Source organism: Balearica regulorum, chromosome 3 (assembly GCF_011004875.1).
Source record: "Balearica regulorum gibbericeps isolate bBalReg1 chromosome 3, bBalReg1.pri, whole genome shotgun sequence".
NCBI lineage: Eukaryota > Metazoa > Chordata > Aves > Gruiformes > Gruidae > Balearica > Balearica regulorum.
This window is the reverse complement of record NC_046186.1, coordinates 1,159,571-1,392,606: the sequence shown is the minus strand read 5'-3', so window position 1 is coordinate 1,392,606 and position 233,036 is coordinate 1,159,571. Positions and strand designations below refer to the sequence as shown.

Below are 233,036 nucleotides of genomic sequence, written 5' to 3'. Positions count from 1 at the left end.
TCCATCTCTGCATGTCTGCTCCTCCATCCCTGCTCCTCCATCCCAGCATCCTGCTCCTCCATCTCTGCATGTCTGCTCCTCCATGTCTGCTCCTCCATCCCAGCATCCTGCTCCTCCATCTCTGCATGTCTGCTCCTCCATCCCTGCTCCTCCATCCCAGCATCCTGCTCCTCCATCTCTGCATGTCTGCTCCTCCATCCCTGCTCCTCCATCCCTGCTCCTCCATCCTAGCACCCTGCTCCTCCAACGCTGCTCCTCCATCCCAGCACCCTGCTCATCCAACCCTTCTTCTCCATCCCATCTCCCTGCTCCTCCACCCCAGCACCCTGGGGGGTTTGCATCCCCTCCCTCTCGCCGTCCCTCCCCGCCGCAGCCCCGCTGCCGGGCTGTGACTCATGCCCTCTGCAGCGCAGAGACTCTCAAACTCCGGCCACTTCTGCCTCTTGAAAGCCACAAATGCATCCGGACTCGAGCAAGGCCATTTGCTCCCTCCCTGCTGCCATCGCAGCTGCCAAAAATAAAATAAAATTAAAAGAAAAAAAGAAACCAAAAAGACGTCCTAAAAAGCAAACTGTGCTGTCTCTCTTCCGGCTGCGGTGCCGAGTCACTCCCAAAAGGCTTTTTATTTTGTCTTCGCAGGATCCTAATGCATTTCTGCCCCGACAGCCAGACACCGAGTCCCGCAGGGAAGAGCTGGGCTGCCGAGGCTCCTGCGGGCAGCACCGTCCTCCTTGCTCGTGGCCAGGGTCCGTGCCCAGCCATCCCTGCCACCGCCCTCGGGCAGGTCTTGTGGAAATTTGCTTTGCACGACTGCTCTGAGAGATGGTTTGGGGGGCTGGGAGGGGAAAGCGCTCAGGTTCCCCATCCTCACGTCTCAGGAGAAAAGCAGAGCAATGCCTCCGGGACCAGCTCCCACCCCATCCTGGGAGATGGACCAGGGGGTCAGGACAGCAGTTCTGCAAGCCGGACTCAGGGAAATAGGCTCGTTTTGGGGACTGCGCAATGGAAAGGACATCCGTGGTGGTGGCTGGTTGGCCTGGGTCCCCCTTCTTGTTCTCCAAGGGCAGCGTGGACTGGGGGCACCAGCAGCTCTTGCACCCCCTGGATCTCCTGTGTAGGGACTGGCACTGATGGGACAGGGAGGGGTTGGCATGGGATGTTGGGGTGGGATGGGGTGGGATAGGATGGGATGTGTTGGCATGGGATGTGTTGGGCTGGGATGGGGTGGGATAGGATGGGATGAGTTGGCATGGGATGTGTTGGCATGGGATGTGTTGGGGTGGGATGGAATGGGATGAATTGGCATGGGATGTGTTGGCATGGGATGTGTTGGGCTGGGATGGGGTGGGATAGGATGGGATGAGTTGGCATGGGATGTGTTGGCATGGGATGCGTTGGGGTGGGATGGGATGGGAGAGTTTTTCCAGGCAGAGCCATAGCGAAGGATGCCCTGAGACCCCAGGGCAGAGGGACGGTCCCTTGTACATCTCCCATCAGCAGCTCTGAAATGAACTTGGGACACACCGGCATGCCTGGAGCGGTGGAGCCAGGCCCTTGCCACAGGCTGGTCCTGCTCTCTGAGTGCCGAGACTGCCGGAGCCCGCAGTCAGCCCTGGTCTGCCCCTCCCGCACAGCCCAAGCCTAACACTGGCCTTGGGTCTGACTTTCTTGGATTTGCTTTGCTTGCTTTCTTGGGTGCTTTGGCCACTGACGTAACCTGGGAGCATCCTGCAGAGGACCTTGTGCTCTGAAGCTAGGTGGGACCATCAGATCCAGACTCCCATACCTCACCCAGTGCATGCTGCTTTATTCCCCGAGACAAGTAGAGGTTGTACAGACCCACTCCATCATCTGCAGAGCTTCTGCTGTATTTTTGCCTGTTCCTGCTGGTGAGGTTCACACGGAGGTCCCGGGAGCTGTGGCAGCATCGTGTTCCACATTGTACGACCGGGTCTGTTTGCTAAGACAGTCCAGAGCTTGGATATCTTCATAGGGCTGGAAGGTTTCCACCACGCATCTCTGTTGTTCACGCAGAAAACAGTTGCACAGCAGAAACAAGACGCAAGGTCGTCTTGGTGCTTCCTAACCCGCTTTGGGCCGGGGCTGGTGCTCCTCCTGTGTTGGTGAGCCCGAGTTCTCCATGTGCTGGGGCTGCTTTGTGCATCTGGAAGGGGATTGTAGAGCAGGAGCCGAGCCAGGGCTTGTCTCTGGGGTTCACAGGTCCTGGGGCATTGCTCCCCCCTGGCATGCTCAGCCCCCTCCGCCTGCCCCGGTCACTCTCGACCCAAAGCAGCCCAGGTCTGAGGGGGGGGTGTGCAGGCTGCACGAAGCCTTCCTGCAAGGACAACACCCAAAGCAAGGACCTGAACTTGGTCTTCTCCTCTCACCACATCCCTGCGCTGCTGGGTTTGGCTGTTCCTGGCTTTGCCCGGCAGCACCAGCTCTGTGAAGTGGGAACTTTTCCTGCACCAGCTCATTATTTTGGCAGATTGTTTCCCAGGGAAAGCACCTGAGCAGCCCATCACCCCCAGGGTTTGATAGACCCCGGGAAGCTGCTCCAGCTCCCTGGGATCGTGGGGTGCTGCAGGCACGGCTGGGCGAAGCAGGTGTCCCCAGTGTCCTCTGGGACAGCACTAGGCTGGAAAATAGCCATGAAAATCTCCGACTGCATCCCAGCTGGGCATCACGGAGGGGATGGTGGGGTGCCCCATGCCCGGGGGGCGGCAGCATGTGCCAGCAGCACGCACCCGTCCGGGCCTCGTTGGCATTGCTGCTCCCTAATGCATCATCAGCCTCTCCAGCCAGCTCGATTTAGCTCCGGTAAATGGCTTGGTTTCCTGATCTGATTTTTTCTGACGTGAAGCCGTTCCTGCCCTCTGAGCTGCTCTCCCCGCCACAGCGGCTGGATGGATGCGGTCCCCGAGGACCTGACACTTGTCTGCAGAGGTGAGGGGGGAAGCGAGCCACCTTCTCCTCCACCCCAGCAAATCCATAAAGGCAGCCAATGTGCTGTGCAGGGCAAGAGGACACCCCCCTCCCCCCAAAAAAATACCCCCTCCCTGCACCCCCAAAACAAACCCAGCCCGGCAAGAGCCGCGTGATCCCTTAAAAACCCAACGAAAACACCAAAACGGTTGTTCATGCCATCTGGAGCAAAAGAAAATGGAATTTTAATTAAAAACTCATGAGCTGGATGCTATAAATACATCGTCTTGCTGTAAGTTATTCACCCATCAGGAACACGGAGGTCTGATCCCAGGCTCAGCGAGAGGAGCAGCGTTGTTTTTGCACTTCTGGGGATATATATATTTTTTTTTCCTTGCTTTTCCCATTCAGCCCAGCTTTTCCCCAGGCCCTGGTGAGAAGCAGCACCCAGCACCCAGCACCCAGCAGTTTTGGGGAGCCCCGGCCGAGCTCAGAGCTCTCTGCCCGGAGGGCTGGAGTCCGGCAAAGCTTGCCAGCCCTTGGGCTGTGGCCAGCAGATCTCGGCACCAGCGGAGGGAAGCATCACTCCGCGTAATTTGGGGCCTGGATTTCTTCTTTCCAAGCACTGGGAATAACACGTGGATCAAACCAGCAGCTACCTTGGGGAAGCAGCAAAGTTTCGGTAACAGACCCCAAACTACCAGGCGTGCTGCTCCCCCAAATCAGCCACTCTCATCTGCCAAGAGAAGACTCAGAATCCTCCGCTCTGGCCACGCCTGCAGCTGTCTCGGCTGAAGAGAGAACTTGTTAACCCTGAAGCCTAATGATGGACATCTAGACGTAACAGGGAAGGAAAAGCTTCCTGACAGCAGCACTGGGTTGGGTCAAAAATTCATCTGTCCCAGGATTTTGTCTTTGTTCATGGAGAATGGGGACAGCCCCAGATTGGGACAGGAGAACAGCCCTATGCTTGTCTGGCAAATCCACCCCACGGACCCCCGCTCCAGCCTAGCAGTGCTGGTCCAGCTTCCACAACGACGCTTTTATGGGCAGAGGGTCTTGTCAAGGCTGCTCGATCCCACCCTGGGGTAAGGTGACCACATGGATGAGGAGTACAGCGATGTAATAAACTTTTTTTTTTTTTTTTTTAAATAGTTTGACGGACAAAACTTTTTCCTGGCACGAGCTTGCACGCTTCAGCGTTCGTTTATGGGCCCTGCTGATAAATCATGGAGCTGCTCTGCTGTACCCAGCCCTCCGGGCTCCTTCTCAGCCCAGGTCCTGCAGGAACAAGGAGGCTTTTGCACAGACATTGTCTTCTGGATCCAGCGGTGCTGGGAAAAACAAAACCTGCTTGCAGATACTTAGAGCTTCCCTTCTCCAGGAGGTTATTGCCCTCTTGGAGAGCTCCCAAATCCACATCCATCAGAAGGAGCTTTGTGATTCAGCACATCCTCTGTGTGGTGTTTAAACCAGGGTGAGATGAACCACCACCCCCCCGGATGCTGATTTCTCACTCTAGACGATGGAAGGAGACAAGTTGCTGGACTTCAAATAGATGTAAAACATTTAGCTGGCTACAGAAACGACAAGACTATCATTATTTAAGTAGATCAAGCAAATCTAAGTTATTCAGCTTAAAACGGGGTGAGGGAGGACTCGTCAGAGCTGATCTGAAGCTTTTTCACGGGCAGGACCGGCGAGCAGATGAATTCTCTTTCACGAGTGCTTTTTTAAGAGCAGAAACTCTGACGGGCCAAGACATGAGATCAAACTGACGGAAAACTGGAAGCCACCAGAAAACTTTCCCAAACGCATGTTGTGATTCATTTGAAGTACATACTTCTGCTGTCACAAAAAGACAGAACCAAGAATGCTAATAAACTAAAAGCAATGTAAATATAGAGCAATGCAGTCAAAACAACGAAAACCCAGCATTTGTTCTGATTTTAAGCGACACACAAAGGCAACAACCCCACACTCAGAAACACGCCGGGGGAGAGCTTTGCAAACGGTTGATAACCCCGGCGTGGGGGTGGCTTGTTTTCACCTTCGCGACATCGCAGGCTGCGTGGAAGCAGGTTTCCCATCCCAAAACACAGCAGCGCGGTTTTCAGGACCGAAGCACCCTATCTGGATTCCTCAGTTCAAAAGTCCAAGCCCAGTATCTCACCGTGCCACGTGCGCAGCCAGGAAAAGACACGGCAGGATTGGCACAGACCAGTGCCCCTAAGGGATGCTTCTTGTTTCCCATCGCCGGGATCTGGGAGAAGCCGGTGCCCAGCGTGCAGCTGCCCGTGCACACCCCACATGCCTGCACCGTGGTCCCCGTGCATGCAGCTAATATGGGTTTCGGGGGTTCGGATACCCTCCACGCACCACAAGCATAGCCAGAATGGCATCGTTTCTGGTCACGAAACAAATGGTGGTATGTCCTGTCCCGCAGCCCCGAGCGCCCGTCTGAAGCTGCCCTGCGCACTGCACCAGCCCGTGCAACCTGCCTCGGGGTGGGATGGAGCTGGGCACGTCCCGGGGTGGGTGAGCAGGAGGTATTGCCTAGGTTTGGTTATACCCGGCTGCAGATGAACCCTCAGAACTTGGCTCCAGAGGGGCTGCCATCCCTTGTGCCTGCTGTGCCCCACAGCCCTGCGCTCACCCGGGACCCCCAGCATCACTCAGGGGCTGCACATGCACTTCAGTCCATCATCTTCTCCCTCCCCTGGACCTCCCTCATGGCAGTGGTACCCCAAACCAGGTGATATTCAGCATCTTTGGGGTATTTTGGGGTCTACCCTCATTCCTCCAAGTCCCTCTGCCTCCCCAGGCCGGGCAGATTTCTCCAGGGCCGTGCCAGGCTTACGTAAAGCACAGCAAGCTGCAATAACAACAGGGCTGTTTGGCTGGCTGAGGTCGAGCCGAGCTGCGAGATGCTGCCAACCTCCCGTTCCCCTGCCAAGCGCACAGTGCACAGGCTTTCGGCACCTGCTGGGAGCCCGGCTCAGCCCAGGAGTCGCTGCTGGCACCGACCCCACGCTTTGGGAAAGATCTCTGCGATTTGGGAAAAGTCCTGGGTTACATATGAGAAGGATATAAGCGGTGAACGGTCGTGCCGTGCCAGACCCCAGCAGTGCCCCGTGATGCTGGCTCTGACCGGGACTGCTGTGGGGTGCCCGGGGATGGACCCAGCCTGACGAGAGTGCGAGGAAGTACGCGGCAGAAGGCTGGCTCGGATGGGCTGGAGATGTTGTTTTGCTAAGAGAAGGACAGTGGAGGCACAGGGGACCTCTCCTGCATCCCAGAGTGGCATTTGCTGGCCCCTGGCAGTTGGAAAGATGTGAGGAGCCCTCCTTTGCTATCCTGAGACCCTGCAAACTCCTACCACCGATGAGCCAAGTGAGATCACCTCTAGCTGGAGGTGGAAGAAGAGCATCGTCTTGGTCCCACTGCTGGTCCCTTATGAGGCCGAGGGCAATGAGGGGACAGGAGAGAAGAGAAATGAAGGAGGGTTGGCATGTGGGGCAGTGCCATAAAAATGGGGTGACACTGGTTGGTCCTCGCAGCCAAGCCCATCCCAGTTATCTCTGGGGAAACAAAGATCCCACCAGCGGGATCTCTTTGACCTTCCAGGAGTTCCTGGGGAGAGCAGCTCTAGTAGCGAAACCCACCCTGACCCACCATCGCTGGGGACGTGCGGAGGAGGAGGGTCCAGCCTCTTCCACTACAATCCAGCCATGAAATGCATCGTGCTGCTTGCGGAGATGAGGATTTTAATCCTGTTTCTCAAATAGTTTTGTTGGTTGTCACGACAACCTAGGATTTCAGCTCCCTTCCCAGAGTTTTTTCAACCAAGCCCTTGCCCTGGCAGGCTGGTTCTGTCCCTGGATGACTTTTATAGGGGACCTTCTGGAGGAAAGCACACGGGGTGGGTGCTGCCAGGGCTGGGATGGGTGCTACCAAGGCTGGGATGGGTGCTGTCAGGGCTGCCCTGGTGGTGGACAGATGAAGCCTTCTGCTCATGGGAGCATCCGAGAGCTGGATGTTCTGCAGAGAAGAGGGAAATCCCATGAGGAAAGGGAGTGCAATGGGCCCCGGAGAGCCCTTGTGAAGGAGGAAAGCCCAGGTGGTGTTTTCACAGGGCAGAAGTCTTCTCCTGATTCCCCACAGGTGCCCAAGGAAGTCCCCTGGGGAGGCAGCCAGCTGAAATCATCTCTTCCCCAAAGCTGGAGCGGGGGCCACCACTCTGGGACCGTTGCTCAGGCTCCCTTTTGGATTTTCCTAAAAGGACTTTTTTTTTTTTCCTGAGAGCTGAGCGTGTTCTGGGCTGCCAGAGGACATAGGATCTCTGGGTCTCTGGAGCTGCACGCGCGGTGTGGGCAAATGTGGGGAGCAGGACGTTGGAGCGAAGCAGGGGAGAAACCAACATCATGGGAGACATCCTCTGCACACCAACATCTCCAGTCCTGGTCCAGAAAGCATCATCTCTTCTAGGACCAGCCAGTCCTTGGCCATGGTTTGGGACCGCCATGTCCCCACAGCTGCTGGGAAGGATGAAAGGATGGAGCTGCTGTAATAAAATCCCCGTTTTCTTCTTTTCAGCTGAGGGCTGCCCTGTTACTGTCTCTGTCTGTGCCGGACAGGCCACCCACTGCCTTGCATCCAGCTTTGGAGGCTGTGTCCCAGATCCATGGCCACAGGCAGAGCCGGATCCCGCCCCTTCCCGTGTCCAGCTCAGGAATCCAGATGGCTCATCCACGGGATGCTGTGACCCAGATCACGTCCCTTCTCCCACCGTGGCTGCGCGACAGCCCTTGCCGGGAACGCAGCAGCCGTGGTTCGTGCCATCCGGCGCTGGCATCAGCCGACACCGGGTATTTAACTGTGTGTGGTTACGAAGGGCAAAGCCCCAATTTGTCTCTCTTCCAACCGGCTTGAAACTAGGCACCGGTCCACGCAGCGGGCAGCGGTTCATCCTCGCTCAGGCAGCCAAGGATTGCACTGAAAAGCCTGGGAAAGAGCAGAGAGAAGGGGACGGTTGTTGGGCTGGAAAGAGAGGGACGCCTCACCTCTTGCAGGCACCCAGGGAAAGTCACGCTCCAGCCAAAAACTGGGCACGGGCTCCCGCGGTACCCAGGACACTTCTGGCGTTTGTATTCTGAGCAGCAAAAGGGCAAGAGACGTCACAGGTGAGTCACAGGCACGCCGTCCAGGGAAACATGGAACTGAAATCTATAATCAACTCGTCCTGCTAAGGTCTGAGGCTGGGAGCCACAGCCTGCCACGAGGATATATAAGCATTGGGGTTTTTTCCGTTAAAAAAGGGGCAAAAAATAAAGAAGAGAGGGTTTATTCGAGGATGTGGAGTGAATCATAGGGTACAAGGGGAGGGTGCCTTCCAGGAGGCCGGAGGAGCAAAGCACCGAGTTAAAATGCAAGCCACGATGCCTGGCAAAACAAGATGAGAGATGCGGTCATCTCTGCGGCTTTGCTCCGGGTCTGCGGGCCATGCAGCTCTGAGCAAGGCCAAGGTGAGCTGGAGGTGGCACAGGCTCAGCAGTGCCCACCTGGGGGTGTCTCAAGAGGACCTGCTTTTCAGAGAGTCTTTTTTGCTCTTTCTGCTGTCTGGATTTGAGTACCTGAACATGAAGGCAGTTGTAGTTTCCCAAAACATCCTGCCTGCATCTGAATTGGGAGCTGGAGAAATCAAGGGAGCATTTTCAGACCAAAAGTAGGTATCTGATGACCCCAAGTTACGATCCAGATGTTCACGAGTAGGTGTCTAGTGCCATTCGTGATGCCCTCAGGTCCCATCTGCTAGCCCAGAAAGCCATGGATCTCCCACAAATCTTTTGTCATCTCAACCAGCCCATCAGGTTGTCTTGGACACCCTCCCAGGTCCCGTGGGTACCTCAGGTGGATCTGGCCACCTACGTGTAACTGGTTAGTGGACCTACACGTAATGCTGAGATCAGGCTGGGTCTTCAAGAGATAGCATAGCCCACTGTAACACCACTGGTGGTCACCAGACTGCAGAAGATGGTGCGGGTAGCCCAAACGATGGTTGCAAAAGAGTGACCCAAACAACTACCCAAGCCCAGAGCTAATGCCACGGGCCCTTGAGCAGGGTGGGGGCAGGCAGAGGGCAGGCAGCAAGGCTCAGTTGATGCTCAGCTGAACTTTTGTTGGCTTGTGTTGGCTTGCTGGTGGGTCTCAACACATCAGCAGCCCACAGGGCCAAGGGGAATAAGTGGTCTGTGGTGTAAGAGAGGGTGTAAAAGTGGGTTCTCCTGCCCCCAGGCAAAACCTTCCGCTTGTCCTGAGCACTCCCTGACACATCCTTGTTAACCCATTCTTGAAAATCTCCCTTCACTGACCTTGGATGGTCCAGACCAGCAGTTTGCTCTTCTTTCTAGAAAGATTTTCCTTAACTTTCACCTCTTTTGCTGCATTTTGGGCCTGGGCTTTTCTCCTGACCAACCAGGACACCGAGGACAGGATAGTCCCTTCCTATTTGCAGACATATTTTTTTGCATTTGAAAACCAGGGTCGGGTCTCGCTGGCACTGTCTCTTCTCTACACTAAAGCCATTCCCATTCCTTCCGGCTGCTCTTGCAGGTCATATTTTCTGGACCACTGGAAGCAATCAGCGCAAAAGCACCGGTGAACCGGTGTGGGATCTCAGAGCATCTGCACCGGCCCCGGCAGTGAGCGCAGGGGGATAAAAGACATGAAGACGACCGAGCTCTCAGCTGTCGCACCAAGAGTTGTTTGAAGCAAGAACAGAAAAGCATCAGGGAGCAGAGAGAGGCATGAAAGCCACAAGCGCCTGATATGACAGCAGAGGAATGAAATCAGAGAAAATCCAATTTCCACCGAAGAGCAAAAATAAACTCTGACAAGCGAGGGGAGGAAGGGAACAGCGTGTTCCCGAAACCACCACTTCCCCTGGCAACGCGCACAACGCGACCCGACAGGCACCACCGCGCATCCCGCAGCCCTGGGGTCGTGGTCCCCAGGGACGATGGGGACCCTGAGCTGTCCCTTGCAGAGCCAGCGCAGGCAGCCACAGGCTCTGCCCTTCCCGGGGGGGGCTGCGGTCCCAGCCCAGCTCGTTACCCCGGGGCTGTGCACGGTGCTCCTGGTTACAAACCCCTCTGAGACCAGCAGAGAGGAGCCCAGAGGGGATGGGGATGGGCTGCGCTGGCACTAACGAGTCCTGACGGGCTCAGTCTCCCTCCCAGACTCGTGACAGCAGTGAGGACCTCAGTGGGAACCGGGCCAGCTTTTGCTCATCAGCCAAAATCAGGGTATGCCTGCGGGCATGGAGCAGGATGCTCTTTGGCTGGAGGGGGGCTTCCCGGCTGCCTGGCTGAGACCCTTCCAGCCGGTCCTTGGGGTCCCTCCTTTGCAGCACCGGTGCAGACGGACATACAGGTGAATCTCTGCTGGGGCACGAGCCCAGCGAGGCTCAAGAGGCAGATGCCTGGCTCTGTCCCACCGCCGGTCTCACCATCTCTCCTTCCCCTTGATAAAGTTGCTTCATCAGAGCGCTTCCCAGATGGAAAAAGGACTGTGGGGCCATAGCTCGTCTTGGAGGGACTTGTTGGAGGCGTCGCAGTCCGCCCTGGGAAAGCACTGGGAGGCAGGAGGGGAGCGGGTTGCACGGAGCCAGTGGGCACGGCCGTGGCCAGACCCCGGCTCAGGAATAACAGAGATATAGCACCGGCAGAACGATGCTTTCCCAGGAGGTATGTGGGAGATGGGGGGACCGCTTGTGGCCAATATCCTGCCCACCCTCCCTGAGTATTTCATTACCAGCTTTTCTAATCCACATTTTCTTACCGTGCCCGCACCACTTAAACGCTGTAATTTTGTGTTTTCCTCTCTAATTGCACAAATAACTGCACAAATAACTGCACAAAGGCAGCTCCCAGCAGGTAGCAAACATCCTGTCTGTGGACAAGCAAGCCTGCCGTGGGTTTCTCGCTGCTGGCGATGCAGCCTGGCAGCTCCTCGATCCTGCATGGACTCACCTACTGTGAGAGGTGTCCGTCTCTCTCGGGAGAGTTTTGGTGTCTGGGGACCAGGGAACCAGCTTTCTTGAAAACAAGCTATTTCCCCTCAGAGCCTGGAGGTTTCATCTCCCTTTATGTTCATCCTTGCAGATAAAATACCTGTTCTTGCAGGTGATGCATCTCATGGATCCACGTGAGCATCAGTGCTGGGTCCTGGGCAGGGAGAGAGGTCTTGAGGGGGGCTTGGGGCTGCAGACGAGGAAGGGTCCAAGCGACAACAGCATCTGTGAGAGCTTTTCTCTGATTACCCAAGGCAGACCTGGACCCCACAGGGTCTCCCCATGGTCGGGGACCCCCTCCCCAGCTGCAGGTGACTCTTCCCCCAGCACCAGCAGCTGCCACAGCAGCTTCCTCATCTCTTCCCAAAAATCGCATCCTCCGTCCGCTCCATCATCCCTGCGGCTCTGCCCCACGTACCTTGTGCCACAAGCTGCCCTCACCCTGCGCTGCCCGACGCAGCCCTGCCTGCGCTGCTGCCAGCTCCTGAGCCCTGTGGATTGTCACACTGCAGGCAGCTCCCTTTGCTGCGCAACCAGCAGATGACGGCTAGTAGGGATGAGATGACAGACACGGCATCACCCATCCTCCAGCTGCCCCCCACGACTCCCCCAGAACCACTTTTGGGGTCTCAAGCAGCACATCTGAAGGATGGAAACTGCATCTGGACAGCCTTGGATGCTCAGGACCAGGCTGTGTTTTGGCTGTTAGAAGGAGCATCTCCACCAGGATGATGCCCAACATCGACTTTCCCAGTCAGACACTGATAAAAGCCCCGACCCCCTCCACAGCCCTCCTCTGATACTGGCTGATAATTCTGGCGATGCACCAGTGGACTTTAATTGCCTTCCCTTTCTTTCTTTATTGTTTCGATGAAAAGGGATCTGAAGAATAAACTCCAAACAGCTATTTTAAGGGGAACAACCTAATGCACAAAAAAGCCCTAGTTTCTGCCAAAATGGCATCACGACGCGGCGGCGCGCTTGGCTTCCCCTACAACTGAGCCCCATGTCCAATTTAGGTGAAAATATTTGCCATCAGAGGCAGATACCGCAGGGCTTTCCCAGACCCATCTCCTGCGATAGTCGCCGTTGCAGGACACGACGACTCTTGCCTCGTGCCCCATGCCCGTGGGGCAGGGAGGAGAGGTTTGCAGCCAGGCTGGTGGTCCCGCTCCCCATCGCAGCCCCCTTGCTGCATCCCACCTGGATGGATGGGGTAGATGGAAGCTCTGTATGAGTTGAGGTGGTGCTTTTTGTGGGGAGGGGACCGGCTTCTGGCATGCAGGGACATGGCGCTGGCCCATCTGTGACATCCCAGCACTGCGCAGACACAGGCAGGGCAGACACAGGGGTCTGCTCTCCTTCACCTTGAGAGCAAAACAGCTGACGGGAGCCATCAAATATTGATGCTTTCCATTTACGAGGCCCTCAGGGCTGAGTTGTGGTCAGCAGAGGGGGAGACTGATGCTCTCCATCTCTTCCAGAGTTGTGCAGAGGATTGACGACAGCGCTGGGAACAGAAACGGGGACCTCCCTGGTGCCCTTGTCCCCGTCCCATCAGCTGTGAGCCAGGGATGACATTGGTCCTTGCTCTTGCAGATGGCCGGCCACTTCCCTGGTGAAACCGGTGATGTTCTGCACCCTCGTCGGCATGCCCCAGCTTGCCATCATCCTTTCCAGGCACCTGGGAAGAAGCAAAACCAGCATCCCCAAGCTGCAGAGACGGGCTCCCCCTCTGCGGCCGCACACGGTCCCCGTGGATGGTTTTCCATCGGGGCTGAAGGACATTGGGAACAGCAGCATCAAGAGCACAGCCTCAGCAGGAGATGCTGCAAAATACCAGGGACATTTGGCGTGGAGGGATGGTGCAGGGCTGGGCAGGACTCTCCTGGCAGAGGGGTTCGTTGTCGCTGCGACACGCTGAGGGTCACGGGCAGGTTTGGCCACTTTCAGGGGATGGAGAGGGTTTGGCCGGGGTTAGGGTTTCCTTTCACTTGCACTAAGGCTTTTTAATCTTTTCCAAGCATCTGCTCAGGGCTGCTGTTAAAGACAGGATCCTGATTTCTTGTCTTTAGGGTCTCTGCAGGAAGGGCGCACGGTGAAAGCTTGCATCGGCTCTCAGTCCCAAGGAGCTCTCAGGACTCTGCGTGAGGGTCCCCAGGCTGGGTGCCTACAAGCCCAGCACCCTTGCTGCGTTTACACCATGTGTGAAGGACACCAGAAGGTCCTTCTGGAGCAGGGTCCTGAACATTTTCCAGTGTCCCCTGCCACTGTCAGCACAGTCCCTGATGTCCCAGCCGGCCCCATGGCACACGGTGCACGCTCGGATGCCTCCAGCCCGGAGCCCGCACCCCCCCACGTCCCACCGTCCCCGGGAGGGACAAGCGTGGTACAAGCACCCTGGGCAATGCCACCACAAGTCTGCAGAGCAAAGCTGCTAAAAATACCCCTCCGTGCCTCGGAGCAGTGACAGCTAAAGCCTCCTCCCCCTGATTTACAGCATCTCCAGCTGCAGCGTTGGCTCTCCGGGGCATCGCGGCCGCACTGGTCCCGGCGGGATCATGGAGATTGACATCATTTTGGGGTGACTTTCCCAATGAAAGTAGGAGAGCCCTGATGCCTCGCAGCCCCACAGGGCTGCATGTCCCGGGAGCCCAGCGAGGAGCTGGCCTCTCCTCCGGGATGTGAGCAGACATCCCACCATCAGACACAACCCCACCACAAGCCGTCAGAGAAGCCTGGAGGGGACATGGGATGGGAAGCAGCTGACAGGGTCGTAGCAAGCCAGAGCCTGGACAGGAGCTGCCTGGACAGGAGACACAGATTTGGGCTTGGGAGAGGGAAGAGGTTCCCCACAGCCCTGTGTGCACGGCTGGTTGGGGAGCAGTACCCAGAGCCTGAGATTTGGCCTCTTGTAGCCAAGAACAATTTGACCTCAAATTTTGCAGCAGCGTGAGCCCAGCTTTGCACATGAGGGTGCTGAAACCCTGTCCTGAGGTCCGAAACCAGTGTGAGCTGGTGGCCCTGTGGGCAATGCCAAACGTTGGGAAGGTCCTGCCTGGGCAGCGCTGGGACATCAGGAGTGTTTGCAGCCGGAGCCCTGACCTCTTTGGGGCACCTACCCCTGAGAGGTCCCTTGGGTTGGAGCCCTGCACCCCTCGGCACCCCTACCCCTTCCCCAGCCCTGCCTGCAGAGACAGGGGAGGCCGGGATGCCCCCACGTGTGGAGCAGAGACAGGTCCCTCCATCCGAGGTGGCTCATCCTCTGTGGCAGCTTTCGGGACCCTGTGTTTTGGGGGAGGCACGGTCAGCAAGGGGAGCATGGGGGTACGAAGGAGCCCTGAGACCCAGGGGGGTCCCCCAATCCCAAAAGTCCAAGGGGAGGAGACTGGGGATCCTTCTCCTGCTCTTCTCCTTCCCTGTATCCAAAAAGGCGAGAAGCAGCCCCAGGAATCAAATCCACATCTTTAATCCCACCAGCAACGTGTTCAGACGCGGGCTCTCTATGCCTTCTGCAAAGACCCCAGACCCTGATAAGCTGAGGTTTGTGGGGGGCTGTGGGTTACACCCCATGCCAGACACCCCCCCCCCCCATTACTGTCCTGGGGTGGGACAGAACCCTTTCGGCAGCCACAGCAGAGCATCCCTCGCTGCCCGACGTGCCGCAGGATGCAGCATGCTGCTCCTTCCTTCCCAAATCCCCCCGCCGCTACCCAGCGGGAGCCCAGGGCCCTCGGGTGCTGCTGGTTTCCTTGAGCAGGTAAGGGGGACCAGCGGGAGGAGCGACGAGTGCCCATTAATAGCTGTGCCAGCCGGCTTGAACGGCCCGGAGAGCGCAGAACCCAGCTGATGCTCACTTACAGAAACAGTAAATTCGACCTGGAATTACCCCATTTGAATAACTGGCTTCCCCTGCAAGGAGTGGGCAGACTGGAAGATCCCCAGACCCGCAGACATTTGTCAGAGGATTTCGCTGTGTGGGAGGCGATGCTGTCATCCCCAGCCCGTGCGATCCCAAGTGACTCCATTCAGAAATCATGGATGATGCAAAAAAAAAGAAAAAAAAAAAAAGGAAAAGCATCTGAAATGGAGGAAATGCCAGAATCCCGGTTGCCCGGACAACGAGTTTGGACCCCCTTGTCTGCACGCCTGATGACTCAATCCGTTACAACACGACCGAGGATCATTTTTGCCTTCAGGAGCCCCAGCTCACCCGAGGAGCAGAAGCAATCACAGCCAACGCGTGAGCAGGCACAGCCCATGTCTTGCTTCCTCCGGGCCCACTGATGATGTCTCCCCATCTCAGGCCAGGCACAGGCTTTTGCCTGATAACCAAAGGACCATCACGCTGGGATCTGGGCCAGCTAAGTCCTGGGAACACTGGGGACAAGGGATCGGAGGCTCCGACTCCTGCAAGGATGCTCAGGGAAGGGCATCCAGCACAGGAACCAGGAGGCAGCAGCGGTTGCAAGGCTGCATCACCCAGAGGTTTGGTCTTTTCCTCTGGTTTCCAGCACCATGAGAAAGTCACCAGCAAGATCCACTTGTAACTTTAAAATCCCATCATGTTGTGCTTTTTTATGTTTTAATTTTTTTATTTTACGCTTGCCATCTGCCCGCATCCATTCTCCCCAAACCCTGCTCCCACTGGGGATTTGGATTGGGGAATAAAAATGCTGGGCAGGGAATAAATAATTCATTGGGCACAGCTACCGACTGCAGCATCCAAAGCCCGTGGTGCGGTAGGTATTAAACAGTCCCGCTGCGGCACAGAGGCCAAATAACGTTGCTGGCCCCGGCTTTGTTCTGATGCTGGGATCTGCCAGGGCTGGGAGCACGATGTACCTGGTGCCTCCACTGATGCATCACAGCATGCCCAGCCTCTTCGTCCTGAAGATTAGGATTCCTGGCAGGGAAAAGAGAGGGAGACTCGGGCTTTAAATAAGAAAAGCTGTCGGGGTTGGGATGGTGATGGATGGGAGCTTTAGGAAGGGCTGGGAGGGAGGCAGAGCTGGTGGCACGGAGGACGCAGCCCTCCAGGGACTGCGGTGGCCCAGCCAAGGTATCCTCAGCCGAACCGCTCCGCTCCAGCCATGGACGAGTCCCCATCTCCTCGGTGGGGACCCAGGGATGATGTCGGAAGCTCAGCCAGGACGTGGAGGGGAGGAGGTGATGCCTTCCCCCGATCCTGCAAGGCAGGGTGGGTTCAGAGGGGCTGGCAACCCTGCCAGACTGTCCCGGTGTGACCTCTGGCAGCAGGGCAGAGCCGAGCAGGAGCTGGCAGCGCTGCAGGCAGGGACAATGCCACAGCCCTGCTTGTCTCTACTGAGATCATCGCTCTGGTTCTCCTTCCCCTTTGCAGCAAGAGGCTTGTTACAGAGAGGACTGTCCCAAAAAGGATGCTGTTGCCGAGGCGCTGGTGCCCCTGCTACCCGGCATCGTCAGCCGGGATGGGCAGCAAGGGGCTGGGCACAGGAGCTGCCAGGGAGGGAACCTGCTCTGAAAGGCAGAACAGAGCTCTGCTGTCTCCCATCCTCACCGGAGACAGCACGTAAGAGCTCGCAGGCAGCCTGCCAGCTCCCTGCCCGCCCTCCGTGATGGATGGTGACTCACCCAGGTGAGGACCACACCAGGGATTGCACTTGTGATGCTCACCCGGGTCCAGCTTCCTGGATGGGCAGCTCTGGGCTTCATCCTGCTGCTCTCACACCCTCCTCTGCCTCCTCTGTGTCCGCACTGGGAGCAGGTCGGGGCTGGCCAAGAACAAAAGCTGCATCCCTGCCCCATCCCTGCACAGGCGGAGAGCAGGAGCAGGGGCTGGGGGTGAGACCGGGAAGTTTCCCCCAGCAGCAGAAGGGGCTGGGATCAGATGGGGGTGTAGTCCGTGGTGGGGTAGGGGGGTACCGCCTGAATTTTGGAGGCACGTGCAATTTGAGAGTAGTTTGGTGCTGGATGCTGGGGATGGAGCCTGTCTGGGGACCTAAATCCTCATCCGAAGGAGGGTGAGATGTGGGGAGGGGGCTGCTGGTGCATCCCAGGCGGCCCCTGTCCTGCCCCGCTGAGCTGTGAGCCCCACAGCTCACCCTGTGCTGCAGACCCCCATCCGGATAAACGGATCATTAATGCTGCCTAATTGTTGCTCTTCCAAAGCTGCAGGGAGAACAAGAATGGTTCAGATGGACTTACCTACCGGGTCTGACCTCAGGGGGATTCAGGCAGCTGGGTTTTCCCTCCAGCCTTTCAGCTTTCCTTCCAGCATTTTTTGCAGTAACGTGTGTCTAGAGCAGAGAGGGTCCTCGCCAGGGAAAGCTTAGAGAAACTCCCCCCTCACCACCCCTCTCCTCTCGCAGGAGACACGCAGACCATGGCCGGCCACCTGAATCACAGGCTTGTTTTAGCTCAGCTTGGGTGCCAGACCTTTGTAAAAGAAGGACTAAGGAATATTTAGGGGGAAACCACCCCGGGCAGGACTGGCTGCTGCTGTGTGTCCGTGACTCACTTTGCAGGAATCTGCCCCACACGGATGGAAGGACCGTCCTGTCCCGGTTACTTTACCAGAACAGAAGTGGCCCTGGGGCCCGTCTGCAGGTCAGGACTGTAAAAACAGGCTTCAGTCTGTGCCAGAGAGGGGAAGGGATGGACGCACCAGCTGCCCTGGGGTGGGTGGGATGCTGCCGTGGCCATGAGGGGCTGGGGCAACGGTGCTGGGCACCCTGGCTCCCGGCAGGGATGGCCACACAGCCAAAAGATGCTAACCCATCTGAGAGCAGCCAGCCCCTGCTCTGGGATGAGCTGACCCCTGCCTGCACCATCAGACAGGGGAGCAGGAGGAACGGCGGGGTGGGGGGGGGGGCACAGTGATGCCGCAGCCCTCTGGCAGCTACGTGGCTTCAAAAAACTGATTTTATGCTCAGTCCTTGAGAAATTTTTCCCCGGGCAGCCCAAAAAGGAAGGGCTGGAGTGCAGGGGTGTGCTCAAAGCTTTTGTTTTTATCATCTAAACAATCCTGCGTCCGACCCTGTACGCGGGGGCTTATCCAGCTGCTGCCGCTTGTCTCGCTGGCGACGGGGGACAAAGAGGGTCACGGCCACCGAAACGGGACACCGGCGTGTGCCCCTGGTCGGGGATGAGCTGGCAGGGTCCCTGCCTGGGAATAACATCTCTGCAGGCAGCCCTGGCACGGGCACGCTTCCCCACGGGACACCGATGCTCCCACCGTGCCAACCCCGGGTGTCTGACCCCGGGGGGCCCTCCAGGGCTGGGTTTTGTACGTGTTTGTCCTCTGGGGATAGGACACAGGTTAGTGCTGTGGTTTAGTCAAGGAGGAACCTGCCCTGTCAGCCTCCCCTGCATGCAAACACCCCGCCTGGATCTTCATGAGGGCTTCCAGGGCTGATCCAGGGCCCATAAACCCCCAGGACCTGAGCTGGGTCCCCGCAGAGGCACTCGGGGGGCATTGCACTTTCCCTTACTCTCCCAGCTATGTTATTTATTTTTCCCATCACCTGGATTATCTTTATCCTATTGCCCCAAAAATGGCAATTTGGCATTGAAAAGCACTTGGCTTTCTGCACCGCACAAGGAATGATACTCTTCTGGAATAGAATAGAACAGAACAGAACAGAATAGAATAGGAAATGAATGGAATGGAATGGAATGGAATGGAATGGAATGGAATAGAATAGAATAGAATAGAATAGAATAGAATAGAATAGAATAGAATAGAATAGAATAGAATAGAATAGAATAGAATAGAATAGAATATTTTCAGTTGGAAGGGACCTACAAGGATCATCCAGTCCAACTGCCTGACCACTGCAGGGCTGCCCAAAAGTTAAAGCCTGTTGTTAAGGGCATTGCCCAAACACCTCTTAAACCCTGACAGGCTTGGGGCATCGACCAGCTCTCCAGGAAGCCTGTTCTGGGGTTTGACCACCCTCTCGGTAAAGAAATGCTTCCTCATGTCCCATCTAAACCTCCCCCGGTGCAGCTTTGAACCACTTCCCAAAGGAAACAGTCCGTCTCTCCAAACAGGATGGTTGGAAGCACCAGCATTTATCCTTCTTGTGCTTCGATTTGTGTGTCTGTGCCTGCACATGGCCGGTCCCTCTGGCTGCGCATTTTCCTGCAGAATCCTGCTGAGTGCAACCAGCACATTTAATCCGCAGGTGAGGAGGAGAATAGCAGAAAGTCTGGTCAGGCATCCCAAGGAGAGAAAGAAATTCATCCCAGTCCTGTGCTTTGAACGTCTTTGCTGCTTGAACTCTGCTCATCTGCTGGCTCAACCCCCCTCGAAAGGCTGTCACCGGCCTCAGGACTGTTCTGCCTGATAAACATTTGTTAGCTGATGGAGGTGGGGTACCCAGGACTCTGTTTCTAGCCCTCAGGGGTATCTCAGATAAAACGTTTTCATCTTTATTAATGCAAGGAAGTGGCTGAAGCAGAGACTTGTATTTGATCCTCGTTCAAACAACTCCTTGCATGGCTCCACCGCTTCAAATGAGCTTCAGAGCTGTGAGCTTCCCGGAGCTGCCATTGCCCCCGAGTAGCCCCCAGCCCTTCTAGGCAGAAATGTTCCCCTTCACTCCTTCTGTGACTCTTTCTCAGTGAGCCTGGGATAGAAAACGATCCGTTTTTCCAAACAAGACCACAGCAAGCACTGGCATTTATCCTTGTAATGCTTAAATTTGTATGTCTGTGTCTGCACACGGCCGGTGCCTCTGGCTGCGCATTGTCTTATTGACCCTATTTAGTAGGATCGTGCTTCCTCATTCATCACCAAGAGCCGGTGCCGGCGTTGCCGCAGCCACGGGCTGTGCGAGTGGCTGAGTGGAGCAGTAAGCCGTGTTTCTGCCCGTGCAAGGTGGTTCAGCCGCCCTGGGAGGCTGGGCGATGCCATCCATCAGCCACAGCAGCCCAGTCTCCTAATAACCTCCTCCAGCCCTTCAGACTAGAGCCGAGTTAGCAGTCTTCCTAAGAGAAGCTGAGATATTAATTAAAAAAAGAGACCGTGATAGCCACCTCCCTGCTCATCATCTTAGTGCTAACAGCTGGATGATGGGCAAATTATGGGAAGAGAATCAATCTTTGTTCTCCTTGACTGATTTCTGCTGTAGCAAAGTCTTTCCGTGAAGCTCAGAGCAGCATTTGGACCACCTTCAACCCCCTCCACTGCTGCCCAGAGAGGTGGCAAGGAAGGTCCGTGGGGAAAGCATCTTCCAGAGACCTCGACCCAAAAAAGACCACCCCAAGGGATCAGCCTGTCCCTGCCCGGAGGAGACGACAGGCAGAAGATGGGGGGTAAGTCACCCCCCCCCCCCCCAGGAGACGGGATGCTGCATCCCCTGCATCTCACATGGCACAAGATTCCTGCATCCCTCCCCTGGTCCCTCCCGCACTCCTCTCTCCTTCCTGGGGGCAGTTTTAAGAACAATATCCCAGACCATTTTTCCTCTCTGTGCAGGAGTCGTTGGATAAAAAGCCATGGAGCCAAACGCAGGTGAGAGAACCGGCCACACTTGTCCTGGCTGCATCTGAGCATCCCTGGGACTGGGATCAGCGAGGACGCAAGGGCTCTTTAAGCGTCTGCTAGCAAGCCAAGGGCTGGGAGCAACTGGTGTGTGTGAGCAGAGGCTTATTAGACCAGGCAGGTGTTTGATGGAAAGCAGATGTTGCTGCAACAAGTCCCCAAAATGCAATTAGTGTTTTTAAACAGCCAAGTCCAGGTCAGCAGGGTGGCTGCAGCTTCCAACGGCGATGCACTAGCCAGGCTCTGCAGGGCAAGGTTTGGCTGTTCGGATAAACCCTGTGGATAACACCACCACGGTGTTGCTGGGTAAGGTTTTGCAAGGGAAAAGAAGATTTTAGGTGACAGCCTAGGAGTTGGCAGAGTGAAAAAACAAAGACAGATGAGGTTTGGTTATGAGCTGTTTGCAGATGGCAGGAGAGGAAGAGAGATCACCTGGAATGGAAAAAGGTAAGCAGCCAAAGTCCAAGTGCCTCAGTTCCTCGGCGTGGCTTTGGAGAGAAATTCATGCCAGGCAAGTGATGCTACTGCTGAGCATAACAGCTGAGGGTCCTTCACCTCTGGTTTTGGGTCCCAGGGTGGCCTGAAATGTCACCGTCCTTCCCCTCCCAGCCTGCTGCGTGCAGCTGGCAGAGGCAGGATGGGACCTCAGAAGTGCTGAGGTTGCTTTCCTTGTTCACTGCTATTTAAAACAAGCACTTCAGAAGCAGACAGGGACAAATAAATGCCTTTTTGTTGCAGGTTTTGGGGGTTGGGGGGGAATGAGGAGCTTTGTCCTGATCCTGCCCTCCTCCAGCCTCTCCTGCATCCTGCACATCCCTTTTCCACCGGCAGAAGGGGGATGGAGATGGGATACGGGAGGTGGCCGGCGGCAGAACGAAAGAAAATCAGGACACAAAACATTCTTTGGCTGTTTTCCCCTCGACTTTCCACACTGGGTAAAAGACTCTCCGGTCCTTCATCCTTCCATGCTGTGCCTCACGACAAAGCACATCGGTCCCTTTTTCCGTGGCTCTAATTGGCATCTCTGCTCTGTGTCAGGTTCTTGGCTGCTCTCAAGTATGATGAGGAATTGATTTTTTTTTTTTTTTTTTGCCTTTGAAGCAATCAAAGAGCTTATTTTTAAACTCTGCTTTCCTCTAAAGAATCCCATTTTTCTTCTTGCAGAATCTAAATCATTGGATAAATAAGATCCTTACAAATATAGCATTTCTGACCTAGTCTGATCTGTTTGAATCAATTTGTAGTGTAACTGCTCCCTGTCTGGCTGCACGGGGAGAATAATTAACGCCCATGTTGCAGAAATCAATCCAGGAAGGTAGAAAGAGCTGTGAGAGCCAAAAGTCATTAAAAGGAGAAATATAAATATTTGAAGGCCAAGGTCAGCAGGATTTCAGGTTGCTGCTACAACCTTAACTCATTCCCTTGGGTCTGGAGGGCACGGCCATCAGCTGCTCTTCTTGGAGACCGGGGAAAGGGACTCAGGGTCACCGGCGACTCGACCTCTTGCTGCAGTTGGGACCATGGAAGCATTGGTGACTCTGCCAGGGTGGTCCCAGACAAACTGTCCCAAAGCTGCTGCATGGAGAACAGGATTAGTCTGGCAGAGGGCAAGAGATGACGTTCCTTTGCCTCCCTACTGCTGAAGTCAAAGCTGTTGTGTGCTACAGCCCGTTGTCCATCAGCATGGCCCTGGCATGGGCAAACCATGGCCAACACACCCATTGCCACCCCTGGCCAAGACAAGGGTTAATCCAGGACAAGCACCCCTGGTGCAGCTTTGTGTCCTGAAGGTATCATCAACCCTTTTCATTTGGGAGAGTGAAACAGGAGCAGGATGTATTGGTACAAGTTAGCTCCTGCCCACCGCAGCTCCAAGGAACTACCCCCAGGTAAGATCTTTCCGCCTTTGAAGCGATTTCTGAGCCATATTTGCTTTGCCCTGGGGAGTACTGCGTTCTTATAGACTACTCAGATCACTCAATTTTACGTCAGTGCTCCACCAACATTTACTATCCTATTTCCATGGCTATATTATTACTGCTTAAAACGTGGTCACTCACCAAAAAACAATTCCTGATAATAATCATGAGCAGTCACCGGTTAACAGAAACGTCACCTCCTGGATTCCAACCTTTCTGGGTAAGAGCCTAATTCTGCACCAGTCCAAGCTCCTGGTTTCTGCAAGAGGCTATGCAAACAGAGTGGGCAGCAAGGGGCAGCTCTGGGAGCAGTTGACATTTGGTCTTCTCTGGTTCTGGGTCTCACAAAGGCAGAAGGCACCAGCATGGAGCTTGCCTGGGATGTGCTGCTCTGCTGCTGCGGCTTCAGCAGCGGCACGTGCAATGCTGGGCACGATGACCATGGACAGTGTGGCCGGCTTCTAACCTCTGGTGAGCAATGCAAATCAGCAGAGCTGCTCCTGTAATTCAGAGAAGGGTAATTTGAGCAAATCTAGATGGACTTTTATACAAAGATGCTGAAGGTACATCTGAGCCATAGCTCCAGTTTTTTCCTTACCCCATGCCCCAGGTGAATGCCAAGTTATCCAGAAAGCAAAGGGACCAAGGTCCCTGGATGAGCAGTCCTTCAGGGCAAAATCATGACATGAAAGAGAAAGGAACATATTTTCTCCTGATCTAATATACAGCCCAGATGGGCGAGATGATAAGTAAATGAATTTCTGTGGGGCACTGCAGGTGTTGCACAACTCTGAGATGTCCGACTGTCTCGGTGCCTACCTGGAGGTGAAGCACCTCGTGCTCCTGAGCCCTTCCAGGAGGCGTTTATCCCTCTTAGCTGAGATGAATCATTTCCTAGAGGCACCCTTTTCTGCTCCTTCCTCCAAAGGGAGCCGAGGCCCCTGACCCAGGGAGACATACAGACGTATTTTGCTACGTTGGGCCAACCTCAAGGTGTCCTCCAGGCGCTGCTTGCTGCGGTTCATTAGACCAGCAGTTCCCAGGCTTTGGGGGCCAACAGAAGAGCCCAACCTCACTCCACGCTCCCCGCAGTTAGCTTTGTCCCCCAACAAGTGATGGGGCCGTGGGCAATCTTGGCTACTGGGTAGGTGCAGTCTGGATGGACGGTGGAGCTGGAAAACATGCTGAGGAGGTTGCAGGTGGGTTCTGGGGCCAGGGAGAGCAGCGAGAGGGTCCAGGACTGAACAGGACAGCACCCTGATATGTGGAGGAGCAAGGAAGGTCCATCAGCTCCTCTCCTGGGCAGCTGTCCTGCCAGAAGAAGCTGTCCCACGTGGAGTAAGGGGCTTTGGAGTCTGAGCCAGAGAGCAGTCTGTGAGGCAGGAGGGATTTCCTACCCCAAGATTGTGAGCTGCAAAATGTGAGCTCCACATGAGCTGCAGCATCTCACTCTTTGTCTCCTTCTGTCTCTTCTTGCAGCAAAGAAAGGTGTGAATACGCAGCGGTGGCATCATGTGGGCCGGTGTCACACCAATCTCATGTTTTCTCCAGGTCCTGGAGCAGGACGGGGGTTGTAATGCTGCATCTGTGCCCAGGACTGAGCCACTTCACAGGCTCCCATGCTCCAAAGGCTCCCACTCCACTCCACGGCACCTGGTGGAAGCTGATTTATTCCTCCAGCCCACCTCATTTGGTGTTTCCTTGTGCATCGAAGCGAAGGAGAGCAGTGCTCTCAACGCTAGGAGTGGCTCAGCTACCTTTGCCACGGCTGCATGAGGCTGTTCCTATTTGGGATCAACGTGCCTCTGAAGAGAGATGAGAACTTTCAAGGAAGGTCCAGGACTTCTGGTCCTGATGCAGGACTGTTGGTGTCATGTTTTGTTGCAGGTGTTATCAGGATACTTAGCGCTGATCTCAGCTGTGCATGTGGTTTGCTTTGGGGCTGTGTATCAAGACCCTTCCTCTCCTAGCTTCTGGTCAAGCTGCAGCCAGAGACACCCAGACTACATCAGCCAGGTGAAGAGGAGGGGGAGATGCAGAGATACCATGCCAAACGTCAGGACCCAGAGGCTGTTGGGCACAGCCCTGAAGCTGCTCAGGTGTCTGTACCCCTCCATTGCTTGAAAACAACCACAAGACAGTGGAGGGAGGACCTACATCCAGCTGCTGTCTGCTCCAAGGCATTGAGTACAGTTGAGATCCAGAGCCTGGATTCAATCCAGCCTGAACGTGCACCTTTCCATAAGCAATCTGGAGAGTAGAAGATCCTGCCCTGGAGTAGATGCTCCAGACTGTGCCTCATCAGCCACAGGACACCCTGGTCAGGGCCCAGCCACCGTCTCAGGCTGCCTTTAACTTTGGTTTTAACCTTGATTGCATCTTTGCATTCTTGCACACTAGGCAGTGTTGTCCACTTCTGCTTGATCTGGTCTCCCAAGTGCCCAGTGCCACAGTAAATGGCAAGTTTTCTTTGCAAACCAATCGATAATAAGCTATTTAAACAGTGTTGTGTTGAGGTAATAGCATTAGAGAGTCTGTAGGGAATTAAGGAAATAACAACTGGCTTTATTAAGGAGCTTAATTCAACTACATAGGCAGGATAGTTTAAGCTTCAGTCCTGAGCTCCACACCCACAGCTCTGGGAGTAGGATGCTCAGTGGCTGCAGCAGCGAAAAACAGCCAAAACCAACTCCGGTCTCCTGGAAAACTGCAGCATGGTGTAACGGTGGAGCCCGCAGGACACGCGACAACCTCCCTTCACCTGGAGCACGTACGCTGTTACCCAACCTGTTTGACCACAGATGGCTGCTGGTGGTTACTGGTCTGGATGAAGCCAACAGCGCAGGGACAGTCGTAAGAAATCCCTTCACCCTGTCTCCACCATCCAGAGCTCCTAAACACATAGGACAGGTTGGCACAGTCTGCAGACGGTTGCAATGGAGATGTCCTCTTGGGATCCTGGAACCACAGCACAGCTGCTGCCCCAAGGGCTAACAGCTCCAACGTGTCCTGGTGGGGCTGGGAAGAAGGAGGGAAGCGGGAAGGGTGAGGCAGCGTCTTGGAAAGTGTCAGCTCTTCCCAGCCACTTCGATGGGACACCGTCATCACAAATTAGGGGCTTCTGCCGTAAAAAGGCAGAAGAAGCTGCCAGCACTGACGCTTCAGGGTCCTCCAGCAGCTCCCGTGAACCTCGCAGGGTAAGAGGATGGCCTCAGCACAGCAGCCTTTGGGTGAACTCCTGTGTTCTCTGCAGAGGTAACGGAGATCGGGGTTTCCATCAGCAAGTGCGACTGCAAAGTGCTTGTACCCGCCGGAGCACACAGCTGAGCACGCCCAGTCCTGGGGCATACCTAAAATAAAGACACCCTGCGTCCCGTGCAGCACCCAGCGAGGACGCTGGTGGCAGAGTCAGGGTGAACATAGAATCGTAGAGTCCTAATATCCTAGAACGGTTTGGGTGGGCAGGGACCTCAAAGATCATCTGCCATGGGCAGGGACACCCTCCACTAGCCCAGGTTGCCCAAAGCCCCATCCAACCTGGCCTTGAACACTGCCAGGGAGCCAGGGGCAGCCACAGCTTCTCTGGGCACCCTGGGCCAGGGCCTCAGCACCCTCCCAGGGAAGGATTGCTGCCTCCCATCCCATCTCCATCTCCCCTCTTCTAGTTTAAACCCATTCCCCCTTGTCCAGGGCACAAACACCTCCAAGTCCCCCCTCAGAGCTGCCCTGGGCACAGCACCGGGCTCTGCCTCCCTCGGAGTTCCAACAGCAGCAAGGAGGCTGTTCTGTCTTCAGCTGAACCGCTCACCCTCAGCAGCAACTGCAGTTTAATAAACACGCTGACGGGAACGGTGAGGGACATCTGCCTAAGACGCGTAATTGAATTTTGTGGTAGCAAGTGGATTAAGGGATCTGAAACGGAGAAGTTTTGAAATCGTAATAACGCAAGGCAAGAGACATTGCACAACCTGATTCCGCTATGGACAATGGAAACAAACAGATTAATCCCCGGGAGGACAGGAACCAAAATATCTGGCAGGCAGTGAGAGGGGGTCATGTTTATACAACTCGAGCTACATTGCCTGCCTCTCCTGCCTCTGCAGAGCTGTTGAAAAACCCATTTTGGGTCATTTGAGCCATTCTCTACCTCGTTTGGTGAGGGAGGCAGTTCCAACAGTTTACCAGCACCCTTTGAGAGCCAGAGCCTGCAAGTCTTGTTGATGTGACTCGAGACGTTGTGGGGAGGCTGATGCCACATGCCTCATCACAAAGATCAGCTGTAGGGACATCCTCCTGCCCTGGATGCTGCCTCCAAGCATGACCAGTGGCAGAAGCCTGGGACAGGACACGCATGATGGATGGTTTCTCTGGTCAGACACCCCTGACTGCTGGCAGCCAGAGGAAGGACTCCCTGAGCCAGGCGTTGCATGCACGATGACTGACCGCAGAGGACCTGTCCTCCACGAATCAGTCTGGCTCTCTTTTGAACGCATGTATTTCATGTCTTAGACATCACGTAATGACAGACGCGATGTGCAGAAGTACTTCCTTGTTTGCGTTCGAAGCCTGTTATCTTCTGCCCAGGTTGAAAGTCCAACCACTCCGGATAACACTGGGACATCCATCTGTCAGGTTATTCGTCAGGACCAAAGTACTGACTTCAGGAAAAGAAAGGCAATGGCAAGAGATAAAGGGGCTGATATAGGAGCACTCCCCGTAAAAGTGTGTTGCTGAGCACCAGGGGTGCGAAGGCAAGTTGTCCAAGCTACGGCACAAGAGTGAATAGAGACACGCTGCAAATGAGTAAACTAGAAGACATTCATAACCTAAGAATGGCCATTTTCAGCCCCCCGCAAGGCTCATCTTGACCAAATGTGTCCTCTCTAATTTCAGTAGTGATAGTTCAGGGAAAGTACGTAAGACCAGGGTGCTATCCAGTGCCCTCTCCATCTCTGGCTCCTTGAAACACAGCTCAGTGGGGGATGGATAAGAGCAGCAGACAAACACCACTCTGCCCCAGTTCTCAGACTTCTGCTGACCTTGTTCCCACACCATCGGTTGTTCTTCTGTTCTTCACTACAGTGCAGGAGAGCCGTCCAGCTTCGGCGATCAGAGGTCACCTCAGATCTTCCTGCACCACAAGTCATGCCCATGTTTTTAATGCAAGAGTCCTCAAAAGGGATTTCCCTCATGTCTTGAACATTTTTACTCTTCCAGCAAGAACGGGCCTGCATCAGTCTGTGGTGCTGGGTGGTGAAGGGGTTCCTCCGGCTTCTTTCATAACTCCCTTCAGATCATTTCACAGTGCCTGTTCTCCTCATTCAGGCAGGATGAGTCTGGAGCAAGGGGTCAAGAAATAGCGTTTTTAAGCCTGAGTTAGTTCATACTCTGGGGATGGGATGGTAAGATGAGATGATGAGATGAGATGGTGTTGGGTATCACAGGGCCCTTGAGTATACGACCCAATTGCTTGAAGAGCCTGGTCTTCATCAAAAGACCCCCCAAAGAGACAGGAAGAAACAGTGTCTTCACCCTGCTGCCTTCTTGGACTCCTGCTTCGATAAAGAGGAGAGTTTAATTGTTTCTTTACTAAAACTGGATGAAAAAATAACAGCCCTGCAGAGTTTCATCCTCCTGAATGAAAACAACTCAGGGAAGCTGCAATCTATTTTACTTTATTCTTTTACACTCCTCAGTGGCTCATACATCTGCTCAACAACAATTTAATTAGGAGAGTCCTCACTTCCTTTCACGCATGGAGGGACAGCAAAACAGAAGAGGATAACAGTTGTATGAAATTAGCTCATTCCAGCCTCTTTTGAGATGGAGAAAAGCAAGAGCGTGTTTTCCTTCTTGGGCTGTGGAGAGATGAAGAGGCTCAAGCTGGGCACTTGTGTGAACAGCTGATGCTCAGTTGTTCTCATTGCTTCCAGATATTATTCTTACGCTACTCCAGGACCAGGTTTGCATGGTAGAAAGGACATTGCTCACCTCTTCCAGCCCCTGAGAATATCTTGTCCTTAAAACTGCTGACATCTCTGCCAGTGACTCCCATGTCGGTGCCTGAAGAGCATCGCCCAGGTCCCTGCTGCTGTCCCAGAGCCCACATGGCAGAGGGTGATTCTGCCAGGGTCAGGGGGCATATCTGGACCCCCACATCTGCATGGGACGGTCTGACAAGCCTTTTTCCATCATCCAGCTCTTCCCGGCATCATCCTCTTCCGAGGACAGGCTGAGTCATGTTCCAAGTGGAGACAGCGTCTGTAAGTGCAGGGAGTTCTCGTGTGACCCAGCTACTCTTAGCTTTCACCTCCGACACGGCGTGAAATGGAGTCTCTAAGGACCAGTTTATTACATTTTCTTGGAAATTTCACCGCCCAAGTATGTTTGATGATTGAGAGAATGCAGGCAAGCTAAGCCAGGGCCAGAGAGGCCGGGGAGCGCCAACGTGTCCAAGTAACACACTAAAAGGGCCATAATTATCTATCCAGTTCCCCAGAGAAATTAATTCCTCCAAGTATAGCACTTGCAATGTATTACTCAGGCTACTGGTGCTTTCCACACACAGCCTTTCAGAAGGGTGCTCGGGACAAAGCTGGCAGGAGCATCTTTCCATCCCGTTAACCAGGCTGGAGCAGTTTCCCTCAGGAGATGCTCCGTTATTCGAGCAGAGCTACGATGTCAATAGCAATAAGAGTTGCCCATGGGTATCAGAGCCATCCACATGGGGCTAGAGAGTTTTAGGGGAGATCTGTGCCTTTGTCTGGACTTTGGGACTGAGCCCAGAGCAATTCAGCTCCTCAAGCCCAAGGCGAACTGGATTTCTCCCTGGGTCAGGTCTCCATGGGCTGCAACGGGAGCCAGGCACCCAGAGCACGTGGAGATGCCAGGACACAGTTTGGGACCTGCATCTGGAGGGGGGTCCTGCCTCAGCCAGGGAGGATGTTTTTAGGCAGGTGCTGATAGCATTCCTCCTCTGCCTTTTCCAAGCACTTTCTGGAAATGAGTCAACACACACGCTAGCCCATCCATCAGTCTGTCCTCCAGCCGCCCAAGGAGGAAATGGATGCAGTGGGGTGAAGTGTGTTTAGATTTGCTAAAAGCATATCTGTCTTCCTGCCTCGCTCGCTGTTTATGAGAGGGGACAGGGCAGAGAAAGGATGCACCTGGACTAGGAGTTGGAGACATCGGTGGTAGCTCATGCCTCTGGGGAGGCTTTTGACCGGGATAACCTTACTTCTGTCGAGTAAGGATCCTCCTTACCCCAGTCACAACTCAATGTAACCTAATTGCAGAAAGAAAATGCAGGTCACAGCATCCACTTTCCTTTCTCTTTTTCCCCAGCCAAGATGCAGAGGGTTAACACCGTCTTTCAAGCCCACCAACAGCCTCCAGATCTGCCCGTGCGCTCCAAGACCAGAGGCTGGATTGGCCCGGGGATGCCCCACTGCTCCCTTTGTCCCAGGCGACGTTCACTCCATCACCTCTACCCAGCCTGTGCAAGAGCCCAGAGAGCTCAAGGAGGTGGCAGAGACAAGAACTATCAGAGTTTGTGTGTCCTAAGGGAAAAAGGAAACTGGTAACCATGGTAACACCCAGCAGGGAAACCATGGAGACCAAACTAATGGTGTGGGGCAGCGGGTGCCACTGGGGGAAGTTGGGGGTGAGAGGTCCCTGTCCTAGAAGGGTGCTGGGTGTCCCAGCCACCCATAAAGCCCCATGGGGTGAGAAGGGGTGAAGCAGCTCTGCTCTCCCCCAAGGCGTGGAGAGTAAAGTCCTGGGCACGAGCAAGCTGCCAGCCTGCTGGTAAAAGCACAAGGGTAGATGGTGGAGGAGACAACCCAGTGCCAAGAAGCTCTGAAGCCCCGGCAGTGCTCGGGGGGACACACAGAAACAGCAGGGTCTGAGGCTGGGATGTCTGTGGATGTGCTGGAACCCCAAAGCAAGCAGGGAGCCCAGGCCACCAGTATGAGGACAGTGGAGCAGGGTCAGGGAGGATGCTCTCACCCCAGAACTTGGTGTCGGGCTCACCGAGCTGGCAGAGGTGGAGCACAGGCAACAGGTGAAGGCAGGACCGCAGCGGATGCACTCAAGGATGCTGCCAGCCTGGTGGCACCGTCCCCACAGGGCGAAGTGTCCCACTGCACAGAGCTCTCCTGGGGTTTTGGTGCCACGTGGTTCTGCAAAGTTCAAAGGCTCAAGGGGTCACCCTGCCGCTCCCAGCCCCTTCCTAAACCTCTGCTTATCCCAAACTACAGAAAAGGACCAAGCATCACTTTTCCCTTCACCCCTTCAGCGCCAGCATCCTCCGGGGAGGCTGCAGAGGCATTTCGTGTCCATCCTCAACCCCGCGTATCGTGAGGCTCCAGCTCTTTAAGTGGGCAAATGCTCCAACTTCTCCATTTCCCACGAGCAGAGCTTCTTATTTCAAGACAAAACCACCTGCCCGCCCATTAATCTCCCTCAAATCCAGCAGAACCCCAGCAGTCCCAGTTAAATGGGGTTGTTTTATGGCCCAGCGACGACCGGGACAGATGGTCCCTTTTAACTCTGCTGTGTGCAACTGCTCATACTGATTCGTATTTGGGAGAAGTGTGATCTGCAGCCCCTGTTCATTAGTTACCTCCCACAAGCAGCCGGCACGAGGGAAACAAATGGTTTATTTTACTTGCACCTAATCCATTGCCCTTGGAAACCCACTGATCTCTGAAGCTGTCATAATTGAAAGCAGGATGCTAACAAGAGCGATGCTGAACAGAGGAGGGTAAATAAGGGATAATTCTGTTTAGCGACTGAACTGAAAAGGCAAAAACCCAAGTTATTCTGTGAATAGGGAAATTCTATAAGCCAGAGTAAGTGTAGCATCCTCTGGTTTGGATTTTCTTGTGCCTCCCAATGGGGTATGCTGGCTGTGAAAGATGGAAAAAGAGGAGAAAGAAGGAGTGTTATTGTGTTATCCAAGGAACAGTACATGCATTTGGGGAACTAGCCACAGCCCTTCAAACCCCAGCAGCATGTGGGGACAAGGCAGAGAGCTAAATGCAAAATCTGTTCCCCTCTCTGGCAACAGGTCCAGCTGGAGATGTTGCAGCAGGAGCCCGGCTCTTGGGGAAGAGCAGCTCATCTCCCACGGTGGTCTCGGAGGACCCGGAGGCTCCTTGGGTACCACCGAGCTCTGCCCAAGCCACGCACTCAGGTCACACGAGGTGACTGGTGCAGCAGCAGCGATCCAGGAGCAAGCAAGCACAGCTTGTTCAAGACACCTCCCGCCTGGGAAAACATCTGTCCTGCCAACAGACCAACATGCAAGAGCCTTGGAGCACGATCTGAAAATCATTTTGAGGTTCCCGTTGAGGGTCTGGGGTTTAATTTGTTTTCCCCTGTCTGCAGAGAGTAGCATCTTCAATGCAGACAGCCTAGCAAGTCCAGAAAAGGCAGGTACCTGGTATAACCCTGTCTGCTACATTGCATCTAAAGCAGATTACATATGCATAGCATGCAGCCATGTCTTCCTTGTTTGTTTTCTTTTTTTTTTTAATTTTCCCTTTGTCATTTCCCTTTTTAATCGTTTTGCACGCTTTAGGGATTAAACACCTTGTTAGAAAATTCATGTTACAATTATCTTATGTCCCTGAAAGAGATGACACGATCCTAACAGTCTATACGCGCTGAGAATAACGTCTACATTTTAACTTAACAGAGAAACTACACGTTAAGATTTTAGAAATATTGCTGCCTTATCTGCCCAGTGGGAAGGAAAGCACACGTTCCTGCATCAAGGTTAATGAACGGCTCCCAGCCCCGCGCTGTTCAGTATTCCCCTCGACGTGCCCAGCGCCAGCCTTAAATCCTTCCTGAGAGCTTTTGCCTCTGACACAATGATGGATGGGAGAATAACGGCCAGGCTGGGACGCTGATGCAGGACGGTGGCGGCTCACTTTGGGGACGATTAAGCAGCGCAGGGTTTAAGGCAGAAATAGCAACAGCTTTTTTTTCCTCTTTGTCCCTTGCAGCATCCCCTGTCCGCCCGAAGCTGCCGGTGTGCCGGGTGTATGGTCAGGGGATGGATGAGACCATGGGCATCACTTCCATACCCAACAGGGTCCTTATCTGCAAGGGACAATGAAGACCCAGAGTTGCCAGAACACCCCTAGTCTGCAAAGTCCTTCCCACAGTGTGCTCGGGTTCTTTCACCCATCAAAATAAAAGCGAGGGAGAAAACTTGTCACAGCTTGTAATGACTTCTCCTGGGGGGAAGCGACTGGTAGCGGAGGGTCTTTAATCAAGCAGGCAAAGGCAGGCTGAAAGAGCTGGAGACTTAAGTTGAAGCGAGCAAAGATGAAGGTAGGAATAAGATCAGAGCTTCTTGGGCTGATGTTTCTGATGGAACTGGGCTCCCCTGGGCATTCAGATGGCACCTTTGCATTCATTAGGAAACCTCCCTGACGGCTCTCAAGGATCAACCTGATCCCCATCAGGGCATGGACCATGCTGGATGCCTGTGTGTGGCACGGCGTGGAGGAAGGTGTTAGGACCCGGTCCCCAGCCCGGTGCAGTGCTCCTGGCACCCACAGCCCCCTCTGTGCTCAGCTCCCAACCTCTTACCTTCCCCCTGACCCGGACATCTGCTGGGACCTGGCCTGGGCACCACATTTTAATCCCTTAACTGTGGCCTGAGGTCCTTTGGGTCTGGTCAGGGTGCGAACTGTTTGGATATCATTGTATGAGCATCGTATGCACTTTCCAGGGCTGAAGGCTACGCAGGTCTTCCAGAGAGGGGGATGTGGTCCTTCTTGATGTGCACGACATTGGTCCTAAAGAACTTCACCAGCTGTTCTCCAAAAGACATCTTTTGGACTTTCATGCCAAACTGCAAAACTTCTTTTGAGGGCAAATCCCCTTCCGGACTGCAGCATCTCGGGAAGATGCTGTTGGTTGGGTTTCTGCAGCTGGACCCACTGCAAGTTCCCCGAGACCCAGGGCAGCCGTGGAGGAGGTGATGCTGCTGCGTCCCGGCCACGGTGATGGTGTTCTGCTTTTACATCCACAAGGAGCTGGGAATTGGCACTAACTCATGCGAAAGGTTGTCTTCTGCTAAATCAACCCTACGGGGGGCACTTGGCCACCCCTAACCTCACCTCCATGCAGCTTCCCCAAACATCTGCAGAACACAGAAAGGGTTTACCGGGATTTTCTCTCTTCTTTTGACTTGAAATAGAATGAATCATGCTGAAGACTCAGCTCTTTTCACATCTTCCCTCTTGCTTCTCCTTTTTTTTCTTTTTCCTTTCTTCCTTGCTTTGCTCTGGGAAAGCTGCGGAGTAGTGAAAGGGGCTGTCAAAGCTATTTCTTAAAGACAAAAACTGAGAAGACCATCTACTTTTTTAAGAACTGCTCCTGGATTTTGCTTTCTTTTCCCCCTGCCAGCTCCAATCGTCCTGGTTAAATCCTGACCTTGCATTTTCAGCTGTCGCTTGCGTGTCACTCTCCCCACCCCAGGGCAACTCTGTTCTTTCCAGCAGAGCTTCCTCCAGGCCCTCCCAGACAACTCCTGCGATGGGCAAACAGCTGTGCTGGAGCTTGCTTGCCAAAAAAAACACCCCAAAAAACATTATATGGGGTCCCCGAATTGCTCACTGCTGTGTAGCCTTCGCGTGTGTGGTTTGCACCTTGTATCACCCGCAGCCGACGTGCAGGTCCCTAAAACTGATGATGCACATGGGCTGCCCCAAATAAGAGGGGGGCAGACAGAGGGAAGCAGTTTGGAGGGAGGAAAAAGGTCAAAGGATGGTAATAAGAGGTATAAAAGGATTGTAATAAGATGGCCCCAAAGTTTTCTTAACTGCACCTGTACCCACGGGGCCACGCGAGTCGTACACCGAACGTTGTGCCACTCTCAGTGCTGGTATATAATTACACGCCCCTGCTAGGGAAGAGACTTCTCCTTTCCCAGGGTGCTGTAGCATCAAGGACATGTTAATGAATAGTCTCATTTAATTACTTCCCCTCCACAGGACAGATGGCACGGAAGGGGGGTGGGAGGCAGATGTTCACCGTGAGCCCACAGCAAGACGTGGTGGTTCCCCAGTCAAGCCCCAGCCCCAGCAAGCAACTGGGAGACACTGGAAAAGAGGATGCCCCTGCCCAGACCCCGGCAGCACCCTGGGACAGCGGAGCACGATCCTGTCCTGGAGCCCAAGAATTCCCAACAAGGGTCTGGCAATTGCCATCACCGATTTCTAATGCCCTAGCTGTGTAATTACAGGGATTACACCGATTAGAGAAAAGCAGGGCACGTGCAAGGGGGAAGAAATGTGTTTCACTTAATACCGCTGTTTCACTTAATACCACAAATTTGCTTTCAGAGGCAAGAGAGGAGCATCTGGGGACAGCTTGCATCGGGGGATGGAGACCCTCGCTGGGGACGTTTCTCCATCCCTCATCCCACTCCGGCCATGGCCCGAAGCAAACTGCACTGAGATGTCTCCCTCATGTTCGTCTCAGGAGCATCCAAGTACTTTGTAGAGTTCCTGCAGGGGTTTTCAGTGCTGATGGTTCATTTCTGGGATATTTATGATCTTAATAAAAAATAAAAATAATTGTTTCTCTTGAAAGGCTAAAAATGAGCAACCTTGCCATTCCTATAATCAGAGAGAGTCTCTTGCTGGGATCCATCCAGGTTTCCTCCTGACATCATGAGCATCCATCACCTGTCTGGGACTTAAAATATGTGAAAACATACAAATGTAAATATCCATGCAGGAAACATGCTCCCCTGTCCCAAGGAACAGCAAAAAAAAAAGGAAAAAGGAGAAATTCCGAGTTGTGCTTAAGGAATCACACAATTGCTCTGAAGGACTTAATGAAAATCCAGGAACTAAATATATTTAGATAAACTGTCAGTCTGAATTACATCGAGTGTGGTTGACTTTCACATGTTTAATTAAAGTTCTTTGCATGATGGGCAGCACAAATCTCACAGCTCAACTTTACAAGCTCCTGGAACAAATGTTTTAAGAGTGAAGAGCTCTCAGAAGCAATAAAAGTTAAAAGACGACTGCAAAAAATGGGAGGAGACATGTATCCACATGTGAATTGGGGGAGTGGCACAGAGGGGGCTGTTTTGGAGAGATTTTTTGCTTTCCGGTTATCGATGGAGATCTGGGACCAAGGGGTTCTGCACCAGGCAGGGTTGCTGTGATGGGAGCTCACGGAAAATATCCCCACTCCATCCTGCAGAGGTTTGGGGGCCATGGCTCATTCCTGCATCCCCATCAGATGCTGCGCTTGGTACCCGGCTGCGCACTCCGCCCGTGGTGCCTGCATCCCTTCGGTGAACAGGCAGCGAGGGCTGACAGCATCACCGTCCTGTCCTCCCGAAACCCGGCTGGGCTGAGAGAGAGCACAGATGAAGTTGTTTATTCAGGGCTGAGATGCTCGTGCCAGGCAAAGCCACATGCCCAGCCAGTGCCCCACAGACTGGGGAGGAAAACCAAGCTCAGCGATGCCAAAACCTCCCGGGACAGGCGCCAGGAGGGTTCCCCCCGCACCAGCCATCCCATGCACCAATGTCACCGTGGTCACCCCCGCGCTCCCTGAGAGCCTGTGCTAATTAGCCTGTGTTTTAATATCCCTCTGCACTGTTTTCGCCTTCGCCACTTGACATTTGGAGTTATGTAAACACGCCGAGCCGTGGCAGACTTTGTGCTTTTTTTCCATCCAACGGCACTGCTAAGATTACCTCCGTGGCTGCGGCGGCCAGCGGCATGTCAGCCGGGAGCATCGCGAGCGTGGCACGACCGTGTCTTCTTTCCCCAAAATGTGCTCCCTCCCCTCTGCTCCCGCCAACCGGCTCGCGGGTCCCACCAGCATCCCCCTCCATGGGTGGGAGCATCACCAGCCCCAGCCCTGCTGCCTTGGGAGATTCTGGTCCCAAAGAGCAGATTTCCTCTGGAAAAGGCTCACTTGGAGCACCCCGAGGCTGTGCTGTTTCTGGGTGGGGGGAGAGAGAATTACATTCATTCCTGACCCACTCACACTGAGAAATGCCTCTTTGCTCACTGAGGTTATTTTGCAGCCCCTTCCCAGCTTCCCAGGAGTCTCGCTGGCTCTTAGCAATGAGCCTTTCCTGACCTGATAATTAGATTTTTTTTCTAGCAGAGGGCAGCTCTGCTGTGCCGTGCATGGCCACAGATGCTTCCTACACAGCCACCCCCCCCCCCGCCGGATGGTCTCCCTGCTTTGCTGCATCCTCAGCAGGGTCTGTAATCGTTAAATCTCAAAATGGTTTGGGTGGGAAGGGACCTTTAAAGCTCATCTAGTTCAACCCCCCTGCAATGAGCAGGGACATCTTCAACTAGGCTGCTCAAAGCCCCGTCCAACCTGGGCTTGATCATCTTCATGGCCTCCTCTGGACCCACTAAATCATCTACGCAAGTACGAACAAACCCAGCTGATTCCTCTGCATCCCCGCCTGTCAGTTCATCCCACCACCCTGGTCTCCACATCGTGCCATACGTGTCCCACGTGGACCCTGGGGGGGGTTGAAGCACGCCGACTGCCACCCAGCCTGGGTCCCAGGACTCAGCTCCTGGTTTTTCCAAAACTCTGCTCACAGCAGGGCAGCAGCACCCAGGGAAACCATTTTCTGCTGTTCTCTGTGTAATATCATTGGTAGACACCTCCAGAGAACCGACAGGTGAGCCCACCTCTGAGCACAGCCTGCCTTCTCTTCCTCCTAAACACAGCAAACCAACAATTCACATAATTTTCGAATCTCCAAACAACCAGAAGATATTTTAAAAAACACATTTCCCCCCCCATTGCTCAAATTTGTGTCTGTACTCTCTGTGTGATCTTTGACCAGAGCCTGGAATCTCAAAGTCATGAAGGTGTTTTGCACAAAAGAATGGACCAATTTGAGGCTGAAAATCCCCTGGTTGATCCTGTTTTGATGCCCACCCCAGTGCTCCTTTTCGCCCTGACCAAGTGCCAGGACTCGCACTCCTGAGCATCCCCGCGGCTGATGCACACAATCCACACGTGCATACCGCACAAAGGATGTCCCCATGGACAAAGCTTCCTTGGATCCCACGAAAAATTTCCCCCCAGGCAAAGCTTCCTTCGGATTCGGCCTGCAAAGTCTCATTCAGCCCGAGGATGATGGGGTTTCAAACCAAAGGAGACTAAGGTCAGCATCAAAGTCTGCTGCAATGGTCCAGGACACGTCACTGTGGGGGTCTGGGATGAAAAATAGGGCTAGAAAGGTGCTTGGGGGTCATCCCATGCACCCCTTCCCCCTGCAGGAGCAGCTTTTCTTCCCTCCATCACGAGGAAAGGTTTTTCCTTTGCTCCCCTTACAGCTGAACAGGCTCAGCATCTTCTGACTCCATCTCTTTCCAACGTGCCCATGGCTTTCATGCTTCTTCTTTGGGCTCCATCCTCCTGGTGCATGTCCTCTTCCAAGCCAGGGGGTACAGAACTTGCTGTCACTCTCTGCAGAAGGATTCCTGCAAGGGTTTTGAATCTCATACAGCAGAGAAGGATGCTCACCAGCCAGCCTAGCTCTCGGGACACTTTCTGCACAGCTTTTCCACCTCCACGTGGTCCCAATCCTATCCTTGGATGGTTGCTGCTCCTGCTAAGTGCTGGCCTGCCCCATCCTCACGTTCGGTAATGTGAGTCTGCATCCCTCTCCTGCTTGCCAGCAGGACACGTGAAGGGCTTTTTGTCCCTTTGGGACAACATCCCACTGTCCTGGTAAGCAAGACAGACGGGATGGGAATCGCCCAGTAAAGCTGTGGTGGAGATGTGGCTGATAAATGCTGCTGGGAGCGTGGTCAGTGTGACAGTCCAGCTTTAGGTGTCTTTCCAGGTGGCGGGGACAAAGAGATGTCTCCTGCGTGAGGTTTACCTCCTCCTGGAGTGGCCGTTTGAATGAATTCATGTGACTGCTGCCCCAAAATGTAGCTCTGATGAGGATGTTCCTGCTGCACACATTGGGGGATGGATCCTGCTCCACGCTGGCACAGCACTCCCCCCACCCTCACCACCGAGGGTCCCCTTCCACGGGGTAGGGGGGTGCTCCTGAGCAGTGGGGTCCCCCTTTGCACAGCCAACAACAGCCCCGAGGGTGAGGAGGTGCAGGATGTGTCCCATTGCCTTGCACCCACTCAACAGGCTCCGGTCCAGAGGGGTTTCTCCTGGATGAGCAGAAGACCCCTTCCTGCAGGCAGGACTTTGGGGTGCTGGCCCTGACACCACACGGCTTTCTCCCTCCTCCCCAGCAGAAATCATCTCCTCGGGAAACAAAACCAGCCATCCCAGCTGAGAGGACCGGCGCTGAGCCTTCCCCCCTTCTTATGTATTCCTTCAGCATCCCTGGTGCAGAGAGAGCGGGAGGCAGTCAGAGTCTGGCCACGCGTCTGCCATGGATCATTTCAGATGAACACTTTGCATTTCGGGAGGGCTATAAAATGCTCGAGCGAGCCTTTCCCCGGGCTGCCTCTGCAGTCATTACCCGCCGAACAGACAATAAAGAAGACACAACCGTGCATGTTCCCATAATAGCAGGACGGAGGGCTCCAGCAGGCAGCTCACGCTCGTCTGCCTTGATTGCTTATGCAGATAACTGAGCACACCAGCACCGTCAGGGAGCAGCTCTGGTTTGCCTTCCTACAACTGGATTTTGCACAGAGCTGGGGCCAGGGGGGGAGAAAGGGTTGATTTTTTTTTTTTTTTTCCCCCCCACGTTTGGAGTCAGAAAACAAACACTTTGTTATTACGGATCATCTGTTTTATGCAAGTATCTAAGAGCCCTGCCTAATGTCAGGCGTGCTTTGTGCCGCTGGCTGGATGAATACGCCATAAAACACATCTTTAGTCCAAATGAGCTCCAGTCTAAACACGGAAAGGTGGGGAAAAGCCAATGTCACTGGCTCGGGGAGCCAGAGCACAGAGAGATTAAACAAGTTGTCAAAGATGGTAAAGAGCATCAGATCGATCCCGTAAACATCCACCTGCCCGCTTCCGTAGCTGGAAAAACACGGCAGGAGCTGGGGCAGTAAGGGCGGGCGCTGACCTGGGTTAACCTTTACCCGGTTAAACGGTGCCCGTGGCTGTGCCAGGCGATGCCCAGGCTGATGGGGAGGGGGGACCCCCACCTTCAGGAGGGGTCTGAGATGGGATGTGGGAGCGGATGAGGTGGGGAAGGGGCAGTGGTGGTCAGGGGGAGAGGCATTTTTCCAGTGGAAAGGGGAGGAGAGGGTTTACTCCGAGGTAATCTGGGTCTGGACAAAATCAACCTGCATTTGCAAAACACTGAGCCTGACTTAATTAATGGGACATGCTGGAGGGTGGGAAGAGTGCAGTAAACAACCGTGTCATTTATCCCTGACGTCTCTGCTGCAGCGGATGATAGAATAATAGAATGGTTTGGGTGGGAAGGGACCTCTAGAGCTCACCTAGTCCAACCCCCCTGCCATGAGCAGGGACATCTTCAACTACATCAGGTTGCTCAGAGCCCCGTCCAACCTGACCTTGGATGTTTCCAGGGATGGGGCATCCCCCACCTCTCTGGGCAACCTGTGATTGAAGGGATGAAGTGAATGAAGGATTTTCCTTCCCTTTCTCCCCTTGCTTTCTCCCCATGCCTGTGTTAAGGGCAGGAACCTCTGCTAGTATTCAGGGTATGCTCAAATTTTCCAGGCAGGTTTGACCAAGACCCACAGCAGAGGCTGTGAAAGCCACATGGATGAGCTGGGACATCCTCCTGTGGCTTCGGAGCTGCTGGAAGGCCAGCAGATAAAGTGAGCAGAGGTGGGCATGACCCCTCTTCCCAGCATAGAAGAGCTGCTGGTGGGACTTTCTGCAGCTCTGTGCCCAACAGCACTCAAGGATGACATGGAAAAGTGGCACCAAGTGGGCTGGGACACAAACCCAGCAAGGTGCAGGAGGAGATCTCACTGCGGGCTGCCTCGGCAGGAGATCGGTCATGAAGCTCAACATTGATGAGGGCAAAGTGATGCACAAGGGAAAGACAGCACCATGATGGGCTTTAAACATGCTGCGACTGCTCGGAGAGGTGCCTGGGCTTGAGGGCAAACCCCACGTTAGGGGTTCCCAGGAAGGCAAGAGTGTGCGAAGGAGGACATCGCTTCCAACTGTGCATTTGGGGGTGTCAAAGGAGGACAGCAGCTTCGGGAAGCATGTCCCAGGGAAAGCTGTGTTAGACGGGATGGGGTGGCAGTGGAGCCACCTGCCCTAGCAGGAAGGAAAGGACAGAGCAGGGCTCTTCTACCTGGAAAAGGGGCAGGTCAGGAGGGTGGGAGGTCTGCAGGCTCAGGGCCACCTGAAATAGGAAGTGGTCCTTGCCATGGGCTAGACCCATCCCAGAGCCCAGGCCTGACCCCGCAGGAGAAATCCCACCCTCTGGCTTACACAGACCAATCCACACTGCCTTGGGCCACTTTTAGGAGCAGAAAGGACACTTGTGAGTGAGAAGATGTCTGGGCACGTCCAAGCATTTTGCTTCTCCAGCCTCTGGGTATCACAGACAGACCAAAGTGAGCATGAGAGGAGCCAGTGAGATGCCCAGGGGCACACAGAGCTCAGCGCCACGGCCCCATGCTGGGTGAGACAAGAGAACCGAGATGAGCAGCTCCTCACCTCACCCTGCTCAAGAGCAGCCACTCCTCCAACGTGGCCAACGCTGCCCGCAGGAACAGCACCCCAAGATGGTGGCATGCACAGCGTGGTCCCCAAATCGTGGCCACAAGGATGCGCCCAGTCCCATGTTGCACCCTGCAGACCTCTGACATGCAACCTCACTCAGGGTAGAGAACCACCATCACCTTCAGTGTGGAGAAGGTGGTGTCCCCTTCCCTAGAGCTGCAGGAGAGCGTGTGGCATGTCCCTTAGGTTTAATGGGGATTTTGCTCTCTCTGGACACCAGTTGTGTCAGTGACACTCTCACTGTCCCCATCAACGGGTGCCTCTTCCCCATCAGCACTCTGCCCGTGACCACGTTCCTCCTCCTGAATCTGGTGGTGGTTTCCACCAGCCAGCGGTGCAGCTCCTGGACCTGGAAATCACCAAGTGCTGCCGGTGACACCGACGTAGCCTTTGAGGTGGTAGCTCTCAAATTTCTGCTGCAGCAGAGCATCTCAGAGCTCCCCAGCATGTTTTAATGACTGATGACACCGTACCATCTACGCACCACCTTATATAGTCCTCCCTGACACTTTGGATTTTATCCCTACATCATCCTTTTGATGGTTGGAGCTTTTCCAGTGAAGTAAAAATCTTTTGGAGCGCCACATGTTTTGGTTTGTTTTTACAGTGTCTCAGGTTCAATGAACCCCCACTGGTGCCCAGGTGGGGTCCGTGGGGTTTTGCCTGGCCTCTCTGTGGAGCATCCCAGGACTGGGGACCTGGCTTGGCTGCAGTGGTGCCTGCAGAGCAGGGTGCTGAGTCCCTGCTCAGGGTGCCCCAGACCACCAGCTCCTCATGGGACAGGAGGTTTCTCATGTGTCTAATGGGGTCTGCAGGTGACAGCCCCCTTCCTCCTCCTGAGGGAGCTGCTTGGGGTGAGCCCGGTGGGGAGAGGGGTCAGCGTGGGGAGGTCTCACTCCTGAAGGGCTGATGAAGAGGGGTTTTTTTAACACATTTTCCCCCATGAACCCCAGCCATCTCAGGCTATTTCAAGGCTATCTTCATGTCCTGCCCTTGGCTTCTGCTGCAGAGGGGATGCTCCAACACCTTATTTCTAAGCTGGCTGCTGGTCCTGCCCTCCTGTCCCTCCCATCACCCCATCGTATTTGGGATTATCAGGGCTGTGCCTCTTCCAGCACGGCAGGAGCAGCAGAACATGCCAGCCAGGACAGGTCTGCACTGCAAAGGAAAACCCTTCCCACTGTGCCAGGGACACACAACAGCCTTGCTTGGATGGTGGGTTTTAATTCCGGACGCAGCTATGTGCCCAGTCCCCAGATGGTGAGAGCCCCATGGGGGTCCCCATCCCCCGGGGCAGTTTGTAGCTCCCCCTTCTCCCCAGGCACCCAGGTTCTGGAGAGGGCCCCGCAGACAAGAGACACCAGCTCGAAGGGCTGAGAGCTAAAGCAGCTGGAAAATGCAGCTGGGTTTTGCAAACTTCAGCACTTTCCCCTGCCAGAAGGGAGCCTGTCCCTGCCCCAGCTCTGCCGCCCAGGCGGGAGGCACCCCGTTATTTCTACCTCACCCGGCCCCTGTCACTCATCCCGGCCCCGCGTCGGGAGCAGGAGGGATGCCCGAGCGCAGGTCTCGTACAAGCAGGCACGGTTCCCGTGGGATCCGGCTGCCTCAGCATCCCCCCACGCCAAGGAAAGTCCTGCTCACGTAGTCCAATCTGCGAGGGAGGCGATAGGGGAAACTGAGGCAGGAGAAGCGGTTGTCCCTCGCCCTCCCTGCACACCCGTTACACATCCCTGCACCGTGGCTGCCGTCCGCACCGAGCACGGCATTGCTGCCCCACTGCCATTCAGGCACGGCCGCCCCGACATCGTGGCACCAGCGTGGGGTGAAACGTGAGTGGGAATGCGGAGAGGCAAATTTGGCATCCGTGCAAACAGCCAGCTCAGAAACCAGCCCCAAGGACCGGGGGTCCCATAACCCACCTTCTGCCTGGCCATGCTGCCAGTCCCACAGAGCACAGTTTGCGAGCTGCTGGTGCCCTCTAAAGGGAGAAGAAAAGGGACAAAATCCTCAGCAGGCTTGTCCCCCACCACAGCAGGACAGACACCCTGCTGCAAGAGGGATGTCATCTGTTTTGGAAAGAAGGCACGGATTTTGGGGGGAGCATCACCCCGGCAGCCTGGTGTTGCCACCACTCCGACCCTGCCTGCGAGATGCCAGGGCTGCAGAGCAAAGGGACCTGATCGTCAAAGCCCCGATGAGCACAAGGAAACAGCAGAAACCCTGAGAGAGGCTTTAAGGGTACAGGCTTGAGATGGTTTTAATTTGCTGCTTGTCCTAGGGAGAGCTGTACAGCTCCAAATGGCCAAAAAAAAAGTATGTGCTTCGTCAAGATCATGTTAATCCTCAGCCCCTGCAATTGCCACCCTGGCCCATCACCCGCTGCCGGGGCCAGCCCAGCTGCTGCAGCAGCTCCCAAGCCCCTGTGCGATGGGGGAAGCACCAGAAATTGGGACTGTTTGCCCCAGATGGATCCACACTCCTGAGCTGATGGAGAGCAGATATCATGGGCACGAGAGCTCCAGGGATGGGGCACGGACCAAACATGCCGGCAATGGGGAAGGCTGTGCAAGGTGATGCCGCAGGGCTTTCACCTTCCCCTACCTTCAACAATTCCTATTAAAAACGTTCAGAAACGTGGTGAGGATTGTACGCACCCTTGGGAGGGTTTAGGTGCTCGCATGCTGGAAACATCTCCATTTCTTCTTGCATTAAAGGGTTATTGAAACCAGGTCACCAGAACTGGCTGGTCAAAATATCTCCTGGAAAGGCCAAAGTATTCTTGGTGCCTTCACAAGAGTGCTGGGAGGTGGAGGGAGAAGGAGCCAGGAAAGCGATCGAAACAGCTCTTGCCTCCATTACACAATAATTGCCAGAATGGTTAAAAGCTTGGAAACCCACTCTGATGTTCTCAGGAAGGTTTCTTCACCACAGGACTCTTTTGCATCTGTTTTCATTTGCTTTCCTGCACTTAAACCCTGCAGGGTGTATTCAGGCGACCCCCTTTTCCCTGCCTGCAGGTCAGTCCTGCCAGGCACCGACTCTGCACCGTGCCCTCCGCACACCACAGTTCTGCACTTGAGGACATGCTAAGCAGTGACAAACCATGTCCCAGGATAAAAATAGACCCTGCGTTGGGTATTTGCGGTAAAACCACCTCCCCTGCCAGCACCCTGCCAGGCAACCCTTCCCGAGGACGCGGTGACGGACGAGTTGTCTTCTAGGGATGTGGTTTGGTAACCCCTGGGCTCCCCATCTGTTCCCACCACGTTTCATGGACCGGGGAGAAAAAGGAGAGGTTTCTCCGTGATGGGGAACCACCTCGTATGGTTTGGTGCTTGGACCGTGCCATGCACGAATTAAAGACCGGGGGATTCTCTATGTGCCGGGGTAGCGGGAAGGATGGGTCTGTCTTGGAAGTCTTGGCCAGAGCAAAGAAAATAAAAGAGATTTATTTGCAGCACTGGCTTTGATGTGTGTGGGAGCTCCAGGGCGCTTCAAGGACAGGGTTATGGAGCTCCTCCAGCATCTGCAGGGAGGGGGCTGGTGGTGCTGAGGGGCTCAGGCTGGTGGTGAGAAGCTGCAGAGGGGGCTCACAAGAGTATCAAAGGCAATTAAAAGGCAAAAAAAAGTCCTTACTCGGCACCTAAAATGTTAGACTCCGAGTTGGCCACAGTCCAGAGCTGTCAGCAAAGAAGGATTTGGGCTCAGCCACCCCGGGTGGGAGCTGTGAGCTGGGGAGAGCAGGCAGGGGTGCTCCATGAACCCCAGCAGCCCCCCCAAACCCGTCAGAGAGCTCCTGGGAGGGGCCTGAGGGCTGAGATACCCACAGCCCCCCTCTGCTGCACAGACGGGTGGGGACACACTCGGTTCCTACTCCTGCAGCATCCCTCCAGGTGCCTAAAAGCAATTTCAGGATCAGCTCCTGGACCTGCGAGGGGTGAACGTCCCCGAGACACCTGAGCAGCCATGCCAAGGTCAACACGCAAAGCCCTTCCAAGGAGGCGAATGAAATTTGGTGGAAATGATGTCATTAATGTATTTTGTCTTATAGTTCGAATAAATAGATGTCTCTTGCTGTTTGGTCTTTGCATCTCTGGCACAAAGTGAGTTTCTTCCTTGTGGCTGCGGCACACATCCTCCCTCCCCCATAAATGCTGCACAATTGAGCTTGGCCAAGGAACAAGCCCTAAAGACTCTGCGTAACTCTGTCTGACTGCAAATGATGACCTGACAGGGGTTTAAAGTGATTTTAGAAATGCACTAAAACACACGAGGACTTTCCTTGGTGTGTTAAACCCGAGCTTCTGAAGCGCTGCGGTAGTTAGTGCCCATCAGCTTGCTCTAACTGGATGAAATGTGCTGGCTGGGGAGTGATGAGGAGGTAAGTTTAAAAGGGTTGTTTCACATCAGATGTCAGCGAGTGGGAGGGAAAAAAAAATCAATAAAAAACTACTAAAAAGGCCATCTCTGAGTTTCCAAAATAGCTGCTACAAAGAGCCCCTCGTTGCTGGGGTACTTTTGTGTTCCCAATCAGGCATGGGAATCAGGCGGGGGGCTGGTTATGCACCAGCCGAGTAGGAAAGAGCCCGGGGATGTGGAAGCGGGGCGAGGACGTGGGGCTGCTCCTGTCCCCGGCAAGGCAGCGGTGCCGGGGCTGAGCAGGACCTCCTGCCTCTGCCCTCCCTCCCAGCAGGGCAGGAGATGGAGATCTGCATGCCATGGTGCAGAAGAGGGGTCAGGACCCCTTCTCCAGCCCCGCGGGCAAAGGGCACAGGCTGACACCCAGGGAAATGCTCTTTGGAGGTGAGCAGATGTCTCTCAAACACGGGCACAGCTTGCAAGGGTGCTCGCTGGTGGCCCAAAGGCACCACGTTCCTTCACGGACGGGTGGCACGTGGGGGCATAGCTTTGATCATCACCACCAGTGACAAACTGTCCGTGCCCTGCCACATCACCCACTTCCAAAATCACAGGAGAAAATATGTTTTTCAAATAAATCAAGCAGGGCTAAGGCTGTGTGCTGCCCCTCGACACTGTCCTACCAGCCCTGGCATGGCTTAACCCATCCTCACCTGCTCTCCAGCCCGAGACCCCCCGGGCGATGGAGGAATTAAGCTCCCCTTCCTCCTGGCAAAGCACACCCGTCCCAGACTCGCTGTGCTTGTAGTCAGTCATCCTGAGAGCAATTTTCTTCCACCAATTTCTCTGATAGCTTTCTGAAACCATGTCAAATTTTGCTGCGTGCAGCACGCCAGGAAGGGGAGCCCTGTGGTTTAGACAAATTACCCCGCTGGGTTTGCTTTGAACCTGACACGTGGTAACCTCCCGCGGTCCTGTTCTGCTCTCGTACGGGATGAGACAATGGAAAAACAGCTCCCCGACCCTCTGTCCTCGCCCCCACGTCCTCTCTTTCAGGATGATGGGCTCTAGCTTACATGGCTATTTCTTGCAGGGATGCCACACGGACCTCCAACTGCTCCAATGCTCTTCTCTGAACCCTCTCCTGCTCCAGCATCTCCTGGAGGCAGGACGGCCATGCCACGCACTGGCAGCAGGGAGGGCAAACGCCCGTTGGCTCCCAGTGCTGCCTGCTCTGCTCTCCACTCTTTTCCTAATTATCCCTGCAGGTTGGTTCACTTTTTTGACCACTGCCAGCCGCCCATCCGCTGGGAGCCCCATGGAGGGTTTAGCAGCATCTTGCTCAGAGACCCTCCTGCTTCATTACCCCGGATGATTTCATGCCGTCCACAGGCTCCTCACCCCCCCCCGAGCTCACCGATGACTATGCAGAAGTCCACGTGCTCTTCCCCACCATTGCAATGCTCCAGCAGTCATCCCAGATCAGGTGAGAGGGTCCTGGGTGATCCCACGGGCAGAGCCTGGACCGGGGCAGAGCTGCCTTTCCACCCCGGTGGAGGCAGCAGTGTGGGCGGGCAGGGGCAGAGCAGGGGCATTTTGCCTGCCAGATGGTCAACCCGTCAAACCGAGCTAATCCCCTGCCTGTCCTCAATCTCTCCTCAGCCCATTGATCATCCCAAATGGCAGGAGGAGTTGCGTGGCGGGCAACTGCCCCCTCTCCTTGGAGGCCACAAACAAAGAGCATCCCTGCCGCACGCGGGCAGGTCCCCATGGCACCAGAGCCTGAGACAGCAGGCTGCTCCTTCTCCTTTATTTTCCGTTGTTCCTCCCCTAGCTGGGAAACCAGGTTTCCACCGAGGGTGGGGTGGAAACCATCACTTAGGCTCTGTGCTGGGAAAAGCTGTCTCGGATCTCTGGGAGGTGACCTGGAGGGGAAGGTCTGGTAGATCCACAGGTTCACTGGTGACACTCACAGCAAATGCCAGCAGGTCTTCGTGCTCAGCGGTGGGCTGGAGAGGAGCAGAGCACCAAGGATGCTTACAGAGGTGCAGGCAGGGGTCACAGAGGTGCAGGCAGGGGTCACAGAGGTGCAGGCAGGGTTTAGCCATAGGGATGTGCTCCGAGGGCAATGGGGTGCCTGGCATTGTGCACCCCAGCAGAGCTGCACAAGCAGACAAGGTTGCAGCGTTGTTCCCCCAAGAGGACTTGTTCAATGTGACCTTGCACTGGGCTGATGCAGCCCCGGGGCTCCCAGCTCCCGAGCTCCCTCCCGCTGGCTCTGCCTGCTCCTGAGCCCCGCACGGGCACCCAAAATCTTGGTGTCACGGATTGCACGGGCGCAGGTATCACTCACTGCCAAGTGCAAGAAAAACAAAGGTGGAACCCGGAGATTTTATCTGCGCCATGTTCAGCGCTGATGCTGCAAGGCCAAGCGGTGCTGCCCTGTTTGCAAGCACCCATGATGTCCAGGCCACAAATACGAACGCAGTTCAGGCACACATCTGCGTGAGGAAGGACCTCTGCGGATGGGCAAGCGTTTGAAGGGACAGAGGCAAGGTAGAGATCATTTTCAAGGCCACCACTGCTTGTGCCTCTTTGGGGACACGTTGCCTGACCCTCCAGGAGCTGCTCAAAGTCAAATCACTTCTGTGGAGACGGGTCAGGGAGCAGCAAGGTCCGTCTGCTCTGCAGCGGGAGGTGAGCTGGAGCTAGGTGTGACAACATGGACATCAGCAACAAGGAGCAGGGGTGCATAGCAGCAAGTCAGGGTCAGGATCAGGTCTGGAGATGGAGATCAGGGTCAGACACAGCCCAAGAGCTGCCCAGCAGTAAGGCAGGGCTGAGACCAAGCCCAGATCTGGGTCCAGGCTGGAGTGGAGGAGGTCCGAGACCAGGAGCAGAGCTGGCTGCGGTGGGGGCTGGTGGTAAATCTGTGGCTTAAAAACAGATCCCAGAGGAAGGATGGCACCGGCTCTCACCTCCAGCTTTGCTCACAACAACTCTTATCAGCACTGGGACTGACCTTGGCCTCTGCCAGCTTAATTCCTGGAAGGAGGATGTGCTCGTGGCCCGACAGCATCTGTTTTTCTCCATCCACTTCCATCTATCCTCCTCGTCCCACACATTTCTCCCTCTTGCCATGAGACCTGGCCTGGGTGAAGAACAGCCTCCCCCACTCCTCTTTGTTTCGGATGGGCGGTGAAGGGTTGATAAGAAAGCGTTAGCCAGCCTGGATAGCCACAGCACACAACGGGGGCAAAACACTCCATACCCAACAAAACTCTGCAGATTCACGGGCTTCCAGGGCTCACCACAGCTCACAGCATCCCTGTGACTTGTCACCTCGCAGCAAGGAGGGTCCAGGCACCCCCTGGGCTGTGTGAGCAGGAGAGTCATCCGTGGGGCAGACCATTATCCAGCCCCCCTGGTAGGTATCTGCAGTGGTCTGAGGCTCCCTTCTGCAAGGAAGGCATGGACATACTGCAGCAAGGGCCATGGAGATGGGATGGGGCACAGGGTATAGACCCCCCTGCAGTGCTGCGTCCAGCTCGGGGGTCCCCAGCACAAGAAGGACATGGAGCTGTTGGAGCCAGGCCAGAGGAGGCCACGGAGATGCTGCGAGGGCTGGAGCACCTCTGCTCTGGAGACCTCAGGCTGAGAGAGTTGGGCTGGTTCAGCCTGGAGAAGAGAAGGCTGCGGGGAGACCTTGGAGCCCCTTCCAGTCCCTGCAGGGGCTCCAGGAAAGCTGGAGAGGGGCTGGTGCCAAGGGCAGGGAGGGACAGGCCAAGGGGAATGGCCTGAAGCTGCAGGAGGGGAGATGGAGATGGGATGGGAGGCAGCAATCCTTCCCTGGGAGGGTGCTGAGGCCCTGGCCCAGGGTGCCCAGAGAAGCTCTGGCTGCCCCTGGCTCCCTGGCAGTGGTCAAGGCCAGGTTGGATGGGGCTTTGGGCAACCTGGGCTAGTGGAGGGTGTCCCTGCCCATGGCAGGGGTGGCACTGGATGGGCTGTGGGGTCCCTGCCCACCCAAACCAGTCGGGGATTTGATGGTTCTGTGCAGAAGGAGAGGCAGAGAGCTGGGTTGTTCAGCCTCAAGAGGAGAAGACAAAGGGGGAATATCGTTAATGTCTACAGCTGCCTAAGGGCAGGCAGCAGAAAAGAAAAGATGTAGAGATGCAAGAAGCTGGAGGATGCACTTTGAATTTCGAGGTGCAGGGTGACAGGAGCAGCGATGGACACAAGTTACACACAGGCAGATCCAGCCAGATATAAGGAAAATATCGGAAGATAATTTATCTGAAGCCCTCTGAAGATGACTGCAGGGGTTGGGGTTGGGTTTTTTTTTTTGGATGTTACACTCCTGTTGAACCACAGGAATACAGCACTAGAGGGCACCCCCGTATTTCTGCTGGCGGCTGCTCCGGCTGTCTCCCACCGCCGCTCAGCCCCCGGTCCCGGGCTGGCAGCACCGTAGGGGCATTTTCAGCCGGTTTCAGGTCCGGTGTAATCACCCCAGGAGGGATGCTGTGCTCAGAGCTCAAGACAAGAGGGAATTTGGGATGCCGGCTGCAGCCTGCGTTGTTCGGGAGCGATGCACTCCTCTGATGGCTCCTCTGGTCCTTGGAGGGTTGAAGAGGGCCTTGGGGGCTGTCAGTGCCGTGGGAGTCCATGCAGAAGGGTGGTGGGACACCGTGCGGGGCCGTGCCATGGGGTGTGCCAGGCGGTAACGCATCGCCCGTGGTTGTGAAGTTAGATGGTCTCTGCAGATGCAAAGTCTCTCCCGGGGAGTCTAGACTCGCTGCTCCCTCAGCGTGGGCTGTGGGCTGTGCTACTCCACGTCCCCACCAAGTTTTACTTTCCCTTTATTCTTGCTAAAAAAATATTTGTCACTGTTTCTTTCCATCCCCAACATACCCACTGTGCTTTCAGTGCTGGAGAGAAATATCCAGCCATCCAACCTGTGTTTCAGCAGTTCTATGTCTACGTCTGTCCACCTTTGTGTGCCAGATATGATGACAAGCTCCCTCACACGGTCCAACTTCTGACATTTGCAGGAGGAGAAGCTCCCCCACGACTCTCTCAGCGGGGTGTTTCAGGGCTGCTCAGCCCCTCTGCTTGCTAGGAGGATGTTGGGGGCTCAACTTCCACAGCCTTTCAGCAAGGAGCTTAAATAGATCCTTCAAACATCAGTTCAGCATCTGCATTTCAGCATACAGCCCAGAAAGCCACCCGTGTCCTGGGCTGCGTGTCCAGCAGCGTGAGCAGCAGGTCGAGGGAGGGGATTGTGCCCCTCTGCTCCGCTCTGCTGAGACCCCCCTGCAGTGCTGCGTCCAGCTCGGGGGGCCCCAGCACAAGAAGGACACGGAGCTGTTGGAGCCAGGCCAGAGGAGGCCACGGAGATGCTGCGAGGGCTGGAGCACCTCTGCTCTGGAGACCTCAGGCTGAGAGAGTTGGGCTGGTTCAGCCTGGAGAAGAGAAGGCTGCGGGGAGACCTTGGAGCCCCTTCCAGTCCCTGCAGGGGCTCCAGGAAAGCTGGAGAGGGGCTGGTGCCAAGGGCAGGGAGGGACAGGCCAAGGGGAATGGCCTGAAGCTGCAGGAGGGGAGATGGAGATGGGATGGGAGGCAGCAATCCTTCCCTGGGAGGGTGCTGAGGCCCTGGCCCAGGGTGCCCAGAGAAGCTGTGGCTGCCCCTGGCTCCCTGGCAGTGGTCAAGGCCAGGTTGGATGGGGCTTTGGGCAACCTGGGCTAGTGGAGGGTGTCCCTGCCCATGGCAGGGGTGGCACTGGGTGGGCTGGGAGGTCCCTGCCCCCCCAAACCAGTCGGGGATTTGATGATTCGGTGATTCTGTATCCACCCCAGGCTGCATGCATGGGTCTCTGCAGTGTTTAAGTGCAATATTCTCCTTGTTGCAGGATGGTGCCATGTGCAGACCGGTAGCAAAGACCAGTGGAAGAGAAGCAACGACCGATGGTTTATAGGAACATAACCACAGCGCTCGTCCGTCCTGGTGCGCGGCTCTGCCTGGGGGTGTGCTAATGGTGCGGGGTTGGAGGGTGCAACAAAAGAATTTCACTTTGGGTGATAACAGATGTTCTGGTGAGACGTCTGTGAGCACGAGCTGTTCTGACACCAGCAGTTCAGGGAGGAGATCTGTAAGGTCGCAGTGACCCTGATGTGGTTGTTAGTATGGGAACTGTGACGCTGTGCCACCGGGCCTGCGGAGCACAGCAAGGGATATAGCCAAGGAAACCCACCCGTGAGAGGGGGGAGACGCACCAGGGGCTGGATGAGGAACAATGCCTGCGTCCTGCTCCCCAGGATCGCTCCATCTTTCTGACCCTCTGCTCAGTCAACCATAGAGATGAGTCCAGGAGGGATGAGGAATACCCAGGAGCTTCATTCATTGATGTCTTTTTTTTCCATGGAAGGCTATTTGAGCAATAACAAAAGGGCAAATTTTGCCTTTCAGTTTTTATGACCTCCTCCCCTCTCCAGGACCCCATATTTTGTAGGTCCCTGGTCAGCAGAGGACTGGATCCACCAGCTCAGAGGAGAGGAGCCCCAGCACTGACCATGCCCAGCCCAGCCTGGCCATGGAGAGGCAGGAGGTAGCTATGGGACAGGGTTGGGGTTCCTCCATCAATTCAGGGCTGTGGTGACTTGAAGACCTTATCTGTTTGCGATGGCTCTTGCGGCCGGTGGGCGACCTGGGGGTGACATCTGGACCTTTGGCCAGCTCACATCTTTGGTTGCTAAAGTCATGCTTTTTTCAGCAGCCACTTTGGTATAACATTCAGGTAAAACAGTTGTAGCCCTCAGGTCTCCTCTGCCATGCTGGTGGTGGGAAAGGTCCCAGGGAGCAGCAGACCCTGCGGGGTGTCCCAGAATAAAGAGGAGGGGAAGACATGGAGCCCCATGGGAAGCTGCTCCAGTTTTTCTGAGGGCTTTGAAATAAACAAACATCCAGGGTTTCAAACACAAGCCAGGAGGATGCTTGTTTTACAACAAAAACCACCTCTGGAATTTCTAAGATGGAAAAAAAAGCCTCAAAGCCTGGCACACTGCCCACTTATTTCTTTCCTTTCAGGTTAATCTGTTTTCTTCCTCTCTCGTTTTTCTGAGGACAGAAGGTTTGGGTGAAGGAGGATCCGATGTGGGGCTGACTCTCCCCCAGACCTCTCCAGTTTCACCCCACCAGCCCAAGCCCTGGGAACTGGGTACCACTCGCTCTTGTCCTGGTAAAACTCGCGGTGCTGCTGGGTCAGCTGCAGGTAAAGGCAAACATCCAGCCGTTTCAGCTGATTTCAGTGCTCCAAGTCTTGTTTGCACCCGGATTTTGCAGGGGTTATCCATTGCAAGCAGGTGCCACCTTCTAACCGTGCAGAAACGCCGGTCACAACCGTGCTCCCAAGCTGCCCTGCCTCAGACACTCAGGCTGCTGCGCTAACAGGTAAATTAATAAGCAGCGTCTGCGCTCACCTCATTAATTTGGCAGCTCGGCTTGCGTTATTCGTGGTGCATCGTAAGGTGTTAGCAAGAAACGGGCCCTGCCATGGCCGAGGCACGGGGCGAGCGTGGTGCTCCTAGCAGGGACTCTTGCAGCCAGACTCTCCCTCTGCGTCTCCAGCGCCGAATTATCTTGTGCGCGCAGGTCTCTGCCCCCCGCTCTGCAGACAGTGCCCCTTGCATTCAAGACCCCCACCTTGTGCCCTGCCCTCCGGCGGGCCAGCCGGTGGGGACCAGGGGCTCTGCAAGGGGCAGAGCTGGCTGCTGCAATTGGGGGGGGGGGTGGGTGTCCCCACGCAGCCCCCCGCAGCAGCATCCCTGATTGCCTACGCTTGCACACGTACGAGCGATGCTTGGGATTAACCCCCCACCCCTGGCCGCCTCCAGGGCTCGTTTCGGTTTTGTGAGCGCCTGAACACTCCAGCTGCCTGGAATCAAAGCTGGCTGCTGAGGTGGCATCCCTGCCTGCTGCCTGTGCGTGGATTTCAGGCAGCGAGCCTTGCTGCGTGCAGGCAGCAGAGGAGGGGTCATCTGTCTCCAGCCTGTGGCCGCCCTGGCTCCCCTCCACGGTTCCCCGTGTCCTCACCTGGTAAAACCTGCTCAGCTCCCGGGATCGGACGTCATCCAGGCTGAAGTGGGTGTACAGTGGGATGCACGAGCACATCACGGTCTGGGGACCCTGGGGGTTTCTCATGGTGGCATTCCCACGGGTGTTTCTGAAGGAAAATGCTGTGTTTGAGATGTGCCTTCAATACCTGCGTGGGAAATGTGGTCGGCAAGGGCCATGCTGGGGCTTTCTGGGAGCAGGGAGATCTCTTCTCCTCCCTGGCTCTGCAAAACGCTGACAGGAGCCAACACCCGCCTCTCTGGGTTTAAATAATCCCACTTTGGCAAAAAGCCACATTCGATGCACAGCATTGCATCTGAGGATGAACTGCTGCTCAAGGGATCCTGGTGTTGGAGGGAACAGTGCCTTCGTGACCCAGGACCTGTTCAGTTTTCATTTTCCCTTTTGAGCATCCTTCCTTGTGTTTTAGGGGTGTCCCAGGCGGGGAGCTGGCCATGCCCCCGAGGAATGGGAAAGGGGAGCAGCCGGTCCCTCTCCTGGCAGAACACCAGCAGGAAGAGGGAGAATGAATGGGACCCCTCTACTCCAGACACGCGATAGGACCCCCAGCATGCAGGAGAGGTCAGCATGCATTTTGGTCGGCTGTCTGCTGGTGGCCTCACCTCCCATGACCCACGGGGTTTCAGGCTGAGGATGTGGTACCAAACTCAACTCATTCCTCCCAGGCAGCTCCCAGGGGGGCTCGGGGCTAGATGGGAAGATGGGGAGATGCTGCAGAGCATCTCGGGGGACCAGTCCTCTGCTGGGACAGTCCCAAAGGCCCCATGATGCTGCCTCCCATAAAGCAACCAGGAGCCTCTCTCAATCGGGGAACAGCTCCACTGATGCCGCCCCTCCAAAACATGGGGCCAGGCTGGGGCGGGGAATTCATCAGAACACGGGCACACGGCACAGACTCATTTCTCCCACTTATCTGCCCCACAAAGCATTATTTGGATGTTCCCTTAGCAATTTGCATGCTCAGAGCTGAAAATCCAGTTAAAAAATAACTTGTACTAGCCCTTTCAGCCACCACCGCGAGCTCGCAGGACTCCCCGTGTGTTCCCAGAGCGTGGAAATACATCATTAACCTCCCTCCAGCTTCTCGCTACGGCCGTGAGCCATCGGCTTTCCTGCAAAGCCCGATGTGCCGAGACACTGCCGCGTTTCACCGGAGTCGGTGGAAACTGCTTCTTCGTGCCGAGCAAGCTCACCCAAGGCATGTTGGAGTTAATTTTGCTGCAGTCTGAGAGTTGTCTATAACCTGCAACCAGCGTTACAGCTGGTGCAGGAGACCTTGGCTCTGAGCGCCGAGCTGTATCCTTCTGCAAAATCCTGGAGAAGAAATGGAATATCTGAAGGAAAAAGAAGGGAATATAGCCCTTTCCCCTTGCTGCCAGGGCAAAGAAAACAGAGCTGCAGGAGAAAGGAGATAACTGAAGGCAACAACCAGTGACAAACTACTCAGCACATCTCCTGGTCAACGACACCCTGGGTCACCGAGTCCGGTGCCTTGCGTGCCCGTCCCCAGGGATGCTGCAGCGGTTGCTTTTCCAGTCCGTGTGGATGAAACCACTGTCCTGGTCCCTGTCCCCACGAGGACCGGGCTCGGTGGTCCCTGTGCTGAGCCCAGTCCCTGCCCAGTCCTGCTGCGTGCCCAGCACTAATCCCCAGCAGACACCCCAGGTATAAGCACAAGTTCATTTGTCTGCTGGACAGCAAGATCCCAATTAACATTCTGGGACAAACACAGCACAACCCCCCCCAGCTTTCTCAGGAAAGTCCATTATACGTGAGGTTTTTTCTGCCCAACCCTGCCCAATTCCCATGGTGTAGCTTGAACCGGGAATGATGATTTGCACACTACAAACTTGGCTCATATTTGAGCAAGATTTGGTACCAGGGTTTTGTTCATTTAAGGACCCAGATGATTTTTCACAAGAGAATGTCGTTCATTGGGATATCTCTGTTAAGTGGATTCTGCTTGCTGTGACCACCGGTGCTTTCGACTGAAGACAGCCTTGTTCACCAACATAAGGGATGAGAGAGCCGTGCCGGCCGTTCCCTCGGCTCAGCTCCAGTTTAACGGCCGGATAACGAGCATTTCTCTTGTCTGAGCCCCTGGAGACACAAAGGGGATGACACGCAGCCGGTGACATTGCCCTGCAATGCTCTTCACCTCTACCGGTAACAACGAGCCACAAATCCAAAGCAAAGCAGTAAATAAAGATATTTGATATGTACGTACCCTGTTTGCCACTCTCCACAGCGCTGGGAATATTTGTGTGAATAGGTACAGGTCCCAAAAAATGTGGGATGCGATTTAAGCGTGCGAGCACCCATGCAGGCAGGCGGGTGCCCGGGGCAGGCGGAGCAGAGCCCAGCGCCCGTGCATCGGGCCCCGCAGCTCGGGGTGTTTGGGCGTTTCTCGCTGCAGCATGGCTGCAGTTTGCTTTTTGCCAGAGCAGCTGAAGAAGAGGAAAGGTGAGGGATTTGGCAGCAAACCCACTTTGGGGTTAAAGCGATGAAATGCAAACCGGGAGTGGGCTGTCAACCAGAGCGCTGGATGGCTGAAAATGATGCTTTCAAAAGACCAGAGGAAAAAAATTGTATGTATATAATATAAAAAAAGAAAAAAATATTTATCTCCTACAAATATAGCTCTGCCTGCAAGGGAGAAATGGACTCCAGCAGCTCGGAGAGCAGCAGCACGAGGGATGGATACCAGCCACACACGTAACCCCGCCAGCAAGGAGCCCGTGGGTGCGGGTGCACCTCCTGGGTGCACGGGACACACAGCCTGGGCACCCGGCCTGGCTCCGTACCAGGGGAAAGCTGCCAGGGACAAGCAGTGCCCACCCGGGGCAAGGGCTGCCCGGGGCAAGGGCATCCCTTGGCAGTTTGGACCAGCCCTGGCTGCAGCACCAGTCTCTGCTTACAAGAAACATGAAAGAAAACAAGAGAAAGGAGGGAGAAAATGAGTGATGATGGGAAGGGGCTGGGGAAGCCGCCTCAGCCGGGAGGGCAGGGGGATGACGAGCTGAAACTCAGTGTGGCTCACTTGGGCAAAAGCCATTTGGGGGTCTATGGGGGAGAGGAAAAGCCCCCAGAGTCCTTCCAGGACCAGGTGGGTGTTTTAGCAGGGTGCACTGGAGAAGTCCGCCTCTCTCAAAGGCTGCATGCATTATTCACTGCCCTCATGAGATATGCATGAGGAGGTGAGAAAAATCCGCCGCTCTGTCCTTCTACAATCACCGATAAAGAGGACAACCCCTGACCCGTGTAAAACAGTCCAAGGAAACACCAAGATGTGGGGTTGCAAGGGCAGAGCAGTCGGGAGATGGAGACCCTGCAGTGTCCGGCTCTGCCAGCCTGTGTTAAACGCAGTCTGATGATGGGAAGGGTGCAGGGTGCATGGGGCAGGGTGCAGGATCCATGAAGGGGGCAGGGTGCATGGGGCAGGGTGCACATCTGTGAAGGGTGCAGGGTGCATGGGGCAGGGTGCAGGATCCGTGAAGGGTGCAGGGTGCATGGGGCAGGGTGCAGGATCCGTGAAGGGTGCAGGGTGCATGGGGCAGGGTGCAGGATCCATGAAGGGTGCAGGGTGCATGGGGCAGGGTGCAGGATCCGTGAAGGGTGCAGGGTGCATGGGGCAGGGTGCAGGACCCATGGAGGGTGCAGGGTGCATGGGGCAGGGTGCAGGATCCATGAAGGGTGCAGGGTGCATGGGGCAGGGTGCAGGAGCCATGAAGGGTGCAGGGTGCATGGGGCAGGGTGCACATCTGTGAAGGGTGCAGGGTGCATGGGGCAGGGTGCAGGATCCATGAAGGGTGCAGGGTGCATGGGGCAGGGTGCAGGATCCATGAAGGGTGCAGGGTGCATGGGGCAGGGTGCAGGATCCGTGAAGGGTGCAGGGTATTTGGGGCAGGGTGCAGGACCCATGGAGGGTGCAGGGTGCATGGGGCAGGGTGCAGGAGCCGTGAAGGGTGCAGAGTCCATAGGGGAGGGTGCAGGGCCCCAGGGTGCTGGTCTGACTGTGCTCAGCCCTACCTGCTGCCAGCCGTATCCGGGCTGTGGAGGGTCCCTGCGCTGCAGCTGCCCCTGGATCCATCCTGTTTGTTTCTGCCTGGCCCAGCGGGGTCACAGACACCATCTCTGCGCATCGGTGGGAGCCCAGAAACCCCATCCCAGACGTCCCTGACCCCCCCAGCACCCTGAGATCCCCTGCACCCCCAGCACCCACCCACTCTTGAACACCTCCTGCACCCACCCTGGCAACATTGCCTGCATCCCCCACAACCCCCACAACCCCTGCCCTCAACCTGCCTGCTGCAGGGGATCCAGAAAAGTCCCCAGGTTTGCATTTTTTAGGGTTTTTTGGGTTTTTTCCCCAGCTCCTTGTGTAAGGAGCTCAGTTCCTGCCCCAGGAGGGCAACCAGAGACCCGTCCTGGAAAGCCTTCGGGAAGGGTCCGTTGCCAGAAGGGCAGTTCATCAATGGGGGCTTCAGTTCCCTCCGTGTGGGGCTCATTTAGTGTGACTGGTCCCCAGGAAAAGGGCTGGAGAAGCTCTGGAAAGGTGCTCTGGTTTGGATATTTGCCCTCCATGAGGTTCTCCTTGTTACTCACCCTCCAAGGCTCTCAGTTCTTGCTGTTGGGGCTGCACAAGGAACAGCGGGGCCAAAAAAAGAAGTGAGTCCGATGGGAAATGGAGAAATGCACATTGCTGTCCCTCAGGGCAAGGAGGGTCTGGGACCTGCTGCCTGCGACCGCGGGACCTGGACCTGGTTTGAGGAACATCTGCAGGGCAGAAGGGTCTTTCCTGCTCCTTTTTGTCACACCTCCAGCAACAGCCCCTTTGCCGCCGGGCCAGGGCTCCTCTCCAGGCTGATGCTGATGGAGAAGCTGGTTCAGTTGCTGCTCCTGTTCTACAGGATTTGGGACTTTAGCTGCCGATGGGGGAGAGGACCACTGTAACCACCGGTGACCTTGGCAGACGATGGACCCAGCGTGGGAATCAGCAGGGTTGAGTGCTGCAGACTTTGAAAAGGAAATAAAGCTGGCTGGAGAAAAGGGCAGGAGATATTTCTCTTAGCAAAATCACCCACTGGAAACTGTCCCCAAAGCACGCTGTCCCCGAAGCACGCTGTCCCCACAGCACAGTGCCCGGGGGCTTCGTTTGCCCCTTCGATGGGCTCTGCCCCGCGCTGCCTGCATCCTCCCGGGAGCGAGGAGAGCAGACGGTGGGGTGAAATGCGTTCTGCTGGGACACCTGACGGCTGCACCTCCAGCAAAGAACCATCTCCCTGCCCACGCCTGGCAGGAGGAACCCCCCCAGTTATTGCTGATTTCATTAAAACACCAAATTCCTGCTCGGAGGGACTCAAGAAACGTCACTGCACAGGTCTGCTCGGAGAGCAGATGCAACGAAAGGGGATGGTTCGGGCATCCGTTACGGCTTTCTAGCAATTGGAAAAAAATTTTGGAGTGGATTATTTGCCTCGTTTATTGCAGATATATTACTGGAAGAACTGCCTTCTTCAGGCTGTCCTACCGCAGCCTGGGTCCGCTTCGGCTCTCGGGCTCCTGGGGATTTTACGCAGCAGCCTGGATGGCACGAGAAGAGAAACATATCACGGGAAAATATACAGCTCTATATACGTGCACACACACTTACACAATGTATTAATATATTAGCACTCCCCACTAGCATTTAAACATCACTCGGAGCCTGTCCCAGAGGTTTCTGTTGATGAAAGGGGCCAAAATCAGTCCCCAGTTGCGATGCCTTTGTCCAACTCTCAAGCAACACAAAAAAAAAAAAAAAAGAAGAAAAACACAACAACTTTCTGTAATTAATATAAAGGATTTTAGTGGTTTGATAAATGGGGAGGCTGATATGATTTTTTTTCAAGCGTGGGAAGAGAAGAGCTGGGAAAAAAATAGAGAAAAAGAGTCAGGAAGAGAAAATTTCATTAATTTTGGACTTAATGCTCTGTAGCATCATCATAAGACTATTGCTTCGGCATGTGCAATTGGATTTATTTTAATGGGATACCGGTGCTGTGGGAGGCGTATGCGGAGGAACTAGTTAGGGCCTGATTCTGCCATGGCAAGCAGTCCTTTCCCCCTTGCCTTTGGTGTAAACCCATAGTAAATAAGAGCAATCATCAGTGATTCAGAGGTGGGTGTGTAATTTTATTCACATGCAGCGATGTGAAAATTGCAGAGACATTGTGAAAAACTGAAATTAATGTTTATAAAGGGCATGTTCTCATCTTGCTCTGCTAATCACAGGCAAGCCTCTTTAGCTCTCAAGCTGGAGAGAACATTTTTAACACACCGTCACTTTGACAGTCCTTGTGTTTTGTTGACTTCGTTGCAGTTGGGTTCCTATGCTGCTCCTGCTCATCTTCATTATCCAATTTACGGGTATAATGGGTGGATAAATCACCAGGGGTGCAAGCGTGGATCTTCCACCATCCAGAAGAGCGTTGAGCTCTGGAGGTCTTTTAGCTACGAGCAGAAAAACTTTGTTTTTTGGGTTGTGGTATCGTAAGAGGATGCTTATGTCCGGCAGCCGAAGGGCGGTAGTTTCTCGCACTGCTTTCAGCAGCCACAGTCACCAAATCACACTCAGATTTTATGCACCGTATTAAAGACCCATCTTCTGTCCTAATTTCTTCTTTCTTGCTTTACTGTGTCTCTTTATTTAAGCCTAGGAGTAAAACTATGGGTTAGCACTGCCTAAGAGCCCTCCACCTGTGCTTTTACAGTAGGAACAGTTAAATCATGTCTGGGAAAAGGGTCATATAAAATAAAATCAGGAAAAAAGAAGTCACAATCCTTATCAGGACCTTCAGGCTGATGTTTTCATGGTGGCCATCTAGCATCACTCACCTAACCGCATGTTGCAGCTCCAACTGATCCATCCTACCGCCTCTTGCGATGAATATCTTCAGCCAGCACCCCTTACACCAAATTTTTTTTACTTAGTTGTCTAACTTTCTGATATGGAGAGGTTTAAAGTTAACCACATGATGCAGAAGGTGTTTGCTGTGGTACTTGGGCACCGTGGGTTACTCTGAAGGTGCCTCCTAGAAACGCTGGTGTCGTTTGCTTGCTCTCGAATCGAGTGAATCGGGGAAGCGGAGCTGAGGGAGATGAAGGTGAGGACATGTTCTGCTGGACCACTGGAAAAGACGAGCAGTATTTGACCCAGGGGCTTCACACGGCTGTTACATCCCACTGGAGCTGCTCAATGATAAGGGTCAGGGGTTGACTTGGGTTGACATTCCTACAGCCTGAGCCCTCAGCAACAGTTGGCCCCCAGCATGCTGCTGCCTTCACCGCCACGTCCTCCCTCCCTGCCAGAGCGCCTCGCCTCTGGGCCAGGCTGCCAGGAGGTAATTATGAACCTAACGAGGACCGGCACACACTGTTAATCCCCACAAGTTTCTTCATTCTCATGCACTTATGAATGAGCATAATGATCTTTTCTGCTGGCAGGAGGACAGCAATCGAGCTTCTCTAGCAGAACCTGGCGTGGTAGAAGGAAACAGATGTCTTTGTTCCAGTGTTTTATCATCCATTTGCAAAGGTTTCGCCCTCACTTCTCTCTGATGATGCTAAAACTGTCCTGGGTTCACATTTCACCACAGATGGATTTTTCCTGGAAGTGCCCAAGCAGGAAAGGAAGATGTGTGAGGCTCAAAGGCCTTCATGTCCATGCTCTTCCTCTTCCCAAATGTGTATGTTAATAATTTGAAATAAAGGACAAGTTTAAGACCCCAGGAAAGGTGTTCACATGCAGCCCTACAGGCAAGACCCGCTCCAAACCGAACCCACAGCTCCGGAGTGTAAAACTCTTACTTTTGTCTGGAAATTCCACTTGATGCTGTTGAGGTTCAGCCTCGAACACGGCAAACACGCAGAGTGGAGCGTGGAGCACGCAGCAGCTCAGATAAGCCCGCAGCAGAGTGCGGTGCTGCCAGGCTGGGATGCCACAGCCCCGTGGAACACTGATGCTGCTGGCGCTTCCAGGACCCTCCCTGCATCCAGCAACGCCACAGCAGGACACGTCCCGTCCTCTGGCCCAAACTTGTTCACGGTCCGGCTGAAGGGCCGTGATCCAGCGGCACTACTGCCATAGCCGTGGGCTCTGCGGGGTGGGCTTAGCTCTGTCTCCCACCCCTGCTGGCTGGATTTGGGGGGGGGGCATGGAAAATAGCCCACCCATCTCTTGCGCCTGACCCCGGGAGATGCTGATGTCAGGGTGGGATCACTGCACTGGCCGGCCCTTGGTGGTCCCAGGCAGTGGGAGATGAGCTGGAGTTTCCCTGAGCACCCCCCATCTCCCCCCCCCGGCATGTAGCTGGGGGGTTGAGGGAGGAGGCACACGCTCTTGTCCCAGAGGCTCCAGCTTGCAGACCCTGCGCACCCAGCGGTCCTGGGGGGGGGGGGCCGTGCCTCAGTTTCCCCGCTCACAACCTCCTGCGGCCCGGCCCCCCCCAACCACCCGCCTTCCCCGGGGAGGGGTTGGAGGGGAAGGAGGGGGAAGGGCGGGGGGGGGGGGCGGTGCCGCTGCTGAATAATTCAGCGCTGGAGGGGGGCACGGCTCCGCGCTCCGCGCATCCCGCCCCGCGCTTCGGAGCGCTGCCTGGAGCGCTGCACCGCGCATTGCACCGCGCATTGTACCGCGCATTGCACCGCGCATTGTACCGCGCATTGTACCGCGCATTGTACCGCGCATTGCACCGCGCATTGCACCGCGCCCCGCACCGCGTATCGCACCGCGCCCCGCACCGCGCCCCGCTCCGCACCGCCCCGCGCCCCGCTCCGCACCCCGCTCCGCACCATGGCTCTGCTGCTGCAGCTCCGCACCGTCTCCGGTCTCCGCGGCAAAGCCGACCGCATCGCCAAAGCGGCTTTCCGAGGTATCGGGGAGGGGGTGGCGGGTGGGGGGGGGTGTCCCCGGACGGATTGTGCCCTGCCGCTCTTTCCCCCTGCCTCAGTTTCCCCACCGCGGCCGTGCTTGGGTCGGGAAGGGGGGATGCGAGCCTGCCGGCTTGAAGGGCTGCCCACCCCTCCCCATCTGGGGTATGAGCCCCCCCCCACCGGCGCTGCTCTCCTGGGGCCCCCCTGCCTGCCTGTGCCCGGCCTGGGACACTGCAGCCCCCACGTTGCCTCGCCCGCGGGCAGCCCCTGGGGAGGGGGATTCCTCCAGGGGAGAGCAGCTGAAGTCCCAGGGTGGCAAACCCACCCCCGGGAGCAGGACCGTGCCCCAGCTGGGGAGAGCCGGGCTCCCGCCGTAGGGTCAAGGACTCGGTCATGAAGCTGTGCCACCAAAAAGTGTCACTGGAAGGGCCAGGAGGAGAACTTGCCTTGTGCCGGGACCCGGCGTGTGCCCGGATTTCTTCTAAGGCTGCTGCGGCTTTGGTTTTTCTGCTCGGATCCACACCAGCTCCAAAGCTTTCTGAGGGATGCTGCGAAAGGAGCAAAAACTCTCTGGGGGTGCTTACCCTCAAGCAGCAGCCAAACCTTTTCCGAGCACCCCGAGGGTTTGGGGCAAGGCTCGGTGTGAGCTCGCTGCGCGGTGCTGGATCCGTGCGGGAGTCCACGGGCGAGCAGAGGCGGGTGTGGGATGGTTTGACAGCGCCGGCAGTCAGGAATAGCAACCTCTTCTCTCCGCAAACGTGCTGCGGGAGAGCAGGGCAGCAGGTATTTTCATCACGTCCCAGCCAGGCCGGCCAGCACTGCCTGAAACGGTCTTCCCTGCACTGCCTTAATGACCGTAAAGTCATTAAAAAAAGCATAATTACCCCCCTATTTCCCTGTCCCTGCCTCCTAGCATCAGCGCAGGGGCAGTTAAATAACGTCTCTGGGAACAGGTCATACCCCCGGCCAGCTTGAAGCCCGGAGCGGTCGCAGCCCTAAGCCACCCTCACGAACCCCACCACCTCCCCTGGCAGTGGGGAGGGGGGGATCTGCAGGAGGACCGAAACCCACCGCGGGTTTTCTTGGTGAGCCCCGGGAAGACCCACGTTTCCAGTCCTGAGCGTGCCTGGTCCTGATCCCACACACAGTCCCCATCGGATGGGCAGGATCCGTCCCTGCTTCCACATCTTTGCCTAAGAGCCGCTGTGAGACCCTACGGTCCAACCGATGGGCAATGACACCCCCTTTGAGATGCTTTGAGATCAGCGCTGTGCCCCACCGTGCTCCCGCTGCACCCACCCTCTCCTGCTCCTGCCGGTTCCCTTGTCGGAGCCCTCATGGGGCACCAGGGCATTTCTCCAGGCTCTCCATGATCCCATCCCCATCGTCCTCCCAGGCGTGAGCTGGCTCCTCCGTGGTGCAGGATTGCCATCGCTGTCACACTGTCCAGGGAGGACGACACCAAACTTCCCAGCAGTGTTTCCTTCCCCGGTGCTGAGCCGTGAGGAGCTGGGCTCCTCGTGGACATTTCCTTCCCAAGGAAGAAAATTTGGTGTCATCTTCGTGGACAGTTGGGTCAGGGTTCGGAAATTTTTTCCTGGCAGTTTGCTGCAATGAACTTCTGTGCAAAGAGGGGGTTTAGTCTCACGCTGTGAATGTATATCACCACCATATATCACCACTACCTGCAGTCAGGGATGCCTCTTCCCCTGCTCTTGCCCCCCGTGGAGCTCGTGACCAGGACACCCCATGCTGCTGTCTTCTGCAAGCTCGGTCCTGGAGAGGGTCCCGGTGACCAGACCCAGCAGGGCTGGATCCTGAGGCCATGGCCAGCAACATCCTCTGCTAAAAGGGTGCTGGAGCTGGCTGAGGGAGCAATCGGGTCGGTGAACGCGGCAGGTGGGTGGGTTAGGACCAACCCATCCCTCGGATGGGATGGTGAGTGGAGAGGGGTTTGGTCTCGTTCCCTTTTCATGCCACTCTCTGCGTGTCTCCCCAGAGCCACAGCAAGCCTTGCCTGTACCGGTTACAGCAGTCTAATACCTTATGTTAACATTTAGCTCCAAAGTCTATCTACATCTTACCCAAATTCCTTACCCCAGAAGGGGAACGAGTGGAGGCAGCTCCGTGTCTGCGCTGCCCACAGGCAAGTCCAAGGCAGATCCCTTTGTACCTCTTTGACACGTAGCAGCATCGCTTTGGGTTGTGGGAGAGCGCTGAGCCCGGGGTGCTGGCTAACACGAGACATGAATCCAGGACAGGACCTTGCACGGGGGACAGGACCTTGTTCTGCATGAAAGGTCCAGAATTATCAAACCATGAGAATCCATAAGCTGCGCGATCCTTATGGAAAGGTGATCTTTTGACACACGGAAGGTGTGCTCTGACACCGGTCCCTGAGGATGCAGAGCCCTGCCTTGCATTGCTTTCTGTGAAAGCTTTCCTGCCTCCAGGGTGTTCAGGGCATGGCCATGGTTGGAGGTGGCCATGAAGCGTCCCAGCACTCTGGGCACTCAGCACATGAATGGGGCAGAGCTTCTCCAATGCTCGGTGTCTCTGTGGCTTAGGCAATGCTTTGCTGTCCCCTTGCCCCATGAGAATTTGGGAATGATGGGCAGCAGAGTCATGGCATGGCAAGTTCAATGCTGCTGTGAAGCTGCCTCATCCTCTCTGACCAACTCGTTGACAGCACAGCCTGAGGGTTCGGGCAGAGCTCCTCGGGTGGGTGTTTCCTCATTCAGCCAAAAGCATCTATTATTGCACGAGAAGAAGTTAAAGAAAGAGTTCGACTCCGGTGTGACAGGCTGCCATGTGCGTTTCTGCAGGTGGGCAGTGCTCTGAAACGCTGCTCGACTCCAGCTCAGGTGGGAGATGAATAAATCACAACCATGATAGAAGCGTTCCTGAGAAAGGGCTGAGACTGACAGCCGTGTGGGATGCCTATGGAATAACGCCGCTCCTCTTCTCCCAGGGATCCCCGCACTCCCAGCAGCCCCTGTGAGCCGTAGCTGCACTATTTGCATTTTGCAAATAGGAGAAACTGAGGCACGAAGAGGAGCTCCCAGTCCTGGACCCATGGGAGCAGCCGGGGAAACGTGGGCTTTGCCCCAGCAGCACGGCCAAAACCCTCTCCGCCCCTGAGCATCAGGGACTTGTGTCCCACCATGACGTTGGATTTGACTCACCAAACTCCCAGGGGACACTCGTTCCCTGGGCGGTTTGGGGGTGTTAACCAACAAGATCCCTTGCCTTTATGATCCTCCCAGTTGTTCATAGGAGATTTGGGGCTGGTTTTGAACTTCAGTGACTCCTAAATCAGAGCAGCCACCCTGTGCATGCCCCAGGCTGGCTGCAGAGAGCTCCAAAGCCGCACATCAGTTGCCATTGCAGCTCTCCAGCTCTCCACCTCTTTGCTCTGCAGGTGAAACTCAATTACGGGTGAATTCGGGATTTTCTGCAAATACTTGCTCTTCAGGCTGGCTGTGGAGGAAGAGCAGAAAACCGGTGAATTTTCTGCAGCCTGCCCATTTCAGGGGTGCCTACTCCTGTCCTCCAGCAGCATCTGAGCTCATACAGGGTTGCTTGCCTAAAGCAGACTTTTCACTCTTAGACTAGCCTAATTGCACTTGTGAAGGAGAGGACTTGCAATTAGAGCACTTGTCAGCTAATCGATCACAGATGGAGTTGTAAAGAGCTTCTTGGCCAGGCTTCCTCTCTGGATTAGTGTGTGTAAATGAGGGAGATCATTCACGGATACCCCCTGGAGCATCACCGGGCACCAGTGGATAATGATACCACTGAAATGGAACTCGTGATGCTCGGTCCCACCGTGTTGGCTTCAGTCATGCTCTTAGGAGAAGTATTTCAGGTGGCAGATTGTCCCCCTTGGAGTGCCTCCTCTCAGATACGGCTTCCAGCCTGTATTCGCTCACAGCTGATTCACCCCCTGACCTGTGCACGTCTCCTCAATTACTTTGGTCCTGTCTACATGAGGGTGCTCTGCACCTTTCCCTTAGCCCACACCAAGGCTGAGATGCTCTGTGCCTCTGGCACATGGCGCCTGCCCCATCACCTGGGAAGCTGTGGGGTCCTAGAATCACAGAATCGCAGAGTGGTTTGCGTGGGAAGGGACCATTGAAACTCACCTAGACCAATCCCCCTGCAACAAGCAGGGACATCTTCAACTAGACCAGGTTCCCCAAAGCACCATCCAACCTGGCCTTGGATGTTTCTGGGGATGGGGCATCCACCACCTCTCTGGGCAACCTGTGCCAGTGTCTCACCACCCTCAGCATGAACAATTTCTTCCTTCTATCTTGCCTGAATCTCCTCTCTTTTATTCTAAACCCATTACCCCTTGTCCTGTTGCTACAGGCCCTACAGGCCCTCTCTCTCCTCTTTCTTATAAGCCTTCTTGAAGTATTGAAAGGTAGCAATGAGCTCTCCGCAGAACCTTCTCTTCTCCAGGCTGAACCAGCCCAACTCAGCCTGAGGTCTCCGTAGCAGAGGTGCTCCAGCCCTCGCAGCATCTCCATGGCCCTACTCCTGATGGCTCCATCCCAGGAGTGGTCCCATTCCCCATCCAGGTTCCCCTGCCACGGGTGAGGAGGGGCTGGGCTGCATCCCACTGCAGCTCCCATCCGACCCCATGGAAAGTGAGCCGGGAACGAGCCCTGGGTCCCTTTGCACTGGGAGGCAACCAGTGTGAATGGGGCGAGGGTGGGTAGCTGTCCCACAGCCCATGAGGCTTGTGGGTCTCCTCTACCCTCGCCCAGAGTCGCCTGGCATGACATAAATACAGCGCTCTGCCCATATCCCCGAGAAACTTGTGCACCCGTGAGTGCAGAGATCCATGGTAAGGAACTGGGAGGGTGGTTTGGGGTGCAGGACACACCTTCTGGGTTTGCTTTACCCAGGTCAGATGCTGCAGACAGCAGAAAGTCAGATAAAATGATTTTCTGGGTCTCCTTGCATAATAGTTAAATTAGAAAGGGATGGGGCATTCCCTGCCAAGAGCTGTGTCATCAGGATATCTCAATCTTCCACAAAATAAAGTAAAAGTTGACCCCGCAGTGGTACGGGGTTCCTTGGCATCCACTTTCCCTAACCACAGGTCGTCTGTGCAATGCTGGGCCCAAAACAGATTCGTGCACAGAGATGTTTTTAATTACCCAGGAGACAGTTTTCTTTTCAGGAAGGGAAAGCCTCAATGTGATTCAGTGATTAAATATTAGCATTTTTATAAGTTTTCCACCTGCAGTGCTATGAAGTGGATATTAACTAGAAAAATTGATTGAGGGGGGTGTGGGTGGGTAAGGTTATCCTCCTGAGAGCAGCTGAAAGCACGGGGCAACCTCTGAGCTGGGGCTTCTTGGGAAAAAACCTGATTATTTCAATAACTAATGCACATGCCTGGCTGCTCCTCCTCTCGTCCCATCCCCGCTCCCAGCTGACCGGGGGCTTTCAAGGCTCCCCAGCCTGCACAGGCAGAGCAGCTTGAGCTCCTCATCCTCCCCAAGTCCCTGAATCCGGGGATGCGGCGGTGGAGGGATGCTGCCATCGGGGCGGGCACGCGGGGCTGCATCCGTGCGGTTGGACTCAAAGGTGCAGATTCTTTGCTCTGTACAGGAGCTGGGGTGGTTTTCTTGGGGTAGCCAGTCCTAAATTTCATCCTTAGGGTTCAAGCACACTTCTGGGGTGTGTAGACCTGCATCCCAGTGCCCCGAAGCTTGAGGAGCCCCTGTTCAAACAATGCCGAAACTGCCGCGAACCCCATCCCCACGCTGTGTTTCATCTGCTCTGCAACAGATGGGACAAGACTTGAACACACCAATTAAGCGCACTCCGGAAAAACCTTCTTAATTAGCTCTTAAAGCAGGTTAATGTGGTGTTTAGTGCCCGTGCGGGGAAGCCGAAGCTGGATTCACCCTCTTGTGTGGGCTGTGTCCCCTCTGCACCCCCTTTGCACACACACACACACACACACACACGCCTGCGGTGCTCTCACACCTTCGCAGACGCCTTTTCCCCATCCCAGGCAATGCCCACAGACTGTGTTCCATCCAGGCCCCCCCTGCAGACCCCGACCCCGGGGTCTCGCTGCCACCGATGCTGTGCAGCCCCGACCCGTGTCTGCTGCCCCGGCTGCCCCTCGCCTCGCTGCGACCGACCTGTTTTTCTACTCCCTTCTCCAGGGCTCTCCTTCTACACCCGCGTGCTTGAAAACTGCGAGGATGAGGCCAGGTTCGATGAGGTAAGAGACGACGTGTTTTCCTCCTGGTTTGCTTTGCTGTGACTCCCTGTCCAGGTGAATATCCCCGTTCCTCAATTTAAGTGTTTTGGCGTCTTCGTTGTCTGCTCCAGGGTTTCTCCTGGCAGGTACCAAATGGGTCTCTTGGTTGTTGTCTGGCTGGGGCTGAGGACACGACATGTCCCGTGATGTGGGAACAGCCCTACAGCATTTCCCCGTGGGGTGATTAATTTAAAAAAAAAAAAAAAAATCCATGTTGTTTGCACTGAAGTTTCAGAAGAAATTGCTTGTCTCTCTGCTGGGCAAATCCTGCTGGGCTCTCAACTCTCATTTTCTTGGCATCATGGGGGGGAAAAACTCCTTGTTTCAAATCCACAGTGCCTCAGTTATTGATGCTCAGCCTGCCAGCCTCCCCCACCCATCTGCATCCCTCGACTCACGCCGGGTAACAAGCCAACTGATCTGCTTTGGGTGCCGATCGGATGAGTTAGTAGACATGGTGGTGTTGGGTTTAGTAGACATGGTGGTGTTGGGTTTAGTAGGCATGGTGTTGGGTTTAGTAGACATGGTGGGGTTGGGTTGATGGTCGGACTTGATGATCTTAGAGATCTTTTCCAACCTTAAAGATTGTATGATTCTATGATTCGATGATTGGGGCCTCTAGCGCTTGGCTTTAGGCTTGGAAAGGAAGAGAGAAGGAATTGAAACCCAACTTCTGTGTGGTTTGAAAATACAGCCTTTTCTTAAGCAGTTAGCAAGAAAATATTCTGATATGATTGAAATAAAGTCACCCACACAAGCAGGGAATAGAGGTGCTGCTAAGAAGTCACATTCAAAATGGAAATACGCTTTCAAAAGAGAATGGATATTCCCTCTGATTGCTTTGTGTTTCTCGTAGAGATAACCCATTCCCAGGGGCTGGAGAATACAAGAGGCTATGAGGAATATTAAGATCTTTAAACTGTTTATAACTTCCTAAAGCTTTTTCCACCTTTAAAAAAATAAGGTTTCATCCTGGTTCCAGGGTGATATCATGGGGTGATAAAGCCCATGGTGTTCCCAGCCTGTGCAGCCAAAGTGCACCCAGCTCCTCCCTGCCCCTCTACGTCCCTGGCTTGTGTCAGTCCTTGCTCCAGGTTTTAGGGGAAGAGCTTAATCTCAGGCTCCCCTAAACTGCCAGGGAAGATTAAGGAGCAGGGGAAGCCCATGGCACAGTCAGGGTGGGAGCTGCCACCGGTACCCCCAGGGTTGCACAGGATCGGTGAGGCACAGTGAGAAGGTGGATGGAGATGGGTCTCCAACCACGCTCCCACAGAGCTGAGGCAGCCGGGGGAAGCTGCTGATGTTAATGGGATGCAGATTTCTGTAGATCTGCACACAGCAATTTGTTAGTATAATAACTGATTTGAATAATAACCACGGAGGTGTGCACCGGTGGAGCTGCCTGCGTCTCAAAACTCTTTGTGATTTGAATGAGGAGATCCTTTCCTGCCGGGGCTGAAGGGCTGGAGCCTCCTCTCACTGTCTCAGGCTTGGTGGGATGCCAGATGCTGGCTGCTCTGAGTGCTTGGTGCTGCACAGGGATGTTGGAGCACCCCAGCCAAGCTCTGAGCATCCCAGCCAAGCCTTGACCCCCCTGCAGTCCCAGGCAGCGTGCAGGAGAGTATGGGCATTGGTGCATGTCAGGAGGACTAGGGCTATAGAGCTGAAAAGACAGCAGGTATAAGAGAGCCCTGAGCCTTGAAGTGTGTGTTAGTGTGCATCATATCTTCTTCTAGTGCCCCTTACCGCATCTGTGGGGATGAGCCTCAGGCTGTGCCCATCTCTCTGTTTAGATCATGTTTGTTACAGTTCCTGCTGTGAGACCTTCATGTAAACCTGGTCAAAATCAGCCTGGTACCATCTTCACAGTGAATTGCAGCAGGGTGAGGCAAGTTGATTAGGAGCAACCTTGCATGCCTGGACCGAGCTTTGGGCTCTTCTCGTCTCCTTGCGCTGGGTGATAGGTGATGCACGGGCAGCAGCTAAGCTGTACCCAGCTCCCTGCTCCCTCACACTGCAAATTGGGTTGCCCAGAGAGGTTGTAGGTTGCCCAGAGAAGCTGTGGCTGCCCCTGGCAGTGTTCAAGGCCAGGTTGGATGGGGCTTTGGGCAACCTGGGCTAGTGGAGGGTGTCCCTGCCCATGGCAGGGGTGGCACTGGATGGGCTGGGAGGTCCCTGCCCACCCAAACCCATCCGTGATTCGATGATTCTAAATACCTTGATTTTCCTCATGAACCACCTAGCTCTAGCCGGAGGAAACTCCAGCATGGAGTTCCTTAGCACTGAGGACCAAGGTCAACATGGAGCCCTGGCAGAGATGACTTCAAGGTGTGCAACTGCTGGCTGCTCCAGGGCTTGGGACCTGCCAAACATGAGTAATCCCAGCGGTTTTTAAGTTCAGCACATTCCTACATCTGTTCTCTGCTTATGCCCTGAAGGACTGCCCCATCAGTCAGGCTTTTATCCTTGGGGTCATGCAAGGGCTCCACAGCATCCAACAGATGAGCTGAGATGTGCATAGCCGCTCCACGAGGCATTCAGTTACCTAAACGTGCACTAATATTGTATTTTTAAATCTGTATTTAATGCCAGGTCAGACACAGCTCCTGCTGTAGCACCCATGACCCAATACTATCCCAACCGGCCCAAAACATAATAGTTTGATGTGTTCTGATGGCACGTAGTGAATGATGCAGAAAACGTGTAGGCAAGCCTACATTTCTGGGTTCACCTTTCCAGCTCTGCTGGGGGCTTGCTGGGAATTCAGCCACATCTGCAAGATTAGCCGGGTGGGCCATGCCTCCTGTACGGGTGGAAATGGGGAGGCTGCTGCTTGCCCTTCTCTGTAAATTGCTGATTGCTCTGTAAAGCAGCAGGACTGCTGGTGTAGCCCTGCCGCACGCTGGGAAGCTGAATGCCGGTCCCTGCTCGTGCACAGCTGGCGACTGGGGCTGGAGATAGCTGCCGTTTGGAGGAACAGCCTGGGCGCTTGCATAGCTGCATCCTCCGTATCATGTAGGACGGAGCACAGCAAAACACGGCAGAGGTGCAATCCGGTTTCCTCTTCCCCTGTTAAACCTCTCATTATTTCATGCTGCTGAAGGACTCCCTGATGCAATGGCCATGGACAAGAAACCTGCCATGAGCTAGGGAACATGTCTTGTGCTGCCTGGAGTAATTAGCTGATGAGGCGATCCAGGAAAGCAGGTATTTCCCTTTGAGTGTAGACACAAGGCAAGTCATTGTGGCATTGATGACAAGCCCAGCTGATTAATTTTATTGAATAAAATTTTATTATTGCATCACTGCAGCACTCAACTATTCCTCAGCTATTCCCACGCGTGGGGTTATCCCATGGGGAGCTTTTGCAGGGAGGTGATGGGTGCACGTGCTCTGTAATGATTGTGGTGCATAAAATTGAGCTGTCTGATGTCTGGAGCAGTATCGAGGGGTCTGCTTGGGGGCACCGTGACTTGAAGATGAGCAGGAGGGTCTGCCTGCCCTCCAGTAACTCATAGAATCATAGAATGGTTTGGGTTGGAAGGGACCACAAAGATCATCCAGTTCCAACCCTCCTGCCATGGGCAGGGACACCCTCCACTAGACCACGTTGCCCAAAGCCCCATCCAACCAGGTCTTAAACGCTTCCAGGGATGGGGCATCCACATCCTCTCTGGTTGTTCACCTGGCTGCAGTGCCTCTGCAGAAGTGGTGTTTTTTCCTCTTCAGCTTCCTAGTTCTCCTTGAATTTTGCAATGAATTTAATACCAGTGGGGTGAGAGGTGGGGTGTTATTTCACATTACTCTCCAGTTACCTGTGCACCCTCCCAGTGCTCAGGTGGCTCCTTGTATCGATCATTTATAGAACCACAGAATCATTTTGTTTGGAAAAGCCCTTTAAGATCACCGGGTCCAACCACTAACCTCACCCTGCCAAGCCCACCACTAACCCATGTCCCCAAGCACCACATCTCCACGTCTTTTCAATCCCTCCAGGGATGGGGACTCCACCACTTCCCTGGGCAGCCTGTCCCAGGGCTTGACAACCCTTTGGGGGAAGACATTTTTCCTAATTTCCAACCTAAACCTCCCCTGCCACAACTGAAGTCTGGTGCAACTTATGAACCAGAAGCCTCAGAAATGGCCCCGTTTCCTCCTGCTTTCCCCTCAAAATGGGTTAAAATGGTGACCTTGTGTCTGGGGGGGTGAGTGATTTGGGTGGGGGTATGTCTCATCCCCTGGCATAGGGAAGGCTTTTGAAGCTGAGCTGGCTGATCTCGAGATGAAATGGGGTGAGGATGGAGAGGATGCTCCCTGCCTCATCTCAGGGCTGGGGACAAGCAGAAAATTCACATTAGGCTCATGCAAAGCCAAAGGAGTTTTTTTGGCAGCGTTAACGAGGACATCAGCTTTCCCTGCCACTGCTTAACATTCATGAGGACCTGCTACCAGGCTGAATTTGGGCTGCCCCAGTGGTTTCCATTTGTTTGGTTTCACTCTATTTCCTTTGCAATTATTTTTATTCATTGCTTAATGAATTATGCAAAACCTGTGCTTCTCCAGAGCCTGGGGAAGATAAGCTGCTGGCTATTCCAGAGGGGAGCTATGGCACTACAGCTGTATTTTATTTAATCGGGAACCACTGCATTGTGTCCCACCTGCACCCCAAAGGGTTTCTTCTTGGAGGGGCTTGTCCTGCAGCTCTCCTGCAGGCACCCAGCGCAGGAGGGAAGGGAAGGGGACTCCACTGATGGTGCTGGCATGGAGAGCTGTGGATGGGTCCTGTGTGGTCTTCCTTGCCTGCATTCAGTCTCTACTAAGGGGACCCTCTCCTAAAGGGACCAGGACAGGCTTAAATGCTGCTATCACGAAAGCTGAGACTCAGAGCTGCAGCCTTGACCTGAACGTCTGGAAATGCTCCTGATTAACCAGGCTTGGAGATGACAGGCAGGATGAGCACCCAGCCAAGGCTCCCAGGTTCTGCAGAAAAAGTGAGAACATGGCTTAGAAAGGGGTGGCATGGCTTAAAAGGGGGATACATGGCTTAAAGAGGGGTGACATGGCTTACAAAGATGACCTTTCCCAGCTCCCTTAAAGCTGTCTCACTGGTAGCGTCTGGCTTCTGCATTCTGCCAAGGCATTTCTCTGCCTCTATCTTTTTTTCTTCCAGCCATCCCACCATAACGCACACATTCATCACAACAGTGTCTGGTAGCTCCGGAGCTTGTTCTTCCCTTCCTGTGCTTCTCTTGAGCCCTAAATGCCATCTGGCCACCAGTTCTCACCTCTTTATTTGGTGCATCGCGCTCGTCTTTTCTCACACAGCCGCGTCCCCCATACCTTTCCCTACAAAAATGTGAAGTAGGAGCAATTTCATAGAATCATCGAATCACAGAGTGGTTTGGGTGGGAAGGGACCTCTAAAGCTCATCTAGTCCAACCCCCCTGCCATGACCAGGGACATCTTCAACTACATCAGGTTGCCCAAAGTCCCATCCAACCTGACCTTGAATGTTTCCAGGGATGGGGCATCCCCCACCTCTCTGGGCAACCTGTGCCAGTGCCTCACCACCATCAGCACAAACAATTTCTTCCTTCTATCTAGCCTGAATCTCCCCTCTTTTAGTTTAAAACCATTACCCCTTGTCCTATCACTACAGGCCCTGCTAAAAATTGTACCCCGTTTTCTAGGCAGATCATTGAGAAGGAATAAAATGGGTTTATGGATCATACTATATTACTTCAATAGTGATGTAGTACTCAGACCATGCCACAGCTGGAGGGATTCCTGATGGATATGATATCTCCAGACCAGGAGATCAGTTGTGGAAAGCCAGGAAGGTGGGGAAACCGTGAGGGCCAAATGCGACCGTCTGGCTTGGAAGGAGATGGAAAACCTCACAGGTGGCAGATTTGGGATAACCCACTGTCCCCACCCGGCAGCATGCAGCATCTCCTTGAATGTGTCCCTTGGTTGGATGTGAGGTTAGGGTTTATTGTGAGTTTGCCTTGTCTGTTAGATGGCATCCGTAGTTGCATTGCAGGGATGTTTTGCAAAATGCTTGGATGTTCATCTCTGTAAAAATGGGCTTGAAAGGCTGAGTGGAGCTGCTGCTGCTGCCAGGGAGGAGGGACAGATGGATCTGCTCTCAGAGACCTTCCAGCCTCATTTCCTTGGCTTCTTTGACACCGTGGCCCATCAGACCACCTAATTGCATTGCATAAATATCAAGTCTGTGGCTTTCACCCTGCTAGCTAACTGCAGCACAGAGTGGCCATTGCCAGCTTTTCTGTTGAGATAAACCACATTTTAGCAGCAGCCTTCCAGCCTGTCCTCGTGCCACCTCCGTGCCACAGGAGCCCTCTGCCATGGTCATGGTCATGGATAAACAGAGTGAAGAGCAGCCATTAAGTGCAGCCCCTTGCAAAGGTCAGACTCTCGCAGGATGAGGTGGGTATGGGAGGACAGATGGGTCATCTCTGTGCATGCAACATCTGGGGAGCACTTTAGGGTTGGGGGTGCATCCCAGTCCCTGGTGCTGCTGGGTTTTAGTGGCTTGGTGGAAAGCAGTTTGGGAAGGGATGCGTGGGACTTCCTGCAGGCACTGCTGCCCCTGCCACTGAATTACACTATGGCATGGTTTGCATTCACTTCCCAGCCACATTACCTGCCAAACAGCACGTTTGCTGGCGATCCCAGACTGGGAGGAGAGGCCGACAGAGCAGGAGGCTGCGCTGCCATTCAGCCAGACCTGGACAGGCTGGAGAGTTGGGCGGAGAGGAACCCAATGGAATCCAACGAGGGCAAGTGGAGGGTCCTGCACCCAGGGAGGAATAACCCCAGCACCAGGACAGGGTGGGGGTGACCTGCTGGGAAGCAGCGCTGCGGAGAAGGGCCTGGACGTCCTGGTGGACAACAAGCTCTCCATGACCAGCAGCGTGCCCTCGTGGCCAAGGCGGCCAACGGTGTCCTGGGGTGCACGGAGAAGAGCGTGGCCAGCAGGTCGAGGGAGGTTCTCCTCCCCCTCTGCTCTGCCCTGCTGAGGCCACATCTGGAGTTGTGTGTCCAGTGCTGGGCTCCCCAGTTCCAGACAGACTGGGAACTACTGGGGAGAGTCCAGCGGAGGGCTGCGAGGATGAGGAGGGGCCTGGAGCATCTCTGGTGTGAGGAAAGGCTGAGAGAGCTGGGGCTGGTTAGCCTGGAGAAGAGAAGGCTGAGAGGGGATCTGATCCACACTTACCAATATCTAAAGGGTGGGGGTCAAGAGGACGGGGCCAGACTCTGCTCAGTGGTGCCCAGTGACAGGACAAGGGGCAACGGGCACAAACTGGAACACGGGAAGTTCCACCTGAACGTGAGGAAAAACTTCTTCCCTGTGAGGGTGACCGAGCCCTGGGACAGGCTGCCCAGAGAGGTTGTGGAGTCTCCTTCTCTGGAGAGATTCCAAACCCACCTGGACACGATCCTGTGTGACCTGCTGTGGGTGATCCTGCTCTAGCAGGGGGTTGGACTAGATGATCTCCAGAGGTCCCTTCCAACCCCGACCAGTCTGGGCTTGTGTGTGATTTCCCTTCAGCCCCACACTCTGAATTGATGAGAGCAAGTAGTCCCTCAGGGCCTGTTATAAATTAACAGAGGAAACTCCAGCTCTGAAACATTTTCCCTCTTTCATCACTTGCATGAAGGGCAGCACCCAAGGGTGTCGAAGGAAGGAAAACCTGCCTGCAAAGAGGAGAGGCTCTGCAAATGCAATGCAGCTCCTGGGTGACAGCGGCTGCCTTGGTGCCAGTGGGAGCAGCAGGAATTTGCAGTGAGATGATCCTGCTCTCGGTGCTTTTAGCAGGGTGCCCATCTCCAGTCTCCTTTCCGGAGGTGCATAGTCTCGGTTGGTGGCATTGCTTTGCCTCTCTCCCTGTTGCAAAGGGAGCGACGGTTTCAGCCCAAGGGCAATTCCCTTGGTGCGTCTCTGCAGACAGTGAGGAATGAAATTTAAAAAGCCAAATGAAAGAGTTTAAGTAGCATCTTAGCTTGGTGGGAGAACAGAGAGCTGGGGAGCTGAAACCCAGGAATTCAAAGCAGAAGTGTGGTGCAAATGTTCATTGCTGAAGGCAATCAGCTGTTGAAACCATTTATCTGGAAGTGTAATTAAATGTTGTTGGTTGAATGCTGAGATGTCTGGTTTTTTCCTTTTTCCCTGTTAAAAATATGTTCTGACTGAGCTACAAGGCGTATCTGTGTTTGAGTTTAGGAGCCTTTGAGTGAAACACAAAAAATCCATGGACTGGGTTGTTTAAGAGGTCAGACTGAGCGACCGTAATAATCCTTTCCAGGCTTAAAAGATAATAATAAGAAAAAAATACCTATCTTAGGAGGAAAATCATATCACACAGTTCCTTTGAGCGTTTGTTTTTTTTTTTTCCTGCTGAGTCTGAGGTGGCTGTAACTCAGAAAAGCACAGAGACTTGCATTTTCATTTCGCAGCCAAGCTGACTCACCACTGTCAGACCTTCACCCACAAGGTGCTAGACGTGGTCTGGGTGCTCCAGGTCCACCACCCGCCTCTCCGAAACGCTCAAAATCAAAGAGCCGTCAGAGAAACTGAGAGCAGCCTCGGATGGAGCAATGCCCAGGGATTCACTAGTGCATGGGACAGCGCGGTTGTAAAATGAAGGAGGGGAAAATAAGTTTTTAAAACTCCTGGTTGTGTGACACAAGTCGGTTTGAGTGGTTTTCCATGCACTGGGATAAAACCAGGAGGAGACCAAGTGTGTCTGGGCGGACTGGCAGTACATGGACCACGGGCTGGGGAACACGGTGCAGAAGTTTGTTCATAGCCTGGGGGTCTGGGTACCCATTCCTTGTCCTGTTAGTGGGGTTTGGGGGGGGGATTTTGGACAGCATGCAGAACAGGTTGCCCTCTTTTAATCTGAGGCATATAGTCTTGGCTGGATAGTCTGTCCAGAAAGGACAGAAAGAGTGTGACCCCCTCCCAAAGGTGAGCTATGGCTCGGTTTGTACCCGGGATGTGCCAGAGTTTCTCCAGTGAGGGAGAGCCCAGACGAGGGATATTGATTTAGGTAGGCAACGTCTAAGCATCTAGGTCAGACAGAGGAATCCCAACCCTGATTCTTAAGCCCCAAATGGAGAGCATCTGCTCTGGATTCTGTCCTGAATGATTTAACCAAATCCAGGGGATCTGCAGCAGAATTCAGATCTGAACCCCTTTCTGAAGCCCAGCCCAAGAAACCAGGGGCTACACCATGAAGGGATTCTTTCTGATGGTGGAAAATGGTACCCTGCCTGGCATTCCCCAGGATTTTAGCCAAAACTCCAAGCGCTTTAAACAAATTGCACTAGTGGGTCTAGACAGGTGGGTCCTTCTGGAACTGGAGGTGTGCAAGCACGGGTGCAAGGAGCGCTCCCAGGACGATACGGCATGTCGCAGAGCACAGCAGATGGGACCGTGCTCCTCCACGCCGTGCATCGCTTGCTGCCCCCCGCCCCCGGGGTTTGCTGCAGCAGCAGCGGATGGGCTGCGGCGTGAACATCCCCGGATGAGCTTCTTGGTGCGGAAAGCTGTCAGCAAGGCTGTTCCGCAGGGATCCTGGGAGCCTTTCTAGGCCACCGCACTTTCCAAATTTGTTATTTTGCTGCCTGACAAACGTCTAACGTGGAGGGGGTGGTGGTGCCTACACATTGTTATTTCTGTGCCTTATCTTGGTAGCCACACTTGACCCCTGGGATCTGCTCGATAGACTTCCCTGTGCTCGGTGCTGTACGTACCCAAAGAGCAAGAAACAGTCTCTGGCACGCACCCTATAGCCCAAGGATGGGGAGCAGAGACTTACCCAAATGATTTTGTGACAGAGACAGGGATGCTTTCTCATTCCAGTTCCTCCCCCAAATTTGATCTGTTGGCAAGAAGAAATTGGTACTTCTGAGGAAGGAAACAGAAAAACAAAAAAAAAAACCCAGGACCTGAGCTCTGCTGGGGTTTCAGGAGGAGCTTCCAGACATCTTTAAACACCCAGTCCATATCAGATGTGTGTGCACAGAGAAGAGCCTGTGCCTGGACCATGGTTTATTCTTCTATGGTGATAGCAGAGGGGGTTTGCATTTGTCTTGCACTGGTCAAGGCTCTGGACAGAGGGACCAAAGGTGAGGCTCTGTTGTGGTGGTGAGGATGCATAGACATCAGGTATCAGGGAGGACCAGGAGGATCCTTTCAGTACTTAAAGGGGGTTTATGAGAAAGATGGGGACAGGGGTTTTAGCAGGACCTATAGCAATAGGACAAAGGGTAATGGTTTTAAACTGAAAAAAGGGGAGATTCAGGCTAGATAGAAGGAAGAAATTGTTTGTGCTGATGGTGGTGAGACAGTGGCACAGGTTGCCCAGAGAGGTGGGGGATGCCCCATCCCTGGAAACATCCAAGGCCAGGTTGGACGGGGCTCTGAGCAACCTGATCTCGTTGAAGATGTCCCTGCTCATGGCAGGGGGGTTGGACTAGGTGAGCTTCAGCAGTCCCTTCCCACCCAAACCAGCCTGTGATTCTGTGGTTCGATGATCCAGGCAGAAGTCATGTCCCCTGTGCTTGGGCTTTCTGTCTCCATCTCAGAAGCAACCAGAAGTTCTGATCCTGGCAGAGCAGCTTATCCCATAGTAAACTACCACTGCTGTTGAAAGTGAAGAGGTTCCCTTGAGAAGCTCCAAGTTCTGGTCTCCTGGGGCATCTCTGGGCAGACCCTGGGAATGTCGCCTCCCCCTGCGAGGCAGCATGGGGAGTCCTCTGCCCAGCTGAAGCTGCAGCTCATGGATGGGACCAGCTTAACATCCAGAACATTGTGGGAGGTTGATATGGTGGACTCTGTCTCCTTCACCAGCATGTCTGAGGGCCATGGTGGAGAGGACAGGCTGGGGCAGGAGCACCGGGCTGATGAATCTCCATCTGCATATGTTGAGGAGCCCTGAACAGTCAGGATAGGACAAATTCTCAGGCCAGAGAGGCATGGTGATGGCAGGAGGGAACAGGCAGCTCATAATTAACCTTGGGATTGCTGGTTGCATTTATCAACCTAGCAAAAATCTAAGCGGTGGGAAGGAGTGAGCAGAGTGCAGTACACATGCTGTAGGAGGAAGGGATGAATTACATCCCCACGATGGAGAGCCCAAAGTAAAAGCGGCTGCAAGCACTGTCGTGAGGCCATTTCTAGTTTTATATTTCAGAACTTTTTTCGTTTGCTTCCTTGACTCACTGCAGAAAATGTAAAAGGGGAAAAAATAGCTTAAAAAATGAGTGTTGGCATATTTCTGAAGAGTCACTAATTTCTTCCTGTGAAGTTGCTTGATAAGCACTTTCCTTTCAAGACTTTGCATGCTGTTCTGCCGCTCCTGTAACCGGTGCAGGGCTCAACCCGGCTGCCTCCGCATCTGGGGCGTCACGTTCCCATCCCACGACGCATGGAGAGCAGCTTGGCAATGGGGTGTGCTCGGCTTTGGGAGGCCACAAGAGACCCATGACTTGGAAAACTGAGGGCAGCTCAGGAGATTTAGCCTGGCAGATGGACTTATTGCCTTGGGAAGCAAAAAAACCCACACATGGAAGTGATTTTTATATATATACATACATATATTTTTTGGTATATGTATAAATGTAAAATGTGTATAAATATATCTATATACACACTTATACAATATGTATTCATAGAATCATGGAATCCCAGGTTGGAAGGGACCTCAAGGATCATCTGGTCCGACCTTTCTTGGCAAAAGCTCCATCTAGACAACATGGCCCAGCACCCTGTGCAGCTGAATCTTATTCATACCATATATATAAAATATTTAGCACCGAGGCACATTCTTCATGAGACCTCTGTAAAACAGCCCTGTCTGCCTTTTTGCTGGGATAAAGTTAGGCTAGTTGGCCTTTTTTCTGTGGTCATCTGGCTAGTTAGGCTAGTTAGCCTTTTTTCATGGTCATCTCAGCTCCATCCTCATCACCTCTGCAGCAGGTCCCTGAAACAAGCCTGACATCTCCCTCCTGTCCTTTCTCCGCAGACCTTCCGCTGGCCAGTGGCAAGCAATATCGATGGGAATGAGATCCTGGAGATCCAGGTGTTCAACTACAGCAAAGTCTTCACCAACAGGTAAGAGCATGGTCTGTCCTTCTGTCCTTCCTTCCCACCGACCCCCCGGGTCCTCTCTGGTGACAAGAGGGAACTCCTGCTCAAGTTGGAGCCACATCCCTGTTTGGTTTGGAGACTGGAGGGTGAGGAAGAGGTTGGTGATGTCTGCTGGGAAGGGCAAGGAAGCTCAGATGCAATGTGTAGAGCTCAGCAAGTGAGGTTGCTAACCACCAGCAACTAGATGGTGGTCAGTGCCGTGTCTATGCCATGGTTTTTCCAAGGTGCTGCTGTTTGGTTTAATACAATTTGCATGTATTTAAGGAAAACCGAAATCTTTTGGTTAATTATCAAGGTGGGAGTTGATACCTGCATGTAGTTCCCCAGCTTTTGCAAATTCTGCAAGTGTTTATTTATCTTATTCTTGAAAAATTTGCTCACATAGATGCTACGGTGGTTGTTGTGCCTTATGTATTATCTGCAATGTTATGAATGTTATTTTAGGTTTCTTACAGTCTAAGTTTTGCCCCCACATTAACAATGAACACGAGACAAGCAAAGTTCGTCTGTCCCTTCTGTCAGCCTTAGTGTGTGTCATCATACCTTTCTCCGTGCTGTCATTGCGAAAAACATGGGAGCATTTCACAAAAACATGAGTGGCGTACGTGAATTCTCCTACAGAACATTTACACTGACATTAAAGAGGGGAAAGGAAAAAAGAGCTGAGGCAAGGGTCTTGCTTGTGGTTGGATGTTGCACTAAGATTTTTGCAGTGAAATCCAGTGTCTTCCCCAGGTGGAGCTCAGCAGGGTCTCCTGAACATCTCCCACGCACATGTTCATGCAAAAACTTGCTTCAGAGCCAAAAAAATGAGGAGGCAGCCAGGTGGCACACAGGGCAGACATGCTAAATATACATGATTTAAAAAAAAAAAGCCACAAACCCCCCTACAAACAGAGCAAAAAAAACCCAAACAACAAACTGAGAAAAAAAATTACCTACCTTTGTCTTGCTTTTAAGTAGGAGCTTGAGTAGCAGAAGGAGAGTTGAAAAAACGGGGTTTATTCCGTTGCTCTGTGGGAGGAGAAAGGCAAGGATTCTCCAGAGGGTCCCAGCCCGGGTGGATGCGTTGGGTGGGGAATGGATGGCAGAAGAGTGGTCCAGGGCTGGTGGGGAGACCTCAGCTCTGCCAGAGGAGCCATACGTAGTACAAGTCATTTTGAGTTGTGTTCAGACCACCTCCTTGAGGCACCTGCATCGAGATAGTGCAGTTGTGGTGGGCACTGAGTTCATGAGTGATGGGCACATGGAACAGGAGATCTGAATAATTTCTGCAGCCCTGAATCGTCCCAGGGTCCATGTGAGAAGGGACTCCTCAGGGGCTGTGGGCAGCAGATGGGCGATGGGAGCCCGAGATGGACACATGCAGACCTGGAGATCCACCTCCTTCCCCAGCCAGCATCCGCTCTAGCCTCTGGAACCTGCCCTTCATGTTGCATCCATGACAGCAGCGTTTTTTCTTCGACTAGATGCCCCTTCAATGCCTTCATTCACTTTCTACTCCCCTGGTGTGAGCAAGCAGCCTGGATACTGCCATGCATTTGCACAGGGTTAGTGCAACCGGCAGCTGAATGACATGGAGGGACAGAGCACCCCTCCATCCATGATGGCTTGGAGCTTCGTATCTTCATTACCCAGCAGAAAGGAATGAAAACATGCCAAGTGAATCAGATACTTTTGCTCTAAAAAACTGCACGTCAGGATGTACCCAACTCACCCCCTGGATAGCAATTCTGCATGCTGCGCACACAAAGAAAATCCCTTCTCTCTCTATCTGTTGTGGAACTGGGAATTGGAAAGACCAGGGCATACGAGCAGGATGCACTGATTAGAGAAAGTGCTCACTTGGGTAATTCCTTCCACTTTCAAAGTCTCTTAGAAATTTCCAAATACCCAACACAAAATATCCAGCTAGTTCAGCCAAATTGCTTAAAGTGGCTTTTTTCCATTGGTGAGCTGCATATGCAAAGAGGTTGGCTGTATAAGATCCACTTCCATTTCCAAGATGGCCTTTTGTTTTATCATTTTCATCACTTTGGACATTTTCCTCAGTTTGCTTTTGACCCATGAGGACCTGGGCTGTCTCAGAGGAACGCGCGCTCATCAGCCTTACGTTTGAGCAGCAATGCTGCAGGGGAGCAGGCTGCAGCCATGTCCCAGCGTGCTGGCTGGGCTTGCATTGCCCAGGATGAAGCCTGCATCTCTTTATCTTCTCCTGCGATCTCAGCTAGCTCAACTGATGCTTGCATGCTGCAACCCCATCATCAACATGAACTCAGCAGTGCCATCACCTTTATTCCTCACCATTAAGGGGTCACCAGATCTGCAGTGAGCAGGAATCTGGTTCCAACATCCCATGAGAATTGGCTTCTTCCATCAATTTAGTCCCCCCTCAGAACAAAGAACCCTATCACGTGCTGTGGTTCTCGTCCCAGGGACCCAGGAGTCTGAGCTGAGACAGCTGGGTCCCCCATCGCGGTGCCTATGGTACATAAAACCAGGAGCATCCCTGCCCACTGCTCGGCAGGTATTTTCTGCCCTCAAAAGTTCTTGCACATTTGTGCTCAAATCACCTCACAGTGTTGTTTTTGAGAAGGCCATTCCTGGCACCTCACATTGCACAGTGTTTTTTTACCATCTCAGATCATCTTTGCAGCTCTTCATCCCACTAACATTCAACGTTCAACATTCTCCCTCTAAAGCAGGGGCGCAGGCTGGATGCATCTCCCAGCTCTGCAGATGGAGGGTGAAACACATCTCTCATGTCCCGCATCCCTCCTCCATTCATGCAATTATGGATTAATTGGTTGTTTATTCCCTGCACTGATGCATTGCACGCGCCGGGGCTGTTGCCTTCATGGAGGTCGGGTCCATTTTTTGCCAGCCTGAGGTGCAGATGCTGCTTCTTGGCAGTGTTTTTGGCACGTGAGTGCAGTCTTTGTTTGGCTCAGGCACATCTCAAGGTCCCCACTGCTCTGCGTTGCTGCCTCCACTCTCTCCTGGTTGACTGCTCTGTCAATCTTCACATTATTTGAAAATTTGATTGTAAGGTATTTTTACATCCCAGTCATTGATGTAGTAGTCATGGGCTTAATAGCAAAATTGCACCGTAGCACTGTCATTCAAAGATGATTCTCAACTGATGTCCTATTTTTAGAGTTTCTCCATTAATCCGCGCTTGTTAGTGTATAGCACTGATAGCAGCACTGTTAAACCAAACATTTTGTAAGAACCTGCTCCTTTCATGCAGTTACCAAACAAACCGACTCCAAAGAAGCAAACCAAGCTTGTTTTGACAGGCTCTATCTCCTCATAAACCTACCTTGAATGTCATTGATTACACTCCAGGTTTTAATTGCTTATTCATTGAATCCTGTGCAAGCTTTCCTATTCTTTTCCTAGGACGGCTGCCAGGTTAGCCCAGCTCTCTCCATTCACCCTCTGTGAATTCTTTGCTGTGCTGGGATTTCTCGATTATTCCAACTTCATTAAAAATTGGTATCCGTGGATCAGAGGCTGCTGGTTCTGTTATGATGTTTACTCACAAACTACCCCTGGCCTGTAACAACCATCAGAAATATTTACCCAGCATGTTTGCATGCTTTGCATCGTTACGGGCTGGAACAGGAGCTGCTGCTGTTTCTGGGGTGCATGTGCCTTGAAATCATAGAATCATCGAATCACAGGCTGGTTTGGGTGGGAAGGGACCTCTAAAGCTCACCTAGTCCAACCCCCCTGCCATGAGCAGGGACATCTTCAACTACATCAGGTTACTCAGAGCCCCGTCCAACCTGGCCTTGAATGTTTCCAGGGATGGGGCATCCACCACCTCTCTGGGCAACCTGTGCCAGTGTCTCACCACCATCAGCACAAACAATTTCTTCCTTCTATCTAGCCTGAATCTCCCCTTTTTTTAGTTTAAAACCATTACCCCTTTTCCTGTCGCTCCAGGCCCTGCTAAAACCCCTGTCCCCATCTTTCTTATAACCCCCTGTGAAGTACTGAATGCTGAGCTCGTTCTCCCCAGCAGCCAGACCCCAGTTAGAGTCTCCTCTCGCCCCGCTGCAACACACAGCTGGACCAGCTGCTTCAGAGCAGCACCAGCCCAGGGCAGTGATGGAGTATCCCACACACCCCCCCGCAGAGGTTTGCCAGAGTTTAATTACCTGTTCTGTCTCTCTCTGCTAAATTAAAAAGCCCTTCAGGTTAGAAACAGTTTTCTCATGCTGGCATTTATGGACAGTGGTAAAACGATTCCCAAAGCATGTCTGTGGCAGTGTGCGTTCAGTCTGTCCCTCAGCAATTAAGAGACCCAGCACAGTGTGATCTCCTTGATGCCCGTCTTTGCTTTGGGCCACCGGAGCCACTCGTCCCTGCAGCCCAGGGCAGGGCAGGAGCTGGGATCAGAGAGCCCCTTCAGCAAACACCAAACAAGACACCTCCCCTGGCTTTCCCGTGACAGCAGTGGGAAGCAGAATCCCCAAAGGGGCTTCATCTCCTCTGGCTGCAGTATAGGCGTCCATGGGGAGTGAGGGCTCAGCTCAGGTGCGTGCACGGGTCTCCAGTGCCCTTTGAGTATCCAACTTCTGGAAGGACCCATGTCTCCTGTAGATCCAAAGTTGTATCTTCCAGCCCTGTATTAGTCTCAGGCATCCCAGGACATCTACACGGCAACAGGTACTCATGTTTAGGTGATGGAGCTGAACCACCAGCGACTGGAGAGGGGTCTGAGAGAGCCAGGAGCAGCAAAGCATGCCCTGCCCCAGCACAACGTGCTTTGGGCACAAGGAACTGAGAACTGGAAGAAAGATGGGCTAAAAAGGCTGAAGTTCCCTGAAGCAGAAGGCAACCAGGAGCCCGAAGGAGGCAATGACAGCAGAGCCTTAGTCCAATCCCATAAGCTGCCTACTGACAGAGGAAGGAATACATTTCAGACCTGAGCGTCGGTGGCAGGAATCAGCCTGCAGAATAGACTACTCCAAGTCATAAATATAAAGGAATTAGAGAGGGATTTCTGTTCCGACTCACAGCATTTCTCCTGCTGGCTGAGAAATGTCAATACCCGAATATTAGTGCCAAGGCATGGCCAGCGATCCTGGCCCCATCCCACCATCACCAGTTGGTGCTGAGCACCTCTCTCAAGGGAAAGCAGAGAATCTGTGGTACAAAAAAAAAATAATATTAAAGCTCAGGGTCACCAGCCGGTGCTGTAACTACAGCCCATCCCTCTTGCACAGAAACGAGTTGTAGGAGGAGGACAGACAGACACAAATCTTGGAGAGGAGGGAGAGAGGTGGGGAGAAGCAGAGCCCTGGTACTGGAGTTTGGAAAGGTGAGCTGTGGTCTCTGTGAATAATTCACGTGCAGCTGATTAGCACTATTTATCAAAGCCCCAGATAAAGGCATGACACCTGATGCAGGTCCACCCAGCATAATGGAGGGGGCCAGTGCTGAGACGTGGCTGTGTGGCTCATTGAGTTGCTTTTGTTTCCTGCCTCGTTGGCCATCAGCATGCAGCTAATTAGCTGGTAAGATAATCGTCTCCTGGCCTGGCCAGGTGCCTCAGCCTCCTCACAGTAGCTGATTGAGTGCTGGCTCCTGGGAGGAGCTGTGGGCTCCGGTGAGTCTCGGCTCTGGGATGGTGGCTGATCCTGGGAGCCGTTCCGCAGGGCTCTGTGTGTCTGAGTACCCAAAGAGAGGGGCAAAGCATGGAGGTGGGGAGACAGTTCATGAGGACAACTCGAATGGGCCAGACCAGCAGTGCCACCAGCCCAGAAACCTGTCTCCAGCCCCTGACCGGTCAGGGCAGCCCCATGCTGGAAAACTCTCCCCTCTGGTCAAGACCCATCCAAACCACGCCAGGGATGCCCTCTGCCAATGTGGGTGGATGATGGGCAGTTCCACATCCTGTCCATGGTTAACTTACTGTGTAGATGCAGACTGAACATGCTCCACACAAGAGAAGGACCAACCACGGGTCCTGCAGGTGTGAGCTGCTTTGTCTGATGCTATGTATCCCATCCTGGAAAGGAGGTGGTGAAGCCAAATAACTGCTGCATGCTGGGATGATCTGGGTAGAAATACCGAGTTCCTACTGGAACTCGGTTATTCTCTATCCTTTGTCTCCTGGTCCACTGGGGGGACCTACAAAATACCTTCAAGATAGGTGAAAATTTGTAGCATGTGATCCCACAGTGAAATGAGTGCACCCTCAGCAAGTTTGCCAATGACACCAAGTTGTGTGGTTATGGTTGACGTGCTGGAGGGAAGGGATGCCATCCAGAGGGACCTGGACAGGCTGGAGAGGTGGGACCATGTGAACCGCATGAAGTTCAACCAGGCCAAGGGCAAGGTCCTGCACAACTGTGGGTCAGGGCAATCCCAAGCACAACTCCAGGCTGGGCAGGGAATGGATGGAGAGCAGCCCTGAGGAGAAGGACTGGGGCTGTTGGGGGACGAGAAGCTCCCCATGAGCCGGCAATGTGTGCTGGCAGCCCAGAAAGCCACCCGTGTCCTGGGCTGCGTGTCCAGCAGCGTGAGCAGCAGGTCGAGGGAGGGGATTGTGCCCCTCTGCTCCGCTCTGCTGAGACCCCCCTGCAGTGCTGCGTCCAGCTCGGGGGTCCCCAGCACAAGAAGGACATGGAGCTGTTGGAGCCAGGCCAGAGGAGGCCACGGAGATGCTGCGAGGGCTGGAGCACCTCTGCTCTGGAGACCTCAGGCTGAGAGAGTTGGGCTGGTTCAGCCTGGAGAAGAGAAGGCTGCGGGGAGACCTTGGAGCCCCTTCCAGTCCCTGCAGGGGCTCCAGGAAAGCTGGAGAGGGGCTGGTGCCAAGGGCAGGGAGGGACAGGCCAAGGGGAATGGCCTGAAGCTGCAGGAGGGCAGATGGAGATGGGATGGGAGGCAGCAATCCTTCCCTGGGAGGGTGCTGAGGCCCTGGCCCAGGGTGCCCAGAGAAGCTGTGGCTGCCCCTGGCTCCCTGGCAGTGGTCAAGGCCAGGTTGGATGGGGCTTTGGGCAACCTGGGCTAGTGGAGGGTGTCCCTGCCCATGGCAGGGGTGGCACTGGATGGGCTGGGGGGTCCCTGCCCACCCAAACCAGTCGGGGATTCGATGGTTCTATGATAAAACAACCACATCCCTTAAGGATGAGTAATGCTGCACAAAATCAAATAGCTTTTGCTTTGAGGTGGTTTGTTTTCCTCTATGTCACTGTTTTCCTCCCCGGGGCGAGCAGCAGTAACTGGATCTGGCCAAAGGCCAACAGCCACGGTACAAACCCATCAGCTCCCCACCGGCCTTATGGGCGATGCCGAGGTGGGGGCACAGATAACATCACATCCCCCTGCAGAAAACCGATACCCATGGAGAAGAGGCAGGAGCTGGCTCTTCTTACCTGACAGAGAGACAAAGAGACTAATACCGAAGGCTTTTAATACAACACTGTGCTCTCCGGGATAAAAATAGAGCTTTGTTTTGTCTTTTGTACTCTGACTTCTCCAGCAATTAAGATCTTTGCAAAATTCAAGTCTTTTGTATGCAACTGCCTCCAACTTGCAGAAACCGGAGTGCTCGCTGTTTCATCTGCGGAGAACAATCTGCTGCAGAATCACTGTAGAAAGCGTATAATGGAAAAAATTATTAACTCTGGTGCAGTAGGTTTCCCCTCTTGTCTGACTGCCCTCCCTGCACAGAGCAGTGCTTGGAGAGCAGACTCTGGGCAGGTAGGACATTGCAAGAGTTGCATTTTTGCAAACTAGAAGATGCCACAGTTTTCTTGAGATGGTGCTTGGACCGCAGCTGGTCCTTAACTTAAACATTGCAGAGGTCGGAGCTGCAGCCCCTGGAGCATCGTCAGTGATGCAGGACATTCAGTTCTCCCCGGTTTCTTCCCTCTCGGTGTGGAAGATCCCAGGGATACCCTGAGGTTGCATCCAGGGGTCTGTGTCTGACTCACCAGGCCACTGGATGAGCAATGCCTCCAGTGCACACATCAAGATGTTATTTTTGGCTAGAGAATTGCTAAAAGGCAGAAAACAATTAAATCTCTTCGAATGAAACTGAGTATGCTTGTAACCCAGACAAAATGTTTACATAAGATCATGGCACACCAGCCTCATGCTTGGTTTGCTTTTGTCTCGGTCCAAAACAATTTTTTAGAGTGCCCTTTCTAATTCCACCAGCAAGACAAAAAAAATTCATATGGGAGGATCTTACAGGATTTGGGGGCCACCTGCACAATTTAGGGCTTATTTTTGTCATTTTCATATGTGATTTTGATCCCCAACCTTTATCATGTGAAGTCCAGACCATGCAGGTCTCTTGGAAGGAATCTTACACCTGTCTTAGTAGTTGGGAGCAACCCAGTAACCTTGATAATCCAAACATCCTTAAAATAAGTTTTTATAAGCCTTTCAGTACTGGAAACACAGTAAGTTGCTCTCCAGTGCTGTTATAGGCTGTCTTTGCAACAAGCTGTGGATTATCAGAGTCCTTTGGTTTTGTGTTCTTAACTGTGCAGGAGCAAAAAAGATCCGATAGAACAGACAAAAGCTCTGGAACAGCTTTTATATGTGGAACTATAAATTAAATTAGTCCTCTTTCATTCAAAAGAGGACATAATGAATAGCTACAAGGTTAAACTGGGGAGGAAGCAGTTATTCATCATCTGTTTCAGTAGAAAAAACTTGGAAGACATGAAAATAAAGACAGAGGGAGGGAGGCTCAGGAAGAAGTGGGTCTTCAGATGATGCTGGGTGAGATGTGGAGACCCCCACCACGAGATCTGGTGGATACTGAAAGTTTACAGGTTGAAAACTGAATTTGACATCTTCATGGAAGAAAAATCTCCATGAGTTTATTGAACACAAAGATATCCCCTCTGGCTCCAGGTGAACGTCTTACATAGGCCGGAAGACTCAGACTCTGAACAACCAGGTTTGACAAATTGTGGTCCTTCCTGACGTGTCTGGGTGATCATGACAATGATCTGTCCTCCTGAGAGCCCAGGCTCCTCCATCCTCCTCATCCGTGGGCTGCACTCTTCCTTTTCGTGTTTTTTTCTTAAACTAACATTTTTTTTCTTCTCTATTTTCCATTGCACTTCTTGAGCTGTGGGATTATTCACCTCAGAAGAAGGTCCTAGTCCAGCTTCTTTTCCAGTTGCTGCAAAATAGCTATGGTGGGGATCAGTCCAGTGAGCAGGGTCTCCTCTGATATACCCCTCCACAAAGTAGGGTGGGTAGCAAATGCTCCAGAGCCTGAGGCTTGTAAAGCCCAGCTTATCTTCCCAGTCCCTAGGACTGGTGTCTGTGGTACACCTGCAGCTGCCTGGTCCACAAGGAGAGGCATCATCTACCTGAAACCTTTCTCCTGCATGAAACCCCTTGCAAAGGGATGGCTGCTGCCATTAAGCCATTAAGATTTCTAGCATCAGCTTCCATGGAAGGTAAAAGATAGATGGAAAATGTGCTTGGTTATGACCTGAGAGGACTGATGTCACCTGGAAAGGCAGAAGTTTCCATACCATGTCAGAGATGCAAGCTAATCAGCTGAGATGTCTACGGAGGTATCAGCTTTTCTGCGAGTGATACCATGTCATACAGTTTTTTGCAGTCAAGGCTGGCACGTGAAAAAAGAGCTGAAACGCTGAGCCCCGTGGAGGAGAGAAGCTGCAGAGACAGAGATGAGCTGAGTCCACACTTCCCAGGAGGAGCTGCAAACCATCTTGGCTCACCAAGAGGCAGAGTAAAGCGAGCAGAGGAGAAGGCAGCTGGGATGGCTGGCTCAGCTCAAGTTGGACATGGCCAGCAAGCGACGACGTGGCTTGTGTAGTGCAGGCTGTGCAGGGGAAGAGGTTTGAGCCCTTTCTTTCATTTCTTATTACCTCCTGAGGCAGGCTGGATGTTTGCCTCCTAAGGGAAATGATACTTTGCTGGCTTCCAAGCTCTTTGTAATGCTAGAAATTCAGATCCCCTGCCTGGAAGTCTGGAGGGGCTTGTGTTTGGGTGATTTCAAGAGGAGACCTTCCTTCTCTGGACTGATCCCCACCAAACTCATTTTCCATCACCAGGAAAACACATTTCATGGAGATCTCTGGCAGCAACAGGACAATTCTCACCACCCAGCTTTGCCTGCCTGTAACCTGAATTTAAGTCCAATAGTCAGCAGAGAAAGACCAGAAACTCCCACGAGCATTTTCTCCCCAACTGTGATACGTCTAAGGCATCTGGGATGGATTTCCCTCGAGCTGGGACAGTCCCTCCACTTGATCACAGAGAGGTCAGGGACTAATGGTGAATTGCAGAAGAGCTACGAGTAGTTGGGGTGGACCCTTCCCCAGGGAGAGAGGAAAATGAGCAATCATCAGTGAATTTTAAACCCTGATGATTTGGAGCTGCATCAGGACTTTTTGCCTTTTGGGGTTTTGTTTGTTTTTGTTGAACACGTTTTTGATCATTCAGCAAAGTCTGGTTTGGAGAAAGGGAGTCTTTGAAGATTACTCAGCTTTATATTTAAGTTTTAAAAGCACAGAGACCCTAGGTGGGCTTCCCACAAACCACAACGAAGGCCAGATCTGATATCCCTGGGCAACGTGGGTGTCTGGATAAGGGGAAAAAAGAAAAGAAGAGAGCGCTTCTATTATTCTTTACACAAAGACACAAATACACCTGACCTGAAACCTTTTTTTTTAAAAAATCTAGGGTAGCTTTAAAATGATGTCTGGGTGGGATCTTGAGCCCAAAGTCCTCCATGGAGGCAGCCTGAGACATTCAGAGACAGCCACCTGCCAGGCAGGAGGTGGGCATGGAGAAGGCTTGTGCAGCAGAGCCATGCAAAGGAGATCAGTGAGCCTCTGCCTTGGACTTACCGTGGTCCAACCCTGGTCACAGCCCAATGACAATGTGCCAAACACGACTCAGTTTGTCACGTGGAGGTCAGCTCTGTTTTTCCTCTTTGCCCTTGGCACGTCCCATCCCTCTAACCTTGCAAAGTTCACGTGCGCTGAGCGTTATGGCTCAAAGCCTTCTGGGCTTCTTCAGATCTGGGTTGGTAAAACGACCCTTCATGGGTTACAGTCATTTCCCTATGGCTTCTAGATTCACGCAACCGAAAACCTAAGCCCTCCTTTGCCAAAAGTGCGTTGAAAAGTTAAAAAAAGGTGGGGTTTTTCCTAGCCATTGTAGCATTTTCTAGTGTTATAATTTCCCTGTTTCGCAGCATGGGAGGGTGCGTGTGCTGGGACATGTGCTGGGGGAGACCAGGGGTTAAGCTGTGGGCTGCTGGCCTCCAAGAAAGGTTTCTTTGCTGTGGGACCTTCTTTCTTCGCACCAGCGACCCACACCCATGGCTGTCCTTTGGCTCTATAGAATGATGGACTCATAGAATCATTTTGTTTGGAAAAGCCCTTTAAGATCATCGAGTCCAACCACTAACCTCACCCTGCCAAGCCCACCACTAACCCATGTCCCCAAGCACCACATCTCCACGTCTTTTCAATCCCTCCAGGGATGGGGACTCCACCACTTCCCTGGGCAGCCTGTCCCAGGCCTTGACAACCCTTTGGGGGAAGACATTTTCCCTAATCTCCAACCTAAACCTCCCCTGCCACAACTTGAGCCCGTTCCCTCTTGTCCTATCCCTTGTTACTTGGGAGAAGAGACCGACCCCACCTGGCTACGACCTCCTATGATGCCTTGCAACCATGCAGGACTGGCTGGAAGACCAGAGATGTGCAAGGCATCCAAAAATGGGTGATGAAAAACCAGGGAGCTGCTCTGATGGAGCATCTGGGTGGGTCTGTTTGGTCTGTGAAGCCCATTGGGCTACCTGGGGTGAGAGGCAACACCCCTCTGGGACCTCAGGCTGGAAAAGCTGAAAGTCACTGAGCTGGGAGGGAGTTGCTGTTGGATATTGGGGAGGTCTGAGGGTGCATTCGGAATCTGCAGCGCTTGCATTTATGTACAAACCAGTAATAAATGCAAACTGTTTCCTCTCGCGGCTTATGCGATGAGTGCCCTGGAGCTTGGACCAGAATCAAGAACCTTTTTCACTGTCTAGCCAAATTGCAGCTTCATCTGTAATCATCTGACTCTTTAAGTTAAAGCTTCCTAAATCACTTCCCTCCTAATTACCCCCTTTGCACCAAGCCTGTCCGGTAGGCAAGTCAGAGCTTACACTTGCAAGTGCATGTAATTAATACTGTTTCGTTATCCTTTGGATAACCTGGTGATATGTAGGACACAACTGCTGTTTCAGCTCAGCAGCCTCCAGATGTTAAAAGTTTCTTCAGTGAATTAACTTCTTTTTTTCAGCAAACTCTTGCAAAAAATTCTCATGAAATATAAATGGATTTTCTTTTCACCTTGGAAGACAAGAGGAATAGCATAATGAGTGCCAGTCAGCCCTGTTGTACTGAACTATATCCTGTCACGTAACTAATTTGGGATGAGATTACAAATCTGGTTGCTAAAGTGGTAATTTGAGTATACTTAGACTTTTGTACGGTGTTTGACTTGGTGTCACGCAATATTTTGATTAAGAAATGAAAATTCTGTGAAAATTTGACATGGCGGGTGCTGGAGGTGTCACGCACGTGAGCAGCGCTCAGCAGTGACTGCAGGCAGGGATTTGTCACCGAGGATGCTGCGGGGACCAGACCTTGTCAGACAGCAGTTTGCATTTCCCTGTTAGCGGTTATGGTTAACAGCACGGGCAAAGATGCCGAGCGTGGGGAAGCCCGGGAATAACAGCGTTATGCGCTTCAGTGTGGTCTGAAAACCAAAAAAAAAAAAAAAAAAAAGTTTAGTTTCGGAGCCCACTGCTTCTGAAAGGTGCTGGAAAATTGGAGTTGATTAGAGAAGAGCAAGCCAGAGTTATCAGAACCTACTCTGAAGTCATCAGCAGCTCTGTCTGTTTGGCTAATCCATCAGGAAGGGAAGAGGTGGCCTGATCATGGACCAAGAAGCAGGAATTTGGTGGCCATTGCTCTGGGAGCTGACAAATCCACAGGGGCTCGTCAGCTCAGCAGATTTTAGCTGAGCAGGGCTGAGCAGCGTGGTCATCTAAGCCCCAGTGATGATCCATGTGGAAAGATTAGCATCTCCATGATCACTTCCTTGAGCAGCCCAGGCATTGGTGGTGACACTGTGCTGCCTGTTTTGCATTGCAAAAGCTCATTAACTCAGGGAAGACCGTGGAGGAGGCATTTGGGAGAACGGCTCTCCCTCCCCGCCATGCCTCCAGGCTGGAGGCTGTGTCCCCAACGAGGACCAGGAGCCTCCAGATCTCCTCTGCCCTCTTTGCAGGTGCCAGGCTGGGCAAGGAGTGCTCGGTGTATAATCATGGAACCATCGAACCCCCGACTGGTTTGGGTGGGCAGGGACCCCACAGCCCACCCAGTGCCACCCCTGCCATGGGCAGGGACACCCTCCACTAGCCCAGGTTGCCCAAAGCCCCATCCAACCTGGCCTTGACCACTGCCAGGGAGCCAGGGGCAGCCACAGCTTCTCTGGGCACCCTGGGCCAGGGCCTCAGCACCCTCCCAGGGAAGGATTGCTGCCTCCCATCCCATCTCCATCTGCCCTCCTGCAGCTTCAGGCCATTCCCCTTGGCCTGTCCCTCCCTGCCCTTGGCACCAGCCCCTCTCCAGCTTTCCTGGAGCCCCTGCAGGGACTGGAAGGGGCTCCAAGGTCTCCCCGCAGCCTTCTCTTCTCCAGGCTGAACCAGCCCAACTCTCTCAGCCTGAGGTCTCCAGAGCAGAGGTGCTCCAGCCCTCGCAGCATCTCCGTGGCCTCCTCTGGCCTGGCTCCAACAGCTCCATGTCCTTCTTGTGCTGGGGACCCCCGAGCTGGACGCAGCACTGCAGGGGGGTCTCAGCAGAGCGGAGCAGAGGGGCACAATCCCCTCCCTCGACCTTCTGCTCACGCTGCTGGACACGCAGCCCAGGACACGGGTGGCTTTCTGGGCTGCCAGCGCACCTTGCCGGCTCATGGGGAGCTTCTCGTCCCCCAACAGCCCCAGTCCTTCTCCTCAGGGCTGCTCTCCATCCATTCCCTGCCCAGCCTGGAGTTGTGCTTGGGATTGCCCCTACCCACATGCAGGACCTTGCCCTTGGCCTGGTTAAACTTCATGCAGTTCGCATGGTCCCACCTCTCCAGCCTGTAGTCTGGGTTGTAGCCACAGTGCAGGAGTTTGGAGATGCTGCTTTGGGTTGCAGCTTGTAATCAAACCCCTCGGTGTTTGCAGCTCTTAGTGTCAGGGGGTGGGAAGGCGTCCTGGCAGGGGGAGGCATCTAGATGCAATGGCTGCCTGTCCTACCCTGCCCTCCCCGATATTCCTGGTTTTCTCTCAGACACTCTGGGGTATGACGAGCATTCAAAGTTTGTTTGGGTGGGGAGCAGGCAAGGTTGCAGGGATGGGTTTTATAATGGTTTGGCACGGTAACTCTTTCTTTTAATTATTTTTCTTTTTTTCGCCCCTGTTTGATATCAGATAACAATCCTAATTTCACTTCCACAGCTTTGATTTGGGTCTGACCCATTTTTCTCCTTCTATCCTAGTGCCCTATGCAGACATCACCAGGGTCCTCTTCTGTCCCAAGCCCCCAGCTATGTTGGCCATAGCCAGGTGGGGAAGGTCTCCTCTCCAAACCGCCCTGGGGGTGCCCAGCCCTGGGCTAACTGCATCCCTGCATCCCTGCCGTGGCTTGGGGATGGTGCATTGACCTGGCCAACCCTGGCAGGCAGCATCCCAGTGTGGATGGGTGGGGGACAGCACCAGGGAGAACTTAATTCCCTAATTTAGATGGATCCAACAACTCCAAGTAGTTCAGGAGCAGGAGACCAGCCCTCCCCGAGGTCTTTATTGTAAGTGCAGTTGGATCCTCCCTTGACCAGCTGAGCCTTCATTCCAGTCTCCTGGGCTCTTGCGGGCCTGGCAATGGGTTAAGAGCAGTGGCACCCCTCTGCTTTCCTCACCTTACCTTGCAAGGTGTCTGGAGGTGAGGGACAAACCAGGACAGAGATGCCATGATTTGCCTTTTGTCACTTCCCAGGATCTGATGATGGATGGATGGATGGATGGATGGATGGATGGATGGATGGAGATGCTGCCCCCCACCAGAGGCTCTCCTTGGATGCAGGAGCAGAACTTGTCCAGGGAGCAAACAGCATCCATGGGCTGAGCTAGCAGGGAAGGGGGGACAGGACTTCATGGGCTGGAGGATGCTCTTAGCAAAGCCAGATGCACACTTTGGCCTCAGAGCCCTTGCTTGGACAGAATGGGCACTTCCGTGCTGGCAATGCCTGGTGGGGTTCACCGTGACCCCCAGCCACTGTCTCCTGAACTGCACCAGGCACACAGACAGCTTCACTGAAAGATGGCACGTGCCACAAGGACAAAGAACAAAGCGTGGCGTGTCATGGGGTGTGCAGCAGTCCCAGACCGCCCTGATCCAAGGCTTTGAGCAAGCTCTAAGCATCAAACCAGCCAGGCTGGGTTTGAAACAAGAGATGTTCCTACAGTCTGATAAAATTACAGGTGACCCAGAAAAACTCCCTCTCTTTCCATCCACAGAAATGCCAGGGAAGGGAACAGGGCACTTGATGAATTATGAAACACTTGGAAATGAAAGGCTGTGTAGACAAGTGCTGAATATTTCATTCCCTCTTGCTTGGCTCTTGCCTTCCCGGGGGAAGTGGGTTGGGAGGGGACTGAGGAAGGAGCGTGTTATCCCAATAATTCACATGCTTGCAGACGAGCTGGCCTGAGGTCTGTGAGCAGAGCTGGGGAGTGCAGAAGCACGTAAGTTAGGCTGAAAGGGTTGCAAAGACACGCTAAGAGAATGGTGAAAGGGTCTGTATCTCACCACCTTCTCAGGAGATGGGAGCATCTGCTCTTTGCCTGTTGCCACTGTCCAGATATTGTGGCTGGGTAAAAGCTGCCCCGGGGCTGGGGCTGTTATACCTGCTTTTATCCACTCCTGTGGTAGTGACAGCCTGCAATTCCGAGCGCTCACAGACAGCGTGCGCGTTCGACTGTAGCTCAGATGGGGAGAGAATCGATGTGCTGGAGATGGACGTGATGTTGCTCCAGCCTCTGGGCTTCTCTCGGGTGACCTCGTCCCAGACAGAGGCAGCACCTCAGCAAGTCACAGAAGCAGGGGGTACCTGGCAAGTCATTTTGTGGGGTCAGGAGGGGACCCTGGCTTTCTGCTGCAGCTGGGGAACGTGCTCTCCTGATGGGTCCCACTGCCTGGGACATCCCCGCTGTCCTGTTCTCATGCAGAAATGTCGCCTGACTCTGGGGTCTCCCCCATCAGCCCCAGCTCCCCCCACCCCACAACCACGCTCCTGAGCAAGCACGGGAGGGCTGTGCACGAAATGCCTCTTGGAGACATTTGCACCCTGTTGACCTCTGGGGGGTTTTTTTCCCCCCACTCTTTTTGCTATTTGCTTTGACAGGGCCAGATCCAGATTGCCCTGAGGGAGACCAGCCACCACCACCAGCAAGGGGGTTTAGAGGAACCAGAAGAGCCCCTCGTTCCCCCAGCATATCCCCTAGGATACCTTTAGGTATTTCCCATGGAATGGAGTTTTCTGAGGGCACCAATTCATTGCAAAGTCTTGTCATGACTCACTGAAGACTTCAGTTGCTTCCACCAGCAGCCATCAGCTGAAACGACCACCACTATAAATGAACTAGTGCCTGGAGCATGCAACCTGCAGGGAGAGGTGGAGGGAGCAGGGCTTGTTTGATCTGGTGGAGAGGAGACCAAGGGACCACCTAACAGCAGCCTGCAGCTGCTTGGAGGGGAGTTATAGAGGTAACAGTACTGGCAGGTGAAATAACAAGGAGCAACAGGCACAGAGTGTGGCTTGGGACGTTCAGGTTGGATATCAGGGAAATATTCTTCCCCAGGAGGGTGGTGCAGTCTCAACAGGTCAGCAAGGAGGTGGGGGGGTCTCCATCCATGGAGGTTTTTGAGGCTTGCGTAGACAAAGCCATGGTCACACTCATCCAGAGTTGGTGATGGTCTTGCTCGGCGCAGGACATCCCTTCCAGGCAGCGGGTCTGTGATTCAGACATCAAACAAAAAAAAGCTCTGCGCCCTGTTACAAGATCCCCTGGGAAAAGTTTCAGCCCCACACTGATTTGTTGCTGAAGCAGCAGCTGTGAGCACTGGGCTGCAGGGGATTTCAGGTGGGAAACCAAGAGATGTTCAGGCAGGGAGAACTGGTTACGGGCACGTTCCTACCCCCTGCAATTGCAAAATAAGGCAAGGCAGCTTGAAACCACTTTAGAGCAGCCTCTGCAGCTTAAATAAAAAGCAGAAATGCCCGAAGCTGCGGTACCGCAGTCTCACTGGTGTTCATCCTCCGTCAGCCTGAAGATACTGAAGTGGAAGGTGGATTGCAGTCTCATGTAAGTCAGCTTTTCTAGAGCATTAAATTGATCAGGAAAATTCAGTAATTTGTCTGAACTTGGTGAACACGCTTCTGGTGTCAGGCACGTGTTTGGTTTATGGTAGCTGAGCTTTGAAGACTCTCCATATACTCACAGGCCACCGCAAAGACAAGCGAGAGCCTAGCTCTTCCTCGGTGCCGTAGCAGCCATACCGTGTCCCTCAGCAAAGGAGCTCACCTTGTCTTCAAACCATGGCTCTTCCTGAGGGTAACTGGGTAAGCCAGAGTTGCTGGGAGGGATCCTGAGCCCAGGGTAAGTTCTCTGGAGATCAGGCTGGTTCCAGGTCATTTTGCATTTCACATCACAGTAGTGAGGACTTTCCTCGTGGCTGAGAGATCTTCCCACTTACAGACACATCTGCCATCGCTGTGTCTGGGCAAGAAGCTTCCTATTCCTTCATCAGGCTGCTCTGGGGCAATATGCATCCGTGAGCCAAAGCTACCTGGGTCCACCTTGATCTAAGAGGAGCAGTGAAGCCACCACACACTTTAGAGCTGCGTGGCACTTCCAAGGGCTGCAGTTTTATGATGTGCCATCAGGTTAAATAACGCTGACACCTACAAACACGTGTAGGAGCAAGAACTGTGCAGTGCGTTACCAGCTGAGCCTAGCAACCTTCACAGACAAATCTAACTCGTAAGCAACTGCACTAAAATAATTTGATTTTAGAGGTCAAGCCGCAGGAGCATCCCTCCAAACTGACCTGCCAAAATCAAATCCAGCCATGAGCAGAGGACAGCCCTCCAGAGCCCTGCAACAGTCTGTGCTCAAACCCCGAGAAATAAAGCGCAGACTTCTCTCAAGGAAGCCTTTCCAAAACAAGAGAGCTGCTGCTCTTGCAAACAGCAAATAACGTTATTTCACAAACCCTAAAATCCAGGCTGGTAGGGCATCCTTTTCCCCCCAATAAGCCCATCTCAGAGAAGAAGCAGGGCTCCGCGGGAGGCGATGATGCATTGTTCATTGTGCATGAAGCAATACGAAGCACACAAAGAAAAAGCGTTCACGTTCAATGTCCTACACGGCACCTTGGAGATAAGAGTTAAAGGATCCCAGTGCTGGGATCCACCCGTGCACAGCACGAGGGAGCTGAGGAAGGGAGGTGAAAGTCCCGCAGGGAAGGGTCCCATCCTGCACAGCACACCAGGGCAGGTCTGCCACGGCTCTCCTTGGCTCCTGGAGCATCACGCACCACCAGCAAGCTGGAGCAGGAGCCATCAGAGGTTTGTTGGAAAGCAGGACCTCCCTGCTGCTGCTGCAAGTCAGACAGAGCTGGGTAAGTGGGTGAGCAACAGTAAGGTCATTTTTCTGTTTTCCTCAGGTAGTTTATTAATTTCCTCAGGTAGTCTCTTGTTATAAATGAGTGGTGTACAGTGGGATAACGACCCAGCACAGAGGCACTGAGAAACGCCCACGGCAGTGCTGCCTGATCCCCACGCAGGCAGGTGTGTGCACAAGGGGACACAGGGACGCACACAAAGGCCATTCCCCATGGGAGAGGAAAGTTAAAAAAAAAAAAAAAAAAAAGAGTTGGCAGAGGCAGGACCCAGGCAAATCAAGCCCCAAAGCCAGTTAAGGCAGTGAATCTGCTAACCCTGCTTTTACCTCCAGGCTGCCGAGGCAGGCACAGCATCGGGTGCTTGGGTTACGCAGGGACAGGGGCAGGAGAGGAGCCCTCAGTATCCCACCGCACAGCGCGGGGAGTTCTTGTCTCCCTCTCTGAAATCACGTCTCGATAAATCAGCATCGCAGTAAGCGATGCCTTGAGGTTCGCAAGGAATTGGTTTAATCAGTAGCAGCTTTCTCGCTGGCCCCAGCCGACAGAGCGCTGCGGACGCGTTGCTGGTGTGCTGTGTAATATCTTCGCTGTCATCTGGGATCACAGCACTGGAGATGACATGCAAGGCAGATGGTGTAAGGCAACAATCACTGTTTCAGGGCTTTTTCTGTGTCGGGAGTCACTTGTTGATTCATAGCTGTCTCTTCTCAGGCTGGGAAGGTCCCTCTGGTGCAACGGCAGAACATGAAGAACATAAAGCCACAGCTCCTTGACAAGCCATGAGCTGGCAAATAAGTAATGACTTTTATTAGAGAGCGCCAGGCTTCTCCGCTCTCTGTGGTGTCTATTTGGACCTGTAATTTAACAAATGTGGCTGCTTTTAGTGCACAGAGTGCTCCACTCCCTGGCTGCCAGAGCAGCAGGCTGCAACGAGCCCGGGCAAGAGCCCCTGAGAACAATTAGCTGCCTTCATCCTCCTCATCTTGGAGGAGTTTAGGTGGTGACAGAGATCTCGTGGCAGAAATGGCCGTGGTGGTTGGAAGGTGTTATATGCCCTCACCTCAGCATCCAGCTCAGCCAACGGTGGGAGGCAGCACATGCAGGTCGGGTGGGAGAGATGTGATCCCTCCTCATCCGTTCCTGGGCAGAGTCAGGCAGGCTGGTCCGTGCAGCAGTGGGGTTGGGGGAACCTGCTGGTTTTCCACTGAAGGAACGATGGGAGTGCTCTGCATCCAGCACAAGAGTGGAAACAACCTGGGAAGGAGAAAATAATCATAGAATCATAGAATCTTAAGGTTGGAAAAGACCTCTAAGATCATCAAGTCCAACCATTGACCCAACACCACCATGTCTACTAAACCATGTCCCGAAGTGCCATGTCTACACGTTTTTTGAACATCTCCAGGGATGATGACTCCACCACCTCTCTGGGCAGCCTGTTCCAATGCCTGTTCTTCACTCTTTTGGTGAAGAAATTTTTCCTGATATCTATTCTAAACCTCCCCTGATGCAACTTGAGACCATTTCCTCTTGTCCTTTCACTAGTTACTTGGGAGAAGAAACCAACACCCACCAACACCATAATATGTTAAACCATCACTCCATGCCTGCTGTAAATGTTTCCCTTCAGCCACAAGCCCTTTTGGCTCTGGGACATGTGGTCCTGGCTCAGGTGAGGCTGTCACCAACTCCATGAGGTGTGACAAATACACAGGGGCTGAACGTTGGCATGCAGCTTGCCCCACACACTGCAGACCACAGCAATAATTATAGGATCAAGGATCGTAGGATGATATCAAAGGACCCCGAGATAATTCAGACCAGAAGGCATTTCAGGAGATCTCTAGTCCAGCCTCATGCTCAGAGCTTGGTCTGCTTGACCTCACACCAGGTGACTCTTGGCTTTTTCCAGTTGGGTTTTGAAAGCCCCTCGGATGCAGACAGCCTAACCTCCCCGGGTCCCTGCTGCATTGCTTGAAGATGCCCAGCAGGCTGGGAGTGGGCTGGGACAAGGACACGAGCCTTCAGGCATCAGTTACAATTAGACCTCCCTTAGCAGGAGGGAGTCAGTCTTCTCCTCTGAGCAGCTTTCAGACTCACATGCAGCATCTTCAGACTATGTCCAACCAAGTGAACTAACCGTCATGAGCCCTGTTCTCCAACCCTGGGCTGTGCAACTCATGCCACACACAACCAGGCACATCCAAACTCCTCCGGGAATGCCCTGCCCCAGGATAACCCCTCCTGGGCAGGTGGGTTGGGGTCAGGCATGTCGATGTGGGACCTCCCCATGTCAGAGCCTGTGCTGACAATGTCCTGGTGCAGATGGGTGAGGGACGGCGCCCTGGCTTTTGCCTTGTTCAATTTACTAGCGCAGACATAACTGTAGACCTTCAGGATGGAAGAGACCAATCTGGGTTCCCTTGGTTGCATCCCAGTAATTAAAGACTGACGTTCCCAAAGTCTCCTTCCCTTCTTGTCCCAGCAGTGTTACCTCGAAATGGCTTCTCTCCGGGCTTCTTCTTTGCCTGCCATCTCCACTGAGCTGGGGTCACTGGTTGCAGCCACCAGAGTCCTTGGCCATGCTCTGATCCTACATCTGATGTCTACCTCCTCCTAAGGCAAATGGGAAGCAAAATCAGCCATGCAGGCTCTGGCGACTTGGCCAGCAAAGCCCATTCCCATTAAAAATTAACGGTGGTGGGTGCTCACCACAGCTCGCCTGACTTTTCTCTTCTTTGCTCCATAGGCTCATTGGCACTTTCCGGATGGTCCTGCAAAAGGTGGTGGAAGAAGGGCAGGTAGAGGTGACGGACACGCTCATAGACGACAATAATTCAGCCATTCAGGTAGGTCCTGAGGAATAAGCAGCCACTTGTGCCCTTCAGTCGTTGGACCTTCTGTCTCTATTTCTGCTGACTCTGCTGGAACAGAGAAGTCTGTGTCATGTACCTGAATCCCCAAATTCTCAACCATTTTCTTGGTCTGAAGGAAGCCAGGACTGTCCCAAGGGTGCGCAGCAAAGGCTGACTGTTCTGCATGCCATGAGAAGTTTAGGCTGGGCGCAAAGCAGGAAGGGACCAGGTTTAACCTGCACACAGGGTGCAATTGCTCACGCACAGCTCAGAAATAGCCTGCAAGCGTCCTGCTGCTGGAGACTCGTGGCAGCTTGGAGCATGGCATGGTCCTCAGATCCCCGCAGAGATGCTGAGCAGCTGCTTTGACCGCAGTCCCACGCTCCCAGTGCTCTCCTTCACCTGAGCAATCCCAAACTGGCTCTGCCCCGGCCATCAGTGTATCACCTTTAATCCATACCAGTGGTACTGGTTGTTTTGAAATGCCTGACATTTGCATTATTTGTTTCTCAAGACTGCTTTTATCTGAGCCCTGCAGCACATGAGAAATGCCTCGTGCAGCAGCTCACCTGAAGTCCCATTCTTTATGCCCCTCTGGGGAAAATCAGGATAAGAAATAGCACCCGGTCTGGGTCTGCATCCTTCATCCAGAGCCCCCGATGCCAGGGAAAAGGCTCCTTGTCTGCAGAGCAGCTGCCGTGGAGCTCAGTGCATTTCCATCTTCTTAACGCACCTCATGGGAGCTGTTTCCCGTGGAGGCTGAGTTTTATAACACACTTGGAAATACAGCTACTTCTGATCTTCTTGGGTATCAAAACCCTGGTGTTTTAATTAAAAAATAAAAACTCAGACTCCCCTCTCTCCCCCTTTCTTATTCCTTTATAAACTGCTTCCTACACTCAGCATAAAGGAAAAATGCAACTGCCTGTAACCCTCTGCGCTAGGAACAAGCAATTAGCAAAGAAAAGACGAGTGGTTTCATTAGGAGGAGACAGGAGGTGACTTCTCCTGGGGGGGGTAGAGGGAATGAAACCAATAAAAGTACAAGGAATGCAGTCCTGAGGAGGGAGAAAAAATAGAGGGGCTGCAGACCCAGGGTGCAAAAATAATTTCAGGGCTGGAGAAAACAGCTCCTGCTGTTGTCTTGGTTTATCAGACTGAGAAGTTGCCTGGTGAAAGTCCCTGGGACCCTCCAAAGGAAGAAAATCCCATATTTTTAAGACCCTTCAGTGTCACAGAGGGGAGAAAGGAAAATTAAATGCATGCAACTTCTCGATATCAAAAATGATGGAATTTTTAGAATAAACCTAGGACTGAGAAGGTACCCGCACTGCCTTTGCTCCAGCAAGAGGATAAATTTGGACAGAGGGAGGCTCAAGAAGACAGAATCCAGAGGGCAATGCCTGGGACATTTTGCATGGAGAAATGTTAGTGGAAATATAAATCTGGAATAGCTCCCGATGGGCAGCAGAGTCAGCCCTCTTGGAGAGGTGACCCACTTTCTCCCAGACTTGAAAGATGCTGGTGTTCTTAGTAGGCATAGGGGTGGACCACGGCCAGGGAGGGCTGTTCAGGAGGACGGGGGGGACCAAAAAATGATCAGACGTATGGAGGAGGCAGAGGTGGGCAGGTTTGGAAAGCCACTGCCCATCAGCTGAGACAGGGTAACCGACCATCTGCACTCCTCGTCCTTTGAGATGCAAAGAAAAAGGTTTTGCGTGGAAGCAACACATTCCTCGCATTGAGCAAACTCAAAGACAAGTCACGTGCAAGGGCTGCAAAAATCACCTCCGGAACTAGGGAAGGAAGCAACTTCCATCTCTCCCCTCTCTGCAAACCTCACCTCTCTCAGCTCCTTAAAACCTGTGATTTTAAAGGCATGTTTCCTCTGCAAAGGCAAGTTCTGCCATTGCATTATCTCCAGAAGAGCTGCTGGCAAGCGCGGCACGGATGCTCAAGGTGCTGTAATGCAGCACAGCTCCATTTCTGCAAGATGCTGGGCTGGCACCAGGGATCCTTCCTTGCAGACTGGTGCTCACCGAGCTCCTACCCCAGCGCAACCATCCCACCTCCAAACCCACCCCAGGGTGGCCGCACTGCGGACACGTCGATGTGAAGCATGTCCAGCTCCAGACATCATCCCACCCAGCTCTGGATGAAGGAAGAGGCACATCTTCACCGCTGTCGTTTCTTGGAAAGCAGTTTCCAGGCATAACTTCATCTTTCTGTAATCGAACGCAAAGGAAGGGTTGAAAATTCTTTTCCTTTTTCTGGGCTGACTGCAAAACATCTCTGGTGGCTTCCAGCCAGCCCTAATAACGTTATTGATTTGCCTTAGCACAGAGATTAAAACAGCCAGGAATTGTAAAGCCAAGAGGGATATTACAGTCGTGTAGTCTGGGCTCCTACAAGAGAGGCTCTGGGACGTCTCAGAATTTATTATTTCAAGTGGTGAAAAAAAAAAAACCCAACCAAATAAAAATTATTTTTAAATGTCCAGTGACAGAGCAATTCACCAGCCCTTCGGTGAATCATTCCACTTGTCAATTTTCTTTACTGTTAAATTGAGAGTTTTGTTTCCAGTGTGAATTTCTCTTGGTTTCAGCTTACACCTACTAATTCCCCTTCCCTTTTATTCAGCCCAAACCAACATCTTTCAGTTTATTACATCCATAATTTTTCATTTCTTTTAAAGGATTTTTTAAGCCTTTAAATATAGTTTAAAAATGAGATTTCAAAATCAAATGCTTCACAACACAGTTGAGGTGGTTTGAAAATGTGAAAAATTAATGTTTCGGCATGGATCTTTGTCTCTCCTCTGCATTTGCTTTTTTAAACAATCCGAAACAGCTTGGTGAGGTCAGCACAATGTGGCAAATCATTTTGATTGACTCAAATTTGTATTTTGCCATATGAAGAATAAAATCCGTCAAAACTTTCCACAAAGCTCTGTTTCCAGCTGGGTTTGAGTCACCCCTTAGCTGTCACTTGTTAAATACACGGAATCCTTCCAGGCCATATCTTCTGTTTTCCAGCCTTTCATCATCCCTTTGACAAGCTGAGGTTGGAGCAAGTCAGGATGCTATACATCCTCTTAAACATATAGGTGAAAAAAGGAAGATTTTCTAATAATTTTTCCTGCTCCAGGTTTGTTAGCCTTTTTCATTTTGTCCTTGTGTCTAAAATCGATTGCCTTTGCATCAAATATAACTTATAATTTCTCCATGGAAGCTGAGTGGAGGTGGAGAATGGGTTTGGGTTTTGTTTTGAGCTTTGTAGCAGCTGTTTGCTTTTCAAAATAGATACAGTTTTAGGAGAGAGATTTTTCTGTCTGCTTTGTCCAAAGCTGTGGTTTTAGAAGGACTTTGGACATCAGGGCAAAGGTAGTGCCGGCAGTTCTTTGCAGCAAGATCAGCTTTCAGATATTTGATTGGGTTTTAAATCCAGAGAAAGACTTTTTTGGGAGCTCCAACTCTGAATTTGCTGCAGCAGCCTGGTGCAATCTTGGGTGTCTAAGTGGGGAATGACCATGCAGAAGAAGGAGAGGACCTTTCTCTTACCTGGTTCATCCAGAAGAGGCTTCAGATCAAGCTTGGACAGACCCGGTGCCAGGTCCCTCCCTGTCCCTGAGCCCCAGCCACGCTGGTCATGGCCAGGCTGGGAGACCCTCTCCCCAAACCAGACTCCACCCAAACCTCCCCGGGGATGCCCATCCCTTGCCGAACCCTGCCCTGCCTGGGCATGGGATGGGGCCAGGCAGGAGCAAGGCATCATGCATCCGTGGGGCTTGGCAGCCCAGCACTCAACAGCAGGGCACAAATTCTTAGCAAGGTGATGCACCATGGAAAAAAAAAACCACAAAAACACCGGCATGACGTGGCTTCATCTGCTCATGGTGCCTTCAGCTGCTCAAGGCGTTTGTCTGCAGTTGAGGGCTTTTTATGTCTCTCCTATCTGATGTAGCTGGTCTGGGATGCACCAGCAACTCCAAGTGAATCAGGTCCCTGAGCAGGGGGCAGGCTGCAGCACCATGCCGAAGCTGGGTCAGACCAACTCCTGGAGCCAAAAACTTGCTCTCCAAATGTCTCACGCACTGGCAGAGAAGAGACTTTGGGGTCAGTAAGGCTCAGAGATCCAGCAAGCTGATGCAACAGCTCTTCCTGCCTTTTTCAGATTTTGCAGGACCTTCCTTCCTCCCTGTGCTGCCCTTGGGGGCTGATTGTGTCTTCCTTGTGCGTTGCAGACCACCATCTCCATAGAGATCAGGTACCAGGCTCTGGATGGGACAGTGGGCGCGTGGAACGACAAGGAGTTCCTGGAGACTCCCAGCGTCCACTCAGAGGGGGATGGCAGGTACCCCTTAGAGACGGACAGCCTCCTCTCCAGCCACCGGCAGGGCTCGGACATCTCTCCAGGCAAATCCAACCAGCAATCCACAGAGAGGAGCTTCAGGAGGTAATGTGATGGTCAGCACTTGGAGATGTGTGATGGCAGCTGGGGAGGGCTTGGCTTGTCATGAAAGGGCAGCATTGCCCCAATGGTCCTCTGAGGTGCATCACATCCCGTGGCTATCAGAAGACCCATTTTCACAGCTCAAGGTGAGGATGGGCTGTAAGTGTCCACCTACCAGTGCCAGAAGGTTCCTGGTGCTCCACCACATCTGCCCAGCACAGACCTGAACCTTCCAGCAAGTGCTGAGGTTTGTAGCACATGGCAGATGCTGGACAGCAAATGTAATTAAGTACAGATTCAGAGAGGTCCTGTTGGTCAGACCTCATATTGGATGGGATTAGAGCCGTGCGGGGTGTAGAGCCGTGCGTGGCGTGTAGAGCCATGCGTGGGGTGTAGAGCCATGCGTGGGGTCTTGCATCTTGATGGAGCTCATGGTGCCCCCAGGACTGAGCTGCCTTTGGGTTAGGTGTGCTGAGGGGCGAGAGCAACTGCAGCCAGGGGCAGGGGGAGGAGGGCATGTTGGCCACAAATCCACACCAGTGTGATGCTTCTGGGGTGGAAGGTGACAGTGACAGTGCCTCTGACCCGTGTCCGCATGCTGGGGGGCGTCATGAGTGTGCACATCCCATGGTGAGGCAGTTGGCGCAGCAGAGGCTGGGGGAGAAAGCAGGGATGCTGTGGCATGGAGGATGGAATGTGCCCTTGCACTTCCCTCAAACAGACAAGCACTTAGCTTCTCAAAGACATTTTCAAAGCTGCCTCCACGGCAGTCTGTCAGGACCTCAGGACCTCACCAGGCTTAAATGAAATCCCATACCGAAGGCAGTGCCAGTGCAAAATCCTGTTTGGATTAGCTGAGGAACCACTCACGCTGTGGTGGGGACACCTCCAGTTCTTCTAAGGGACGGTGTTACCAGCTTTCTATTAATTGAAGAGTCCTTAGCATCACTCTTGTGTCTTTCTAAGCTCATGGGACCTGACAATGGATGAAAACAAGCCCAGGGACTGCCTCCTTCCATTTCTTGACACAGAGCTGCTGTAACCAGTTGCAAACCCAGCCTGGTGACTGGGATGGGTGGAGAGGGCTCAGGACTGGGGACACTGCATTTGAGATGAAGTGCAAGCTGGGACCAGTTCTGCCATGAGCTGTGGCTTATGGATGCTCAGGGCTCAGTCCTTGCTGGGAGAAACAGTCCCTTTCCCACCTCATATGCAGCCGTGAGGCCAAGGCATGGATGGACACTGAGCCCCAGTGATACTGGGCCAGATTCAGCCCAGCCCATCACGGGTGCTTTGAACCTCATGCTCAAATCCTCACCCAGCTCGTCAGGCAACAGGAGAGTTTTGCAAGTGTGAAATCATTTGCATATAAATATATTGGGTTCATGGGCTGCTAAGGCAGATTTTCAGGCAGCTTTACATAGTTTCTGTAGTTGTGTTGTCCACGGTAGGGTAGGGACTTTGTCTGTTGGTCTCCACTCCAGTAGCTCTTAAAGCCTCTTTCAGTTGGAAGAGTGGAGACATCAAAGTCCTAAACTTGCTAAAAGTCTCATGGAAAGAGATAAACTGGTAGGGGAGAGAGACTCCATGAGTGGGATGGGCAGAGAGCGCAGGCAGCCCAGGCAGAGCTGAGCCCTCATGTCACCCACCCCTCTCCTGGGATGAGCACAGCCCTTGTCCGAGGGCTACGGTCCCAAACGTGGACATCCCTTGTGTTTCCAAATCCGCATGGGAGCCCAGCCTGGAGGTGTGAATCCAAACATACCCCTAGGAATCGGCTGCTGGTTAAATAACATTTACATCTCAGGCGCTGCTGCAGCCGTACATCCCCCCCCTCCCCGGGTTTGTGCAATCGTGTGCTTCAGTAGCGTTTTGCTTTCTGTCTGGGTTTAGCACTTCATTGTGGCCATATAAGGGCAAAATTTCTTTTTCCCCACAGTGTGAGATTGAGGGAAGATATCTCCGGTCGCTCGCATCACTCCTAGGCAGTTAATTAACTGTGTGAATTGGGTTGAAACCTGTGAATTTTCAAACAAATTGAAAGTGCAGATTCGTTTCCCAGCTCAGTGGACCGTGATGTTGCTGAACAGGGAAGATGCTGAAGGATTTAAAAAGGGGGGATGGCAGGGCAAGCCTGGCTTCCAGAGTGGGTTTCCTTCTGTCTGTCAGCCCCGTGTGTTGGGAAACCAGCGTCCTGCCTGCGCCACGTGGACTTTGGAGACGCAGGCAGCACGATGCGAACGTGACGTTACTCTCACTGGACATGCAATTAACGCCGCGTAGCTGATGCTTCACCTGCAGCAAGCAGTTGGATAAATCGTGCTTAGAGGCTCTGGATTAGGTCTCCAGGGACTGTAAAGTTAAGTTTAAGATGGCCAGCTCAGCTGGAGGTTGAGGACAGCCACGTTTAGCCTGACAGATCCTACACGGGCGTGTGGTTTGCTGAGCACCCCTGCCCGGGTGCAGAGAGATGCGCTGAAGGCTGCTGAGCTGTGCTGAGCAGAAGGGCTTTTTTGAGGTTGGTTTGTACGTGGTCGGTGAAAAATCCTTCCTGTTGGAGAGCTGAAATGAATGCAAGGGTTTATAAACAGGCAGCAGGGACGTGGGGAGGTTCAATACCGCTGTGGCATCTGCGAAGCGTGCCGTGGCACTGATCCTTGCGCTGCGTTTCCAGCAGCTCTTAGCAGGTGGGAGAGTGGTTCCTGGCGGTCACAGCTAGGTGAAAGTCCCTCGATATTTGGCTTCAGTTTCTCCTTCAGATCCACGATGCTTTTGAAAAAAAAAACAAAAACCCTTTGTACATGGGGCTTATCCTGAGCGAGGCCAGGTGCTGCGGGTGGTCCATCAGCCCCAGCGCTGACACGGGAACCATTGCAGCCCCTTCCTGTTGCTCCACAGCCCTGGCCCACAGGAGCAGGCTGCGCAATCCTGCACCGTAAGCCAGGCAATACACAACCGGTTTAAAGGAGGAGGGGGAGGAACATCCCTTAGCAGACACTCCAAAAAAACAAGGCATGCTAGTCCCGCTGTCCCAAGCGAGTTTGCGTGCGGGCAATGGCACTAAAACTGGTTTAATCTGCTGCTTTTGTCCCAAGGATCTTCCCCGTGTCCTCTGGTTTGGAGACTTGTCCCACAGCAGGTCATTTTGAGCGCGGGGGGGATGTCAGGCTTGGCTACCCTGCAGTCACCTCTGCCAGCCGCAAGGGCCGTGGTCGTTAACGTCACCACCATTACTGTTACCAATACCAAGGAGGGAAAGGGCTGATGTTTTCTGTGTCACCACCCTCGCAGGATGGAAGAGGACGAGATGTATTACCACAGTGAAGATGAACTTTTGGGAGAGGGGGACACCCTTAGCCAGGGATCCCTCAGCACAAGGTAGGGAGCCGGTCAGCACCCACTCGTGCTGGTGGCAGTGGGGTTTGCAGTGCCGTGTTGCTCCTGCCATGTCCCTGTGGATGTCCCACAAGCATTGCCCCTGGATTCCCATTTCTTGGCTGCAGGAGAGCTGGTGGGGAGAAACGATGGAGCAGCTGGAGAAGCATCCTTGGCAAGGATGCTCAGGAGGGGTGCTGGGATCCAGGATGGAGAAAGAGCCTTGGGGTGAGGCTGCAACTGGGGGTACTGCCTCGCCTTTGAGGCCCCCTTCCTTCTCCAGGTCCCACCACACATCAGGCACAGCTGTCCCCAGAACCAGAGACCAGCCATGCTCAGTGCATGGGGACGAGCCCCTTGTGATGTGCGTGAAGATCTGATTTCTGTTTGAAGTGGCTTTTCTTGCAGTGCAGTGCTGTGGGTTGTTCCTCACCCTGTGCCAGAAAGAGTTTGGGGAGCAGCTGCAAAAAAAGAGAAGTTCAGGTAAAACCCAGAGACCAACCCAATGCCTCTGAGAGCAGCTCAGCCAAAGGAAGGAGCATTCTGGGGGGGAGTCCTCAACTCACGTAGGCCCAGTGATGGCAGAAAGCACATGAGGGTGTTCCTACACACGTCTCTTCTGGGGAGGTCATTTCTCGTAGCAGCTCCCCATGCAGCCCATTGCCAAGTGCCTCAGGCTTCACTAGCATGAAGATATTGACTCTCCACTGCAGGAATTTATGGCCCCATCTGTACTGGTAAACACCTCTGTCAAGTCTCATTAATTAGACAGATGCCACTCGGGCCAAGCCCGGATATGGGAGCTGTCACTCCATGTGTTGGAGGGGGCATCACTTTGCAATGCCTTCAGCATCCCGTGGGTACCACCGCTTGGTGTGGGGACTGGGATGGGCAGCCCTGCTGTGCCACGCCAACCTTTGGACCTGGCCAAACCAGGAAAGCCAAGTTCAAAGCCAAGTCCGGCTCCTGCCTTGTCTTCGAGGGTTGGGTCAGGTTCCGGATGAGCTGCTCATCATTTTGGCACAGGACAGCCAAAAATTGAATTTCTGCAAGGCGGCAGTGAGATATGCTGTAGGGAGAGAAACCCCAGGAGATTCAGCTCCTGTCCCTGGAGATGTTTAAGTACAAGTTGGATGCACATCTGAGGGAGGGTTTGGGGTGAGCTGATCCCCCTTGGGGAAGAATTGGACTTGAAATCTTCTTGGCAGCCCCTTTGCCTGTAATTCTGTGTGTCTTCACAGTCTGTTTCCATCATCTGTGCCCCCCTGGGGGGCTTTGAATACGAATGAAGGCGGCGGAAAGATCTGCCCGGATTTCCACAGCCTTTCTATCAGTGTCATCTCCATCACAAAGCTGTTTACCTCCTCCCCTGCTCATTAGGGACATTATTTTGTTATTCAGCTGATTCCCTTTCCTGAGGGGATGCAGAAGGTGTGTGTGTGTGGGGGGGGGGGGGAACAAACAGACCTTGAAATGGGAAAAGCAGCAGCAACAACACGGAATATATAAATAGCGCTGGGCTTGCCAAGCACTTCTCAAGCCGTTGGCTTGCAGCCTAATAGAGGTGGAAGCGATGCTGGCGAGATGCGTGTTGGAAACCTGTGCTGGCAGTGGGGATTATATCAGAGTTATTTGCAGTTGGGCTTGGTCCCCGTGCTGTCAGGAGAAGACGCACAACTTGCAGGGAAGTACCTGGGAAATAACCATATTTGCTTTTGTAACTCCTCCATGCCCAGAGCAATGACTTCTCTTCATAGAAGACATTTGCACATGGTGAATTCTCTTGTTTATTGGACAAAATCTCAGGTGAGGAAATCACAGAACCACAGAATCCCCAACGGGTTTGGGTGGGCAGGGACCTCCCAGCCCACCCAGTGCCACCCCTGCCATGGGCAGGGACACCCTCCAGTAGCCCAGGTTGCCCAAAGCCCCATCCAACCTGGCCTTGACCACTGCCAGGGAGCCAGGGGCAGCCACAGCTTCTCTGGGCACCCTGGGCCAGGGCCTCAGCACCCTCCCAGGGAAGGATTGCTGCCTCCCATCCCATCTCCATCTCCCCTCCTGCAGCTTCAGGCCATTCCCCTTGGCCTGTCCCTCCCTGCCCTTGGCACCAGCCCCTCTCCAGCTTTCCTGGAGCCCCTGCAGGGACTGGAAGGGGCTCCAAGGTCTCCCCGCAGCCTTCTCTTCTCCAGGCTGAACCAGCCCAACTCTCTCAGCCTCTGAAAGAAATGAGATGGGGGAGGCACAAGTTCGTACAGGGTAAATAAATGGTCCAAATGGAAGCACAGCCAGGTCATGGCATAGATCCACTGGGCAAAAAAAGTCAAGCAGTAAATAAATAACCACTCTGGGCTTTTACCTATTTGCTTTTCAAAACTGGATCACTTCCACTTCACAGTGGGAACACACTGACCACCAAGCTGGCTCCAAAGCTCGCACCACCTTTGCTGTTCCCCCATAGCCTGAAACTCGCTGAAGTTCTGCCTGGACTGGGACTTTGCAGTGTTGCACAGAAGCTCAGACCAGCCTGCAGGCAGATGTGGAGGTCTGGCCAGGTCAGTAGCCAGGGTCACCTCCCTCCGGTGGCTTAGAGGTTGGGAGGTCCTTATGTCCAGGGGCTGCCCAAGGAGGACACCAGCATTCGAGGGAAGGTTGGTGGGGATGTTTGGGACGTTATGGTGCTGAGCTGTTATGCAGCAGTGAACAAGGGATGCCAGATTTGCTTGCTCTTTGCTCGTCTGTGCTCTATCGCCCTTAGCAAAGCAAGCCCTGAACGCCCTGCCCCAGTGCGTGCTGCCCTCAGCAGCAGGAAAAAATCCATTTGCTCCCCACAAAGTCCCAGCAGGATTCCTGGCAAGGAAGCGCAGATGCAAAGCTCTTTTTGCTATTTTTCCTCCATGACAAGGAAAAGTACCCAAGGGCCTGGAGCACCTCGCCGGCTCCTCACTAATGATTCAGGCAGAGACAAATAGCACACCAAGAAATAAGGCTGCAGTCAATACACCTGCAGGAAGCAGTTCGTTGGAGGCTGCTGCCTTACTGGAAATATTCTTAAAACACAGCCATGCTTCCTCATGGCTCAATCTTTGCTTGCTGATGGATCTCTTGGGAGCTTGGGCTCATCCTCTGGTTGTTTTCGTGCAGTGACAGCATCGTTTTTGGCATTTAACCTTGCCAAGACTGTGAACCAGTTGGTATCAGCATAGTCCAACTCCACCTCTGGGGTTTTTTCCCACCCCCTGGAACAGCTTTTAATTTTTACCATTCAAATACGCGATGTCTTTTCTAAGCTACGTCCCTCAACATAAATGGAGAGCAGCAGGGCATCTTCACGGGCTGCTCATCTGCCCCCAGACCCAAGCTCAAGGCAGGTGGAGGATCCCCCATCCACTCTGCCTTCGCTTCACCAGTGAATGTGGGGGATCCTAGACGAGAGGTTTACTCTCCACCTAAAGTTTAAATGACTCAAGGTTAGTGAGACAGTTCCCACCCCAGAAGTGCCTGCAGACAGTCCAAGTTGGCAAATTAAGGCTTTTATTATTCCACTAATTGGAACTGTAAGCCCATGTATTTATTAAAGACAGACCATTATTCCCTTATACTTGAATGTTAGATCTGTTACCAAAATTAGCAGGACTCTTAACTAACTGAGTCCCGCAGGGTGCTACTTGAGATCTCTTTGCAACACTTCTTCATACGGGCTCCAGAGAGAGCTTCTGCACTCCTGACACTCCCTGGACCAAAGGAACAGGTGAGTCCCATGGGCCATCATGGCTGGAGCATCCTCCCCAGGTGCAGCATGGCCAGCTCCAGTTTTTTCTGATAGCTGTAGTTATTTTGACAGGTCTAGTTATTTTGGCAGCCAGGAGCAAGGACTCCTGGTACTCTGCATTTGCCCTTCAGGACAGGACACGTGGGAAGTGGTTCAAAGCTGCACCGGGGGAGGTTTAGATGGGACATGAGGAAGCATTTCTTTACCGAGAGGGTGGTCAAACCCTGGAACAGGCTTCCTGGAGAGCTGGTCGATGCCCCAAGCCTGTCAGGGTTTAAGAGGTGTTTGGGCAATGCCCTTAACAACAGGCTTTAACTTTTGGGCAGCCCTGAAGTGGTCAGACAGTTGGACTGGATGATCCTTGTAGGTCCCTTCCAACTGAAAATATTCTATTCTATTCTATTCTATTCTATTCTATTCTATTCTATTCTATCCTATCCTATCCTATCCTATCCTGTCCTGTCCTGTCCTGTCCTGTCCTGTCCTGTCCTGTCCTATCCTATCCTATCCTTATTCTATTCTGTCCTTATCCTTATCCTTATCCTTATCCTTATCCTTATCTGTTCTAATTCTGTTCTATTCCTATCCTATCCAATCCTATCCTATCCTATCCTTATCCTTATCCTTGTTCTGTTCTGTTCTAATTCTATTCTATTCTAATTCTAGTCTATTCTATTCTATCCTATCCTATCCTATCCTATCCTGTCCTGTCCTGTCCTATCCTATCCTATCCTATCCTATCCTTATTCTATTCTGTCCTTATCCTTATCCTTATCCTTATCCTTATCCTTATCCTTATCCTCATCCTTATCCTGTTCTGTTCTAATTCTGTTCTATTCCTATCCTATCCTATGCCATCCCATCCTATCCTTATTCTATCATCTTCCCTTCTCTTCTCCCCTACCCTACCCTGTTCTGCCCTTGGCCTGCCTGGGGCCGGGGCTCTGCCTGCACAGCAGGGAGGAGACAGAGCTGGACCTTGATCATCCACCCCAGGATGCTCGGGCAGGGCCACCCCTGGTCGTCTGGCCGGGTCCTGGCTGAGAGGGGAGAGGTTTCCCCGGCAGGCTGGGGTCCCTGCTTGTGGGAGTCGTGGATTAGTGAGGATGTGAAAGGAAAGTTAGAGAGAGGAAGACTGTGGCAGTCAAGCAAACCTGTCTAAATGAGGCAGGTTTTCAGGGATAACGGGGCTGGATGCATCCATGCAAGCTTGCAGCAGGAAGGGGAAGATGCAGAAATATTGGTACGCTCTGTCCCATCCCTGGGAGCAGGAGGGCTTAGCCCCCACCCCAGTCTGCCCTAAGATCAATCCCCAGACAGATTGCAGCAGCTCTGAAGGTGTTAATGGCATTTTGTCATTGACTGTGTTTTCACTGAGCTCCCCTGGTGCCAAGAGGATTTTGCACAGGAGGACACAACACCCCAAGAAATGTCTGAGGCATTGCACCAAGCTGAGCTTGGCTCAGGCTGTAGCAAACCTGTGCTGGAGTTTACCGTGAATCAAACAAGGGGAAAAAAAAAAAAAAAGAAAGAAAAGACTTTTCACATTCGGGCCTTTGAAAAGAATCAAAGGGCACTTAGATGTGAACCATCCTTTTGAATCAAAGAAAAGGACTCATTTTGTTTAAAGTTTTTTTGTTCATGTGAACAAAATGTCCTGGCTCCTTTGGAAGGTCCTTTTGCATCAGCTGGGATCCCAGACCCAAGACAAAATTGCACCAGAAGAATAAAAAGAAGATAAAGTTTTGGTGTTGCCAGATCTGCATTTCAAAACCAGGTTTCTGTGTGGCTGGGGAGGGGTCCTGCGAGACCCTCTCCAGGGCATCCTCATCCTCATCCCCCATCCCCGCGGCTGTTCCGAGAGCATCACAGCCCCGAGCATGGCCCGGGTGTCCTTCGTCCAGCCTGAGGAACCCGCTGGACTCTTCACCTTGCGCAGAAGATGGATGGTTTGCGTCAGGGCAGCTGGAGCAGGGTGCAGACAGCTGGATCTGGGCACGGGGGCAGGCAGAGAGGAGCAGGGAGGGAAAAGACAGAGGAAGGGGGATTAATGAGGGACGGCCTTTTCTGTCCCCTCAGTGTCACAGGAGCAGCCTAAGGGATCATGGGCCAAGCCAGTCTACAGCCCTGGAGACACAGAACCCCCGACTGGTTTGGGTGGGCAGGGACCCCACAGCCCATCCAGTGCCACCCCTGCCATGGGCAGGGACACCCTCCACTAGCCCAGGTTGCCCAAAGCCCCGTCCAACCTGGCCTTGGATGTTTCCAGGGATGGGGCATCCACCACCTCTCTGGGCAACCTGTGCCAGTGTTTCACCAACCTCAGCATAAACAATTTCTTCCTTATATCTAGTCTGAATCTCCCTTCTTTTTGTCTAAAACCATCACCCCTTGTCCTATTGCTACAGGCCCTGCTAAAAAATACGTCTGCAGACATGGGGAGCTGGTTTAACTCCCATCTTCGCAAATGACCTTTGTGATGATCTCGGGGATCTTCCTTCCTTGCTCTGCCTTTCTTTCACCCTGCTCCCAGCTTTGAGACCTAGTGCTCTCCTTTTCCTCCTGGTCAGTCTGTTGGGACTCAGACATAGACATCCCTGAGATGGTTCATCCCAGATCATGCAGCTTTGGCAGGTCTGCTAGCAGAGGTGCAGCCCTCTCCAGCCCCAGCACGGTCTGGGGTAGCCCTGCCACCTTCCCATGGAGCAGAGCAGTGCCCCAGCCTCCAAATCTTCATCAAGGCTTTTGGGGGTTGTGCTCCAGTGCCTCACCTCATGCTTCCAGTACCAAAGGAAACAGATCCCTCTGCATCAGCGATGGGTCTGCACGCTGCATTCGATGTGGCTCCTGCAGAGCCACAAGGATGTCTCTGCACCATGTTCCCATCATGCAGGTGACAGGGCTTTGGTGCTACCAACAGATCAAAGCCCTGCCCAAGCTGAAACCCAGCAGTAAGTCTCTGCTGACCAGTTCTGACTGCTCATCTCTTCCCACATGGGCTGCCTCTGTGTTTGCCATGTGGGTTTTGGGTGGCCAGGCAGGCTGGCAACCAGGTGGAGACAAGGAGAAGGCAGCTGGTAAAACTGAGGAGGAGGAAAGCCATTAGCACCCCAGCTGAAAAAGCCCCCAGCGAGATGGTCTCACACATCGAAGTGTGCTAAAGCAACATGGTTTGGGGAGAAACAGCCTTAACTGCAGACACACCACGCTGGGCTCTGGCTCCTACCCCTCAGGAGCAATCCGGTCCCTGCGAACACAGCTCACCATGCAGGAGCAGTTGAGAAAGCAGGTTGTGTGCTGGGAACACAGGGATTTGAGACAAAAAGACTTTTTTTCCCTTTTATTTTTAATTTCTTATACCTATCAGGGAATCCTCCTTGGCCAGTGCTGGATCCTGGATGATCTGTTGCTCTGGCACAAGGCATCCTCATCTTCTCTCCCTCCTTTGCAGGGTACCTCTGTGTGTGTTTTACCCCCACGTGTCTGCAGTCCCACAGACACAGACAGCTCAAGCCCTGGGACAGGCTGCCCAGGGAAGCGGTGGAGTCCCCATCCCTGGAGGGATTGAAAAGACGTGGAGATGTGGTGCTTGGGGACATGGGTTAGTGGTGGGCTTGGCAGGGTGAGGTTAGTGGTTGGACTCGGTGATCTTAAAGGGCTTTTCCAACCAAAATGATTCTGTGATTTAACGATCTCTCCTTGACGCTAAGACCATCAGAGCTTTGTTCTCAGACTCCTTAGACTGGTGCTGTATCCCCTTGAGGATGCTGCGCCGGTTTTTGCAGGATGGTGCCTGAGTTGGCAAGCTGAGATAATTGTTTGTATTATATTGGCCTCGTGTTTCTGCTGGGGAGGGAGCTGGTGTGCTTTGGGATAGCAGAAACCTAGCGTGGTGCCCACTGCTCATACACAGCGCTGCAAACAGCCAGGATGGGGTGAGGGCAGGATTTTGCAAGGGAAAAGCAACTGGTAATTCATCTTACCTCCTTCCAGCCAGACTGGCACAGGGTACCGCTCCAACCCAACACAGCTTTTTCCAGCCTAAGCATTTTTTCTCTTTGAGCAAATTCACCCCAAGCAGAAGGGAGGAGGGGAGGGAGGAGATGGGGGTGGAGGGGACCAGTTCGCTTCCACCCTAACATGGAGCTCGGCCAGCCAAATGGCCACAGAAAACCAGTCTGGATCGTGCACGGAGCCTGCAGACACAGCCGGGAGTGCGTGGGTGGCAGAGGGAGGGTCAGCCTGGTGCAAGGCGGTTGGGGGTTTTCAACTTGCATGGAGTGGTTTGCTGTGTTGGCATGTTCTGAGGTTCTTCCTGTACTGAAGCAAATTTTGTAAAATGCTGACACAACGGAAGAGCCCTCTATCTTCATATCACAGTGGTGTTTTTTTTCTCCCCTCTCTCTCTGTAAATGCCCTAGCCTTGGTGACGACGGAGAAGAAGAGCAGCACACTAGGTAAATACCCACACCAGCCCTGCTCAGATGCTGGCCCTGAAATCCTGCCTCTACAATGCTGAGACACATTCAAAGTCTTGCTTTCCAGGCAGTGTTTCCTTAAATCCAGGCTTAAGTGTCAAAACTTAGAGGCCCAGATCTGTTAAGTCAAAGTTTATGTGTTTCACCGGGGCTGACAGGCTAGGAGCCCGCTCACACCAGCATCCGTACGGTGAAGCAAGCCAGAGCACAGCGGTAGCACCTTCCCAGCTGTGAGGTCGTTAGCGTGGTCCCTGGCGTGGCTTTGGCTCAGTGTATGTCTGGGATGGTTTATGACAGTGCAGGGACTATGATATGATGGACCAGGGACCATCCCAAACAGGTAGCCTGGGTGCAGTTTGTGGAGAGAAGGGACTTTACCCATATAGACACCAGCTGCGTCATGGCCAGAGAATGAGCCTTGGTCCATTTATTTACCAAGATTGTCCTTAGATTCCCTCTGTGGCCAGTAAAGAGAGATGGGCACTTTCAGAAGTGGTTCAGGGAGAGCAGGCACCCCACTGGAGTGCCAAAATTTGGGCGGGATAGGGCTGTGCATGTCACGGCTCCTGACCACCTTGAAACTGAGATCCCAGGAAGCATCACCTGATAGCTGTTGACCTTGAAATATTCATGGGCAGGACAGAGCTCTGCAGCCGAAAGCAATCTGGTCAGGGTGAATTATTGATCATGTCTTTTCTTGTGCATGCCCAGTGGAACCAAGACACATCTGACTCAGTTCAACCCTCCGCCTGCCACTAATTATCCCTGCAGGTCACTTGCTCCAAAGCTGGGGTCATTGCCAAGCACTGGAGTTGAACTTGGTGATGAAAATACCCGTGGCAGGAGGCTGGGAGAGGCAAGACTCCCTGCTTCTGTCAGGCTTGGGCACCTCGCTGGTCAGCCTGTGCTGCTCAATGGTGCAAATGTGTCTGCTTGGCACCGTTGCTGCTCATGGTGGCTTTCCAGAGCTGCTGTGGCTAGAGAGAGGTGGAAATTAGTGCTGTGAGGTGCATCCCAGCACTATCCTGCGTGGCCCTAGGAAGCCCAGCAAGGCTCTTGCTATGATCCCAGTCTTCCTAGGTCAGAGGAAAGAGGAATCTCCCAAGGGATGGTTACCCACGTAGGATCTGACTCGCCTTCGGATGTGTATGTCTCCATCCTTGGTAGTCGTGGAAGACCGGTGTGGACAGTTCATAACCTTCGTGTCCAAGTAGATGAGGAGGGTCCGAAATTGCTAACTCAAGTGTGGCATTTGGGCACACATCTTAGGGGTGTCACACACTGGACCAATTATTCCATCAGCATAACCAGGGAAATCTGGGGTCCTTTTCATCCTGAGCAAACAAAAGTGAAATGATTTCCCACAGACTATCAGTCCCTCTCAAGTTCCCCCCATCCTTTTCGCAACCCTGCCAATGTATCATTAAATTGCTAGGAAAAATGCATCCTGAGGACTCTGAAAAGGAGGAAAATGGCTAGGAAAAGGTGCTCAAAGCAATGGATGGGATGCTGCTGTGAGTGCCAAGGCAGAGCCTCCAGCAGCTCAAGATATTTCTTGGAAGCTCTTAGTGCCTAGACTGACCCCAAACTGTTCCAGTGTAGATCTTCCAGACCTAGCAGGAGCAATGGATGATGCCAGCTGCCAGGGTGGTGACAGCTCTCGTGCCCTCTGCCAGAAGTGCAGATCCCGTCACCAGCCGGGTTTTTCCTGGGGAGAGTGTGAGCGGAGCACCCTAGGCTGGGTGCACGCAGCTGAAGTTATCACCCATCAGCTGTCTTGGAGCACTCTGTGGCAGGGAACTCTGGCTTGGACACACCACCACCCCTCCTTGGAAGGGATGTTCTCATCACTTGGCTTGCTGGAAGCCTGCCTGCACTCACCAGGTCCATGTTTCCCCTGCTGCTGGTGGGCTGCTTCAAGAAGCCTGACACTGGTTTGTTTTTTTCTCTCTGTCTCTTCGGTGCCTCACTCAGGATTAAGTTTAACGATGGATACAAGTCAGTAGCAAGGTACCAAAATGTCATGACTGGTGGGATCTTGGCTTTTTGGGGGCGGTTCCTCTCATCCCAGCCCATCCTAGTCACCCTACATCCCATGTATATGTGACTGTCTAGGTGTAAATACACCCGCAGGGATACAGACCAGTCTGGTTTAAGCTCCAAATCTTCCTTAATTCAAATTAATTCCCAAATCTTAAGCCAGAAGAGCAGGGTATGTGGTCCAGACCACGGTGAAGGCAATGCTTCAGGCACCAGCATCACAGAACTGCGTCTCTGCAAGTGCAGGACAGCACATGAATGTTCTGAAGCTGGAGCTGAAGCCTGCAAGGGAGGAAGAGATATAAGGTAGCATGAGCCCTGTGCTCCAGGAGCCTTCTGTGCGACCCAGCCACACCTGCAAACCTCCTCCATGTCACATTGCAAAGGAGAGGCAGGTCCTGTGGTCCCTCTACAGCCGAATCCCACGTAATATGATGATGATCACCCTGTTCATAGGGCTAGTGGACTCCCAAAAGCACCGTGAATCAGAATGCATCTGTATAAATAAATTTATCTGGCATGGGTGAGTTCAGGACAATGGTCCCAGCCCCAAACCATCCCTCTAAGTCTGTTCTTCATTGCTCTGCTCAATATTTGGAGGGAGGTGGAGAGGATGCAGAAGAAACCTGCAGAAGAGTGTTGGCCTGCCACTGGCAAGCAGGACCTGAGTGGTTGCAAAGAGCTGTGGGACGATGTCTCCTCAGCACCTCGCCACGCAGTGCTGGCCGAGGCCAGAGTAGGACCTTGCCCTCTGGTGTGCATTGCGCCGCATGAACCTTCTCAGCATCAGCCCAGGGGGATCCTCCCAGGGGGTGATGGTAGCCACTAGCCCCTTCCCCTGTCTTGGCCAGCTCCCATCTGCCCTGGAGGGGGGGGTATGTCTGTTTGGGTGGGTTTGTTTCTTCCTCACGTTCATCCTCCTGGCTGTGTCTCTTCCAAACAGTGAAGACCCTGAAGATCCCAGGTACTGGGCATGGTATCCCTGCTTCGCTCAGGCCCTTTGGGCATGGTGTGTGCATGCACGTGACACGCGTGTTGGCGTACCAATCCCTGCATGGCATTTGGACCCAGGGAAAGGTCCTAACTGCTTCCTGCTCTCTTCCTAATGGGGGGCAGAGGTGTCTTGTGTTCACCCCATCCCCTCCTCCCCAAAGATCAGGGCTTCTTTGTATTTGGCCTGTTCTCCCCCATGCCCAGCAAGGACACATCTTCTTCTGCTCAGGTGCCTTCCAAAGGAGCTTTGAGGATAATATCTGTCTGTCTGCCTAGCTATCCACCCATCCATCCACCTGTCCATCCATTCATCCCAATGCAGTTATCACCATTCACCAATCTGTCCATCAATCCATCTCAATATCAAGCCTATGCATCCATCCATCTCATTGCATTTCTTTCCATCCTTCACTGCAATTCTCACCATCCATCCGTCCATCCATCCATCCATCCCAGTACAGGTCTGTCTTATCTGTCCATTCATGCCAGTGCCATTCCATCCATCCATCCTGCTGTGATACTATCTGCCCATCCATCTATGCATAACACCAGCCAGCCCAGTGCCATACGATTTAACCATCCATGCTCTTTTTCTGTCAGTTGTTCTATCTTGTTCATGCACTCTCTCCTCCCTCCTCATTCCAGCACCACCAGTACTGTCCTTATCTCTGTACCCAGTTCCCCAGATGCCAGCGGGTTAGGAAGTCCTGTTGCAGCAAGATCTCCCTCTGGCATGCTTGCGAATTGGGTTTGGTTGATTGCTTGATGCATGTTGCTGATGGGGGTTTTGAGGGGAGAAGGCGGGCAAGGGTCTTTGTCACTGCGGCAGGACGAATCACGTCTGAATGAATTGCTCTTTGTGATTGCAGAGCTAAGGCTAAGGGGAAAGAGAAAAGACACCTCGTGTTACCATTCAGGTACCCTGACTCCCCCCGTCCCTGCTTGTGCACAGGCTCACTTTCCAGCTCCAGCATCTAGCCCTTCGCAGCAGAGTCACTGCATCCCCCTGAAGCGGCCGCAGGGCAGGACCACAAGTTCATCTGTGAGACTGCCTGAGACCAAGTTGCTTGAAGTCATAAAATGAAAATTCTCTGGTGGTGCCGCTAATGGGAAATCCGTGCCCTTTCCAGGCACCCAAAGCCCAAACTGCGGCTGTCTGCAGTCAGAGGCACCTTTTGCAGTGAGGGCTGGCGTGGAAGGGGCAAGGGATAAAGGAGGTGAGGGAGAAAGAGTAATCTGATGTTAGCTGCTCCACCAAGCCCTTGGAGAAGGATCTCTGGACCCCTCACGTACTGCAATCGGCTCGTTCACCCAGGCACCGACGATCCGAGCGCCCAGGGCCAGCAGCACCGCGCGTTGCTGCGTAGGGAGCTGGGAGAGCAGAGTCGCAGGAGGAGGGAGATGCTCAGAGCAAAAAGGCGGCCGCAGCTATGTTCCTGCATCCCCCATCCAGGCCACGTTTACACCAGTGAAATGAAGAGGGAAAGGATGCAGGCTCACCCACCCGAGGCTGCTGCTTCCCATCCTGGCATGGGGGAGGACGGGACACTCTGACAGGGAGCTCGGACCACATCCATGAGCTGCCAGAGAAAGCATGGAGTGATTTAAATCCTCTCCCAGCACTGGGCAGGGGCACTAGGGCAGCTGTTACAATGCAGATGAACCAGCTGAGCTGCTGGCATTGGTGTTTGCTTGCTCCCCTGACAAGCTCAGCTGGCAAGGGAATAATTTCTGCTGGTCCACCCCTGGCTCCAAGCTGATCCCTGCCCATGCTGGGTTGAACAGAAGGACCCTGCTCTTCCCAGACTGCCACCCAGTGCTGGGTCCTGCCCCCTGTTTTGTGCTGGAGCTGGTCTTCTGGACTTCATGTCTCTAAAAACCCATCCAGCAACACCTCAAACTATTTTTTTTTTTTTCTGGGTGGTTTTCCAGCAGCTCAGTGCACAGAGAGCCTGAGGTCCGTGCTCTGAAGTCATCCTCCTGCCCCGTGTCCCCAGCACAAACATGGCCATGGGGTGCAGCAGGGTGACAAGCTGTAATTAAAAAACAGCCCTCCTAATTACTTTCTAGAGCTGGTTAATTGCTTTCTCCTCCCCACTTAGCTGATGCATAATAGAGGGAGATTAGCCAGGGAAGAAAGAGTGACTGGGGAGGAAAACAGGGAGGCAGGACTCACACAGAGAAATGTCGGAGCCATGAGAGGAGGAAAACAGGTTTGAAAAGCCAGAAGGCGGAGCAGGGGTCTGCAAAGTGAAACAGGGAGGTGAGGAGTTGGTGGTTCCTGCACGGTGTCAGGGCAGGAGGATGCAGTGTGAGTCTGGGCAGGGATGAGGACCCCCAGATCCAGCCCATCTCCTCTATCTGAGCCCTCTCTGGAGGGAGGATATGAATACACCTTTGTGGGAGGATATTATGGTCTGATTTGAAGCACTTGAAGTGCACTGAAGCTTGTTTGCCTTTTGTTCCCTTGATGCATGGCCACCGGCTCCAGCAAAGGCAAAGAGAAGACGAAGGAGCACAAGTAGGTTTGCTCTTCTTGCTCCTTCTCCTCCTTCTTGTTTCCAGCTTTCCTAGCTCATGTTGTGGCTGGTCCCGTACGTGGTGTGCTCTCCCCTTCTCTAAAGCTGAGCCTGTCAGCCCTGGAGGAACTTGGGTCTCTTGGATGTGTGGCTTGACACCTTGGAGCCTGCAGAGAATATTTATCTACAGCAAAAGCCAAATGTAAAAGACAGGCTCAGAGCAGTACCGGTAGTGCAGGAAGGGGACTCTGGGTCTTGACAGAAGCCTGGGTCCCACCAGGTTTGGATGGGTCCTGGCTGGGGGGAACGTTTCCCAGCGTGGGCAAGGACAGCCTGGCCAGGGCTCAGGGCAGGAGAGGGTCTGGGTGCAGGTCAGGAGCACAGGGCTGGGCAAATGGCACTTAGCACCAATGTCACAGCTCCTGTGCCCACAGGTCAGGCTGCCACATCACCCATGTAGACAAGTTTCTTCAGCTCCTGCCTTCCTTTTATCCCCAGCTGCTTGCGTTGATACCAGACCAGGCTGTGTCCGAGCTCTCTCCCAACAGCAGCATCCTCCAGCTCTCTGGCTTAGCAGATCTGCTGAAGTTCAAGCTCAAGTCTCTTGCGAGTGCAGGCTAACATCACGCTGTCCAGGGAATGATCCCTGCAGGGCACTTCCCAATCAGTGAGGTCTATTCTGACTCATATTTATTGCACTGCAGCCAAAGGACCAGTTTATGGCAGTATCTTACTGGTGGGCCCTCCAGATTAATGGTGTAAAGCGAAATGAGGTGGGGAAAGGAGAAAAATGTCTTCAAGCAGTCAGCAAGGAGAGGGCAGACTCCAAAAAAGATGGGAAGAGATGTCTTTGCACCGAGCAGCCTGCTCGGCTGCACCTCCCCAGTTTGGCCGCAGAGGGGAGGGGGAAGAGGCAGACTGGGTCTGAGGGTTGGGGTCTGCCCTGGGCTCAAGGGTGGTGTGCGGAGGTGACCCCATGGGGCTGGCAGTGGGGTCTGTCCCCAGGACAGGTGGGAGAACTGGAAGTCATGTTAGCAGGGGGTGATGGAGGCAGCACCCACCTGATGGGCATAATTCCTGCGAAGAAATGGGCCATGGAAACCCTGCTCCCAACTCCTCAGTAAAAAGCAATGATTAAAATGTCCTTTTTAGCTGTGAATAATTAACCAGTAACCTGCAACCGTATCTTTAACTAGCAGCTGGCCAGGAGAGAGAGAGAGACTGCTTCCACCTTCCTGCCCATGTCTCACAATCTGTCTGTCCCTCCGTGCCCCCCCATCCTGGAGAGCCTCATGGCTGAAACCCTTTGAAAGGACAAAGCCAAGTGCTTCTGGGAGCAGCAACTAAATAGAGGATGTCTGCTTCGCCATCGACTGAAGATAATTCATCTGCTCAATCCCATATTAGACACCAGAAAATCCAAGGGGAGAACACTGTGGGAAGCTAGGTGGATACTCTGGTGTCTAATACAGATTTAATCTTTCTCGGAGGCTTGTCCCTACTTGGGAACAGAGTCAAGGTGTTTGGTCCTACACCCCCGTACTTGCAGGAACCCAGTCTTGACCCTACTGCCAAACTGGGTTGCGGTGTGCCAGCAGCTTGCACTGGTTCGGAGGGGAGCAGGCAGGCGGGCAGCAGCCTCTTCTCCAGCATCTCATTTTTTCAGGAAACAAGGCTAAACCCAGTCTTTGGCAAAGGGGGGTCTCTCGGTGCCACCAGCCAGCCTGCATCGGCATCTCAGGTTCGCGGGCCCTCATGTAATATTCATGTGGGGACGGTGTCAGCTCCCCGCCAGCGCCGGCTTCCCATCCGCACCATCGGATGGCTGGCAGGAGCAGCGGAGGGATTGGCACGACCTTTGTTTAATGCTGCAAAGACTCTGCTGTGCCTGGAGAGGAGCTCGGCCGGGGTCCCCATCCCTGCTTGGTCCCGACCTGCACGTGGGGCACGGTTCTGCCCTCGGCACCGGGATGGCCGCTCCACCCTAGACGTGCTGCTGGCCGCTCTCCTGTCTCGGCTGAGCTCTTCCAGCATCTCCTCTTGGGGGAAGGCGAGTCCTGGATGGCCAGCGGGTGAAGGTAGTACCCCCAAGGGATGGGAAGGGGGGTGTATGGGACGTGTTGGTGCTCACCTGGCTTGGAAGAGGTGATAGATGGGGCTTGGGGCTGGGGGGCAAGGGTGAGCCCCTGGGCATCTGCCTCCAAAGCAGCTGGGACAGCTCCTTCCCATCCTTCACTTGCTTCTTCTTTTCTCCTCACCACGTACCAAGTATGCTGCCAAAATTGACTTTTTTCTTTTTTTTTTTTCTTCTTTTTTTCCTTTTTTTTTTTTTTTTTCTCTTTTCTCAGTGACCTCCAAACTCCATTGTTTCCTAGATATTTGTCTCCCTGGGACTCTGGTCCACTGCAATAATACCAGTAAAGGCAGTAAGGTGAAGGAAGGGGGCAGCGCCAGATGTTGTAGCTGGGGCTGAGAAGAGCAGCAGGGAGATGTGGCTGGGATGTGGGCATGGGCACAGCACCTGAAGCTTCATGCCACTGAGGGACGTTGTTCCCTGTGGGCTCTGCTCTCCAAACCAGCTAGAGCTGAGGCTCGTCTCGTGGATGTGCTAGAAGCTCTCAGGCTATTTCCCATTTCTGGGGCCTCTTCAGCAGCAAAACTGCTTTTGGGGACACACGAGAGGCTCCTGCAGCCAATGTCCCCAGCACATTTACTGAGGCTGAGCTGGCAGTGAGGGGTCATTGCTCCAGGAGGGGAAGGGGGGGGTGACACCATCTCTCACGTGCATCCCTCTGGAAGGAGCTGGGTTGGGCTGGTGCTGCTGGGACGGGTCTCAGTGTGTGCTCCTTGGACCAGGCTCTTAACCCCAGTCTTGTTCCACATGGCCCAAAACCAGTTTCATTGTTTTACTGGTAGGGGCATCAGATGCTGTGCTAGGCTGGACCCAATGCATCCTCAGTGCCCGTGCAAGGACGTTGTTATTTCAGGTCCTGGTAGAGGACCAGCACTGCCAGCGTCTTCCATGCAGAGTCCTACTGGCTCCATCACCAGTTGCTCTTCTGCTTTGTTTTACTTCCCAAGGAACTTCAGAAATTCCTGGGAGAGATGCAGTGATTTCATAACTAACCATCTGCAAGCAAAATGCGTGCGTGCCAGCTCTGGGGCTGGTGGGACTTTTTTTTTCCCCCCTCAATTTTAAAGAAATTAACTTGAAAGAAGGGTTTGTAATGTACCCAACCCTGGAGGTGTGGTGTCTCACTGGGCTGTGTGTCTCCTGGGTGTCCCACAGCCGCTGGAAGGAAACTCAGCGATGGAGAGTGGTCTCAGAGCAAAGTTTCACAGCTTGAGCTGTTACAGCATTTACTCATAAAAAAATGAGTTTGCAAAATAGCTTAAAAGTGTTACTTCCCCCATAGCACCTCGGGGCAGATGTTCCCTGGCAGGATTACAGATACAGAAACCTACTTCTCGTCTTTCCTCCTTCTATCCATTGGGAAACTGCCCTTTCACCACAGATCCTGTGAATTAATCACAGCTACCAGAGACTGCCTTAAGGCCCGAGCATTGCTTTAGTCCCAATTAAACCTCAGCTATAAATAGTTCCTGTATCTTATGCTGGCCTTCTGCCCTGATTGAATTCCCCCCCTCCCTTGGTGAATACATTATCCTCCTGTTCTCCTTAATTTTCTTCTCATTTGCCCTGGCTCTGTCAGCATCCTGCAAAATTCCAGTTGATACGTAAGACAACAAGTGCATCAGGCTGGCTGCAGTGCCAGGACTTCTTTGGTTTGAAAAAAAAAAAAAAAAAAAAAAAAAAGGTGCAAAAAAGGTGCAATTTCACCCTTTGGCCCCAGCCAGATGTGATCAAAGCTGAGACCGAGGGATCCTGCAGCTCCACTGCTGTCACGGATTCACAGACTGGTCGGGGTTGGAAGGGACCTCTGGAGATCATCTAGTCCAACCCCCTGCTAGAGCAGGATCGCCTGCCTCATGGGCAGCACATCCCAATCCTGCTGCATCCAGGGCTGGTGCTGAGCCCTGGCCCCCCTGCCCTGGCCAGCTTGGAGGTGAGGTCCAGGCTGGAGGTGAGGTTCCCCCTTGTTTCCAAGCAGGCCCAAGAACTTGTCCATCAAACCTGCAAGGTTTCTGCAAAGAGCAACGCTTTCAGGTAATGGGAATTTTCCAATAAATAAAAAATTCCCCTTTGGCTTTACCACCTTCTGCTTTTGGGGCAGTCACGGGCCATTGCCTTCAAGTCTCTCTCCAGCTGCTTGCTCTTTAATAGAACAGGGTTATCGCACCGACTTGTGCTTCTTGCTGGTTTCAGTTCTGCAGATACTATGAAGGTTTTTTCCTGCTGAGGTTTTCAGCTGAATCTTCAGGCTCAAAATCCATGTTACATCCAGACTCCTTAACTCTCACCAGGGTGACTCAGAACCTCCCACCCCTTTGCAACAGCAGCGTGGACTTAACTCCAAATAGCAGGGAACAGTTTCCCTAAAATACCTGCGAGGCTCTTATTGTCTTTAACAAATCTCTGCCCGTTTGCATTTGAGAGCAATCCAGTTGGCAGTGCAGAAATCCTACTATTTACTGAATGCTGTATTTGTATATATTTGCTGTATATGTGTGTAACAAACACCAAGTGACGTAGGAGCCCAGACTGTCAAAACACTTGTGGGTGCACAGGCTGATTTCTGAGCTGGACTAACAGCCCTATCCCTGCTGAAGCATTTGGAGCTAGAAGTTACGCTTCTTAAGCTTGCCTTGAAATGATGGATATTTTTAGAAAGCAACTGGCAAGCCATTTGCAAACCATTATTCTATCAGCCAATCCAGCCCAAACTGCCCCGGGTGAATTTGACCCCAGCCTAGATTGCAGCCTAGATTGCTAAGACTGACCTGGTACTGGTTTTTACCATGCTGGAAGGGGAAAAATCATGTTGCTGCAATGAGCTGCTGAAAAACCTTAGGATCTGCGCAGGTTTGCTGCTGATGTAGCTAAAGAGGTTATCGATTTTTCACAGCAAGGTGGTGGAGGAAGCAGTTGGATGTTTTAATTTTTAGTAAACGGTTTTAGGTAACTGGCCTGGGGAGCAATTGCACAAACGGGTCAGGAGAGATGAGAAGTCTGTGCGCAGGCGAGAGGCACGACTGGCGGGGAAGAGTTTGTTGGCTGCTAACGTTGTCCTCCAGCCTCGTGTTTTATCCCGAGTTGGGGCATTCCCTGAGACAAAACAACGAGACCCAAGACTCAAAGGCAGTGCATTTAGCTGCGATCTTGCCACTGCCCTGTGGCATGTTTGCAGCAGCCCTTGCTTAGTCTTTCAGCTGATATTTCTACTCTTCCTTTTGAGCTGTGAAAGGCTCCTCCTGTTCCCACCCCCAAGTCCCAGAAAACAGCACTGAAAATACAATAACTGATGGTTGGTTGGTTGGGTTTTTTTCTCCTTCTCTTCTTCCAGAGCTGGGAAAGGAGTTTTTTCAGCCATGAAGCTTGGCAAGACGCGTCCATCAAAGGATGACCATCGGAAACAAGGTATGTTGTTCCTGGGAGGAGGTTGTTTCCTGTTCCAGTGCTGTTTTTCCACCATCCCCACATCCTGGGAAAGCACCTGAGAGACTCCAGAGGTGGGTCACATTGGGCACAGCCAGTCAGTAACGCGGAGGTTAGACGGGGAGCGTTGGGTGCTCGGGAGGAGAGCTGGAGAGAGGGGCTCCATGGGGAAATGAGAAGTAGGAACTGATGGAGAGAGGCTCCCGCTGAAGGCTTGACCAGATGTCACCCACCTCGTGCGACTGTGGCAAAACCTGGCAGTCACGCAGGCAGCTTCCAGCTTATTTTTAGGGATGATTTGCAAAGGTGACGATGCAAAGCAGGATTTAGCCCTCGCGCCTTGCAGGGTGCACGGTGCGGCAGCAGCAGCGCAGCGAGAGGAAGGGCTCAGCTGCTGTGGGGCTGCCGGTTCCCCGGGCTCGGCACCGCTGAAATCGGACGCCTTTCTGGAAACGCACAAGAGGGTCAGCGATTGGAAATTTGTTGTTGTTTCCATTCAGACACAAAGATTGGGTTTCAACGGCAAAGAAATGGGGGAACGCATGTTTGCGGGCAAGGACAAAGCGTTGCTTTAGATATTGTTTCTGGGCAAATCTCCACTGTTTTTCTGCCAGGTTTGAGGGTAGGAAAAGGGGAATTTGGCCTGGGAAAGACACTGGCAGCCTGTGGGAAGGCATGGCAGTGAAACCTGGGTGGCATCCCTCTCTCCCCAGTGCTTGGGTGTTCATCTCGTGGTTAAAGCATCAGGCAAGACCACGGGGAAAGCAGCTGGGATGCAAAGGCAGGAGCAGGGTGCACGGTCAGACAGTGGAGTGTCTTCACAGATGGGGATTTACCCGTGGTAGGGGAACGGTTGCAACGCAGCTGCTATATTGCATGGCATGGTCAGTGCCACACAGCCACGGGGCTCCTGCTTCCACTTTCCCCCTCCTTCCCTGCGCTCCCTGGCAGCTGATATTAACACGGCAGTTGCTTCTTCCCCGGTTGTCCGTGTACCTCTGGCTCTCACGCACCCTGCCAGGGCTTGGCTGTCTTAACACCCCGCTCCTCTCTCAGCCTCAGTGCTGTCTCGGTTGTGATTCCTACCCTTGGTCTGGCCAGCTGGTGATGGGACGGAGTGGTTGTGTTGCATCCTTCTGTCAGACTACACGCCGCCGTGCTCATCATGCTTCCCAAGGGTCAAGCGTCGGCATGAGGTGCTAGCACAAGGTGTATGATTGCAAAAGTCTTTTCCCAGATCTCCCAGGATCTGGAGGGGAACTCCACGTTGGCCAAGTCAACATCCCTCTTGTACCACGATCTGCTCTCCTTATGTCCATACAGACTGGTGGTCCTGCTCAGGTCAAACAGATCCACTGAGTCACTAAAAACCAAGCTGGGAAGGTGCGAGTCTGTCCGCCCACCCGCATGCGGGAGGATCAGATCTGCTGAGGTCCTTCCTGGCTGGTATGGCTCCGACTCAATCTCAGAAACTCCCAGTGAGGATGAGGACACCCTTTCCCCACCAACCTGCAGCAGGAAAGATTTTCCTAACATCCAGCCTAGATCTTCCTCACTTCAGCTGAAGCCCATGTTATCTCACAAAACCAGACTATGGTGAAAAACCTGATTTCTGGTCTCCTGGATCATGCCAATCTCTCCGAGCAAGCTACGAGCTTGCCTAGGTTAGTAAAGAGACAGGGAGCCTGTTCTGCTGCAGCAATGTCTGTGCTGTACAGTGGGTTTGGTGCTACCCCGCTGTGCCACCAAAACAAACCAGTGACCCAACAGCTGTACTGGTGTTTCTGACCCAACACAATACAATCATGGCTGCTTTGCACGACACGCACACGGGTTGTGCGCAGGAAACGCAGTATCTCCGCAACTTCTTCCAATAGAAACACAGACCGGTGGACAACACAGCTGTCTCTCACTGCTGATGGGATCTCGCTGCAGCAATTTTTCTTCTTGGGAAATGACGCCTTTCTCCTGTTTTTTCAGACCTCTCTACCCCAAACCTAGACAGTTGTTTGTCTTTGCAACTGCTCTTCTGGTAGTTAGAGCTGCAGCACTTGTTCAAATGCTCTTTCACCCCTTGAGTTCTGGGGTGTTTGCCATTTTCCATTTTCTTTTTGCCATCACAAAACCATATACAGGCATGGTGCCCAGGCAGAACAATGTGTCCCAGGAGGCAATACCTCTTTTTTTAATCCCTTTTTAGACCAGGTTGTCTGTGACCTGACCTGGTGACCATTGTTCTTCCCATTATCAGGTGAGGTTGATAGGACGTATTGGTTACCTTTCTCTTCACTTTTAATTATTCACCAAGTGAAAACAATAAGAGACTTTCTTTTGTCTCCTTTATGCAGATGAACCTGCTGTTTTGGAGGCAGAAGACCTGGATCGAAAAGCCATGAGACAGGGAGGCGGACTGGAGCCAGACACAATCTCCTTGGCCTCTGTCACAGCTGTTACCACCAATGTCTCGAACAAGAGGTGAGGGCCAGATGTTGAGCTTGTGCAAGCCAGGAGGTGAGAGCACGCTGGCAGACACCTCACAACCGCGTGTCCCCCCGACCTGGAGTATGTTGGAAATCACATTGCCCCATGCAACTGGTAGTTTTTTGGAAATATGTGACCTGCTACAAAGAGCACCAATGTTGAGTGGTGTTTCACAGCCCCCAGGGTTTATATTCCTCAAAGAGGGCAGGAGCTTCGAGGGGTGACCCTGCAAATGCTCCGTCACAGCTTGCAGCAAGTCCATCTGTGGTTTGACGGAAGGTTTCTTCTGCCCCTCCAAAGGTCCAAGCCTGACATCAAAATGGAGCCGAGCGCTGGGAGGCCAATGGATTACCAGGTAGGTGACCACGTTGTGCCCCCCAACCTCAGCTCACGGGGGGTCACAACCCGGGGGTGGGGGGACCGTTTTGCAGGGAACAAGCTCGTGCTGGGTTTCAACACACTGCACTCACAAAGCACGGCTTCCCAAGAACTGCCATTTAAATGGTCTCGATAAACTCGAGACTAAGTAATTAACTGGTTTTGCTCTCCATTGTATGAGGCCTGGAAAGCCATGACCCATGCTGCTCACTTTTCTTTTACTAGTTGGTGCCAGTGTGATTCATAAATTGGCTCCTCTTCCCATTTTCGCCAAGTCGTGCTGATTCAGCAGCGATTTAGCTTTATGTCCTTGCCTCTCAGCACAGCAACACATTCCTGGGGATATCTCAGAACAATGGAAATAAAGATTTTTGTTAGAGATTTATTGCAGAACGTTTGCAGCATCTGCTGCAGACCAAATTGTGAGGCTTACAGAGAATGAGTGTGCTTGGTTCAGGAGAGGGGAACGTAAAGAACATAAAGAGGAGGGGGAAGGTGCAAAACAAATTGCAAGCAAGAGGCAGAAGGAACACAAGGTCCAGTGATTTGGCCACTGCAAACAGGAGGATCACAAGGTTGGTGTTAATGGGGAATGGTTTATTTCTGGAGGATAACAGGCTTGGCAGCACTAGGCTGGTTCATGAACAAGGTACATGGCCGGCTGACCTCCGAATGTCTGCTCTCCTTTGACAACTGGCTTTTGTGGAACATCTGAGAATAAAGAGGAAAGAACTTTATCTTTTAGGCCCCAGACCTGGGAAACCTCGGTCTGTGAGAGCAGAGGGGATGGGAGGCAGGGACAAAGTGTTAATGAAGGATGGTGCCCAGCAAAGTCATCTCCAGGAGCTGCTGTGGGTCAGGGCAGGGGTGGAGGGAAGGTTTGCAAGGCATGGAGTGATAGGACAAGGGGCATGGCCTGAAGCTGCAGGAGGGGAGATGGAGATGGGATGGAAGGCAGCAATCCTTCCCTGTGAGGGTGCTGAGGCCCTGGCCCAGGGTGCCCAGAGAAGCTGTGGCTGCCCCTGGCTCCCTGGCAGTGGTCAAGGCCAGGTTGGATGGGGCTTTGGGCAACCTGGGCTAGTGGAGGGTGTCCCTGCCCATGGCAGGGGTGGCACTGGATGGGCTGTGGGGTCCCTGCCCACCCAAACCAGTCTGTGAGTCTACAAATCCCTCTCCCCAGGTCAGCATCACTATCATCGAGGCCCGGCAGCTGGTTGGACTCAACATGGACCCCGTGGTCTGTGTGGAGGTTGGAGAGGAAAAGAAATACACGTCCATGAAGGAATCGACCAATTGCCCTTACTACAATGAGGTGGGTCTGTCCTTTGGTGATGCTCACAGCTACCCACTCCTTGGGGTCTACATTGCCGTTAGTCAATTAAATGTAATTTCTTGTCACTCGGGTTTTGTTGGTTTTTTTTCTTCTGTCACCTTTCATTGGATTAAGATGAAATCTCAAACCACGCAGAAGGAGAAATGAAGCCTTTGCCCTCTGGTATTTTGCAAAATGGTAAAAAGTGTACTCAGTTGATCTGTGCTAAATTATTCTCAGTTTTTCCAGTAGTGCTTCCTTCTAGTTGCTCACACTGCAGATGTTGTCAGTGTTGGGGCTCACACAGATCCGTCCCTGCTGTGACATGTGCTCCAGGATGCTCTTCCAGGCAGCCACAGCTTCTCCAGCTGCACTGTGCACCGTAACACTGTCTTTCGATCCAAAAGGAGCCCACCCCGGCTCTCCTGCCTTCACGACTGCTCTTTCCCTTTCAGTACTTCGTCTTCGATTTCCACGTCCCCCCAGATGTCATGTTTGACAAGATCATCAAGCTGTCCGTAAGTGAGCATGGTTGCATTGTCCTTTTCGTGGGGCTCTGAAAGAAACCAGCCCGTTTTACCTGTGCACTGGGGATGGATTTAAGGTCTTTGACGTGAGACCCACAACAGGAGCCAAGGTGTTCGGTCCTACGAGCCTCCCCTCTTTTGCAGACCCCCAATCTCTCTTTCTGTCGCTGACCTTCACTGCTGGGGCCACACAGCTCCACTGCATTCGCTATCTCCCTCCATGGCTGATGTCTGTTATTTCAGAAAATTAAACCTGTCTTGGGATGTGTTTAGGCTTGGGGAGAAGCAAGACCTGCCCGATGATTTCCTGGGGCATGAGAGTGGCAGAGCTATTGTGGGAATTCAGGACTGCAGATGCTGAGAGCAAAGCAGAGGCTGCAGCCCTCCCCACAGCCACAGAGGAGGGCGATGAGCAAGATTTGCAGATTCACTGACCAAAACACACCAATTAGGAATATCCATATCTCTGCCATGCACAGACTGGCTGTACAACTTCTCCCGCAAAGGGAATTAGACCATAGATTTCAAGCATCTTAAAGACCCTTCCTTCAGCTGAATGTCCCAGCATTTGTTACCGTAGTGGCTGGAAGTCTGCATCTTGTTTCAAAGATTATTTTTATGTTTTGCATTTTTTTTCTATTCAATCCAAGTACACGCTTGCTTGCAAGACTGCTAAGCAAGAGCTGCCAACCCCACCATGCCTCTTAGTTTCCTTGTACAGAGCAAGGAAAACATATCAGCTCCTTTCCTGTCTGACACTGAACACCTCTGGAAAGAGCTTTATGGCTTCCAGGGCATGGAAAAAACTCTGACCTGTTTTCCCCTCTCGATTTCCAGGTGATCCACTCAAAAAACCTCTTGCGCAGTGGGACTTTGGTAGGCTCCTTCAAGATGGATGTTGGAACTGTTTATACCCAACCTGGTATGTAAACGCTGTTTGCAGCCAGTCCCATGTGCCTACCTGCACCATTGAATAAATGTCCTTGCAAGGTAGCCGGGCAGGTGCTAGTTTCCTTGGGTGATGCTTATCTAACTTAATTTTAGTATTGGGGCCTACAGGAAAGCTGGACTCTTTATCAGGGAGTGTAGTGACAGGACAAGGGGTAATGGGTTTAAACTTAAAGAAGGTAGATTTAGATTAGATATAAGGAAATTTTTTTTCCCTGTGAGGGTGCTGAGGCCCTGGCAGAGGGTGCCCAGAGAAGCTGTGGCTGCCCCTGGCTCCCTGGCAGTGGTCAAGGCCAGGTTGGATGGGGCTTTGGGCAACCTGGGCTAGTGGAGGGTGTCCCTGCCCATGGCAGGGGTGGCACTGGGTGGGCTGGGAGGTCCCTGCCCACCCAAACCCGTCAGGGATTTGATAATTCTGTGATTTAGTATCCTATTCTGCACTCAGAAAAGAGCACTCAACACCTCTGGAGAAGGTTGTTGTTCCCATCCTGAAATATGGTGCTACTGCCAGAGGCTGAGGTGCCCTCTGGGTGTGCTGGTCTCTGTCCACCGACCTGCTGAGGAAGGAAGCTGAAGGTGACTTGCTTAGGCAAGATACCAGCCCTCCCTACAGCAGAGGGTCGTGGGCTGGATCTTGCCCTCTGTGGCTGGCATTTAAACCAAGAAAGGAAGATGCCTGGTGTGCAATGAAAAAAAGGGAGAGGTTGATTAGAGCTGCTGTTGTGTTGCTCACTGATGATAAACAGGACAACAATGTCTCTTTGAGGGCCCGGTGCTCGCAGCGTGCTGGAGCTGAACCTGTGAACACCCCTTCAGAAATGATACTCCAAAATCCCTGCAGGTTTTTGGTTTTCCTTGCTCCTATGTCACACCTATTGCAGCACCCTGCCTCTGTAAATAAGCCTGAGAGCTACGATGCAAATGGAGCCTCCAGAGTCTGCACTTCAGGGATGGTCAGCAGATGATGCTGGGGGGACCTTTAGGGAGCGTCTAGTCTGGTTCTCTGCTCCACAGAAGGATGAAGTCTTTCTAACACTGTCCAAAAGGCACTTGGGGCCTTAAAGTCTTAGAATCATGGAATCATTTAGGTTGGTAAAGACCCCTAAGATCACTGAGTCCAACTGTTAACCTCACCCTGCCAAGCCCACCACTAAACCATGTCCCTAAGCGCCACATCTACACGTCTTTTAAATACCTCCAGAGATGGTGAATACCTGCAGGAATGGTGACTTCCAGTGATGGAGACTCCACTCCCGTTCAGACAGTTCATCCCATTGCTTCTCTGTCTTTAACATGAGATAGATACATCTTTCTAATGAATTTTTCAGAGGTTTCTGTCTGAATGCCTCACACATGAAGATGTTTCTTATGTGTGTGTGCAGGTCCTCCCACTCGAGTGGAATGACTTTTCTAGTCCTTGCAGTAATTGCTGTGTCTCATTCTGAGGAATGACTGTGTTGTCTCCTGGCTTCCAGAGCACCAGTTCTACCACAAATGGGCCATCCTTTCTGACCCCGAGGATCTCACCGCCGGGCTGAAAGGTTACCTGAAGTGTGACATCGCTGTGGTAGGGAAAGGGGACAACATCAAGACACCACACAAAGCCAATGAGACGGACGAGGATGATATTGAAGGGTAAGGATCTGCAGAGCCAGCTTCACATAACCTTCCTTGGGAGTGACTTTTCATGTCACTTCACCTTGGATTGTGCAATGAGGACAGCATCACTTCTGGATGAGGCTGACAGACTTACCGTGTGGAATGAAACCAGAGGCACCAAATAAGTTGCTGACAAGAGAGAACATGTGGCAGATTACTGGTGCAAATCCAGGTTGTATCAAGTACAAACCAATCATTTCTATCAGGTCAGACCATCTGCTGGTTGTTGAGCTTGGGCGTTCAAGTCTATCTCTCAGCATCTCACCACATAGTCAGAAACCCAGACTAAGTCACAAAATACCAATGCAGCTCTCTTGACTTGCTGGGAACCCAGGGGCTCAAGGCACCACCTCCACTATTTTGGGCCATTGTTCCATGCTGTAGTGGTGATATTATCCCACTTTTTCATGGACAACTCCAGCAATTCATCTAGAAATTGGTTTGTTCACAGTATCTCCCATGGCTCTCATTTCTTCCCCCAGAAGAGGAAAGCCACATACACCAAGAAAAAAAATTTGATGGAGTTCAATTCTCCCCAAAAATAATCACCCCAGCTCCCCTTGTACCCTGATAAAGAAAAAAGGCTCTTCTAACATCCTGTTCATCTGGCGTGCTTTAGATGCCAAAATTAGGCTGAGTGTAATTGTCCTCTAGACTCCACTGACAAGAATGATTACATTCCTTTAGTGGAACGCACATTGTCCCAGGGGCACCTAACGGGCTCCTGTAAGCTTTTGCTTCCAAAACCGCCACTCCCCACCCCAAAACAGGAGGACAGGCAGAAACAGAAGACCAATAAAATGTACAGCTGCAGAAACGGTCGTCTTTCCACCTCTACAGAGCCTGTGCTCAGAAAACAGGGCAGCTTCTCCCTCTTTGTTAAGCCTCTCCTGACAAACCTGCCAGGCCCAGCAGCTGTTTCCAGCCCTATCTGTTGATGTTGCAGGAACCTCCTCCTCCCAGATGGAGTTCCTCCAGAGAGGCAGTGGGCTCGTTTCTACATCAAGATCTATCGAGCCGAGGGGCTGCCCCGTATGAACACCAGCATCATGGCCAATGTGAAGAAGGCTCTCATTGGGGAGAACAAGGACCTGGTAGACCCTTACGTGCAGGTGGTCTTTGCAGGGCAGAAGGTGAGCAAGTTGCATGTGATAGCGGGGTGACCCTGGGAGGTAACATGAGCAGGACCAGACATTGTACAGGTGGCCAGAGATGATCTCAGTTGTCCTGGCATGTAGATGCTGAGATGCAGGGCAAAGCCACCTTGTTTGCTACATTTCCCCTCTCTCGTGCAGACTGTGATGGGTTTGCAGCACTCTCCAGTTGAGGAAAGGAGCTTGTTACTTGGGAGAGGAGAGTCACAAGACAGAATGCATGTTTCGGTGGTCATTAGCAAGTGAGCAGTTCAGGTTGTGAGGGATGGCTTGGGACCTCAAACCCTTGTCTAACATCTACCTCCTCCCACTTGGCAGGGGAAGACATCCATACAAAAAAGCAGCTATGAGCCTCTCTGGAATGAGCAAATAGTCTTCACAGAAATGTTCCCCCCATTGTGCAAGCGGATAAAGATCCAGATCCGAGACTCAGACAAAGTCAATGATGTGGCCATTGGTACCCATTTCATTGATTTGCGGAAGATCTCTAACGAAGGAGACAAAGGTAAAGCTAAGGTGGCGGTCAGACTAAGCTACCTTCTTCCCAGTAGAGAGACATACCTTTGGCAGAGAGTCAGCAAAATAGCCTAGACTCCTTCCCCACCCCTAGAGATGGCCAGTTCTTGGGGAACAGCTGGAGAGGCTTTGATTCACTGCAGTGGTCTTCAAAGGTCACTGGGCATGGGCTCTTTGAAAACTAAGCCCTATCCCAAGCCTCCAATCTACCACTGGAAAGCAAAGACACTCAAGAACATAAATTCATTGCCATGAATGGATGAATATCTGACAGGCTCCCTCATTCACGCACACATGAAGACACCAGCATGCACAGGCAGGACCAATGTGAAACCAAAGATGGATCTAGAAAGGGAACTAATGGGAGGTTTTTTTTTCTTGACTCTCACATTGGGAGACTCATTCAATAGGAGACTCACCTCTGTCTTTGGGCTGGTGCACTGCGCAGTCCCCGTCACTGCCTCCATGTATGGTTGCATTCCCATGCACATTCCCATGCACACACACGTGCATATTCAAGCCTGCATCACCATGCACAGACCTGGAAAGTGATGCCAATCCATGAGTGAGATTGTACCCTGAGGCAAAGACATGCCCTCCTCTTTGCACATCCCCTTCCCTACATGCGTGTCCGATCTACTGCAGGCTTCCTGCCCACCTTTGGCCCCGCGTGGGTGAACATGTATGGATCCACTAGGAACTACACCCTGATGGACGAGCACCAAGAGCTGAATGAGGGTCTGGGTGAAGGCGTCTCTTTCCGAGCCAGGCTTTTGATGAGCCTTGCCGTGGAGATCTTGGACACCAGCAACCCGGAGATCAACAGCTCCACTGAGGTGCAAGTCGAGCAGGCTACATCAGTTGCCGATGTAAGTCGCCCCTAACCCTACAGCTGCCAGTGGTTTGGTCTCTCTTGGTTGATTATCTCTGGTATCACGAACTGAGGATTTCATTTTGTGTGGCCCTAAATGTTCTGGACCTCTCAGCACAATGAAAGCAAATCTTGCAAGGATTTCAGATTTTAAGATTGTTCAAATGTTCACCTCTCTTAGGAGTGCTGGGCAAAAGGAATATCTGAGTGAAGGAAGATCCTAAACTTTGAGATGTTTCTCCAGTTGGGAGTTAGACAAGGATAAAGAGCCATCTCCTAATGCCAGCTGTCTCACTCCTATCCTGAAGATGAATTTCAGAGAGAAGCCAAGAATCTAATCTATTTCCCAACCGATTCTGGCAGGGTAGAACTGGTCAGAGAAATTGAACGGCTGTTTCCTGACAGGAGAAGTCCCACAGTATTAGTCCTGGCATGTAAAGCCTGCAGGGCTGCTGTCTGTGCTCTGCCTAGACAGACACATCCAGGCTGGTCCTACCTGGGGATGCCTACATATGTCAGTCCGTATGAGCCAAGGGTGCGAAGCAGAAATGAGAAGTCTGATGGCAATGCACCCTCTATGTGAAAGCTCTCCTTCACAAGTGCCTTAATTCAGTTCCAGGGGAAATGGAGCCACCTGGAAATAAAGCCATGCCAGTTCTGAAAGCATCCAGGGAGATGGTTCAGTGTGCTTTGATTAATTCAATTCATGGGTGAGCTCAGGCTCCTGTTCCTGAATGTCCATTAGACGGTCCCTCACGTGCAAGGGCTAACTGATCTCAGCACATTTAAAAGTTAAGCTAAAATCTTTAATTAAACTCTCTCTGCAATGAGCCTAGAGATGGCTCAGGCTGGGGGGAGAGAAAACCCTCATGGTCCCCTTGAAAGCCCGAGCAGTGACGTCTCACCTTCAAAAAGCCCATGAAGGGTGCTCAGAGGTGCCAGGTGATGCACCCCTATGCCCAAGGGGACCTGTCCTCTGAGCTGTCCCTCTGGCTGACCTCAGCCCTGATCCCTGGGATTTCTCCTGCAGAACTGCACTGGGAAGATGGAGGAGTTCTTTCTCTTTGGAGCCTTCCTGGAAGCTACCATGATCGACAGGAAGATTGGTGACAAACCCATCAACTTCGAAGTTACAATAGGTTGGTTGTTTTTTGGGGAGGGTGCTTTTGAAGTATGCCTGGTGTGGAATACAAGATCCACGGCTGAGAGCAGGATTTCTTCCCCATTTTCCATACCAACACGTGCCAGAGCATGCAGGGCTCTCAGTTTAGGGAGAAGGTGATGACTGTTTTACCAGCACAAGCTACTCAGGGCCCCAAATCATAATTTATGGTTCTATTTCACTAATTTATAATTCCTGGGCATGGTTTCAGAGAGTTGAACTCTGCTGTTCCCCCTGGTTCCTGCAGAGAAAACTTCTCCCCAACAGGAATTAAAGCCAAGAGATTGAGCCCGATTGGAGTTACAACCCTGTGACTTTATTTCACATTTTTTTCTTGAGGTAACTATGGGAACCAGATCGATGGCATGACCAAACCTAACTTGCGGAGGAAGAAAGAGGGAGGGGATGGGGATGAGGAGGAGTCCGAGCTGCTCCAGAACTCAAGTGAGGATGAAGGTGATGAGGATGGAGAGCTGGTCTCTGTTTCTTCATCTCAACCCGTGAAGCCCCTGGTCACAGACAGGTAAGCGTGCCCACCTGGCCACTGCAGTGCCACTGGGCAGAGATGTGGCTCTTGATTCAGACATGGTCTGAGGTGTTCCACATGTGCTGGGTGGAAGGAATACAAGGAAGATTAGAGGACTGGAGCATCTCTCTTATGAGGAAATGCCAGCAGTGTGCCCTCGTGGCCAAGGCGGCCAACGGTGTCCTGGGGTGCACGGAGAAGAGCATGGCCAGCAGGTCGAGGGAGGTTCTCCTCCCCCTCTGCTCTGCCCTGCTGAGGCCACATCTGGAGTTGTGTGTGTCCAGCTCTGGGCTCCCCAGTTCCAGACAGACTGGGAACTACTGGGGAGAGTCCAGCGGAGGGCTGCGAGGATGAGGAGGGGCCTGGAGCATCTCTGGTATGAGGAAAGGCTGAGAGAGCTGGGGCTGGTTAGCCTGGAGAAGAGAAGGCTGAGAGGGGATCTGATCCACACTTACCAATATCTAAAGGGTGGGGGTCAAGAGGACGGGGCCAGACTCTTCTCAGTGGTGCCCAGTGACAGGACAAGGGGCAACGGGCACAAACTGGAACATGGGAAGTTCCATCTGAACGTGAGGAGAAACTTCTTCCCTGTGAGGGTGACCGAGCCCTGGGACAGGCTGCCCAGAGAGGTTGTGGAGTCTCCTTCTCTGGAGAGATTCCAAACCCACCTGGACACCATCCTGTGTGACCTGCTGTGGGTGATCCTGCTCTAGCAGGGGGTTGGACTAGATGATCTCCAGAGGTCCCTTCCCACCCCAACCAGTCTGGGGTTGTGTGGGTGTCCAAGCTCCCACCGCTGTCTGCAGAGGTGAAGTCAGTGCTGTCAACGGGGCCTGGAATCATTCAGCCAAACAGACCTGGGAGCAGCAGTGGGGACCAGATCTCCATGCCCTGTAAAGGGAGATTAGATACCATGTGTAGATACCTTGGTTTAGATGCTACAGTCTGCCAGCTGAACCCCCACCTGCCATTCTGAGCACTGATGTGGATTCTCTGATGTCCAATAAAGGCTGAATTCACCTCCCAGGCTACCCTACAAAGGACATCCTTCATCCACCTGGCCAGATGTGCACCCAAAACTCAAGGCTATCTCATACCCTTATTGCTCTTCCCCTACGGCAAATAGGGACAAAGTTAACCAGTGGATTGAAAAAGTCATTGGTGGACACTGAAAAAAACCCAAGTTTGCTGCTGTAAATATAAGTCTTGTATGTTTAGGAAACCAGTCTATAAAGAGGTCCTTCCCCAGGATCAATGCCACCCTTGGTGGCACAACCTCGTACTGCACATCACGGAGGAGAGGTCTGGGCTTGGCATCTGTGCTTTCTCTAGCTGCCCAACATGTAAAAACATCGTGAGCACCATGTGGAGAAAGGGAAAGGTCCCTCTAGAGATAAGGCATAGATTTCAGAAGTGAGGGCAATGCGTGCTAAGACAAGGTGCATTTCTTAAAAGCTAGGCAAGGTCACAGACACGCAGAGGGGAGAGGATGCAAAAACTGCTGGGAAAAGTTCTTGAGAATGTGTTAAGCAGGAGATTGGGGTAAAAGACTTAAACTTCTCTCACTCTCCCTAGTTTGCAGCATTTTGGTCAGTCTGTCCCCAGTGCTTACTGGTGTTTAACTGAACCAGGACTCAGGAAAGTGGGTCCTACCCTGGGTCCATGGATGCACAGCTGGTTGTAGATGCACAAATCACTTCTGCCTCAGTTTCTCCAGCTGTAAATTAAGACAATTTTTTTGTGTCTGCTTTACAAATTGATTTGTGATGTGCAGGTAGCAGTTACCCTACAATACAAATGAAATCCAGACAGCTGCAAGTGTGATTCCGTGGGTACTTTCTGTGCCAAGCAGCCGGACCAGAAAGCCCCAAACTGAACGGGATCAGCACACGTGTCTCAGCCACAGCCTGGATTTGAATACAAAGGACTAGTACTAAGGAAAGCTGATTGGATTTAACCTGATGAGATATGCTTAAAGTGGATTTTAACCATGTTACACCAGTAGATAGATGTTAATAGAATTAGCTGGCTGACTTAATTCAATTGGGAAGTGAAACAAACCATGCTGAACTCAGGGTATGTGCACTCAAAGTGTCTGCCTGGGGTTCCCTCACTTGTTCACCAAATCCTTGTCAAGGTGAATGCCGAATGGAGATGAGAAGCAGCGATGGTTTTTGAGCCTGTGCCCTGGGCTCTGCCTCTCATGCTCTCTCCCTCACATCTCCATCGTGCTGGAGACCTCACGCTCAGCCATGGGTCTCTGCTGACATCTTCTGGCTGGAAGTACCTCCATGGCTTCAGAAGGATGAGGGGTGATCCCTGGAAATACCCCCATGCCTTTGGAAGGATGAGCTGAAGCTGGTTTTTAACTCAGGGTGATCCCAGGTGCAGCAGGATCTGCAGTGGATGGATCCCAGCTCATGGCCACTCCTCAGGCATCCAAGAAGCATGAACCCATTCTTCAGCCTCATCCTCCCTTTAACTGTACCACGGCTATTACCACTCCATCCCACCAGCACGTGGAAACCTGTCAGCGGTGCAAAGGGCAGAGACCTCTGCCTGCTGTGAAAGCCAGGGCACTATAGGAGGTGCTCACCAGCGTTCAGAAAAGGGTGTTGAGGCTTCGGTTTCCTGCTGCTGCCTCGCTGGAGATGTTTGATCTCTGCTGGGCTATGGATGAGGTCGTGGGAGTGGGAGCTTCCCTGGTTTCTCTCTGGGCCAACAGGTCTGAGATGGTAAATTTGCAATCCCTGGGCACTGCACCCATCCACCCTGGGTCTGGTGTTGGGAAGGGTGCTAGGAGAGCTGGAGCCTCTGTCCTTCAGGGTGCAATTCACCTCAGCACGCCCCCTTTCCCACACCTCACCTCATATATACCCCCCTTCTCCATCACAGCGTTGCCTCCTCAGGAGAGGTATGGGACAGGGGCTGGGAACGTTACCACCACGGAGCATCTCTTCTGCCTCCTCTTGCAGGAACTACTTCCACCTGCCGTACTTTGAGAAGAAACCCTGCATCTATATAAAGAGCTGGTGGCAGGACCAGCGCCGCAGATTGTATAATGCCAACATCATGGACAAGATCGCAGACAAGCTGGTCAGTACGTCATGGGAGGGAGGGAGAGAGGGAGGGAGGAAGACAGTTTGGGGCTGGCGTGAAGCACATCCAGGCTCCCTGTGCATCTCTGCAGCTTGTCACAAAGCAGGGACGAACAGTGCAAGGACCCACTAGCAAACGTGCCAGAAAGGGGGGAGTTTCCCAGTGCTAAATGCTCTGCAATTTGAATGTCCAAATCGAGCTCATTGAATTTTCTGTGGGTCAGACCCAGGTGTCCCCACCAAAGGGAGCAGGAGTAGGGAGGCTTTGCCTGCCTGGACTGCAGGGGTGAACCACTTGTCTGGCAGAGACACCTTAATAGTCTCAGCTAATTCCCAAGGAGCCTTTGTGACAGCTCCACGTGTGCAGAGTCACAGCAGGATCTGCAAAGGGAGAGCCTGGCAGGTCCAGCCAAGATGGTGTAGACCTTGGCCAGCTAGCCTCATGGCAGTCAGTGGAGCCATTCCCATCACCTGGAGCCAGGTCCCTGCAGCCAAGTACGTGCCAGACCTGAGCCCTGAGGCCAACAGGTCTGGAGGAGCAGCAGATTTTTCCCACTGGCAGCCCCCACAGGGATGCTCTATGCAAGGTTGGACCTCAGGGGGGACCTTGCCCCACCATGGGACTCTGCCCCACCGCCCCCTCATTGCTTCCCCCATCACCGCTGCAGGAGGAAGGGCTCAACGACGTGCAGGAAATGATCAAGACGGAGAAGCCACATCCAGAGCGCCGGCTCCGAGGAGTCCTGGAGGAGCTGAGCAATGGGTGCTTGTGAGTAAAAGATGGACAAAGGTGGCACATTGCAGACCTCTGCTCTCTGCGGGGTTACAGGCAAGGTTGTGAGTGTAAACTCACCTTGCCTTATGCTCTGGATGATGGGCAAGCATTTCATCACGTTGGCAGAATGCCGTATCAGCTGCCTTCTGGCTTGGAGCATGGGTGAGGTGGTGCTTACATCTGCACCCCAAAGACTCCAAACCAGTGGTGAAAGCCCCAACCTTGTGGCCTCCACAGGCTGGTACCTGATCAGCACCTACACCCCATGTGTGACGCTTGGCATTGGGTGCAAACAGGTCACTTGGCCGTGATATTGCGTTGCAGATTAGGGGGAGACAAGGGCATTTCCCTCCAGTGATGTGTCCTGCTGCTGGCAGAGGTCCATCCAGCCATGGCTCCTTGAGGAGAGCCCACGGGATTCATGCTGCCAACCTTTTCCAACAGGCGCTTCGTGACCTTGGCTGACAAGGACCAGCACCACTCTTCCCGCACGAGGCTGGACCGGGAGAGACTCAAGTCCTGCATGCGGGAGCTGGTAAGTGGGATTCAGCCAGGCGGGGAGGAGGATTCATGAATGGGGGCTGGACCTTATCGATGCAGTGGGGAACTTTGGTCCTTAGGCATGCTGATTTCCAGTCTCTGTGGATCGAGGGTTTGGGGTTTATTTCTGCAAAGCAGAGCTCAAGAGTTGGGTCCCAGGTGGCACTTGGGTCCATGCTGCTGCCTCCCCTCCACCGCACTCTGCTTTTCCTTGGAAAGACATCCAGGGGTACAGAGGCGGAGCTGCATTGCTGTCAAACAGCTGAGGAAAGGGGGCAGGAGTAGTTATGGGGAACCCTGCAGAGCACAGCTGCTCCAGGGGCAGATATGGCTTAGATGTTTGGGGCTGGTAGCCCAGCAACTTGCAAAGGGGTTGGATGTGCAAAAGAGATGTACAAAGAGTGGGTGGCTTATCCAGCTGGCGCAGCCAAGGACATCAGCTTCAGTAGCCAGCTGCATACTGGAGAGTGACGAATTTTAACATGTGAAAGCCTCCACATCCCCTTTTCTGCACTGTGAGGTGCTGAATTACAGCAGGGTCAGCAGAAAGGGAGACACTATCCTTAACACCAAGCTTGAAGCCACCCCAAAATGCCCTAAGCACAGCTGACACCTCTCTGTCCTGCGTACCTTCCGCTGGGACAGTCGTCTCTGCGCTGTCAGGGGCCCTCCCTGCATCCTGCCAAGGTTGATGAATGGGTGTCAGAAGTACCATCACCAGGATGCACATGGTGGGATTAAGGCATCCGCCTCCTCACCACCCCTTGTCAAACACCAGGGACCTGCCTGGTGCTGCTCCCTTCTCCGTGCTCTGTTCTGCTCTCACTTACATGATGTCCTGGGCTCCCCTTTAACCGCAGGAGAACATGGGGCAGCAAGCCACGACTCTGCGGTCACAGGTGAAGAAGAACACCATGAAAGACAAGCTGAAGCTGGTGCAAAACTTCCTGCAGAAGCTCCGGTTCTTGGCAGACGAGGTGAGTCCCTCTGCACGGAGAGAGGGTGTTAGCTGGGTCAGCACATGGTGACAGCAGCCTGCGATGGATGGAGACCTCTCTGCAAACCCTGCAAGCAGGAGAGGTCCCCAGTGGCCCAGGTCTTGTGCAAGGAGCCTCTCCAAGTCTATGCATTGCCTCATGCCTCCCGGGCTTGCTCGTGCACTGCTGGGTTGGAACGAGTCAGCGCTAAAATAAACTCAAGAGACGTTCCCAACCGGTAACAGAGCTGGGTCCTCTTGCAGCTGAGCTGAAGGCATTTCTGCCAGCCTCAGCCATGGCAAGGCCATGCAATTCCCCGGGGGATCAGTCATCAGAAGGTGGCACATGTCCACGCAGCATTAAAATCAGCAGCAGGGAGCTGATTCTGATCCTGGCTAGGTAGGGAGTTGTTAAAGTAAGTGGCTCTTTGAAGGGCCGTGGGATAAAGCTCTGTCCTCTTGCAGAACTCAAACCGTCTAATTTTTATTGCTGCAGCGTACTCTTGCTTCACTCCAGCTCACGGGTAAGAGATAATAGTCCAGTATATTAGAGTTGCTCCCAGCATTTCCAAAGAAAATATTTTCCAAATATCTGCAAAATATTTTTTCCTTCTTTCAGAAAATTATACCATTCCTCTGATATGTTTTGTTTAGGACTGGGTCTGCCATTGGGGGTTACTGGCCCACATGGGAGCTGTGGTTGCATCTCCTGTTCTCATTTCCCATGGCAGGCTCCCAGCCTCAACTACATATCCCTTGTTCCAGCAAGGCCTTCCTTGGCTTTGACTCACCACAGTGGAACATAAACCAGGCTATAAGGTGTGATGGGACCTGTCCAGACAGGGAACTTCTTCCCTAGTAAGGAATGAAGGTATGGCCCCAGCCCTATAGTCCCCATGGCCACTGAATGAAGAGAAAAGGAAAATATTTAGTCTTCTAATCAATTTCTTTAAAAAAAAAAAAACTAGAACAAATGTAAATCCCAATTTCCTTCCTGCTAGGCTTCACACTGCTGAGCTTATCTCTGAGCAGCTTTTCTTAAGCAGAAAAGCTTCTGCAGTGGGAGGCTCAAAACCATTTCAATGGCCTCAATGTGGCAATACGTACATCCATCTCCTGTGGCATCTCTTGAATTTGCCTTCAGAAGGTCTCCAGCCCTGTTGGTGCCTCAGGGGTCAGAAAGAGCTGAGACACTGACAGGGCTCTTCGCTGGTGTTCACAGCCCCAGCACACTATTCCCGACATCTTCATCTGGATGATGAGCAACAACAAGCGCATTGCCTATGCCCGCGTCCCTTCCAAGGATATCCTCTACTCCATTGTGGATGAGGAGATGGGCAAGGACTGCGCCAAAGTGAAGACCATCTTCCTCAAGGTGCCCGTCTGTCTTCCCTGGGGGAACCGCAGCCAAGAGGAGGGAGGTGGAGGAAGGACAGACTGGGAGGATGGGAGATGGAGATGAGAGTGCTGTGTATCTAGTTTTGCTGGGACTTGAGTACTAGGCAAAACAGACCCATAGTCTACTGGTAGGGGTTGAAGTTTGCTGCTAGAAGTGTGAACCACTCATCTTAACCAGTGTGGTAAGTGAGAAATGTCTGGAAGGAGAGAGATGTTTGATCCAGCTGGCCACAAAAGAGGATGCTGGCTTAGAAAGAGGAAGCCAACATGGTGGGAAGAAGCTAATGCATGAGACAGAGTAGTGTCATGATCCAACATGGTGAGGGCTGGGTCCCAGTTTTAAGGGGCAGCAGTAAATGCAATGCACCAGAAGGAGTTGAATGCTGCGAGAGGTGGTCTATCCATCTCTAAGGCCTTCCCTATATCCATGTAAACTCTTCTGTCCTTTGTGCCCAGCTACCTGGGAAGAGGGGGTTTGGACCTGCTGGCTGGACAGTTCAGGCCAAGATGGAGATGTACTTGTGGCTGGGCCTCAACAAACAGCGCAAAGACTTCTTGAGTGGCCTGCCCTGTGGCTTTGAGGAGAAGAAAACTGCCAGAGGCCAAAACCTGCCATCCTTCCCACCCATCAGCCTCCTTTACACCAGTAAGAACTTCCTGCCTGCAGTGGGTCTGGGGACAGGAGATGGAGAGGGCAGGAGGGAGCCTGGCTGGACACCACTTGGACCAAGGGCTTCCAGGAGCTAAGGGGGAAATATTTTCAGTTGTCTCAGTCTGGGGTCCCCCACTGCTCCCATGGGGAGCTGGGGTGTGGGAACTGTGCACCTTCTTCCTTACCCTGTTCATAGCTGTCATTCTGCATATGGCGAGCAGGACGCCGAGGAAGTCGTATTCATTTGGGACTCATGCTTTGAACCTATATCCTTCAGCAGTGCTGGCCCTGAGCAGAAGTGTACCCCTGAGACCTCGTTCTGCAGGATGACCCCCATGGCTGGGCTCCAGGCTCACGTATCAAGTTGTCCCACTTCCCCTCTCTCTTGCAGAGAAGCAGGTTTTCCAGCTGCGAGCCCACATGTACCAAGCCAGGAGTTTATTTGCGGCCGACAGCAGTGGCCTTTCAGATCCCTTTGCACGAGTCTTCTTCATCTCCCAGAGTCAATGCACCGAGGTAAACACCATCTCCTGACCTGCAGGGCTGGGCTCTGGCTTTGCATGTCCCATCAGCTCTCCATCCTGCTCCCCTGCTGCAGGTTTCGTTACTGCTAGTGAATCATGGATTAGGTTGATCATGGGGTCCTGGGGTGTGGAAAACAGTTGCGGCACGTGGGCTTGACTGTCTCCAGGAGCCCCTTCCCCATAAGCACCTTCATAACATGTCCCCCTGCACCAGCACACAGGTATCCCACATCCCTGTGGCTGTGATCCACCTGCTTGGTTAGGAGAAACTGGAGCATGTTGAAGTGGGTTTTGTATCGTCCCCTCCTGACATGAGGGCTGCCAAGTTTTAGCAAGCCTGGTGGACACTGGGAATGATTTGTGTCTGCATGCCTGCTGTTGGGTTGTTGGGGTTTTTTTCTCAGAAGAATCCTTGGGAGATACCCCATGGCTCACTTGTCCAAAAAAATGTGCAGCAGCCCACTAGTGTTGCCAGGCAGCTGAGGTCAATGCCCTGTCTGCTGCCCTTGCCCCTATCTGGAGCAGTAAGTATCTCCTATTCTCCTATTCTTCCAGGTTCTCAATGAGACCCTTTGCCCAACCTGGGACCAGCTGCTGGTCTTCGACAATGTGGAGCTGTATGGAGAAGCTCATGAGATGCGAGATGACCCTCCCATAATTGTCATTGAGATCTATGACCAGGACACAGTGGTAAGATGAATCCCAGCAAAGGAAAATGTTTATGATTTAGATGCTGCAATCTCTCCTGAGTCAGACGCCAGGCAGATGGTGCAGAAGATGTGAGAAGCAGCTTTTCCCCTGACCCTTGGAAGATGGTCCCCCTCACATCTTCCATGGCATGGACTAGGAGCTTCTGCTGCTGAGAAGATCTCAGACTCAACTTAATGATATCTTGGTTTTGGAGAATGAAGCAAGAGCTTTTGTGAGGCTGGAGGCAAGGAGATGTTACCTGAGTCTTTCCCTTTAGAACAGCTGCTCGGCCCTGGCCTCCTTGCTGTCCTTCCTTCACCTCAGCCCTAGGTCACCTCCTTCATAGAATCATTGAATAGTTTGAGTGGGAAGGGACCGTTAAAGCTCATCTAGTCCAGCTGCTCTGCCATGAGCAGGGACATCTTCAACTAGACCAGGTTGCCCAAAGCCCCATCCAACCTGGCCTTGAACACTGCCAGGGAGCCAGGGGCAGCCACAGCTTCTCTGGGCACCCTGGGCCAGGGCCTCAGCACCCTCCCAGGGAAGGATTGCTGCCTCCCATCCCATCTCCATCTGCCCTCCTGCAGCTTCAGGCCATTCCCCTTGGCCTGTCCCTCCCTGCCCTTGGCACCAGCCCCTCTCCAGCTTTCCTGGAGCCCCTGCAGGGACTGGAAGGGGCTCCAAGGTCTCCCCGCAGCCTTCTCTTCTCCAGGCTGAACCAGCCCAACTCTCTCAGCCTGAGGTCTCCAGAGCAGAGGTGCTCCAGCCCTCGCAGCATCTCCGTGGCCTCCTCTGGCCTGGCTCCAACAGTTCCATGTCCTTCTTGTGCTGGGGACCCCCGAGCTGGACGCAGCACTGCAGGGGGGTCTCAGCAGAGCGGAGCAGAGGGGCAGAATCCCCTCCCTCGACCTGCTGCTCACGCTGCTGGACACGCAGCCCAGGACACGGGTGGCTTTCTGGGCTGCCAGCACACATTGCTGGCTCATGGGGAGCTTCTCGTCCCCCAACAGCCCCAGTCCTTCTCCTCAGGGCTGCTCTCCATCCATTCCCTGCCCAGCCTGGAGTTGTGCTTGGGATGGCCCCGACCCACGTGCAGGACCTTGCACTTGGCCTGGTTGAACTTCATGTGGTTCACATGGTCCCACCTCTCCAGCCTGTCCAGGTCCCTCTGGATGGCATCCCTTCCCTCCAGCGTGCCGACCCACCACACAACTCGGTGTCATCGGCAAACTTGCTGAGGGTGCACTCGATCCCACCATGTCATTGATGAAGACATTAAAAAGTACTGGTCCCAGTACAGACCCCTGAGGGACACTACTCATCACTGGTCTCCATCTGGACATTGAGCCGTTGACCACTACTCTCTTGATGCGACCATCCAATCAATTCCTCCTCCATCGAAGAGTCCACCCATCAAATCCGTGTCTCTCCAATTTAGAGAGAAGGATGTTGTGGGGTACCGTGTCAAAGGCCTTACAGAAGTCCAGACAGAGGACGTCCACAGCTCTTCCCTCATCCACTGATGCAGTCACTCCATCATAGACTGTCACTAGGTTGGTCTGGCAAGACTTACCATGAGTGAACCGATACTGGCTGGCTCAAATCACCAACCTGTCCTCCATGTGCCTTAGCATAGCTTCTAGGAGGATCTGTTCCATGATCTTCACAGGCACAGAGGTGAGGCTGACAGGTTGGTAGTTCCCAGGGTCCTTCTTTCTACCCTTTTTAAAAATGGGTGCAATGTTTCCCTTTGTCCAGTCACAGGAACTTCACCTGACTGCCATGACTTTTCAAATATAATGGAGAGTGGCTTGGCAACTACATCAGCCAATTCCCTCAGGACTCTGGGATGCATCTTGTCAGGTCCCACAGACTTATGTATGCTCAGGTTCTTCAGGTGGTCACAAATCTGGTCTTCTCTTGCAGTGGGAGGGACTTTGCAGTCCCTGTCTTGTGTCCATCTACTTGAGATGTGTGCGAAGAGAGGCTGCCAGTGAAGACTTCACCTTATTTGAAGAATCCAGGAGTGAAAGCTGGCACTGAGTTTTTGTGTCCCATGCTCAGCGGGCTGGTCTTTTTCTGACCACGATGGGGAGAGCTGTGGGGCTAACTTGGGAGACCTCATGTTGGATCAGCAAACCAAGTGCTCTCTTTGCCTCTCCAGGGCAAAGCTGACTTCATGGGACGCACCTTTGCCAAACCGGTGGTGAAGATGTCAGACGAGCACTACTGCCCCCCACGCTTCCCCCCGCAGCTGGAGTACTACCAGATCTACCGGGGCAACTCCACAGCAGGTGACCTGCTGGCTGCCTTCGAGCTGCTCCAGGTACCAGCTGGCCAGAGCCACCTCAGACCGAGGGAGGGAAAGGATGGGATGGAGGGTTGCAAGGGAGTGGGGCTTAACTCGTGCTTATATATATAATCACAGACTGGATTGGGTGGGAAGGGACCTCACAGCCCATCCAGTGCCACCCCTGCCATGGGCAGGGACACCCTCCACTAGCCCAGGTTGCCCAAAGCCCCATCCAACCTGGCCTTGACCACTGCCAGGGAGCCAGGGGCAGCCACAGCTTCTCTGGGCACCCTGTGCCAGGGCACACCTCACAGGGAAGGATTTCTGCCTCAGAGCTCATCTACATCTCCCTTCTTTCAATTTTAAAGGTGCTGCAAAGAGCAGGTAGTACATGCATCCTAGAAAAGCTAGAAGAATTTAGCACAGCTGCTAACCCAGTGAGAGAACAGCTCCTGCCCAGTTATCCTGGTCAAGATGATGTGCAGTGAGTCCCAGGCATCCTGCTGGACAGGACACCCCACTAAAACTGTTGTGTTAGCCCAAATTCTCTGCAACATCACTGGGATGCAGGAGATGCCAATGGGAGTCTTGGTGCTCTCAGAGATGCCAATTTGAAGGTCTCAGGAAAAAGGGTGTGAATTCATAGCAGCATCCCAAGAATATGGTGACATTTTAGCCTTATGGTCTGTGAGGGTGGCAGAGTTCAACCTTCCCACTTTCGTGCCTCCTCTCCACTGACACTGCTGTATTTGTACGGACGTGTCTCAGCAGTCTCCTGGTGTGCAGGGGGCATGAGGCATCCCAGCTGAAAAGAGAGAGGCTCCAGCAAACCCAGAACAGTGCTGGTGGGTTCCGATGTGCAAGGACCAACCCGCCACAGGCACCTCTAACGCAGCTGAGCACCAGGGGCAGTGGTCCCAAGGCTGGCCTTGCATCTCTGCGTGCTGGGAGCAGGCAGTGCCTGGGGAGGTGCGGACCCTTGGGGACTACGTGCTTCCCCCACCTCTGGGTCCTCTTTTATTTCAAAGGAGACTTTGCTTTACATGCCTGCCTGTCTGCAGTGTCCTCAGATGCCCTATGACGACGGTGAGATCAGGGCAGCCTTGCAGGCTGCTGCTGAGCCTGGTGTCCCACTCCCCAAGGTGCTTTTCCCGTCTCCTTTGTCTGCCAGGGCAGGTGCTTGTCTGAGCCCTTTTTTCTCCCAACTTTCCTTGCGGTGGGGTGGTTGCTCTATGGAATGGCTCGCATGGGCTATTTGATCTCCCTCGTGCCCTGGGTTGGAAATGGGTCCTGAAACCTGCTCCTGGGCTGAGCTCTTGGACCATTTCTGCATCTCTTCACACCTAACCCAGGCAGATGCAACTCCTTGTAGGAAGAAAAGGAACAGCCTTAGGGTTGAGGTGCGTTAGTGGGCTGAGAAGTTTGTTTTGCTGCTGGGTCTGTCCTGTGTGGAAGCACAGCCCTGCCCAGCACCTTCTGCTCATGTGTATGCCTTTTCCCAAAGTACCTGCACCGTACAGTCAGCTGGGTGCTCACCAACCCCCACTGCTCCTGCACCCTCTGAGACAACAAAGACCCCGCGCATGAGACCAGGGTGTGCTGGTTACAGCGGAGACAGACTGAAAAATGCTCAAAGGAAAACAGATCCTAATCCACACTGCATCTCTTCCAGATTGGCCCCGGGGGTAAGTCAGACCTGCCCCCAATCAGCGGCCCCACAGACATGGACCGGGGCCCCATCCTGCCAGTGCCACTGGGGATTCGGCCAGTGCTGAGTAAATACAGAGTGGAGGTAATTTTATTGGAGCACTAAATTTTAATGTTTGGCGTTGTGTGGGGCAGGAGATCATGTCCATGCATGTTTGAAGGCCAGGAGGGATCTTTGAGGCTCTGGTGACTAGCTGGGCATTAAGACTAGATGTCTGCACTGCAAGGATCTGTCTGTGCTGGCTGCACAGGGAGCGAGGCTGCAGCAGCCTTAAAAGAACATGGAACTGGATCACTCCTTGCTGTCTTAAACGTGGGCACCATAACAAGTGGATGGCACTTGTGTGCCCTGCATTGCATCTCAGCCCTAGAGATGCATGTAATGCATCTGCACCCAAAGCAGTCACGCAGGTCAGGTGAGCTGCACCCCACCAATCTCAGGCATCAAGGGTGGGATGCCTCTCATGTATCTGTAGATATCTCAAGGATGATGCATCCAATCAGGGTTCCTCTCCCTTGGTTGTCTTGGTAGATGGTGGTGACGCAGGTGATACAGCCAGTGACCTTCAGTGTGGAATTCACCCATAGTTCTAGGTGTGTCTGCTCAGGTGAGATGCTGCTGACCAGCTCTCCAGGTCTCTAAAAGGATCCTGGCTCCTGGTCTTCCAGACATTTGCATCTGGTTAAATAAATTGTATTCCTCTGATGTGCAAGGCGAATACAACCATGGGGAATCAGGAGGTGGAAAAAAATCTCAGTTTAGGGGAACTTTTGAACACGGCGGTGGTCTGTTATCCCAAGAAGGGAGAGGTAAGCTTCCCCAGTGATACTGATACCATTTTGACAAAATGATGCCAATGCTGAATCAAGAGCCACGGTGGATGGACAAAGCTGGTCTGGTCCTGTTCTATGGAGTCCCGTGGCTCTAAAAGGCTAGAAAGGGAGAAAGGCAGAAAAAGGAGTCAAGGGCAGCAGGCTGGAGATCTTAGACTGCTGCAGATCAGGTGTGGGATGGATTATGTAGGATGTCGGAAAGAGACTGTGCTGCAGCCTTGAGCCATGTGGAGGAGGAGAAGATACCGCGGGGATCCACCACTGTGTGGGCAATGACATTTGCAATGGGATCCCTGCTCCTGGAGGATATGGAGAACCAATTCCTTTGGCTCCAGCCCAGCTCCAGCCAGGGGCAGTCCCTCTCACATTCATGCTCTTCCTTTTCCTCCTCCTGCTCTAGATCTTGTTTTGGGGGCTGAGGGATCTGAAGAGAGTGAACCTGGCCCAGGTGGACCGGCCTCGTGTGGACATTGAGTGTGCTGGGAAGGGGGTCCAGTCAGCCCTCATCCAGAACTACAAGAAAAACCCCAACTTCAGCACTTTGGTCAAGTGGTTCGAGGTGGTGAGTGTTTCCTCTTCCCCTGAGCCCTCAGCTGAAACTCAGATTTTCTGGAGCCCAAACAACGGCTCCTAGCCCCTTGCTTCAGTGTCCCCACAGCAACGGAGGATGTGAGCTCCAGCCCAGTTGGTGATGGCCTTTCTCTGAGGATTCCCAAACCATGCTTTGCTGGAGTTGCTCTAGACCTCTTCCTCCAACACAGTCCCTGCTTTAGTCCCTGCTAGCCTTTCCAACTACCAAAGCAGACATCCCACAGCCCATGACCAGAATACCTTCGCTTCCCAGGACCTTCCGGAGAATGAGCTGCTTCATCCACCTCTCAACATCCGGGTGGTGGACTGCCGGGCTTTTGGGCGTTACACCCTGGTGGGGTCCCATGCTGTCAGCTCCCTGCGAAAGTTCATCTACCGCCCACCAGATAAGAAAGCTCAGCACTGGAATATGACAGGTACCAGGCTTGGGCCATGGGGACCTGGCTGGTATGGGTCATTGGTGGGGCATTGCGCACGGAGAAGAGGGAGATGGGTAGAGGGTTGTAAGGACTATGGGATATTGCCTGCTTGTTGGTTAAGCAGTGATTCAGAGTTTCAGTCAAGGGAGTGAGAAGGCACAGGGTGTGAGGCCATGATTTCCCTTAGATTATTTGATCTGTGGGTCTCACTGCAATCACTGTGTGCTCCCTCTGATACCTATAAGACAAGAATGGCTGGTTCACCTCTAACATCTCTGTGTCTTCATGACTCTACACTCCCCAAATGTTCCTCAAGAATGGAAGGTGAATTTGCCATGCCCCATGCCTGCTGCCGCTGTTACGAGAGTAAAGACTAGACAGTTAGATTGGGGCTGGGGGTGCCCGCCCTCTCAATCCCAACCACCATCCCATCTATCAGCACCAGAGAATTTCCCACAGCAAAAGCCATCACAAACCCACTTTCCCTGCACCCAGCACAGCAGCTAAGGGCTTGGTGAGCCACAGGAATTGCTCATCTCCTCCCAGTCCTTGGTGGAAGCAGAGGCACTCTTGGCTGGGCAGAGACAGGAGGTCTGCGGGGGGATTGCCAAGGGCCATCCCTGGTTGCAGCCGGAGGTCTGGATCTGTAGTTGTGTCCATGCCAGATGATACTTTCAGGGCAATCATCTTCTCTGCCTCTTCTCCTCTGGACGCGGGTGCAGGTGAAAAAACCAAAATCCTTTCTCATCATTTGCTTTCTTTTGCTATGGAGAAGGGGTTTTAATCATGCTGTAAGGGTCTGTGCTCATTTCCTCCATTCTTCTCTGAACAAGGCGGTCACACATCATCACTCCTGCATGAACCCTGTAGGACCTCACCTGAGCTCTCAGTTTCTCTTTTACACTATCCTTCTCTCTTGTTCTTTCTCTCTCTCTGTCCTCTGTCCAGCTAAACACCTCAATGGCTATCTGGCAATGGCCAACAGGGCCCATCGCTCTCGCCCCACAGGGGAGATCGTTGTCAATATGGAACCTGAGGTTCCCATCAAGAAGATGGAGACAATGGTGAAGCTGGAAGCTGTGAGTATCCGTATGTCAGCACCACTTTAGCATCTCTTTCCTCACTGAACTGGCAGTCTTTGAGGGATTCCGCCTAAACAGAGGCCTCCTTGTCCTGCTGAACATGGAGTTGGGGTGATGCTTGGAATGAAGGGCTTTGGGTCATCATCAGTCCTACAAATTGGCCTCTCTGTCCTCTCTGAAATTAGCTGGTGCTTGCTGCTCGGAAAAGGACTGTCCTGGGCTATGCAAATTAGACAGCTTTATGTTTCTCTTCAACAACAGTCAGGTGGGAATGAGCACCTATGAGCACAACCCTGTTGCCATCTGTGACCAACGGGTACCCAAGTGACCCATCAGAAATTCCCCCTCTGCACAGCTGCAGCAATCCTGCCCTTTCAAAGCATGGCACAGTCTCTGCAAGCAGCCAGGGTGACACAGATCTCCCTGATAATTTTTCCTTTTTACAATCGTTTTGAGACACTCAGATGGCTACGTCAGCTCTTTGAAATGCCCATTCGGCAGTATGGATGGGTGGTCGGCACGGTGTCACAACCACTGTACAGCCCGTCTGAGCCGTACAGGACACAGCAGATGCACGTGGCATAGAGCTGACCCAGCCACACAGAGTCAGTCTGAGGCAGCCAAAGCTCTTTAGACCTATTGTGCTTGCCCTGAAAATTTGGCACTGTATGCATTGGACAGGCAGTGTGTCCCATGGCATCAGGTTTGTTCACACACTGAATGTGCCTGTGCCCATTTTCTTACCCAGAACAGGAATTATAACTCCTTCTTGTACTTGTTCCAGAGCTTCTTCCACAAAAAGAAACAGATTTCTTTTTGCAGGAGGCCCTTTGCAGCAATATGTGCACAGAACCCCCCCAGACAAGCAGCAGACGCACATATGCGTGCTACAGGCGTGTTGCGGACTCCAAGTACGCGTGGCCTCTCACATGTGCGTGTTTACAGAAAGGCTATGGCACATACAAAGCCTCACGAGCAGACGTGTACAGACACATACACGTACATACACCCCACAAGGTCCCTGGTGCATTTACGTATATATGCAGCTATATGTAGAGTTCCTCGTATGTGCACAAGAACCATATCATGTATATGAGGTTCTTGCTCCTCATGCAAGAGGAGCTACAGGGGTGTGTGCATGGACATGTCTGGAACACATCCACTGTACGCGGAGCTTTTCCAGCCAGGGCTCTTCATTCAAGGCGTTCGGTTCCTTCATCCCTGGGCAGCTGTCTGTGACTTCTAAAACGCATGTGTGTGCCAGTGTGTATTTGTACTCAGCAGAGGCTGCGCTGCTAACCTGCTCTCCCTCTCCCTGTTCCCTTCCACCCCGGGCGGCAGAACTCTGATGCAGTGGTGAAGGTTGACGTGGTAAGTGATGGATCTGCTTTGCATCCCTGCTCCCAACCCTCCACTCCCCATCCAACCCTTCTGTGCAGCTTTCAACAGACCATGCGTCCTCACCAACCCTGAGATAGATCAGGACCAGCACCCCTTCATCCCACGGCAGAGACAGAGCAGTATTGTCTACTCAATAGATATGGCAGTGGTCTGGTCCTTGAGAACCGAGAAGCTCTTTGGGGCCAGCACTTCTCAGTCCCAGGAGGAGCAGGCTGTGGGAAAGATGCTGGTTATTCCCAGCACAACCAGATACCAGCTGCAAAAGGCTTTATTGCACCTCTGAGTGGACCCAGGGTGCTTTGCCGGGCAGAGCGAGGATTGCTACCGGGCAAGATTCAGGTGCTGTAGCCTGGAAAACGCATGGATGAAAGGGGTGATGGACAGGAGGCGATGTCTCGGGACTCTGTGTCTCTCTGGAGCCTCGGGCATCTTCCTTTGCTGCTCTGTGCCTCCGTCTCTGAGGCTGTAAATGGGGGAAAGTGCTAATGAGGCCACCCAGGCAGGAGGGATGTGTCTTCTCGGGTGCCTCACCCACCACCTTTGCACCTCAAGAGACATTTTACTTCTGGCTGATCCCTCTTCCTCTCTGTCTTTGCTTCCCTTGTCCCTGCAGTCTGAGGAAGAGAAGGAGAAAAAGAAAAAGAAGAAGAAAGGAGGAGGAGGAGAGGAAGTAGAAGAGGAGGAGCCAGACGAGAGCATGCTGGACTGGTGGTCCAAGTATTTTGCTTCAATTGAGACTATGAAGGAGGTGGGTGTAGAGCGGAGGAAGGGCCTGTGTAGAGGAGGGGAGAGGAAAATGTTTCCTGCCTGTGTGGTCTCACCTATTTCCAGCTGCTTCCAAATGCTTGGGGCTGTGCTGCTTTCCTTGCTAACCTTGCCCGACTGTCGGCAAGGCTTTTTTTTACTCAGCAGAGCTGAGCAGGATTCCTCTTCCTTGGGTGCACTCTGGGTGCCCTGGTTCGTACTTGGGCATAGGTATTGCAAGGCTGTGCTCAGCAACTTTGATTTCTCCAGCACTGCTCAGATGGGAAGAGAGAGCTGTGACTCTGAACTGGGCACTTCCAGTGACCACAGAGACCTCGGCACAAGCACCCACTCTCTCTTTGCTTCATTTCTCCGCCAGCAACTCCGGCAGCAGGAAGCAGCCGCAGCAGAAGCAGAGGAAAAGGAAGAAATGGAGATTGCAGAGGGTAAGCAGGTCACGAACGAGAGAGAGAGAGCATGGCGGGGAAAGGTAGGACCAGGACTCCTTTTGGTGCTTGAACACCCCTTTAGGAGCACGCTGTTGCTCTTCTACCAAATCAGATGTGTTGTACATGCCCGTGAAGGATGAATTTTTGTGAATGCAAGCTTGGTGTGGGTGGTGTAGGGCTAAGATGCTGATGCCAGGTGAATCCAAATCAGAGCATGGTATTGTCGCAGCCTCCAACCCGTCCATGCTGGGAGGAAGGCCATGTCCAAGTAATGCAGACTAATGACCAGGATCCATGTTAATGTCCGAGGACATTTTTGTGCAATGACATGTTAATATGTCATTGGAAGTCCCATCGCTTTGGCCATGCAGCTGTGTTAGCTATAGGACTCTGTGCTTGAAGTCTGTGGAGCACACCAAGTAATAGACACTTCTAGATCACCTTCATGGGGTTTTCCATCCTCATTTTTTAAAAATTTTTCTCCAGTTTTGCAAGAGAAGATTCAACCAGGCAAAAGGTCTGGGATTCATCTAACCTGAGTGCTTTTACTTGCACGTAGAGGCCTCCTTATCTGCTGCTCTAGCACAGGCAGTGAAGAAAAATATGTACTTTTAGGGGAAGTTCTCTGACCTATTTTCAATACTTTGTTATGATCAGATGAGCTGTGCCCTAAATGTGTTTTCCTCTGAAGGAAGTCAGATGGGGAGCTGCATACATCTAAAGTTGGGTGAGATAAATTTTGTACCACGAGTGATGTGGGCCAAGAATACTGATGAGTTGGGATGTGTTGGTCAAGGGTGACTTTGTCCAATTGCAGCCTGGAAGCTCCTTGCCAGTCCCACTAGCAGGGCTTGGAGGGGTTTCCCCAAGGACCTTCATCCATGCCCTCCATATGTCCCATGTCCCCATGACAGTGGGTTGCTGTCATGCCCAGACAATGCAAAATCCATTAGCTGAGAAAAATAAAGAGCCTGGTTTCTTTTGGAAGACTAGTCTTGATATGACGAGAAAGACGAGACCAGGTCTTGCTGAGCTTGGAGACAACTCTGAGCAGCTTCTTCCTGGGCTTGCTATCATGGCAGAGCTGCTGGGGGGTGTCTTCTGTCCCCCATTGTTTTCTTTCTGTCTTCTGTGAAGGGTCCATTTCTCCTTCGCACTCCCATTCCTTCCTCCCTTCTCTTCCACATTAAGTCTTTGTCTGTTGTCATCTGTCTGTCCCCATCTGCATTGCCCGGCAGTCATGAAAGCTGGCAGAGGCAGTGAGAGATGGGGATTGTGGAGGGGTGGGAGAGGTTTTCCTGGAACATGCCTTTCCAGGCAGCCTGTTCCCAGTGTAGTTGATGTCCCTGGCCGTTGGTTGCTCTGAATAGAGACCGTAACCACCTGTCGTTGCAGCTGGTCATGGGCAACACCTCTTTATGGGCAGCAGCCTGTGCTCTGGTGCTGAGCATCAAACACTGTCCCCTCTGCGATACCTAGGCTGGGGTTTTATTCTCCAGGCTGCATAGAGCAGGAAAAGTCTCCAGTAGAAGGAAGAAAAGGAGATACTGTTGGCAGGATCAGGTCTTCTCACTGCTGTTGAAGCTAGCCAGAGCCTAGCACTTTTGGTCCATGTTTTGTAACCCTCCAAATGACTTCTGCTCAGCTCAGCTCTGGAAGCTCCCTGCACAGAGGCTTCTGGGCTCCTGGAGATGCTGTCACCTGGGCAGCATGGCCAGAGACAAGGATAGACAGGAGAGGGCTGGGGTGGGAGTTGCAGGCACTAGCACTGTCAGCTTTCATGCTCCTGTTTGAAGGATTTTGATCAAGTCACCCCTCCCTGTATCCTCCACCCCTCCTCACCCTCATTTCCATCTCCTCCTCCCTGCCACTTCCCCTCGGACTCAGAAATCAAACTTGATGACTCTCCCATGAAAGGCTCCAAGGGTCAGGCGAAGAACAAGGAGAAGTACAAGGCATCCAAAGACGACAAGAAGAAGAAGCAACAGTCAGTCCCTGAGCTTCCCGAGAAGAAGAACAAGCAGAAGATTGATGAACTGAAGGTGCGTGTGTTGGCAGGGGAGGAGGAGGCCCTGCCTGCTCAGTGGCAGGATGGAGGTCTGGCAGGATGGCAGTCCCAGCCGTCTGGAGATGAGAGCAGGATGGATCAACCCTGCCTGAGGCACCTTGCCTATCTGAGGGGTATCTAACCCTAGGTGAGATGTGCCTTGGGACTGCCAGCTTCTCTCCATAGTTTGAAGGAGTCAGAGGTAACGAGCTTTAAAGAACAGGGTTTTTCCTGGGATAGGATCATTCCTGGGGCAGCTTGGATGTGCCCTGGATGGAGGGGAGAGTTTTCAAGCCTGGCTAGGGTTGGCTCAGCCAGGACTCAGGGCAGGGATGGGCTCTGGTTCAACGTACTGGCCCATGGTGTTTGTTAGGATTAACGTAGTCTGATTTTGGGGTTCAGAAGGGATTTGAACCTGGGTCTTGCACAGAGTGGGGACAGATGCCTCACCCATTCAGCTGAGCTTCTGTCTTGTATGCATCAATCTTCATCACAACGACATGAAGAACCTTTCCCTTCCTAGAGAATTGGGCACTGAGGTGTCCATGTTCCCTGAGTTGACTCAGGTAGTCACCCTATCTTTTCCTCAATTTTTTTTTCCTGTTTTTTACCTAATTCTCCCCCTTTAACTTTCTGTCATCTCAGGTTTTCAACAAAGAGCTGGAAACAGAGTTTGATAACTTCGAGGACTGGCTGCACACCTTCAACCTGCTCCGTGGGAAGATTGGGGACAACGATGACAATGCAACAGAAGAGGAGCGGATAGTGGGGAGGTTCAAAGTGAGTTTGGTTGTGAGTTGGGCCAGCGCAGGGGCGGCTTAGGAAGCACTTGCCAACAGGTTTCCCTGCTAAAGCTGGTTGAGCAGGAAGGGGTTCGATGCAATAGAAACCAATGTACATTGACCCAGCTGCTGGCACCTTGCAAGGAGGGTAAACCTCCAAGAACAGCCCCAGAAATCAGATAGCTTTAAAGAGGGCATCCACAGAGGTGGTGATCTGTAGGCAAACAGATCCTTGATGATTCTTACAGAAGGCCAAGGGAAAAGCAGATCCTCTTTTTTGCCCACTGTGGGCAAATAAGTCATGCCCCGGGTTATCTCTGTGAACCATTTTTCACCAATACCAGTCACCTAGGCTGACGGTCATTTGCACCATTGCCAGTCCCCAGGCAATGTAGGAGCACATCTGTCAGCTATAAGATTCTTGAACAAGAGCCCTTTTGATGATGTGAGCCTGGCCAGATGAAGCCTGTTGATGCCATTTTTGCACTTTGATTAGCAGAGTAGATGAGCCAGCAGTTCCCCACCTTAGGATCAGATGCTTAGGGAGCATAGAAATCAGCAGTGTTTCATGTGGTAGTTCCCAGATTTTCCAGCCCATCCCTTGTCAACCCTTTTATTCCCATTGCTTTTGTCCTCCTGTCCTGTTTTACTCTTGGAAATCCCTGTCCATGAGCACCTTGCTAGTTTGATTTCTCTGCAGGCCTCCTTCCCTTTGTCCAATTTCTCTGCTCATGGTTGCAACCCCTGAAGAGGTCCTTGTGCGGTAGAGGAATTTTCCAGATCTGGCCTGTCATGGCTAGAAAGAAGGATATTGACTGGGTCCTCAGGAAGGGTGGTTTGGGATGGGTCTGCTTATCCTGAGCCCCTGGGCAGCAGGACTCTCACAGGGCTGTGCACTGCCTCGCACCAGGGCTCCATGTGTGTCTACAAAGTGCCGCTCCCTGATGATGTCACCAAGGAGGCAGGATACGACCCCAACTTTGGCATGTTCCAGGGGATCCCCAGCAATGACCCCATCAATGTGCTGGTCCGAGTCTATATTGTGCGGGTGAGTATAATTGTGTGGTGTGTTAAGGCGTGATCCTGCGCTCCCTTCCACGGCACACACCCAGGAACTGGTCCCAAAGCTGTAGGGATGTCGCTTCTTAGCACTCAGTGCATCAGGGCCAAGGATGCAGCATGACGACTGAAGCAATTCATTGATGGGGACTTGAATGCTGTCTCCATAGCTGTGTGCTCCAAGCACTGGGAGCAAGCCAGATCCAAGCTCCTGCCAGATCCAGAGACCTCTCTTCTGGTACGCAGGACGGACCGATGTGTCTGTCCTAGGGCTTAACTCAAGTGAATAATTTGGATCAGCCTGGACTGCAAAGTGCTGGTTCCTTACATAGCCACAACACCTCAGTGAAGTACGAGCAGAGCAGAATGGGAGCTGGCAGGGTCTAACAGACCTGGCTGAAGGGCATGGCACCTCTTTGAACATGCGCCAAGTGATTATTGATGTGATCCAGCTAATGCACGTTCCTTTATATGGAGTGTGCTCTGGAAAAAGTCCTTTCCTGACATGTGGGCGAGGTACTGTAGCCAGGCACTTGAGAGGGATCTCAGTCCTGCTAAAAGCACCTGGGCTGCTCTTTGTCACCACCTCGTCCCAGTGTTTTACAAATGCAACCTACTTTCGGCTACATTTCCCACTACCCTGATTCTCCATCCAGTGCTGCATCCCATTGCCCAGCGGCATAACGAGTCTCCCATCCATCACCAACAGACTGAGGCTGCAATGGTAGACTCCAGCGTGGTCAGCACCACCAACAACCAGGACTGGCTGAATGTGTCCCAGCATGGCCGTCTGCACTTGTGTGCCATGATGGAAGTTGGGACTGGAGAGTTTGGGGATACTCTCCCCCCTTTATGGGGACAAGCCGGAAGCCCTTGGTCCTAATGGAGTGAGTGAAGAGAACAAGAGGGGAAGGGAGAAGTCTTCTTGACATCTTGGTCAGGTTGCTGTTCTGGGTCTTTCTTCAGAGGAACCTGTTTCTTTCCACTGATGAGACAGATGCCAAAGACAACTGTGGTTATGTCTATTTAGGAGGACCAAAGAGCTTAGCCACATGCCTATGGCCAGGCAGGGCCAGATGGTCTCAGGGATGGAGAATAGGGCCATCCCTGAAGTCTTCACTACTGTGGATGTCACTGTTGTATCTCAACTATTCCCTACAGGCCACGGACCTTCACCCGGCTGACATCAACGGGAAAGCTGACCCCTATATTGCCATCAAGCTGGGGAAGACGGACATCAAAGACAAGGAGAACTACATCTCCAAGCAGCTGAACCCTGTCTTTGGAAAGTGAGTTGCCCCAGCCCTGTTAACTGTCTGCATCTGGAAGGGGTGAGCTAAGCCTGAGCCAAGCCCTCGGACCTGCACCCTGGCCATCCCATAGCTGCTGCTTGGGCTCAAAAGACGGGACTCATTGCACAGAACTTCCCTTGCAAGCAGTGTAGAGCATGCCCATTTCAGCCATCTGTCCCTCCTTGCCAGCTGTATGGTCAGTGTAGAAAAGGGCATTTAAGAGATTTCTGTATCTCATCAAGAGTAAGTACCTACTTTAGGAATCATTAGGCTTGGATTCCAGTGAGAGTACGGCCTGGATCTCCAGTGACACACAAACTTAGTTTCAGGGCTGCTGATGTCCAGGTCAAGCAATCACCCTGTGCCACCTCCTCACTAGGGCTGCTGGATCTGAAACAACCCGTGCAGAGATTTAGTTAAAACCCCCTACCTTGAATGTCCTGCAGTGGTAGATGCAAATTAAACACTGCCCACAGAGTGGAGCAGACCCACCTCACCCATGTGTCTGTCCTGAGTAGCAGCCAAACCTTCTTCAACAGCTTTTCTCTTTCCCCTTACCTGCTTTCCCCTGGCCTAGATCCTTTGACATCGAGGCCACCTTCCCCATGGAGTCCATGCTGACAGTGGCAGTGTACGACTGGGACTTGGTGGGGACTGACGATCTCATTGGAGAGACCAAGATTGATCTGGAGAACCGCTACTACAGCAAGCACCGAGCTACTTGTGGGGTGTCACAGACCTACTCCATGTACGAGCAAAGCTTTCCCTGCCCAAACCTCTGCCTGGACCCGTGCCTATCTCATCTTCCACACCAAGCCTAGATCTCCTACAGGAATCTCCTAAATGAAGGAGTTTATGGAGGAGTCTGTGCTGTACCCTCACTCTTAAGACAGGCTTTGTGACCAGCACAGCATGGCAGCAGTGGAGTGGGTTGGAAAGAGCCCAGGGCAGGGAGGAATGGACTGAGGAGCACTGGTGGGACTGGGTAGAGGGGTGAGACCAGAGCCGAAATAGCAGCGGGGCCAAAGGAGCAACGCCAAGCATCAGGAGTCAAGTGGGATGCACTGGGAATTTCAGGTCTGGGTCAGCACAGAGTAAAGGGGGTGGGGTGGAAGGGTGTTAGCAAAGTGTAGAGAGGGGGCACAGAGGGACCTGGTCTGCTCTGAAGGTTCATGCTTTCTGCCTGAGATCCTTCCCCTGTGAATCCCGGGTCCTTCATGGTGGCAGCACTTGTTTTGCTGGCAGAGGGGAACAAAATTGCTTCTTCCTCCAAATCTTCCTACTACTTCACTGACCTTGCCCTCCTATTCACAGACATGGTTATAACACCTGGCGTGACCCCATGAAGCCCTCCCAAATCCTGTCCAAGCTGTGCAAAGAGGGCAAGGTGGATGGGCCGCACTTTGGGCCAGGAGGAAGAGTCAAAGTTGCCAACAGGGTCTTCACCGGCCCCACGGAGATTGAGGATGAAAATGGTACCTGCCCCATGGGATGAAGGTTGTGGAGGGGAGCAGGGGTCTGGGGTGTCCCCTCATCATCCTGGATTGGAGACAGATGTAGTGGCCCCATCACCCTAAAGTAGCACTGCAATCACTCTCTATCCACCACCTTAAATGGACCTTCCAGTATGCGACCAGTTAGACAGCATCTTTTAGACGACCTAGGCCAGTGGGTTGCTCTCAGAATCATTCATGGGTGTCTGTGGCACAGCATCACCAAAGCTACCTTTGAAAACTTCCTCCTGGCAGTGTATGCCCAAGGAGAGCAATGAAGACAGCCCACCCTGGCCTTTCCAGGGTTTAGGAAGCTGTTCTCCATGTAACTGCATCCCCAAACAATGGTTGTGGCCCAATGCGCTCACATGTGTTCAAGAAAGATGAAGGCAAGCCAGGAGTGGTGCAGAAGAGGAGAACACGGTCCATGGACACGGAGCTTGTTCAGCCTGGGAAAATGCAGACTGGCAGGGGATTTGGATCTTCTGTAAATGACTAGGGTTAGAGAGAGGAGAAAGAGTGGAGTTAGGAAGCATTGGCTGAAAGACAAAGTGTACACAAGGAAATGGAGAGGAGTAGGTAGCAGGCAGTTCTGCGCCCTTGAAGTAGGGGTAGAGGGGTAGAGGATTGTTTGCTGTCCCTGATGTCTCTGCCCAGTTCTCCAAGCTCAGCCCTCCCTTTGCCCACGCAGGTCAGAAGAAGCAGACAGATGAACACCTGGCCCTGACTGTGCTGCGCCACTGGGAGGACATCCCACGGGCAGGCTGCAAGCTGGTCCCCGAGCACGTGGAGACGCGGCCGCTGCTGAACCCTGACAAGCCGGGCATCGAGCAGGTCCTCAAAGTCGCAGAGCAGAAGCAGAGGCAGCCCATGCTGCAGGGCCCGCAGATCCTCCAAGGGGGGAGCAGAGATGTCAGCTGGGCAGACCAGCCCTTACCCACCTTGTTGTGGGCAGCAGAGGCGGGGAAGGCACCCTGCACAGAGTGGCACCTTGGCATCAACAGCCCTTAACAGTCACCTGCTGACCCTAGCAGACTAAATCTTCAGTGCCTCTCCTGCTCCAGCCTGCATCTGTGTCATACCCCCAAGTCCCCTGGTCCCCTGACTCCCCCATGTCCGTGCACCTCGACCGTGCCGGGAGACACTTCTGCAGGGGGTGGAAATGGACTCATGACATGCAGGAGCCCTGCCCTGCTCCACATCTGGCAGGGTTCAGTGCTGCAGGCCCTGCCCCACATCTGGCACGGCCAGACTGATGTTGAAGGGCAAGAGGAGCTGGAAGGGGAGGATGCTGCCAGGTGGGATGGGCAGGGAGGGACAAGGGGAACTGACTGCACCTCTCCAACTTTGCAGGGTCGCCTGGAGATGTGGGTGGACATGTTCCCCATGGACATGCCAGCACCTGGCCCTGCTACTGATATTTCCCCCAGGAAACCAAAGAAGTAAGGAATCTCCCAGCCAACCAACCCCAGGGAAAACTCAAGGCTGGGGATGGAGCCCTGCCTCTCCCCTCAACTGCTGCTGCTCCATCGCCCAGCCCAGCCCACTGTCTGGGTACCTCAACCATGCTGGCACTTCCAGAGATCCCAAAACTGGAAGCATCGAGTGATGTCTTCCTCTTCCAGAGCTGCTCCTGAAGGGTGGTATCCCGCCTGTTCCATCCCCTGCAGCTCCCCATCTCTCTCATCTGCGTAGACCAGGAAATTAAATTGTTACCCAGTCCCCAGCACAGAGCCGGGGCAGACCAGCCCTGACCCCCTCCCAGGCAGGGGCAGGGTTAGCCCAGGGTAAGGCATCCCTGAGCAGTTTGGACGGGTCCTTTCCAGGAGGTGAGGGTTGCCCGGAGTGGCCGGAGCCCAGGGAAGGTTACTAGGACAGAGTTGGTCAATCCAAGCAGGACAGAACAGGCAACAGGCAGTGTAATAAAGAGCTCTTCCCTCCCCACCCTGCTCTCTCCCAACTCATTGAGAGAGAAGAAAAACATTTCTTCCCTCAGCATCCCTCCTAGCCCTGCCTTACCCTGCTAGACTGTGTCCTTGGGACCCTTTTCCCACCCCCAGGGCTGGGATATGGGGACAGCACTGGGCATCCTGGTGGGAGTCTCTTGCACTCCCATGCACAGCAGATGATGACTTGGATGGAGAGAATGTTCCTGGATCCCAGTGGGCTGCAGATGGGGGTGTGAACACCAGGGCAGGCATCCACAGGAAAGCTGCGGCCAGGGGTAAGGTCCAGACACCAGCACAGACTGGAAAAGCAGAGGGTTGCCTGCAGGACAGCCATGCTCAGCAGTGAGCCATGAGCTGGAGCTGAGATGTTCCTATTGACTGGCTGAAGAAGGGGTCTGCAGGTAGATAGTTTCAAGCAAGGTTATGCCTGGCTGTTGTCGTAGGGGTTTAATCCATCTCCCCTGTCTTTGCTGGGAGCACCGGGCACCGCCTGACAGTAGCTGTAGGGGCAGGGTGCTGGAGAGGCACAGCATGGGACAAGCCCCCACCCACGGGTGCAGACAGGAGGAGGCTGGGGCCGGAGGAGATGGCAGGAGTCCCACAGCTGGGCTCAGCCAGCACATTGCCAGAGGGACATACCAGAGGAGGTGGGTTAAAGAAGCTGCAGATCCCCTTCCTCTCACCTGTAGGACTCCCTGGTACTTCTAGCGATGTGCTGTGCTTGTGGCCGCAAGGTTGCGTTTCTCTGCCACCGTCCCCCAGCCTTTCTCCAGCCTTTCCACATTGCAGCTGTGCCCTGCGAGGAATCTGGCTTCTGCTCCCACCGGAGCTGCTTTCTCTATCACCAACATTCCCAACCAAGCTGAACTGGGAAACCCTGGGTTGATGCACACAAAAGGCAGTGCTGGGAATATCTCAGAGTCTCTGAACCTGCTGGGGTCCTTAGATTAGGAAAAATGTCTTCCCCCAAAGGGTTGTCAAGCCCTGGGACAGGCTGCCCAGGGAAGCGGTGGAGTCCCCATCCCTGGAGGGATTGAAAAGACGTGGAGATGTGGTGCTTGGGGACATGGGTTAGTGGTGGGCTTGGCAGGGTGAGGTTAGTGGTTGGACCCGGTGATCTTAAAGGTCTTTTCCAACAAAAACGATTCTGTGATTCTGAGGACTGTGATGCCCAGCGAGCTGCCCGGCACACAGGAGCAGGTTTCACTTCTGAAGGCAGCAACAAATCTCCCCCCATTTCTAGGGGTGGACAGCCCTGCTCAGTAAGGTGGGGAAACCAGGAAGAGAGCTGGACTAAGAATGTTTTGCAGACCCCATTTTAGCCACAAATCTACCAACGACCAAGGCTGGGCTGTCCCCTCAAGCCTTTGGCTTGGACCTTGCAGATGCTCAGAGCGGAGGGAGGTAAAGCTGCCCTTGCTGCTGTGCTCACCCTGCCTGGGCTCTGAGCTCCCATGGAGATCCCGCTCCTGTTCCTGCCCTCATGATCCCTCAGATGACATCCCTGTGAGCAGTTCCCTGCGGTCTCGGTGCCTGGCCCCAGTTTCTGGCAGCGTCACCCCATTCCCTCCTGCCCTTTCCCCTGCCCCTGTGCCTCACCTCCTTGTCTCCCTTCCTCCTGCCAGATATGAGCTTAGAGTGATAGTGTGGAACACAGACGAGGTCATCCTGGAGGACGATGACTACTTCACTGGCGAGAAATCCAGTGACATTTTTGTCAGGGGGTAGGTACAGCGTGGCATGCCAGCATCACCTCCTCTGCTTCAACCTGGGTTTGGGGGTGCTAGTGCTCGCTGGGGTCCCTGGGGGAGGGTTGGAGTGGGGAAGGGGGGTATGACATGGACTGTGGTGCAGGGTCAGATAGCACCAACGCTGCCATTGTCTTCTGTGCTGTGTTTCTTGCCTCTCCATCTCTCTCTTTCGGCTGCACGACCTGCTGCGTGTGCCTGGCCTGGCCGCCCAGCTTTGAGCTGCGGGTTATTATCTGGAACACCGATGAGGTGGTTTTGGAAGATGATGGTTTCCTGGCGGGAGAGAAGATGTCTGACATCTATGTCAGGGGGTAATGGCTGAGGCCTCGCTGCTTGGTCCTGTCTGCCCCTCTTCCCCCTTTTTGTGCTTTTCTTGATGCCCCCACTTGGCATTTCAGCCCTGCAACCTCCAATTCCAGCATCTGGAGCCAAACTGTGATGAATTCCCATCTCTGCTTCACTCTCACTCAGCAGTAGGGGAAGGTCCCTTCCAAAACTTGCCCGTACAGAGATGAGAGGACCTGCTCACGTCCCAGTTCTTTACAGGACCTCAAACCAATGCAACGGCATTTCGGACTGGTGGCTGACTACACAGTGATTTCCCACCAGTCTGTTAAACTGGTGGGTGCTTCCTCTGCAGCCTGGCCAGCTCAGGACAGGTTCCTCTGCTTGCACCTCGTGCCGCTCTCAGAAAACTGGGTCTGTTTTGGCATCTCAGGTCCTATCAGCCCAATGGCTTTTCTTCACTGGCTCTGAATCTGAGATACTCCAGCCCTTCCCCATCTGTGTGGTGGGCGATCACTTGACCTTTGTGTTTTGCGGGGCAGAGCAGGGCATCAGCACGACCAGAGCCCGAGAGAACAACCCTGCATTGGGTGCCTGAGCATGGAGTCGTGTCCCTGCCGGCTGCAGCCCCTTGGGACACACAGACACACGAAAACCTGAGAGCACCCTGGGGAATGGAGATACCTCAGCTTGTCAGAGAAAGAGTCTGGGGGCACACACAGTCTTTAAAACAAAGCTGTGTTCTGCTGGGGACCAGACTTGCTGGTGTGGATCATCCTCCATGTCCCTTTTGCTCTGGGAATCCTGTTCACTGGAGCCAGAAAATTGAGGGCACAAGCACATGTGATGATCAGGTGGGCATGGTTAACGGTGGGGCTTGATGATCTTAAAGGTCTTTTCCAACCAAAATGATTCTATGACTCTATGACTGACTGGGACCCCACTGTCTCCAGTGTCATGGTGCCCACAATGCCTGTCTGAGCTGGGCACTTGGGTCAGCAGAGACAGCCCCATCCTCAAGCAGAGCCTGCAGCAAGCCCTAAATACCTCTGACGGGCTCAGATAGATGTGCCCTGACCCAGGGAGCCTGCGGTGACCAGCACAGACTGAGCTGCCTCTGCACGGACTGCTGCCATCAGGGGAGGCTTAACTACTCCGTGGTGGAGTGAGAAGGTCTCTGCAGCCACCCCTGGGCCTGTCCACTCCACCAGTGCAACAAGAAAGCTGGAGAGGGACTGGTGCCAAGGGCAGGGAGGGACAGGCCAAGGGGAATGGCCTGAAGCTGCAGGAGGGGAGATGGAGATGGGATGGGAGGCAGCAATCCTTCCCTGGGAGGGTGCTGAGGCCCTGGCCCAGGGTGCCCAGAGAAGCTGTGGCTGCCCCTGGCTCCCTGGCAGTGTTCAAGGCCAGGTTGGATGGGGCTTTGGGCAACCTGGGCTAGCGGAGGGTGTCCCTGCCCATGGCAGGGGTGGCACTGGGTGGGCTGGGAGGTCTCTTCCAACCCAAAACATTCTGTGATTCCATGGGGACATCCTTCTGCTCGACTCCCCAGCAATGCTCCTTGCCCCTGTCCACCTCTTTAACGTGTCCCTGCCGAGAGAAAGACCCCTGACAACCTTCTTGCATTTCTTGCTCTCAACCCACCCTGTTCACGCGGCCCTCCTGCCCCTGTGTCCATGCCACCTCTCGGAGATGCTGCTGTGGTGATTTGAGCAGTCCCAGCCCATTGCTTACGGCTTTTAGGTCCTTGCAGTCTGTCCTGGAGACATCCTGGCTGCACGGACAGGATGGTCCTGTGCCCTCTCCTCCCTCCTGTAACAAGTGCCAGCGCTCTCACCCCTCTGGTCCCTGCAGGTGGCTGAAGGGTCAGCAGGAGGACAAGCAAGACACCGACGTCCATTACCACTCGCTCACTGGTGAAGGCAACTTCAACTGGCGCTACATCTTCCCCTTCGACTACCTGATGGCGGAGGAGAAGATCGTCATCTCCAAGAAGGAGTCCATGTTCTCCTGGGATGAAACCGAGTACAAGATCCCAGCTCGCCTCACCCTGCAGGTCTGGGATGCTGACCACTTCTCGGCCGACGATTTCCTCGGTAAGCCAGGGGTCCACTGAGCTGGGGCAATGGGGCAGTCGGCAGAGAGCCCATGGCTGCACAAGTAGGGAGCAGAGTGAGATGAGACAAAGTCTATACAGAAACAACCCTGGAAGAGCAGCCCTGCTCCTCAAGTCCACAACACCCTACAAACCCCTTTAGATGCTGCTGGTAAGAGCAGGTAGGATGAGAGCCCTTGTCTCCACTGCTGACATTCAAAGGCAAAGATGATGGCCTGTAGCAAAGATGTTGGCTTTTTATTTCCCAGAGCTAGTTTCAGAATTGCTCCCTAGGGCAGAAGATGCCGGGCCCAGCCCACCTCCAGCCCAGGACTCACCATTTTGGGGGTGCCAACATCTGTGCTCCCCTTTCTCCTGCCAGGGGCCATCGAGCTGGACCTGAACCGCTTCCCCCGGGGAGCCAAGACATCAAAACAGTGCAGCCTGGAGATGGTGACGAACGAGGCAGAGCTGCCCATGGTCTCCATCTTCAAGCAGAAGCGAGTGAAGGGCTGGTGGCCATTCGTGGCCAGAGATGAGAATGATGAGCTGGAGGTCACCGTAAGGATGGGGAAAAGGGAGGGATTTTGCATTCTGGGGACCGCACTCTTTGCAGACACCCTCCACCCCCCTGTACTTGCCTCTGTTCCCTCAGGTCCCTTGTGTCACTATGTCTTGGGGGGCTGAGGTGGGGAGCATTGCCTAGGTCTCAGCACAAGTCTCTGCTCCCTACAGGGGAAAGTTGAGGCTGAACTGCACCTTCTGACGGCAGAGGAGGCAGAGAAATCCCCTGCTGGGCTGGCTCGCAACGAGCCTGATCCACTGGAGAAACCCAAGTAAGGAGGAAATCTCGCTCCCCAGCAGGCACCTGGGCTTCTGGGAGATGCTGTGGGGTGGGGGGGGAGCCAGGCATGGGGAGGTGAGGAGGGGTCGCACTGGGGGATGTAGTAGTGAGGGTTATGGGGACAGCCATCTCTATTCACTGCCCCACTGTTTTTCCTTACTCTGTTCCTCCTCTGCTTCTCTTCTTGGCTCCATCCCCTTTCCTTGGCCTCCCACCACCTCCTCCTCCCCTCCAGTCCTCACCACCACATTCCAGCTTCGACTGGAATCTTCACACTCCCTCACAAACCTGCATTACTCCATTACATGTCATGCTGACTCCCCTTCTCCACCCTCCTGATCCTCCTGGTTGGGCTCTTTCACCCTGTGCAGGCTAACCCAGGGAAGGGCATCCTGTGCCTCCCTTTGCCCACCGTGTCCGTTGTTGCAGTGCCCGCTGTGCATTCCTTCTCCATGGCCACGGCATTAATGATGGGTATTTGCTTCCCCTCCAGCCGCCCGGACACGTCCTTCATCTGGTTCCTGAACCCACTCAAGTCCATCAAATACCTCATCTGCACACGCTACAAGTGGCTCATCATCAAAATCGTGCTGGCCCTGTTGCTCCTCATCATGATCGCCCTCTTTCTCTACAGCATGCCAGGCTACATGGTCAAGAAGCTGCTGGGAGCATGAAGCATGGGAGCCTCCCCCACGTCCCCAGCCCCACACCAGCACCTTCCCCAACCCCATGCCCTTCTCCTCCCCGCAGCCTCTCCGCAGCCTCGTGGGACATCTCCTCGCTGCTGCTGCTGCTTGGCCTCCTCTTTTGCATTCCTCCTCTGTGGGTCCCATGCCTGGCTTTAGTCTCAGAGACATGGGGCTGGCGGACGGCGTCCATCCCGAGGCTGAGCATCCCTCACCAGAGCTGGCAGAGGTGCCCAGCTGGCTGCTGCGGGGCACAAAGTCTGGGGGTCTCAGGGCCCTTTGCCCACCGGAGCCATGGCCATTGGCCTCCCGGGGAGCTCAGCCCTCAGCTCCAGGGGAAGGGGAGGGAGAGCCATGGGAGCGCTCCCGAAAAGCTCGATGGAGGGACATTCTGAAACAAGGACGAAGCAGGGACCTGGGACAGCTGGGGCCATGCCAGCCCAGCCAGCATGGGGACGAGTCACAGAGCGGCCCCGACGCCTGTCCCTGCTGCCAGCACTGTCCCTGACACTCTCCTAGCCCTGGACGTCACTGCTCCCAGTGCAGGGGCCACCGGGCACCATGTCCCAGCAGCCGCCGAGTCCCTGCAGAGAGCCCTGGGCTGTGCAAGGGGCAGACCCTGCCCTTCCTCCCCACAGCTCTGGCAGAGGCAGGGAAGTGTCCAGCAGCTCAAGCATCTTCCCAAGGTTACCGACCCAGAGCTGGTGGTGCCTGGACATCCCCGGGGGCTCAGGTTCTCTGCCACAGTGTGAGCTCCCTGTGGCCTTCTTGATTCTCAGTTTATTTTGTTTGGAATGATAGGTATTGCGGCTGGAGTCTTTCTCGCCGTGTGTATTAGGGAAGGGCTCTTTTCTCAGCTCACCGAAATATTCAGCTGTTGAAAAGCCACCTTTCTCAGCTTCAAGTGTGCAAGACCCTCATTGAATTGAAGAGGTCTTGGGGATGTTTTTAGGATACTACTGTTTTAATCAGTCAATAAAAATCGGCTTTCACTTCTGGGTTCTCCGCCGAGGTCTCGCATTAGTGGGGAGGGGACCCGTCGCTGGCTGGAGCCCTTTCCTCCTTCCCTCCTTCTGCCCTGTTGCTTCCCAGTCACAGCCTGTTCTCCCAGTTGGGAAAACTGGTCCCTCAGCTGCAAACCCAGCACATACCTGCCTTCCCCTCTGGGCAGGACAGCAGCAGGCAGACAGTGATGTCTCGGGGACCACAGCCCCAGTCTCTTCCGCGCATCAGGGCCCTGTGCCTCCTCCTGTGCCAGATCCTGCCTCTCCACACGCTTTCCCTCCCAGCAGTTCCCTCAGCGAGAGGCCATCACGTCTCTCACTGTCATCCCGGCGCTCCCGCACCGCGGCGCCTCGTCCTCCAGAAACCCCTCCTGAACCCCACGGCTGCAACGGCTGCACCAGACAGCCCCGTCCCGCCCCCGTCTCCCCACGCTGGGCTCGCCCGGCCCACGCTCCTCCCGGTCCCACCTTTTCTTGCCGGTGCTCCTTACGCCTCCATCACCATGGAGTGGAAGAGCGCGTCGACCTTAAAGCGGAGATCGAAGGGCAGCGCCCGGTCCCCTGTCGGGGTGCCGCTGGGTGCCGAGCTCCCTCCTCTCCACAGGCGGCCCTGCTCGTCCCCGACGCCCCTGCGCACGCTGTTCTTCAGTTTGGCCCAGGACTGCCAGGCGTGCTGCAGCCTGGCCCCCTGGCCCAGGCCCTTGTAGCCCACCCAGGGCAGGGGCTCCCTGCCAGCTCTCTGCAGCCTGTCCAGGGCCGGAGAGGTGGGGGGCTGTGCCCACGGGGGCAGGGGCCACACCGGGCCCAGGCCGGGGAGAGACTCCCCCGGCGCAGCCGGCCGCAGGGCCGCACTGCCCATAGCGGGGCGCTTTGCCCACGCCTGCCTCGCGTCCTGCCTGGCCGGTCCCGCCTGTCCCTTTGGGGGTCCCTGGGCCCCGAGGACGGGGAGCCATGCCTGCGAGCCCTCGCTGTCCCCAGGGCTCCTGGGCAGAGGCGCCTTGCAGGCCCTGCAGCATCTCTCGGGGGCCGTTTGGGGGAGCAGCCAGGTGACCTCCGACACGTGGAGCGGCTCCCCGCCGACGGCCAGCTCCAAGCCCAGCCGCAGTTCCAGCTGTGGGACCTCCTCGCGCACCAGGAGGTTCACGCCGTAGAGGACGGCGGCCAGCGTGGGCAGGTCCTGTACTGCCGTGGGCTGGCTGCAGTGCGGGCAGCTGCCGGTGAAGATTCGGTGGCACTGCAGGCAGACCAGATACTCTTTCTTCACGGCCTCGCACAGGGTCGCAGCGCTGTCATCCTGTGTTGCCTTCAGCTTTTACAGCAAGTCGAGGCAGATTTGGGTTATGTCCAGGGATTCCATCACGGATCTGGTGAGCTCCTCCATGCTGGTGATGGAGGGCTGGTTCCTGAGGAGCCCTGAGCTGGTGACACCATGACCCACATCTTCTCTCTCCCAGGACAGCTTCCTTGCCGAGGCAGCTTTCCCACCACAGTTGCTTTCCCACCATCGGCCTCCACGGGGCTTCCAACTCAGGGGGGGGAAATACCAGCTGGCCTGTGGGGGCTGCTGTGGGATGGGATTGACCCAGCACCCTCTCTCTGTCTTCTCCTGACCCACTGGGTGATGTCCCAGCTGCCCAGAGCCATTCCTTCCAGCTCTGGGATGCTCTGGTGTCACCAAATATGGGATAATAAACTCTCCAATTTTTTATATTAGAAAGCAGACATTCTTTATTACAGTGCCGGATGCACGGGGGGGGTAGCTCCGCCTATCATGCATACCCTAAAACAAACCTTCATCCTTTATATACCTTAAAGACATGAATATTCATACATTTTCCAAGAAGTCTCTGCCTCTCTGCTATATTTACATAATGCTGGTGTTGCAAAACTACACTACACATGCGTGGGGGTCTCGGGTGGCCGTTGGTGGTCGTTTGGGGAGTGAGCCCCCCACTCCTTTGTCCCTTTTATGGTCTTGAGGACAATTTCTTCTCCTTGGGTGTTTCCCAACTCTGTTGTCTGACCAAGCTGTTTTTCCTTATCAACCCTGTTTGGGCAATCTTGCCAGGGTGTTTCTGTTCTCAAGGGTAGGATATCTTCTCCGTACACATTAATCACTCATAGGCCTTGTTAAATTCAAAGTTAATCATTGTTTGGTAAAAGAATTTCTCAGCACTGGGACAGGTGGGGTCCTGGGGACATGGGACCAGCCTGGCCCAGCAGCACGAGGCACATCGCGAGGGGCAGGGTGAGCCCATGGCGGGACGTGGGGTGGCAGCAGCCGGTCGCTCCCGCAGTGCCGGTAGGTGCCAAGGTCTCTGCTGTCCCAGTCCCACTGTCCCTCAATGCTCCACCGCGGTCTGGTCTCCAGCCTGCACCAACCCCTGTTTGCAGGATCCAGACAGATCAAGCAAAACCCTTCAGGGCACTTTTGTCATCTCCCAGCATCTGGTTGCTTCCCAAAGAGGTGAAATTTCCTCTGGCAGCATGTCTGCTCCTCAGCAACAGCCGATGCCGCCGCCCAGGCTTGCACCAGTCGGTCCCGAGCTGCTTTCTGTGGCAGCCACGCTGTTTTGGAGGTGGTGGAACCGGTGTGCCCATCGCCGTGAGCCAAGCTTTGCCGTTATCATTGCCAATCACCCATTGCAGCACGGATGTGCACGGGTCGTGAGCAATGCAGCAATTCGGGCTGAGGCGGGGCAGATGTGGCCAGAGGGAGCAGGAAAAGTGCGGTGAAGGAACAAGTTTTGCAAGGACAAGCTGTGAGGCAGCACAAACCATGAGCAAAGCAGCAGCTGGGGGGATGGAGCCCCTCGGCAGCCCCTCCTGCACGGCTGCCGGGCTCCTGCACCGAGGACACAACTGATCACGCTCCACAGGAGCTGTTTCACTGAGAGATATCCCCAGAGAGACGCGGGACATGCCCCAGCCGAGCATGCACCCACACCCCCCCACCCAACCGCTGCAGGACCCCAACCCCAGCCTGACCCCATGTCACGACCTAAAGGGTTTCCTGGCCTGCGAAAGTGCAGAAATCGTGGCCGTGGGTCCGTAGGATCCCCCAATACGCAAGGACGTGGAAGCTTGATCTCCGAATTTCTCTATTACACATTGCCACAAATATCACAAAAATCACTTGTAGCAAGTATACCTATAATTAATAAAATGAACATATTTGTATCCAGCTATTACAATTTACAATATTATTATCAGCATTCAATAGCATAGCAGCAATTAATTATAGCAAAAATCAATTAATAGCAACAATCAGTAATGGCAGCAATCAATAATAGCAGCAATCAAATATATATAATATTACGGATGACTACAATCTTATCAGTAGTGAAGCAAATTTATAAATACAACACTAGAGATACTTACGATAGATTACTTATATGCATGGATGTATACAGTATATAAGTTTGCTATATCAAGCGCGTTAGATTCCAGAAGGATCCCGAGTGGCAGGACAAAAGGAACCAAGCCCAGCGCAGGCCCCAGAGCGGGATCACTAAATTAACACCGTCACTGCGAAGCTGCTCCGTGTCACGGAGTTTGGAGTTTGGCGTCAGCCAGGCATCCCCGGCGAGGGTCCAAGGTCTCCTAAAAGTTCCTGCAGATCTCTTTAGGAAAGGGAAAAGTTCTGTGCAGCATGAGAAGTTCTCAGAGAGAGAAGCTCCTTTTGGGTAAGAATTAAGTTATTTTTATATCATAGAGACGTAAGAGGGCGTAGGACACCAGCACTTTGAGCAGCCAGTAACTATGCTCTTAATTTCTAATTTGCACCTGGAACAGCCAAGAGATGATGATGTTTTCTGTTCTCTCTGCCCAACTTTTATTTTTCCAGACTGTTTTCCTGATCTCGCAGTTGGAACAGCCAGTGGCAGTTACCAATTCTTACTTTCTCAAGATGTTTCCCCCTTTTTCCAGACTATTTTGCACCTTTTCAGACCATAAACTGCTGTTACAGTTCCTTGGTTTTTTGATTACCGGTGGTATCTCAGGATGTCTCCGGTCTCTCGGTACCCAGCTGCACTTCAGACATGCCAGCTCAAGGATGCTTCTGGCTCCTGGGCCGAGTTCCTGGGGCTGGCAGCGCCCGCAGGCATCTTCTCCGTCAGTATTTCAGCAAACATTTTCTTCTGTTGAGTAATTTCCCCCTTTCAACCAGGTCACCTTTACGGCTGCTGACATCACCTCCCCAGCCTCACCCAGCTCCCACCTGTGGGACACTGTTCCTGATTCACCGGCACGTGAAATGACTCCCAAAATTGGGCAGACTCAGGAGCGGGGTGTGGACCGGTCCCTCTCCAGCCTCGGTGCATCACCCAGGTCCCGCAGGCCATGTGGCACAGGATGTGCAGGACTCTGGGGTTGCGCATTCGACTCCGTTTCTTGGAGCAACACCAAGTAGTTATCACAGAGAGGTTTGTCCTCCCTCGGCACCGTGACGGGAGGACACAGGATTTTGCTTTCTGCCTCCCCCAGAGCTGCAAACACCTCTGCACGGGGCAGGACGGACCTCCATCTCCCCCATCCACGTAGGTCGCTCGCCCACAGCAGCGTTCCTGCAGCCCCAGGACTTGCCACCAGCACTTGGACACGCTGTCCTGGACGCACACCAGCGAGTCCAAAGGTGGGCGAGCGTGCCACGTGGCTGGCTCGTGCCACGGGCAGCCAAACCAGACTGCAGCACCGGGATTTTGGGGGCCTTGGGTGGGGGTTAGCCCGCTCCACAGAGGATCCTGGGGAGGGTGCAAGCGCCCCCCCCCCCCATTTTGGGTGGGCGATGCCCCCCCATTTTGGGAGGGCCCACCTACAAGGGGGGTGAGTGGAGTGATGTGCGAGGGGCTGTGCCCATCCCCGCAGTGTCGGGGCACCGTGCACTGGCAGGGGGGGATGGAGGGGGCCAGGGCTGGATAAGGGGTGGGCAGGCAGGCGTCGTGCCTGCAGCAGGTACAGCCCTTCCCCAGCGATGAAGCAGTGAATTCACACATTAGCCTAGTCTGTACAAAGGGGATCGAGCCCGCGTGTGTGTGTTTGCTTTCCTAAAAAGCTCATAAAACAAAGTTTGACTTACAGAGTACGTTGTCCTGTAAATCTGAGAGATCCAAACAGACGGTGACAGCAGCCTGCGCCGCCGGTACGCTGCCGAAACGCCATTGTTACTAACAATCCCTTAAGTATATTACACCTACCGCAACAATCCTCTTAGAGGAAGCCGTCGAGACGGCTGATAAAGGATGCAGCATCGCTTAAACACACCTAGGCTTTAGCCAGAGGGAAAGCGCCTGGCCCAGGGCACGGGAAGAGGCCACAGGGCTCCTGGGTTCTGCTCAAGGCTTCACCACCAGCACGCAGCCTCCTCCGCTGCTCCCAGGACGGCTTCAGCCCCGGAGCCCCTGTCTCTGCCGTCGCCCCGTGTCCCACGTGCTGCTCTGAGGTTCCCCAGCCCAGCGTCACGGTGGCAGCTCACCCACGTCCTGGGTTAAAGGTGGCCTGGCCAAAGCCGAGGTACACCAAATTTTGGGGAATCTGGGTCAGTGCCACAGCCCAAGGGTTTCAGACCTGCACCACCTCGGGTAGGTGTGCGGTGGGGCAGAGCCCGTGCCCGCTGCCCCATCCTACTGCCTGGGGGGGATGGCCGTGCCCCAGGGATCTGCGGGGTGCAGAGCAGCCCCTTTGCTGGGGAAGCAAAATGCCACCTGGGGCTGTTTCACCCCCACAATTTCAGTTGGGAAAGCCTGGTTCCTGCCGCAGCAGCACCATCCATCGCACACCTTTATTTACAGCGATTCTTGCTGTTTTCAGTAGAAATGCCCGCGGGCGGGCTGGCGCTGACGGTCACCCGAGGGGGGGGGGTGTCACTGCGGCCCTGGGTGCAGAGCAGCAGCGCGGGGACCCCGGGACCCCCCTACCACAGTGCCGGTGGAGGAAGGCAGAGCTTTCCCACCCGCAAAGAGGTGCCAGGCACGATGGCGTCGGAACGAAGGGCGCACGGTGCGAACCGCGGCAGAGTTGCATTAGGGCTGAAACCCCCGCGACCGCCAGCGCCGTGTTCTCCCTTCTGCCGAGCAAAGGGCACGGAGCGGGGAATTGGGGCGCGGGATGTAAATCCTGCACCTCTCAGCAGCTCTGCTGAGTCCCCCAGCAGCTCCTGGAGTAGAAGCACTGCTCGATGCCTGGAACATCTACCTGGAGACTGCCAAAGCTGCCACCAGTCCGTTCCTCTCCATTCAGCCCGGTGCCTCCCGGGCACCCTCCCAGGCACGCCCGGAGCTGCACGCACAGAGCAGCCACTCAGACCTCCGTGTCTGGCTGGATTTTGATGCAATTTGGTGATGACAAACCAGGATGCCCCCCCCCACCCCGGCACCCAAGGTCTGTGTTTGGACAGGAGAAGGCAGCCCCCCTCCGTTCCCCTGCGGCAGCCACCACCCTGACCCCATCCCCCTCCTGATTCGAAGCTGGGTGACCCAGGGGGGCCATGACTACGCTCACCCCCCCCCCCCCCGCAGAAAGCCAGGCTGGGACTTGCGAGGATGTTCTTCCTAATTCCTGACCTCAGCCTCTCTGGCTAAATCGGGTGTCTTGGTCTTCTCCCGGGGCCCGCAGCCACCGAGAGCAGCTTATTGCCCTGTGCGCAGCCCCGGCCGCGCTGGCGCGGGGATAAGGCGTGGATCACCCCGATTAGCACCGAAGCCGACAGCGCTAAGAGCTCGCTGCGATTGCGGGCGGCTTTGTTGGGGCAGAGTCCTGACTTGTCAGGGCAGCGACGCTGCTGCCAGGAAAAGACCGGTTCCCAGTGACACCGTCTGAGCGCGGTCGGGGAGAGCACCGCATCCGATGGGCTGTGGTTGAAGCAAGCCACGATCCTGGCTTCAAGGAGGCAGGAAAGGGTCGTCCAGTGAAATGCAGCATCTCTGCCCACACCACATTTCAAGCCCCGCGTTTTGGGGCAGACCGTCCTCGGGAGCGGCCGGTCACAGCCCCGCACAGCCCCAGCTCTGCCCAAGCCGTCCGTGGGAACACAGCACCGTCTCTAAGGGCACTGTAGAGATTTCGTGGCTCGTGCGGGGCTCAGGGCTGACCCCAGGCGCACGGGTTGCAGAGCAGGGACAGAGCCAGGCCCAGCTGCCCAAGGGACAGATCCTGTCCTTGTTCGCTGCAAGGGGAGCCCTCGACCCAGTGGCTGCTGGGGGTGCCCGAGCAGGGATCAAGCCCCTGAAAACAGGGTGTTTGGGGACTCCATTCTGCTCCGAGGAGCCCCGATGCCGGCCCGGGGGAGGTGGGAGATGCCCCCTCTTCCCCCAGGGCCCAAGCTGGCACTTGGCGCAGGCAGGAACAGGGCAGGGTCTGCTGCTCCCTCGTCCCGTCACCTCTCACGTCCATGTCCCGCTGCTTCACGTTTCTGCAATAGCCGTACCCACCCCATCAGCTGTAACCCACAGCCGCCCCAGTACCGCCGACTGCTCCATCCCCCTCTCTGCACGCTGCCCTCGAGCCCACACCCTGCTTCCCCCCCAACCTTCTTCTCCCTCACCGCGTGTGCCCCAGTCACGCTACCAGGGTACACGATGCCTTACAGGGACCGGCTGCAGAAAGCGGCAAAGGGGAGAAGCCTGGGGGTCAAGGGAGAGCCCTGGGGATGGCAGCGGTGCAGCTAAAGGAGGGTGCTGCACCCCCCACCCTGTGCAACCCGGGGCCCTGCAGCACCTCGACAAGCACCACAGCCGTGGGTAACTAAAATGCAGTGCTCCAGGGAGAGCCTACAGGAGATTTTCCACCCCTGCCGTGGCAAGTCTGTTGGTCCCAGTGGGGCCGGAGCTCCAGCCCGGGCAGCGCTGCCCAAACCTACCCCTGGGGCTGGGGTGCCTGCTCAGGGGGAAAAAAAAAAAACCAAACACAAACACCATTAAAAGGCTTGGAAAATTTTATTCTTTACTGAACTTTAATAGTTTTTTGTTTGGTTTAAACACAATAAATATTTCAGTAATAGCATTTAACAGACTGGAATTCAAACCCACTGCAGTACCTAAACTCCCAGCGACAAGACTCCGGGGAAGTGATCAGGGTTCCCTGGGACCGCGGCAGCACCGGGACCGCTGCATGGCCAGGCTGCTTCATCTGATCTCTGTTTAGGGACAACCCTGCGCGGAGGGACCGGACTGGCTCAGCTCCCGTGGGCAGCCTGGCAGAGCACCCCCAGCCCCAGGGGAGCCAGGCCCTGAAATGCTCCGGTTCGCCCCACGGAGCCTCTCTGCGGGTTGGGTGTGAGGCTGCTGCCTTGGTTTGCCTTTAGGTGCAGGGTTACAGATGGAGAAGAGAGCGATCCAGCACGCACTCAGAAGACCGGAGGCAAACCCAGCCTGGGAGCCACCCCCCTCCTCTTCCAGAGGAGCTGGCACCAGCACAACACGACCACTACCCAAACCAGCATCCTCTGCAGCCGAAAGCTCGAGGGACGGGAGGTCAGTCTGAAACGCTGCCGGGGGGGAGTGGGGCACAAGATTTTGATTAATGAGGTCTCCAACCTGAACCACAGCACCAGCTCCTACCAAAGAGCCACCACAGATGCCACTGGCCGAGATGAACGGCGCCTTGGAGGGTGAGCAACGAATTTCACCGGGAACGTCCGCTCCTGGGGCAACGACGCCCTGACCCTTCCTCAGAGACCTCAGGCCAGGTCTGACCACACCTGGATGGGCCAAAGGGTCTTCTACAAACTAAGAGTGACCTTTTCCAGAAGCAAAGAGGTCAGTGTAGCACCCATCATCACCACGTCCCACCAAGAGCAGCCTCCACCTGCCCTCGGCCGCTGCTTCGACACGGCACAGCGAGGTAGACTAGGTGGGCAAAAGCAGGATGAGTCAAGGTTGCAACCCCACACCGGGGCTGTAGATCTGCATCAGAAAAGCAACGAGTAAATGAGCTTTTAGCTGACCCGGCTCTATCACCACCGCTGGCCCACGGCACCGAAGCAAGGCTGAAACACCGCGCTGAAAGATTGTGGGATGGAGGGGTGGAAGGGAACGCTGGTGTGCTGAAGGACTCCCACCGCTCGAGAGAGCGATACGTGCCCAGCAAAAAGGGACAACTGGAAACAAGACTCTGCTTCAGGGATTCCTGCGTGTTTCGGAAGGACACAGAAACCCCGTGCACAGTTTTGCCATAAACTAAGGTGACCAGAGCTCAGCTACAGGTTGTTTGCACAAAAATCAACTGTTCCCTTGGACCCGTGTATGAAAAAACCCAGATCTGAGCTAGCTCCCAAAAAGCACTGCTTCTCCAGAAACTTTCCAGGTCCGCCACAAGCAGGCTCAGACGCTCTCAAGAGTTCAGGGGCCTTGCTAGAGCCCACAACAGCTCGCAGACGACAAGCTGCAGGTACTCAACGCACCTGGGAGGTAACATCAGGCCAGCTCTATTTAAGGAGCTTAAATATGTGTTTCCAAAGCCTCAGAAGCTCACGCTTACAGCATTCTGCTCCCCTGGTCCTGGCAGAGCCGCCCGTATGAGGTGGCTGATGTTTCCCGAAGGAGAGCCTGCTGCCGAGCCCCCGCAGCGACCGACCGCGGAGCGGAGGAGTTCATTGCGGCACCGGGGGAAGGAACAAGCTAAAACCACAGTGCATAGATGCTTGGCGTTCCCCGTGTTTGTATGTCCAGAGCTCAGCCGCAGCATTTCTACTTGAAAAATGTTGCTTTTAGTGCAACAGCCAGTTTTACCCAAACCCCAGGAGATCCCAAAACCTGCACTTCAGCCCCGGCTCCGCTCGTGAATTCCTGCGCTAGGTCCCTGGATGGGCACAGGGGCAGGAGCCGTGATACGAACCAGAAGACCAAGATGGAAAAGGGCTACTCAAGTCCTGCACTGACACGTTGGTGTGTCCCAAGCTCCCTCCAAAACCTGCTTCAGGGCGAAGGCTGACCAGCCACGGTGCAGCCACGACGGGCAGCGTGGGCCACCTCTTCCCACAGCACGAGGACCTGCCTGGAGCCCGGGGGCAGGGACCGACATCCCAGAGCGTCCTGAAGGACTGCACCCCTCCCTGAACACGTCTGTTGCCTGGTAATACTCTGTACAGAGATAAAACGTGCAAAACAGATTTAGGAAAGCAGAAGACAGTCCTATTATCAACTCAGCAGGTCCATCAGTAATTAAGAAAATATGATTAACACTATCCCTGGAAGAAGAGACAACACAGATCAGCTCTCAAATGCCAGACGGGAGCTGAGGAGTGAGCACACGTCCTACCCAGCCTGCGCAGGACTCCGTCCCATCCCAAGGAGCCCGAGGACAGAGCTGGCCAGCAAGGCAAGCACCCAACACCCTCACAGAATCACTTGTTAGCATCTTCTTCTTAAGACTTAAACCCATTATTATTAATAAATAGTTTGTTTCTCAGCATGCCACACCTCACCACAACAAGATGGGTTGGTCCTTCAGTTCATTTCCATTTCCCCCAGAATCCGGGAGCAGAAATCACTTAATTCCTGACAGCCCAAACAGACCCCCCCAAACAGCACAAGTGGGGAACAGTCGCGTGGGTGCTGAAATCAGGTCTGCTCTCTCCTCGCTCTGCCACGAGCCCGGCTGCACCAGAGACAAGCAAGCCTGTTTTCCAGCACTGATTTAAGGAGATATTTTTCTAGCTTCAAGGTGCAATAAATTAAGGCACCAAAAATCCAGGACTCTCCAAAGAAAAAGTCTGTGCAGATAGGAAGTGGTTCCAGTTTTTAAGAGAGATCTTTCTCCTACAGCATGACAAGTATTTGCAGGATTTTAGAGAGGAAGCCCTGCTTCCACATCTTCATAACTCCACAGAGGGGTTTTTCGGGGTATATTACGTGCTGCAAAAGCACACCCGCTCACAGCGAGGTGAGACAACAGACAAACAGTGTGTCACGGAGACAAAGCGACAGCCGAAGACTGAAGATCAGACAACTTCTCACAGCATCAGCACTGGCCTGGTCCTCGGGGGCCAGCAAGGCTGGTGGGAAGAGACAGGGACCCCCCGAGCGCAGCTGAAACCCTGAGGGAGCAGCTCAGGTATTCCCTGGTCCTGCAAACACGTAACTAGAAAGTAAAGCGTCCAACCTCCGCTGCTTGTCAGTGCTGCTAGCACGATTTGTGCTATCCGAACACATCCCACTTATGTGTTGTATCCCGTTTTAAGACTCCCTGTAATTCTTGTGCGAGTGTGACTTAAATTTATCTCCCTTCGTAATTACATTTCATTAAATAGCAAGAGTCAAAAATTCAAGCACAGCCCAATTCATTCGTACGCTTAGGTCATTTTTTTCCTGTACAACATCAGTAAAATATAGGAGTAAGCTACTTTATTAAATAAACTCCGAAAACCATTTGCCACCTCTCCCAGATTAGCCACCCTTCCCAGACACGTAGCCGTACAGACAGATGAACGTACAGATGTTCAGCCACGATGTCAGCCCGGACGAACGTCCCAGCTCGCTCCTCGCAGGCCATACCGTGACCGAGCAACCCTGATGTCCCGCAGTGAACGTGTGAGCGTGCCTCAGGGTTTTAAGTCTCACAGCCTGCCTGACAATGATTCAAATTTACAAAAGAAAAAGCATTAAATAGTAGTTACAGTTTGAAGGTTTCCTAAAGCAGGAAGAGTCTTCACCTGCAGAAGGAAACGGCTGTGACCAAGCTTCTACGAACCACGTTGCACAATAATCAGTGTATAAGCGACTTTGTTCCCATGGTAGATTACATATGCACAACCCGCTGTGCTTGTTCGCTTCCGGATGCAGCCTTTCCAGAGCCTGGGTTTAAGCTACACTCTTCATTCAAGCACAGGTCTTCATTAAATAAAGTGAACAGAAAAGAAAATCAGCATTCAGTCTTCACCACCCCACTCTAACTCAATTACAAAAAACAAATTTAAAAAAAAAATCAATGCAAACATGTCTTTTACAAATGGACAGTAAACAAATATATCCCTGGATGAGACATGCAGCCACTGGGGACAACGGTTTTGAAAACAAAGTGATATTTGGAAAGTACCCCACCACACACACACCTGTGAGCTTTCTGAAAGTGCACACACAACCGACACAGCTCTTAAGGTGCTTCTCCAAGCGGTGGATTTGCTGCCGTTGATGGTCTGGTGGGAAGGGCGATGCACAGACTGAGCCTGGCTGCGCTGCTACAAAAGAGGAGGCTCAGGCAGCGTGCAACGACCCAAAACGGCAAGTTCATACTGGTCGGGAGACAGAGGAGTTCGGCTCTGTGTTAGGCTGGTGTAAAGCCACTTTCTGGTGCCGACTGGAGCCCAGACCCCACTTCCAGGCAAGGAACACACACAGACTGACAGGAACACGGTTGAAATGTGGGCCCAGGCACCCACAGCCCGAGCAGGGGAGGCAGAAGCTGCCTTCTCACTTATACAGGAAATTAAGCCCTGATTTTCTAAGCTCCCCAAGTAGAATATTACTAGAAGTTTTGTGTATTTTTTTTTTCTCCCCTCTTAAAAAAAAAAAAGGTGCAAATATTTGCCCAAATAAGTGAGTACAGGAAGGCTGGACAGAATGTGGGAGAACTGTGACCATCTGTTCCCTAAGGACCAGGCCAGGACAAGGGCTGTCTAGCAGAATTAGGGACAGACAGAACCCCCCCCGACCACCAGGATGTTCCCCTGACCTTGTAGAAATCAGCAGTTACGCTGGTTTTGGTGATAGGTCAAGATGCTTTGCTCAGGTAAAGCCATTTGCACCCCCAAACGGCTTTACCTGAGCAAGAGTTGGAGTCTGAGGTTTCACTGGGAACATTCAGCTGGTCTAATATACAGTAAGAGTGACCTGAAAGGCTACGCTCCTCATCCAGTTTCACCCAAAACGGAAAGTTTGCATTTGTCAAATAGCAGCGGAGGCTGCCCCATACCAGTCCTGCCCTGGCTGCACCGGATACCGTGCGTACTTTGCCCTGATGTCTGTCCAGAGGATAGGTTTACATCTGTGGTGATGGTTGAAGTTATTTACAGGTATTTGCAGCAGTTATTTACAGTACTTCTGCAGACCGCAAGCCGATTTTCTCTTCTTCCACTCCTAGTCAATCTGGCGTGGGCTTCTTTAGCGAGAAGGGCCGTATATTGAAGTGCCTGCTCAGCTGGCTCACCTGGGGACAAGGCAGACAACAGGACCGGGTTAGCGAGGCTCGGAGGGACGCGGAGGAAAGCAGGCAGAACACCAGACCGGCTCCCTGTACGGCCGACAAAGCCCTGCCACCTTCCTGCTGCCCACGGGCGCAGCAGATGTGGACCCCAGCCTCTGCCTTGTGCTGCTGGGGCCGGCCAGGCTGCCCTGTCCCTGCCAGCCCAGCGTCGGGGCCCTGCAAGGTGCAGCCTTGCTCGCTTCCCACGCCTTCCCAACCAACAGCATGGCCTGTCCAGGAGCAGACTCACCTCCACCCTCCCCTCCTCCAAGGCAGGAGTTGGAAACGCCTGCCCCAAGCCCAGGCACGCAGCATTTTACCCTGCGGTACTGCTCCCTCTCTGCCCCTCCCAGCAATATTTTTATTATTTGGCTTAGATTAATTTGATCATCTCTGATATCTATATGAAAAATCGCTCCCTGAATCCATTTACAATTCAAACTGGGGGTCAGGTACTTTGTATTGACCATGAAGACACAGGCAGGAGGGTTACAGAACCCACCACCAGGTTTTGGATAATGAGGCAGCCCCTTTTACACCTGCCTTCAGAAGGAGCTTTCACCGTGTCTTTTGAGGACAGGAGAAAGCCACAGAGGACCGAGAGCTGCACCAGGAAACAAGCTTTCAGGCATGGTTCAGAGAACAGCAGACAGGAGAATAAAACGGATGGTGTGGCACCGGCATTTGGTGCCGGGCATTGCAGAACCAAAACGAGCAGTGCTGAGCAGCACCGGAGGCTGAGCTGGGCACGGAGTCAGGGCAGAGGCTTTATTCCTAATCATCACTCCCAAATTCAGAGCAGTTTGGGATTATGTCCCAGTCAGAGAGCCTTAAAAGGCTCTTCAGCTAAACGTTTCTTTTATCCTGGAAGAGGAGACTGCACAGATGGGCCCCTGGAAGGCTGGAGGGGGGAACATGGGAAACACAAACCCAGCGAGCCAAGCACAGAGAAGCTCAGTGCAGGGAATGGGCAAGCCTGGGCAGACAGGAGGATTAATTACACCACGGGTCACTCCCCATCTCCAGCTATGATCCCGAGACCAAATTTATTTAAGCTTCTTAGCTATTCAAATCCTTCTTGCACAGAAGCCTCATTACACTAATTGGAAAGACAAGACAACCTGGCTATTACTTCTTTGCTGTAATTACAGTTCAGACTCATCTCTGGAGGCTCCACATTAGAGCCGGGGCTCCCAGGGGACAGGGCTTCCCAAGGAGGGTGCTCGTACGTGGCAGCAGCAAGCTCCGCAGGGGACATCGGGTCCCTCGCCCTCGTTCCTCAGCAGCTTCCTGGGGCATTTCTACTGGGACTCCATCTCCTCTGAGTTTGTTTTCTCTCTCAGTCAAAACTCAGGGAGCCAGGCAGAGCTGGCACAGAGGAAGGGGAGGAAATCGGTCCCTGGGTCTCTGCAGAGCCCTTGCAGCAGGTCACCACGTTCCCTAGCAGGGACATCCCCCTTCATCCTGGCTCTCCCAGTGACTCCAGCACAGGCCGCATCAGCAAGGTCACAGATCGAACCCAGCCACCACAGTAACATCACCAGCAGTTTAACTTTTTACACCAAGACTCCCAAGTTACGCACTCCTGCTCGACGTGCAGACGCTGTATCTGGGTGCTGCCCAAGGGTGCGGGTCACCCATGCTGGCTTACATCCAAGCTGGTCACTAAGCTGGAACCGCAGCCAGGATGAGTTAAACACAGCAGCAGAGACGCAAGTATTTGTTTAAACTAATCTCCAGTACAACGGCCCCCATCACGTTGTGCGAAGCTTGCCTCAAACCCACACGACAGCCCACGCGAGCCTCTCGCAAGGAAGTCAGCTCGAGTTTGACACGGTCACGGACAGGATGACACAGAGAGCCGTTCCCACCGACGTTCCCGTTTTTAAGCGGAGTATTCTCTGCCTCAAACAGCAGCAGCACCCAAGCAAAGCCCAAAGCCCACGTGCCAAGTTCACCTACCACGACCACGCCGTAGTGGATGTGCGCCAGGGTGAGGAAAGCAGTTAGCAAGTAGAGGAGAAGCGTTTCGCTGTTTGGCGCGAACCCGGACATCACCACGAAGAGCACCGCCGCTATGGGGAGCAGCATCCAGTTCAGAGGCTGGCAGCGCGTGCTGCTCATCTGACAGACGATCAGCTGGCACTGCAGGAAGAAAAAACCGTCAGAGCTTGTATCCAGCATCGCCTCTGCCAGGCCAGAGCTGTCCACAGTGCAGAGAGGACGGTCACACGTGTTTGTCACTCAGGATCTTTCTTTGCATTAGAATTCCTGTGGGGCACACGGAGCGAAGCCTCGTGGGGCAAGACGGTAATAGGGAAAGAGGCATCAAGGGCATCTCTAAAAGAAAAAGGAGTTCCCCTGAGCTGACTGAGCCTTACCAGCGTTATCTGCACGATCAGCAGCAAATCCTGCCAAGCAGCAGCGTGAGCTGCCAGACCCAGGGCACGGACACACGCCTGAGGCGGCGGCACAGGCGCCTTTGTTAAGGTCTCAAGCAAGCGCCGGTGCAATACGCAGACTGGAGTCGGACAAAAGCTTTAGTCCTCCGCATTTTACATTTATCCCAAAAAAAGGAAGCAGGAACTTCTTTCATACTAGCACGTTCACAACGCAGAGGATGCATGCGTGTGTAAACACACTCAATTTAACTAATTCTCTAGTTTTTCAAGAGAGCTGCCACACAAAATTCGCAGACCCCAAACTCTGTCTACTTTCCTGTTTGTTCTTTCAATCAAAGCAAAACAGAAAAGCTGTTACATTAATCTTCGCATCTCCATTTTCTCCTCACACTTGAACTAGTCTTTTTCTTCCTGCCTCCCAAGCGTCCTGGCACGCTTCACGCTTCCCAGGGGATAAACCGGAGCAGAAAGCAAAAGCTACTTACAGAAATGTTAGCAAAGGCTGTTCCAACCATGAAATAGAAGAGCCTGGGATGGACCTCCAGGATGTCTGTTGGGGACATGAAGATCCACGTGGTGCAGAGCAGGAAGAGCAACACTGGGGATACCAGCGGCAGCATGATTTCATACGCAGAGTGGTGCTTCAAGGTGTTATTTTTATAGGCCCTGAAACGCAAGCAGAAAAGTGAAAATACGTGGAGCTACAGCTGAGAAATACTCGGTCCCTGCCTTCAGGAGAGGGCTGCAAAACCTCATTTCCCATTCTGCTACTCAAAACTGCTGGTATCAGGCAGAGGAGGAAGATGCACACCGTCAGAGTTAACCCAAACCCCCCAAACTCCTGAATTACAGCAGCCCCCAGTCATCCGGCTCTCTGCGCTGTGACCAACAGGACAAGCCTGGAAAAGCTGGGGACCCTTCTGCAAGACCCCGCTGAGCAGGCTGTCAGCCCACTTCTCCCAGTGCACCCTGCAAACTGGGACCTTCTGGTGTGTCAGAGCCACTTTGGCACACTGATAACAGTCGCCTGAAAACTAGTTAAGGAAACAAGAGGTTTTGGGGGGCTCTTGCAAAGGTGCTAGTGCAGGGAGGGAGACTTGAGGACAGAGAAGCTTACTTGTAGAAGTTATACAGGCTCATCGGCAGCGTCACAGTGAGCGCACAAGCTGGAAGAGAAAGAGCCACGTTACTGCCCCGTGAGAGAGGGAGACCATCACGTGCGCCCCACAAACGGGCAGGTGGTTGTGCTCTGGTTTAAGTTGCTTGCAACAAAAATAGCTCAGAGGTGCACCAAGAATAGCTCGGCACGGTTAAAAGTAGGCACTCGTAATTCTGGTCTGAGAGTTGTAATTACAAGTTAAGGTCTGCTGTAAATTAAAGACATTTCAATTTTTAAAAGTTGCATTAATGAGCCCAGTATTATGCTTTAAACAGTTACAAAGTTTAATTAAAATACTGTCTTTAATGAGACATAAGGAGAGTTCAAACTCCACAAGCGACGTGGCTGCGCACGACGGAGTTTTCAGTCTTCATAATACAGCCAATTTGCTCTTTCCCCCACTGTAGGCGAGCATTTTGAGTTCCCATTGTGCAAAAAAGTTCTTGTCATTTAACCTGACAAATGATACAAAGAGTCTAAATAACTATGAGAAAAATTACGCCTCAATAGGGAACACCATCCACTACACTCAAACCCATGAGAGTCTGTCCCAACTCCTTCCGTGTTTATATAGCACTAGTTATTTTAACAGAGCTGTAAATATTCCTGCTTTTAATAACCCAACTCCTATCCAAGTGTGCAAATCCAGCCAACGTAGGCATCATGCTCTTTTTCACATGGGAAAGTGCATTATTATTCATATGTTAAGTTATATGGCTGCCAAAGGAAAGCTTGGAATATCCACCTGATTAAGAAAAGCGCAAGTATTAGATTTAACATAACAATTCAAGACATATTGACTTGAAATTAAGTAGTTACAATTAACGCTTAAAGAAAGGAACACAGACTGAGAAAAACTAAGCTGAGCGAGAACTTCTGAATAAGCCGAATTGCACTGAGCAAAGACAGCTCTCCCCAGCTAAGCTTCTCCTGCGTTCCTCCTCGCTTTGCAGTGGCTTGTTCTGACTGACCACTGGAGAAAAAGGCTGGGCTTTTATTTCATTTTATTTATTTTTTATTTAATTTTTAGATGGATGGATGGAGGGCAGGATTCCCCAAAAAGCACAGTGTTTTTCCCCACCTCCGTGGCTGTGACCTCCCTCCTGCAGCAGCCCCAGGCTCCCCGGCAGCGTTTGGGCTCTGGGTCCTGCCCCGGCCGTGCTGCGGGACGAGACGGAGCCCCAGGCAGCAAAGCAAGCGTGCTCTGCGAACAGCCCAAACGCAGCCGTTTGGAGGAGACGCGCTTTTCCTGACTCCTGTTTCGCATCCAGGGGCCGATGCTCCATCTGCACTCTGGCACAACCGGCCCCGAGCAGCGGCCACAACCCTCAGCCGCTCTGCCCACTACGCAGAGCGGCACTGAGCAGCAGCGCGCGTCTGTCCCTGCAGGATTGGCACAAAATATATCCGAGGCACGAGCACAGCGCTCTGCTTCCTTGCTTTTTTGGCCAGCACAGACCCAGGCACACTGGAGTTAACTTCTGCAAAGTAACTATGGAGAAGACAACAATACTTTGAAATCCTGGGAAGGGGCAGGCTGCAAGAACACCCTCCATTAGTCACTTCAATAACAGCCTACGGGAGCTCTCATTACAGCAAACAGAACAGCGTTATCATATAATTAAGACATTGGGTTTCAGTAAAAAGGTGGAGTTTAAAAGACAGGCTTCAACATGGAGTTTCTTACCAATAATCATTGCAGTGAATAGGTCTCTATATAAGAAATTAAACAGGAAAGGTGCATACCAGGCCTCAACTCCCACAATGGCTGTCACTATGTAGACAATTGAAATGGTCTGAAAGAAAGCACAGGAGAAGCAGGTGTGAGTGACCAGACGGGCAAGTCTGGCAGCGCCCGATCCAGCAGCGCAACGTGCCTGCCACGCTTTAAGCTGCATCACGTTCAGTTCTCCCCACCAGCAGGAAGGGGAAAAAAAAAGAAACCCACAAACATCCCACGTTACAAGCCCAGGTGCAATAAGCGCAGTAGCCGGGCTGCCGAGAAGAACACGACCAGGAGCTGCTCCTCGCAGCACGAGCAAAGATGCCCTCGTGCAGGTCGAACTCACGAGATGCCTGAAGAATTACAGCAAGACAAGTTTTATATTACAAATTGCAGCAACCAAGTCCGGAAGGGTTGTTTGGGGACTCTTTCTTATCCATCTGCTGAAGCAATCACAGGGAAAAAAGCTAACGAGGGATATTTCAGTTGTAACAGGAACCCTGGAGCAGGGTGAAGCACGCTGCAGGGTAGCTTAGCCCTCCACCTTTCTGCAACAGGCAGAGATGTGAAAGCGTTCGGGTGAAGCAATGCTTTTGGGGAAAGGGGTCAGAGCATGTCAGAGGGGACCGGCTACCGTCTCCTTTTACTACCAGAGGAGACGACTCTGCTACGTTTTGGCACACATCTTGCTAGTGCCAAAAGGCACCCCAAACTTCTAGACTTGAATGTACCCACATTGGTATAATGGTAAATTGGTATAAGTGGTATAATGCAGGAAACTAATTAGAGCAATGATTTAGGTGGCCAAAACACACAGGTCAGCAGAAACCAGGTAGGCACAAATGCATTCTTCAAGCCTCATTTTTTGTGGACAGTCCACCTACAAAAGCTACTCAGAACAAAATAAAAAAAACACACCAATCTCCTTGGATTTAATGGTTTTGAGCAGTCAAACTCTAGTGCCACATGACCCCAGCTCATTAAAGCAATTATAGCTCAAAGCCATGCAGGCAGCCTTGGAAAGCTCTCCTCCTCCTCAACGCCTGGAGACAGGCTGAAGACACCCACCTCCAGAGAGCGTTGCAGTGACCGATTCGCAAGGCCTTGGACACGTAGCAGAGCTGCACGCAGCCCTCGCACACCTCAGCGGGCACCGCCGCACCCCAGGCACGCTAACAGTTTATCGAGCTTCTGCTGAAGCCGAGTGGGGGCTGCGGCATGTACTCACCACCTGGCTGATGTCATATCCCCAGGGCAGGAAGAGGATCCCTGTGTTATACTTCTCCCAGTGGGAGAGGATGAATGAAAACAAGACCACCCATAAGAGGAGGTAGAGAACGAAGACACTGACACCCGTGGAGCCCCGTCCAAAGGTGGAGTAGACTGTCACGACAAAGTAGACGCATGCCCAGCTGTCCAGGCCATGATCAAAGAGCTCTCCCAGGGGCGTGCTGGAGTTGGTCCGGCGAGCCTGTTTCCCATCAACACCATCTGGGAAGAGAAGGAGGAGAAACGGGGAGTTTTGCTGGACACCCCCCATGCAAAGGAACGCAGCTGACAAAGGGCACGCAGCCAGCAAACAGCAGCTTTCACCACCTCCATCTTCTAATAGGGAGTGAGCCTCCCACCCCCTGCTCTACTTGCGACTGAAAAATACAACAAAGTCTGACAAGATTACAATTCCTTAAAGCAGACTGAAGACAGAATTTCACAGTTCATCTCAAAGTCAGTTCCAGCATCCTCCTTTCACATCAGCTGCTCTGGGACAACTTCCTTCGATCCACTTCACAAAGCAGCTCCCAGAAACTGCTCTGGCAGCCCGAGCGGCAGTTGGATTGGTGCATGGCAGAAGCCCAGAATCAAAGATTTCTCAACAGGCTCGGAGATAAGATGACATGCAGCCACAGCATGGACAGATGACAGACACAAACCCCCACAATCAACCAGATAAAGTCTTACCTAACGTATAGGCAATGAAGTTGAGGAGACCCACAATGACCCACACTCCGTTCGGAACATGCTGGTGATCGGGAGCTGCAGAGATCAGAGAGAGCCAAGTCAGGACAGCTCGGTGTGTACTTTGAATGGGTTTATTTTGGCACAAGAGCCACAGCAACAAGGACCAGCAGCTCACCAAGACAAAGCACCTACACAACTCAAACAGTGAAACCGAGATGTTAGCTTTCCAGGACGTGGTGGCAGAGCCATTCCACAACGGCACGTGAAACCAGGTCACCAAGGACTTCCCAGGACATACTTGTCCTCTGTCCCCAGCTCCCCAAAGTCACGAGACCTAAGGGCTGGCAATGGCAGCTACCAAGTGTAGCTCAAATGCGTGACGTGGAAGCGTGGGCAGATCAGACTTTCATCAATCGCTCGCTCACAGAGCACCAAGCGGAGACTCTTTGAGATGTGGTGACACCCTGCCTCTGCAGAAACAGGTCAGGATTCCCCGCCCAGTCTCCAGTCCGCATCCTGCCAATTGAAACGAGAGTTCCTCCCTAATGACACCTCCTCCTCTAGCACTGTTTCGACAGGGAGCCAGCTTAGTTGTCCTCAACTCAGGGAGCCCAAAGGTGCATTTGAAAAAAGCAGGAAAAGGCACGACTTCTTGGCAGCAGCCTCGCAGGAGGGCACGCGGAGATCTCCTATGGCGAGCAACAACTCTGTGAAATGCCACCTCCTGTTTCCTTACAGCAGCGTGATGGTGCCTTTCTAGCAGCAAACGGAGGGCATCATGTCTACAAAAACACCCAGCAGGGAGGGAAGGCGCAAGCTTCTGGAGGCCTCGCCAGCAAAATGCCAAGTTCTTTTCCCAAGCAGGACATGCATAACACACATATCTATGGGCCCTGAGGGGTGCACCCATGAGCGCTCAGGGAGCTGGCAGGTGTTATTGCTAGGCTGCTCTCAATCATCTTTGAAAGGTCATGGAGAACAGGAGAGGTGCCTGAGGACTGGAGGAAAGCCAGTGTCACTCCGGTCTTCAAAAAGAGCAAGAAGGAGGACCCAGGAAACTACAGGCCAGTCAGCCTCACCTCCATCCCTGGAAAGGTGATGGAACAACTTATTCTGGGGGCTATCAATAAGCACGTGGAGGAGAAGGAGGTTATTGGGAGTTGTCAACATGGATTAACCAAGGGGAAATCATGCCTGACCAATCTGACAGCCTTCTGTGATGGCATGACTAGGCGGGTAGATGAAGGGGGAGCACTGCATGTTGTATACCCTGACTTCAGCAAGGCTTTTGATACTGTCTCTCATAACATCCTCATTAGCAAGCTTAGAAAGCATGGGTTGGATGAGTGGACAGTGAGGTGGGTTGAGAACTGGCTGAACGGCAGAGCCCAGAGGGTTGTGATCAGCGGCGCAGAGTCTCGCTGGAGGCCTGTAGTGAGTGGTGTGCCCCAGGGGTCAGTGCTGGGTCCGGTCTTGTTCAACATCTTCATCACTGACCTGGAACAGGGGACAGAGTGTGCCCTCAGCACGTTTGCTGGCGATCCCAAACTGGGAGGAGAGGCCGACAGAGCAGGAGGCTGCGCTGCCATTCAGCCAGACCTGGACAGGCTGGAGAGTTGGGCGGAGAGGAACCCAATGGAATCCAACAAGGGCAAGTGGAGGGTCCTGCACCCAGGGAGGAATAACCCCAGCACCAGGACAGGGTGGGGGTGACCTGCTGGGAAGCAGCGCTGCGGAGAAGGGCCTGGACGTCCTGGTGGACAACAAGCTCTCCATGACCAGCAGTGTGCCCTCGTGGCCAAGGCGGCCAACGGTGTCCTGGGGTGCACGGAGAAGAGCGTGGCCAGCAGGTCGAGGGAGGTTCTCCTCCCCCTCTGCTCTGCCCTGCTGAGGCCACATCTGGAGTTGTGTGTCCAGTGCTGGGCTCCCCAGTTCCAGACAGACTGGGAACTACTGGGGAGAGTCCAGCGGAGGGCTGCGAGGATGAGGAGGGGCCTGGAGCATCTCTGGTGTGAGGAAAGGCTGCGAGAGCTGGGGCTGGTTAGCCTGGAGAAGAGAAGGCTGAGAGGGGATCTGATCAATGCTTATAAATATCTAAAGGGTGGGGGTCAAGAGGACGGGGCCAGACTCTTCTCAGTGGTGCCCAGTGACAGGACAAGGGGCAACGGGCACAAACTGGAACACGGGAAGTTCCACCTGAACGTGAGGAAAAACTTCTTCCCTGTGAGGGTGACCGAGCCCTGGGACAGGCTGCCCAGAGAGGTTGTGGAGTCTCCTTCTCTGGAGAGATTCAAAACTCACCTGGACACGATCCTGTGCGACCTGCTCTGGGTGATCCTGCTCTAGCAGGGGGGTTGGACTAGAGGTCCCTTCCAACCCCTACCAATCTGTGAACCTGTGTGTAAAAGGGTCCCAACGCACAAGTTTCACCATCCTTTTGGCACAGCCCAAGTTTCTGGACGTCTGATGTCCTGGGGATTCTCACATCGAGCTTCCTTCCCTGAGCTACTGTCAGCTTTTCTTGCCATGGCTCATGGACCAAAACACAGCCCAAATCTTAGCTAACAGCCACTGATGCCACCCGAGCTTTTGAAAGCCTGGCATATCGAGAACAGTACTTGTCTACCCACCAATGAAGGCAACCCCAAGAAACCAGTATTTTTCCCACTTAACTGTGTTTTGATGATTGGCCCAGTTTTAGAAGAACTAGATGAACTCTTCTGAGCAACCTAAACCAAATATGGCAGGGGCTAAGGGAGAGAAAAATAGAGCGAGGAAGCTATTGATAAGTGACTGAGAGTTATCATGCTGTGTTAATCTCTTCCCTGGGACACAACCTTTCCATTCACAGACAGATGAACACGGGTGCTGTTAAAAAGTTGAAAGCTGTGCACATCTCTGCCTTTATGCAGAATGGTGAAACCGAGAAAGAGGATTTCGCCTCTGTTAGTCTGAATGCAATGTTTTTGCAAGAGGGCAATTAGCTGGGATGCAAAGAACAAGGCTCTACCTGCTGACTTGAGGGAAGCAGAGTCTCCCACATCACCCTCTCAGATTCTAAAATAAATAAGGGCATCAGGTTCTCATCTGCTCTGTAGGCAGAGCCAATTCCTACTCAAGATTTCAGCTGTTTCCTCTTTCCCTCGCCCACACGCTGCCAGCCAGGTCCGCGACCACCCAGCAGCCAGAGGGAAGGTATCATATTCGGACAAGTCCTCGTCATGAAGCCCAGCGAATTCAACCTTTCAACTCTCTCCCTCCTCTGGCACAGCCACCTGCTCTGGGAATGCCCAGACAAAGAGGCCTTTATCAACCAGTGCCAGAAATCACAGCAGAGGAGGTGACAGATCTCACCACTCCAAGGCTTCACATCCAAACAGGAACAGGCAGCCTTACCAGAAGCATAAAAGTCAGGGTCGAAGTATGCCATGAGGAAGAAGTTGAAGACAAGCAGCAGGAAGCCAGAAAACGTTATCAAATTTGGGGCCAGCCAGGTAGGGAAGATCTACGGGAAAGCAGCAAAAGAACACATGAACTCATTAGAACACGTAATAAGGACCGCGCGCTGCTCCCAGCCAAGGCAGAGACCTAGTTACAGTCATCTGGGTGTTAGACAACACTGCTTAGTTACACCTGACATCACGGGGCAGCAGGAAGCTGCAGACTGAAGGCAGGGCCCTTTGGAATTAGCTGCACCACAAACAAAGCAGGGCTTTTCAGCTAAGCGAGGCCTTTCAGCTGACAGTTCGGCAGAGGAGACTTTGTGGTGACCTGAGCTGTGCTATCCCACCCAGGGCAGGATGAGGTCTCACCTTCACTATCGTGTTCCAGAAGGGATGCATGACGTACAGAGACAGTGGGTTGCTGTCCACGGCGCTGTACTGTAAGCAAAGGAAAACCAAAAAATGTTAGGGCTCCAGAGAGACTTGCAGGAAGCCAGAGATCCAAAATATTGAGCTTTGCATGAGGACACCTGCTACCTGAGTCTTGGCATTGCAAGAGCACTTGGGTCAAAGATGGAGTCTCACCAGGGATGGTGCTAAACAACCCAAAAAGGACCTACCAGCTCCAGCGACACCAGCCACAGATCCGCAAAGGCAGCTCCCAGGTGCACACCTCGTGCCTGCACCCAGTGCCTCCCCTCCGCAGGGAGCAGCCCCACGAGAAGACCAGGTAGCCAGCCCACCCCAATGGGTTTTGGAAGGCAGGAAGAGCCTCAAGGACATGCAGACTCCTTTGCAGCCAATGCTCCTGCCAGAGCCCCGCACCCCGATGCCCCCACCGCAGGCCTGGTGGCACTCTTCACAAGCCGGAGAAGAAGTGACAGTCCCGTGGCCCCATGCACCCACACCATGGGACCAACCCACCGAGGACAGCTTGGAGTGCTCTTGTGTGAGCAACCCTGTAGATTCCTGCCCCCCAAGACGAGCAGGACCGGGGACCTTCTCGGCTCAGCACCCAAAGACGCTGTGCAGAAGGGCAGGGGGAGACTTCCCCACCCACCATGAGAGCTGGGGCACTCCTGCAGCCCCGTCGGCCTCCAGGCTCCGTAGCTCTCACACCCCGGCACCTCTTTTGCCAAAGGCTGCAGGAGGACAGCGATGAGCCCCCTTGTGGGGTCCCCAAAACAGGAGACTGCTCTCTGACAGACCGGATACTAGCAGGGAGCTCCAGGGGACACGTTTCTATGCTGACAGCTCCGAGTTACCCCAACACAACCAGTGACTGACCCCAGATGTCCTGCACAAGAACCAGCATGCTTCAGTCAAAGCCATCAAGATGGCAGTATCAGTGGCTCACTCATCTCCAGTCACCTGGAAGAGACTTTCTCCTCCCGGAAAGACAGCAGAGATTTACGAGTAAGGTCTTCACCCCCCTCCCTTGTCCTGCAGCTACTCCAAAACACCACTTACACCACCATACCACCACGCATCCACAAGCGTCTCCAAATCCTGCACATCCCATCACAGTTTCAAGTACAGAGGGTCATTTCCCACTAAAGAGAAGCACAGAGGCACCAACTTCCCGGTGCAGCCACGTAGGTGACCTGGGCTGGTTCGTGGGCACCACGGGACATGGGGCTCCCACCCCACTGCAGGAGGTGAGGACAGAGACTGGGGCCAGCAAGGGAGCAAAGTGATCGTAGCAGAACAGGCGACAGATTTCACTGTTTGGAGGTAGGACCCGTGTCGTTCTTCCTTAGGGCAGAGCAGTTTGAAGCAGTTGCCTGCTGACCTGGTGAAGGATCAGCATCTTGCTCCTTGCCTGCACCCAGCTTGGCGAGCTGGAGTCCGTGTTTCCAAAGGAGGAGGATTGGGGGGGTGAACAGCAGGAGGTCCTCAGGTACCCCATGCAGGACAGGTCTCCAAGGGCTCATCAGAAGGGCTCTTCTCATTAAGGAGCTGAGATTTCTGCAGAGGCAGCTGCTGCACTTGGGAAATGGGGAGGCAGTGCTCGTACCCCTCACCCCAACACTTTTAGATCATTGAGGGGGAGAGAGAAATAAAAAAAGACCTAGACAAGCCATGAAACAGTTTCCAGTTAGAAAGTTAAAATGTGACATCATTTGGCTCTCAAGAGCACCACAAGCTGTAATCTGCTCTCCAGCTCACAGCCCCTTCCTAGCAAAGGTTACCCTGTCCAAAGTCCTCTTCCCCAAGTAACACTTTGATAAGAATCCCAAGAAGAACTTCATATGCTACAAAACTTCTCAGCTCATGTACTCAGTGCCAAGCAGGGCAGCCCCCGGCGCCCACCCACCCACGGCCATGAACCCCACGGCTGGGACAACACCCACACAGCTCCCCAGCATCGGCACCTGCCGTCACCCCACGCGACTCCAAACCCAAGGGCAAGGTTAAGAGCAGTGTCATGGAAAGCAATCAAAGCCTCCACCCCTCCTGCACCACATGGATGCAACCTATGCTCTCCTCGAGATAAGGGGAGTCTGGTTGGCAAAAGGAAACCCAGCAGCAGAGAGCAGCTCCGGGTCCCCTCCCATCCCATGGCCTTGAACTAGCCCACCCTCCCCGCACCCACTTGTTACCCTCTCTCTGCTCCTCTCCTCAGCTGGAAACCCTGGAAGCGAAGGGGACAGTCCGTCCCTTTCAAAAGCTGGGAAGAAAGCGGTGGGAAAAGGCAAAGCAACATCGCATAAGACAGATGCCAGCACAAGGAAGGGGCACTGGGTCTCGTCGGGCTCTGAGCACGCAGCCTGAGAGCTTACAGCCGCTCCTAACTGGGTGAATCCCATCCTTGGCAAGTATTTCTGTACCCCACCAGCTCTTCCCTGCCCTCCCCGTGACGGATCAGTCTGTCTCGCTGGGGGTTAGCCCCAGGAGCTGCAGAGCAAGCAGCAACAAAACCCCGAACTTGATCTCATACGGAGGCGAGGTTTAAGCCGCAAGGAATTTCCATCCCAGCTTAATGCAATTTTGGGGGACAGAATTCCAAACGCTTTATGAGATAATAGGATTTGAACCACTGGTTAGGGGAGGAGGAGAGCTGGAGACTGATTAAATCTCATTATCCCCAAAACAGCCTGCAACAAGAAAACAGACGCGATGCTTGGAGCAAGGCAGGAGAAGCGCTCTGGAGTTTCTCTGCTCGTGACTGTAAGGCACCTGGGGAAGTTTCCTCTGGCCCACGTCCCAGGAAGCATTCCCCTCTCCCCCCACGTTTGGGGGCTGGGGATAATAGTCAGTAAGCAGCTTTTCCCTATGGTCACACATGTTCCCACCTCGCTTGCAGAACTCAAAGACCTGGAATGACCTGTTTCTCAGGGGAGAGGGCAGCTGCTGTGCAGAGGCTTGGTGATACAACCACCAGGTTCAGCCGGTCTCCTGGGACACTTCGCTGCCTGCTGAGCCAGGCAGGTAGGTGCTCTGCCAGCTCAGAGGACACCAACAGACCAAGGGGACCGAGCTGGGGCTGGCTCCGGTGCCAGGCTGCCAGCCACCCTGAGGGATGGTGCTCCCAGGCAGCAGGACAAGGCTGCCTACCCATGACAATGACCTGCCCAGCATCTTCAGCTACCACACTCGAAAACATCCACCATACCCAGCCTCCCCGCAACTGCTTTTCGTCGTGTTTCCTTCCTACAGGACATCAGTAAAATTATCGTTTCCACCTCTTTTACCTTTCTGCACTAGCAGGAAGAGGGTCACAACCTGCACGGCACCCGTGGTCCGCAGGGGACAAGCCAGCAGCACTGCTGGGGATGCTGGCAGTGGGCAAAGCAGGAGGGACAGGCAGGGACAGGCAACACAGGCATGCTCCTCAGGGTGGTCAGAGCTGGAAGCAAAGCAAGCTGTGGAGATGCTTCACTTGCAGCTCACCCTAGCTGCTCAACCTCCAGCCCATGCCGTGGGAAGAGCAGGTCGTGTCAGGCTGGCGATGGAGGCAGCGGCCCGTCCTTGAGGGCAGCCCTCAGCCAGGCTCCTCGTTCCTCGTCAGCCCTCCAGGGTCAATGTTTTTTGAGACTGACGTTCCCGCAGAAATACAGGCTCAGGATATCTGTCTCGATCTGCCTGTTCATACACACTTGCGCCTTGGAGCAAAGCTGAGGAAGGGGCCCGACAGCCCCCAAGAGCACCGGGCTGAGGCACGGGGCTCGTCTCCTGCTCGGCTGCTGCGGCTGCTCCGCTGAAACACTCTCCAGGCTATAAACACCACGGTGTTTTACCTCACCACGCACGGCTCCGGCTCTGTCATTCAGCCACCTCATCCTCACTACAAATTACCATCCCCTTTTACATTTTGGATCTCTATGCATGGGTCTAGTGACTCACACATGTGACTACTACCCTCCTCCAAGTTATTTTTCTATCACGGCCGATGACTACCACCCGCTAGGACTCCCATTTCTCCCTCATTTTCAGGGAGAGAAGGTCAAACGAAAAGCATGAGCTTACAGAAGGAATTTTGTACGCCCCAGGACCTCCTTCTCAAAGCAGACAGACATTTGTAACGGGCCCTGCTCTAAAATAGCACCGGGTATGCGGACACCGCTTCTCCTTACGATCGCAGGAAGGAGCCAACCCAGCTCAGACAGTTCCCTCGGGATTTGGTTTTTAACTTCCTAACAAAAGAGCAAAGCCAACCTTGCAGCAACCACCTCATCACTCGCACCGTGCGGTGGCAGCCTCCCCTGTGCCCTGTCCATGCCAGGACAGCCCCAGGATCGCTCAGCCCCCCGCTTGCTCCCTCCAGGCACCCCGCCGGGTGCTACAGGGCACCCCAACAGCCCGCAGACAGTCCCAGATGCCACGGTGCCATTGCGGGCGCAGCAGCGAGCTGACTGGTGTCGTTACGGGATTCAGAGGCACGCATGGCTCATACAGCTTAAAAACAACATTAATGCAACCAGGACATTTCCGGAAGATCTAATTATGTGTCCAAGGACAGAAAAAAAAGTACAGATTTATAGCCCAGATTCTACTAATAGCCTTCCCGTCCAAAAAAAACAATGCTGCTTTTAAGTAATTCAGTTACCAGGAGCCAGCGGCAGACCAAACATTGTCGCACCGGTGCCCTGGGCACAGCGGTGTCAGGCACCCGAATGGATCTGCGGTGGGCTGGAGGAGGACAGTACTGGTGGCACAGGCACCGGCGCTGGGGACAGCAAGCAAAGACGGATCTGTACACCCCGTTTTGCTCGCAGGCGCTCCAGCAAGGTCCACGGCAGCCTGTGCTGTCGGCCGTGAGCCCGCACAGCACCGCTTGCGCCGGCAGCAGGAGCAGGGCAGAGGGAGCTTCGGCAGAGCAGCTCCAGCAAGTCCATAAGGCTGTTCCTTATAAATCTCCTTAAGTAGGAAGAGGGCATGAGGCTAAGAACCATCTCCCATCAGGCTTGAGATAAGCCAGGAGGCAGCGAACTTGGCAATCCCCATCGAACGTAATTGAGCAGAGCCGTGCCAGTGCAAACAAGTCACGTTTGCACTATGCCCACACTCGGCTGATGCATGAGGAGTCACACCGTGGTTTAATGGTACTCATTAACTTGAGTCCTGTTTATCATTTCTAAGGTCACTTCTCAGCTGGCATAAGAACGGAGCACGTTGGCAGCGGTAAACCCGCAACCACCACGTGAGCCCACGGGTTTGGCTCCCACCACAAGCAGCAGTAGCTCAGCAGGCAGCAAACAGCACGAAGGATGTTCAGACCCTCAGCTCCTGCTGGCACCAGCTGGGAGATTGTCCCCAACGTCTGCAAACATCAGGGAAAAGATGCAGCTCAGGGGGCAGAAGAGATGGTTAGGGCCACCGGCACGGTGGCACACAGATGGGGATGCACAGATGGCATCATGGAGACATGGTGGGATGTCTCCTATGATTGGAGTGTCAGGATGGAAGGATACAGGCTCTTTAGGAAGGACAGGCAGGGTAGATGAGGAAGGGATGTTCCCTTTATGTCACTGACCACCTGGAGTGCATGGAGCTCCTCTGGGGATGGGTGAGGAGCCACCGAGAGCCTATGGGTCAGGATTAAAAGGAGGGCAGGGACAGGGAACACTATAGTGGGGGTCTGCTGCAGGCCACCCAAGGTCCTCTATAGACAGACAGGAGTAGCCTCATGTTCACAAGCCCTGGTCTTCACAGGGGATTTCAACCACCCTGATATCTATTGGAGGGACAACACAGCAGGATCCAGGAGGTTCCTGGAATGTACTAATGATAACTTCCTTCTCCAAGTGATGGAGGAGCCAACAAGGAGAGGTTCTCACCAACAAGGAAGGGCTGGTGGGGAATGTGAAGCTCAAAGGCAGCCTTGGCTGCAGGGACCATGAAATGGTGGAGTTCAAGATCCATGAGGATCTGGAACAGTGTGGAGGGCACACAGCAAGCTCACTGCCCTGGACTTCAGGAGAGCAGTCTTTTTGGCCTCTTGAGGGACCTGCTTGGTAGAATACCATGGGACAAAGCCCTGGAGGGAAGAGGAGGGGCCCAAGACAGCTGGTGGGTATTCAAGGGTCACCTCCTCCAAGCTCAGGAGCGATGTATGCCAAAAGTCAGGCAAAAATGCCCGGAGGCCTGCATGGATGAACAAGGAGCTCCTGGGCAAACTCAACCACAAGAAGGAAGCCTACAGAGGCTGGAAGCAAGGGCAGGTAGCCTGGAAGGAGTACAGAGAAACTGTCTGAGCAGCCGGGGATCAGGTTAGGAAAGCTAAAGGCCTGACAGAATTAAATCTGGCCAGGGACATCAAGGGCAACAAGAAAAGCTTATATAGGCATGTCATCAATAAAAGGAAGAGGAGGGAACACGTGGGCCCCCTCCAGAATGAAACAGGAGACCTGGTTACCTGGGATATGCAGAAGACTGAGGTACTCAATGACTTTTTTGCCTCAGTCTTCACCAGCAACGGCTCCAGCCACACTGCCCAAGTGGCAGAAGGCAAAGGTGGGGCTGGGAGAATGAAGACCTGTAGAAGATCAGGTGTGAGACCACCTAAAGAACCTGAAGGTGCACAAGTCCATGGGACCTGATGAGATGCACCCGTGGGTCCCGAGGGAACTGGCAGATGAAGTGGCCAAGCCATTCTCCATCATATCTGAGAAGCTGTGGCAGTCCAGTGAAGTTCCCACTGACTGGAAAAGGGGAAACAGAACCCACATTTTTAAACAAGGGAAAAAGGAAGATCCTGGGAACTACAGATCAGTCAGTCTCACCTCTGTGCGCAGCAGATCCTCCTGGAAACTATGCTCAGGGGACGAGAAGCTCCCCATGAGCCGGCAAGGTGCGCTGGCAGCCCAGAAAGCCACCCGTGTCCTGGGCTGCGTGTCCAGCAGCGTGAGCAGCAGGTCGAGGGAGGGGATTGTGCCCCTCTGCTCCGCTCTGCTGAGACCCCCCTGCAGTGCTGCGTCCAGCTCGGGGGTCCCCAGCACAAGAAGGACATGGAGCTGTTGGAGCCAGGCCAGAGGAGGCCACGGAGATGCTGCGAGGGCTGGAGCACCTCTGCTCTGGAGACCTCAGGCTGAGAGAGGTGGGCTGGTTCAGCCTGGAGAAGAGAAGGCTGCGGGGAGACCTTGGAGCCCCTTCCAGTCCCTGCAGGGGCTCCAGGAAAGCTGGAGAGGGGCTGGTGCCAAGGGCAGGGAGGGACAGGCCAAGGGGAATGGCCTGAAGCTGCAGGAGGGGAGATGGAGATGGGATGGGAGGCAGCAATCCTTCCCTGGGAGGGTGCTGAGGCCCTGGCCCAGGGTGCCCAGAGAAGCTCTGGCTGCCCCTGGCTCCCTGGCAGTGTTCAAGGCCAGGTTGGATGGGGCTTTGGGCAACCTGGGCTAGTGGAGGGTGTCCCTGCCCATGGCAGGGGTGGCACTGGATGGGCTCGGAGGTCCCTGCCCACCCAAACCAGTTGAGGATTCGATGGTGAGCAGAGGAGTGGGAAATGTGAACCTTGAGGGGCCTGCGGCAGGGATGCAGTTAGAGGAGAACTAGCCAGCAACGAACCTCTGTAGTGGAAATCAAGGGATCAGCAGTGACTCTGGGGAGGAAAAACAAGGGAAGGAGGAAAAGGCAGAAGCAGAAATGCACAAACAGGAAACCTGTTACAATATCACTGTGACAGCTGAAAGACTTTCCCACTGCTATTAGAGCTGTTTTGGACTTTGAAAAAGAGGGCTCGAGTACCTGAGAGATTAGACTAGTTTTGCAAGCCTGCTCATGGTGCCCAAGGAGAACAGAAGGGACCAGGGTGAGCATAGCAGTGCAACCTGGGCAAGGGGGCAGGGGAGAAGGCAGCAGCCGCTCTCCATCCCCAAGCACACTTTGACATCCACCCTGTGCTCACCCTGTTCAGACCCAGCAGACCACCCCGAACCCCGTTTCCTGCTGGGTCATCAAGGGGAATTTGGCCCCTCCATGCTGGGCTGCCCCTCGCAGAGGCCACGAGCCAGCAAGGAGCTGCGGACACTCACAAGATCACAGCCCCGGTCTCCTCTCCAGAGGCCAACGAGGCCAGGCAGAATCGGGTGGAATCCAGGAGAGAGCTGGGTTTGACAGCAACCCACCAACCAGGAGAATACGCACGTCGGTGCAAGAAAAGAGAATTCGTTACAATCCCTAGAAAAAGAAGTCAAGTTGAACTTTTAAGTATACCTATCAAAGGAAAACACCAGCCCACGCACATCAGGAGATGACTACAGATGAAGCAAGGCACTGCGGGGAAGAGGGGGGAAGACTACCTTCAAGTTTCAACAGAGCCTATGCCAAAGGCACAAACCACTTTTTTTCCAAAGCACATAACCCTCTATAGCACATAACACTCTGCATCCCCCATCCCGCCTCTCCACAAAGAGGAAATTAACAATTAACAGGAAAAAAGCTGCGTTTCTTCGTTACTTCATAAGCGCAGACATCCTGCTTTGTGCAAGACCTGAAGCACAGCAAGTCAGGGCAGCGATACAAGCCCTAACAACGCGGCCATTTTCCGAGCCAGCTACGGGAAGTGATACTTTCATTTCCACAATGCACTCCGGTTCTCTTCCAAACAGTCTCAACAGCCAAATACTTGCTGCTAATTAGCAGAGAGTGACTTTTATGACGGAGTTCATCATAGCCAAGATTCAACACGCACCAATAAACATTGCAGTTAACTTTCAGTGCAACTAAAGATGGACTGACAAGCAGCCTATGCTATATTCAAGTGACTGCTCTGCACATCTTGCAACACTGGGCGAGCACTCAAGGTAAAGCTACGACCCGGCTCTCCTCTGCACGCCACCCTTGCCTCTCCGACAGGACTAGGGAGGCTCCTCCAGCACATGGAAAGTGGTCAAACAGCCAAATACACCCGCACGCCTATCGGTGTCACCCACCTCAACCACTCCTTCCCTTCCACATGCCTGTGGTCGTTCATTTTGGGACGGGTTCTGCACTGACAATGGGGATGGGGGAGCCCAGCCTGCACCCTACAGAAGGTGCGGGAGACGTACACAACCATCACAGCGGACTCCAAGCAGGACAACAAAGAGAAAGCTGTGTGCAAAGATCTATCAAATATCCAGAGCAAAAATGCCAAGTAACAGATTTTTTTTTTATTTTTTTTTAAGGTAACCTGAAGAGCAAAAGGCTGCTGGACTCTGCTTCCTACTCCTCCATTGCACTCGTGCTCAGGAGAAAGGCACCTGGTTTTAGCAGATGTTCCCAACCATCGGCTGGGGACAGCAATCCTCTGTTTCAGGTGGGACAAAGGATGCCGAGGGACGTGGTCAGCAGTCAGCTGGGCAGAGCAGGAGCTGCATCCTTCACCTGCACAGCAAGAGAAGAGCCAGGAGGGCTCCTGCTGCGAGACAGGACACGGAGTCCACTACCTACATCCATCGCACACACAGGCTGCCACGTTCACGCCTTTGTGGGTAGGGTTTGCAGCAAAAAACACGCACAGACAGCAGTGAGGAGCCAACGACAGCTCCCCTCCCCAGGAGGAAAAGGCAGAGAGGTGGTTTGCAGCAGCACAAGCATCGCTCTGTGAGCATCAACCAAACCACCCAGGGAAGAGCAGCCCTGGCCCGGCAGTCGTGCTGATGCACCAGCTGTTTGGCAGCCAATACAGTCAAGCTGCATGTCCCTGGGCAAGCCATCTCCACATACAAAAACCCACAGAGGTTTGTAGTTCTTCCTAGAAAACTCTGCAGGGCCCACTGGGGACTGAAGTAGCAGTAGGCCCCTGACCACAAAGGGCTTCATCACTGCCACTGTGTGGCTAAAACCAGAGAATCTGGGAATCCCCCACCAAAACACGGTTCAATACCTTCAATACCCCGTCGAGCAAAGGCCACCGCTGAGAAACCAGACCTCCTACAGCAGCAAACAGCACCCCGAGCTGCCGGCAGCAGTTTCAGGATTGTTCAATACAATGAGATGTAAACACGCACAGACCAGGTCCTGGGAGTGGAACTAGCTCGTCACTCATCAAAACCTTACAACACACATCAGAAGCATCTCTAGAAAGCAAGATAAATTCTTACCCTCATCTCACTGCTTAGTACAGAGCAAAAGCTCCCTTCCAGTTAACCTATAAGTGCTGCTACTGTCTCCTCCAACCACAGCAGCTGGGCAGAGGTTCAAAACCCTTAATTTAACTGCAGAACAGGAGAAGAAGAAAAACACCTCTAATTTTTACAGCTGCTCATCTTAAAAGTCATGAAGTCTAGGACGACTTCTGGACTTCCTTACAGCATCCTCCACAACACAGCACAGCCAAGCAGCACCTTGGGAAGCTGTGCCTTGTTTAGAGGCAGACACAGACACACACAGGCTCAGAGCAATTAAAAGAGCCCTTGGGGAAGGAGTTAAGTGATTCAAGATCAGGGCTCAAAGGCTTCCCGTCCTCCACACCCTTCCTGCTAAGGACCCTGCAGGAGAAGACTAGCTCTTTGGCTGGGGGGTGAGGAAGACTGGACTTTTAATCACCATGGCCTCAAGCCTTCCTTTCTGCTGCTCTCCTGCCAGTTTTATTGTTCCACTGGTCTGAACTGCCACTGGCACACATTGGGGCGTCTGCTCAGCAGAGCAAACCCTGCAGAGCTCTCTTTAGGGCTCGTATTTCCAGAGCAGCCTGTAAAAGCCTGCCAGGGACAGCTTCCAGCCATCTGCTTCCTGCAGCGCAGCATCTGTAGCCTGGCTCTCCACAGCACTTGAAGGCTGAAGGCAAGAGGATTTCTTGAGACTGGTTGAGGGGAAGAGCACCCTCTTCTTCAGAGCAGAGAGGACACCACGTAAGACCGGCTTAATGGACCTACAGAAACTGTTCAATCACCAGCCAAAGCGTGATGATACACGCACAACTCATGGATCTGCAGCGCCTGGCGGGTCTACTGCTGGTGCTGGCTTGGGCTGGTGACAGCCCAGGAGATCAGGGGTTCCCCCCTGGAAGAAGGGTGCAGAAAAGGGAGAAGAGCATCCAGGAGGAAAGTACTTTCCACAGTGAAAAGAAATCCTTCAAGGACCCACTCAGCATCAGTGGCTGGGCCACCTGCGTGTCCTTGCCTTTAGAAGTGCAGCAAAAAGCTCTCATGAACATCCTTTCCATCTGACACTGGAAATGAGGAAAAGAGTTCTATTCCTGTAAGAAAATCCTATAGTAGCTCAAATGATCGAAATACTTTCCACGTACAGGGTCTACCCAGCACACTGTGCATGGATCGGAGGCCCATTTGATGCTACACCACCTTCGGTTACATCTAAAGGGATGTAAGATTATTTATACTATTCTCTTCTTATAGTGTTAGCTCTAATAATAGCATTACAAATGGCACCTCACAGCATCTGAGTGCTTTTCTTATTGGGATAACAGATCAGCACCTCCTGGTGCAAAATCTCTGCTATGTACGAACCCACCCCAGGGCTTGCACGCTCTCAGCCACACAGCTCTGCTCCGTACAAGGTGCCTTCTCCACCCTCAGGAACATGCAGTTGGAGAAAAGCCCTCCTTTGCCAAGGCAAGAGATGTCACCCCTCGCTGCTGCAGCCGTCCGGCAGCTCTGGGCAGTTCTACACTGGACGCCTCGGTAGGAGAGCAAGGCTGGGACCTGCCACGGTGCTGGTACTTCCCTCTGCGCTGGGAGGACGGAACCAGCTCACAGCAGACCGACAGCCAGAGAAGAGGTGGGACAAGCAGTGAGTCTGGACACTTTTTCTTAGTGCTTGAGCACTGCCGGCTGCTCCCAGGCTTCAGCCTAGCAGGCACGTGGCAGCAGACGCCAAGAGGACTTCGTTTTACTGCCCACGCAGGTAACGAGACAAAGAACCTCTTCACAAGAGGCACCAGCGAGCGGGGCTGCCGCCAGCCTCCCCCGTGCTGCTGCTGGTTGCGTGCTCCCCATGGGCTGCCATCACCAGCTCCTGCTCAGAAGCGAGGACACAGAAACGGAAGGATTTTAGGGTGTGGTAGTTTTGCTATAAAAGGCATTTCCCAAGCCCCAATTTGCTTTCCTCTTACTGAACTCATACATGCTCCCAAAGCCTCTGGGGTGAGACACCAGCCTGTCCCACCTTTGGACCCAAACACGACAACGTGTCATTGCCTTCCTCTCGTGGGACAGCTCAGTCCCTCCCGTGCCACACGTAAGGAGGGGCACTCCCATGTCCTCCTTCAGCGGCGTTTTCCCCAAACCATAACTCCTGAAGATAACACGTACCCTTAAGAAAAACCCAAGATCCAGACGGCATGACAACAGAGGCTTGTACCTGCACTTCCACCCAGCTCACACGGTGAGGAAAACACACAAGCAGAGGCCACTTACACACATCACTCGAGTACTTTCCCTGCTCCTACGTGAGCTGGATGAAAGAGCCATATAGCGACCATACATCTGGCTGTAAGACGTGCCCCAGGAACAGTCATCAGCGACTCTGTCACACCAGAAGTCACCAGTACAGTGCAGGACCCCAGAGGGTAGAGCTGAACAAAGCAGAAGCACAAGCAGCTCAGACAACACCAGGCAAGGAAACGCTACAGAAAACGCAGGGCACGTGACTGGAATACAAAAAGACAGCAGCAAACCATCGAAGCTGTCTGTAACTAACAGGACACGTGAAGTTGCAGTGCTCTGCCCTCACTTGCAGTCTCGCTTTCCAGAGCTGCTCTCAGCATCACAGCAGCTGTGAGCGCAGCCTCCCCGACCCACCGAAACGAGCCACAAGAGTCACGATGCCGCAGAAAGCGACGTGCAGCTCATCGAGATGCACAAGCAGAAGTAATACTAATGCTGTATGCAACGCACAAAGCCATCCTTTCCCTCTCCGCTGTGCTGGCGAGGCTCCAGCTCACACGCTGCATCCAGCTCTGGGCACCACGCTCGGGAGAGTTGTTTGGGTTGCTCTGTGAAAACAGGACTCGGAGGCAGCCTGGAGGGAAGAAAGGGGTAGGTCTTTCTCCTAGAGAAGGCAAAGTAGGAGCAGACCCCTCTGTGAATGTTCCAGACGGTCCCATTTTTCTTCCTCCCCATAATTTTACAGAAGGAGGTTGCCCAGAAGCCTCCCAGAAAGCAAACTGCAGACAGGTTTTTAAGAACCAGATCATGACCTCTGGCATCCAACTACACAGCTTACACTCTGAAACAGCAGTGCCTGGCTGCATCTTTCTTGGCAGAGGACATTCAATACATAACAGTAACAGAGCGTCTGGTTTTGGCAGAGAGCATTCCATACTTGACGACAGCAGAGTCTGCTTTGCTTTTCTTCCGAAGGTCGACACAGGCATCCTGCTCTACAACCTCAAAACAAAAGCTTTATTTTTGATATCAAGACCTCTGACCTGCCAGAAGCATCAATCATCTTCACTAGGCTGACAAATCAGAGGAAGTGCTGGAGCAGACAGACACGCTTAGGATTCGTCCGGCGCTCTGACCGCCGCGTACAGCATCTCCTTGGGGGAAGCCTCAGCACGCTGCTGCCAGGCAGGGCTGCAGTGCACTGGTTACAAAGGATGTATTTGTTCTGGCAGAGAAACCCTTCCTTCCCAGTTAGGTTACCTTAACTTAAATTGTCTCCAAAGGTACATTCGCTGCACCCAAATGACACAGTGTTCTACTGATGAAGCGTCAGAGGTACAATTAAAAACTCTCCGATAAAGCTGTGCTTTTTGCTGCACAGCCTCCTCAGGCAGAGGAGCCCTTCGGTGTCCCCTTCAAGAGCAGATAAAGGACGGTTCCCTCTACACCCCTACCACCCATGGCACTGAGCCAGCCTGTGACAGAAGGAGCGTACACCTACCTCTCCCCCAGTCAGGAGAAACGCACACTCTGCAAAGCTAAAACCATCTGGACTCCTGACTTGCCGCTTCCCATATGTGCTCCTGGCAGCAACGGGAGCAGTAAACCAGCCAGGGCAGGAGAAAGCTGTGGATCATCTCGCATGAAGCTCTTCTGCCTCTACCGTATCAGCTCCATGGACACTAGCTCCTCTCCGAGAGCAAGGACACGTTCCTTCCCTTGGACACATGTTGCCTCCTCCACATGCCCCCCAAATTTGCTTGCTCTTCTCCAAATCTGTCGCATGCAGGCTGGAGGGCTTCTGCCAGGCACAGTTTAAAGGCCGAGGCAAAGGCCATGGAGCTGTTTGCAGCAGAACTGGTGGAGTCTCCCTGGAGAGGGTTTGGTTCTGACCACGCATCACCTTTTTGGATGGTCCCAGCTAAAGGCAATCACTCATTCTAGCTGCCTTCCAGCTACACTAGCTTCGGGTCCACATTCAAGTCGCACAACGTGAGCCACCTTCTCTTTAGCAGCAGCTAAATTACTCTTCCATTGCTTTGCATTGCCATCCATACCTGTCCCACAGTGCTCCTTCCTTGCTCTGTCCATTTGGGATGACAGTTTATGCTGTTGTGGAAGTTTTCTGGGCAGGAACAGTTAGCTGTACCCAGAAGGTCAACTGGCAGAGCGGTGATGGATCTAGAATCACACCTTCAAGGCAAGGAAAGGGCTGAGCAGGACAAGCCTCAAAGCCTAAAGCAAAGCTGGAATATGTGATCCAGTATCAGAGATTTGTGCCTGGATCAGCCACGTTCTCAAGGCTAAAACAGCAAAGAAGAAAAAGCTCCCTGAGCAAACGACATGTAGGAAGGGAGCACTGCAGAGGGACCGACTGGGGTTTCATCACCCCCTCCAGCACCAATCGCTCTTCTCAACGCAGTTTATCGCCATCTCCAGCAAAGCGCTTTCACCCGCAGGTACTCACGCTGACGGCACTGCACAGCCCTGATGAGCACCCAGAAATAGACGGAAATGATGCTCTTTGAGCTCTGAGTGTGAATCCACCCACTCTTATCGAAGTCCCTACTGACTTGGTAAAACCACAGTCTCCTCAGCAAAGCTACTCCTGCCCCTAAGACCCAGTCCTGCCCTCAGGGCACACGCAGCTTCATTGGCCTCTGCCTGTTGGTTCGGCTGTGCCAGGTGAGCAGCAATACCTCCAGCCAAGACCTGCTTACACATTTCACCCTATGCCATCCGAAACCAAGGCCAGAAAACACAACGCCAGTACGTAACTGGTGACAGTAAGCGGCCGATGCTGCCCACGCCACACTTTATGTGCTAGATGAGACTTTCCTCCTCACCCTGGTCTGCATTCAGCGTCTTGTTCGTAGATTTAACTGCAATGGCATGTCTGTCAGAGGCATCTTCAGAAAGATCGTGACCTGGGAGCAGGTCTTTGGTGCCTGCTACACAAATGAAAAGGTTGCTGCAGTTGTCCGGACCCTTCCAAGTTCGACCGCCAGCACCATCTGTAGAGGGTGGAGACTCCCTTCTCACCGCACGAGTACTGAGAGGGAAGGCAGCAACACCACAATCCCTCCAGGCACTACCAGAAACAGGCTGAACGCACGACAGTCCCCCTCTTTCAGCAAAAGCCTTGTCTTCGCAGAAGCAAAATCAGTCACTTCAGGAGGCCTGGCTCAAAGCTGAGCGGCTTTGCTTACCTTTTTGCAGCACCCACACAAAATCACTCTCTTGCATGGCCTTTCTAAACACGCTTAAAGTTTACTCACAATTCCACACACAATCTATCTTCCACGGGGAACCTCGTGCAACCTGTCACATTGGTCAAACTCGCTCTACCAAGTCCATTTATCTCCACCTGATCAGCTCTGAGCGTGCAAAGGAGAACGTGAGCAAGCCCTGACCACTCCTGCCCCCCCAGACTGCTCCAGGAGGAGATCAGACCCGCGCACACAGCCTCACCCAGCTGTCCAAGACAGCACGTCACCTGCTTCGCTCCCTGAACGCATCAGACTCGTCCTGACCGTCCTGCACACTTAAATGACAACCCATGAACCACCCTGGAAGGATGACTGCAACGTGGCCCAATGTGATGGATTCTAGGACAAGAGCAAAGCAAAGGAGAAGGTGAGGTGAAACCTTTTAGCTTCACTGCTGGTGTGGAAGAAGAAAAAAATACAGCAAACACTCTCCCCTCACATAAACGCACAATCCAGTGTTCCCCTGCATTAAGGATGCCACATACTTTGGCCCAAAACCAGCCCCTAGGGATTTGAACTGCCACGGCAGAGCCTGTCAGCACTTACAGCGGTTCCTTCAAAGCTTTCCAGGGCTTTGAACAAGACACAGACTGGCACGCTCGCGCAAGGAGACGGGGACGATCTCTGGCACGTTTCTGTGAGTCTGACTGTGCAGGGAGCAGCCACAGGGCAGGAGCAATGTGGGGGGAGCCCTGGGCTGGCCGTGCACCCACCGCGATGCAGACCTGCATGCCACCAGAGCTTCCTCCTCCACGGCCCAGCAAGGCACCGACCTCGCTGCGTGCCGCGACACACCGCAGCCATCCCTCTTGACCACATCGCTGCGAGCCCAGGAAGGGGTGGGGAGTGACAGAGAAGCTGCCACAGAGCTGCTCCAAATCACACCCACCCAGCGATGCCCCCCACTCCCAGGGACAGCCTGGGGGGGGGGGGGGGGGGGGGGACGACACATCGAACGTGATCACACACACCCCACCCCGTAACATCGTACCGTGCAGTACCCTAGGACGTGAAGGCGTGCCCTCACCCCAGGAGCGTGGCTGGGGGTGCACGGTTGGTGTGCGATCACGCTGCCACCACCCCACGCTCTACTGTCCCCACGCCAGACCCCACTGCATGGACACACAGCCTGTCCTTCCCCAGGGGGACGGGCGGCCGGGGGGGGACACCCGCCTGGTGCAGGGACACATTCGCACCGCGTTGTGCTGGACGTTGTACCCCGCAGCACGGCACACGGCGTCCTCGTCCCCGCTGGGCAACGGGCTGGGGGTGCCCCGTTTGCAGGCGGACACCCCTTAACTCCCTGCAGGGCACATGACGGTCCCCCTGTCGTCCCCCCCAAGGAGGGGTCCCACGTCTCACACGGTCACACCTTCACTGCGCTGGTCCTCGCTGCACTCAGCACCCCCCACCGTGAAACAGCCCGGGGGGGCAGGGCGGGAAGGACAGGGGAAAAGCGCGTTGTTACACCGCATTGCCCGGCCCCCACTGCACGGCCCACCCGGGAACAGCCCGTGCGGCGGGACGGGGGACCCTGCACGGAGCCGAGCACCCACCCGGACCTCACCGCCGCCGTGGCGGGGCACCGGGGGGACACACGCTTCGTACAGCCCTTCCACCGCACCCACCCCCCCCTCCACGGCACCGGGCCCCGCTGCGGCTGCCCCCCGCCCCCCCACCGAACCGGCCTCCACGGGGCCACCACCTACGGCAGCCCCCGCCGCCCCGCCACGGCACGGCACGGGGGGTTCCCCTCAGCTCCGGGCCCCACGGCACCTAACCCCCCCGGTGTAGCTCCCTCCCAAACGGCGTCCCCCGAGCCCCCCCGCCCCGACACCCCCTCACACCGACAGGCCCCGAGGCGCCCCACGGCCGGGCCCCCACCAGCACCAGCACCAGCACCAGCACACCCCGACCCCCGCGTCCCGCTCGGCGCGCCGGTACCTTGTACTTGCCGAAGCCGGCCAGCTGCTCGGCGGTCACGTACTCCATGGCAGCCCGCTGCCCGGCCCGGCCCCGCCGCTCCGCGCCCGCCCAGGCCCCCGCCGGCCGCCGTAGCCCGCCTCTCGCCGCCGCATCGGCCCACCCGGCGTGGCCGTGACGTCACGCGCCACGCCCCACGGCCAGGCCAGGGGCCCGGCTGCCGGAGGGCGCCGCCTCTCGGGCGGGAGGACGCCGCGCTCTCAGGGGAGCGCCCCGCCCCCCCCCCGCCCCCAGCTGACGGAACGTTTCCCGCTGGCACTACCGCCTCTAAAAAGGCTCTTTTGGGGGCAGAAATAAAGAAATAAAGAGCCGGGGAGGTCCCGCCGGGGTGGACCTCGCCGCAAGGGCAGAGGAGGGCGGGCCAGGGGCGCCCGCGGAGGCGAGGGAGGCCGGCTGTCCCTGAGGAGACCAGGCACTGCCGAACCCGCGCGGCCCGGCTCTCCCCGCGGCTGCCGACCCCCTGCGTCTCGCTGCAGTTTTATCGGTTTTCCCTTAAAGAAAAGTGGAAGAGAACGGTGGTGCAAGGGGCCCAGAGCAGAGGGACCTTCCCAATGCAGCTTGGGCTGGCGGGTCCCAGGCGGGGAGCCTGCCCGTGTCCCACCGGCTCCAGGGACAGGCGGGGGGGCCAGGGCTCTGTTGGGGCTCCCGTGGGGAAGGGGCAACTGTTCTCACCCTCCCCGCTCTGTCCTTCCCGGCCCCCCTCCCTGTGTGCAGCCCCCATTCCCCTTCCCCAAGAGATCTCCACTTCCAGCACCATCCCGGCCTTCCCCCGGCCCCGGTCGCCTGCCCTCTCCAGCCCCCATCTTTCCCACCCCACCGGACAGTCCCTGGTCAGCTTTACAGTCACATCCCACCATCGTCAGGCCTTTTGCCTTCCCTAACGGCCTCTTCTCAGAGAGTCACTGAGAACATTAATTACAAACCTTGCAGACAGCGAGAGCTGCTGCATCCCTGTGTGACTTGAAGGCATCTTTGCATTCCTTCCCACAGCAACGCCTGCAAGGAAGGATGTGCCAGACGATCCCTCTGAGGGCGGACTGGCAGACACACTGAAAGGAGGACTGCCTCCCTGGACTGGAGAAGGAGTTGGTGTTACTGGCACACAGGCCTTGAGACATCTGAAAGATGAAGATTACCTAAAGCTTGCAAGCAATGCACAGTACACGTGGGAGAAAAAAAACCCTGGAAGAGTGCTTCAGGCACACGGCACAAAGGTACCGGCACAGACCCTCCACCCGCCTGATACCCCGGCCGAGCCTGAGGCCACCCCACTCACCAGCTGGTCCGGCTTGAAGTTTGGTGGTGAATTCACACACACGCTCCACGCACACCCGGGCTGGGATACAGACACTTGCTCCCTGCCCAGCAGCTGGCACGAGGCACGTGGGCTGTGACGCACGGTCCTGCTCCAGCTGCAGGTGCTCAGCCCCTCACCCACCTTCACACTGTTCCCCCAGGTAGTTCATTTTCAGGACACACACCATTCCCACCCCAGTGGCTGGAGGTTAAAGACCCCCACTCACTCCAGTGGCTGACACGATGGGTCAGGGCCACCTACACGCCCAGTCTGACCCCAGTAACTGGCCCCAAATCCCCGCACAGGTCTCACCAGTAACCGGCCCTTAGTCCTTGCAGCGCACGCTCACACTGGCAAGGTTTGTTTCCTGCCGTTGTCTCCATGTCTGTTCTGTCAGGTCTGTGTCTTGGTATATTTTTGGGTTTGGTTCCCCCTTTTTCCCTTAGTTTCCCAGCTGACCACTTCCCTGATCAGATAACCTCACTGGAATAAACCTTCCCACCCTCTCACTCATCAATTAGTGTGGTCCCCACCACTGCCTCCCTTATCATTTGTCAGTCAGATGTGTTTAACTGGCTGTTCCTGTTTATGGCTTCCTCCCCTTCTTACTGTCCCTTGAGGCACTGGAGAAGGTCCTTGACCAGACACCCTGAAAGGAGCAGACACACACACCCTTACACAGACCCTCGCCCAGCTGCCACCTTCCTGTCTTCACAGCACAAACGCTGGAGTCACACACAACTGTGGCCCACCTGGAGATAAAGGATGCAGAGACCAACTCGTTTAGTTTATTAGTTTATTAGTTTTTAGCAAAGACTACAAGGGATTACAGTGAATCACCACTTTGATCAGCTCTCCAGGAGGGTTTGGTCTTTGGGTTTCAAGCGGCATTGCAGGAACTGCGTGGCAAAAAGCACCAACCACCTCACTGGTGGTCACGTTCTCCAGACCATGGCTCCGTTGCTGCCAGCCTGTCCCGACAGCATGAACACCAATGTCACACGCTGCTGAGGAAGCTGCAAAGATACATAATTCGTCCTCGTAGCCCTCTGCTGGACTCTCCCCAGTAGTTCCCAGTCTGTCTGGAACTGGGGAGCCCAGCACTGGACATACAACTCCAGATGTGGCCTCCCCAGGGCAGGGCAGAGCAGAGGGGGAGGAGAACCTCCCTCGACCTGCTGGCCACGCTCTTCTCTGTGCCTTGGCCACGAGGGCACACTGCTGGTCATGGAGAGCTTGTTGTCCACCAGGACGTCCAGGCCCTTCTCCGCAGCGCTGCTTCCCAGCAGGTCACCCCCACCCTGTCCTGGTGCTGGGGTTATTCCTCCCTGGGTGCAGGACCCTCCACTTGCCCTCGTTGGATTCCATTGGGTTCCTCTCCGCCCAACTCTCCAGCCTGTCCAGGTCTGGCTGAATGGCAGCGCAGCCTCCTGCTCTGTCGGCCTCTCCTCCCAGTTTGGGATCGCCAGCAAACGTGCTGAGGGCACACTCTGTCCCCTGTTCCAGGTCAGTGATGAAGATGTTGAACAAGACCGGACCCAGCACTGACCCCTGGGGCACACCACTCACTACAGGCCTCCAGCGAGACTCTGCGCCGCTGATCACAACCCTCTGGGCTCTGCCGTTCAGCCAGTTCTCAACCCACCTCACCTTTGACGACGTCACAGACAGAACAGCTACTGGTCTGAGGACTAGCTCAGTTTATCAATAAGGGGTCAACAAGGGAAGGATAATCCCGAAAAGCAAAGCAGCACAGCTCGCAGCCGCTGTTGAGATGGTCTCAGATCCTGCAGCCCTTTCTTACAGGGTGGCAAGTGCTTGCTGCAGGAAAACTATTTTTTTGCCACTGTCACTTATTGTCTCATAGTAGATGATAAAATTGGTCCTTTCTAATGCTGCCTTTGCTCTTCATCTGGCGCTTGGTCTTAATCTTGGCCATATGACTGCAGGAATGTTTTTGGTTTTTTGCTCTAAGACCAAACGGATGCAAATGTTTATGGCAAGAAGGGAAGAGGATTCTGAGTTTATCGTGAAGCAAGGGAATTTCTGAGCGATGGCAAGAGTAGCACACCTTATTTCACCCAACTTTGTAAGCAGATAGATCCCATTTTCTTCATGTGGCTTGAGGTCGTGGTCATTACAACAATATTTTGCAGACAGGCTTGTACTATGCTCTTCTAAAATGCAAAGCAGTTGCGGTTCTTCCTTCATATCGACTTGGCCTAAAACTCCTTCAGTTGATCAAGTGCTTCCTGCTTTTTAATATTGTGCCACGAAGCAGGGATTTCTCCTTTGCCTTGAAATTTCCCGTTGTAGCATTTTTCTAGCTCTGACCTGAAATGACACACAAACCATTTCCAGTACACTTGCATTGATGGATCAGGAGTAATTTTCCAAGTGTTATATGGAGGTCCTGCATCCCGGTATTTCTTGTAGGGGTACTGGGTCTCTTCACCAATCACCAAAAAACAGTCACTTGCAACCAAACTAGAACAAATATCAATGACCAGATCGTCTGTTTTATACCACTTGATTCCTGTCAAGCCTTGCGGACGATGGAAGACAAGCTGATGGTCTCCGTCGTGATTCGGTATGGTGTTTGTGCAAACAGCCCTACAAAAGGGACACTGCTCCCAGCACCCTGCAAACTGCTCGGCCAGGATTGTGTGAGGCTGCCTTTCAAATGATCTCATATTGGCACTAGCAAACTCTTCCCTGAGGTGATCTTTCAGGGGAGCCAGTGCTTCCGTCATGGCATTATTCAGGAACTCTATGTCTGTTATCTCCTGATGCTCAATGCCCTTCAGCTCCGTCCTGGGCAAGCTTAGCACCTCTCCAAGAGCGCTGCAAAATTCATCCAGCCAAAGAGAGATTTTGTCATTTCTGTCTTTTCTGTCTTTGACAATCCTGGTGGATGTAAAAACAGCTGACTGGATGCACTCATAGCAGTGAGTAAGGGAGTCATCTAAAAACTTCTCCAGCCTCCTGTTCCCATCTAAACAGTACGTCTCAACACGTGTCTCAATGTATCTCTGTAAAAAGTCTCGTGGGCGTTTGAGGTACTGCATGAAATTCTCAAAATTTTCTTCTTCTGCCAGGTATCTCAGTATGCAAACTTCCAGAGAGGCTCTACTGCCATTGAAATCTGGGAATTTACCCTTTATGTCTCGAGCTATGGCAAGAGCTGTCCTCTCATAGACCGCCTCGCGAAGAGCTGGGACAATCTTGTCACACAGGAAAACAGCAAATGTTGTGATAGAAGTGGCTCCCTGGCAGGAAATCTGGAAACACTTAAAGAAATCTTCTCTCTTGCTCTCCAGGTAGATGCTTGGATCATTTGCTTTTTTGAATGCTGTGTGCATGGCTTTAAACCTTTCTGCTGCCATTCTGCACAGATGCAGTGATAAATCTATGCTGTAGTCTTTATTAAAACTGTATTTGGCATTGCTAGGGACCGAGTTCACACCTTTCCGTACTTCATTTAGTATTTCATGAATAAAACTTCGACTGTAATCCCTTTTCTCCCTTTCCTTCTTATCAATGTTTGCCTTCACACACTCTATGATGTTATCTGTAATGCGTTCTATGTTGCTCACCTCAGCATGATCAAAATTCGTAGTCCAAGAGGGTAGCCAACCTTTTTTTTTCTTACTGACATGTTTCTTCAAGTCAACAGAAAATGCTCCGTGTTTGGGAAATGTCCTGATTCGTGCATGTAAGTTAGGCTCCTTGAAGTGCTCTAGAAGGACATCTTCTATTTCCACATCGATATCAACCTGTTCCGGAGGGGGAGCAGCAGAGGAGACTTCAGTAATCCAGGTTGTCCAGAGAGAAATAAAGTTGTCTCTCAGTTCTCTTTCACTTAGACTCTGGCCTTTTAGAGACAGAGCCAGCTCCCTGCTCCTTTTCAGGAGCTCGTTTTCATACTCTGACTTCCTTTCATCCAGTTTACACTGGTTCTTCTTTAGTTCAATAAGATTCTCACACTTCTTTCTAGTTTCAAGAAGAAGAGATTCTTTTAGTTCTTTCAGCTTCAGTTCTGTGCTCCCTTTCCACTGGATCAGTATCTCACAGTCTCTGTCTTCAGTGAAATACTTTTCCATCTCTCTCCTGATGGCATCACTTGTCTCTTGCACTAATTTTTCAAGGTGTTCTGTGGTGACCTTCTGCAAGTCCCCATTCCGAATTTTATTGTCCAGTTTCATTTGCAAGTCCAAGATGTGACTCCTCAGCTTCCAGGTCCACTGGCTAAATGCGGTTTCCAGTTTCTTGTACGCAGCAATCTCCACTGAATTCTTGAAGCTGAAAATGAAGTTTTCATTCAGCAAAGCGTTCCAGAGGTCACTAATACGAACTTTCAAGCTCGAGAGCCTCAAAACACTGCCCTGCGACTCCTTCTTGGCAGCTTGGAGAATTTTGCTCTTTAATTCCTGGACGTTCTGGCTGTAGGTGGGGTTGGGCGGTGCCATCGGGGGGTTTCCTTCCCACAGGTGAGCAAAGTAATGAATGTGGGTGTTGACGTCAAAGCGGATGACGTCACTGAAGCAGGAGACGTCACAGAATTCCTGCTGGGCAGCTGTCACGGTCATTTCATCCAGCTTTTCCTGCAGACGTCTTTGTCCTTCCATGTTCTGTTCCTTGGCAGTTATCTCGCCCACATTTTGGTGCACAAACAGGCAGCTTGGAGAAAGATTGACTTGCTTCATCCTCAGAAAAGCCTGCACAGCAATCTGAAGGACATCTTGCATTTCTGAAGGATTTTCTCCAAAGATATTGATCAGAGTCATGTTGCCGATGCCAATGACAAAGGTGGCCAGCTCGTTGTCGTGATTAAGGGACTGTTTATTGGCCATCTCTATGGCACGAAGTCCCTCTGTGTCAACAACAAGCATGTAATCAAAGCCCAAGTCCTGTTGCAGCTTCTCGTCCACTTTAATTAGCTGCATGAACGCTCCCCGGGTGCATCTCCCCGCACTGACATTAAACTGAAGACCAAACATGGCATTCAACAGGGTTGACTTCCCTGTGCTCTGGATGCCAAGCACTGAGAGAACAAATACTCGTTTGTCCCCTAGCTTCACAATTAATCTGTCAAAGATTGCGCCAACCCATCGTAACGGTACGTAAGAAGCATCGCCATCCATCAGCTCAATGGGATACCCTGAAACCATCAGATCAGCTGCAATTTCAGGTAGTTTGACAAAACATATCTCCTTTGAGTTCATTGATTCCAGAGCTTCATAAATCTGCCCTACCTCTCTCAAAATATGCTCAAGGCCAATGGACGAATCATTGATTTCGTTGGAGAGGGCATCTAACTTACGCAGCAACAGAGGTTTCAGATTGCTTTTTTCATTGCTTTTCTTTATTGCCAGGATTTGAGACCATAACTGGTGATACTGTCTCTTCAGTTCGTCAAGGCGATCGGAGGTCAGGTCATCCATAAAGACCTTCATCCACTGCAGGAAGTATTTCTTGGTATCTGCTGGCTGTGACTGGAGAAAACTGAGGACTGATTTCATCAGCTGATTGAGGGGGAACGCTTTCTCCAGTTGCTTCCTTCTTATTGTCGACTTCTCTGATTCAATTTGGCTCCGATGATGCTCTATGCTCTTGTTCCTCTTTTCCTCCAAGCGAGTGAGTTCTTTGTCCTTTTTGCACCATGTGGACCACAGCTTTCCTTGAAGAGGCAGTAGCTGGGATTTGATCTCGAACAACTTCTCTTTCTTCAGAAGCTTCACCACTGCCTGTGCCTTTTCTTTGGCTGTCACACATGCGTCTGTATCTTCATCGACTAAGAATCCATGCTTGCGAGCTTTGTCCAGGCAGGCGTCAAGGCTGAAAAGCGTGTTAGACCCTTCTAGGAGATCCCTGATTGTTTTTGTCAGCTCACCCATCAATTCTGCTTCGTTTCTGTTCTTGATACCTATTCTTATGTTTTGGCTAGATCGGCCAGCTGAAACGTTCTCTTTTTCAGTGAAAAGACAAACCAGAGGCTTTTGCGACTGCCACAGGTCACGTAAAATTTCCATCCCTTTCTTGTCACTCTGATCAGACTCGGCTACGAGAGCCACGTTCACAGCAGATATCTCCTGTAGAAACTGCAGCTGTTCTTCATGATCCCTTGCATCTCCGTGCAGGTTACAGAAAGCCACACAGCAGTCAAAGCTGTCGTCGTCGCTACCCCGGGGACAGTACCAGGAGATCTCCACAACACCTTTCATCAGCAGACAGTTTTTGGTGCTGCCTTTGCAATGTCGGTGGAAAAAAGTGTCGTGTTTTTGTTTGCTCAGCAGAGCATTCAGGATCTGAGACTTGGAAGAGGAGGGAGAACTGCCGATCCGTATGAAGGACACGATGGGTGTCTCTGCCTGATAAATGAGTTTGTTTTTGTAACTGTTAATTCTGACCTCCTCTCCTGACTTCGCAGCCCCTTTCCAGCTCTTTTTTATTTGGCTGAGGGACCAGAGGGGAAACTCTATCTGTGAAGTGCACGGGTTGGGTACCAGGAGAGGTAGCGCAAATTGGCAGAAAGCAAGCTTTGTTGAGATGTACTGTCTCATGAAGTCGTCAGCGCAATGAAAAATTGCCATCTGGAGGTCCATGGGGTGCACAGAACTCTCCCTGGTTGCACATTCAGGGGCTTCTTCCTCCAAATCAGCAAAAAAGTCATCAAAGGAATCTGAGGGTTCATGCTCTTGCGGTGTGATTTTTGGCACGGGTGCGAGTCCTGGGTTGCTCTCGTCCTTGCAAGTCAGGTACCTCACCCGATAATCCACAGTTAATAACTTCTGCAAGAAGTAAAAAGGTAGTTCATTGTCCTTGCTGGGCTGGCTGTCATGTACAGATGTCTTATATATGATGTGGAAATCTTCCGTCCCCATTTTTCTTGGATAGTGACTTTCTAGTCCAAGGCGTGTAAGTAAGTGGAGGAAATCTTGGTTTGCAATGGCTTGATTTGCTCTGGATTCGCCGCCATCTGATTTGGGTTGGGACAGACTGGAAGGCTCCATTCTCTGAAAAGTGTCTTCCATGTCTTTGATTATACTGTTTTTCTTCAGATCGTCGCATGTGTCCTCCAAGCGCCCACTGATGAAGGCATGCAAGTCACTTTCCAGCATCTCCCAGTCTTTGACTGCTCTGTGCTTTTCGAGGAGAGTTTTTATCTCTGCGGACCATAAGCTTTTCATCTGATCTTCCATGAAAACTAAACGCTCATTCTTCTGCTCAGGGGACACCTCTCTATATTCGGGCGTTACAGTTAGGCCCGTCAGCAGCAGGAAGGCCTGGGCTCTGTAAACTTCTTGCTCCTTCAGATTCAGATAGTCCTTATGTCCCATTTGCATTTCATTTATCATGAAGTTAATTTCTGGCCATCCAAGGAGGTACTGAAAAGTGCTGCTTTCCACCTGGTATCCCGTGCTGGTTGTAATTAAGAGCACCAACAGTTCTATGTCTTTCTGCGCCCTTTCCTGGAGAAACTGGAGTAAGGAGTAAACAGCTAGGCTTGTAGTCAAGGTGGCTTTTATCTTTGCTTCATGAATGGCAGATGCAGAGGTTTCTGGTGCATAGGTGACTTCCTGGATGTACTCCTTCATTTGCAGCAGTGTCTTGGTGAGATCTTCAAGTTCGGAAACATTGGGAGTTTCGGGAAGCATGTGCTCAGTATGGAAGATCCACTGCATAATGAAGGAAGACCTGGGGAAGTCCTTGACAGAATAGACATGAGGATCCAGGAGGCACCTCAACAGAGACTTGATATAGGTGGTGTTTTCCGGAGGTGACCTCGTGCAAAACAGAACGGTATTCACCAGGAACTCCTGCAGTGCTTTGTCCGACAGGCATATGTTGATCCAGACGCTATGGTTTTTGGTTTTTTCATTCAGATTCTGTTTGAAATCTATCAGGGTGAGCAGTTTTCTTTCATCCGCCGTCGCCTCCCAGGCCTTCACGCACTCCATGAAAGCTTTGGCCTCTTCCACCGCACTGACCAGTTCCTCTCCAAACATGGTGCCAACGCTTTGATTCGTCAGCGCTTCGTACACAGCCCTGAGGCTGCTGCTCATTTGATAGATGGACTTAAAATCACTGACGTGATTGAACAGGATTATATCCCACACTGGGATCAGCTGAAAGCCTCGGTCGATAACACACCAGGTTGTGTTATTACTTACAAGCCCCAGTTTCCACTGAGGAAGAGAATCCGTCTCTGATGGGCCCCCTGTGTTGGTCACGTAGACCTGAACCGCTGTGTGGGCACTCTTTCCATCTCTTCCCTGAAAAGAAGCCTGTGAGCTGGATTTTGAAACGTCCACGTCCACTCCCACGCTGACACCAAAGCCCCTGAAGCTGGCCCCAATGTAGCAGTTCAGTGCTTCAGACGCTTGTCGCTTCATCTCTTCCCGCTGCTCAGCTCTGAATCCTTCCGTAGATGCTTTCCACCAGAATATCCCCCCAAAGTGGAGGGGACCCTGGTTTACATGGGACCCAAACCTGTTGAAGAAGCTCGCACACCTGCTCTTCAGCATGTTGGGCCTGTCTGCTTCCTCAGTGATGCTCAGAAGATGCTCGATCTCTTGCAGCTCCCGCAGGGCTGCATCCGAGAGGCGAAGCTGATGCTTTTGGAAGTAGCAGGAGGCCAGAGGGATGTACTGGTACTTGGTGGTGCAAATGTAGCTCTTCTCAGAGCGGGACTGGTGGGTGCTCTCCGACCGCGAGGAGCTTCTGTAATCTACACCAGCTTCAACATTAAACCCCCAGAACCCGGCTTTGGCAGAAACGCTGACGCTGAACCCCAGCTGCTCCATGGACTTGGTGAAAGTGGCTTCTGCTGCAGAGGAGGAGAACTCCTTCCTCTCAAGCAGCGACCCTTGCTCTGGACCAGCGAGCTTGAATCCATCGGGAACCCTGATGAGCTGATCTCGCTTTGCCAGCACATCTGCAAGGCTGCTGGTTCTGTAAATGCCCTGCAGGGCCAGCCCCCCCGACGCCCGCCTCAGGACCTCCGTGTCGGGGACGTTCTCACCCCTGCCCACTGACAGCTCCTGCTGCTCCAGGCGCTTCTGGATGCTCTCCAGCACATGCACCAATGACTTCTCTGGTGGTGGTGCCCAGTACTCTTTGGGAATCTCCATGGCTTGCCACAGAGCCTCCTCTTTCTGTTTTATATCATCCTTGTTGTGGCTGTGGCTTTTGTGCATTTTTTGCAGCTCTTCCAGGGCTAGCTTGGCCTCTTCTTGTCTCTGCTTTGTCATCTCCAAACGCTGCTTCTGCAGGTCCTCAAAAGTTTCTTTGCTGTCTGTTAGTTCCAGGAGTTTTCGGAGCGCCTTTGTTTCCCAGGCGTACCGTACTTTGCACTCCAGCTTAAGGTAGTCTTCATATTGCAGATGTTTCAGGGCTTCTCTGGACTTGACTCCCAGTATCTCCGACAGTTTGGGGAGCCAGTATCCACCATCCAATCCTTCCTTCTCACATGCTTCTGCCAGTAGTTTTTTAGCAAGTTGTGCCTTTTCATCATCCTCTAGTATGTTCTCCTGGGAATCCATCCCTGTGGAAGAGGAAAACAGACTTTATTTAAGGTATGTTATCAGAAGCCATGGCCTCTTAGAAGAGGGCTGTCCAGCAGCTGCTGGATTCCTCCTACCTGGCTGCAGGAGCCCAGCCTGGGACACCCCAAGACCCAGAGGGTCTCCATCCAGGACATGGATGTGCCTGCTGCTTTCCCATTTGCAGGTTCAACCCTGAAGCTGAGTGTGCATCCAAGACACACCACACACCCTCACTCTGATGTGGCCACACAACCACCATGGACAAGGTGCTGCCTTCAACAGCACCCACGTATACCAAACAGGACTCATAAATCCATACATACAGACAGCCGCGGGCATTCCTGCACCCTCTTACCAGCCCCACGCGTCTCCTGCTCGCTGGCTGGTCCAGCTCGGTGCTCACCAGCAAACAGAGGCACGCGCTCACACACTCATCTCATGGACACCCCACACTCACAGGACACGCTCACCCTGAACACGGAGCACCGAGCACACGGGCTGTGACCTGTGGTCCCTCTCCAGCGGCCGGCACAGAGCCCCTCACTCGCCCTGCTCACGCCCGTTCACCCCAGGAGCTGCTTCTCTCTGGTGGATGGGAAAACTCCGGGTTGTCCCTGTCCAGAGCTGCACCTGGAGCATCCTGTTGGCCCATCATTAGTGACTGGAGACTTTGGGTCTCTGGCATTGTCTCCGGGACCCCCTGTCTTTCCAGTTTGTGTGGTTTTGTTTATCGTTTCCCCTGTCATTGATTATCCCATCTACATGGGAAAGGTCCTTGACTGGTAACTTCAATGGAGCTGACGCTCTCACTGTCCATGTGCCTTTACACCCTTTTGTTTTGTTTTTTTTTTAAACACCGTCATCCAAACCTGACAATTGTCTCTGTCTCAATTCAGTTGGGTACCAAAGAGATTTATTCAGTGCACAAAACCTTCCCGCGCATTCAGGTTTTGTCCCACCAACGACACAAGACTCTTACCAACACAGGTATTGATCCGCAGTGCTTGTGACTGGGCTCTCAAACCCTTTCAGAGCCTTTAGTGTCAGCTTTGCCTTTAAAGTCAGTGAAGATTCAGGCACTATGCTCAATGGATGTGGGGTCTGATTCATCTCACCTCACAGCAGATGCTCCTTTTGGTCAGATGCTTGGCTTTCCCGAGGACGCAGGCAGCCAAGGTCCCCAGCTCAGCTGAGACAGCACACCGTCACACGGTAGACAAGCCTGGGGTGTTAAGAAGAAGATGGGGACCACCTCAAGAATTCAGGAGGACAAACAGCAGGAAGGAAAGGCCCAAAATCCTAAAGGAGAAGACCAGACAGTCAGGAGATGGCAACCCATCACCAGGGAGGATTCATGCCAGGGGGCAGTGGAGGCCGTCCCTTCTCCACCACTGATGACTGCCCGGCCAGCAAAGACTCGTCGGGGCATTTGGGGTGGTGACCAGACAAGGGTTTCACCTGGGACCTAAACCCACGTACTCATGGTGTACGTTAGCCCAGGGACGGTTTGCAAGGTACCCATCTCCTGCTTGAAGTCTCTTCTGCACGCAGCAAAAGGTGCCCAGAAGGTGCCTTGGGACAGGACTGTAATGCCTTACACCACAACAGCATCACGGGGAGGCAGACCAAGCCTGGCCATGAAGTCAAAGCTCAATCTGACTGTAATTTTAAAAGGATCCCCCAGCACAGAGATCCTCCCCCAGTACCCGACTACCTGCTGGGGGAGAGTTAATGTCTTTCCTAGCAGCGGGTATAGCGCTGTGGTTTGGATTTAGGCTGGGAATAACGTTGGTAACACACTGACGGTTTAGCTGTTGCTCAGTAAGGCTTGTGCTAAGTCAAGGACTTGTCAGCTTCCCGTGCCCTGCCAGCAAGGAGGTGCCCAAGAAGCTGGGAGGGGACACGGCCAGGAGAGCTGACCCCCCTGCCCAAGGGATATTCCATACCATATGATGTCATGCTCCAGATATAACTGGGGGGTTGGCAGGGAGGCGGGACAGCTCGGGAACTAGCTGAGCATTGGCTTCAGGTGGTGAGAAATTGTGCTGTGCATCACGTGTTTGGTATATTTATTTTTTTTTCCGTCCTACTAAACTCTCTTTATCTCATCCCACAAGTTTGGGGGTTTTTTTCCTTTCCAATTCTCTCCCCCATCCCACTGGCGGGGGTGGGGGTAGGTGAGCAAATGGCTGTGTGGTTGTTTTAGCTGCCGGCCGGGTTTAACCACGACAGGGTTAAACCACGACAATCGCACATCTGCTGCTGTGGGTGAAGCTCAAGCCCTGAAGAGACGGGGAGAAACACCGCCGGGGCTGGCTCCCTCCAGCGACTAAGCCCCCACCAGCAGGACGGGGAGAGAAGTGGAAAAGAAGAAGCAAGAAAAAACCTCCTGGGTCGAGGTAAGGAGAGTTCCTCAGGAAAGGAAAGCCACGCGTGCCTGCAAAGCAAAGCGGGGTGTTTATTCACCACTTCCCATCGGCGGGCAGATGCCCAACTGCAAACGCTGCAGCCGCCAGCATCTCCCCTTCCTCCTCCTTCCCCCAGCTTTGATTGCTGAGCACAACGCCGTGCGGCATGGTCCGCTCGGGTCCCAGCTCCATCCCCTCCCAACTTCTCACCCGTTGACCCGTTACCAACCTCTTTCAGTCTCAGATGCCCAAAACTCCGCACGGCTGCGATGGAGAACGTTACCTCCAGCCCAGCCGGACCCTGGCACACTCTGAAGTCCCAGCGTGGCTTCAGATTTCTTCAAGGATAAGGAAGAAGCCCCATGCAATTGTGTTAGTGCACGCAGAGGACCACCAAGCATTCTTATGGCGTAACTTGGGATCGCTTTCTTCCTTGGAAGTGAAGGAGGGCAGCATGAGCTGTGTATTGGGTTGCGTGGCCAGGTTTTGGTAGCGAGGGGGGCACTACAGGGGTGGCTTCTGCGAGAAGCTGCCAGAAGCTTCCCCCATGTCCGACAGAGCCAAAGCCAGATGGCACCAAGAAGGACCCGTCACTGGCCAAGGTCGAGCCCACCAGTGATGGTGGCAGTGCCTCTGGGGGAACAGAGTTAAGAAGGAAAAAAAACGTAGTGGGAGCTTTTGCAGCCAGAGAGAGGAGTGAGAAGACGTGAGAAACTCTGCAGACACCCAGGTCAGTGCAGAAGGAGGGGCAGGAGGTGCTCCAGGCGCCGGAGCAGAGATTCCCCTGCAGCCCGTGGAGGACCCCACACCTGAAGGAGGCTGTGACCCCGTGGGAAGCCCACGCTGGAGCAAGCTCCTGGCAGGACCTGTGGCCCCGTGGAGAGAGGAGCCCACGCCAGAGCAGGTTTGCTGACAGGACTTGTGACCCCGTGGGGGACCCACGCTGGAGCAGTTTGCTCCTGAAGGTCTGCACCCCATGGGAGAGACCCACGCTGGAGCAGTTGGTGAAGGACTGCAGCCTGTGGGAGAGACTCACGTTGGAGAAGTTGGTGCAGGACTGTCTGCCGAGGGAGGGACCCCAGGCTGGAGCAGGGGAGGAGTGTGAGGAGTCCTCCCCTGAGGAGGAAGGAGCGGCAGAGACACCGTGGGATGAACTGACCACAACCCCCATTCCCCGTCCCCCTGTGCCGCTGGGGGGAGGAGGGAGAGAAAGGGGGGTGAAGTCGAGCCCAGGAAGAAGGGACGCGTGGGGGGAGGCGGTTTAAGATTTGGGTTTGTTTCTCATTGCTCTACGCCGTTTTGCTTGGTAAGAAATTAGATGAAATGCTTTCTAAGTTGAGGCTGTTTTGCCCGTGATGATAACTGGCGAGTGATCTCTCCCTGCCCTTACCTCGACCCACCAGCCTCTCGTTAGATTTTCTCTCCCCTGCCCAGTTGAGGAGGGGGGTGGCAGAGCAGCTTTGGGGGGCACCTGGCCTCCAGCCTGGGTCAACCCCCCGCAGCTGCCGTGGCACTGCCTGCACCCCGTTTCACGGGCACAGCCCCCTCGAGAGCGTTTTCCCCAGCCCCGCGGCGGGGAACCGGGCTCTGGAAGGGCTTGTGCCTGCGAGGGGCCGCTCCAGGGACCAGAGCGCTTCGGGTGGTGAAGTCTGACTGCGGGAGAGGCTGGGGGAGCTGCATCCCACCATCGCTCCACAGAAAGGCAAAGGAAAACCTCTCCCCCTCGGCTTGGGCACAGAGCAGGATGTCCCACGAATGCCGCTCATTACCCCACTGCTGCCACGGTCTCTAACGAGCGGCGTGGGAGGTACGCACCACCACCCGCTGCCCGTGCCGCCAGCCCGAGGACTGCACCCCAGCACCCGTTGCCTCTGCACCCCCGTAACGCTGACAGAGAGCAGGCCGCAGAAAAGGCTGTTATCAATCGTGTTCCCCAAATGACCCGTTTCAGCTTCCGAGGCCACGGGAGCACCCGCAGGGCTGCCCTCCCACCTCCCCTTTGGCCCTGCAGTCTCGCTCCGACACGTCCCAGCCCGGTTCCCGGTCTCCGGAGCGGGGGAGCAAACGGCACCAGGGTGCAGGAGCATGCACAGCTCCGCAGCCGCCCTGGCCCCCGGCGCGGCTGGGCTTCAGGCCAGCACCATCCTGACCCGCCGCGGGGCTGGTGGTGCCCGGGACAGGGTCAGCCCTGGCTGGGGGGAGCGGTTCCCAACCCGGGAACGGGCCGGCAGCAGGGCAGGGGCTCTGCAAGGGGTCTGTCCCTAGAGCAGGCAGCGGGTCCCTCCCCAGCCAGCCCCGCTGCCAGCTCTTGAACCCCGGCTTCGCCCCTCTGCAGACACCAGTCCGCCCCTGAATCCCCCCCAGATGCCTCCTCCTTCCCCACCGGCTCCTGCTCTGACCCTCCCGCTTCCTTCCTACCCTCCCAGTTCAACCCTTGCAGCACACAAAGGTCCACCGAGCCTCCTCAAAGGGGCTGGCGAGCAAAGGCTGCTTCCTCCATCCCACGCTCGGAGCAGACACAATTCACCTGCTGCCCTACGACCCCGTTTTTCCTTCCCCGGCATCTCTCAAGTGATGGGAAAACACATGAACTATGAAGCAGAAGACAAACAAGATCCCTGCTCTGTGCTGGTCCCCAGCCCCAGCGCTCATCCGGAAGGTCCTACCGTCTCCCTCCGGTGCTCGGCAGCTCCCGGGCTGGTGTCAGCCCAAACTCTCTCTATAGTCCCCGAGCTCTTACGTGGGCTGCTGCTGCTTCTTTATAGCAGCATAAAGCAGAAGTTAAACCCTCTTGGAAATCAGGGTATTGCCTGGAACAGTGTGAGAAAGTGAAACTTGGCAGCTGCTTCCCGTGCTGGAGCTGACCAAGCTGTTCAGAAGGCAGCACCAGCCCTGGGCACCCACACCAAGCACCCAAATCCTGCCCTGGGCTCTGCACAGCGGTGTCTGGTGCACCCATCCAGCTCCGGCAGGGTGCTGGCAGAGCTGCTGCCTGCGACCGGGGTGAAAGGCAGCAGGGGCCGGGCAGTGCTTGGGGCTCTTGGCTCTTACCCCCGATCCCAGAACCCC

General features: G+C 53.6%; 3 protein-coding genes across 13 annotated transcripts; 1 reads left to right on the top strand and 2 right to left on the bottom strand.

Annotated features, from left to right (window-relative positions):
* Positions 1-62,436: 62,436 nt before the first annotated feature.
* On the top strand, positions 62,437-174,810 carry OTOF (otoferlin). Of its 9 annotated transcripts, none has more exons than XM_075750235.1 (49): positions 62,437-62,578; positions 68,774-68,832; positions 80,928-81,016; positions 102,542-102,641; positions 106,891-107,102; positions 120,699-120,734; positions 121,708-121,728; positions 122,627-122,674; positions 129,742-129,815; positions 132,182-132,308; positions 132,615-132,669; positions 133,873-134,004; positions 134,460-134,522; positions 135,369-135,453; positions 136,955-137,114; positions 138,085-138,271; positions 138,611-138,797; positions 139,454-139,677; positions 140,710-140,818; positions 141,181-141,364; positions 144,343-144,463; positions 145,134-145,234; positions 145,685-145,775; positions 146,641-146,757; positions 147,979-148,131; positions 148,611-148,800; positions 149,198-149,322; positions 149,886-150,020; positions 152,185-152,346; positions 153,986-154,105; positions 155,255-155,416; positions 155,699-155,861; positions 156,813-156,943; positions 158,288-158,317; positions 158,961-159,095; positions 159,471-159,537; positions 161,458-161,582; positions 162,233-162,367; positions 163,280-163,417; positions 164,590-164,717; positions 165,298-165,468; positions 166,035-166,195; positions 166,905-167,047; positions 167,567-167,655; positions 169,788-169,886; positions 172,053-172,294; positions 172,676-172,854; positions 173,029-173,129; positions 173,631-174,810. In XM_075750235.1, the coding sequence occupies exons 1-49, from the start codon at positions 62,500-62,502 to the stop codon at positions 173,809-173,811; spliced, it is 6,126 nt and encodes a 2,041-aa protein (XP_075606350.1). In that variant the 5' UTR covers positions 62,437-62,499; the 3' UTR covers positions 173,812-174,810. The 9 variants fall into 9 exon arrangements, with proteins under 9 accessions (XP_075606350.1, XP_075606349.1, XP_075606351.1 ...); XM_075750234.1 differs by having other exon boundaries at positions 161,428-161,582; XM_075750236.1 differs by lacking the exon at positions 158,288-158,317 and having other exon boundaries at positions 161,428-161,582.
* Positions 174,811-182,742: 7,932 nt separating this feature from the next.
* On the bottom strand, positions 182,743-216,816 carry SELENOI (selenoprotein I). Of its 2 annotated transcripts, none has more exons than XM_075750280.1 (10): positions 216,676-216,816; positions 199,062-199,130; positions 198,646-198,754; positions 195,250-195,324; positions 194,519-194,781; positions 193,255-193,363; positions 191,526-191,574; positions 190,894-191,074; positions 189,969-190,151; positions 182,743-187,970 (listed from the first exon to the last, which is right to left on the bottom strand). In XM_075750280.1, exons 1-10 carry the CDS (start codon positions 216,721-216,723, stop codon positions 187,854-187,856), a joined length of 1,203 nt encoding a protein of 400 aa, XP_075606395.1. In that variant the 5' UTR covers positions 216,724-216,816; the 3' UTR covers positions 182,743-187,853. The 2 variants fall into 2 exon arrangements, with proteins under 2 accessions (XP_075606395.1, XP_075606396.1); XM_075750281.1 differs by having other exon boundaries at positions 187,815-187,970.
* A 3,402-nt stretch (positions 216,817-220,218) lies between these two features.
* On the bottom strand, positions 220,219-232,688 carry LOC142601386 (interferon-induced very large GTPase 1-like). Of its 2 annotated transcripts, XM_075750229.1 has the most exons (3): positions 230,834-230,910; positions 228,675-228,709; positions 220,219-227,558 (listed from the first exon to the last, which is right to left on the bottom strand). In XM_075750229.1, exon 3 carries the CDS (start codon positions 227,554-227,556, stop codon positions 220,234-220,236), a length of 7,323 nt encoding a protein of 2,440 aa, XP_075606344.1. In that variant the 5' UTR covers positions 227,557-227,558; positions 228,675-228,709; positions 230,834-230,910; the 3' UTR covers positions 220,219-220,233. The 2 variants fall into 2 exon arrangements, with proteins under 2 accessions (XP_075606344.1, XP_075606345.1); XM_075750230.1 differs by lacking the exons at positions 228,675-228,709; positions 230,834-230,910 and adding an exon at positions 232,634-232,688.
* Positions 232,689-233,036: the final 348 nt, after the last annotated feature.

Coding starts and splice junctions, on each gene's coding strand:
- OTOF (XM_075750234.1), top strand. CDS start 62,500: ATGGCTCTGCTGCTGCAGCTCCGCACCGTCTCCGGTCTCCGCGGCAAA. Junction 68,833..80,927: donor ATGAGGCCAGGTTCGATGAG/GTAAGAGACGAC, acceptor CTTTCTCCGCAG/ACCTTCCGCTGGCCAGTGGC. Junction 121,729..122,626: donor GAAGACCCTGAAGATCCCAG/GTACTGGGCATG, acceptor TTGTGATTGCAG/AGCTAAGGCTAAGGGGAAAG.
- SELENOI (XM_075750281.1), bottom strand. CDS start 216,723: ATGGAGTACGTGACCGCCGAGCAGCTGGCCGGCTTCGGCAAGTACAAG. Junction 195,325..198,645: donor CCCTGACTTTTATGCTTCTG/GTAAGGCTGCCT, acceptor TGATCTCTGCAG/CTCCCGATCACCAGCATGTT. Junction 191,075..191,525: donor AGCCTGTATAACTTCTACAA/GTAAGCTTCTCT, acceptor CTTGCGTTTCAG/GGCCTATAAAAATAACACCT.
- LOC142601386 (XM_075750230.1), bottom strand. CDS start 227,556: ATGGATTCCCAGGAGAACATACTAGAGGATGATGAAAAGGCACAACTT.